Raw genomic sequence first — 238,552 nt, 5'->3', positions numbered from 1 at the left:
AAGGGATGCAGTTAACAGTATGGAGGTGAAGAGAGATCTTTTGGGATAATAGATATTACAGTCGGGAGCAAGGAAAGGAGGGGAGCAAGTCACTGGATGAAATCAAGATTTATTCTTTAAATTTAGCAGCGTTATAGAGAAAGCAAGAATGGCAGGGATAAACTAAACACATCTGAATGTGTGTGCATGCATACAGTGCTTCTGAAATTGCACTGATTGTTTCCTTAGCTTTCTGTTTTCAAAAGCCCTCCCCAGCTAAAATTAATACTGGCCGGTACTGGAGTTTCAGATCCTGTTCTGCTTAACTATGCTGTCCTCAAGTTGCTGATGTTCCTAAGTCACTCACATGTCTGAAAAATGTAAACACTGTCCAGTGCACTAAGCTGCTTCCAAGTATTATCAACATAACAGGCTTTTAGCTCTATATGAAACAGAATGGATACTCTCCAGCTGATGCAGAAGAGGGAGGAAAGTCTGTTAATAAGGTTAGAAATACCTTTGCTTGAAAATATAGAATCAGAAGGCTATTATTTTGGGCTCTAGTCCTGCAAATGTTGTAAGCAGAGCTGCATTTGTGGAGACCCACGTAATGCAATAAGCCATCATGCGCTCAGAACAATACCAGCATGTATAATTGTGTGCAGGCTCAAAGACTTGACTGCAATTTGTTCTTCTTTTTCACATTCAGCTATTTTAATGAAAACAGTACTATGCAGAATCTGATCTGTAATAGTCACCTTCTGAAGGTAAAATACTTCGTATGCATTTTGAGACCTGTCATCTAGTAGCCCTACATATGCACCTCCTTCAAAACAAACAAAAAAGATGCTATTTTGAAATAAAACAGCTACTCTGCATTTCTTTTTGAAACCGTAAAAAGCATATTGCTGAGCTGCCAAGATTACATCAAGTAGCAAATACTGATTCATTGCAACAATAATAAAGCTTTAGAAAATCTCCAGTCTCTGAAAAATAAATGTTCTGTCCTACAAATGGTATCTTCCAGCAAGTCATTTATCTCTGCTAGTCTGAGGTAAGAGTATATCCAAGTGTGCTTCTATGTGAAACGAATTATGTGTCTGCTTTTGAGCTGTAGCTAATGCTAGAGTGCTTTCAGCTTTAAATATATGGCGAACAATTTGGATGTAGACCCAGCACAATTTAAAATGCACTTCTTCTTACAAGACATACACCCTGCTGCTGCATGAGGCATGTTCTGTGATGAGCACAAAAAAGAGTGCTAATGGAGGAGATCACTGTCTACAATGCCTCAGTGAAGGAATTAAATGCTGTTAAGATCCAAAATGAATTGTAGTGAATGTTTTCAGAGTGTCAGATGCGACTCTAAACACTGCAGTAAGCAGCAGCTTTAGGTATGTTATCGTTGGGAAGCCAACAATTTAGTGTACAGGTGTCCCAGCTGCTCTCCTCCCCTGGGCACCCTGGTGGGCTGGAATGGAATCTTGGGTCCAAGTAATATTAAAAATAAAGTTTTGTAACTTTTTTTATGTCTTTGCTGATGGCCTCTGTCGTGGGTTACCCTTTCTGGATGCCCACCAAAGCTGTTCTAGCACTCCCCTCCTCAGCTGGGCAGGGGAGAGAAATTACAACAAAAGGCTCATGGGTTGAGATAACACCAGGGAGAGATCACTCAGCAATTACTGCCATGGGCAAAACAGACTCAGCTTGGGGAAATTAGTTACTACCAAACAAATCAGAGTAGGGTAATGATCAATAAAAACCCAGTTCTTAAAACACCTTCCTCCCATCCCTCCCTTTTTGCTGGGCTCAACTTCAAATTTTCTCTGCCTGCTTCCTGCCAGTGGCACATGGGGACAGGGAATGGGAGCTGTGGTCAGTTCATCACATGTTTTCTGTGCTGCTCCTTCTGCCTCAGAAGGAGGCTCCTCACACTCTTCCCCTTGCAGGGTCACAAGTCCTGTCAGCAAATGGGCCCAGTTTATGTCTGCCTCCATAAACTGCAGTGGCTGCTTTGGAGGAAGTGCCCAAGTTTTAGTGACAAATGGTAGGTGAGATGTTTCCCAAATATTTTCTTCTTTCATGAAGTAGCAAAACCTTGCAGAAAACAATAGAATAAAAAGATGACTGAGTTAAGGAAGAAACATGGCAGTGACTCCTCATCCACTGCTGTCAAGGACACAAAATGAAGCAAACTGAAAAATTACCTTGCTGTCCCACAGGGGTTCATATTCGCATTGTTAATGATCATCCTGCCTCTGTTTCACAAGTACTAACCATCATTCCTTTCAGATAACTTCAGAGATTAATATAATATAAATTTAGAGCAGTTTATTCCCAACCTGCATTGAAAGTCTTTGTCTTTTTTTAGCACTGGTAAAAGATTTCTGTGCCTGAAATATCACTGTTTTTGTTTATCAGGGTTTTTTTTGTGTGCTTTTCCAATCTTCTTCATTGAGCTCATAAATGCTATTCCTTCATTCCTGTAAATTTTCTCTCTCCAGAACAGCCCAATCCAGGAAGTGGAAAGACATGTACCATCTAATTCTTGTTTAAGCTAGTTTGTAGAGTTCAAGTGAAATAGATTATAGGTCTGGGTAATGAAGCATGACCTTTAAACTGAAAGTGTCTCTCTATGACTCTAAATCACTGGATTTCTGTTAAGACCTAATGTTCCAGCTCCTTTTTCTTCTAGGGACATATGTGGTCCCAGGACCTGGTGGTCTACATCTCATTTCCAGCTCTGTTTCCGATCTGCTGTATGACATTTGGCAAAGTTATTTGTCTCCTCTGTTCCCTGTTTTGCATGACTAGTCTTTTCTCTCTTGGTTTGCTGGGACAGGCTAGTGGTTGCTGGTGTTTGCGCAGCACCCAACAAAGGGTTGGGTACTGGGGGGGGGGGAAATGGACAACTGTGCCGATACAATCCAGGATACCTTCTTGGACACCTGGGCATGCTGCTGGCTCATGTTCAGACACTGTCAACTAGCATTCCCCAGGTCCATTTCCACTGGGCAGCTTTCCAGCTACATTCCTCTGTGGTACATCACTTGTAACTGGCCACCAGTTGGATTTAAGTCTATTCCCCTCCACTTCCTTGGCTCAGACATCCAGCCAGTTTTTCATTCTGTGAAGAGTTCACCTGTCCAAGCCATGAGAAGCCACTTTGCTCCAGGAGAATGCTTCAGGAGACAGTGTCAAAGGCTTGTGTCAAAGACATGTAGCTCATGTCCAGAGGAGAGATAGCAATGTTCATCAAAGCCAGAAAATTTTGCTAAAAGTAGCTGTCAGACAAATAAATAAAATGTTTTGGGACAGATTATAATGATAGCCCAGACAAGGTCTGAGAAACCAGAAAAGCTATAGTCTTCCCCCCACTCTTCAGGTTATCCAATAATCTTATATATTAGGAACAGAGGCTATGATACATGTTTTTTCTCATTATTTAACATCTCCCCATCTCCCGTGTCCAGAAAACCTGAGTATGCATAAGGAACTAGGCTCAGTGACACCACTGGACATCCTCATGCACTCACAGTGTTTCGAGATATCATCTAGAGGGAGACTCAAGGCATCACCTACACTAGGTGCTTCTCCTTCATCAAGGGCTAATATGGCAAGAACCTGAGCAAGCAGCTGCAGCTGCATTGAGCCTCTTCCTTGGCATTTGTGCAAGCCCACTTCCCCATGGAAGAGTCCTTTGCTCCTACCAAGTGTAAGAGGCAGTGGAGCCTGATGTCTGCCAGCTAAGCAGAGCCCTACATAAACATCATGGGAAGGGAGCCAGCTTTCTCATTCACAGATGTGCTTGCATGATTTCACTTACTCTCAAGATTAGTTACCGATGTCTCTGTATTGAGGCCACTGTCAAGCTAAACTAATTGACCCACTGGTGTCCAAAGGGGGAGACCCTTTGGTTAAAGGTGTTGAATATTTGTTAGGACATGGTTACCACACAAGACCTAAAGGTTTTGGACATCATTTATGTCTTATAAATATGTACAATGCAGTCTGCAATGATTTTTCCTTGACACTGGGTTTGCTCCAGGCCCTATTTTGTCGGTTTCATTGTGGCTTCACTGCAAATGTCAGCACTTCCTTGAGGACAAGTACTTGGTAGCTGCTGCCAGTTGCATTAAGTTAAATATTTCAGAATTTAGCCATTCTGTGACCCTACATTGGAGAGGTGTTTTCAGTACAGAAATTGTTTCTCTGCACTTGATTCTCCTATCACAAACTATTTCCATCAACATGCTGCAAACCTACTCTCAGGCGCAGAAGTAATTCTGATGTGACCATTGAAGGCAAGGCTGTCTCCTCTTCCTCCTTCTCCTCCTCCTGGGTTTGGAGAACATCCATAGGATTCCCTGCTGCCCTGAGGACTGGGATGAGCAGAGGGGGCTGGGTGGTCTACCAGTCCCGATGTCAACCAGGAAGGGAAGGGACAGGACTGTGCTGCCAACGTGCACAGCTGAGGCTACACAATCCCGGCTGAGAGTTTAGACAATGAGCCCTGACAGTAAGGGCTGATGAAGGAAGAGTGACCTGTGACCTGCTGGTGGTTAAAGCTTGATCCCCAGGGATCAGAGTGTGATGCTGCCTGTGAGATCCCAGTCACCCCACCTGCTCCAGGGAGCCCCAACCCATTCCCTTGGACTGCCAGAGAAATGAGGTCAGCTAGGGGTTCCCCCACCAAGACACTAGTGGGGCTGCCCCTCCCCAGAAGACCCTGCAGAATGGCAGGGATCAGTGCTTGCAGGGGCACAAGACTCAGGGGGCTGGGGGGGAAGTATTTGAGGGCATTGGACAACCTCTTAGAAGGTGTTTTAAGGGGGCTGTAGGAATGTACAGGACTTGTTATGGGATGTTTAGGGTAAGGATCAAAGGCAGGGAAAAGGAGGGATCAAGGTGGACTGGGGAGGAACCCACATGAGAAAACAGGGAAAAGGGGATAAAAAGGGACTGGTCTGGGTGACAAGTGACAGCTGGTCAGTACACATTTCTCTAACTGAGCCCCGTACCACATCACCACAGCCTGCCCTAGAGTCTTACTAAATATTTGTATGTAATAACACTATTAATTACTTATTACTAATAATAATTACTCTTACATTCTCTCAGTTAAGCTTCTGTGTGGGCACACACTCTATTCTGAGCACCTGTGAGAGACCACCAGCAACCTTCAAGCTGGATGAGTGGACAGCAGCACTTGAGCCCGGTGCTGGCAACTGGAATGGAATCCCAAACCTCAGAGGCTGGAGGGTGCCACTGCCAGCACCTGGGGAAACTGGGGCCTGAGGGAGGCCAGTTCTGGGGCAGACTGAGTAGCTAATGCCAGGTAGCAGAGAGACCCATTTTCCATGTGTCAGTACAGATTTCACTAGCAGACACCAATCCTGCAGAGCTGGAGAGGAGCAGTATCTGTCACCTGTGTTTGTTCACTGTGCAAGCACTGTGTGCAAGGGACTGCTTTACAACAGAGTCAGTGAACAGTTTTGATCAAGAAGGGTGTTTTTAAAAGTCAAATGCCCCATGGATAGCTTGCACAGGGGATGTAGTATAAAATGCTTTGAAAGGACTTAGTGCAGGAGGGAGATGATCTCCCCAGATCCAGTCAAAGCTGCCAAGGGATCAGTCACTACTGGCAGCAGGTCAGATGGACCCTGACCTCACAGTAAGCAATAGCAGCTTTGTTAATGCTACTACTTAAATATTTTTATCTGAACAAAATGTTTTATCTAAAACACCACTGAAAGCACCACTGAAAGTTCCCCTAGCAGAGCTGGGGGCCTGACTTGGTGGGGGTGGCAGGAAGGAGGCGGGGCTGTGCTTAGATGCTTTATTGGCACATCTGATTGGGAAGGGCATGTCTGACACCATGCCCACAAGTGCCTTTGAATTGAGGAACCTGAGGTGCCCAGGCAGCCAAGGAAGTTCATGCTCCAAAGTCACCTTTCCAAGCAGGACTTGATTTCCACAGATGGTTGTCATTGAAATATGCTCTTCATTGCTCAGGCCCATCTGAATACTTCTGTGGCACTGCTATTCATCTACTAAATATCTAAATACTTGCAGAAATGTGCAGCATCTAAATGATATCATACTTTTCATACAGAGATAGAATGAGGAGTCTGGCAGGTCACCTTCAGCAGAGTGTGTGGGCTTGGTCTTAGCTTAAATGTGTAAATAGTCCCAGAGAAGTGAAATAAGAGTGCTTCTGCACTTAAATTCCTTACTGGACTGGAGCCCATGTGCCTATTTTCTAAATAAATTAAAAACTATACTAGGTGTTCCTGCATTACTGAAAAAAAAAAAGATTCCTATGAAGTTTCCATTTACAATTTTAACTTACATTACAGAGATCTATCTATTATTTTATAAAGTAGAGACTTCAAAAGTACTCTTTCATTGTGTAAGAAATAATAAAAAGTATTCAATATTTATGCATTTTGCCTAGTTTTAATTTTAAAAAATAATAAAAAAAGAAGAATTTGTCTAATAAAATGTTTGGCAAAGCAAAAGTCTGAATTTCTTGCATTTTTTTTTATCTTGGGATATGAGTTTACAGTCCACTTGTCTGAAGTGTGTAAATTCAACAGCATAGTAATTGGTTTATTACACAGAAACTGGAGGTTCCAACTTTGCCAAGAATTTTTACTATGTAAATTCTTCACTTTTCTCACATTCAAAAAGCTCATAAAAGCCATAATTCTGAAAACACATCTCTGTGAATAAAATTTTATCCCTCCCTCGATCTGCAGGTGCAGAGTGGGTCCCACTGTAAAACAGGTTGTTAGTCCAGGCTCATCACTCCAAGGTATTTACAGCCTTAATACAGTCCCCATATTTAGCTTTCTCTTTGGAATGCTTAGGCTCTCATGAAACGATGGGTGATGTCAAATCTGATTTTCTTCTGTGACTGATGCAGAATCAGGCCCTGAGACCTATTTATTCTAAACCAAATTTATTTTATTGGGGTATTTTGCAATGAATGGGAAAAGGCGGGAATGGCTGCCAAACTTTCAAATGCAGGGGACAACACCTCTCTGCTCTTCAGGTCTGTATCATCAGCTGGGATATCCTGACGAGGGACAGGGAAAGGACAGTCCTCTAGAGTAGGGTAGGGACAGAGGTGGTCAGGGACACTTGGAACCTGGATTCGGGTCCAGAACAAACACTGATCTGCTTCACTGTCCTTGAAGCATCCCAGGAGACCTTTCGCTGCTTGTTTGAGAGAAACAGTTCAAAAATATCTTCTGGATTGTTTTCTAAAAAAAGGGATGTATTGGATTTGCATGGCCAGGTTTTGGTAGTGGAGGGGAGACTACAGGGTTGGCTTCTGTGAGAAGCTGTCAGAAGCTTTCCCCATGTTCAACAGAGTCAATACCAGCCAGCAGCAAGACAAAAGCTCTGCTGGCCAAGGCCGATCCCATCAGAGGTGGTAGTAACACCTCTGTGATAACATATTTAAGAAGGAAAAGAAAACATTCTTGCACAGATGTAATTGAGCTCAGAGAAGAATGGAGTGAGAATATGTGACAGAACAGCTCTGCAGACACCGAGGTCAGTGGAGGAAGGGAAAGAGGTGCTGTGGGTGCCAGAGCAGAGATTCCTCTGCAGCCTGTGGTGCAGACCGTGGTGAGGCAGCTGTGCCCCTGCAGCCCAAGGAGGACCACGAGAGTGCAAAGATCCATCTGCAGCCAGTGGAGGAGCACAGGCTGGAGTGAGTGGGTGCCCAGAGCACGCTGTGACCCTGTGGAAGGCCCGTGCTGGAGCAGCGTCCTGGCAGGGATCTACAGAGCCGTGAGGAGAGGAGCCCATGCTGGAGCAGGATGTTCTTGAAGGACTGCAGCGTGTGGGAGGGACCCCACACTGGAGCAGGAGAAGTACTCCTCTCCCTGAGCAGTGGCAGAAACAACTTGTGATGAACTGACTGTAACCCCCACTCCCCATCTCCCTGCGCCATGGAGGGGGAGGAGGTAGAACTTGAGGAGGAGAGAGGGGTGGGGGATTGATTGGTAATAAATTCAATTGCTATTCCCAAGTTGAGTCTGTTTTGCCTGTGACAATAATTGTGATCTCTCCCCGTCCTTATCTCAACTCATGAGCCTTTTGTTATATTTTCTCTCCTCTGTCCAGTTGTGGAGGGGAGTGATGGAAGGACTTTGGTGGGTACCTAGCACTCAGACAGGGTCATCCCACCACAGAAGTTCATTCCTGGGATGGAGAAATCTTGCTATTGTCATCTCTTGAGTATCACATCCTCACTGAACCTAGCCAAGGTGTCTGCGTGCTTTTCTTACTAGGTAAGAAAAGCAGAAGGCAGATAACACATCAGGTTTGAGGTAGGAGGCTGGTTTGCTTTCATTTATTTTCTTCTTGACAAATGTTATTACAAAATATCAGCCCAACTGTTATGGATCCAGCCTATTTCCTTGCTGATTTTGGCTTTTTTTACAGGGGTGTTATTGATGAAAAGGAACTGACAAAAACATGCATCTAAGATTTCTTTTTCTGTTGGTTTAGCTATTTCCAAAGGTAAAAAATTTGCATAGAATGATCTTTTTAAACAAAATACCAAGCCCTTCTTACAAAGGTGAGTTTACTGTTTAAAAGAAATAAACAGACAAAACAACAACAAAAAACAACAAGCAAAAATTTTATGTTAAAAAGATAATTTTTAGTCATGCACTCATTTACCATGAGACTTAACCTAGGGCTTTAGTGACACCTTGCCATGTGTGCAGCATTTCAGCTTTTTATTGGGGAATATCCGTTTCCAGTTCAGCTCCTAACATTCCCCACTGAGAGCTGTCTTTGAGAGGCTCCCCGGTGGTTCTCAGATCTGAATGGTTCATTGCTCAAGAAGACAGACAGCATCAAATACTCAAGTAACCAATACTCTTGACAAAATTGCCCAGACCAGCAACTCTTTCTGGAGGTGAGAAGGTGAGGACAGGGCTGTCCCATGCATCTGTTTGGTGATGGGACGATTCATATGGGAAGAACTTCCCTGCAGCTTTGACTCTGCCTCCCTTTTCCCTCCTTGAGGGCAGTTAGTGGGTACATGGGAGAGGAGGGCCATCTCTGCATCCTTGCACAGTGATGCCTGCACTTTTCTGTGTAAGTGAATTAGGCAAAAAGCTTTTTGGGCCCACATCAGCTTTTGGCATCTCAAACCTGCTGGTAGCAGCAAGTTCATGGCTGAGCTCTGCCTGCCTAAAAAAGGCATCCTGGGGCTTTGTGTCAGATCTGCCACCTGCAACAAAGTGTTGATGAAGGGCCGGCTAAAATCACAACCAAAGTGTCCCCAGGCCCAGGGCATCAAAAAAGCCCTGGGATCAAGGTGTTGATAGGCCTGAGCCTATGTACTGCAGGACCTTGTCCTCCTCAAGCAGCTGAGTCACATCTCACCTATTGCTTTCCTGAAGCAATGGAGTTCACACTCACTTTGAGTGACCACATCTCTCCACTTTTCAGTACAGAGCTTTTTGTTGGTTTAGAGTATTGGGGACAGGTTTTAATTTGTCTGAATATCAGGAAGTGGATGTGTTCTATATGTAACACTGAGCCTCATACCAAAGTGAGTTCAGAAGGATGTCATCGCAGTTCCTATTTACTATATGCAATTGGTCCTAACTGAAGTCTGGGCACTGTGTGAACCACCAGCATGGTGCATATGAAAAGCTCTATATACATATGCATGTGTGTGTATTCATCTATGTGGGCAGATGAGGAACATGCTCAGCATTGCTTATTGCTTTCTTTCCCATTCAAAGGTTTACTCAGACCACTAGCAGGACCTGGAGGCTGTCTCCCTCCTCCTGCTGCCTCCCTGACATGTGCACACACACTCTGACAATTAGCAGACAGCACGACGAGCTGTGCACTGTGGGTCGGTTGCCCAAATTGTTGTAAAGACACTGCTGGCTATGGAAAAGGGCATCAAAGAAAGCAGGCTGGGCTCACAGGCTCACAGTGAAAAAAGGACTGTGTTCTTCAGATAATTTATTTGCAATGAATAATTCAGCTAGCTTTTGCTGTGAAGCTGGATTAAATACAGAGTATTAAGCACACTGAGATCCCCACATAAAGAGCGCTATTCACTCCTAGCACAAAGGAATATTATTTACTACCATTAATTAACTTCTACACAAAACCACAGCCATTTCTTTAGGTTCTGAGAAAGAATGGGAGCACAGAGCTGCTATAATGTCCCTTTGGTTTTCTCTCTCTCTGCAGACGCCCATTGGCTGCAGGCTGATCTTGGCTCACTACGACATTTTTGGCAGCATCGTCCTGTGTTGGAGCACAGGCAGGTCGCTTGTTACAGCAGGGAGGGATGAACTGAACCCACTGCCCCCTTGCCCAGGCTGTGCTGGGGGTCCTGCCCCACGGCGCTGCAGCACTGGGTTAGTGCTGCCTCACAGCCCCATGATGACCCTGGGGCAGCACCCAGGCCTCCCAGTGCTGAGGCAAAAAGCTGGTATATGGTATAAACTGCTTAAGGGATTCAGATTGCTCTTGGTAAAGCCTTGGGAGGCAGAAAGGCATTTGCCTTTGGGAAATGGGTTAAGGGTCTGGATGGTCCATCTATTTAGTGAGGGCGTTTTTTAGATTTAATGAACCTCTGTGCTAATTAGTTCTCTGAAGTCTCTGCTTTGAAATACAAAGCTTTAGGATAAGCAGAAATGCAAATTATTGGCAATTATCAGTGCTGCTGCAGTAGTGACTAGAGAGATCCCCTTTGCAAGCAGAAAGGGAGATAGGGGGCTTGTGCTGGGTGGTTACGGAGCTTGTCTTCAGCTGTTACAGTATGCCCTTTGTGGGTGATGCTGTAGGTCAAAAAAAAAGGCTGGGTGGAGATTTAGATTTTTGGTCCAAATATTTTTCTGTTGGAAGACAAGGGCTTTGGTTGTATTGAAACATTTCATAAATACACATCCATTTTTTTCATTTTTTCTCTTCAAGAAGTGCTGAAGCCCTGTTCCCTTTATCCATGAAAATCCGCATTTTCTTCTGACATTTTAGATGAAAAAAAGATAAATTAAATTCTACATCATATCTTGCTTCAATTTATGACATACTTTTTTACAAATGTCAAGAAAAAAGTTAGAAAATCAATATCATAAGTGGAATTAAAGGTTCCATTTGATTCCATGTGATTTCCTTCAATTTCTCTTTTTGTTGAGAAGCCTCTAAGGCTTTGCAGCCCTAGCAACCTGCTGGGAAGAGGATGTGGGGTGGCTAAGCAAGGGAGAGAGCTGTCAGCAATCACACAATGCTACGCCAACCAGCTCAGCCTGAATCTGGAGACGGGGCCCTGACAAGGGGCAGGACATGGGATGTAAAGTGCCATATTTGACTGAAAAAATATCTGGCTAGGATACATTTGGAGAAAAAGACCTGGCTCCCTGCCCTGAGTCCAAGATGGTCAGATAGTCCTCCTGTGCTATGATCCAGATGCTATGATCCTGTGCTATCCTGTTCTGGATGTCCTACAGCCCCTCATGGCTGAACATGAGCTTCCTGATGTCTTGTTATAACTCCAGTGTCCTTATGAATTTAGATTTTCCTATTGATGTGTAGAGGGGTTTGGCAGGTGACATACCTTGCCCAAGCATCATTTATTTGAAATGTCCTAGGATGGTAGATGAATCTGCACAGGGCTGGAAGATGCCACAGAGGACGTGCAGGGCCCCTGAGCCCCTGGGACAGCACCTGGAGACCAAATAGGGTCTACAGTCTCCAATATGGCACTAGGTACCTATGGTTTGGCAGCCAGATGCTTTCCTGGTGCTTGCTTTAGAGGAGTGGATTCATTCTCTGGACTCCTCTGACCACAGTGACTATATCCCCAGGAGCTACCATGGGAAATCAGCACTTAGGTCACATGTGGACACCTGTGTGTACACCCCTAATCCTTGGTGGACACCCAAAGAGCCCACACCCAGCCTGAATCCCAGACTCACATCCCTTTTATCCTACCATTGTCTGTAAAAGCATTTTCTCAGTTCAAATCTCTAAATGGTCTTGAGGTTCAGAGGCAAGCAGGGAAGGAAAGAACCTTGTGGAGCCCCTTCCCATGCAGACAGCCATGGGGCCTTCCATCTGCTGGTGACAATTCTCCAGCAAAACTAAAAGGTAGCTGTTTGTCCATGCCATATTTCCACTATTCCCTGTAAGTATGTCATGCTGCTTGGCATCAAACCCAAGATAGAGAGTATCTACTGCCTCCTTCATCTCCTTTTATTGAGGTAATTCTCAGAGTAAGAAAATAATGAGGAGGCAGAATAGACAGACAAGAAGTACTTTTTACAATAGATTTTTCTGAATGAAGTGTTTTGGTTTTTTTCCAGATTTCTATTGCTGTTTGAATTGGGAAAAGTTTGAGCAGGAGAGAGTATCGATCCCAGCCAGCCCATGTGTGCTTGCAGAGCAGGAGAGCTCCACTGGGTTCAGCCAGGGAGACCTGCTCTGCACCCAGAACCATCATTACTCTCCCTCTCATGGATATTATGGGGACCTTTTTGCCAGAACAGTGGCTCAGGCTTTATTTGTTTTTTCTCTCTAGTCAAATGAACTCTTCCTCCTTAGTTAGGCCACTGAGAAAATGCTTTTACAATGACCATTAGTGTGCACCCTCAGGAGCCAGTGACATGCTGAACAGCATCTAATGGAGCAAGAAGAGTGAGAATCTCTCTGTGTCAGAGAAATTAGCTCAGACAAGGAGAGCAAAACACACTGATCTCATAATGCTCTGAAACACAAAGGTCAGAGCTCTACATTCAGCATCTTGCTCCAGGAATAATTATTGGAGGAGTCTTTTCTCATTAACCATGAGGGACAAGTGACCATAGCCCAGCTTGGGAGGAGGGGTAGCTCATCTCACACTGAGCACACATGTGCACTGCACTCATGGTTGTCTCCTGGGGTGTTTTCAAGCCCCTCCGTTGTTCCTGTGACCCTGCAAGCTCCCAGTAACTTCCTGCTGCAGAGCAAGTGATGTGAGGGGTCCCAGCTCAACTCAGCATGATGGTCTGGGAGCATAAGGCACCCATCCCAGCCATCACACATATCCCACAGAGTCATAGGGGCTCTCAGGAATAGTGTCCCTTGCCTTAATCTGTGAGCTGGCTCAAGGCAAAGCTGCCTTGCAGCTGAAGGATCTGCAGGACTGGATCCAGTCTGCATTTTTCTCTGAAACTATACTTACTTTAAAGCAGTTTATTACATAGTTTTGGACTCCAGTGTGACATGACAAAAATGAACACTTGCTCATGCTGTGAGGCTGTGCTCGGACATCAGTGAGGGGGAACTCATGCTAACATGTTGCAGAAATAGGGATGCTGCTTCTTAATAATTCCTTCTTGAGATGGTGCACTATTCTATTTCAAAGCTCCTTTGCTTAGATGTTGTTGAATGGTGTCAAGAAAGACATTTTTGCTGCAAGCTGTACTCAATAGCTTTCCACTCAGGATTATGTGCTTTTTAGAGAAGGGAAGGGAGGAAGAACTGGTACTTTACCCAATGTGGTATGACTGTGCCAGAGGAAACAGCCAGCAGTGGGGGTACAACCACTTACTCCTTTGCCTGCCAGTCCTTGCAACTGCCAAAAGTTTCCTACAGAAAATCTGCACTAGTTTTTGTCTGGAGAGTTCACTGAGGGAATCTCTGTCATAAGCTAAAGAAAAATTGAGCTGCTATTCTTTTAGACCAAGAGCACATTTCACCCTCAAGGGCTGTCTGTGCGACTCTCTGTAGACCAAATTGTTTCTGTGCTTATTAAATTCTTGAGAAGCAGCTCAGGGTTGCAGGGGCAGCAAGCAGGGAGGTTGGGTGCCCCTATCCTAGCTCTGCTGATTTTGTGGCTGCCAGAATGTCTTAAACCCCTTTTTAAATTAAACCTGGGCAGACACCAGTCAGCTGCCACGTGTAGGACAGAGCTGATGTTCCCCCATGTAGCAGAGAGGTTTTTTCTAACATAGTCCATGGTGACTAGTCATTCACTAAAGGGAAAAGACTTCAGTGATGATGCTTGCATGTAAGACAAGGAGCCATGATTGATGATGGGAGAATCTGGGACTCAGATGTGTGCAGTGACTGAGGGATACAAAGGAGCCAAAGCTGCTGAACGTGCCATGCATTGGAGACCTAAGGAGGACTGTGGGATAACATTTGCATATGTTATTTCCACAGTTTTCAGACCTTCTGGTCATGGCCACCTAGGATTTTCTTCTGAGCCATACTGCACATTTTTTAATGAAAATCCTGCCTAGGGAAGTGCTGTAAACCAGGGGCCTGCCATACATGACAGCCCAAGGGACCATGGTGAGGATACAGGACATGCACGACTTACCCAGGAACAGACTTTAATCAGACTCCCAGTCCTCAGTAGCTGCTTACAACTCCATAATGCTTACTTATTTTGTTCAGGACAAACACACAGGGACTACCAACAAAGAGATAGTTGTGGCCTTAATGTTTAATAAATAAGCAAGCAAAAAATGCATTTTCTTTAGCTGTGCCTTCATCCGAGAAAAAAATAGGCTCATTGCTGGGAGTTTCCAAACACAACTGCTGCTTTCTTCTCACTGCTGAACCAGGTCATTTACACACAGATTGAGTGTCAACCTTATGTCTATTTGGGCCTGAATTTGATACTGCTAACTGAAGGAGATGACCCACTCTCCTAAGGCCTGGGTGAGGTTTTATCAAGACTTTATCAACCAAGAATTAGTGTTGGGTTGGTGCTGAGTATCCTCTACAGCTGAAGGATTGTCCAGAGGTGTCTTCTCCCACTCTGAGCTGTTCTTCATGATGAATGAGTGCCTTCTTCAACCCCCCCCAAAAGTGCCTTGACCTGCCTGCCAGGTAGATGGAGGTACTTCCAAGTTCAGCCAAGTGGTGCTATGACACTGAGGCTCCCTTGGGGGGGACTAAAGTTTCCAAAGCCTAATTCAGAGCAAATTTAAGCCTCTTCTGCTCTCTGTTCACCATACACTAAGATCAGGTGCCTGCAGAGAACAACCTAGGGGGTCTGTGCATTGCACATCCCAGAGGCTGCCTGAAGCCAGAGGTGCCTTTAGCAAAAGCACTACAGCTGTCACCCACCACATAACCCCTGCCTTGGACTACCGAGGGGGCTCCTGTGTGTGCAGGTGCCCTTTGAACCCCTCAAGCTGCCTAGGGGTGGCCTACTCTTGGTATTGTAGAGGTAAGAGCAAAATATAGTAGGGTGGGGTGAAATTCACAGGCAGAAACCTGGCACAAAGTAAGGGTCAAGTTTTATCATATTTGTCCTTTCTGTTCCCCCACAAGAGCTCCATCGTCCCACTGAGCTTCTGACACAGGGAACAAGCTGTGATTTTTAAAAGTAATTGCCTGTGGGAGATATTCTATTTTTATCCTTCCCTGTAACAAAAGCTTTCCAATAATGTCCTCACTACTCATCAGCATTACCAACTAAATTCATTTAAATAACACAGTTGCTGTCTTATCCTTTTAACTCCCTGCTTACTTCTTGATATTTGGCCCAATAAGTAAATGCCACATTTCTATTTCCAACACTGTTGTATTTATACACTCAGGGCACCTTCCAAATTTCCTAAGATAGAAAGGTTCTCTGTTGTGAAGGGGACTGTCCTAACCCAGAAAACAAGAAAACAGCACACACACAACTCACAAATTGATTGAAAATGCACACTGTAAAAAAGAAGAGATTATGAGTCAATTTGAGCTTCAAATTCCATTTGAACTACGAGGATTAAGCAGAGAGTATGCATTAAGGCACTTGGTTTTATAGTCCCTGATAAAACTGGGATTAGTAAATATTTTGAGCATAGAGCTCCATCAAATATAGAATCATAAAATCATAGAATCGATTGGGTTGGAAAAGACCTCCGAGATCATCAAGTCCAACCCTTGGTCCAAATCCAGTCCATTTACTAGATCATGGTACTCAGTGCCACGTCCAATCTGTGTTTAAAAATCTCCAGGGATGGTGAATCCACCACCTCTCTGGGCAGCCCATTCCAATGCCTGATTACTCTCTCTGTAAAGAATTTTCTCCTGATATCCAACTTAAATTTCCCCTGGCGGAGCTTAAGCCCGTGCCCCCTTGTCCTATTGCTGAGTGCCTGAGAGAAGAGACCAACCCCCACCTGGCTAGAACTTCCCTTCAGGTAGTTATAGATGGTGATGAGGTCACCTCTGAGCCTCCTCTTCTCCAGGCTAAACAACCCCAGCTCCCTCAGCCTCTCCCCATAGGACTTTATATAAGATATAAAACCACCCTAAAACAAACAGAGGCATAGTAAACACCCAGTGAGCAGAAAGATCTGTTGTGAGGTACTCGGCTAGACCTAAGATGACTGTCACCCTTGATCAATACCCCCCCAAAAAACGCAAAAAACCAAAAAAACCAACAAGGCACCTGCCTCCAGAAACTACAGGGAAAGAAGTGAACCATAAAGCTCCTCCGATCACCCCTCATCCTTTGTCATATGCACTTTGTCAGACAGAAGGTTTTGGAAAGACTTACATACTTATCTTATGTAGGTACCTTGGTGGTCACAGGTCTGTCAGTGTGTCCTTGTGCTGTCCCTGAGCCGCAGCCTCCCATGAGGGGCTGGGCAAGGCAGGGCAGTGCAGGCAGGGAGGGGGCACACGGCCCGGGGGGCAGAGGTGCACCATATCAAGCTCCCTACATGCAGACAACTAAAACAGCCCCAGATCCACAAATGGAGAGATTAGAAGTCAACCCTTCAGCAGTGGCAAATGGACCTGAGGGTTTGCACACTCTGAGGTACAGCATAGAAGTTCCTTGCCCATGATGAAGGTGAATCGCAAAAAAAATCCTTGGACGAAGGGCCAGGGCCAATTAAAAATGTCTCTAATCCTCCCACTCCAATTTCCCTAATTTCCCAAGACAAATGATAGCATCTGAGTTTTTACATACTTCGTGCAGACTGACAGGGAAACAATAAGACCATCTATCCCCCCAGGATCATACATTTTTTCCTCTTTCTGGGTATATCTTGAAAAATGTTGAATAACTACAACCTAGTTGATGGGTCATACCTTAAAATAACTTTTCTTAGAACTACCTTTTTTCTCCACAACCTCTCTCGCCCTCCAGGCACCTCCCAGCCATTCCAATCTCATCAGCAGAAGCAAGACACCTAGTGTTCCACAAACACCTAACGGAGACAGATCTTGCCAAAGAACATGCAAAAAAGGCTGATACAGCTCTACAATGTGTCCTCGTGATAGAAACACCAAAAACCATGGGTGATAGTTGTGTTCAACCACAATGCCTTTGTGGAAATTATTTGAGTAAAAACTAAATGACCATTAGTGACTAAAACTGACTAACTGGGAGAGCTGATAAAGACCCAGAAGTATCCAGTTACCCACAAGAGATGGTAATTCACAGCACTCCATTTCTGGCTCTCAGCTTCTGATTCTCAAGGGATACAGCCACCTTCAAAAAGTAAAACTTAGAAGAGATATTCATGATTGCTTCAGACACTAAATATCATGGACTCTATGAACCTGGTTATTTTTCCAACTGGGTAGTGTCTAACAATTATTATTTCCCCTTCTCAGCCCTGATGTCTGAAGAGCTTTTTTCAGACTTTCATTTGCTAGGAGAACAGTTCTGCCTCCTAAAGCAACATATTCCTGCGGTGGCTACTCTGCTCATGTCAGGGAAGGAAACGTTGGGTTCACATATATCACACCAGAAGCTCTACACTTAAAATAACCTTTAAACTAACTCTTCCACTGAATCCTTGCTCCTGGGATTTTATTTATAAAAAAGAGAAACAAACCCGCTTTATATCCCAGGATCCTCCAAGGATCTGGTGACAGCGCAACTGGCTGTAGTTTAGGTTAACTTTTAGATTTATTGGTACTTGACTCTTTATGAGCAAACACAGCTGAGAAGCAGCAATTTGATCTGCACTCAGTTTTCATTGGACTTTTCTCTACAAATTGCCAATGCTGACTGACTTTTCCTGGTAGGCTTCTGACTGACAGCTCCTTTCTTTAAATCCATTCTTAATGTTTTCATCTGTAATACTTTTTACTGCTCAGCTGCTGAAGCCATCTTGTATCTGGACTCTTCCTGTGAGTACCAAGTCCCACTGGTGGCTCATTCCCTCAGGGGTGCTGGTACTTAGTTGCTGGCTGGGGTTAAACCATAACAAGACGATGTCCAATATGACACTAATTCTCTCTGTTACCCTTCAAACATGTTAAGCATTGTCTAGTGGCCACCTACCATGGACTCATAATCACAATAAGCTCTTGGCCAGGAAGATGGGATCCACACCTCCAGTTCTTTTTGGTTTACTTGTTTACTTCTTAGTTTTTTTAATTGGAAAAACTTTAATTTTTTTTCCCCCTATAGATCATATTGAGAAATTGTCACACGTGCACAATACTCCTGGTATCATACTCGAGTAAAAAAAGATGTTAATGACAACTGGTTTGCAATGTATCATGAATTATTAGCATATCAAACCAGTGAAGTCTTTGAAAACATACCAACTTTCAATACAATCCATTTCCTCAAAAAATCTGGACAAGTTTGGCAATAAACTTACCAGATACACTAGAAATTTTATGCAATAATCTTATCAGATGCACAAAGTTTATGCAGTTGCCTAATCAAGTACACAAGGGGCTCAAGTGGGTGCTCTCTGAGGGCGCCTTTCAACCCAAACCATTCTGAGACTGTGTGACTCCCCAGCCAAATATCTGGGGTTTATAGCCCTCTGTCTGTCATTTTGGAAAACATTGCAATGTTAGAAAAGATATTTTAGAGCCTGTGCTATAGTGAGATAATTTCAGTATTCAGATTTGGAAAACATGAACAAGCTTACCAGAATTAAATGGTATCATGTGTAAACCAGTAGAATTGATTTTCTGCACATGCCTTTTAAATGAACAGATTTCACTGTATGAAGAGCAATACAAAAAGAAAAATATTCAAATTTCACACTTTTTTCCAAGAAAAAAAGAATTATTTTATTCAGCAGTTTATTTCACATTTTCAATGAGAAAATAAAAGTGGTAATTGTGAAAATAATGTAGCCTGAAATTCAGTTTGGAAATCAAAACCTTCCGGCCAGGACCTTGAAAAGTTGTCAGCAATGGAGATTTTTGCCGAAAGCCCTAATACCAAGGCTATGAAGTTAGAAAAAGAACACTTTGACATTACAGATGGCATCAGAGCCATGAATACACCTGGGAGAAAATGGAGAAGCATGCCCCAGATTTCTGCTGCTTTATCTCTTCAGAAGCAAGTATGATAACGTTTTTAAGGAGCACATCAAAGTGAATAGCACTGGAAGAGAGCCATGCCTGGCAGAGGCAGCATACAGAGGATGCAGCCCTGGGTGAAGCTGTTCAGACCTGTATTGAGTTTTGTATGTAGTGTTGCTTTGGAGTTTTTGATTTTTTAATTTTTATAGGTTTTAGAAGTAGTTATGTAGTGAATGTAAGTTTTAGAAGTAGCTGTATTACATCCCTTACCCTTTAGCATAGTAGTTACACATATACCCAACCCTATTACCCCAATTCCATATCAATTCCCCTAAATTCCAGTAGCATATTTAGTCTGCTTTTCAAGGTAGGCCTTCATTCTGGTTAAGAACATCTGCCCCCTGGCCTAGACAACAAGATATCACCCAGGACTTTGGAAAGCCTCTAAGGACTTTATGTGCTGCGAAGAAGAAGAAGATGAGGAAGAGAGGGTCCCCAAACGCCCCCAGACTCAATTCCCAAGGGGTGGGGCGGGGGTGGAAGGGGGCAAAGGCCGGGAGATGGATGAATGGGGATTGGCTGGACATCATTATAAAATTATAACGCCTGGGTCAGGCGGTGTGCGCGTGGTTTGTATCTTCATTAAAACCTTCCCTTATCTTACCTCCTCCTTAAATTGCCCCAGAGTTTTTTTCTCCCTAAATGTTTTAGGTAACAGTAGTCACTAATTAAATTATCCCTTGCTTTGTGCTCAGCCGTCCAACACAGTTCCAGCACTTTGCCAGCAGGAGCTTTGGTGAAAGCCACGCAGCAGAAACGTGAGGTTTTCAGGTGTTGCAGGGTTTTCAGAACATGCCTGATCCACAAATTCATTTTGGTTATTCCTCTATGGCCTTGTATACCAAGCAAAGTTATGGCAGGGTCAAGCCCTGGGTTCCCCCTACAGCTCCTGGGGAATGGAAGAGGGGCCAGAGGCAGTGCTGAAGCACAGGGATGCAGCACTGGAGCCAGGAGCTGCTCCTGCACCCCTTCCCTGTTTCCTTTGGCAGGTTCTGGAGGGCTTGTATTCTACCAGAAGGTTACCCTACCAGGATTCCAGGCATCATGGTTACTCAAAAAGTAAGAGAAACCTGAAGAATTTCATTATTACTGAAATGAGCAGAGCTTGCTTTCAATGCAATATTGACTTGTGTGGTATATTTTTGCAGGACATCTGATTTCTGTCTGACAAAGAAACACCATAAAAAGGACATAAACTGAGACAAAAAACCCCTGAACAGATGTACCCACGGAGTGAGTGGAAGTCATGAGAAGCTGCAGGCAATGGAGTGGGAGGGAAACAGTCAATAAATCAGGAGGTCTCTGGGAGAAGCAGCGTAGGAAGTAACAGCAGAGAGGGCTGGAAGCTCAGTGCATGCACCAGTGAGGCCTGGCCAAGTGGTTTATTTTTATTTCTAAATATTCAGCATGCCCTGGAAGGAATATTGTGGCTTTCACTTCTGAAATAGTACTGTGGCTTGTATTAAATATAATTTGTTTCAACATTTTTGCTAAACCAAAACATACCAATCTGTTTGCTTTGGAGAGGTGAGGAGCAAGTGGCAACGATTGGCTAAAGGGTCTTTTTCTTCCCTCAGTGGATTCAGGCCAATTGTTTACAGATTCAGACCTGCTGTCAGAGCAGCATCCACCCAAATTTGCTGCCAGGATTGAACACCTTAAATAACACAGGCCTTCCAAGCTTGAAGTTTACAGCAAAAGGACCTTCCTTATGATTGCACTCCAGATTTGAAGGGGCAAAAAAATAACATGGTTTGGGAAATAACATCTCATTGCAGAAACCATGAACTACTGCACTGGGCAGTATGTTAGGTGCTGGGGCAGCTGCACTTGCACTGGTTACACTGCAGCTCAAGCTCACCTCAGGCTTGGACCTGATTTTTCACTCACTAAGATTTGGGGAAATTATTTTCCTGGGGAGTAAGAGCTTCTGGCACATGACCCTCAGAGGAAGGTTAAAGTTACAAAACTCCCATGATCTAGAGCCATTATGGAGGCTGTTCAGCTGGAAGGAAGTGGAAATGGATTAAATGTATTATACATGGTGGCTTTATGGTAAACCAGGAGCAGCCCAGTGCTGGGCAGTTGGCAGTACTGATTAACCAGTCATATAAGCAGTGAAATACCATAGCAAATATCTGGCAGTTACTCTGTACTTTTATTCTAAGAATTAACTCCTGCTCCCCAGTAATTGGTTTTCCCACTTTATTTCTATGTGCTGCTGTAAAGAAAGGTCTGTGATGCCTTGTGCCTCCTTTAAGCATTTTTACCTCCAAAAGTAAGTACTACGATGGGCAACTCAGAAGCTAGACCTTTCCCATCCTTCTTATCGAAAGGCAAATACTTGATAAAATGCAAAACAGTAGAGAATAAAGACCAGTGATGAGATATTTAATAAGGTAATTTTTAATGTGAAGCTTGCATTCAGTGCTCAGACACAGGCTGTTCGAGTTGGAAATACATTTTCTATATACATCACTCAACAGAGGGAGATTTCAGTCTCCTGAACTTCCCTACCAGGACAACATTCACCCTTGGAGCAGCTCTATTCTGCTTCCTCAGACCTCTGCCTCAGAGACTCCTGTGCTGCCCTTCTCCTTGAAGGGCAGGAAACTTTAAGGCAAGAGACACTGTTTTTTCTTCCCCATGCCAGGACAGAACGTGTTTTTCCTAGTTTTCTGACAAAAATCCAATGGCTGCGATGATCATAACAATTATGTTGGAAGAAAAAAAAAAAGCTGATATTTGAAGCAGAGACTCTCCTCCAACCATCCCCTGCTGTGCTTCCTCCTGAGAGTCATCAGTCCCTGGAACTGAACGAGCTTCCCCATCACTCTGAGCTACCATATGCCTTGTCTCTGTGACACCATTTGTTTTCTTTTACAGTTATTTTCATCCATTGTTAAACATTCCTCTGAGATGACACCTTCTACCTTTATCTGCAGCCAAAACCCACTGCTTGCTCTCTGGGTGGTATATGTCTGCCTCTCTCCTGGATCCAAGAAACTGCAGCTGCATCACTGTGATCATGTCAGTTTTCCCTCTTTCTCCCCTCCAGTCAGAGTTTTCTAGGAAGGCAATGCCCTGGTTCTTCCAAACCATTACCAGTAAAGCCTGTGAGCACTCACCAGATCAAAAGCTAATGTTGGCTTACCTATGCAAAGCAGGGCTGTTAGTTGAGGAAGGGTAAAATGAAAACAGGCTGCTAACCCGCCTCTGAACCTGCTCAGATGCACTTGGATGGAGTTAAGTACATCCGACTTATCTGGGTGTTTCTTTGATCCAAAACTGGATCCTTGAGGAGAACCACTTTTGATCAAACACAGCCTGAAAGAGGAACACCATCTATGGCCTGGCATTTTCTTCAGTGATGATAGCACACACTTCTCCAAACCCAGAGATTTCAGCCTACCAGCTGCCAGTGGCACTTTGCTGACAGTGAGAAGAAAATCGATTCGGCCATAGCTGCAACCCAGGTACAGCTGCCACAGGTGCCCGCAGACTTCCCTGGAGTACCTGGAAGAGTTTCCTTACATGGCACCAGCATCCCATGTTGTTATGACTTCTCATGTGTAATGCATCCTCTCTTGCCTGCTGCCATGCTGAAGAAACCAGGAGCACAAATGTCCCATACTGAACAGTGTTAGGTTACATGATTGACAGCTCATTGCCATGAACAGAGGAACCATGACAGGCAGAGGAACCCCCATAACCTCACCAGAGCCGGCTGAGCCTCTGACAGGGCCGTTCCCAGGACTGTCATGGGGATCCAGTAGTCCCACGGCCAATGACAGAGGCTCCCTGTCAGCTCCCAGATGGAGGGTGTTGCCTGCAGGGCTGGGAGCTCACGGGACAGATGGCTGGAGCCCTGTTTTCTGTCTGCATTTCACCGATGCCTGTGTGTCTGTGCATCTGTCCGTCTGCAGGACCACATGCTCAGCCTTGCCGCGGGCTGGGCACGGGTACCCGGAGCCGTGGCAGCCCGGCCTGACGCAGCAATAGCTCTTTTTCACTGTAACACCAAAGTCGAGTTTCTTTCACAGCAATAGGCATCCAAGCCGGCTCCGCAGCAAGCAGCTGCATCGAGAGTGGTACCTGAGCTGGGCTCACACACACGGCTGCTTTAACATGCTGCACTGCTCCCGTACGCGAATTTTAATTCCCGCAAGCGCTGTGCTGCAGGGATTTACCACCTGGGATCAGCACCAGCCCAGAGAATTTCTGGCACAGACGTGCTCTTTCCCAGAAATGGGAAAGCTGCGCCGTACCTGAGCAGACCTAAAGAAGGTCGTACCAAGCCTGTTCAAACCCCTTTATATCCTTTCTCATCTCCAGAAGATGCGAGGGATGCGCTCTAGTGGCTGCTCAGGGGAGAAGGCCTCGCGCTATGGAAGGGGGCAGGCACAGAGGGGATCACGCTGCCCGGACTAAAGTAACATGGCACACGGGAGCACACGGGGCGTGTAAATGCTCAGAGTAACGTTTTTACGGCTGGGCTGAGGCCACAGGAGCTTCCAGAACCGTGGAGGGCGGTCCCAAAGATGCTTCGCCAAGCACAGTGAGGCAACAGCTTCAGATGAAGAGTTTGCCCCACTTGCAAATGCTAAATCACTGCTGGCTAGAAATGACTTTTAAAACATTTTTAAATTTGGATTAGTTCACATCAAAAAAACATTTAACTTCATAAAAAAGCAAGTGGGTTAGAAAGTAAACCTCAGGGTTCCTTTTAATGCCTGTTCTTTTATGGACAGATGACACTTCTTGTCACTCTCCCAGCAGCTCAACAGGGAGAGAAAGAGCACCAAGGCACTGCAGCCCGCAGCAGGACATGGATCTACATGGCCACCCACAGAGACAACAGCCCCTGCCACGACGCAGGAAATTCCCATTCCCCTTGTGCATCTTTTCAGATCATTTGAGGAGAAATCATCTAGAGCAGCTGCAGACTCTTCCCAATGTTTTCTACTATTTGGTATCTCAGTGACAGCTTGAGCATCTCTTCTCCTCCTTTTTTCTCCCAAGCAATGAGGATTTTTCTTTTTTCTCCCCTATCTTTGTATACCACATCGTCCCCCGTGAGGGCAAAACACAGGCTATAGAGAATCCCTCCCTGCCCCAGCCCAGGCCTGTGAGCAGGGCAAGCACTGCCACTTTCACTGCATCTTTTTTGGACACAGCGTTTCCAGCTTGCCTCTAACTGGGACGTAATTTGAGTTTGAACACAGAAGCCTTGTATCTCTTGGTGCCTGTAGCCAAAAATGGTGAACTTTTAAGATTTAGTTTTTCTGTTTGAGAAGTCAGAAACTGCCTGGAGAACTTGCCTTTCTCTCTCATGACAGCTTGCAGTCCAGATGATGGGAACTTCTGACATATCGAGATGTAGTGATGCGGCAATGCAAGGCACGCCCTTCTTTCCCCTTCAGACATCACACAAACACCAAATGTCACAGAGGTGGGGACTGCTGTCCTGTGCCTGACTGTGGTTTAAGGGGGTGGAGGGAAGGGACACGACCTAGAGCCACAGACAAGCTCCACCCCACCCTTGGGAAGGCAGAAGGATGGTTTTGGCCTGGCTTCCTCACAAACCCAACCAAATCCAAAGGACCTTTTTAACCCCAAGCAACAGAAGACAGTGCAGCCCATTGGTCCCCTAATTCACTGCTTCTGAATTAAAGGTGTTTCAGCCCCAGACTTCGAGCATGTGTTGTAAACTAACAGAAGCAAAGACAACAAAGTAGGTTTTGATGTGCTCATCATTTTTGACGGAGGAGAGACAGAAGAGACCCACTGACTTGATGTTTTAACAGAGAAAGGAAATGGTTTTAGAAAGCAAGTTACCTGTAATCTTTATTTGGATAAGGAAATAAATATGTATTCAACTAGTTTTGATGGTATAATTGTGTGTCATTGCACAAGAATTCATACTTACACTGGAATGTGCACCATTAACTGTTAAGTTCCACTTTTCACCCAGAAATACATTCAATGGCTTGGAGAAGAAGGAAAAAAATCCATACAAACAAGGTGTGTCAGAAAGAGGTCAAAAATAAGATTTATTTGCAAATCATTTTGACAATAAACTAGTATCTCTGAGCTGTGCATTTTGGGGACTACAAGTCAGTTCCTTTGCCCTCTGAGATTTCCATTTGCATGCAATATGGGATTTCAAAACGAAACTTCAAAGCGTCCTTTTTTGCCTTGCTGTGCTGAGTAATTCCTTCCACAGGCACACTACAGGAGAGTCAAAGTCTTTGTAATGAGAAGCTATCACAAGCAACCTTGTCTTAGAAAGAAAACCGTCACATGAGACCTGTTTCACATTCGTTTTACACAGTGTTAAGCACTTCAAGATTCCCACAAGAAGTGCCTGGTGCTGTATGAAAAACACCTCAAACAAGCCAATAAAAAATTCCACCACAAATCCAAAACAAAGCCCAAGGCAACCCTAAAACTCACCAAATAGTAACATCTACCCCTAAAACTCACAACTATACTGAAACCTCAAATTTCTTTCTGATGTTAAGAACGCACAGTGCGTCTTGTTATGACCCAAGTCCCCTCTCTTAGAATGTAATGAGCTGTGTCTCAAGTAAAGAAAAAAAAGTTGAGATTTAATAATGATGACTACTGTATACAAGTGAGCTCAGTACAAAGGCAATATGAAGTAAGATTTACCTTAGTGCCGGACTGTGTGAATGCAACATCTAAGTTACGGTTAGAGTCACAGCAGCTGAAGAGGAAGACATCTTCAGCATCTTCAGAACATTTCTTCCATTTATGCCCGTGCTTCTCCCTGACCTTGATCTGCCTTTCAAAAAGCCTGGAAATTTCATCTTTGAAGTCACAGTTTGATTTAGATGAGATCACAAGTGTATTCTGAAAACCCTACATGATTAAGTTCTGAACAGACAAGTTACTGCATCTTGCATTAGGGCAAAGCCCAAAGGTAACACAAGGAAACAAGGTAACTCAGAGAGGAAATCAAAGAATCTGACCCACATCTATTTTCAATACAGTTCTAGAAAATATTAATTTTTATAAAAAAAGAGGGACCTTTTTTCCTGTTTATGAAGCTCAAAACAATCCCAATATTCCGCACTGTAAAAATAATTTTCCCCCCCTCCCATATATATGTAATAATACAAGAAAAATGTCCAGATACCATTGTTATCAGTTCAAATAAAGCAATAATGACTGCATTAGATCATTCAAATGTAAATAAACATTGTTTATATATAAATGTATACAAATATGCCCCAAATATCAAAATTACCTTATAAGGGTAACAACTCTTGGTTGTTCTTTTAAGTATTTAAGCAAAGCTGGAGAGAATAATAGTCTTAGAGACATTATTTTATTTTGGGCTACTTTAGAAAGAGTAAAACAATATTCAACTGAAAGCTCTTCATCATCAGTCCACATGTCATCTCACCATGGGTTCTCCCTATACCTTCTGAGGAACCAAGTCCATTTTTCTGGAATAAATATACTTGGTAATTTCACATCAGCCATTACTGAAATGATCCTGAGAGCAAGGCCCAGAAACTAGAAATCTCTTCAAGCTGAGCACCCTAGCTAATATCAGACTGCCTCCTGCATAAGGTCAAAACTGAGAAAGGGATAATGATTTCAGAATAAATCTTACATTGACAAACATTGCCCCCTCCAACATCTTCAGAGAACAGCAAGAATTTATCATGGGTAAATTTGCAAATCCAGTGGTTATGTTCTCCCATTAGACACCTCCAAGACTTCACTCTTCTAAGCCCTGTGTATCCTTTTATTTCTGGTGTAGTCAAATGTAAAAACTGTTGAGGTTTACTGACATCTGATTTGGGCAACAGTTAAGCTGCAGGTGCCAGCATTCTGCATCAGCCTGCAGAATAATTTCTTCCCTGTAGCTGGTACAGTGCTGTGTTTTGGATTTATAATGAAAATAATGTTGATAACACACTGATGTTTTAGTGTAAACATGGCTTAGCAACAACTAAATCAGGGACTTTTCAGCTCCTCAGCCCACCCCAACAGTGAGTAAGCTGGGGTGCATAAGGAGTGGGGAGGGGACAGAGACAGGACAACTGACCCCAGCTGATCAGAGTGTTGTCCCAGACCAGATGGTGCCATGCTCAAAATATTAAACTGGGGGGAAACAGCGGTCACTGCTCAGGAACTGGCTGGGCATCAGTCAGCAGGTGGTAAGCAATTGCACTGTCCATCACTTGTTTTGTATATTGTAACTCTTTTATCATTGTTGTTGTTGTTGTTTTCCCTTCTGTTTCTGTCTTATTAAACAGTGTTTGTATCAACACATGAATTTCACTTTTTTTTTTTTTCCCCCAACTCTATCCCCCACCCTGCTTTGGGTGGGGGGCAGGCAGTGGTGGGGTGCAAGCAAACAGCTGAGTGGTGTTTAGGTGCTTGCTGTGTTAGAGCCATAACATGGCCCCTAGAATTCATGGGTTTAGCAGTATTTTGCAAGACAAAATTTGCCACATCTCATTAAGATTCCAAAGTTTGGAAAACTCCTACCCTGAAAGTCCACTATTTGCTGAGGAAGTACCATGTTTACTGAGAACGTGAATTAACTCTGAGCATACCATCTTTAATGACAACACTTCAAAAAGACCCCATGCAGTCTCACAAGTTTTGTTCTCTTACACATCCAGGTCTGAAACCAAGAAATGCTAAGAGGTTTTTTTAGGAGAAGTCTTGTAGAAGTGATCCAGTTTCCAAATGTCATTAAATGTTTTGGCAGAATAATTTTATATGAAATCTGTAATACACTTGATGTTTATAATCCAATGATTACTTACAGGAAGTATTATTGCATTTTAAGCGTAAAAATATAAGAGGTTCTATAAAGAAAATTAAAATAGCATTAATCTAATATTGATAGTCATATAAAATAACTCACAATTATGTAAGTTTCCATATTTAATTACACATTTAAAAATAAGTTATAAAAATAATTAAGCTTCTTTAAAACCCCCAAGGTATTTTCTTTTAGGAGTTTTTACTCATATCTACTGATTGTCTAGCATCAGCAACAGCTTCTGGTACTCGAACAGTCATATCATTCATTGATTTCTTCAAGCAGATTTGGCAGCCTAAACGTGATCTGTAGGGAAATATGACATTGCAGTTAGTTCTAGCCCACCAGACATCTAACAGCATTTACCCCCTTATGCCTCCAACATTCAGCCACCCCAAACACATCATGAACTACAAACAGCCACTCTTGTGCATGGTCTTAATCAAGCCCAGTAGCAAACTGCATGTGTCAGCACAAGGGTCTGTGTGGCAATAATAATGATTTATGTTCAGTATCAGAGCTCAGCACACTGGAAAGTCGCACACCAAGTACTTCCTGCTTACTGAGACAATATGTAATAAGGGTGACCCTTCCATTTTCAGTGGGACACTAACAGGTCAGCCAGGTGCATTTGGCATCTCTGAAGAGAAGGCAAAAAACCTGAATGAAAGCCTCAGAAAAAGCACAGCTTAACCTCCCTATCCAGGGTCCAATGTTTTCAAACTAAAAAGCTCAAGATTGGGTCATTAAACCAGAAAAGTAGGAGTGAAAAGACAAGAAACACAGGAAGGAGAAGGATAAAAGGATAAAACACTCAAGGCACTCGAGGAGATGTCATCCTTTTTTTTTCTACCTACCATTCATTCTGAACAAAAAAAAGATGTTGCAAGCAAGCAATTAAAATCAAAGTATTTAATACAATAACAAAATTCTGCAGACATCAGAAGCCGCTTTTATTGCTAGGATATCTTTATTTCAATGTTCATGTCTTTGCCCATCCTTGCTGATGTTTTCAATATTCTATACTTAAGTACAGTGTTCTGTAGCACCAGTTCCTGGAAAGACACTAGCTAGCTGACAGCCTATTTCAAAAATCTAAAAGTTACCATTCTCCTGTCCACCTCTCCATATGCATTTATCTTCACCTTTTAAGTCCAAACATCACTTCCTATTGCTCAGTAGCACAAGATCCTCATACATCTTCATCAACAGTTTTTGATACTACCACAGAGCAACACACACTATACACAAACCTTACTCTTCACTGTTTTCCCACATCTTCCACAAACATGCTAATTAAAACCTAGTACTTATCACTTTTAGATCACACTGTTGATCACCTATTATTACCAGACAGCCTAATGCTTCTACCTTATTAAAAGATGATTTTTCTTAATGAATTATTTATCCTTTACACAGGGCCTTTGCTCTTATCCTGTTGCAACTCAAGACTTAGTAAAGTTTTTCTAGACCTAAATAAATTTCATGAACTGCAAGATTTCTTCGCACTCAGTGAGTTATCTGAAGAACTCCCATGTCTGCTTCATTCCTCTACAAAAGCTCTGTCGAATTCTTTCCTTACCCATAGTAGACAGTATAGACTATCTATAGACATCTGATTAAAGTGTCCAGTATGGAACTTCGATGTATTCTTTAGTTTCGATGATCTTTTAAAAGTTGGGTTGCTGCCTTCCCATACCTTTGCAGCAGAAGCAGTTTTAAACCAACCAATTAAGCCTTGCAGACAGTTCAGAAATGCCAGACTGACTTCCTGTAGAACTCCTGAGTGAATGCTACCTAGCCATTACCATTTGTTACTCATTTATCTGCTGTAATACTTTCATGGACACGTCAGTTTGAGACAAGATCACAGAATGCTCCAGGAAGCCTTTTGCAAAGAAACCTTTCAGTGCATGGACATCCCGTAACATCTCTAGAGACAACAATACAAAAGAAACTTTGCTTTTATGTTATCTTTTCCTAAGTGCACCTTCTACATTACCCATCAGCTCTTCATGTAGACAAAGCTTCCTGCTTCTGATAGCTTTAAAACAAAAGTATTTTTTCTACTTTTTACAAGCTGTTTCTCAGCTTATTTTTTGCTTCAGCATTCTTCTTACACATTTAACTTGCCGGGGTTTGCATTCCCCTTATCTTACTACTTTTAACCATCTCTCCTGTTCTGCAGTTAATCAAAACTATTTAATTTTAACCTTTCTAATTAATTCCTCATTTTAAAAAACATGACTTTCATGGCAGTTGCTAGCTGAAACTTCCCCAAATACAGAGTCACTGATAAAAATAAGCTTTTATCCTTGTACCTATGACAGAGCATAGAAGTGCATCTCCATTACACAAATCTGTATCAGCACAGGAGCCCAGGTAACCTGCAGTAAATATCAGTCACTTAAAGCTCCACGTTCCAGAAGTGTCATCCTCTCACACATTTGAAAGGTCCCTGGCCATAGGAAGAACACATGATGCTAGGAACACCTAATAGAAGTACCAAACGTGTTCAGAGAGTCTAAAACTTAATTTGGTATGAAGAACTTAGAGAGAAAATAGAAACATTTAAACAAAGAGCTCTGGCTTTCTACTGTTTTTCAGTTCTTCAGTAAAATCTCCTTGCTTTAAACCTTTAAAAGATGGCCAAAGAAAAAAGATTTTTATTAGACCATTTGCCTTCAGAGCTATTTAGGAATTATTTTGGTCCTGAACCTAAAAATTCAGGAAAATTATGGTAGATGGTAAGGGTGAAGTAAATTCACACTTAATAGGCTCATGATCTTTTCAAAACCAAAAATGGGTTTTTGTGAGACAGGAAGAAGAATAAAACAAAAGAAGCTGCAACAAGTATCTCGTAGCTTAACTTCTTTGCCTTTACAACCTCCCACAGAAGTTCAGATTTGTCTGAAGTGAGAATGTGTATTGTTATATAGAAATGATGAGTATGGGATTCCCATCACTGATAAAGGAGATAGATGAATTAATTCAGAGTGCTTCTTTGTAGAGACATAAAAAAACTCTATGCTATACAGGCCAGGTATAAAGCCTCATCATCACTGGAAAGATTCTCAAAAACTTCAATAAGCTGTTCCATTGAAGGATGAAGAAAAGCGCTTATGAAACCTTGTAAGGCACAGCTGCCTACTGTTCATGGGGGCATGGTTTATGATAAAGGCTACTTGTACACCAGCAGGTAGAACAGCCCACTAGGAATGGGTCTGTGATGAGGATGTGACACCCTAATTACAAGATGTGTGATGGTGGGGGTGATGAAGAACCAAGGGTTACTTTAGACTACCACTAGTCTAATCCTAATGCCTATCAGCAGTAAGAGCACAGTTTAGGATCAGTTTCTCCCAAAAGGGAATCTGACTTGTGTGCACCAAGAATACTCTGAGTCAAAGCATGACAAGTAGGTACACGGACATATGGAACACTGTTTGTGCTAGAGAAGGCTTGGAGGAAGGATCTTAACAATGTACATAAATACCAGAGAGGTTGTAGAGTCTCCATCCTTGGAGATATTCAAAAGCCGTCTGGACATGGTCCTGGGCATCGGATCTAGGTGGCCCTGCTTGAGCAGGGGGTTGGGCCAGATGACCTCAAGAGGTCCCCTCCAACCTCAACCCTTCTGTGATTCTGTGAAAAGAAGATCTGACCAAAACCTAAAACACTAATGTTAACACATTCACTAGCTACAGACTAACAGAGACAGTAAACAGAAGGGAAGAGAAACAAGTACAAGAAAATTCACACACAGGACAGCAGCAGCAGAGCTTCTGTTGAAGGAATGGGGTTTTCACTTATACTTTAGTATATAACATTTCTGCACCAGACACCTCTGAAGACAAGTACTGGCAACTGACACTTCTCAGTTACAAAAGCAATACTGACATCTTTTTAGTATGAATTAAGATAGACAATATCTAAACTTAGCAGTCCCATTTTGTGTAACAGAATCCAGCTACTCATCAAAAGCTGATTAAGGTGCTCCAAGAATATCAGACTGCCCCATCTGCAAGCCCTTCTCTCCATTCTTTGATGTAGTGAAGTGCTATGTTGCCTTACGTTTCTGTGAGGCCATATGCCAGGTCCAGCATGTCCATCTCTTCGTCAGTAATTGCATCTAGTTTCTCAAATATGTGGTCTTCAAATATTAAATGACAAGTTGAACAGGCTAGTGTTCCTTCACATGCACCTAAGCAACAGAACAAATCAAGATAACAGAAAATCCAAGTTTCAAATTGCAGAAGAATTTCAGAAGAAATCCTACATATATAAGTGTTTGTCTCATACAAGAAGTCTCCGTTGATTAGTAAAATTAATGTTTTATATATTCTCACATTCATATACCTACTCTGCATTCAACTGTCAATAGTATTTCTACAGTTCCTATAGCATTAAGATTTACTTAAATATTTTAATTAATTTATAGCATTTAACTAATTCCCTTTCCACTTTTTAAAGAAAGAAAAGTTTTCTACCATAAGAATGCAAAAGCAGACAACACTGTCAATCAACACTACTTGATTTATTTCCAAGGCTGATCCTTATCTCTCTTTTTCCCATGGTTTTGAGAAGGTTTCCTCCATAAGTTTAACAGAAGATACCTGCTACACCAAAAAAAAAAATCCTCAGAAGTACAGGAAGGAGGGAATTTATACTTGGTGCTTCTTCTCACTTAATAGAACACTAATTCACAGCGACAAAAGTAGTCAGGCCAGAGAGATGGTTTTATCTGTGCTAAAGAGGCCTACATGCATTATTATGAGGCAATCCAGTACAAGTCAAGGATCTAAAAATTTGCTAGGGTTGAGCAGAACAAGCATCAACAACACCTACATGCTACAGCAATGAGGTCACCACAGGACAGTAAAAGTCTGAACACTAACAAATTTGTCACTGTGTTGGGCTAACACTAAGTTCTTCACTTTGCTGAAAAAGAAACATGCAAGTTTAACAGGGCAGGAAAGGCTGAATACTGTGGAGAGTGGGATTGGGGCATACAAACCCCAGGCTCCAATTTAAATTGATAGGAGAGAAGAAAGTAACACATTAGCCAATTATCATCTATTTACTCATTTGCAGGGAAGGCAGAACCGAGAATACAGTGACCTCATCACCTTTGTACTCGTAAGGAAATAAGGGAAGCAAGATTGTAAGCATAACCACTGCTATAGAAAGAAACAGTGGAATTTATCATCAGACAAGAATTACACACAAAAGCACCATGCTGTTACATGCGGTAACAGTATCAACAGCATATATTCAAAGTGAGCACTGTACTAGAATATTTGATTTTTAAAAGATATCACATCTTCAAAGACACGTTAAAAAGTAGAGTTCAAATAAAGTGCCAAATACAAAATTTGTCTTGTCAGCAGTCTAAGGATCTTGAACGTTGGGAAGGTGAGGGAAGGAGCGAGAGGGGAAGGAAAGAACTAATCAGTCTCTTTGGACAGTGCAAGGTCTTTCCACACTGTAAAGCTAGCAGTCATAAACAAATTGAGTGCAGCCGAATCGTTCAAGAGTTTTATAAGCCTTTACACAAAGATATTTCTATTATTATTACTGCACATGGGATGCCCCCTAGTGATAAAAACAAATAGGTAAGATTTATGTTTCACTTTTCCCTCAGTTTTTCTCTAAACACAGAACATACATTTTTCCTGCATTATTTCTCTGCCCTAGTATGATGTTTCATTAGCAAGTGGTTATTGAAATGGGACCAGCATATGTTGTAATTAAAGACTGCTACGGTATTCCACTTTTTTTTTTTTTCAGTTTGGCTTCTGATTATCGACAGCATTATTTTTTCCCACTTCACCATAATGTCTTAACATGGTTGATATTTACACAGAGAACATTTACGGTAGGATACAGGCAGACCAGCCATAAGTCTATGAGTCATTTAGCAAGTGATAGATACAGCTAATTAAACCAGTGCATTAGATGTTTTTAAAAATGTCTCTCTTAAGAGACAATTCTTCTTCCCCAGATGTATGCAGCTCTAGATATGAGAGTTGTCTCAGATATTAAGTGTAAGATTTTAAATCATATCAAAGATTTCATTACTAGCAGTAAAACTTATTTGCACTTAACTAAAACACACCTCAGATTTCAAACTGTGCTATAAGTCTGCTTTTTTTTCCTCCAGTTGCTTCCTATTACACGTTCAGTCCGGAAAATTGTACTTCCACTTCCTACTTTAGTTCTATTAATTCTCCAGCTCATATTCATATAAATACCTCTCCGGAGGTATTTAATTGTCATTTCCTAATACCACTGCTTTGTATGGGCAGAATCCTACAACTTCAATGGAACTATCTTTGAGCAATGTGGTCTAGTGGAGGGTGTCTATTGGAGGGGGATTGGAACTAAACGAACTTCAAGGTCCCTTCCAACCTAAACCATTTTATGATGCTAACTAAGAAAAGTGCAAAAGTTTGAAGAAACAGGGAGAAGTTATAACTTCCTCCCATTTTGATTTTAAACAGAACTCATACCAAGTTAGAATTTCATGAGGGCTTTGGTCTCTTTTACTCTAGTTCTTTAATAAGAATTAAACTTCTTGCTCTTCCCTGCTAACTGACATGGATTTGGTTGTTTATTTGTCTTTGTACTCAAATACTACAGCAAACTGTGTTACAAAAAGCCTGATAATAAATTGAGACAGTATGGCACTACAGAAGTAACCAGACACTTTTAGAAATACACCAGTTTTGTGTTGCCTCCAGAACCTTTCAGCTCAGAAGAGTCTGCAGATGGCATCTTTCAGATTCCACCTTGACAGCACTCTGTTCACATTCCCCTCCTTTAATATGCAAGCCAAGATCACCTCAAATATTTTTTTTAAAACTTGAATTAAAATATTCTATGCACCTGCAGGAGAAAAAAAAGAGGAGAAAATCCAAGTAAAGTACAGGTAGGTTTTATATATAAATTCATATTCGTTTATGGTTGGACTTGATCTTAATGGTCTTTTCCAACCTAAATGATACTATAGATACTTATGCATAAACTGGAAAGTAATTTCTAGACACTGAATACAGTTTTCAGTGTATCTACTTACCAAAACCATCTATGTCTAGATTATTATCAACAACAACATCCAGCAGTGAATCCCCAGGTTTTCCCTTGGCTGTCAGTTTGTCACCATCGCGATTTATGAAATGAACAGTTATTTTATCTTCTGAGCTGAAAAAGAAAATTACATACTAGAATTAAAGGATTCTAGACCTTTTTAGAGCTTTAGCATTGATTGAATACTACTAAACTAATAATCACAATCAACTCTAAGAGCTGAGAAATCTAAGTTATTGGCTTTTAAAAGCTGTTACAGGTACAGGCATTTACTGGTGTACATTGAACAAAGACCATGAAAAATAAAAAAAACCAAAACAAACCTTGGTTTGTGTTTTGTCGCTAAAAGCTATATGGGATCCTGATGTTTTGCCTTTCACCAAAGAGGATCACAGCTATTTTATTTTAGGCACAATTTTTAACAAATAAAAGAGTTCATTTTAAATGTTTCTCTCCCCACCTTTCTGTGGACTCTTTCTTTGGATTTATGACATTTTTATTGTTCTCATCATTATCATTTAGGATAAATTGTAAGTTTTCCCATTTCTGCATAGAGTTTTAGATATTTTTCTTTATTAGTTACAAAATTTACTTCTCCTCTCCTGCCAAAACAGGAAATACTCAAAAACATTCTGCTGTCTTCAAGCACACATTCTCTTAGGAGTTCGACTTGTAAATATTAATTCTAGTGAAGTTCAAAGTTTTTACATGTTTTCAAAGAAAGAAGGCTTTGTATTTTTCTGCTTTGCTTTTCAGACAATTATTTAAGAAAAAACTCTCTTGCAGTCTGCATAAAAATGTCTTAACATAAAGCTTTTAATATGAAAAAATTGATTTTTTTGCATTCTGTATTATATTATTTCACATGCAAATTAAATGAAGGCTTTAAATATACTAATGAAATACAGTTTGTTCCATTTCAAGCAGATTATTTTTTTTCCTATAGTAAGTGAGCAAAACAAGAAAAACTTATGGACAGTAAGAAATCTGCCAGGAGATGAGAGATAAAAATAGAACCAAAAGGTAATGCAAAAATTTATGTTTCCATGTGAAATCCATACTTAAGAACCACTTATTATTCTTATGCTTCTTATTACCTGTACTCATTTTTAGTAACTGTGGGCCTTGAGTGATCTATCATATGCAAAATACACAAGCTTGAAAATCAAGTCATCCTCTGTAAAACTAACCCGTAGAGCTGAATATTAAAGCAAAAATTTGAAAGTGGCCATGCTGAAACATCAGTGAACAAATTACTTTTGTAACTAACTGGCTGTAAAAGAAAATGTGTTTTTAGCAACATGAGTCCTAGGTTGTTATGAGAAACAACAAATGTTTGTTGCTGTAGACTTTATATACTTGCCACAACTGTAAGATCAGTTGGCAGCAGTGTGTGCCATGATGATTCATTATGATGTCATGCTCACTTCTTTTCCTATCATACCTCAGTCCATTCTCCAGAAGGCAGCCACAAGCTATTATTAACAATAAATTAATTCCAAAACTATAATTGATAATGAAGGATTGACCTTGCTGATCTGCAATGCAATTGAAGCATGCACTATAATAAAATTCAGACATCTTAAATATACATCTTTACAAAATATAATTAATGTTGCACAGTCACCTGTGATATCCAAGGACCACCTCCAGCAAACCGTTCTGTGGGGGTTTAAGTTACCACTCTGCTTTTTGTTGTGCTCCTCTGCTATGCTAACACCTCCCACAGCAGAACCAAGGAAACAAGCACCCACTTAGATAAACTAGTACAAAATTCACCACCTCCAGTGGGAGTTTAACACTGGTGAGTTTCGACTGCATCTGGAAAGGGTCACATTCTGAGAGCCAAAGTAAGCCAATGACAGTGTAATTTAAAATGGCTTCAAAAAGCCCTTCCAGAGGTCAAAGTACACTCTCCTTTGATGAAATATTTCTGTTAAGATGACAAACACAACCCTGACAGGAGATACAGTGAGAGATGTACTTGCATTTCTGGGCATCCTCAGTAAATGGCAAATACTAAATATTTATTCCAATATCCTAAATATACCCTTTACTCTATTATAGGATGAGGTGATCACAAATAACACGGACCAAACAGCAGGATGTCTGTCTGTCCATTAGATCACTGGAACTTTTGTACATGACAAGTTGACTCCCTACCAGTTTTGAAAACACATTTGAAACTGTCTTCACTCGTGATTACGCTTTAATCTGGTACAACAGCACAGTGTCACAAGAACAGTCCTGCCCCCGCTCCTTTGTTCCTTCTCTCTCCAGCGCTCACACTGTCATGTGGTAAACTGGGCCTGGAAAGAAAACTGGCCAAAAGTCGACCCTCATAGGTCAATGGCTACATGGATGTCAGAACTGGCACAGTCAGATCTGACCCTCAGACAAAATCTAACACCAGTTTAGAAAAGTCGTGTTACTGCAACTTTATGATGCAATGACACGATCCAAGCTTCCCGATCAGATTAAACCAATCTCTTTCTGGTGTAAAAATGTGGGTTTGGCTGATCCCCACTTCAGTCAACTCATTTTGCTAATCTGGATGAAAATTAACCATAAAAACAAAGTAGTCCCAGCTGGACCAGACAGCAAAACTGACAAAAGTGCCACTGCCCACAGCAAAAATGAGGAAACAGCAGTGGAGCAATCTTACATTTGCTTCAGCCAATTGTGGATCTGCACCACGGCTGTGCTTGCCTGACGGGTGTGGCATGCAGCAAGGGGACAAACAGAAATATCACTTCTTCACAACTCAGTGGCATTTGTTGAAAACTGATACAGTAATTAATCTTTCCACAGGACCTAAATCCACCCTGATTGATAATGAAGCTAAATTTCATTTATTTGTGTAACGTTAGATACAGCCTTCTACAGTCTTGCAGGACTGTAGATCTGGTTTTCTGCTATTACCACCTTTACCACTCCTCACATAGCCAAAACGTTTAATTTAGAAAAATCAGTGAGGCTTTATTGAGTGGTGAAAATACTTTCAGAAGAGTGGTGTATGTAATAATCAGACTAGTCAGACATTCAAAACACTGAGCAAACCTTTTCAATGACTGGGGGATACCATTAAAAAAAATAAAATTCACACCTGCATGAAACAATACTTAGGCTTTATAAATTTCAAGTGACATAGTTTTTGTCTACCCAGACATTGTTTGCATGAAGAAAAACAACCAAGCAAATACCAACATGATGTGAACTAGTCACAGGCAGTTAATGTGAAACAGGTGTCAGGCCTATGCAAGTATGAGTAGCCTCAGGATTATCAGGAAAAACAAAACATAGTTTGTGTTTATGAAGCATAAATATTTCAATTCATTCCCAGATAAACCAGATGAAAAACACAATTAATTTCTTCATATGGTTGCCACAGCACTATCAACTTTTTTATCAAGCTTCACTGTGATACTCTATATTGAGCACACTGCAAATGCACAGAAGAGCACAAGAGAACTGTAAATGCTGTTCATTGTCTCTCCCGTAAATAAAAAGAGTAAATACTGCAAGAATCCTGACAGCTACCTCTTCCTCCTTAAAAGAAGTATTCTTTTGAATCTCAGATATTACTTCCAAGTTAGGAATCACCTCTTACATTCTTCCAAACAAAACATAAAGGTAACAACTGTAGCCTAGTGCTGCACGTGGCAAGACCAACTCTGTTATTTCCAGATCTTTTAATAAACAGCAAATCCAACAGCCCTAAACACCTGAAGAGCTTCACGAATTAAACTATTAAACAGGCCTCAATTAAAATTCGAAGTTATAAACCTGAACTAATCTTTAAAGCATGCAATAATTATGCTGTGCACAAAAAACATTGTACAGCTATCCAAACTGGTATAAAAGAATTCTGAGATAGCTCCTGTTCGCCCTGAAAAGAAAAGGAAGGATAACAGATAAAAACGGAACAAAAGAAAACAGAAAATGGAAATCAAAACATAATGCCTGATGCTTCACTGAAACCCTTAGGAACCTCTGCTCACAAGAATCACTTCAGGTAATGTTTTGTATGATGTTTTCACCCTCTAGACACAAATACAGCTAATTTTACATATACCAACAATGACGTATCTTTTTACTGGAATAACACTGGCTGATGATATAAAGGTCAGGAACCGGGGCTCAAATAATACAATGCCCAGAAAAGGCAGGACTAGAGAAAATAACTCTCACATATATTGAGAAAACAATAACATCTGAAGATTTTCCTTTTCTTCTGATTCATTCAGCCAGGTTATGATACGGAATATATAAACAACACATTTGAAATACTTGCTTGCATAATCTTTTTTGCTGGTGTGCTTGCACAATGAGTGTGAATAAATTCCATTCGTATTCAGCCTGTTTGTGAAAGACCTGAGAGATTACAGGTCTACATTACTACAACTACTACTATTACTGCTACATTACTATTAAGTAAGGAAATGTTTTCCCTTCTAAGCATTCTTTTTCCCCTATTTTTACCCTGTTCAATAATTTGAATACCTTTTTAAAAACTGACGGTGTTTTACAAAGGCTTTTTTTTTTTTTAATTAAAAATCGCAAATCGGGGACTTCAAAATCAACTGATCATCAGCAGGGTCACTCAGAGAAGAGATGTGACTAGCAACTTACCCATCTCATATGGGAGTCCTAGACTAAAACGTTAAGTTTGTCTCTCCATATGAAAAGTATCTGCTGGAACAAAGTCAAAAAGCACCTACAGGAGAGTTTAAAAGCAAACTGTTGAAACAGCTTTGATGGTGAGGGCACTATCCCAACCCTCTTGAAACAGAGCAGGGTACACCCCTGATGCTGGGCAAGTGATTGCAGGTCCTGTTCAGAGTCAAGGAAACTTTTCTGACAACCAATTAAACCAGGCTTTTAAAAGTTCTGCATTTTAAATACTGAAAATTTGCTATAGACTATGATCTGTCTTCAAATATAAAAACTACAAGCCAGAAGGCTGTGCACAAACAGTTTTTGACTACATGTCACAAAACTACAGTTAAGGACTGTGGAATATTAAACCCATACAGATGAAATGCACTTTGAAACACCTACTCTTACATACTGGTGAGGACAGGAGGGGTTCTGCATACTCAGATCACAGAATCAAGTAGTATGGCAAAGACGTCTGAGATCATAGAGTCCAACCTGTGACTGAATACCACCACGTCAACTAGATCATGGCACTGAGTGCCACATCCAGTCTTTCCTTAGAGAAAGATGCACAAGTGCTCTTCGGTAGTGGAAAACTACACCAAAGGCTGAAGAGACCTTCAGTATTGGGCTCTCTGATATGCGCTGTATTTTTACCACAAGCCTAGTCAAGCTTCCAAAAACGGGGGGGGAAAAAGCAAGCAAGCACTGCACTGCACGAATAAGCAACTTTGCTAAGGTCACAACCTTTTAGAGAACGAGCCTGAGCACCAGGAACCCTGGTTTACCGTTCCATAACACCACAAGCCATTCCAACGGGGTTCCAGGTCACACCGACCCCGTGCCTCACCCGGGCCGACCCGCAGCCCCAGCACAGTCCTGCGGGGCACAGGAAGGATCTCCGAGAGCGCTCCGGAGGCACCGCTCCGCAGCCGCCGGCGGACGGCGAGGGCAGGAGCGGCCGTGCGGGGCGGCGGGGCCGGGGCCCATCCCGGGTCACCGCGGGAAGGTCACCCCGCCCCAGCCCGGCTCGGGCGGCCCGTGCCACGGGCAGACGCTGGCCCCGGGTGCCCTCAGCGCCGAGGCCTGGCCCGGCACAGCTCCTCGGGGGAGCTCGCCCGGTGCCTCATGGCCGCGACCCCCTTACCTGAGCACCGCCCGGGCAGAGAGGCTGAAGGGCCGCGCTGCCCTCACAGCAGCGGCGGCGCTGCCGCAGCCCGGCCTCATCCCGCCTGCCGGCGAGCTGAAGGAGAAGAGCCAGCGGCGGGAGGAGGCGGCGGCGGTCCGGAGGAGCCGCGCCGGCCCCGGGGCGGCCATGGCGGCGGGAGGGGAGCGCGGGGCCTCGGCGGCGGCGGGGCGGGGGCAAAGTCCCCCCGCTCGGGCGCGCGACGGCCCTGCAGCGACTCACAGCCGGTCACGGAGCGCGCGGCCCGCCCCGCCCGCGTGACCGCGGGGTTACGCAGGGAGCGCGCAGGGGCGGGGCGGGCCCGTCGCACACGGCGCAGAGGGCGGGCGGCGCCGGCCCGCGGGGAGACCTCACGGCTTGTGGGGATTCCCGGTTCCAGACCTTAACCCTGCTCTGCGCGGGAAGGTGGCGTCATGGAACCCAGCGTGTGCTGGCCCCCTGCCCAGTTGTGTCCATCAGGGGTTTCTTGTCATGTCAAGGACAGGGCGCTGCGCGGTCGGTGGCACACACGGTGGAGGTGTCACCCAAAGAGCCTTCACCACATCTCCAATGCCCCTGTGGGGGGCCCGACCTGCAGGGGACTAGGCTCCAGCTCCAGGCTGGGCAAGTGGTCGGTGATACCTGGAACCCCATTGAAACAGCTTATAATATGGAACTCCCAGGGAAGTGGAGCTGGCAGCTGGGAAGCCTGAGCTGTCCAACAGGGCTGTCCAGACAGGGCCACAGAGAAATTCCCAGTTCCTCATTACTATTTCTTATGACAACAGATCCAACTCCTAAAACCCGGATGTCAGCAAAGGGACAGCAGCACTATCAGAGAATCTAACAGGAGATGAGCATTCATGGTGAATAGCTCAAAGATGAGCGTGTGCAACAGGAAATTTTGAGATATCCTGAGTAATTACAGACTGCAGATGTAGGCTTAATTTGTCTCTCTACCAGTTTTGATTAGATGGTTATGTAGAAACCCTTCACTCTACCACACCCAGACTGGGGAGTTCTGGGTGAATGAGTAGAAATGGAGCTTGTACTTTGAAATAATTAATTCAAACAGAAGTGGAAATAAATGGGGGGAAAAAGGGAATGTTGTTTACCTCTGATGCTCTTGAGGTTGCTAAGATCGTTCCTGATGCCTTATGATTTCATTGCATTAGGGTAAGATCAAAGAGGGAGATATTGTACTAACTTGAACCAGTACATTTTCTTTAAGGAGAGGAGAAGGTCCTGGTGGAAATGTCAAGACCCTACAAACTGCCTGGCCAATTGACTTGAATGTGTAAGTTTTCTCTGCTTCAGGTATATAGCTGCTAGCCTCGAAGCTAGACTCAGTGTTGCTAGAGGGATTCCCTTTACCCATTACAGATATAGCCAATGTGAGATTTTAGATAGTCCGCATCTTGTCTTTTACACTTTATTTCAGTTATTGCTATGTCAAAGTAGCTTTTACAACACCTATGCTGTGAAACCGAATTTGTTTCATGTCATTATCCTTTACATTATAGTATTCTTTCCACAAAAGCAAATATATGGCTCTCCCCATCTAGATTTAGCATTGGATTTTAAAAGCTTTACAGTTACCTACATACACGGTATATCTCTACATTTCAGCTGACATGAGGCTGACCACATTTTCTACGTAATTTCCTTAGAAATTTTACCTGTCACAGAGGCTGCAGTAACTTTACTCTGATTGCCACTGTGTACAATACAGCAAGAATAGCTTTCAGTTATTCTTTGATTACTAGCAAAATAATTGCATTTGTTCAATATACCACTCATAGAATAATATTTTAAAAATATAAGTGAAATCAGTGCACTCAATATGTTTATTAAAACATATGTTATTATAAATGCAGTTAAAATATGTGAATATATCATAGAGAAGTCACCAAAATAAATACTCTGAGGGCTTGATCCTCAGCTACTTTACTGGTATCCCCTCACAATGAGCTCTTTTTCATTGCTTTCTTTTCCAACACAAGAGAATGTGGCCATAAATAATACAGTTTATTTCAATGCTCTTAGTACAGCATGGGGTCATATATACATAATCCTATAGCTAAATACATACAGCTCTAGCTGGACTTCTAATATTGTAAAGCCCAAAGAGCACATCAGATAATCTAGTTTGACTTCAACCAGAAGGCTGCTTGTTACAAATTAATGGTTAATGCAGGAAATAAGTCTGAAAGGGACCCTCTGTACCTTCTAATGTTGCATGTGACGTCTTTGCTGTCACATGTAACTCAAGTAAATAAATAATTTTTTAACTAAATATTTATCTTTTTCCTAAGTTTTCTTGCTGCTATTAACTGCACTGAAAACAGTTGCAAAATTTCATTCCTTGGAAGTGGAGAATGCCAAATTATTTATCAATTTTCAAGCAATTTCTTTTATTAGTTTAGTTCTTAGTATAGGATTATTTATGCTGATTTTTTCCTGGCCAGGGCTGCTTATGAATTTAGTTTTTCTTCTTTCTGAAGTTAACTGATAATTTGTTGTACCCCCTCCAGCCCTTTTAATTTAGCCTCTGTTATCACTATTGTCCTTTTATTTTAGCCACTGTTATTTCTAGTCTCCTTCCATAAGACAGGAAACTCTCACTGTTCTTCTGGTTATCCCACTGAGCCATTTGTGCATATGTTATTTTGAATTCCCTGTTGTTAAACATAGGTGACTAGTTAGTACATTCAATTCAGATCTTGTACAGTGTCTCTAATAGAAGCATATGGGCCTGATACATCCCAAGATTGTATTTGATCTTTTTTCATGTACAAATTAAATTAGTAGCCTCAAATCAGTGAGCTTTAAATCAGTGTGATCAGTTAATAATTTAGATGTCCTTTGATGCTTCTCATTAATGAAGCCATCATTAACAGCAAGAGTTCTTGATTTGCCCAAACTGAACAACATAAGCTCTTTGAACTTCGCTTCGATCCACTTTCAAGTGGGATTTTCATCCATATACTGTTTTAATGAAGAAGGCCATCAACTCGCTTTACCCCTGTGTTGGATATGTTCCATAGCTCTGTTCCAGCCCTCTGACGGCCATGGCCCTGAGCACATTACCCCTTTGCAAAAGTTTACTTGGCAGAATCCAAGGTCAGCTCCTCCACTGATAAGAGCAGTTGTGAGAAAAGCCATAGCGAGGGCCTGCCTCTCCTTTCTCTTCAGAGCCACTTTTAAACTGAGCCCTTGTGCTGGCCCGTGCCTGTGCCAGCAGCTCTGTTTGCACCATCCCGCATCTCCACGAGTCTGGCCGTGATCCAGACTTGCTGACTTGGCATCCTAGCTTGGTCTCGGACCTGCCTTGCCACTGCAGCCCTGCTGGGTGACCACTGGGCTGTATCTGACCCTGACCACTGTCTCTCAACCCAGTCTTGGCCGGGGGTTGCTGTTCTGCATCCTGGCTCCTTGTTGGTGAAGTGACTGCTTTTATCCACCTAAGTATTGTGCTTAGCTCCTGGCACATCTTCTGTTGCAGAGTAGCCATCTCATGCTGCTCCCTGGAACCTCCCGCCCCCAAACACAGGGCCCTCCTAATTCCCTCATAGTTTGTATATAATGTACGTTTTTGGGTGGGCAAGCTTGAAGAAAATGGTGGAGCAAACTAGATCGAGACATCTTGACACAATAAGAGGAATAGAGTGAAATAAAGCAGAGAAAAATTACCAACGGGGTGTACCTAACCTCTCTCTGAATCTCACCTTGGTTGTGTGCAGGTTTTTGTTGCTTGTCTCCATGGGATGTTCATCCTAATGGTAGAGCACTTTGCAGGAGGCACTTCATCTTTTTTCATATTTTTTTTATAGGTTCTTGCACACTGGGGAACAGATGTAATACAAACATTTCCCCTCCCCCCCCCGAAAATTATACCCACCAATTCTTTACTAAGTTTGTACTTGTAGGAGGCCAACAAACCACTAGATGGCGAACAGTTTCAGCAAGATAATGCGTGCGTATTCATATGACCTTCTGTCCTCAGCTTCATCATTCTGTTTCTGTCGAGCTTCATGAGCTGGACCTGTTGGAATGAGTCCAGAGGAAGGCCATGAAGATCATAGAATCATAGAATCATAGAATCAGCTGGGTTGGAAGGGACCTCCGAGATCATCAAGTCCAACCCTTGATCCACTAGCACTGCTGTTGCTAGACCATGGCACTGAATGCCACATCCAGTCTCATCTTAAAAACCTCCAGGGACAGAGAATCCACTACTTCCCTGGGCAGCCCATTCCAATGTCTGATTACCCTCTCTGTAAAGAAATTCTTTCTAATATCTAACCTAAACCTCCCCTGGCACAACTTAAGACCATGCCCTCTTGTCTTGCTGATAGTTGCCTGGTGATCAGAAGGCTGGAGCACCTCTCCTATGAAGAGAGACTGAGTGTTGGGGTTGTTCACCCTGGAGAAGGCTCCAGGGAGACCTCATTGCAGCCTTTCAGTACCTGAAGGGAACTACAAGAGAGCTGGAGAATAACTTTTGACAAGGGAATGTAGTGATAGGGCATGGGGGTATGGCTTCAAACTGAAAGAGAGATTAAGATTGGATGTCAGGAAGCAAGTTCTTTAGTCAGAGGGTGGTGAGACACTGGAACAGGTTTCCCAGAGAAGCTGTGGATGCCCCAACTCCGGGAATGTTCAAGGCCAGGTTGGATGGGGCCCTGGGAAATCTGGTTTAGTGGAAGGTGTCCCTGCCCAGGGCAGGCAGGCTGGCACTTCATGAACTTTAAGGTGCCTTCCAACCCAAACCATTCCATGATTCTGCGATCGTCGAGGCCATAGCGTGTAGTACCATGACAATTTATAGAAATCCGAGGTGAAGCTGACACAGTCCTTCTCCTCCCTGCCTCTCCCTCCCTTTTGCTTTTCTAGTGTGCATGAGTCAGGTGTGGTGTAGATTCATAGAGGTGATTTTCGCAAAAACTAACAGGAAAAAAAAAGGAAAGAAAAAAGAACAACAGTAATTAGAGTCTTCAATGAAAGAAAAAAGCATTTCCAAGTGCAAAAGATTGGTGCTGCCAATGAATTACAGCCTGATATCCACTCCTCTTGTCTACTGGTGCCCAATTTTCTTTTCTGAATAATGCTGTTGTTAACTATCAGTAACACATTTTTGCTTTCTTCCCAGAAGTCCATACAGTTGTTTTGTAAGAACATATGCAATGAAGTGTAAAAAATCTCTCCATTGAGCAAGGATGTTGATTGCTGTAGATGCTGCAAGACATGCTGTGCTGTCAGTAGTGAGTGGACGAGTGATGTATGAGGTCCTGCATGCTGGTCTTTACTACCTTTGAAAAATACATTTTGGATAGATGTCTACAAAGGAATGCGTTTACTCTTACTGGTAGACTATTGGTTTGTAATGGGAAGCAGCTCAATTACACATGAGAAAGGCTTTGGTATAAGATTCTTGGAGAAAGCATGATACACAAAGGTACTGAGGCAGGAAGTTTATATGCCCACCAGGAGGCATAGCAAGCACGGCTTCCGTCTTGCTCACAGCCCTGAACATGCTGCACATGCCAGCAGTGAAGGGAAGAAAAAATGTTCATCAGATTTTTACATCCAGAAGTAGGAAATGGAGAGATATTTAGAATAAAAAATTAAAATGTGGATAACTGGCAAGAGGCTGAATAAAATGCATATAAGTCAAAATGTTCTCTGGTCAAAGGCTATAATTTAAAGTTGATAAATTTTGTAATTTTTAAAATATTGTGCTTAAATCCTTCTTTTATGTAATTTCAAAATCTGGCAATCAGCTAGCAATTGAAAATCTAAACCTAAGCAAGGAAGAAGTTCTTTTCTCAGGCTTGAAGAGAAACCTGAATACAAGAACAAGGAAAGGAAATAAAGACAACACCAAACTATTATTAAGTCCTCATGAATTTTGTTTTTTAATGCTTGTCTCATGACTTTCTGGGAAGCGATTTGTTGAAAGCCTTGGTTTGACAATTCTGTGCTTGGCTAGCTTGGGCTTGACCCAAGTCCCCTTTTTTCTTGGCAGCACTTGAAACAGTTGAGATGTAGCCTACGCTCCTTTGTAATCCAAGATTGCTTTGTGCAGTCAAGAACCTTTAAGCACGGGAAATGAATAAAGTGACCCAAAGCTGTGGGGCCCAGCTCACAGTGTGGGCCAGCAGGGCTGGGGTGAGGAGCCAATGGCCTCCTGCTCTGCTTCCCTGGGACCAGCTTCCATGTAGGTTTAGTGCAGCTGCTGGTGTAGAAATTCTGGTTTACTTTTAAATTGTGGTAGTTTAGCTGGCAATAGTCCAACTGCTGTAAACTCAGTTGCATAGAGAGAACTCATCTGATATTTCCAGTTCTTCAGCATTTTCATGAGCTGCTGCTGCACACCATAGAGATGCAGCGTGAGGCCATCTCCCACAGCAGGTCATGTCCTGCTGGAACAGTGCAGCAGCAGCGCCAGGCATTTTCGTGACCGTTCAGCAATCTCAGCAGTAAAGCAGCAATAAAACAATGCTCCCAATGTATTCCACTGGCTTTGCCTGTCGGCTCTCATTTCAAGGCAGAGCACTCTGCTGGCGTATATGTATCACATAGTAGGTTTCTCTTGCTCTGCTCTGAGGACTCTCAGCCAAGCTGCAGGCACAAGGTTCGAGTTAGTAATCCACAGCGGTTCCACTGTCGTTCCAAATTGCTGAGGTAGTGCTCTACCCTATTGCTCTTTTATATACTCCTGTTTTTTACATAGAAACAAGGGTAACAGAATCACGCAGCTCTCAAGTCTTAAACCAGGCCAAATTCTGTGATTTAAACCAGCACAGCTGTGAAGTTAGCTGAGTCCTGCTGTGTTACACCGGCTCAGAGCTGGGCTTACCATCACGATGCAGAGACCTGTCAAAGGCAAGTAAATCAAAGTCCATCTCCAGCTTTTTTGCCCTCTGTGATTAATCACGATACTTCTTTTAGTAGCCTGAAAAGCAAATGTCTTTTAAAGTTGCCTTGTAAAATCTTGATCTCACTGACTTGCTTGCAGTTGGGATTTCAGGACGGGCGTTTGTTGCACTTGACAGCTTTTATCTGTAGACTGCTATCTTGCTCTGGGGGGAGAAATTTGAACTCTTCAGTTATATAATGGAGAAGCAAATACTTTACCAGAAGTTACTATTTGTTTGTTAAGGGAGGGCAGGGGTGTGTGGGCTGTTCCCTGGGCCACCACTGTTGCAGTCATTGCAGGCCTCCTTGTGTCTTTGCCATTTGTTAGCTGGGCCATCCAATTAATTAGACCAAACTTGTTTCCTTTTGTGGCTACCCATCCTGGGTTAATAGTTTAGAGGGTGTGTATGAAAGATGTTCCTGGCACAGCGAACATATGAATAGTTGTATTCAAAAGAGTAGTTTTACTGCATGAAAGACCGAGATGTCACACAACAGCTAAAGGAAAAATACTTGGATTTTTACATCTGTATTATTACACAACATGCAAATTTTACTGAAACAAAAATACGTCAACTTAAACACAAGGTCACAGAGTTCCATGCTTTTATTTAAGCGTATCATATTTTAATAGAAGTACAGCAGAAGTTAGCAGTTAGAACAGCACCCACCCTCCAGCGCCACATTGGAGGTGTGTTTGACCCTCACACGGGTGTCAGCCCACGTGACACCTGCAGAAATGCTCATGGGCAGCCCATGGGCATCCTGTCTCTATACCGATACAGAGTGGTGCCCAAGGCTGAGCTGACTTACTGTGGACCAGCCTCTGAGGTTCTATGAGGCTCTCAGATCCCCATGCTGTAGCAGGTGGCTTGACGCTGCACAGCTGGGTTTATGCCTGACAGGGTGCATCTATTCTACAGGAAGAGTGTGGAGCATCCCTCAAAAGACAACTGACATACACCCGCTCAGACTGAATATGGAACCAGAATTACCCACATCCTTCTTTGCAGTATCAATGTCTCAAGTGCCTCTGCCTCTGCTTCACAAGCAAAAAAAATCTGGGGAAAATCCTGTATTCTCTTCCCAGATTTTTGCTAGAGCTCTGACATCTTGTGTAAAGAAATATAACGGTCACAGTTTAGGGTAAAAAGTATCTTGTAATCCATCTTTGCTTGATTTGCTGAATTATCTTTCTTGTCCCACAGATTTCTTTGTGGCTTTGCTACTGAATAGGAAAAGTGCCAGTCCAGTGGTTTAGGTTTCCCTGAATCTGGAAAAACTTAGATCACCAGTTCTGCAAACCAAAATGCATAGCAGTGCTTTGACTAAAATGATCAGTACTACTAATAAGACTCATAGGCCTTGTGAGATTAACTTTACTCTGTATTTTAACTTACTGCAATAGAATGTAGTAAGCTTTTGAGTAATAGATTACTTTAGGTGCTACACAAATATTTTTGTAACCGATTTCTGAATATATTAAGATACAGATTATCAGGTTGAGAATCTTAAACTGATGAAGAAAAAAGGTTAGCAATGAAAAATCTCTTCTGGGGATTTTGAAAATGTAATGAGAAGCAAATGACATCTGGTTATCCTAACATCTTGAAGGCGGCCTGAAACGTCTATAAAGCATTGCTCTGAAGGCTTTAGTCTTGATGAAGAAATTTCAGCAGTTGTTCTCATGTGACAAAGTGAAGAAGTGGGCATGGAATGCACCTACACATCAGTGCAGGTGACAGTGCTGCTGCTGGTTTTATTCACAATATCTGGATTAAAGGCCCTTAAGCAGACTTCGGGTGTATCTTCATTTTGCTTGTAAAACCACCTTAATAATATAGCCTCCCTCGCTATATTTTCCAGGATGTGGTGTTTCAGTGGTATCACAGAACTACTCATGAAAAAGACACGTAAGCAAAAATGTGTTCTGCTCTGCTACTATTGGCAATACTATTGTGACTATGCTACTCTTTGAAAGATAAGCAGGTTACAGTGAGAGCTGGACTCTCCTCTTCCATTCATTTGTATAGCAGGACTATTGCCATCCAATTTTGGATATGTGGGAGATTGAATATCAAAATGAGCCTTCGCAAATACAGTGAACTATAGAGATTTTTGGGAGGAACTGTGACAGACCCTTCCACAGAGAATGTCAGCACTTTCGAAGATATCTTAGTAGTTGGTGATTGCATTTTTAAGTTAGAAATTTTAATTGCTAAACAGGGCCATAAACAGGAATCCAATTCATCATTTTCATGGTGAATTTCATGAATTTCCCAAAAGCCTAGGTTGCCTAAAAGAACAGACTTCCTGTGGTAATTAAGGATTTTCTGAACAGAACAGTTGTGTAACATGTATTTCTTTCATTCTCCTAAAGGATACATTCTCCTAAAGGAAGCTAAAAATTGACCTTTCAGAAAAAGGTAGTTTGGAGCAATTACTTGCTTTTCAGCAGTCTCTTTGAAACTTTGCTTTACAAAATTAAACCTTAGAGATTCCTTCTTCTGTTTTTCCTCAAGGCATGTATAGTTTGATCACTGACATGCTCTCTCTGTGGGCTAAACCTAGTTTTATTTCTAAGAAAATGTTGATCTCACTGAAGCATATTACTTGCCATACAGCATTAGGTTCATTTAGCCCAGTTATGTATCTATAACTGTTGTCAATTCCCATAGCTTCTGAGAAGATGCAAAACCCAAACAAACCCAAACATATTTTTGACAGAATTGGGATGATGGAGGTTTCATCCTAATTACTAACTTACTTAAACTTTATGTTTCAAGCTGTTTTTTGTTTTTGTTTTTGTTTTTTGTTTTTGTTTTAAATCTTCTTGTATGAATAATAAGGGTATCCAGAAATACAGTAATTCGGGACAAGAGAATATTTTTCTTCCTCTTAGACTCCTGTTGTGCATTTTGACTTTAATAACATCCTACAGCAGTGAGTTTCACAGTCGATTTTGTTCTTTGATAAAAAGACAACACTTGGTTTCAAATATATGAGTTGTCAGCTACAGAGTCCGCTTCCTCTTGTTCTACAAGATTAAGAAAATTAAAGCTCACAAATCACATTCTCTATGCTATTTTTATGTTCACAATCCTTTTGCTAGAACTTGATGCAGAATTTACAGGGAATATTTACAAAAAAGTGGCCTAAATAATACTGTACCTCCCATCTACAAACAGCTTAATAAAACAGAACTTAGAAAGGAGGAAAGTAAAAGAAGGGAAATGGGACAGCAATTACAGTTTCCCTAAAAGACAGCAGTCATAACTTAAGAGTTGTCCTCTGATTTCTTAGGGCAGGTGACAGCTACTTACCTCCTTGGGTAGTATGTTGTTCATTGGCACTTAATGTCAAGTCCAGTGGATTGACCATCTGCCTCAGTTTAGGCTGTTGTATGTTGAAGCTTTACCATGTAATTCGGGTTAGTTGATCCCAGTCCTATGCTGTCCTTTCCTACTGACCATCCTTCTGGCTGCTGATTTTTGTTAGTCACTTGTTAGTGATTTTGTGCTTTTTCATAGGAGATCACATGTAAAGACACAAATAATACTTGTTGCCCCAGGAAGATTGTCTTTTATGGAGCTTTCCCTGCTAGGAGTTGCTGCAACCCCAGGCTTAAAGAGAGGCTTTAGATTTGGATGACAGCTAGCCTTGAGCACATTTACGGAGAGTTAGTTTGCCCAGGCTTTTCGCACATTAATGCAATTACATCACAGTTTCAAATTTATACCATGTTTTTTCTCGGTGTCTTATTAACAAAGCATAACCTTTCAGAAGAAGGTTTCGAGCCTGCTCATTTCTGTTCAGCTCCTGTTCTATGCACAGCATGCCAATGGAGCACTCACACCCCTCTTGGTTTTCCAGTCTTCTACTGAAGCCCTTCTTCAGAGAAGGGCTGGTTTTGGTTTGGTTTGGTTTGTTCAGTGGTTTGGTTTTTTTTCCTCTCCTAAGCCTCAGGCCTGCATATTTGAATCTCTTCTAATTTATTTAATTTCTAAGGCAAAAAGTTCTAATTCAGTTAGAGGCCCTTTTTCCATGCCCCTTTAGTTTCTCCAAATATCTCCTAACTCAGTATCCAAATGTCTCCTAATCCTGTAGGCTTCTAGACTGCAAGTACCAGAGCTTTTTTCTTAAACATTCTGTTGATCATAGCCACGTACTGTACTGTGTAATTGATAGCTCTGTCTTTTCCTGGTAACAATATTGTGAACATATAATGTGCACGATTAATTTTTTTATCTTCTCTACCTTGTGTAAACTTACTTTGCCATTGTGCTCCCTGTACACAAACACTGGTGAAATTTCCCCAGTCTTTTGTAGATTGACAACAGAAGTTTTCTGGGCACAGCTAAAGCAATGAGGGAAAAAAAACCTCAACTGTACTTAAATGATAGGAAATTACATACAGAAGCAAGAAAAGGCAGATCTTCAAGCTACCAAACTTTCATTGTCGTGCAAAGCCACAATGGTTTTGACTGGCTCCATGGAGAAGAAATTCCATATAGCAATCAAGAGGGCAACCAGAGTAACTCTCGTCTTGATCTGTTAAGTGGGCATAAGGAACATATTTTGTTTAAAAGAAGCAAAGAGTGAGAAAATCAGAGGTTTTTGCAGGAGGGATGCTTCATCTCATGTAATTAAACTCAAAAGATGAACACCTGAGCTATAGAGATGCATGTAGCAGACAGACGTTCAACCTACTGCCAGAATTCAAGTTTGAGATGTAATAAAATTTTGAACTTTCAGATGAAAAAGGTAGTAAACAAACCTGCTGGTTTCAATATAGGCTGCGAGTAGCGTTTAATGCCAAATATCCTAATTAATAATGTGTTATCAACAGTCTAATCTGAACAGTAGTTCAGGATAGAAGAAAAAACTTGTTCATTGTTTAACAAGATAAATGACTGGGATTGGTATTTCTTCTGCCTTCATGGCGGATCTCAGTTTTATAACTACTTTGTCATCAAACTAGGTTCCTCTGCAAGTTTACTTGATAACTTTTAAAATCTGTTAGCCAGCTTCAACCAAATACAACAAAGGTAGGAGCCTTGGAAGAAATTAATGTCCTAGAAATTTCATGTAAATAGCCATGTGGAAGAAGAAAAAGACAACGGAGAAGGAAGCTGGGAAGGATTGACTGAGCAATCTTGTAACTTCTTGGTCCATGGGGAATCCACACCAGGCAGAGCTCTCAAGTTTGCCTCAGCCACGGGAAAGAATAACAGCTACACCAAGTTGGTCAGTCACAGAGCTCCGTTGCCAAGCACGCACAACCTCAGCCAATTTAGTTTCATGGAGCAACTTAACTATTTTGGAATTTCAACTTCAGCAGCATCTGAAGTATCATATCTGCCCTTATGTACCATCCTCTCAGTCTCTGTTCACGAGGTAATAGAAAACCATTAGCAGAATTTAGATCCTTAAGGGGACTAATTTCCCATTTCAATTTAATCATATGTCATTGTTTTGGTACTTGTAATATTGTAGCCCACCTGGTTCTTCAACTGCCTTTGAGGTATCCTTAAGGATAGCCAAAGACCGTGTCTTTTAATGTTTTTTCTAAAGCAAATAAATACTCTTAAATCTTTCAGACTTCCTTCATACACAGTGAAAATGAAAAAGAAGCAGCTTTTAAAAATATACTTGGAGACACAGCACACTGAAGATCTTAGCATCCTAGAATTATCTTGCCTTTCTCCTTTTCCTACCTTGTTTCTCTTTGATGAACTTCAATTAAGGGTGATTTATTCTGATAAGGTTTGATTGCAACATAGCTGCTGCAAGAGTATGTGCCCTCTTAGGGCTAAATTACCTTCAAGACTCCAAATTACATCTTTGTAGGTGTGCTGATGATAAAGCTTTGATATTATTCTAGTTCAGCAAATGAAGTTCCTTGATACATTCCCCACTTGCTATGCTTGTGAAGTGAGAAAAAAAATCAACTTGTGGGGGTATCCACTTCAGCAATAGAGCTATATCTGGTTTTTGTGACACATGCTTTCGCTAATATCAGCTCAGTCTTTTTGTTCCCGAATTCCTTCAGAAGTTTAGAATGTCTGTGGACTTAAGGTCTTGCACTCAGTACTAACAGATTAACTCTGAAATAAGTCAGTGATTTCATTAAAAAAAAGAGAGAAATTGTATTCAGTCTCTATGTCTTTACGTAAGGTTCATGACGAGACATTTTGGAGTTTTTGCTGTTTTTTTAAAGCAGAGCTTCCTGATAAAGGTTTAGCTGAAAACAACTTTGGCAAAAATTGCCACCCGTTTTCTTCTAACTAAAACATTTTCTTCATAAAAATGGGTTGGGCAGACTGTTTTTGGAATATCCCCTTAAAGAGGTGATGAGGTGTTTCCTTTAGTTCTGCAGGCATTTTTTCATCTTTTGTGATGCTACTGGCATACCATCAAAAATTTCCCATATCCAGAAAACACAGTTCTGAACAGTCTACATCAATTTTCACTCTTTTTTTTCTTCCCCTCCATATATAGAAATATTCCAGGAAATTCACGTCTTAAAAAAAGGCTAGAATTGTGGGGAAATATATACTTCTATTTTGAGGTTTTGACATGTCCATTTTGGTAAAACTAGGAGATGACAAAGTCTTAAGAATATAGTTGAAAAGTTCTAGACACTCCTTCTACAGTTTTGCTTATTTCTGCTTGTTGATAAAGAAGCAAGTAAATGCAATAAAATTAGAAGGGTTCGGGACCTAAAAATACTTCAGCGATGGATTCCTAGTAAAAACCTCTACTTTTTATTATTATTTTACTTATTCACAAAGTTGTACGGCTGTATTGCAGAACAGTGTACATGCACCTTAGGAGAAACAAAAAACCCCCCAAAACACAAAACCAACAACAAAACCACTGAAAAGCATTTGCTTTGGTTCTAACAGTTGTATATGCTTTTCAGGTTTTCAAACACTTATATCCAATTCCTTGGTAACCATATTCCTTTTTTTCCCCCCAGAAATAGTTTAATTAAAAAAGTTGTTTTCTGGATTGGTGCCTTTTACTGTGCTTAGTATCTTACATACTATTGAATTTTGTTGTAAATACTTTATATTGCTGAAGGGAATACCTCCATCATTGTTTTGATTTCCAATGCTATGGGCAGGACTCAGCTACAGCCACATTATAACCAAAATAAATGCTGTCACTAAAAAAGCAATGTTGTCACTGTGGAACAACTTGTCATTATAATTATAACTATGATAAGATAAAAACATTAAGTGGACAGAAGCAGGAACTGCAGCTAAATGTCAGCTGTTAGATGACAACCTTATGTATCAGAAGAGGCATGTTTGGGTGACATGACACAAGAGCAGTGACATGAGCTGATTTGTCCCATCTCAGATACAGGTGATCAGACAGCCTGCCCCAATCTTAATTGCAAGCAGCTTTATTTGTTAATCTGCCTCTTGTGCAATTACCAAGTTACAGAAACAAATCATAAAATTATAATGGTCATTGAGATTAGCTCAGTTGGTTAAAACTTGGTGCTCATAACGCCAGGGTCACATGTTCAATCCCCTGTATGGGCCATTCATTTAAGATTTAGACTTGATGATCCTTGTGAATCCCTTCCAACTCTGAATATTCTGTGAGAAATAATAGATGGAAGATAAGGGCTGTGTAATACACACTTTGTGTATAAAAATTAAATTAGCAAATTATTACCACATAGATGCAGATACTGATTCACTTAGAATGAACTGCTGAGATCCATATTTGGCACTTAAAAAACCACACTCCTCTACAAGTGATTCTGTTACTTCCTGTCTTGAGCAGAAAAGGTATTAAAATTTGGCCCTGAGTGAGGCTGACACCACTGTGGTATCTTTGCTGTAGTACCAGAGACTAAATACCCAAGAGAAAAACAAAAATGTGTCACTGGAAGAAGTTGTCCTGTGTGAGAGATGATCAGTGGTAAGGCCTATGGGCTTCTCACTCAGCCCAACCCTGGGCTTCTGGTGGGCACAGTCATCAAGATAAACAATGTTCCCCTTTAATCTTCCACCTGGAGGAGTTGATTGGGCAGCAGGAAAAGACTTTTGCAAACAATGGTTCAGATTTTCAAGCGTAAAGGTGTCTGCTGGCCAGCCAGGTTACAGTGTCGATGTTAGAGGCTAAGCCTGTCCAGCTGGGTTATTAAATGAGCAGGTAGAATGGCCTGACACTGAGCCAGCTGCCAGCACTGCGCTTCAGTAGATTCTCCTGACCCCTGTTTGCCAGGTGTTTTGGTCAGGCTTTCAGGTGCTTTCTGTTTCCTGCATGTCTCCACTGAGGAGGCAGAATCCCCCTTCTTTTTTGCACACTAGGTCTGTCCTTCTTCATTAAAACACTCGTGCTATCTAATTATCCAACCAAAGAGTGCTAGACTTGGACTCCCTGACTTCTTCACTGGAGCTGAGGCTTGTTGAGGTGCTGCCAAAGTGCAGGACCATGGCCCCGGAGGACACCTAGGTAAGCTTCACACACCTATGGTGTTTCAGAAAGGAAAAAGACAACTCCCCCAGGGTCATACCATATTTTGCCTTTTGAACTTGATCAAAGCTGAGACTGTACATACACATGCAATAAAGGCAATTTGGAATGCTCAGTGTTGCTTCTGGAAGCCTTTTATTTTTATTGAAATCTGGTCTTTTAATACCATGCATGAAAAATAATTTTTGGAATTAGATACGTTAAATTTTAAATGACAGACGAATTTAACAACAGACATAAAACTATGACTTCAGACATTTGTTTTAACTTCACCAAATATTTAAAATATCTGTGAATTGGATTCATCTAATGACCGCAAAATTCTTTAAATTCCCTTTGTTGCTACTGCAGACTTTAAAAGGCAACATAACATACTTGTTGGAAAAATAAATACAATTAATGTCCATTAAGGCAACATATCCTTTTATTGTTATTCAAATATTAACAAACGAAAATACAATTTGGTTTTACACCATACAATTAGTAATATTAAAATTACCCTGCAATAATTTTAGACAACATAAGGTCTGTTTCTGTAAACATATTAATAGCTGAGTACATGTGTGTTGAGTCATATACATAAATATTCCCAGAGTGGCTAGCTTCCAGGCTGGTAGACTAAGTCCACATATAGCTTTCCACGTTAGGGGCAGAACTATACTTCTATCCTAGCTGATGGCATAAATCTTAATTGAATTAGCGGATAAAGTAAAGGTGTTTCGCATACCATTTAAAGTTAAAAAAAAAAATCAAAAATTCCTGATGGTGATTTTTCTTCTCAGTTCTCCTTTCCAAAATGCCTTGTCTAGTAAATGCCCCTTGAACTGTACATTTAGCTTTATTGAAAGTAGATTCTAACACACAGTGAAGACTAGGTCTTTATTGACTGCTTTATGCTTTTGCAGATGCACTGGAGAAGCATTTGCCCAGAAATCTTTACTTTCAAAAGGGATTCTAGGATTGATTTCTCAGATTGGGCAATGAAAGTTTAAAATTCGTTTTTTAATGAAGAGCTGTGTTCTGGCATTACTGCTGGAAGATAAACTTTTATGTCTTGCAGTTAAGGCATTCTTATCATTACCTTTATCTTTATAACCTGCCTCTTAAAGAACTGTGTAATTTAAGTTGATATGGGTATCTGAAAGCCCTTTTTATTGCCTGTAGCTCTTTCTTTAGTTTCATTTTCATGGCTACAAAGAACACGATCTCTAACTACACTTTTGTTTTTACTGCCCTGTTTTATCACACAAACTGCAATTTTACACCTTGTTAAGGAAGCAAGGTGAGAAGGAAATCACATTATACTGTTGACAAGGAAGATAAGGCTATTATTTATCTTGACATTTTTGAGCAATAATATTCTTTATGTAATAGGATAAGAGATAAAGCATATCCTGCGGTGATAATGCAGAAACTGAAAGGAACTTTATTCCTCATGCTATCAACACTACTAAAGAAACTGGGCCCTAGTGGAATAGTCCTATAGCTGAGCCAGTTTTGAACGGACTGTTTTGGAAGAAAGGCAAGCCTTTAGTTCGGTCAACTAAAGCAAACACATTTTATCTGTGCACTGCAGTGAATCATAGTTAATTTATTTAGGTGGCTGAGTGAAACAGGGTTTGTTTTCCTGGGGGTTTGTTTGGTTTTTTCTGTTTCCCTTATTCTGACCTGCAGAAAAGGCCGCCTGAACAGTAGGTTGCATACTAATAGTGGCTGGTCAGTGAAACTGTGTAACTGCAGAGGCTGCAAGTTACACTTAAGTTACACTTAGAAGAGTAACATACTGCAAAATATTCTATTTCATGCCAGGATGTTCTTCACAATGAAGAACAGAAAGAAGGAGGAATTAGTCATTGTCACTTCTTCCTTGGAGCAAAATGACACAAACAAAGTTAGAAATGAAATTTTAGTCCATGGCAGGAAATTGAACCTACCTTTAATAGACTGAGATGTTCAAGTTCTGTGATGATGACTGTGAGAGAAATGCCTGTTTCAAATATACAATATAATGCATAAAAGCATCATAGATTAAACTCATTAAATGTCTCTAGAAGTAATTAAATTCAAGCTTATATAACTCAATTTCATTTCACTATAGTTTGTATTATGTAGTCATCTACTTTATTGGAATGTTCTTTAAGTTTTGTCCAAATAATTAAAAAAATTTTGTCAGTGAGGCTCCCACAGATTCTCTGGGAGATTATTCCTTGTTTGCCAGGCTGATCTCCTCTTCTTCCCCTTCCCCCCCACCGCAAATTCATCCTAGAATGTTCTTTCTTATTTGGAAGCAGTCTTTAATTGAAAATTCCTCATAGTTCTTCCCCCAACCTTTCTTTATCAGACAGCCACAGGGCAAGGTGTATTAATAGCAGCTGCATGACTCAGAGTTGGTAGCTCAAGTGGATCCCTTTGCACTGAGCTTTGCTGTTTGGCCTCCCTGGTTGGGTTGCCACTGAGCTCAAGCAGCACCTTCACTTTCTTGAAAACAAAAATAAACTGAAAAAGCACAGTGAGGGCTGGGATTGCCTCAACCTCTCTGTCCTTCAGAAGGATCTTCCTTACTACTATTTTCTTCTCCATCCCCATTGGGACTGTGTACCAAAAACTGAATATATGTGCATAGAAAAAAAAAAGTGTGATCCCATCCCCCAGTACAACTGTTTCACCCAAGGGAGTGATGGAAAAAGGAGAGAGGGTCCCATCACTGCGATGAGATGGAGGAGGGGAAGAGGGTGCTCTCCACTCAAACTGTATTGCATGCTCTTACCCTGAAGGTATCTCGAGTCATCACAGCTCGACCCCTCCCAGGCCCTGGCTCAGCACACGCCGAGCCCCGCTCCTGCCTGCTGCACCCCGGGACTGGTGGCATCGCCAGCTCTGTGTCTTCTCATCTGGCGAAACACCCCGCCTCCCACCGCGCCCCCTGAGCGAACGCTGCCAAAAAGGCGGCACTATTTCTGGCGGGCTTCGGACGGGAAACACCCACGCTGCCGAATGCCTCCTCCCTGACTCGGCTTCACCGACGTTTCTTTTCCCGCCGCCCGGCTGCGTTAACGGGAGAGCCCCTTCTTCTCACCCCCTCCTCACTCAGGCGAGCAGGGAGTTTCCAGAGGGCAGCTGTGCCGCTGGAGCAGCGGGCACAGGCACACACATCACACGGCCAGGGCTGCGCTCGGGCGGGTTCTGCGGGGTCCCCGAACACCGGCTCCCACCGAGCGCCGCAGTTCCGGTGCGGAGGGACCGCCGCCTCACAGGGTGGGCGCTCGCTGATGTCTCCTCACGGGATCTCCCTGTCCCGCCCTCACCATGCCCGACACAGAAGGCGCGGCCCGCGTCCCTCCCCGTCCCGCACGGGAGCCCCTCACGGCCGCCACCCCCGCGCCCCTCCGGGCAGCCGGCTTCGTGCCGCCCGCCGCGCATGCCCGGCCGCGCCACGCGTGCGCAGTGCGGGCGCAGGAGCCACATCTGATAGGGGGGAAAATCCGAACGGCGGCGGTCGCCGCCATATTGCAGAGCTGTCACAGTGCCCGCCGCGCTCCGCGCCCCGGCCCCGCCGAACAGCGCGGGGCGGCCCCGCAGCGCCTCCTGCCCCGCTGTGAGGGGGCGGCGGGGGGGGACACACTGCCCCGCCAGGAGCGGGGAGCGCCGCGCCCCACGCACCCTGCCCGGGGGGCTCGTCCACCCGCTCCGCCCGGCGCCGCGGAGGGAGCGGAGCCCCAGGTGAGGTGGGGAGCGAGGGGCGCGGACGGCTGCCGGCGGGGCCGCGGGCGGGCAGCGCGGGGGCGGGAGCGGGAGCCCGCCCGCAGGAGCTCTTGGTGGGCGGAGGGGCACCAGGCGACTTGTTGCAGCGGCAGGTTCGCGGCTTCGCACCGTCCGTGTGCGGAGTGCCCGCCGCCTCCGCCCGAGAGGGGGGCGCGGGCGGCGACCCCCGGCCCGCTTGGCTGTGCCGGGAGCGCGCCCCGCGTGCCCGCGCAGCCCCCGTGCATTATTGATGTCCCCGGGCGGCGCGGCGCGGAGGTTACACCGGAGGAGACATGTGGCAGCCGGGTCGGGCCAGCTGACTGCGGCGGTGCGGGGGAATAATAAGGAATTACTTCATAAACAAGTGCTGTGGAGCATCTGTTGCTGTCTATTGTTTTCGACAAATGTGCGTTTTTAAGAGTCCTTAAGTACTGACCGACGTAATGGGTGCAGCGGCCCTGAATGAGCCTTTGTGCATTGTTTTTTGAATGGATTAATGTGTTGTACAAGTCGTAGGCATTTGTAATTAACTTTGTCTCTTAAAGTTTAGCGCAGATAAGAGGTTTTAGTTTCAGCTTGGTGGAATTTGCTTCTCTTTTGTCAGTTTTCTTAATTTGAACGTGGAAAAAGAAAACCTCTTTGGACTCTGTGCCAACACAACTAATCACTTCAGTTATAAGTTGCTATTAAGCTGTCTCTTCCAGTCTATGTAACACCCTAGACAAGTATTTCATGTTCCTCTTTTTGGTACAGGCTTTTAGAAAGATTCAGTTTTTTAAACTGAGTCATGGGAGTGGCAGTTCTGAGTTCTAATTAATTCTGCCTTTGTGACTGGTTTCTGTCAGGCTTCAGACGTGCATCTCACTCCTGTTTTGCTTTCATCAGAGATGCCTGCCGTTGTGTTTGTGCCACAGGAGTGTTTTGGGGATGCATCTGCGTGCACGGCCCCCGACGCGTTCAGAAGATTGTGGAGCTGCCGTTGTTGCTGTCAGCTCCGAGATAGTGCGTTGGCACCGCGCTGCCGGGCAACGTGTGCCACGAGGGAGGACGTGGGGATGGAGCGCAGCAGCGTTATGGCTACTGTGATCGAGTAGTTTTTTAATCATTAAAGATGGGACAAGTAGTAACTGTTTATTGGATTGTAAGACTTACCTCTATTGATCTATTGATTTAGCGTGAGAGGGACTGTGAGAAAAATAAACTGCAAGTCAGTGCAATGTTCCCAGATAAGCAACATCCCAGCAAATGGCAATTGCAAGGCAGTGGCATATTTCCAAGCTTTGTCCTGAAGCGGCATGGCTCTTCTATTAGGTTGGGAGACTGGAGAGCAAAAGTATAAGGAACAACTTTAGAAAATGCATGGAAAATGACGTGGTGTGACAAGTCAGGAGCTGTCCAGAGAGTTTTCCTTGAGTGCTGACTGAAAAAAAAAAGTATAAAAGTGTTTGTAGAGTTGGTAGAAAGAGTTCTGGTCTGACTATTTCTGCCGTTGCATTAGAGAGCGTTGCAGCGCTTGATGGTGGTAGAACTGCCAGAAAAAAACTTTCACAGAACATTGGGTGAAGCTGTAAAGAGGGTGAGGATACGGATCCACCTACAAGGAACAAAATTGGGGGGGGGAAAAAGTGTAGAGGTTATGACATTAGAAGGCAGTTCCTTGTAGAGAAAGTTCCTTTAACTTTTGCTAGGATAGGTATACGACCTTTCTTCTTCAACAGTCTCGCTCTGCTTTTTGAGAAGGGGCACTTCTGTTGACAGAGGTGAAGAGGAAAGTTGTTTAAGGCATTATGTCTTTCTGTTGGATGTGCTAAGTACATCAAAGCTGTCCTATCGCTTTGTATTGCATTAGGAGTCTGTGGGAGTAGAGGAAAGGGAGGATTTTCAAGTTTGTAAATGTAAACAAAGCTTTATACAAACTTCTGAAGAAAGTACTGATTGTTGAAAGATACTGACCCATTAAAGCAGCACTCAGTGTATCTTGCATGCTCAGCAAGTTTACTCCAGAGCTGAGGGGGGGGGCTAGGTGAACTCTTTCCTTTCAACAACGAAGAGCTGCATTAGTGGGCTAACTGTACCAGTAGGCTAATTTTTGGGTGTAGTTTGAATTAAATTTTTTTTCTTTCTGCTTTAGACATATATAAATTGGCCCAAAAAGGGAGTTAATAATCTTTACACTAGACCATTTCAATTTAATAACTCTAGTTACTGTATAGGAAGAATGATGTGAGTGGTCAGTTCACATTCATAAGTTTCCTTTATGTTATGGAACTAGTTCTAAGAGACTCAACAGTGTCATTCAGAAAATGTGGCTTGAGATGGCATTATACCCTGCATTTCAGTTATGTTGTATTTCTTTGCTAACAGTATTTTTAGAGAAAGGCTTATTTTGCTTAGAAACAACAGTACTTCATCAGTTTCCATTCTTAATTTCCATTTTTGTTGGTGCATGGGATATACGTGGTAAGATTGGCCATCTTGTCATTGTAGGACTCCTCAGAATCTTAGGGTTGTTTCAAATAGTGCAGTTGCGGGTACTTGAAGTGAAGATTAATACTTAAAAAATAGGTTAAATGAATGAAATAATATAATATTATGATAAAATAATACATATATATTAAAATATATAATACATTAAATACTTAATAAATAAGATTAAACTTAATAAATATTAATTGTATGTAAACTGTATGGCATGTCTAAAACGTACCAGTTCACTAACTGGCAAAACTGCAAGCATTGCATGAATATTCTTTGGCTGGTCTGTGTTGCTTTTAGTTGAACTACTGTGTTGGCAACTGCCAAGTGTGCTTCTGAGGTTCTCAGGAACTCCAGTTTAGAAGAAATACCTCACTCTTCAAAATGTGTTTTCCTATAAATACGCTGAATGTGTAACAGTTGTACTAGTTACACTGCAGTTATTTTTCAGGTACAGCAAGCCTATCTTGGGTATTTCAGGGAAGGGAGGATTGGGGAAAATAGTGGTTTTAGGAAGGGAAAGATACAGTACTCAAAAAAAAAAGTTGATATGTAAAACTCTGCATGTGATATCTAGCACTTGTCAAATCTCAACTATTACATATTAGGTATAGAATTCAACTTTCTATTTTTCTTGGGGTTTTTTAATCTTTTTTTTTTCTCTGTGAGATAAATGTCTTGTTTTAGTTCCCCCATGGTTTGCTTATATTGCAGACAACTGTGTGGGCGATCTCTGTGTCCGTCTGAAAAAGATGTATACAGAAGTAAAGTCTGTGGCAAATGAACTGCTTTATGGGACTGCAGCAAGTGTGTCATTAGGGAGCTGTTAGTGTGAAAGATGATTGCCTTGCAGGCATTCACAGACTCCTATGGAGTGGAGAGGTGTTTCTGTAGAAATCTGAGACCAGTTAGTCAGGTACAGTGGCCTCTAAGTTACCTATTGCTGCCTCCCCAAAGATCTAAAACCTTTAGGTACCGCAAAAAATGGAATGGTATAAGACTTTGCAAAGTGAAAGTATATTAATTTTAAATAAGTTCCTGTAAATAAATGAGTTATATTGCTGTGGCTAAAGTTCTGTGGTCTCTGCCATCTCTATTCAGGAAAACAGATGATGAACCTTTTGCTTGAGTTTAGGAGAGATCCTGCTGGGAGAACTGCTTCTGAGAGAAGGCCCTAAGCTGTCAGATAGGGACTCTGCTTTTAAGTGCTGGTTGTCCACCAGCCAAGCATCCTGCTCAAGCCTTCTATCCCATCCTCACCTGACCTCAGACCCATAGCTGTGTGTATGAATGTTTCTTTTGAAAACAGCTGCTGCATAAATTATTTGACAGAATTTTGGCATCAAGCATTTTATGCACCATCATTTTCTGAAGAAAGCTTTCTTTGTCATCTTTAACAATTGCTTTTTTTGTTGGCTTCTGTGGCATAACTGGAAACATGGATGATACTGATTTAAAAATCATAACTCTCTTGTAGTGAAATGAATTGACATCACAGCTCTTTATTTCAAGAGAATTCTTGATGTTCTGGATGATTTTTTTTTTGTCTGTTTGTGATGTGGAGCCTGCTGATACTTTGGTGTTTTTTTGGTCCAGAGTCCAGATTAGTGCATACGTTGTTGAAGGTCTTCAGTGTTGTAGCGGTAGGAAGTCTGCGAAGTCACAACCCTGCTAATCCTGACTTGGAAGAGGCACCTTTAGGAATTGAAATGTCAAAGTGAGATGAGCCTTGATGTGTAGCAGGTCACAAGCTGGTTTCGGAATCCTGCAGGTGAAAGGAATATAATTTCTCATCCCAATTGTCTGGGGTTTTTTTCCCCTCTATTTGCAATGCCATTTAACATGAGCGTTACAGGTAATTAGTTGCTTCAAAGTTAAAAATTAAAACTGATATGGTTGCATCTGCTAAATATATATTTATCTGAAATGCATTAGTAGCAAAAGTGAACTCCCACTCCAGTAATAACAGTGGAGATGCACAATATTTTGCCTGGCTGTGATTTTTGATTTCTTTTGGTCAAATGTTTTCCTTATATGTGTTTTGTTTTTAATGTTAGCTGGTGCCAATAACAGGGATAGATAGGGTGCTTTTTGTTTTATTCAGTGCTTATTTGATTTTGATTTTTGCAGAGTTTTAAGATCTGCAAACTTCTTGATTTTTATATACATATAATAGTTGCAATGTATTTGTGTGATTGGAATGTTTTGAAATTGAACAACATTTTGAGTATGAAAGCATATAGACACAGGCTGTTTTTTGCATTATATATAAAATGGAAACAAGTTCAGCATAGTTGGCTATAAATTTATTAATTTTCTTTTGTTTGTTTGTTTGTTTTAAAGAAATGATAGGGATTTTTTTTCTTTACTCTACTGAAAGATACTGCAGCAAGCATTTCAACAAAAATACCTGGGCTGCTATCTGTTTTGCACAGATTTTTTTTTTCCCTGTTGCTCATGTACTGTGATAATTTCTCAGGCCCATAAGATCTGTGAATCTGTGGGGCTCACAGTGAGACTTTATTTGTATTGAGTTTTGCACAAGAGGATTCTTGCTTTTTACTGATAGCTTTGTTCTCTTGCATGCAAATGTGTCTACCGATTGTGGTTTGATGACACAGAATTAACCTATAAAACTTTGTAGTTGTGTTTCTGATTTTAAAAATTAACCTAAGGTTTTAAAATATGTTTTCAAATAAGTAATTTATGGTTTGTTGCTAGTATTATAACAACAGCTTTAGGTAAAACCCAAAGCAAAAATTTGGGACATATTCATGGAAGAATTTGTAATGAAAAAAATGTATGAGGGTATGACAGCCATTGGAGAAAGTGATAGACATGTTCTTGAGATCTCAGTCTTGTGCCATATGCTGTCATTCCTCTCCTGGAGACTGGACTTCCTTATCAGTCATCTTACCATACCCCTTCTTTTCAATGCTAGTGTAACTAAAGACGCATACAAATAGTGTGCTACTTTCTATTCCTTTTGGTACTGTTGAGTTGGCATGCTTACAGAATGGTGGATGAGAATCTAATTTAGCTTTTGCATAGTTAATTAACTGAGTATAACTCTAGGGCTTCAATCTGCCTTCAGTTTTTCAAGCAGTGAACCTCTACTGTCAAAAAGGTGAAGGATTCCAAGGGAACTTTAGCAAATACAAGAGCTAGGCTTGTTTTGCTTTTTATTACTCCCTTGAATTTTTCCAAGGAGTACATTAGGGAAAGGGGGGAGAAGAGGAGGCAATCTATTCTGTTAAATGGAAACGTGCTGTTGAATTTTTATCAAAAGCCAGAGTTGTAAGCACCTGATTTTTTTTTTTTTTTTTTACCCTCCCTGAAAGCTTTTGTGGTTTAAAAAAAAAAGAGGGCAAGGAATTGAGGAAAATGCGTATTCATATTTTTCAAGGGTATATTTAAAAGTATCTTGGAATAGTAGTCTTACTGCTGATGTCTCGGTGTTAGAAAGATAAATTACTTGTTAGAATTGCCTTGTTAAGGTTGAGGGCTTGACACGCTTCAATGGTCTCAGATCCAGGGGAAGGTTAACAAAGCTTGGGGAGAAGGATGTACCACTGATAGTGGGCACAGGGAATGCAGAATTCACAAGCCACAAGGACATTTGGCAGAACTCCCAAGATAAGGAAGAAACTAACAAAACCAACTCAGCAATTGTGCAGGAATCAGCTCCAACTGGGAAAAAGGTAATTCTGGCAGGACAGAGATTGCGACCAGGACTCGGGGCCCACCAAGTCACAAACTCAACAGAAGAGGGTGACTGAGCATGTGGACTAATGGGCCTGAGAAGAGAGAATCATTTAACCAATAGAAGGTAGAATGCTAATCAGTAAGAGCTATGTAGCTTGAAGCCAATAAACCCTGATTCCTTTGTCTGCTGCAATGTATAAATGTTGTAAAGTTTTGATGATTGTGGTGCCAGCCTTTTGTGGGTTAGCATCCAGCTCCCTGCTTTGCACAGACTAGAATAAAGAAATGGAGATACCTCATCTCGGCGTGTAAACTGGTGCTGCACATTGGGCAGAGAGCCTGCGTTTGGGACATTACTGACACTGTCCAGTTCTTTAGAATATCTTCTGGAATTAAACAAAAAAAAAAAGTTACTGGAATGTAATTGCGTTTATTGTAAACAAATGTAGTATTATACCTTTATAGTTGGGCTGCATTAGTTATATCATAATTAATATAGCTTAAAGATACTGTTTTAATTTTTTCAAACTGATTTCTTGTTAAACAAAATTTTGCTCTGTAGCTGCATTATGCCATTAGATTTCTTTTTCTGTAATCCTTAATCTTAACATTCATTTTCTTTTATCAGCCAACAGCATTGATGCTTCTTAAATTCTCTTTCCATCCTTTATCTCTTTTCAGTCCCTTTTTTCAAACATATCTCTACAGATTAGAAAAAGAAATAAAAAATGAAGTGCTGAGGCACCTTACTTTGCTGTGCAAATGTTTCTAATATTTACTGTAATCCTGTAATTTTTTTATTGCCAAGAAGCAAGGAAAATTAACTTTTTTGGTAATTTATATATAAAAATACTTCGTATTTTAATTTTTATTTATGAATGAAAGATCATTTATACAAAAGTTTGGTTTTGATAACTGGATTACTCTTAAATGTTCTGGTTTTATCCTTTTTTTTTTCTTTTAGCAATTCTGAAAATTTTATTCATCTGTTGCAGCCATGGAGTTATAGTAATGAAATCTCAGATATATTCTGAGTAGTATGTCTCACTCATTTTTCTTAATGTAAGTTTAATTCCAGTTTATATTATTTTTGAAGGCACTGTGCCGCCTTTGATGCTCTTTGCAAACCAGCAACAGGTGTGATTCATGGAAGTCATTACTGTAAATATGTGCAAGAAGGTGTTAGTACTTAAATTTATGCAAGGAGGTGACTAGCTGCTTGTTCTTTGAGTTAGAATGGACTGAAAGGGAGGCAGAATGCTGTCTACCTATAGTATTGCAAGCATATTTTTTCAAGGCATAGAAACTTTTTGGAACAGAACACAATAGTGAATACTTTCATTACTACGTGGACATAACTTACAGCCTTTCTGCTTAAAAAAAAGAAAGAAAAAGGCTCTATTTCAAGCAGAGCAGATTTTTTTCCTTTTTTTACTGTGTTGGTGTACTTGCATTTCTTTTCATTTCTGGAAAAATGACTGTATCATTCCTTCACTTAGAAAAATGGGTGATTTATGAAATACAGTTTTGATGCTTTAAAATTGTTAGGTTTTTTCTTTTTCTTCAAGATGTTTCAAACTTTTTACTTCCTTGTAAACAGTGTTAGAGGTTTTTAATAGTAGATGATGTCTGATAAAAAAAGTTTTAAAAAGAATTTCTAGCCCTTGAGGAACTGTTGCACATTAGTGCATTAATGCTCTACAGAAAATAAAAAGGATGTTACTGCTTGGAGACCTGTAAATTCTGGTACTGGCCAATTTAGTAGCTTTTTATTTGTCATCTTCTGAAAAGTGTATTTTGTACATCTAGAGCACTTTTTTAACTTGTTTTGGAATGTGTACTATTTGCTGTGATATGTGTGAACTCAGTTTTGATTAATTTAAAAACGTACCACTTATTTTGTTTTTGGCAGAAGGGGACAAAGAGTTTGTAGAAGATTTAAGTGGACAGGAGACTACAGAAAACAAGAAAAATGCCGAAACCAGTAAGTAGCTGTTTTTTGCCCATCTAAAATCTAAGAGGGTTTTCACATTTCAGAGTGGTGATCTTATAACAGGTTTTTTTTTTGTTTTGACTCTGCTCTTTCTAGATTTCATAAGATCTGATAATGCACAATTGAAGTTGAGATAGTTTAGTACCAACATGTGGAAAAAAGGTGAAGAGAGCTTTGTGGTGCAAGTTTGCAGGGAACACACCTGGAAATGGGAGCAGTACTTGGAAGCCATTTGGCTGGCAGGAGGAATGACTTTTCAGGAATTGTTGACTTTGAGATGAGCTAACATACAGTGGTTAATGGAGGCATAATTTAAACCTGACTCAGTGTCTGTGAGAATCAGTGGAAGGGTTTGCTGCAGGATTTGGTAAGGGAAGACAGAACATGTGTGAAGTGTCTGCACTAAGTTAGATTGTAGTTTTACCATGCTAGAGGGGATTACATAGAAAGTAAGTTTTGAAGGGAGGAAATAAGCAATGTTTGTGGTCCCCTATTCCTCTCAGTTCAGCTGAGATAAGGGTTCATCAGCTTTCTATCCAGGGGGAAAAAAATCTCCAACCTCTGTTTTTGTAATAATTCTAGAAGTCTTTGAAGAGATAATTATTGAGCAGTTTGATTCTTTTTCTGTCAGTGTAATACTGGTTGCTTAGGATTTCATCTGCCATGTGTTAAATGAGTTTTGGTTGTCTCTTCCTCTTCTGTGCAGTGAGCAAAACATTGAGGAAGGGAACCGAATTGTCAGATTGTTTTCTACTCAACTCAGTTAGTTTATGTAATAGCCTTCAGGCTTTCTTTGTTTACTGATGTTTCATTCTGGTAGTAGATTGGGAGCAGGCAGATCTTTTACTAGAATAAATGTGTCTATGTGCACGTGTTTACCACATACATATTTATGCATGGATGTATAAAAGATTTTTGCTATTAATCAGAAATTACCTATGTTAATAGTCTGTATTGCATTATTTGCCATTATTTGGAACTGGTACAGCTTGATGGATAACGTGAACATGGGGCTGTCCAAGGGCTAGAAGTTCTGTTCTGAGCTTTGTGGTTGATCTGCTGACCAGCTGGCCATACTTTGTTGTTTCTGTAATTTCTTCCTTTCCCCACAGTGGATGAGGGACAATATCATAGCTCTGGCTGAAGTTGCCTACTTCATACAGAAGGCTGCACTATAAAGGGCAGGAAAATGAATTAGCAGCGTACTGTTTTCTGATCTGTTTGAGTGCTGGCTATGAGAATGGAGTAGTGCCTTTGATGGAGATTCTCAGCTAGAAAACTGTGTTTTAAGAATGACACAAAATGTCACTGTGAGCTCATGTGATTTCTGAGGCCTTCAGCTCTGTGCAGCTATGAAGTCACAGAAGCGATGACTAGAAAAAAAAAGCCTGAATGAGGTAACTTCTTTTTAAATTCTGGGACTAGAACTGTGAAATTTGGGCAGGCGGGGTTCTCTCTATTTTAAGGACCAGAGAAAATTGAAGGAAATAGAGTTTTAGGGTTGTTCACAAGGAAAGCAATATCCTTAGAACTGAGATTGCAGGGGTGTTGAAAGAGCACACAATCCACCCTAATAATGGAAATTACCAGATCTTGGGAAAGAAGCTGGACTCATGCCAAAGATAATTTTTTTCTTTTATGAGGGACTTTTTATGAAGAGTTCTCATATATCTTTTGACCATGTAGGCGCATGTGAGATCTTAGAAGGAAGCCAAGTGAAAGGAGCCATTAAAAATGAAAATAATTTGATGACATTTCTCAGTGTCTTTCTGTAAACTGCAGGTTGCTGTACTTATAATTGGTAATCAGTGAATGAAGAGGTAGCACACATGCCAAAGGTTAAGTGATTTTACCTCAGATTTTGGTCTCAGTGCATCTTAAATGGTAGATGCTTTAGAGCTCTCTCCCCTTTTTTTAATTGGTTTTTTTTTGCCTTCTTTGGAGACTGTAAGAGCCTAGTCATTGGTTATGTTTAAGGAATCTGACGCTGTTCTTTGAAGAGTTCTTGCTGTTCTGCTTGGATTAGATAGTACTGGACTGTAGAAGGTCTCCTGCTGTGGATATTTTACTGTAGCTCTTGGGAGTTGTCTTTACAGACAATCCACAATAACCAAATGTACTTCTAGTCAGGAAACTATTTTTGCTTTAACTCCTCGTTGTTTATTTTTGAGACCTGTTGCAAGAATGTCAGTGTTCTGTAAGTTTATTGTTGGAAATCTTTTAACCTGAAAACTAATGAAATAATCGAGGGTAAGAACTAAGAAAACCCGGTTAACATGACTGGTGAGATTTTCGACAGTGTTATTTTATCTCTTTTTCTGTATTACTGTGACCTATTTAGATTTTCTTATTTCAGATTCTGTTCTGATGATCCAATTGATAGTTTTCAGAAAAGTCTAGTAGTCTTGTAACCTGTGCAGTAAATTCTCCCTGTGTTTTTTAAATGATTTTTTTTTTGTTATGCAAATAACAAACAATTAAGCCATAGATCAGTTTAAATAAAATCAATGCACACTAAATCACAGAAAAACCAATAAAATAGATGTTGGTTTCACTTTTTTTGCTTTCATATTGAAAAGTTATGTAGTATTCCAAACAAAATTAGGTAAATGAAGACCAATAAAAGGTCTTGATGAATTTGAATTTTATAGCAAAAATCTTTAATTTTTCCTAGAAGTCTCAGTCTGAAGTAAGTTTCATGCCACTGTGAATGACACTATACATGGTAGTATAAGGTCATTGTTCTTATGTGTCTGGGATCTTCTCTCTCAGAGGCTAGTAGGTTAAATAGCTTGAGTGAAAAGGCTGTTTTGCAAGGGTAAAAGTGACTTTAATATGTTGTCCTGAGTTATTAGGTAATGTGTCTGAAAAATATACATTATTGAAACATTTTCTCGTTTGACTGCTTCATAGAAAAGTCTGTTTGTTCGCTTTGGCTGTGTTTGTAACAAAGTGACTTTCCAGCTTTTCAAGCTGTTTAACTCAGCATATCCTCTGCTTTTAAGACCAAATAGTTCTGAGACTTAATATTCTCAGTTCTACCTAGCAGTGTGAAGTTGTTTCGTTTAGCATCTGTTGTGATCCATTTAAAAAAATTGGTGACTTCTTTGTTTAATTAGGTCTTTGCAGCTGTAATCAAAATTTGAGCTGTTATAGGCCTGTTCTCCGTGTGCTTAGTTCTCTGCATGCTGAAGAACAGAATATTTGTTGACTGTTGTTTTCAGTGCTTTCTTCCTGAAAGAAGAGATAGAAAATGTTTTTCGGCTGTATGCCATTCTCACGGATCTTCACCGAAAATAGAAACATAGAAGCTAAAATTAGACATCATGGGTTACGTAACTGTTAATCATTTCATAGGCTGAGAAGATTATGTTTAATTGACTGAAATATTAGTTGCATTTATGTGGTGTAAGAGGAGTTAAATTATTGTGTTTTTGGTGGCAGTTTGCAGCACTTTTGTACAAGAATGCAAGGCATGAAAGAGAAAGCATTACACTGAGGAGTAACAGAGGCAGATGTCAAAGTTACTAAGATTAAAAAGGATCCCTTTTTAGACTTATTCAACATTCTACAATACTGTGTATTCAGAAGGCATAAATATCAGAATCTGGAATAAGATAGGGGTTTAAAATTTGAATTAATAATTACAAGATCAAGTTGATTTTTGTAAAGTGGTTGAAATAGTATATAAATTAATTTTTTTACAAGAGTGGTGTTTTACAGGAAAATCTTTGAGACTGTGTAGTGCAGTATTTGAATTATGGTTTGAATATATGATTTATTTCTGTAGCATAAATAGACAACTGATGTCAGCTTGGAGGACTGCTTGCTTTTGATTTGTCTGTTAGTAAAATCTGTTTGTCATTATTCTGTAGCCTTCTGTTCCTAATGTTGTTTAATCCTTACCTTATCTTCATAAAGTTTTTCTTTCATCTCCTCCTATGTCTGCTTTGAGGTTGGTATGGAGAGCATGCTGTGTATATTTGTGCAGTGTGTAAAGCAGTGGGACTAATATACTGCTACTCCTTAACACAAATAATTTAATATGCAAAGTGGAAATAGTAATTGGCTGAACTAGTGAGAGGAAACTCTTTGAACAGATTTTTTTTGCTATATGTGGTTTTCTTATGAATATGAATTGGACTGGTTTCTGTGGCTTTTACATATGACTAATTTATATTGCATTTATTAAACCAAAGCAAAACCCTTGGAAACATTTTTTATGTTATTTTAAGTGGCTTTCTTACTGAATATTGGTACCTACTCAGTTTTGGACTTCCTGATAAAAGCTGAAGTGCCATGACTACTATCTGCGATCTATGGCTGAAGTACAGTAATAGAAAATATTAGATTATTGAGCTAATAGTCAGTTTTTGTTCATGTTCCACAGACTGGGTCTGTGTTTGAGGAGAGGTTTAAAGGTTAGCGTGGTGATGGTATAAAATCCCATTAAATTGTAGAGGATTAGTACAAGGAAGAGTAATAATATTTTTTCAAGTCCTTAAAAGTGAAAGAATATAACAAAACCATAATTCCCATATGAAATGCATGGTTTTTTTAAGTGTACGTGGATGTTTGTTGTTCCAGATATGGTCATTGACTATACTCTTTATTGGTTTTGATAAATTACTTAATAGATAATTTGCTGTAGATTGGGTTTTTTATGAATACTGTTTTATGAGCTATGGCAAATGTCCACATAACCCATTAGGAACATTTGTTGTCAGAACATCAGTTGTTCCCTTCCCAAAGGATCATCTGTACATAGTTATGTATATGTTCTTCCTTTCCTTTAGCAGTGTTTAATCATTCTGAAGCAAGTCTGGTAAAATACAGATAAACTCAGACTGGTAGTTCTGATGCCAAGGACCTGAACAAGCTTGAGAAGTGGGCCAGTGTGAACTTCGAGGTTCAATAAGACCAAGTGCAAAGTGCTGTACCTGGGTTGGGGCAACCCCTGGTATGAATACAGGCTGGAGGATGAAGGGATTGAGGGCAGCCCTGGTGAGAAGCACTTGGGGGTGCTGGTGGATCAGGGACTGGACATGACCCAGCAATGTGCGGTTGCAGCCCAGAAAGCCAGTTGTATCCCGGGCTGCATCAAAAGCGGTGTGGCCAGAAGGTCAAGGGAGGGGATTTTGCTCCTCTACTCTGCTCTGATGAGACCCCATCTGGAGTGCTGTGTGCAGCTCAGGGGTTCCCAGCACAAGAAAGACATGGTGCTGTTGAAGTAGGTCCAGAGGAGGATCACAAAAATGGTTGTTGTAATGGAGCATCTCTCCTATGAGGAAAGGCTGAGAGTTAGGGTTGTTCAGCCTGGAGAAAAAGAAGCCTGTAGGGAGACCTTATTGTGGCCTTTCAGTACTTAGAGGGCTTATAAGAAAGGTGGGGACAAACTTTTTAGCAGGGCCTGTTGCAATAGGACAAGGGTGGTAGTGGTTTTAAACTTAAAGGATGTATATTCAGACTAGATATAAGGGAGAAATTTCTCATGATGGGGGAGGTGAAACACTGGAACAGTTGCCCAGAGAGGTGGCAGATGCCCCATCCCTGGAAACATTAAAGATCAGGTTGGATGGGGCTCTGAGCAAGCTGATGCAGTTGAAGATGTTGCTGCTCATTGCAGAGGGTTTGAACTAGATGGCCTTTAAAGGTCCCTTCCAACCCAAGCTATTCTGTGATTCTGTAGGGTAAAGAAGAGAACTGTCACAATCTGTTAAAAAGATGTGCGATCCTGGTGAGAGCAAGTTCGAAAAGCAGGAGTTGAGTGGATCTTGTGGTATGAGTAGTGGTAGCCTCCCAATGCTTGCTACAGGAAACCTTTACACATATCCCTTGTCACCATTACAAGAACTCCTTCCGGTTCCTGTGTTTGTGGTAAAGTTGGTTCAGATTAGAGCCTGTCTTCATAATTTGTGGTTCAGATAATTTCCCCCTGACACCAATGTCACATAAAGAGAATTGCTTCCAAGTAGCTGGGTACCAACAGCAGGTTATATGAGTGACAATCCATTGCTTCCTAGGTCTTCTTACTTGTGTTTTCTCAATTCCCTGCCTTATTTCTAATGTGGAAACTCCTCCCATGACTCCTGTTAATGCAGTTCATTAGCTTCATTTTACAGACATGCAGCTGACCAGAGATTTGATTTTTGTAGAGAGGGTGCTGTGTGATCAAGGTTTGAATTAGATAAGTAAACCCTTGGGGCTCAGTCACAGGTTTTGACAAAAGTAACCTTCTTATTTTCCATGCCCAGAAATAACTGAGACTGTGAAACAATGTTACAAGGTTGTAAAACCGTGGTATTTGTATGCCAGAAATCTAAGTCGGTCCAAATGCCTTCAGAAGGAAAACAATCAAGTGTAGTGTTAAATTCCTCTCTTCTTAAATAATTCATATCACTTTTTAATGTTGCTATCATTTAATTTGTGTCTTTCTTATTAGAACCGAAAGTGTAAATATTAATTATTAAATTAATTGTTAATTATTGTTAATTACCAAATTATTAAATATTAATTAGGTGATCTGTTAATTGGAAGTTCAAAGAAAAACAGAATTGCTAAAGACTTAAGCAGTTACTGTAATGTGTGTAAGTGGCCAGGTAGTCCTAATGTATATTTGTACCTATTGCAGGTGCAGAAGCTGTGTACTCTTAGAGCACTCAGATTTTTTGAGGCAGTAACATCCAGAAGTGAACAAAATCTACAGAGTTTGCCTCTGTATTACATCTATTATTTTATTGTTTTGAGTATTTTAGTTCTTGTGAAGGATAAACTCTCAGGTAGTAATTCCTGCATTTGTAGAAGATGACACTTGTTATAAGGATATTTATATAAGAAGTTTCTGCTGCCTGCTGCTGCAATTAGTTGAACTTGCTGTGCTTTGTAGATCTCCTGTGATGCTTCTTATTTTGGCAATGGTGCTGTTATATAACAGGGCTCTTTGGCATTTAGTAAAGTTACTTTTTGGCCTTATTCTTTGTAACTTGCTTACTTGTAGCTGCCCTGGAACAGGCCTAATTTTTTAAATTGAAAAACTGATTTAGAAAAATTAAGTTCTTGTAATTAAGGGGCAGTCCCTCACACTGAAAATAGTGCAACTGGCAGGGAGTTAGACTTGCCACTTAAAATGAGTTATTCTGTTCTGTAAGGATTTTTTTTTCTGCTCTTGAAATGGGCAGAGTGAGGCAATCTACAAAAAACATCTCTTTTCCCCTCTTCCTGACATACACCCTCTAAATTTTTTTGGCAATAAAACTTTACTATCAGTTACTCCAAAGCCTTCAGCTCTTACTCCTTATCCGTGTTTGCACACACAAAAAAGTTTGCTGAGCCCCTTTTATCGTCTTTGTTTGCAGGTCTATAACCTAGAGATCCCCAGACTCCTGCTGCTCTTGTCTTGTGTATCCCCCTCATGCCCAAAGTTGTTTACCTTAACACTAAAGGAAGGAGTTAACAAGCTTAATCCTTTCATGAATACAAACTGTTATCCAGTTTTCTTTTTCACACCTTTCATGTTCTGTTTTGCCTTCTTTTCCCCAGACTCACTTCTCAAAGTATTCCACCTGGTGGCAAAATTAGGGAAATAGTTAATGGAAATGGTTCACATATGCATAGATCAAGTACTGTAAGAACCGGTAATACAAGTCCTAATTTATTCCAGTTCCCTTTTTTACCGTAGTGAGAAATGAGAATATATCTGTGTGCCTTAAATAAGTTTCTCAAGTTTGGTTTTTTTTGCATTTATAGTGAAGTATATTTGACCTCTGACACTTTATATTGCTATGCACTAAAGATAAATAAAATGTGATACCCTGACAGTAGGCACAGAGGACCATTCTAACACTGATAAGACAGTACTGTGTATTTAGTACTTCGTTCTATTTCATGAAAATTCTCACTTCTGTGTATGCCAGTTGCAGAGAAATTGAAACAGACTGTTGTACTTCCAACTAAGGTAGGCTTCCAGATATCTCCTGCAATATTTGACTTCTTGTTTTATAGCAAATAAAAACAGTGGTTGTCAGGAGTTATCTGGAAAACGTTCCTCCCATTCAGGAGAAGGAAGCAGTTCATTGAATGGTGGCGTTTCTTCAGTCTTGTATTAAGGGAAAGGAAGGGGATCAATATTCAGAGGAGTTAACTTCTGTAGTTTGACTACAGGTGAAAACTTTGCTGTTACTCTGTCATGAGGTGTGAAAGCTCTAGTCCTATATACTTTAACACTGCCGAACTGCTTGATTTTAGAAATGGCAAGCAGGAAACTGCTTGTCTTTTTATGTTGCCAAGAATACATACCTTAAAATGATAGGTATGTTACTAGAAACTGTTGCACACATTTGGGAAGCCCTCTGAACGGTAATGCCCAGTAGCTGAATGTCCCAACATTCTTCAAGTGTTCAGTAATGTCAGCTGTCCCATTAAATTAATTTTGAACTTTGTTCTCTCGTTTGACCTTCAAACCTAGTGGTAAATACTATTCTGAGTATGCTTTTATAGTAAATAAAAGATGAGATTTTTTCAGATTCAAATTTTCTGTTTTTCTAACTGCTGTGTTCTGTGTGTTCACAAGATCATTAAAATTCTTGAATTTACTTACCATATGCTGTTTCTTACAGGCTTATCACAGGATATAGAAGCATTACACTGTGACAGTATTATTTAAATGTTTCCTTGTTTTCTGTAGGTCAATGTCAGAGTAACCACAATGGATGCAGAGTTGGAATTTGCCATCCAGCCCAATACAACAGGCAAGCAGCTCTTTGATCAGGTAACGTGTCTCTGTGTATATATGAGTACAAACACATAAAAGTATTGTGTGTGTTAAGGCATAGTTTGAAAAAGCGAAAGTGTTCCCAAGTGCTGATTATGTTTTTCTTATGTTATCTAGGCTATGCTCTGAGTTAGTGTGAATTTCCTCATTACTTCTTGTGAGATGTATTGAATTCAAAGACAACTCTGTAAATAGGTTACCAGTGAGGCTTCAGCTGAATCATGTATAGAACTGTTTTGAAATTAATAGTGTTTCTCATGTTTAATGATATTATAGTTGCTACTGCAATATAGTTGCTAGAATTACATATATTAGAAATTTGAATGTAACAGTAAGTTCATTAATGAAAGCTAACTTTTTTTTCCCCAGCAATGGAAGCTGTAGATTGTTTTTCACTTCCCAGGTGTTAGAACTAAATAATGTTGTCCTATGAACCAGTTTGAAATTTAAGTTAAAAAAAAGGGAAAAAACCCAATAAGGCAAAATAATGACATTAATTTGCTTATAGATTACAGACCTATCAGAACTACACATTCTCACTTGATAGTGTCTCTGTACATCAGTCAGAATGAATGATTTCTTAAAACAGAATTGTTCTTGCGCTCATGTGATACTAGCCATCAGAATCTTGGAACAATTTTTTGATCTAGGTTGTGAAGTGTTATAGAAAACATTAAGAATAGAAGCTTGTCAGTGTGTTGTTTTGTTTCCCCAATATAGCAATAAATATGTTTTGTTTAAAAAATGCAGAAATATCTGAAATTACTCTTCAAAACCAGTTCAACTAGATGAATAGGTATGTCTTGTAGAACTGTTGTTTCTGTCTACTCCACTTTTGATGCTTGAAGTATGTACTGATGAGGGAAAGTAACACATTGCAGGAGTTCTTTAAGAACATTTAAACTTTTAGTTGACCTTTTAGAATCGATAGAATGTCCAAGTATATAACTTAAAAACAGGAGAATGTTTATTATATGTAACACTGAACTTTTTCTTTTAGATGAATGAAATTTCATTTGCAATTTTCATTTGAAATGACTGTCTGACTCTTATATTGTCTGTCCCTTTCTCTAACATCAGTGGTAGTATGTCTTCAGCCTCTACATAGGAATAGACTTCATGATTCTTACAAGAATTCTTGGAAAAAAGGAGCTGTCTTGCTTTTTGTCTAACCAACATCACCATCAAATAAAAGTATGGTATTCTGTGATGTAGAAGGCTCAAGCTGTTCCTTGTCTTCTGCCAACCTTTGCTATCTTCTGCCATGCAGTATCGGGTGGGGTGACATTCTGCTGTTTAAAATCTTGTGTCCAGGTAATCAGGTTCATCCAAATTGGGGCATTGGGAACAAAGATACAGCTCTGAATTTGTTTTCATGCTCTCTTCTTTGTTCCTCAGTTCACTGTGTGGTGTTTGACATCTCACCAGCTCTTACCTATGGAAGTTTAAATTGAAAAAATGTCAGGTCAAGAAAGAACAACCAGCACAGTTGTGTGTGAAGAGAGAAGCATTTTCAGCTTGATCTTAAATTAATGTATGAATTCTATAGAGTAACATCAAGAGCTGAACTGTATTGCAAAACTGTCATGAAATTTTCAGACAAAAGTTATCCTGTTTCTCTGGAGAAAGAGAATTTAATAGCACTGTTATTGAAAGGATTGGCTTATGCAGAAGTGGTGAACATGACAGCAGACTTGTTGATTATTGATTGCAGAAAATAACCTCTCCATGAATTTAGCTGCTGTTTAGTGCTCCTCTACGTTTTTGGTGAACAATTTGTCCTTTTTTCAGTCAGCGTTCTTTTAAGCTTTTAATTGGTATTTTCTGGAGTTGTTGATTTGTTTCCCATTCCATGTGCATGCATCATCTGCTAGCAGACAAGAATGCAGCGTTTAACATCTGTGGCTTTCTCTTTTCCATTTGCAAACTCAGCAAACCTTTTATTTATTGCACAAACTTTTTTATTATTATTATTACTTGCATTTCAGAAGGTGTTTTAACATATTTATCATTGGTCTTTCTGTCTGTCCTGTCAGCAGTCAGAATAGGCAAGAGAGGATCTGTCCTCCTATAGTCAACCAGTTAAGCATCTGTAGCTTTCCTAGGAGAGGAAGAACCCTGTGGTGGGTATGTTTCCACACACTGGTGGTATTACTGGGGTTGTTGTGTTGTGTTAGCACTGGGCTTTAGTAGCTCTGGTTTACTGTAGTTGCCATTCAGAAAGAATGGGGGGGTTTTCTCTTTTATTTTGAATTATACCCCGCTGTCCTTTCCAGATGTCTCAGAAGCCTTCCTTACAGCCTTTTGGAAGGTGACTGAATGAAATCCTTGTTAGGTTGTCTTCGTGTATATTTTGATTTGCCAAAATGTATATTATTCTGGTTGCTTTTCTTCAGTAAGTTTTTTTTGCCTATTAATAGTCATGTTGTAGGATGTGATGGTAGATAAATCCGTTTTACAGATGTGATGAAGACTTACATCTTCAGCTACTTAATGAAATGTTTGAGCGAGAATCAAACTGCTAAGTTTCTCATTCTGTACTTATTGTATCATGCTACTGCAGTGCATAAGTGCATATATTAGCTTGGTACAAAGTTTCAGAAAGTTTTTCTTTTTTCTTTGGCCTGAGAGACAGTGTAGGCAATGCTTTTTCCTTATTTGTGGAGTCTGAAGTAAAACAGGCTAATATGTAAGCTGTTTTTAGTGTTGATTTGCAAGCACGTGTAACTCTGCACTGCTGTATCCAAGTTGTCTGTATATAAATAATAAGCAGAGTGCATCTCAGTGAAGGGCTGTAGTTAGTGGGTGAGAGCAAAATGTTTTGACGTGAGCATAAGCACGTCTCCTTATGCCTTATGGGCAGAGCTGTTGAGCATCTGCAGCTCTTTGCAGCTCAGAGAGCTGATAAGGTACAGAGGCTCAACTTGGACAGCTGCAAAGTAAAGAGCATTCTCTGTCATCTGATAAAGCCATAAGTAGTTTGATCAACATTACATAGGAGATCTGTGTCGAAAGAAGCAGCAGGTCTGAAATTTTGGTGTTGGGACACCAAATTTAACCTATGTTACTAGGAACGTACACTTATTCTTAATGTTTATGTTCTGAAGTAAATGATGTAAAGGAAATAACTGTGCTCAGACATCAGTCAGGTTGGATCCGTGAACATTGTCCACTTTGTGCTTTGGAGCTTGATGGTGAAAGGGTAGAGGAGGAAAAAAGGTGCACAGTTGAATGATTGTTAAGTGATAATGCAAATATGCCAGGCAGCTGAAGTAAGTTTGCACAGCTATCTTATGACATTTTCTAATTTTCAAAATCTTAATTTTGCAACCCGATAGTACTACTTTAAAATGGAGGAGGATCTATGTGTAAAATTCTATTTACTTCACATGCAACTGAATGCTTCCATAAAACAGCCTTCAGTAAAGCAGCTGGCCAGCATGGTCCAACCTGAGAACATACGTAAGTACTGCCATACGGGATCTTTTGGAGCCAGAGTTTGCAGTCATTTAATAATCTTTGCTGGACCTTTCTGATTAATTGCTTATTGAATCCATATGTGCTTTTGCTATGCAAGACTTGTAAAATAGTTCCGCGGTTTTATTGCACTCTATAGTAAAAGTGCTTCTTTTTGTTTACTTTGAGCCTGCAATGTCATGATTTCTGTTGATTCTCCTAATTCTTATATTATGAGAAATAATGAATAATCATTCTCTCTTTGCCTTCTACATGCCATGCAAGATCTGTATCATATTTTTCCTTTCCTTGTTTCTCTGTCAGTAGCCCTAGTTCTCATCTTAGCTATGCATTAAAAGTTCCAAGTCACTGATCATTCTTTTCAACACTTCTGAAACATTTCCAGTGCTGCAGCATCCTTTTTTTAAGTTGATGTGACCATCAACTTATCTAGTTTTAGAGATTTGGGAATACCATACACATGTATAGTCATGTAACAGCTTTATTGCCTTTTTACTTTACAACTAGAGCTTTGTTCACATAATTTAAATTGTTGTCTTTTATGTACAGTATTTTGTTTTTATTAAATACCATCTTTTATTGAGGCTTGTGTTTTTACGGTTCATTCACAGGAAGGTTTTCTACAGCAGATTTTGTCACATCAGTTTCATCCTTTTTAGAAGTCCTGTGGGACTTCAGTAGTGGTTACACTACGAGTCTGTTAAGAAAACAGAGGGTTTTTTTCTTTCTTTTTAACTATTGTATCCATAACACAATCTTCCCTCTATTCAAGGACAATTTTGTTTCTTTAGTAGCTTTTGGTGATAAACGTGATCAGAAATCTTATAGGAAAGTCATGTATGGTTTATTAGCTGGATCATCCTTATCCCTTTTATCAGTAACTCTCTTAGAAGGTTGTAAAAATATTTGAAGGAGCCGATTCATCTTTGTACCTCATACTTGTCCACAAATGTTACTCTTAATTGTCAATTTTCCAGTTATCTTCTGTAAGTGGACTTACTTTTCCATAGGTCTGCAGATCACTTCCCAGACGTGCTTTCCAATCTCAGGGTCCTGTTTACTAACTTCTGTTCCTCAGGTGCTGCTGGAAGCAGTAAGCTGCATGTTCCACTTGATAGTTTTGAAACACAGTGTTTGCATTTATGTAGAGCTCTGGGGTACCATGAACCTGATGTTTTGCTACTATTTTATCTTTTTTTTTCTTCTTGTAAGGTTTGATTACATTTCAGTTTGAGATTTGTTTATGTAGGTTAATTACCATTTAAAAAAATCATAGTGATTACTGATGATTATGGCTCATTTATCTTTAGGTGGTGAAAACTGTTGGTCTTCGGGAAGTCTGGTTTTTTGGGCTACAGTATGTGGACAGCAAAGGCTACTCAACTTGGCTGAAGCTAAATAAAAAGGTAACAATTCCCTAATATTGAGCCACATGTACACTTTGAAATATACTTTACAAGGTTTGCTGCTTTAATGCTGTAGGTGAGATATAGCTGACTTCAAATTTAGTCGAAAAATTGCTTTTCATTTGTTTTAAATGACAAAATACAGTGTTAAATTTGATTACTTATAAAAGAATATGCAAAGCTGCATCAGTATTTAATTTGAGAAGGAGATAGTTTTCAGTACTTACAGTACCATGGTGATACATGCATTAGGAAAACTGATTCATATGGTTGTCTTGTTCTCATTTAGCAAAACATAATAGAATAAATGTTTTACAGTTTGGGCATGTGTACCAGAACAATTTGGGCTCCAGGAATTTGTATGTGTATGGATCTTTTAAACAAAGCACGAACAGTAGGCTTCTAAACTTTAGGTATCTAATAGGTAGATTGTAGGATAACTTTTGGGTTTTTTTTGGTTTTTTTTTTTTTCAAACAGCATTGAGCACATTGTATCTCTTAGCTATTGGGAACCAGATCATTTTACTCTAAGCTGTATTTGTGAATTTGAATGGTCATATCTCTGAAAGACCACATCTCTTCACAAAAATCACATTTATAAAGCTTATCAGTTCTAGAAAAATAACGTGATTAAAGAAATTATGTTTTTTTCCACAGGAACAAAGCACATGTATTTAGTTTGATAGTTCAAAGACTTTTAAAAGAATGCCACTTTACACTAACATCGATGAAATGTGCTGTAGTTCTTTCTAAAGAAATGTTGTTAGACCCTAATTTGTTACTTCCCAAAAATCATCCACGGATATAGTTTTTATTTTTTTAATGTCTTTTACAGCTTCTTTTTTTCCAGATCTTTATTATGATAAATACAGCTTTCACACAAGCCTACAAAAAAAATCTGTTAGACAGCCTTTAAGTAGTATTTCAAGATTGTCTAGTTTATCCAAATTAGTGTACTTGATTGTTCCATGTGAACCTTTAGTGAGTTCCACAGTGGGCTTGCTAGGAAGCACTGTGTTTCAGTTTAGAGTAGCTAAAGAGTTCAGTACTGCATAATAATATTTAATATACCTTTTAGTCCTCTTTTTATTTTTTATGTGTTCCTCTCCCTCAGGTAACACAGCAAGATGTACGAAAAGAAAATCCTTTGCAGTTCAAGTTCAGGGCCAAGTTTTTTCCAGAGGATGTATCTGAAGAATTAATTCAGGAAATAACTCAGAGACTTTTCTTCCTGCAAGTCAAAGAATCAATCTTAAATGATGAAATATATTGCCCACCAGAAACTGCAGTTCTTCTGGCTTCTTATGCTGTCCAGTCCAAGTATGCAGATTACAGTAAGGAGATCCATAAACTGGGCTACCTAGCCAGTGACAGACTTCTCCCCCAGCGGTGAGTGAGACTGATTTTGCACCACCTGCTGCATATAAACTTAATTATTGCACATTTTTTAGAAATAAAATATTAAGTGATAACGTGCATTTAATGATGGCTTTCTTAGGAGTTCATGTTTTGCTAGTAAAATTTGGAGATCCTAATTTAGACTTTAAATAACAAGGAAGTGTCACAGCCACAGGTTTCTTGAGACATATTTCCTGTCCTGTCCACAAACACCTGCAGAGATTTAGTTGAACACACTCCCAAAATACTCCAGAATGGGTTAATGTTATTGGAGGCCTGCTTCTACTAAACTAAAATCAAAATACTCGAATATAGAAGCAACTAAGATTCATTTGATACTCTCTCCTTTTGTTCATTTTAATGTTTTTGTACATGTAAACGGTAATTATTTCCTGAAAGTTATTGTAAAGTGTACTGCAAATAAAATACATTGCAGGAAAATGCTAGCCTGAACAGAAAATTTAGAAACTAAATTGTTGCTGTTGAATATAAAGTCTTTTGTATCAATCACTTATCTAATTGGTTAGGGAAAGTAAGCACCAAGATTACAGTCCTATTTCTTTATGCAGCTGAAACCATGCTCTTGGTGTGTTTGGCATGAAGAGAAGCATTGCAGCACAAATGTACGAAGTTAGACAGTTTTGTTAGTGTAGATGGATACATAGTGATATATTGTGGGCAAATGTGTAGTTACTAAATATGTAACATAAATCGTCAAAGAAATGAGTGACATGGAGTAATTTGAGGTTTCTTTAAGTCATATGCTTTCTAAACTAAAAACTCACTTATTAGCATAACTAAGCTTGAGAATTTTCTAGCAAACCAGTAGGCATTTCAAAGATTGTGGTGGAGTATTGAGAGAAATATTTCTGAAAATGTTTTTTAAAAATGCTGATGAAAAGCTTGGGTTTGGCTGTTTGCTTCCAGCTTATGACAGTGAAGTCTATACCTTTTCCTAGAAAAATGCCTTTTGCTATGAAGGCAGGGAGATGTAGAACCAGTAAAACTGTCACTGCTGAGTATGTTCACAAATCTTGGTTTTTGCTCAGTTATGATGACAGTCTGTGAACACTAGAGTGCTTGGGTGCAATGGAAATTCAAATACTTAAGATTCTTTTCAGTAGACAAATGTTCAGGTGATTTTTTTAATTGTCCTTTAAAATAATTTCTCCAAGAATACTTGAGATGCCGAGTGTGTGAAATAAAAACATAATAAAGTTATCATATGCATTAGATTTTTTTACCACAGTACTACATTGAAAGTTTTGGTATATAATTGGTAATATAATTCCATATTATGGAAGAGCTGTATTACAAGAGTTATGTTTGCATAACTCTTGTAGACAAATCTCAAATAGCTTTCTGAGGCTGCTTCGCTATTGATTTTTTTTTTTTTTTTTTTTTAATAAAAGAAACCAACACACAAAACCCCCAGAAAGCTCGTCTGCTAACTTGTCTGCTAGTTTGTTACACTCAGGCTTCCATTCTGTTGTAGTCTGAAAGAAAAAGTGTTTTTGCATACCTGGAAATTAATTTGCAGCATTGTTGTGTGAGGATTCTATAGGTCTGCATTTTCAAGTGTTCCAGATGTTACATTTTACAACTTTACTGCTAACTGAGATATGCCATGGCGTGACTTTTATATTGCAAAGAATACAGAATACCAGGAAAAAACTGACTTTCACACTATTTTAAAAGTGTATTTGTTCAAATACAAAGTTTGTGTCTTGTTTGTGTCAAAAAGATGAGCAGTGTATAGGAAGTCATCTTTAAGTTTATTCAATTAAAGCATATGTTATGCTTTCTAACTAAACTTATTTTTGTAGCTTTAAAAGGTTAAATTGTTTGTCAGTGTCATTTAATAACAACAACTTGTATTCACAGGGTGTTAGAACAGCACAAACTGACAAAAGAACAGTGGGAAGAAAGAATACAGAACTGGCATGAAGAGCACAGGGGAATGTTAAGGTAATAATGTAAAAAAATGTTCCCAAGACCTTTTATTATTATTAGGATGTATTTTAGGAGGTGGTATATTTGTTTGGAAAACTACTTTCTTTTATTCTGACCAGGGTAGGTGGCTATGAAAAACTTGCATAGAAGCTTCAATAAGGGCTGAATTTCCAGTTAAGGTATTGGTTTACTTACATAATTACTGGTAAGGCTGTCAACTGCCTTTGTCCACAGTTGCCTGCCTCTAAAATACATTTAGGGTTTCCTTAGCTCATGGGGTGGAAAGACAAAGTGCAGTGATTGGACTCTACATGGATAGTAGGGTGTAGAGCTCTTAATGAGTATCTGAGTCAAACTACATGTGAACTTCAAAGAGATATTTAATTCATAAGTAAATTTTACACTAACTGGTTATTCTGCAGTTCCCTTATTCATACAATGTACTCGTGATTTGTTGTCTACACTATACCAATTTTTCTTCTTTCATCAGAGAAGATTCTATGATGGAATACCTTAAGATAGCACAAGACTTGGAAATGTATGGAGTCAACTATTTTGAAATAAAGAATAAAAAAGGAACTGAATTGTGGCTGGGAGTTGATGCTTTGGGTCTGAATATTTATGAGCATGATGATAAGTAAGTGCCTAGTACTCATTTTCTAGTTCTGTTCTAGGAGATGCTATCTGAGATTATACAACCCCCACCTTACTGTGTGTTCAGTAAGATCTGGCAAAACAGGCTCTCAAAGACCTTCTAATCTATGTAAAAAATAAAAAAAGAGAGATGTTAACTACCAGAGTATTTGAATTTTAAAGAATAAATAGGGATGCAAAAGAAGGGAAAGGAAGAGCAGTTCTGTGGAAACTTAAATTTACATTGCTTAATATGGATTTATGACAACTGGACCGTATTTGTACGGTTTTTTTCCATACTTTTCACTCAAAACTTCCCCTTCAGTCAGGATGAAAAGTAGATTTTGAAGCTGAGCAAGATATTTAATGAGAAACGTTTTGTAAGAGCCATGACTAGAATTATAGATGTTAGAGCATGAAAAACTTTGGTATCTAAAAGTGAAACCTTTTGGACATTAAAGAAAATAGGTCAATCTTGTGTCCCGATAAGGAGATCAAATAATCTGTCCTACCTGAAGAGGTATAAAGCTGAAATGTACAAAATTTGAAGAATTTGGAAATAGAACAACAGACTTAATTATTTTCTTTTCTTTTTTTTACAAAGTAAAAAGTTGTTAGTAGTATCTGGTGTCAACAGTCCATTCACAGTGATTCGAAGTGAAATGTGATGTGTCAAACTCCAGATAGCAGCTATCAACTTTTGATGTATATACTCTGTAACAAAATTCTGTAAGCCTTAATTACCATTAGATGGCAATGTAACTCCTGAAGGAAGGAAATACTCAGATAATGTTCCGATCAGATTGAATGATGAGGCAGTTTTCGGTATTCTTTAGCTCCTGATAGTTAGCAATCAAATACTTAAATATTTTCTCTTGCTTATAATTAAGATAATATGAATTGAAAAATCTTTCTGTGCAGATAGGAGAAAAAGATATACAGGTATTGAAGTCAATGCATAACATTGTAACAATTTCTGAACGTGATTTATTTTGCTTAAGATGTGAAGGAAATAAATATAACTTTAAATTTTGGAAAGAACACATCTTAAATCTGAGCTAAATTGAAGTACAGCACTGCTGAAAGCTACTTTAATTTCACTATTTAAAATGTCAATTTCTGAAATTTAAGTAGGTACTCTCTTTGAAAATAAAATCATCAACAGCTTATAAAGAATCAGTACATGATTGTGATGCTTAGCATCTAGCTGATAGAAGTAGAAGTCACAAATTAAAATTCCTTTTGTTACAGTGCCATGTAGTTTATTCATTATGTAATTAATTTGATGGAATAATGTGTTTACAAAAAAAAGTCTACCAAAATATACTTGAACTGTTGTTAATGTTTTAATGTAAACATAATGTTGTAAATGTAACATTCTAAACATAACTAAGTGTAATAGTGAAAATGATATGGGAATAAACCTTATTGGATATATATATAAAGTACACAGCCTTGCTGCTTCTAATGAGAGCTTCTTCTCTTTGAAGGCTGACACCCAAGATTGGTTTTCCTTGGAGCGAAATAAGAAACATCTCTTTTAACGACAAAAAATTTGTCATAAAGCCAATTGACAAAAAGGCCCCTGTAAGTAGTGTGTAGAATAGTATCTCTTTGTATATGGATACAAAACCTGCAGGGATTTGGTCTGGCATTATGGCATGAGTAAATATTTTGTGACAATTATTATTCTTACTGGTGGAATACTCAGTAATCACAAGGAAATTTTGATTTTGAAATATAGTATGTTTATTTTCTGTCTTTTCTGGTTGATACTGTGGTATGTTTATTTTCTCTCTTTTCTGGTTGATACTCTTAAGTTTTTGGTCTTTTATTAAGTCAACTTACACTTCATAATGTGTTGAAAAGACACAGTGTAAGATGCTAAATTCTCTGCCCCCCTCCCTCCTTTTTTTTTTTTTTTTTTGTGTGTGTGTTACAGCAGCACGTTTCAGGAGACTAGGTCAAATCTCTTCAGAATAGAATAGAGAGTAGTTTAATGTTTTTAGAATTTTAAATAAATTATATAAACCAGCTAATTTCTACTTGGAGTATTCCAGATGTAATCTTGAATTTATCTTACAAGTAACTAGATTTATAGATTTCGCTTGCTCAAAATGTCAAAATACTAGTTTTCACTTAGCCAGTGCAAGCATGCAGTAATGCATGTATTTATTTAGATTAATGGATATACTGGAATTATTTTTGCTAGGATTTTGTTTTTTATGCACCCCGTCTGAGAATTAACAAGCGAATTTTGGCACTTTGTATGGGAAATCATGAATTGTACATGAGGAGGAGGAAACCTGATACAATTGAAGTGCAACAGATGAAGGCCCAAGCTAGAGAAGAGAAACATCAGAAACAATTGGAAAGGTAATTAACAAACTTCCATGAAACAGAAAAAATCCTCCTACCCTTTTAAGGAGTTACAGAAGTATCAGGCATCTTAGAATTCTAGAAAAGAGAGAGCTGCTTTTCTTTATCGCTATGTAAGCAGATTTGTGGATTGGCATGGCTCACCTGTCTTGATAGAAAGCCGTATCTTTTTTTAACTTTCAGCACAGTAACAGTAGCTGTACCGTTGTTTCTCATTATGTTTTTTGTGAAACAGTGTTATGTCTCTTTTGCTTGATCCTTAGGGACTTTTATACTCTACAGGTGAGCCTTTAAAGCAAGTTCAGTGAGGAATGGCATGGCTTACCTTTTGTGTATTTAAAAAATACTGTTGCCATTTCTAGCCAGATTAAACATCATACCTAAAATGCAGATATAATTGTGGATTTATGGGCTTGAACCATAACCAAAGTTGCTGGTCAGTTCTGTTAGTAAATTGTTTTTCTGTATGGTATTTTGAAACAGAAACTGAATTTGAAACATTTAAAGTCATATGCTTCTCTTCCAGCTGAGTAAACTGCAAAGTAGGCTACCAGCATCCGAAGAGTAGAATTTAATATCCTTGAGAGCAAAAAACCCTTTTTACTATTTTTTTCAGGGCACAATTAGAAAATGAGAAGAAGAAAAGGGAGATAGCAGAAAAGGAGAAGGAAAGAATAGAGCGTGAAAAGGAAGAACTAATGGAACGCTTAAGACAAATTGAGGAACAAACAATGAAAGCTCAGAAAGGTGAGCTCTTGGTGGTCATGGATTTCTTAAATCTAATGATGATGTTTAGTTTAGTTGGGTAGCTCAGTTCTACAATTCTCTTTGTCTGTTGGAGGGTTGTTATTTTATGGTTTTTTTAAAAAGTTTATTTTTCTAATAATAGCAATATTTGATGTAAAAAATATTCTTTTTTTTAGTGTTCAGATGATGGTGTGCATGCGTTTGTGTGTATCTTTTTAACTTAAAATCAATTTCTAATATAACAAAAATTCCAGTTTAGTAAAAAGGAAATTAATGCATACACACTTCAGCTCAGGATTATGTAGGGCTTAAAGTGCTGAAAACCTAGAGTTGGAGGGAGCAGGGAAATTAGAGACGAAGATTCAAAGTACTTCCTCTAGGGTTTTGTTGAATTTAGCTTCTAACTTGGAAATTCCTTTTTCCTTCATTTTTCTATTCCCTTGTAAGATCTGAGAAATTGAAAATTAAAATCTTGTCAGACTTTAGTGACAAAACACGTTTCACCAGTGACAATTTTTGTGTTTAATCACCCTGTAGAGTCCCTGCCTTCATGACTTCCGAGTCCCTCCTCTCCATGTTGTTTTGGGTTTTTTTGCTTCAGGTTTGGCTCACATTCATAAAACTTTTGTTGCTCCTTTCTTTTCCTAACTGTTGGCTTCAGGCACGATAGAGAGAATCACTGACTAAATCTATACAAATAAGTTACATATGCCTGCCACTACTCTCTAGCTTTTCCACTGCATTTTTCAGTCTTTCAGTGCAACATAGGTTAGACACATCCAGACAGGTAACACACTAACTGTGCCCTGGAATTGTTTTAAGGGAGAGCTGTTTGGCCCAGGACAAGAGTGTCAGGGTGATTCTGGAGGTTTGACAGTGTACATTTTCTCATAACTTTTGTAAGTGATATAGCCTAATTTCTGATGCAATACATAATGTTCACGTATTGCTGGTCTTTTTGGCCTTCTATTCACGTATGGAAAAATCTTTATATGAATGGTGTCTGTTCTGTAGTTAACATGGTAGTTTAGTGTTCTCCATCTTCATGGAAAGGTTTGTTTGAGCAGTGTTTTCAAATAGTAACAAGTTTTATTTAATTTTCTAAGTACTGCATTTGTAGAACCCCACATACTTGTGATGCTGTTCATTTTAATTTTATAACTGAAGTAGTAGGAAGACTGGGAAAACAACGGACGAATAATGGCTACATGAGACCTACTCAAAACTACAGGTGCAAAGATGAAGCATGTGTCAGCATACCTGGGAAGATGCTTTTCTAGTATTAAACCACATGGTGAAGGGCAAATGGATTGTTCCAAATGGATTGTTCCAAAAAATGAGTCACTGTTAAGGTTTTCTGGTGAAGGAGTCTATGGCAGCTAAGGCTAGCCAAAAACATAGTGGAAAATTTATCATTAAAATCAGCAAAGAGCTTTAGAAAGACTTTTTTTGTAGTCACTTAATTTTTCACATCAGAGTAGGAGCGTAGTTTGTCTGTTTAAATCTTACATTGCAGTACTCATAGATTATTACTTCCTCCTATTTCACGAATGGTTCTGCCCTTTAGATTTCAATACTTTGCTAACCAGGCAGCTACACAACTATTACCCTTCCCTTGATTTAAAACTGTCGTCCTCTTTTGTATAGAGAATTTTTCTGACCCTTGCAATTGGTCTTGGGTCATTTTGCTGAAGGCACATGCCTAAATATTCAGCTGCAATTAAGGAATCTGTCAGGCAATTCAATACAGTAGAAGAGTTTTTTATTTTTGTTACTACAAGAGAGTGTGATTTAATGTACATAAAATCTCACTAGTAAGAGTGAGGGTGTATGTTCATGTACGTGTACATATATTTTGGTGTTTAGTTTTATCAGTGAGGTGACAATTTTCCGAAACACTGGGCTGTCAGAAATGTCGGGTGAGATGAAGTATATATCCAAAATATGTGGGGGGGGGAATCAGACATGTAACAAAGCTCCAGGTAATGTGCTCAACAGCTTTTCTTAGCTTGAGGCAGCTTTGTAAATCTTTGTTAGTGTTGTAGGTTACTTTATTTTGAGTGTGTTACAGCTGTTATCTGTGTTACATATGAGGAAGAGCTTGGTAGTGATACTTTGTCTGCAAACTTTCCTCTTGACAGAGCTAGAGGAACAGACTAGAAGAGCTCTAGAACTGGATCAAGAACGAAAGCGTGCAAAAGAGGAAGCAGAGCGCCTGGAAAAAGAGCGTCGAGCAGCTGAAGTAGCTAAAGCTGCTCTAGCCAAGCAGGCAGCTGATCAAATGAAGAACCAAGAGCAGCTAGTAAGAGACTTTAACCCTATTTTTAAAAAAAAAATTGTAAAAGGTAGTTGAAAATTTAGCTTTTATTCTTGCTTTTGTCAAATGAAGAAGTGCATTGAAACAGGTATGTGAGACAGCATTACAGATTGTTGTTGGGAACTGCTTTAGAAAACTGCAATAGATTTGCCGCTAGTTTGCAAGACAAAAATAAAACTCTGGAGCTGCAGGAAATTAAACGAAGAAGACCTTTCAGACTGACAGCACTCGTTACATTCTCTTTCTAATAGTGTCAGGCTTATCCAGCTGAGAACAAGAGTAGTTCCTTCTGCAGTCCACTGGGAAGCCTGTTCTCTAAGACAGGTCTGTTCTGAAGCTTGGTGGTGGTGGAGAGTTGGTGACACTGTGTTTTGTTGTGGTTGGGGTGTTTTTTGTTGTTGTTGTTGTTTTTTCTGTCCCATTTCCAGCATTTGCAGAATATTCTCACATTCTTTGCTAGACTAGTTGTAGCTTGTGCATAATAATCGAGAAAGTCATGCAAATAGTAGAAGAAATGATTTCTCAACTATAAACCAGCTTTTTGTCTTCTGCAAATTTAGCACACAATTCTGAAGGGAAGATTTAGTTTAGTAGTATTGAGATTATGATCCAGAATCATAATCTTAATAGTGAGAACATTAAGTTGTATTAGACTGAAACAGCCTGAAATGCTAATTTGTAACTGCAGCCTGGTGTTTCCTGGAAAGCTTTGGAAGTGCAGAAGATAAATATTTTTTTCTTGACTTATTTCCATCAGGCAAGAGTACTCTGATTCATTCCCTCTCTCATGTATGCCTAAAATTTCTATTTTTAGCAGAGAAGTGATGGATGGTAACTAACTCTCTTCAAGCCAGATCACAGCAAAGGCTCTGCTTTCTTCCACTGCAAAGCCAAAATGATACCAAATGTAAACTTCTACTTTGTTTTTTTTGTTTGTTTCAGGCAGCAGAAATTGCTGAATTCACAGCCAAGATTGCACTTCTGGAGGAGGCCAAGAAAAAGAAAGAAGAGGAAGCTTCAGAATGGCAGCACAAAGTAATGAGCCCATGCTGTGTGAAGTCAGAACTTCAAAGAAACTAAGGGAGATGAGTGCGGAAATCCCACTGGAAGTTCATGTGGTTGAATCTCTCTTTCCCTTAGGCTTCAGAGAAGTCTTTCTTAAAGGTTTTTGTTCTCCAGTCTGCTGAAGACAGCCTATGCTTCTATTTAACTCATGTCTTGATATTGCATAGTTGTGAAGGGAGGGGGAATTCCCATCACAAAGGCATGGTCAAAGATCAGAAATGGTTTTCTTTCGTATGGTGATGGAATAGATTGGAGCTTTGTATTAGAGAAGAAAACACCTCAGGAGGAAGGTGTATAAAATCATAAGTTATGGTAAAAGGATGAACCAAAACAATAACAATGGCACGTGAAATGCAACTGGACAATAATTTAAAGTAAAATTGTATTTCTTCACAAAATCTGCAGTTAGTTATGGAATGGGAATAATTACTGTGTGCACAGGTTCAAAAAGTGATTGAAAAAAATTTTCATAAGTTCTGGTTGAGTATGAAATTTGGAGACATCATCTTTGATTTAGGAAACTTCTGAGCCTTAAATTTCAGGACGCTAAGAAAGTTAGAAAGCAATCAGTATGACTGCCCTATTCTTTCACTCTTTTCTCGTCTACTGCTGGAAATAGCTTGACTCCGGTACAGCTGATTTTGAGTCATGTCTTTTTTTAACATGTATCTCTATTTGACAATTTCCAGTGTGTAAGCTAGTCATCTTAGTTATAAAGAATAATTTCCATGTGTCTGAGAACATCTCAAATATTTATTTTTATTTTTCTATTGACAAATAATTTTAAAAGATGCTAAGTACTGTTTACTGTATTTAGGCTTTTGCAGCCCAAGAGGACTTGGAAAAGACCAAAGAAGAATTGAAATCTGTGATGTCTGCTCCTCCTCCACCCCCTCCCCCACCAGTTATTCCTCCAACAGAGAATGAACATGATGAACATGATGAGAACAATGCCGAAGCCAGTGCCGAACTGTCGTCTGATGGTGTTATGAATCACAGGAGTGAAGAAGAACGGGTAACAGAAACACAGAAAAACGAACGTGTTAAGAAACAGCTCCAGGTAATGAAGATTCATAGTTGTATCAACATAATTCAGGCATTGGGTTTTCATTCTTTTTTTGTCAAAAATCTCGTTGAAGTTATGGTGTGCCAAGGAAACAGGGTTTTTAAGATTTACTAGGTTTATTACTAATTCACCAACAAATATCATTCATAGTGTTCTAGAAGTGGAATAGATAGGTTGTATGTAAGATTGTGCTTTATAGCTTAAAAGTGTTGGTATGTTGTTGCATTGGCCAGTAAACGTGTCCAATAATTATATAATGTCCAGGACATTGAATGTTATAATGCTTTGCTTTCTCAATACCAAAACTCATTAAATGGTATGAACGGGAGGTTGCTTAATATTATTTGTGTGTGTTTGCAGTCATTCACAGATGTTGCAAATGCAAAAACTCAATTATACCCATTTTGGATTAATCTTATTTCCCTGAAATGGAGTGTTTCCTCCTAAAAAGTCTTACCTCTCGAAGTATAATGTTTTATGTTAGTGGTAACCCTTTTCCTGGTTATGAAATGTCTGTTTGGGAAGAAAACAGAAGAAATGGAAAGCTGCTACTTTTTCTGGTATCAGTATCTTAGTAGTGTGTATGTGTAATGTTCTTCCTGCTTGGTTGTCACTGAATAGAATCAGGGAGAAATAGAAGAGCTGTCTTTAGTCAAGCAAAAATTTAAAAATAAGGTGATTTCTCTGCTTTATCCTGCTGGTCCCTTTCTTCTTGGATGTTATGGTGTATGAGGCTTTGGTGGTTTTTTATTGCTCACGCTTAAGTAAGGAAAGACTCCTATGCTCTCCTTATCTTTCCTTCTGCATTCTTTCTGATAGACCTCACAACTTGAGTTACTGAACAGCACAAGCATTTCATAGGTTGACATTCAAGAAATTCTTATCCAAATTGCAGAGTAGTTATTACCAGAAACTTCAGAATCATTAAAAGATTAGTCAGAGCACTTAAATATAACTATTTTATTCAACAGGCTTTAAGTTCTGAGTTGGCTCAAGCCAGAGATGAAACCAAGAAAACACAAAATGATGTCCTTCATGCTGAGAATGTTAAAGCAGGCCGCGATAAGTACAAGACTCTCCGACAAATCCGACAAGGCAATACAAAGCAGCGTATTGATGAGTTTGAAGCAATGTGAGAGCTGTTATTTTGCATATATGTTCCTCGTAAAGCTGAACCACCAACTGAGAAAAAAAAGCAGGCCTTTGCAGATTTTGATGGATTGCACCCCACTTTGCCAAAGCACTTAATACCAGGTTGACTACAATGACTAGAAGACAAATTTTTAGGGAAGCTATTCCGCAGTAAGGCAGTCTATCAACCCTAGGTTTTGGGGGGGAGGGTGCGGAGGTTAATAGCACTTTTTTCTTCATTGTGTTTTCAGTTTCTTTGCTTGTTTTTTGGTTTTTTTCCCCCCTTTGGAAACAGATGTGAAGCATATAATGACTGACAAGTGTATATATTGCTTAACTTTAAGAAATAGAAAGAAGAATGGAACTGAACCTAAACTGGATAGGTACTATTTCAGTATGAAGTTTGAAATTAGTTTTCAATGTTAGCTACACCATTAAGAATTTGATATTTGCTGACTTTCAGTTTTGGTTGTTTTTTCCTTGTTTTGGTTTTTTTTTTTTTGTTTTGTTTTTGTGTTTTGTTTTTTTGTTTTTTTCCCAAGTGAAATTCTTTGGTGTTTCATATCCTGTCATCATTGATGGTTTTCTTTGCCTACCTGTTCACAAAGGTCTGGATGGCAGGTGGTAGTTCCAGGAAATGTTTTTAAATGGAACACTACCTGTGGGCAGCACATGGCTGCTGATAGGCTTGAGTAAGTATTGATTTCCTAGGTAATTCTTTTAGATGTGTAAAGTGTTCTAATGCAGCAAAGAGGGAAAAAAATAAACAAAGCTTAATGTGCAATTTGCTTGTAATTATTTTATTTGCAGTAGGGAGACCTGGACCTTTCTGGCAAGGGAGCATATGAAAACATCAGTCCCAGGGAGGGGACAGTATCCTACCTCACTACTATGTACATGATGACCGGTCCTTCAAACACCATGAAAAAACTGTTTAAATTGACTATCGCTACAGAGCGAATAGTCAATTGCTAGGAGCCTTTACTCCTAGGATTTTATTTTACTTTAGGATGGATTTATAGTGCTAAATACTGTCTAACTGCCTTCTGTTGAGTTCAAATTGTGAAAACATCTGATGTATTTTAAAGCTGTAACCTGTCACTGGTATACTATCTTCTGGGAGGGGTGTAGAATGTGCATGTCAGTCAGCTTGGGTTTCCAAATACAAAATGAAAGTTCCCAGAATTGGAGTAGAAGTGTTGTAGCTTCAGTTTTCAGTGAAGCTAGTATTGTAAATGTCATATCTGATGTCAGATCATTAAGTCCTTTCCCTCTTGAAAAGGAGACCTGCTTTTTTGAGAAATTTGCTTATAAATTGAACTTTAATAACAACTTTACAGTTAATGTGGACTACAGTTATCCCTTATGTTAGAGAACTCTACTAAATACCTACAGTGGAAGAACCTAACTTTCTCTGAGGATGGTTCAGCTTTTATTCCTGTTTGATATTATGCACTCATAAATTTACACTTATCTATTAAATTTTGCCATTTTATTAAATTTTTTTTTCATGCACAGTAGGTTTAAATTTCTTACAAACAGTCCAACTAAGTTTTTTTTATTTTGGAGAGTAAAAGTTTGGCTATGTGGGGTGACATCATGAAAATTAAATAAAGATACATTAATATATTTTTGGTTTGTGGGGCTAAACATATCTGCTTCACCTTGAAGACTGATGTGCAGATGCTGTGCACATGCTTCAAAATGCTGCTTGGTGGGAGTTGGTGTTTCAACTTGCAGTGCATTGTAAGAACAGTTTTTGTTTCATAGGCTTCATACACCGAAGCTTAAGCAAATTTCTGAAGTATTCAAACAGTTTGCCATAGCAGGTGAAATACTGTGCTTCCAGTGAGTTTTCATTTTTCCCTGGAAAGTGTGCACTAACACTGATACATCAGTTTCAGTGTTGGGAAAAAACACCAGTAAAGTTTATTGTTCATAAATCTACAACATATAGGGTAGGGCTAAATGAATTAGATCCATTTATAAAGCTGTGTGATTCTTTTTGGGTTTTTTTTTTGTTTGTTTGTTTTGTTTTTTAAAATCTAAACAACCAGGAACAACCATTTGTAATACAGACTTTCACAATGAACAAAGTGGTAATAGCTGCTGTCACCAGCAGTTGGGAACACTTACTGGTGCAGAAATACTAAGAATACATTTAATGATTACTTGGTGAAGTAATTTTCCACATGCTTTTTCCTTTAGCATCATGTTTTTGTGTTGTACAATTAAGCTACAATTACATCTACTATTTTGGATAACATTCATTGGTTAACAATAAAGAGATAAAGTTAATTTCTCTGAGGTCCATTGTTGTTATTTAATGCCCTTTATTTCTGACAGCTTTACTGAGCACACTCCAGTGCTGTTTTCTAGAGAAGTGTACAAATTTTGATTATCTTTTGTTTGACACTCTGGTCAGAATGGAAAAAAAAATTATATTGTATCCCTAGAGAATGGTGTTTTGCTTAAGAAATTATCACATACAGTTGGGAGGAAGCACTGGTGTTTGTCGATTCAAAATAGGATGTGAATCATCAGAGCAAATTTGCTCTCTTGAGAACAGAGGGTAATTTGGCCATTTAAGAGCTCTGTGGGAAATGTAAGAACTTTCAATCACTGCCTATGTAATGCTTAGCCCAGGATAAGTGAAATTTAGTTTAATGGGTCAATATCTTAAGCACTGAGAAACCTTGAAGTGTTTTTTTGATAACTGCACATTACAGTGGACAGTGCTATCAAATACATGTATGGCCGTATGTTTCAGATAAGAGCAAGTTAATGGGCTTTCTCATCTATCTAATACACATGGAAGAGTCCCATGTAAGTAGGTATACAAATTATCTGCGAAGCAGTTCTTGGATAAATTAGACCTCCTCTCAGGTGACATTCTGTTCTCTCTTATAATTGTTTGGCCTTGTACTCAGTACAAGCACGTGACCCTTTTTGTTACTCCATAGGGCAGAATTGCTATGAGGAATTAAAATGTTTACTTCATACTTTTAACTGTGCATATTTCTAGTTTGATATTTCTCTCTTTTGAAGCATTAGATTTGAGGTTTGTGACTTTAGTTAGAGAGCTTCTGCATAGGTAGGTAGCTTCAGAATATTGTGCTTGAAAGGGGAGGTAAGTGCTTTAAGGGATTATATTTTTAAAAATATGCTCTTGAGGTGGAGAGAAAAGGATGCAAAATAGTACCCCTGTTTACAGGCCAGACTAATACAATTGAGCAGAGCACCTCATTGTGAAAGAAGATATTCTGTCTTCTTGAAGTAGTCCCCTCTTCACATCAAAACCTGTATTTTCTGTTGCCTGTACCAGTTTGAAAAGCGTGATTGTGCTTTTGCTTCTGAAAACATGTTCTCTTGGGCTGTTCATGTTAACTGCCTTAAGCACCACTGGGGATAAAGGAGGTTTGTTCTAAATGAAATATTTCAAACTTCTGAGAGCAAAGTACCTCAAATATGTTTTCTGAGTTTTTAAAGGAAATATAGAGATTAAAATGATTAGTTAAAACCTTTTGCTCTTGAAAAGGAACTTTTATGCAAGCATTTGCCATGTCTGTTCACATGTTGATAATCTAAAAAGTTGTTCTGCCCAAGACATCAGATTAGTTTCAAGAATCAGGGATTCTAACAAAAGTGAGGTATCCCAGTGGTGTAGTTGATCCTAAAGTTCGTAAATGTACTTTCTAAGTAAAAATATCACCATAAGAAAATTGAAAGCTTCCTTACAAAACAGCAAAGTTCCCTTATTAATAGAAGTTTTCTCATACACATAATTTGTCTTGGCTAGGTGATAGGATTTTCCTGGAAAATGTAGTAAGTGTCAATGGATCAGCATGCAAACTGTGGTGATTTCTCTGACCCCCTCAGAGCACATTCTGCTGTTTGTGCTTGGAGATGGAGAGCACCGGCCTCCCAGCCGAGATGCTGTGCTGGCTGCCAGCTGGGCAGGTGGCTCAGGAGGTGGTTCTGGCTGGCTGTCGTGGGCACCTGCCAGTCAGTGTGTCCCTCTACTCCATTCCCAAGCAGCACGGAGCAGTGTCTTTCCTCCCCAGCCAGTTGGTCTGCAGGCATGTGAGTTCTATATGCCTGGTCCTTTTCCCAGTTTGAGGACCCAGTCAGCAGCAAGGAGCAACTTAGGTCTGGAAGGGGCAGCATTAATGGTAGAGAGCTCTAAGAGGGAAACAAACACAAATGTTATGTGCTATAATCCCTTACTGGCCCACTTATTCACTTGTGTTAAAGACTCATTTTCAGTGTACTACTGCAGTATCTGTGTGACCAATAATTTGTTTAGCAAATTCAGCAGCCAATTTGCTGGAGTGAGTTTCACTTTTCACTTCACTGGGCTGAGTCTAGATCTAAAGACATAGGCCAGTTTTTTGATTTTGTTTTGATTAGTGGTGTTTGTCACTTGTGTTCATTTTACTGTTTGAGTTGATAAACTGCTGCTTCGGAGTGCATTTAGAGAAACTTTGGCTTTTTTTGCTTTTTCTTCCTTCCATGCAAGGAGATTGCCGCCATGCCAAATGTGTGTGTTTCGTTCAGTGTGAATGAAGTGGGCTCACCAACCCCAAAAGGGTTTCCCACCAAACCATCACATTTCTTCACAAGAAGGGACCACAATATCTGCAGCAGTGCCTGCAATATTCTAGACATTCAGGAAGAGACAGCTTATGCCCACATAGCTCATAGCTCAGGAAAGACAAAATTAGCAAAAGGAAATGGAGCATTTTGAATTGCTGCTATTCTATGAGGTGTTTATATTGGCTTTTGTAAATAATGTGTCAGAGTGTTTCTTTTCACAGCAGTAGGCTTTAGGCAGCAGAAGAAACGAGGGCAGATGGAAATGCACATCAAAGGAGAAGGCCTGCTTGGTGTAAATATTCCTAATGCACGTGTGCATAACAGTTAATGTTTCCTGTGCTCTGGATAAGTGGATCAGGTGAAAAGAGATCAAGCTCAGAGGTAGGACAATTGCATTGCTTTTTCTGCTTGTTTGGGGTTTTTTTGTCTGTTTGTTTACTTTTAAGCTACCGTATTTACAGAGGAGGAGGCGCCATTATCTGAAGGCTGTTAGAAAGCCTGCTGCCCAGAACCAAAAGGTCTTGGAGTTCTTCAGGCCATGTGCTCCCAGACTGGCTTCTGTATTATAACTTGCTAAATTTCAGCAGAAGACATTCTCTGCAGTCTGGTAATTTTGCCTTAGCACGTTTGTGCATTGACAAGAGCTGTCTGTGTCCATGCAGTGCTCTGGCTGTCCCACTGCTTGTTCCAGCAACACAAAACCCCTGTGTACCCATGTGAAACAGTAATCGCACGACAGGCTCTGTGACCGCATACGCTGAACTCTGCGGGATCTTGTGTCCAATCTACAGCTCCCTATGGCCTCAGCTTTCACACTTCTTATTCACCCTTGATTTCTTCATTAAACTTGATACAGTATTTAACTTCTTAATCTCTAGCTTCAATAAGGTTCTACTAAACTGCACTTCCAGTGAATTGTTGACTACTGTGTCAAATGTTTTCTTAAAATACATTATACTGAGGAGCTGAAGTTGCCACACTTTACTTTTATTTAAATAGCACTTTGATTAATTAGTAATCCCTGTGAATATGGTAATTCCAGTTGTATTGCCATAAAGAGATTAATTTGCATTGGGACTGAGGCTCAAAACTTTTCTGCCAAGCGTACGTTGATCTCCAACAAAATAAGTTGAGAAATAACATCCAGAATTAACAGACCAACTGATCCTGCCACCACCTTTATTTTGGGAACAAATTAATTTAGGTGTAGGGATTTGGGACAGGACCCTTGTTCACACATCAGAAAAATTTCTAAAAATGGTAAGAAATTTTTGTACTATTAATTGGCACTTCTGCTGTTTGTTTCCTGTCTTTAATAGTTTTTCTTCAGTTAAATTCAGTTTTTGAATTCTCGGATCTCTTCTCTTGTGAACAGTAGTTCGGGCATCCATCTTGCTGCTCTGTGCTAATTGTTGTATTCCATAGCATTTGGAAACACAGCTCTTACTCTTCTTTTGCATTTAGGATCTTGGCGTTGTTTTCAACAAAGCCGGTGAACTCATCTTTAAATTTAGAGCAATTACTGCTGCTCCTTGCAATAATCTTTGGATTGATTTTGGCTACATGTCTTCTTGTCAGTTCACACATGGCATATGCCACCCTATAGAATAAATAACTGTATTGACTAGGTAATAATTTCTAGTAGCTCTCTGGAAAACAGAATGTCAGAAAACAACTATGTTAATGCAGAATCTGAATTACAGTGTTTATACCTACGAGGTTCAACTTGGAGCCCAGCCCTTCTCAAACACACAAGGGAGCACGTGGAAGAGAAATTCTGTGCTGTCGCTGTGTAGCTCATCTGTCTGCCTGGACTAGGCAAGAGAAAGCACTGGAGCAGGATGGTAATGCCTGCCCCAACAGCAGAGTTATCAGGCACAACTGCATGGTGCTGTGGCTTTGCTTTTCCACACAACAGGTGTGCTGGATGTAAAAATACTGGGGAAAAAAACCAACAAAAAACCTCCATGAAATAGTTGTTTTTTCCTGTGGAGCCTTATTTAAGAGAGTTATGCTTATATTCCTGCCTGGCTTTGCAGGTCACCCTGGTAAAAACTCAACTCTATAGCATAAGCGCAGATACCTGAGAGGAGGAGTCGGGTATCCCATGGCTCTTCAGCCCATCTTGTCTTTAAGAAGCTGTTGCAGGTGTGTGTGGGAAAGATCTTATACCTGTCTCTGTTCATTTTAAGACGGGGCCATGAAAATAAAATCTAGAGAACCTTCTTTCTGCCAGTGACTTCTGTATCCTTTGGGGTGGCCCTTTCGTATGTGTTTCTCCCACTCTCTGAAGTGGTTCTTCTCACCTCTCTTTTCTGCTTTACTGCTGGGTTTGGCCTTGTCTTTGGTGTTTTGTTTGGTTTTTGCTTGTTTTTTTGCTTGCTTCTTTTTCTTGCTAATGTGTCATGCCGTGTATTTCATCCAAAGAATAGATTTCAGTTTAGATCACTGAGATCTTTAATGCAATTAAATAACTTTGTTTCAGTAGGAGAATGCAAATTAAGACAAGGAAGGGCAATATTAGGTAATCGTTAGTTTAAAAACATTGTGGGGGGAGGTTTAAGCCTTAAGTCTTAGCAAAAAAATATGTTGCATTAGCTGACTACTTAAACTACAAGGTGAAAACTAGAGGCAGACAGCTACATATGGCATGGTGGACTTCTCAAACTAAATTCATGATAGAAAAGTAATTTGGTAAAATTCACCAGACTTTTTATTTATTTGCATTTACTGGATTATTTAGAGAGCACTAAAGAAGAAAATATTGTGTACTTCATTCTTCAGTCATATTTCCTTTAATTGCTTCTGTTGTGGCTTATTCTACCAATTTAAAAGTAAAAATGCTTTTTTTCCTCCCTGCTGATTTTGTAAAATTGTGTTTTGCCTATGACACTGTAACTAGCTTTGCAATCTGAAGCTTAATGGATGAAACTGTTTGCTGAGGGAAAGGTATTATGATTTACTTTGTGTTTAACTGAGCTTGATAATTTGTGTGTGCGTGTGTATATATATATATGTATACACATACATACTAAAAAAATGCATATATAGCATGGTTAAACTGGAGAATTCTAATACAGCATGTGGCATCAGTCCTTGTAATGGCTGTATTAAAGTGAAATACACAAGTTGCTACTTATATAAACTTTGATCTTGAATAGTTTTAGAAATGATACTTTTTAAAACTGTGTTTAAAATATGATTTAATAGAATATTACAGCAGGCAGAGAGTGAGTGTAGTTTGGTTTTGTCCTTGATCTCAAAATCAGGTCTACTTACCTGCACGTTTGATTTTAGCTTCCTGTGAAAGCCAGTTGTTTCTGGCGTTCTCTTAGTACCAGGAAACACTTCATTGGTTTCAGTGGTGCCTTCACAGCCTACGGTTTCACTCACTGGCAGAAACCGATTTCTTCTCCCCACCCCTGTCCAGGAATTGCTGTCAGACTTTTAAAGCACCAGAGACTTAACCACACGTCTTATTTGCTTATGCTCAAGCTCTGGAAGTTCTCACTGACTTTCTGTGCCAGAAAATGATTTGTGTGGGAAACAGGCCGTGCTGTAAATTTGATGTAATGTTCCTACACGTTACATGTTCTAGCTGTATTTGTAAATGTAAAAAAGAGTGCTACTGAAGGCTTCTTACTTTTAAATAGCTATTGCCCCTGCTTACTAATGAAAAAGAGAATCTGGTAATTAAGTATTTTTCCTGACTCCTTTTAAATAAAATTCTGGTATATTAATACCTAGAGCTGAAGTGTTTCATTCTCTAAAACAATTAGAATGAGAGGTTCACACTGTAAGAAGGCTGAATGTAAAATACTAGTTATCATTATATTTAAGGAAGTCATTCTCCAAAAGGAAAGCAATTTTCAAGCCACTTCAGCAATGAATTGTAAAAATTAACAATGAATTGTAGCAATTCAACAATGAATTGTAAAAATCAACATGGAAAATACACAGTTTTGAAATGTATCTTCACCGAAGTAAGTTCTGACTCATTGTAAAGATTTCCACCACAGAACTTTAAACTTTAGGAGAGAAATCAATTTGAGAGGTTCTTTATGCTATCATCACCTTTTCTCCAAAAGGCTCATGCAAGGCAACAAACTGAATAAACTAAGCACTAGAGTTTACACTGCAAATGGCACATCTACTGTGCTAAAAGGAAAAGATGTCTGAAATCATACTGGCTGTGATTGAATGTTCTACAAATATGTCCTATATTGGGTGTATTTGGGCACAAGGCATCTTACTTAAGCCACCTTTGGGGGAGCAGTTTTAACACAGTCTTTTACCTATGTTGCACTCAGCTGTGGTTTGTGTTACCTGCAACAGCAAATTGGTCCTTTAGAACTACTCTCTGGGTGGATTTTCAGTTGGATTCTTTATACTGCTAAAATTTTCTATCAAAACTGAACTGGTATGTGCAGAAATTTGGCATAGAAGAGTCCTTAAAGAGAGTTGGACCTGCTCGTCAAGCTGAAAGTCAACAAAGACAGGTTCTGGGTGTCCTTGGGGCCTTGGCCCCCCACATGATTTAAGAATCATATGTTTCTTAAATAACTCTGTTTCTAATGCTCCCTCATTCTGCTGACATCTTAAGAAAGAAAGTTCAGTCAGAAATTAAATACGGAATAAGTAGAGGGAGTGAGGTATGGCTCATGTGACATTGCTGCATATTTCTATCTGTTGTTTTTGTTTAGTATTATTTTGCTAAATCTATTTGATCTCTCTGTGTCTTTCTATGCAGGTTACAAAAGTACGATCTCTTGCAGCCCTTAGGATAGGAGCAAGGTAAAGATCAGCAGAAGACCTGGGGTCTGCCAAGGCCTGCTATTGCACTTCTGTAAATCTGGACAATATACAGCGCTTTAAATTAGGTGCTGCCTGGTCCATGAAGAGTTTTTGGAAGGACCAGGAAGTGCTGTTACAACATTTCATTAGTGTTTCGTTCTCTCTGGTCTTTAAATCCTTCCTTGTGGTCTTTTCCCAGGAGAAAATTAGCTTTTTGAAGTATTTAAGCTGTTGTTCTTCCCAGGAAAACAGGAAATAATACTAATATGTTAATCTTTAACATGTAATGGGATGTGCTAGAGTGAACGGTGATGTGACCTTTCAAAGTGCTTGAGGGATCCTGTGGGCTTTGCTCATGAGTATTGTTGTGTGGGAAGCCTGACTATATCCAGCCTGGGTAAAGTGTAATAATAGTAGATACTTTCCAAGTTTTATTGGTTTTCTACACAATTTCTAATAGCCTTGACGATACATGAATAGTGTCAGGTAATTTTCTAATGTAAACCTCCCAGTTTACTATGTCTGTACATACACGTGCAGTGTAAGCACCCGTTGCTCCTTGCCCTTTTGTACGCTGTCAGGATGTGCATACTGTGTATACGTAACTGCGTCGAACTGTGCGCCCTGCACAACAGCCTAAATAAATGGGTTTTAACATTAATCCAGAGAATCACTATTCATTTGACAATCAGTGGTGCTACTGAATTTTCTTTTGCTTCTCTCGGAAGTTTAATTAATTTTGTTGCACCAATCCAAAGGGGAGTTTTCAAGTCTTGTGCTACGACCACATAAGCCAGTGGGAGGCTTTATTTGCAAAGAATGGATTGCTCTTGAAGGAAAAGATATCTGGTAATTAAGGAAGCTTGTAATTGAGTAGATGGGCATCCAAATTATTCCTAAATTCAGCTAGCACCCCCTGGGAATGTAGAAAACCTCAGTATATTCTTCACAATGTGCCTTGTGTTCCTCACAGTGCCTTCTTGCACAATGGCCTCCTGCACTGGGAACTGTGCAGGTAGATCCATCGGAGGACTTGGATCTGAAACAGCAGTGCCAAAGCCTTACAACATGTGCCCAAAATCATTAGCTGATAACTGCCCAAGGAGGGAGCTGCCTCAGTGCTGTGCAAGCATCTGGGAAGCTGGGTGTTGCTGGGAACAGCCCTCCAGCTTGGCCAATGGAGGGGAGGCTGTGTGGGTTGGGAGCCCCGTCCTCTATTCCTCAGGACCGTGGGTGGGTAGGATAGACTGTGGGTCATTGCCAGCCTCCTGCTGAAACCCCTGCAGAGCCAGGGGCTGTCCAGAAGGAAGCTTCCTCTGCCTCTGACTGGTACACCAGGACACCACCAGTTGAAGCAAGACCCTGGCTCGGCCCTTGGAAGACAAGGTATGGGTTTAGGCTGCCAAGAGGACCATAAAATCCAGAGCTGTGGAATTTCAGGGGCTGCTTTGCATATGTAGGACAGCACTGGGGTCTCAAGACCAGCTCGCTCAGCACTTGAATGATTCTTGTAACATTGTTTCTGCAGCCTCCCTCTCCGTGTGTGACTCATGTTGGCGGTAAGAGATGTTCCTGGTGCTTAGGGGATCAAGGCACAGTGGCCTCCATGAGTTTTATGTCTAGCAAGATTTTGAAGTGTTTCTGCAATAGCTGCCACTTGGAGCAGCCTTCTTTAGGACTGTGTTTGCTTCGGGTACCAACAGTGAAAGGTAATAAGACCCTTCCATGCAAACGCATCTTCAGTACAACCACAAAATATTCCTGAGGATTTTATCTATTCTTGTGCTGCCCTTGCTGATGTCTGCCTACAATGCTTTTTTGGCTTCTCTTGTCAGTGTTGAAGTTCTCTGGTGCATGTCCTGAAGAGGGGGAATTGGGCAAGATGAAGTGTAATCATGTACCTTAGCAGCCAGATTTAAAAACAGAAACATGAAAACAGCGATTTTGATGTAATGAAAGCTTTGGGCTCACTCTCACTGCTGATTGTAGCATTTGTAGCACTGCTGATTTCTTCAGGCTGCTCTGGTCTTGCTATGAGTGGCAGCTTGTTAGCTGGAATGTGCAAGTTCACACCTGCTGCTGGGAGCTGGCAGGAGCTGGTCCAGGAAGGGGTGGCAGCTCTCCACTGGCAGCTGCTGGAGGACCCAGCCTGGGGACAGCACCTCCTCCACTGCACCAGCCACTTGATACGAGCCTTAATGGCTGGAAGTGGTCACGGTCTTCCCTGAGGGGTGGCAGTTGTGCCTGTGGTCAGATACAGGAGGTTTCTCAGTCACCTCTGTGCTGGTCTGGATTTTGCCCAGATGAGGATGTTGTTGGAATAGCAGAGTGGTATTTACCCGTAGGCAAAGATCTGTCTGAACTGAAGTGTTGTAGCTGTGTTGTATGATGGAAAGTGCTGTCCTGTAGGGAAGGAAAGCGTGAATTCTGCCTGTGAATACCTGAAATCAAAGAGTGGTGCCTGGTCTGTAAGGCAGGAAGCAACTTGATAGCCGCTTGAAAGTGGTGGTGTCCTTCCCTGTCCCTCTCTTCTCCATGCCATTTCCACACTCAACGTCTGGCCAGCAGTTTTGCTTGTCCTTGTGGAAGTTCATCATGGGTCTTTCCTCTAATTTTACAAGTGGTTGTTGCATTTGTGATGGCAGCAGGGTCTGGATTGGAAAGCAGCCAGGCTGCAGCTGGCCTGGGCCAGGCAGGCACACAGTCCCTGTGGTGCAGACACCCTGGGTCTCTGGGCTTGGCCACCTCGCTGCCCTGATTGCAGAGGGCAGTGTAAATCTACAGTCATTTGGGTTTTTTTCCAGTTTTTGTGATGGTGTGACTGAAGTTCTGTTGCTGCTTTGCTTTCCATAGTTGATGTGAACTGACAAGTTAGTGAATGAAAGCCTGCACACCTTCCCAACCCAGCAGCATCCTATGGCAGCACTTGCTGACCCTCAGCTGCGGGGTGGTATCTCATTAAATTAGTTTTGAATGTCAATGTCAAAAGGGTGGAGTGAGCAAGTTTAACTCTCATTTCAAGTCTGATCCAGACTTAGAATAGGGTAGCAGCCCCATTTCCTGGCAGCACGTGGCACACTAACACTTTCCATTTTTATCATGCTGACATTTTCCTTTTTCTGAAATAATTCTATAGATGTAGCACATGCCAACCACAAACAGCTTTGTTGCGTCCTGTGTGCACAGAGTTTCAGCATTCATTAAATCACTTTGTTGCAGAAGGAGCCAAGGGAAGCTCATTTAATCTGGTATTAAATAAACAAAAAAGCAAACATATCATGGCTCTCTGCAGTTCCTGGAGCATTTGCCTCTCTTCAACCATAGTGACCACGACGAGAGCAGGGCAGCCTGCGAACACTGTGGGCAGGTTGGTGCTGAGGGTCACCGTGGTCTGCACCCTACAAAAATCCCAGAGTGTTTAATGGTGTTCAAGCCCCAGCAGATCTGTGGTTGTAGTCAGTCTGCAAACATGTGGCTCATGCCAGTCACCAACAGTTGCTGGAGCACAAGGTGCTGCTCTGGTTTATGAGGTGGCTGCAGTGGGAGGTCAGGTAGGAAAACTCACTGTCTGAGGTGGGGAGTTCTGCTACTTAATTCAGCTCATTTTTTTTTCCCCTAGAAAAATAGAATTTCTGTTTCAGAAAGTGGTAAAATATACATTAAAATCCAGGATTGTGAATGCCTGAAAGCTTTCTATAGGTGGATGAAAATCAAATTCCTTCTCCCTCCTCACAGCCACCCTGGCCAGACCTCAGTGTAATTTCCCCCTTTTCCAGCTGCTTCCTAAGGGCTGGAATGTTGGGTCACCCAAACCCCCGCTGTCAGGTCTGGTTCCAGGGTGCAGTCAGGGATCTGTGTAAGGTGAGCCCAGCCAACATGAACATTGCCAGCTCCTTATCCCTACACTCCCCTTGCTTACACTTCACCCGGCTCATGTAAATTAATAGCAGCGTTGGATTTCCGTCATATCTACCTGCTGCTCTTGGCAAGTTCAACCCTGAGCTGGGGAAAAAAAAAGCTTGGCTGTTGCTATGGAGACCATTAGATAGAGTGATACCAGGAACATCTTCCACACTGGTACCACAGGGTGCTCACATGTAGGTCCCAGCATGCAGCTGCTTGCTGTGGAGGGAGTGGGGCACCCCCCTGCTCCTCAACCTACCCCTGTAATGCTCTGTGGGACTCCAATGAGGACTGATCTCCTGGGTCTCCTACAAGCTGGATTTAGGCAGGTCTTCCTCAGCTTGGAGCTTCTCTCAAGCTCTCTTCGAACAGGCTTGTGGGTTGGACACGTCCCCAGGAATGGGCAGAGAAATGCAAGGCAGCAGCTCCTTCCTGGTGCTGGCTCCAGGACTCTGGGAGCCTACTGTGTGATTGGAAAGGCTCAATGAAACGGGGTGTGCAACAAAACTGGTTGCTGGAGCAAGTTTCAATCATTTTCAATGCTTCTGCTGCTCGTTCTGCCATGGCAGGTGTGTCAGGAGTGGGTCCTGAGGTTACTTAACACAGGTCCTCTGTTGAAGAGCAGGATGATGGTGACATTTAATGCATGTGCTCATAATGTCCCCAGTTCCTTGCCAGCTTTTTCACTACAGTCAAAGCAAAGGGAGTAGTTCATGCACTGTGGCACAAAATCTCTAAATATCCCTTCCGTTTCTTCAGCAGAGAGTGAGCTCAAAGATTCTGTGAGGCTGGAGGATGCTGACCAGAGCAGCCGAAGTGACAGTTTGTCCTGCTTGGAAATGATCTTGCAAGGAGCATCCCTGTGTGCTTGTACAACAGCCTCTCCTCTAGCTCCTCTAGACAAGGTCATGCAAGTTGTCCAAGTTCAGGTTTCAGCTCCAGGATGACTGACAAGAGCCCTTTCATCTCCAGTGTCACAACACTTCAGCCTGCATCAGAGGCTACTCTGAGGCCTGTCAGGCTGACATGAATTTTGTTAAAGCTACCACAAGAGAAATTTGTAACCTGGTGCCAGACTCTCCAGGCCTGCCTTGCGTGATGCAGGCAGATCCTTATGGGACTCAGACACTTGACTGAACTGGGGAAACTCGGTGTCCTTGATCAGCCCAAGAGAGAAATTAGAGCTATGGAGGAGAAGCCCTGGGCAGTGGTATGACCACTATCCAGAGAGATCAAACCAGATTACACAAACACCAGCAGCTCAGTGTTTTGAGTAAAAAAGGGCTGGATTTGGCATTTGTGAAGCAATCTCCTAAAATGAAATCCAACCTATGCCAGCAAACCACCTATGAAGAAACCAGCCTGTCTAGGGATGTGCCAAATCACACTTGTGGCTTTGTAGCTCTTCTGAATTATCCAGTTTACCAGTTTCCACAAAAACAAGGAATAAGTGTAACTGGTAGTGTTTATGAGGTCTCCCTGAAGAAAAGAGTTACAGCTGGGAATACTGATACTTAAAGCAGTTCATCAGTCAAGATCACTTCTACTGCCCTTCCCTGAGTGTTTAACAGTGCCACTGATGAACACCCTGTATGGAACAGAGTGGGTGGATCTTTACAACCACTTGCATCTGGAAGCTGGGCTCTGGGCATCCTTGGCCCTCTTCCAGGAGAGAAGAGCATGATGGTCACCCAACATCTCACAGCTCAAGAGCTGGAGCATCCTACAGTTGACAGTCAAACAGGGAAGTGAGCAGTGCAACCACAGAAGTGGCAAATATTTGTTAGAAAATAAGTAACTTCAGTGTACTAAATAGCTAAGTAACAGAGAAGGTTATAACTGTTCATGAGATCTTGTACTGGGTTTATGATCCAAGCTCTGGATGTGCTCCAGGCCCTGTTACCTCTCACTCTTTACAACAGCAATGAGCTGATGGTTGTGGTTGAGCATCCACCCAACCCCACTGACTGCTCCTCAGCTCTCAGGAGTTACAGCTCTTAGCTTTGGAACAGCACAGTGTCAGGGTATCTTCTGCCTGCAGTTTGCTTCTGCATCCAGAATGGGTGATGTGGGTTTTTATCTTCCTTTGCCCTAAGCAATGCCTCCAAGTGACCAGTGACTTACAGGAAAAGTAAAACCCATCTTCTCCTTAACTCACCTGAGTGGAGGCTACAGAGCAAGTGGAGCAGAATAGGGCCCTCAGAGAAATGCATGTGGTGTCTTGGGACAGCTCTGCTCAGCCTGATATACGCAGCAGAAGTGATTTGGAGCTCTGACCCCATTAAGTGTGTCATTCCTTTACTTGTGCTTTGGGAGATTGAGCCTCTGCCCTCCAAAATTGCATTTTCTTGCCAGGTGAATAATATGACTGTTTTAAAAAGCATAAAGGAAAGCAGCAGGAGATGCTATTTAATTTCCTCATCTCCTGCAAATAGACGATTTCTGGATCCATCATGTGGAGACATAACAAAAATACTTTAGAGAGAGACTTCAAGCACCTGGCCAAAGGAACCAACAGTACTGCCATGCAGATCAGCAGCCAAGGAAATCTCACCTTAACAATCCCTCTCTTCCCACTGGAGACGTGATCATCCACCCAGATCCCTCTGTCTGTTTGCACACACTCTCTTTGTTCAAGCTCCAAGCATTGAGTTACTGAAAAGTAGCTACAACAATTCAAATAGCATTCCAGAAAAAATGATGTATTTCCAGGTGGAGAGTGTGAGGACTCAGCTGAGCTGAAGGCAATGCAAGCACGTGGGCCAGCCATGCCCCAGCCTGACTTCTTACAAGGCAACAGAAGCGCTTAGTGTCCAGCAGCAGATCAGAAAAATGCAATGCAAACAGGGACTGGTGTGTTAGAGGCCAGGCAGCCTCACACCAGAGCTTGCAGAAGAGCCATGACTTCAATCCAAGCAGCATACCAGTGATATTTCCTGGGATGAGGCCACCTCATCCTGTGAGCCGGGAAGCACCATCTGCCTCTCGCATTACATGCACGCGCTTCCCATCGCTCCTCCACTCTGCTGCTCTTGTGATCAGTCTGGTTCGTGCACACCAGGATGAGTCTGGAGATCAGCATCCCCAGAAGTCCATCACTGCAGTGTTTCCACCAAGCTGCTTGGGAGGGACCTTTATGTCTCACTCCAGTGCCTCTGCTTGCCCTGAGAGGAGGCACAGCCATATAATACGCTCAGGCTGGATGCAGTGGAACAGCACATTTTCACAGCTGTGCAAAACATTTGCATTAAGCAAACTACTAGTGGTCACATCTAATGAAGGGCAATACTTTGTTGTTTTTTCTTTTTTTCAGGAGAACCGCTCATTTTATCTGCATTTATACCAACCCACTTCATTCTGCACTGCAGGGTTGGCAGGATGCTCTTATGCCCACACATAGGGCTGGAGAGGGAATGAAAAGGGTCCCAGTTTGGACTGCTAGCCCTAGCCAGGCACTGCAATTTGGAAAAATTGCAATTCAACAGCTTTGTGTGTTTTGAGTAGTCATTTTATCAAGCTTATAGCACCTTCTGCTGCATCTTTGCCTTCATCAGATAGCTTCTATTCTAAATTTTATTCTCTTCTATTTATCCCACAGTATCGAGAGTTGGGCCACACTAACAATTACTCAATTGAAGACAAATAAATATGTAGCACTAGTGGAAAGGAAACCAGGTCCACTGGCACAATGTCTAAATCCAAAGCTTGTTACTATAAATGACTGATGTGTCTACTTAACCCCAGAGTTTTAGTTTTCTTGGTAAGCAAAACAAAGATTCTATTAAATATGAATTACCACATTAAAAATGAACTGATAAACATACAACCATATGTTTATATATGGTCCCACATAACATCCTTATCTCCAAATTAGAGAGACAGGGATTTGATGGATGGACTATTCAGTGGTTAAGGAATTAGCTGGATGGATGCAGCCAGAGGGTTGCAGTCACTGCCTTAATGTCTAGGTGGAGGCTGGTGAGGAGTAGCATCCCTCATGGCTCTCTCTTGGAACTGGTGCTCTTCCACATATTCATAATGGACACAGATTGTGTGCACCCTCAGCAAGTTTGCAGATGACACGAAGTTGGGTGGTGCAGGTGACATACCTGAAGGATGGGATGCCATCCACAGGGTAGTTCAACAAGTCCAAGTGCAAGGTGCTGCAGCTGGGTCAGGGCAATCCTAGACATAATTACAGACTGGGAGAACTCACTGAGAGCAGCCCTGTGGAGAAGACTTGGGGTTTCTTGTGGATGAAAAGCTGGACATGAGTCAACAATGTGTGTTCACAGCCCAGAAAGCCAGTCGTATTCTGGGCTGCATCAAAAGTGTGGCCAGCTGGTCCAGGGAGGTGATTCTGCCCTTCAGCTCTTGCAAGACCCCACCTGGAGCGCTGCATCCAGCTCTGGGGCTGCCAACACAAGAAGGACATTGACCTGTATGAGCAGGTCCAGAGGGTGACAAAGATGATCAGTGGGCAGGAGCACCTCTCCTATAAAGTCAGGCTAAGAGAGTTGTTCAGCCTGGAGATGAGAGGCTCTGGGGAGAGCTCATCACACCTTCCAGTACCTCAAGGGGGCTTATAAAAGGGAGAGAGAGGACTTTTTAAAGGGTCAGATAGTGACGGGGCAAAAGGCAATGGTTTTAAAGTAAAAGAGTATAGGTTTAGATTAGACATTAGGAAGAAATTCTTTACTCAGAGGGTGGTGAAGCACTGGAACAGGTTACCCAGAGCAGTTGTGGATATCCCATCCCTGAAAGTGTTCAAGCCCAGGCTGGATGGGACCCTGAACAACCTCATCTAGTGAAAGGTGCCCCTGCCCATGGCAGGGGGGTTGGAACTTGATGACCTTTAAGGTCCCTTCCAACCCAAAACTTTCTATGATTCTATGTTTGAAACCGTTCTAATTTACTCAAAGTGAGCAGTTTTGTTGTGCAGGTACGAACACAAAGCTAGCTATAACTCACTGCTAACTGCTTTAGAGATTTTTTTTTTAATTAAACAAAAACAGCCCATCAATGAGGAAAATGAATCTTTATTTTTTTTCTCTAAAAGCAGAATCCATGTACATGGTTTTTCGTATGGTTTAAAGGTGGTATGAAGATGTGAATAGTCACATCACAGAACTAATACAGAACAACCAGTGAAGGAAAGAAGAGCCAGTTTGACAATTGCTTTATCAAGTAGTCCAAACATTATTTTTAACTAATGGTTTTGCCAGAGTGGACTTCAGGACAGTATTAAAATCTCACCTACTCAACACAAGTCCAGAGGAAATGAGTGGGAAAAGAACTACAAAACACAATTATTGCTGCTGTATCTGCATTTGTTTCCTTGCAGGATATTCTAGTATGCTGGGAAAACAGTTTTAAAATATCAGTTTCATTAAGAATGTCATTCAGATAAATAGAAATTAACCAACCAGCCAAACTAACATGGTAAATTAGACTTCAATCTGAGACCAAAAGAAAATGGGCTGTTCTACAAAAAGCAAAGAGGTTTTGTTTTATAAGGCAAAGAGTTGATCGTTATACTTTGAAACACTGAGAACAGACGTACTTAAACAGCTCAGGAAATTTGGTTTGTAGTTGTTCCCAACAACTGCAAAGGGCAATCCTGGCCTAGTGACCTGTCAGCACCAGGGAGATCTCACCTCTCTTTGGGAGGAGGTGGCTCTCCAGCTGTGCTCCTCAAGGCCCCAGCCCTCCTGCACTTACACACACGCCAGTTTTACCCAGGTCTTCTCTAACAGCAGTAGAATTGGCCCATGCAAGTACTTCTGTTGAAGTCAGGTGTATGTGTTTGTGTTCAGGAGACTGGGCCCTCCAAGGGCTATTGGGTACAAGAGGGAATGAGAACTATTGCAATCATTTAGGTTAAAGGGTAGACAGAGTAATAAACACTTCAAGTGCAAGTTATGACAACCCCTTAAGACCTGAAAATGGAAGCTGATAAATTATTTAAAGCACACTCTTAACTATGAACCACACACTGTATTCGGTATTGCCTTTATAAACACCTACTTCATAAGTCCATGTGTATCAGTGTATTACCTTATACTGCACAACAAGAAAAACCCAGCACACAGTAGGATGTTTCACACCAAAGGGACATTTCCCATGGGATTAGGTGCCTAGATCATCAGTTTCTGATGAAACCTTAAGATATATGAAATGTATTCTAGAACATCTGAAGATGAAGTCCGAACATCTCTCATGTTACTGAGCAAAAGGTTATCTGGAGCAACCATTTTATTACAGGTGATTCTAGGTTTAGTTACATGATTAATCTAAACAATGTGCCCATACATATTTAATTTGAAGAAAATTCTTAAACTATGCCTCTCTAAAATTTATGAAGTATATAAAACACGTGATTTTACATTTATAAAACCTCAGCCCTTTTATAAAAAAGAAAACAAGGCCATAGTTTTAATTTTAAATCTATTGGTTTTTCTTCTCAGCAGTTTTAGTTCCTATGATAAAAAAACACAACAAACAGCACTCCACCATGGCCTTATAATGCCAGGAATAAATTATCAAGTCACACTGTAAATAAAAATAAATAATTTCTAAGTTATTTTTATTAAAAAAATGGTCTCTTTAATTGCACAGTATTTTAAATTTTCAGTAGCAATGAAAAGTCATTTGGGTATTTTTCTAAATGCTCCAGAGAGTAGGAAAGCATTGTGTCTCACTTTTCAAGCTTTACACATCGAAAATACCTCAGTCAAACGCATCAACTGATAAAACTGAAATATTTTGGTAGTCTCTTACTGTGGCAAGATGCTGTAGTATCTCTCACCCAAGGCATTTAGTCCTCTGGTGCTCCCCTTGCTGGGCAAATGCCCCCAGCTTCCTGTTCCAAGTGAGGTACTCTGGTTTACAGCGACAGCTTTGATATTTTTGGAAAGGTGTTCTCCATGAGCTACAACTTTCCCAGCAGAAGTTCATCAACAGCTCAACAACAGTCCACATCCTCCAAGGCTGCAAAAGTCTCCTTTGAGGGCTTCACCAGAATGGCACACCTTCTTTTTGGGGTGTCACATGAACACATCAGGCTTTTGGCTCTCCCCAGACCTATTCTGCAGTGGAGGACTAAGCTACAACTCAAACATACCAAATCAAACAGGACACCTGAAAAGATATGATCTTCAGACCATTAGCAGTATCTTAAACCCACTTGCCAAATATACGTGTGTGTATATACAAATATATATATGTGAGTCCACAAACATATTTTAAAAAATAAAAGACAACAAAGTGATTAATACTGCCATAGCCTGGGCATGTTTAGCTCAAAGATAATTATCTACAGGACATAATTAAAAACTCTAAATATTGGCAACAAGTTGTTGTATAGAAAACAGTTGTGGGCAGATGCCTAATGTATGTGTATTCAAAATACCGTGTATCTATATACTACTACTGATGTAGCTACAACAGCTTGGGATTTTATCTAAAAATACAGAGTTTCTGCTAAGTATCAAAACAACTCTCAAGTACTGAAGACAAGGGAACGTGTTGCCCTCTTCTTAGCAGAGGGACAGCCCTAACTTGAAGGTACTTAATCCTTCACTGTACCTCTACAACTCAGCTGGGGTAAAGACAGTATCACTGAACTACCTTTACTATTTAAGTATCATGGGACATTACAGGTCAGTTATTTGCATCAATGCAATGACATAAACAAAGGTTGTATTTGACCAGTATAATTGTGTCCATGTTTGTTACTAGTGTCCTCTTTAAAGAGGACTGATCTCCTCATCATGGAGGAATTCACACGCAACTCCTCAATCTGTTATCTCAGCAAAACAAAAGGAAGTATATTTTGTCCACAGTAAATTTGCTTTATCCAACATAAGAGAGTCTAAGGAGAACTAGCACAACACTAAAACCCACCAAATCACTCCTGCTCTTACATTTTTAACGCATTTTCAGTGCTTGAGCACAAAGCACAGAATCTATTACAAGAATTCTCTAGCAATCAACACACTTTTGGGGATTCAATACTGCATTGAGTGTATGCAGAGGCAATCAGTACTGACAACTCAGGTCCGGGCACAGCGCACACGGTCCCACGCACCTCCTTGCACCATTATCACCACATGGCTAAGCCTGCTGGTCCAGTGCTCTAGGCCAGACTGCCACATGTACATGGTAGGAAGCATTCTGATGCTCACATGATAGAGAAAAAGACAAACCACTTCTATTATATGCACATGTTTCTGTTCATGCTTAAAGGAATTGAACTTTTGGCAGAAGTAAATCCCTACATAAAAAACAAAGGTAGAAACCCATTAAAAACACAAATATAATAATTTCATTATTAAAATAGCTGTATCTACACTATGGTGTAGTACTCAGTTTAATTCAATTTAAAAAATCTTAGTGTAAAACTAAGATGAGACCCATTTCCCAGTCCAAACCTCAGCATCAGCGCTGCATCGATCTCTACTTTAAAACATGCTCTACAGATGATGACCAACCAAATCCAGGGAAAAACTGTTGCCACAGGTGAAGAGGTCTTCTCCCTAAACAGACAATGCAGGACAGATGGTGGAGAGCCCCTCCGGTATTGCCGCAGGGACGGGCAATGGCAGAACCTGCAGAACACCAGCAGTGGGAGCTGCGGGAGCACTACGTCCTGAATTGGTTTGCTGAACATGGTTCAGATTATTGGATATTTCTATAGCACAATGCTCTTTAGAAGCATTTACCGTATACCCAAACTCCACTTGCTGCAACACATGGTGTCGCACAAGTAGTGAAAACATCTTCATATTCAAAGGTGCTTGGACATAATTTTCAGGCAGCATTTTACCTTTATTTTAGTGGGTTCCCACTACAAAGATTTTAGAAGGAAGATGCCAATAGCTTACTTTTTCGTTTTTATATGTGAAATTGAGACAGACACCTAAACAAATACCTACTGTTACTTGCCTAAGTCTATTCTATGTCTGAAATCTCTAATTTTTAAATAAGGGATAAAATGTTGCCCAAAAGACTAGTTATAATTATACATTTGTGTTTCTACTAAATCTAAAAATCAAAATAGTTCTCAGTTAAAAAGATACAATTTGTATCAACAGTAAAAGGTACTTTCTGGTTCTTCAGGGCCTTACTTAAAATTCCAGCAAGTGTATCAAAATTATCAGCTGTAATAGTGTAAACTGGTGACTTTTTTTAAATACTGAACATTGTTATCGTGGATGAAAACCTAAAACTGTCAGCAACCGATTATGTCATGTAAGTACATCTGACATCAATTGCAATATCTATTTCTTTTATTTATATATATATATATATGTAAGGTTATGATGAGGTGCTAGTAAAACCCATGATTTAAAACCAGAAATATCCCTTACTAATGCTAAAACAGACTTGGTTTGTCTGTTTCTAAAACTACACTATTTGTGGCAAGAATCAGGCCTACATGATGCAAAAGGCGAAAAAGTAACTTCAGGAATGCATATGGTATCTTCTCTCCCCACAACCCTCCCCTCCCCAGCCGAAACAGAAACGAAAAAAAAAAAGTTTAAGTTATTATTTTGAGCTACAATATCATTACCATAGTGCAGTTAATAAATGTTGCATATCCTGAACACACAAAACCTTTTCAGGCCAGCCTTGATAAATAGCAAGAAAAATCAAACAGTATCTTAAATACAAAATTTGCATTGAGATAATTAAATTCATTTAAAAACAGGTAAATATTTTATGAAAAACCATATTTTATCCAGTACAGTTATGCAGCAATACAAAGAAAAAACACATAAAACAACTAAACATGACCCTATGATTTCAGGTCCTCTTCTACTGACCAGAAATACACAGAGCTGGGTAACAACACAAGGGAACTAATACAGGGTGGCCTGATTTGAGGCGGTTCTGAGCATTTGCAGCTTCTCTTACCTTCAAAGGGGGATGCAAAATCTCAGTACCTTTGAAAATCAGGCATTAAGGCTTTTACCATATCCATAAATTAGTAAAAAAAAAATTTTTTCCTCCTCTGTTTGCATCTGATCTTACTAATTGACTGCATCAACAAAATATGTAACTATTTAAAATAAACAAAGAAAATAATGAAAAGTGCCATACTATAAATTACCAATATATTGTTATCCATTTCACTGTTAACTGGTAACTTAATTATTTGTTTAAAAAAATGAAGTCAGTGCTGTAGTAAATCTTTGTTTTCTATAAACAGATGATTACAGCACAAAAAAAGCTCACAAACCCAAACAAACATACATCAGACATACTTCTGGTGTTGTAAAAAGTTCACAAACTTGGCTTGAAAACTGCTTGCCAGAAGTAGCAAAATCCTCTTTCTGTAGGTTGTTTTAATACCTCACAGCCCAAGGACAAGCATCCAGCAAGTTAAAAAACTAAACCAAAAATCCCAACAACATGTAACAAGGATAGAAAGTGCTGCATATAAACCCCTGATGCACCAAAGATTATAACCAGAGACCACAGATTATTTATATATATATATATATATATATTAATTTAAACTGGAACATCCTCCAGCTGTGAAAATAGCCATTTAAAAATTTTCAAACTAGAACACAAAACATATCTGGTACTTCCAATGCATGGGGCTATACACACAGACTCCATGATACAGTATTTCACATAAACGGATTACTATATAACCTCCTTGCTGAGAAGGAGATCACAAATGCTATTGTAGCAAACCTCCCTCAGCGTTAGAGCTGAGCTGAAAACTACTAGACACCACAAAGATGCATCATCTCTCAATAACCTAGCTGAGATTTTTCCACTAAGATGGCTGCAGCGAGCTGCTGAGCGTCCGTCACGTGAGGGTTCTTCTTCATGACGATCCTGACAAGATCAGGGGGGAAGATGTTGCAGAGGTTAATGTAAACCTTCTCGCGGGTGTCTTGGTGCCTTGGAGGGTCTTGAGGGATTCCACAGTAAGGTACACGCCAAGTCTGGTCCTGCTGTTCAGGGAGGCTTTGGAAGGCAAACTGCTCATAACATGGCTGTGTGGGGTTACTTGGCAAGGAGTAGGTTTGGCGGTAGCCATATGCATCCATCCCATAACTCTGCCTATCCCAACCTCCGAGCCCATCTTGGCCAGAATAAGGCTTTCTGTGTCTTAAAGGAGAATTATCATACAAGCGTGAGTCTGAAATGCTGTCTATTCTCGTGGATACAAGGGCTCTCCCCAGGTGCATGGTTTTTGAATGTGGCGAACTCTGAGATGTGGAGTAGTCGTTCGGACAACTAGACCGAGCGCCAACTATTGGATGCTGCAGATGCACAGCCATGTATGGAATAGGAGATTTGTGGTGATGCTTTGGTTCTTCATGACCATAGCTTTGCACTCGTGTGAGAGGCTCGTGGTAGCTCTGTAGGAAGGGCGGAGTGTTAAGGCGGCCATGGGGGTGCATATGTTGGCACTTCAAGTTCTCCTCCAGCTGTGGGTCAGGCGAACTCATGTAAGAGCGATCGCTGTAACCCACGTAGGAATCACTACTGCCACAGCTAATGCTCCCTTCACTGCTGCAGTCGGAAGCTACAGAGCTAATCCTATAATCTGTGTCCAAGGAGAAGCGCCTTTCGGGACTACGTGGACCAGATATACTTAGATTTGAATATGCACTCAGCATAGAGTAATACCCTACATCCACCGGAGATTCACATTTTGGATACTGGTCATAAGGCATTGGCGTTCCATGATTTTTGGTTGCCATCATCACTGTAGGATACTGGCCCTGTGGTCTTTGATCCTGAGGTGGGAAGTGAACTCCGGATGGAAGGCCGTTAGTTAAAGGTGCAGTACTTTGGGCTTTTCCAGCAGAGGAACTTGGTATACTAACTAAAGAAGGTACCGACCTGGTTTCCAATTTGTTTTTGGTGGGAAGCTTTTCCTCCAAGTCTTGATAGACTTGAGTCCTTATACTAGGATCCGATTGCCTCTTTGGAGCAGCACGCTTCAGCTCAGAAGTGCTATCATTTTTAGTGCTACAGGGAACACTATTGCTTTTTACCAGTCCTCCTTCACTTGTAGTTTTGGCAGCTGTGCTTCTAGACATGGCACGAAGTTCATCAGCTACAGATCGCTGAGGCTGATTTCCTCTTTCTGGATGATAGTATTTGCATTTGTGTCCATAGGTACATTTCTTCCCTATTAGTACAAACATAATCAGATAAAAAAACCTCTTCAAATAAAATCTGTTTGAATTTAATACAATAGAAATAATAATAAATATCAACATCATATAAACATCAAATAATAGAAATGCCTCTCATTTAAAGTTTTACTGTTGATTTGAAAAGTCTTGCAAATGGTTTTGTGTGACATGGGGCATGATCAAAGATCTCTCTTGTATTGCAGAGAAAAAAGAGGCAGTGGTAGTGTGCTGCAGCTAGTGCTCCAGGAATGCAGACCAACACTACCAGCCACATTTTGAGCTGAATGTGACACTGTCAGTGTGCCTGTACACACCTGCTGTATTGGGCCAGGACGATACACAGGCAGAAAACTTAACAGGAAAGTCCCCCAGAGTCATAAGACTAGCAGGTTTCAGCTCAGTCAAGATGCCTGTAGGGTTGCTCAGTAGCTAAACTTCAGATAGTTCACTAAATTTTCTGGAAGAAAACCTCATCGTCTTATCACATTAGAAAAGGGCTTCTGGAGCCTGTAGGATTTAGGTGTTGTTTGTTAATCATTCATAGGAATAGATCCAAAAGTTGCTCCATAGATAGAAATGTTCTCTAACTAGCACATGAAAAAAATCACTTCAGTTTCCACCATCAGCTCAGCATTTGAACGACTGTTAGGTTAAGACAACAATGTTAAAACCAATGTTAGAGTTTTTATTTTTGGCAGTGTTAAAATAAAGCAGGAGCTTGGTCCCCAGTCCCAGCAGTACAACAAATTGATGGGTTAAATCAAATTACCATAGGGACATGGTTGCTTCTTATGTTCTGGCACAATAGGCTTCTTCCTAAGAAAATTGTCCAGACTTGGACCATGGCGGCCAAGAGGATCATCAGGAGGCATAAATCTATAAAAAAGGAAAGAAGTATTACTGAAGCAAACAAGCCTTTCCATACTCCTTATGCAATGACCAAGAACCTCATGACTGTGTCCTACACCATAATCTGCCATCTTGTAATTTTTAAGCCTAGGTACCTTGAGAGCAGTTTTGGCAGGCCATCTTTCTGCTGCAGGTACTGCCTCAGAGGTGAGTCACAGAAATAGTCTGCTTCAGTCTAGCTCAGTCTACACTCTGTGGCAAAGCAGGGCTGCACACAACCCGTCCCTAAATCAAAAGTAAGGGCAGCAATATAGGCAGCGTTTTCTTAAAACGCCACAACTAACTTCACAAAACTCTGCTGACTGCCCAGGATTCTTGCATCAGTGTTCAGGCACTCATACACAAGTGTCTGCTCAGCAGAGTGTGTAGTCCCTCCCATCACAAGAAGCCACCTGTTGTAACTGCAGTTGATCTGTACGCCAGGGCACAAAGTTACTATAGATGGATCTAATCAGACAGTTGAACTACAGACCTCCTGAGGTTCATTCCAACATGGTTTTTTCTATGACCCTAGAACTTAGGAGTGTAACCACAGGCACTCAGAAACACTGGCTCAGTATATCAAGAGATTTGAAATATTATACCATAGCATACATCAAATATACATCAGCATACATCAAAAGAGAAAAAAATAGCAAAAAAAGACATAAAGATATCACTATAAAACCAGAGTTTTAAGTACTTTTAATTAGAAGAACAAATCTAAGATTGACTATTCCTCCTCTTTTTCTACAGGTACCTAATGATTTGGGTGTAAGACAAAAAAATCATACAAATCTTCAAACAGTCCTTTCCTCCATTATTTTAGTGGCACATATAAAGATAGAATGACTTACTTGTCATTAACAAATGAATACATCAACAAGCGCTCATCTATGAACTTCTTCCATTCTGGCTTTTCATTAGCTAGATCCCTGTAATTGTCATTAGAAACAATGATGCCATCTGATTCAAAGGCCAACTTCACTATAAATCGGTCATCGTAGCACACCACCCTTCTCCCTTGCACTCGCCGGGATGGTGTGAACACAAGAATCTTCTCCTTTTCTAATTTACGCAAGATTTCTTGATCTACAAGGAATAACAGTCAAAAGTTAAACAAGGAAGAAAAGAAAAATATGTTTGTCTAATCTCTAAAGACATTAGATTTGAGGAAGAAAATCCAGACATTTAGACTAAAAATGTCTTTAAATGATTATAGTCCAGCAGAAGGTGTCCAATATATGATATCTGAAGTTAGAGTCAGCAGTCAGCTGGCAACACTTCCAATAAAAACCCACAAACAAATCAAAACCTCCTGCTCCACACTAGTTCTCGAATTCTAACACAAGGAGACCTCGTTCACATTCCTCTGGTTCAAAAGAAGAATCAAAACACCCGTGAAAAACTCTGGTTGAAGGAGTGGTTTTAAACATCACTGAATGTTTCAGTGAGTAGGAGGAATATAGCCAAGCCATGGGTTTCCCGTAACTGAGCTCCTAGGTAAAGACAGACCTTTTTCATCTATTTGTGGTACCCAGCAAGAAACACGTTTTGAAAGAATTCCAGTAGCTCACATTAATGGGACTGTCTCATAAAAGTCTCTGCCCATCAAAAGAAAGGGTTGCTACCCATAAGTACTAGAAAACCCGCGTTCAGTACAAGCACTCAGGTTCTTCATGAATATTAACAGCATCCCCAAAAAGACCTCTGATGTCATTTTGTAACCAACAGCAAAAGTGGTGGTGGTTTGGTTTTGGTTTTTTTTGTTAACATCAGCAATAGTTCAGATTGTACCTTTCCTTGAATGGTTTACATATTGTTTATACATAAGTTCTTAACAAAGCCAAACAGATTTCCCTTTAATCCTGCTAAATAAGCATATTTAGCATTTTATGTAATTCCTTCTTGTCCTACACAATCTGTCAGTCACATATCCAAAAGCATTTTCTCTTTGTCTGTATGGAAGCTGGAGATCCCAAGGAGCTTTGAAAGATGGACCTCAGGCTACTAAGGAGGTAGCACTGGGGCACCTACCCCTTATGTTAATTCTCCTGCCTATCACCCTCCTCAGAGCAGACAAGCTATGAAAGAAAAATATGAAAAAAACTAGGCAACATCTAAACCAGCAGAAGAGTATGACTCATGCCTCTTAATAATGGTTAAGATCTCAAATAACTCAACTGTTTTGTAGCATAAGAAACTTGACAGGGAACATGTTCCATCTGAAAATAAAAGACTCCAACAGAAAGAAATACAGCATTAATATTACATATAGGCAATATATTTGATACAAGCATTTATCTGCTTAGTAGAAAAAGCACAAGATTTTAAATCAAATATAACCTTTTTGTATTCACCCCTCCACAATATGGTAAATGATGAATGACAGTGTGATGGAAGTTGATTTTTTTCCCTAGTAAGAAAGAATAAAAAAATCTGCCATGTGATGACTGGCAGGTACTCATAACAAAGATGTGGCTGTCGTTTAGTCCAAGAGGCTTCTCATGAATACTGACAGTCTAGAGCCATCCTCACATTAGTCATCTAGGGCTTTTTCAAAATTCCAGGTGGCCACATGTTCCAGGTGCGTATCTCTGGAAATGGAGTGTCAGCACAATGTATTTCACAAGACTGGTAGCACAGAGGCTCCCTGCATCCTGACAAGAAAACTGAAGAACTTCTGTTTTACAGAAAATACAATAACCTGCTTTGATCGTCCTCCCATTTTCAGGGTCCATGATGACACATGGAAAACTTATTTCTCACTATTAGACAACTGGTCAATTCTGTGCATTGCTACTTTCTTGAAACTCCTTTTGGGGCTTCCAGCCCTATGCACACTTCTAGCTGATGTCACAGTTTATTTCTAAGTAGCCAAATTTTTATTACTTAGCCAATGTTCTTCCCATACCTTAAACACTAGTACAGTTAAAGACAATGGCTTCAAAAGAAAGGCTCCGCACTGCTTGTGAGGATGGGAGAACATCAACTTTCCAAATATTTTCTTGCGTTAACATGATATATTCTAGTAGCAATCAAGCAAAGAGAATGAAAATCTTTCCAGATATCTGAAAATGCACATGGCAATCAAAACATGTTTCCCTTTAGAAGCTAGATCTACTACTCTCAAAAGCTTTCCCTCCTTTAAAGGTAGCCACGTTGGGCCTCCCTCCGAAAAAAAAAACCTTTCCCTCCTTAAATTCTAGGGTTTTTTTAACCCCCAAATTCCCCTCTGTTTCATCTTTAAGGCAGATGGAGCATGCCTCTCCAGCCTTCATACAGAACCTGTTAGTTGCATCAAGAAATAAATACCTCTACAGCAATTTTTTTTCTAGATAAACACATTCAAAATTAAAATATTCAAAATTTGTCTCACTTGTTAATAGTAACAATGAAAAGAAAACCATTCCCTTTCTGTCAGGATAATTCCCATAACCCGAAGCACAGGCAGTGACTCACTGCAGGTGACTAGCAGACAGGCCAGCCTGGCAGAATCTGCTCACCACAATAAAGATCTCCCAGCAAATGACTCACTTCAAACCTCTTCACTACTAATGATGCACGCGTATAGCAGATTTAAAAAATGGCAGTTACATTCTTTCAAGAAGTAAGTAGCAACGTTAATGGAAACTTGATCAGATGAGCAGAAAAGGAGGACTTGGAAAGGGCATTGCTTTGTCTTTTTCCTTCCTAAAGATCACAAGGAAGTTACTACCCCAAAGATATTCTATTAGAACCTTTTATGTCTAAACATTTGTTCATTTGAGCAGTAGCACTCAAGATGTGCAAAGCATCAAACAAGCCACTGAAGATGGAACGGAGCTTACCTGTTATAAGAGCATCAGGTCTTGACTGTTCTTTCCTCCATGCTGGCACAAACACAGTAACATCCTTGTGGCCTCTTTCCAAAAACCAGTCTACTGCCAATTTGATTCCTCGACAAGAAAATACTTCTTTGTTCCCGTGGCTGAAACACACATTCAAATTCTTTATTAGATGACTTTATTTTTCTATGACCATAAATGGAGCTCAACAAAATGCAGATCTCAAAGCCATGCTCTTCACTTGCTCCATGGTTCCTAAAGGCAGCTGGGTGTCAGTCTGAGCCTTGATGAAACATGGCCATCACTTGCTCCAGGGTGTGGGAGAGGGCTACTAAATCTGCCAAACATTTTCATCATCTGTACACAGATTCGACAAGTAAGGAAAAATATAAGCAGAGCGTGTTAAAAATCCTCATAGCCCAATGAAAAGTATGAGGTATAACAGGCAGCTTGGAGACTTGATGAGGGAAACCAAAAGGCCTGAAATACCAACATGGGAGTGCAATGTGTTTAGGAAATGCTAGCAGATGAGTACTGAACACTGGTGCACATGGCAGCAGGGGAAGAGACAGCAGATCCCTGCTGGAAGAGCTCTGTGAGCTCCCATGTGAACAGGGAAAGAGAGAGGAGAAGGTCTCCAAGCCCAAGGGGATGGCAGGCACTCTGCAGGACAAATTAGGCAATCTGGAGAGACTGTCCAAAATCAACATGACAAAACTAAGAATTTGCTTCATACTGCACTTCAGAAGAAGAAATTAACATGTATTAAAAAAGCCATGGAGAGACAGTTAAACAGAAACCAATGAGACACAAGCAAAACAAAAAATATGCATCTGTTGTGCAATAACTGTCTGAAGTAAGGCAAGAGATGCAATTATGTCATATTCTAAAGGCAGACAAGTCCTTGCCCAACTTTTACATCCAGTTTCGGGCAGGACATATTATAAAAGACACAGATGAAATGGAAAGAATCCAAAAGAAAGTGAAATGAGACCTATGGGGAAAGGCTGAAGGAAGTACATTTAGTTAATCTGGAGGAAAAAAAGCAGCTTGTGGGGGAACAAAACAATCTTCAATATATAGGAGTTAATTAAAATAGAGGAGAGCAATCAACGACTGGGTGTCCACAGAAAAGTTCTGGGAGCAAGGGGCTGCGAGGTGGTTGCCGGGAGAAGAGGTTGGGTCTGTCCCACAGTGGGCATGCCCAGCTCTAGCAGGCTCCACAATGAAGGAGAAGGGAATGAAGGAACACTTAGGCTCAGGGAGGAGAAGGTGCTTCATGAGGAGCAGGTATGCCCCCAGAGGGACTTGCAGACTGTGGAGAACAGGAAAAGTGCAAGAAGGAAGGAGCAGCAGAGGAAAAGGGACTCCAATTCCCTGCACTGCTCAAGGCTGCTCTGAAGGGACTGATTGTCACCTGCAGCTGTGAGAGGTGTCTGAGTGAGGCTGTGATGAGGTGGCATGGAGGACACATATTTGGAGTTAAGAGAGCCTGGGAGAAGGAGAGACATTCTTCCCACCTGAATATTTTAATGTTTGCCTCTTTTGTTTCATAATTCCTGATAAAGAATTAAATATTTATGTTAACTGGGTATAAATTAAGTTAAATTCCACAAGATGAGTCTGTCTGACATAAAAAATTACTCAGTGAGTGATATCCCTGTCATTATTTTGACCCAGGGGTTTTCTTCCTTCTCTTCCTCTTGTTTTCTCTCCCCCATTCTGCTAGGAAGGGGGGAGCCACAGTCAACTCACCACAGTCCCGCTGGATAAGGACAGAGAAGTCCTTAACTAGCATAAGGCCCTGTTAAGCACTATGCTAGTAAAAGCTTTCAACCTGATCTGTGAGACAGTCTGGGCATAGATTTTGGGATCTCCTCACTGGACACTTTGCAGAACAAGTTAGACAGCTCCTCTGGGGCCATCCTGGGTTCTCCATGCACAGGAGGAGACAAGCAACTTGACTTTTGTGAGGTCTCTCCCAACCCCACAGCTCTATGTAGCAGAAGAAACACGGGGGCACGGAAATAAGCTATCACCTTTCACTTGGCTGGCTTGTCGTGTATAGCAGGTATGCCACAACCTGCTTTCCAGAAGGGTAAAAGACAATTCATTCTCCATGATTTGTCAAGGGGACAATATTATGACGGATAGCCACAGGAATTTTAAAAGCTCCTTCTACTTGGATGTTTTGAGGTAAATGCAACCACCAGAAAGTTACTGAAAAATACTTTTTCCCCCCTCAGCAGGGAAATTTTAAGTACCTATTATTTCCAGCTTTCTAAAACATAGCACTGCTGTATGTTTCTTGATAATGAGGGAGCTTGAGTAATTGTGCAATGGACCAAGTGCCAAAGTAAAAGTGAGAAAAACTTTGAAACAATGTTCAGATTCCAGACGTCTGTGAAAGAGGTGGTGTACACATTCACCTGTGTCGAGAGAGAATGAGTCATGGCTAACACCTCTCACAAAGCAGCATCCTCAGCAGAGGCTGTGTTGAAGGTCACAGATCCCGAATAAAAGAAAAAAAAAAGTAAAAAAAGGAAAAAAAATAGCCCACTATCTTTAACTGGATTTAAGCAAGGAACTGTATTGTTTCCTCCTCTAATGATACTGGAGAGAGTACCTGGAAAGTTAATTATATAAGATATTGCAATTGTTGCCAGCCATAATAATCAAAGTTTTTCGATTTTAGCTGGCATGGGGTACTCCAAGGATAGTTTCAAATCCATCTTCTGTGCCTACACTCGGAAGGCTGTCAGGAACGATACACCTATGTACCTCAATATCCTGTTTAGCTATAGTTACAGGCCTCATATAGGGTAGGGTTATAGGCATTCCCTGTTTTGTATGATAATGTCATGCAATACAGTAATGTAATTACCATGTAATTACATGGTAATGTAATTACCATTACACAGTAATGACACTGTAATAATAAAACACAGACCAATATTTTTTCTAGGCACTGTTTTATACTACACAACTATCCTTGTGCTTGTTTGTCTGAAAGACTAGTATATTTGTGTATTTCAGGATTTACTGGGAGTCAAAGACAGATGTGTCGTGCTTAAAATGCACATGCACATATGCACAGCAAAAATGGTCAACAGTATTTCAGCCACAGAAGGTCTAATTACATCTCCCCGCCACAACACAAAATCAGAACACCTGGTGTGCATTCAGTGCCCACTGGGCAGCCATAAGGCCTCCTTTGCAAAGCCTGATACAGGACATTATTGCTCGTGCTATCAGCAGGTGGTGTGCAACCACAAACATATTGTGAACTATTTTAAAACAGTCAGGAAGGGCTTGTTCCAGCTACTAAATTCCATTGGAATCACTGTGCTGTTATTACTCTTAACAATCTCCATGGTTTCGAATGGATAAAACCACTTTTCACCCCTGACACTGAACAAAAGGTGAGTTAGGGTACATTTTCGTAACACTATGCTTCTTCCCATAAGTCTGAAAAATCATTTCTGGAATGAAATCCTGGACACTCTGAAAGAAATGGATGTTCTTGCCTATTGCTTTCCATCTTCTTGTAATTCAGGCCACATTTTTAAAGGCAGAGGGAATAGCCTAATACAGACTATTAAAATTGTTTCATCCAGAACATAAATTTTAAATATACTTAAACTCTATGAAACAGAAATGGGGAATGCATTACCATGCATACTAGCTATTCTGCACTGCTGAGCAAGTGAATTTAAAACTTGTATAAATCTTCACTTTTTTTCTGCTCCTTTTCAGATGCATGCCTAAGCTGATAGCTGAGTGGATACAAATTCCAAGAAATTGAAATGATTAGTGAAAAAGTCTGTGAAAGAGATGTGCAATTAAAATTTGTTCTTTTGGTTTGTTGTCATGCAGATTTGATGCTCTTCATTTTGAGATTTTTGTGCTTCATCAGCTTTATGATACACCATGTGGTGAAAAGACTGGAATCATGCTGCTGCTTCTGACTTCTTTTCCTTCCGCTTAGTAGTAAAAAAGAGGAGAAATGTTTGTACTTCTTTGTTAAGAAAAATTCTTTTAAAAATATCTTCCCAATTATTAGGAGTATGTGAAAACTCAGACCACTCAGGTTGACAGCTGTAGCCCTGGGTGAGATATTGGTGTATACTATGATTCTGCTTGCTGATTATGTTTAATCTACAACTCCTAGTTGGAAGATACAGTATATTCCTTCAGAAATGCCTATTTCTCTTTCATAGTACGCACAAATGATTCTTTTAAACATCACTTTTATATTTGGCCTGTTGATAGTTGTAGTTTCATTTTTAAATGGAAAAAACCCACCTCCTGGGCAAAAATCAATCATTTTCTAGGCTAGGAGAGTTAGTAGAAAGTGGTGAAATATCTGATGAGAACACTTTCATTTTCTCTGTTACCTTCCCAGACCCTAGATCTTCTACTAGATTTTCTAGCGACTGTCTTGAAAAGACTTGTGGTACGCACCCCGAAATGTCTGACTGCTTAGAACACCTGCAAGACTTCTGGTGTGCTCTAATGCAACATTCAAACCAACACAGGGCTCGCATTTTGAAAACTGCAGCAAACATACACATTGATGACAAGAGGTCTACAATAGTGCCTTGTTGCAATATGCATACAGGTTTTTATACAACTGAAATCTGCACACATCAAGGCACTTCCCATGTAAAAGTATACTGACTAAAAGCAAGAACAAAACTCAAGCATATACCTGCCCAGTATGAGATATTACAGAGTTACAAACTAGTTTTCTTCTATCATATCATAGGAGGAAAACAGTGTTCAGTCCATAGCACAAACAGAGAAGAATTTCCACCCTGTATCATATCAGTGACTCATAACCCTGGCAGCTTGGCTTTGTAACTAGCCTCATCCCTTTTTAAATTTTTTTAAGCTCTACTAATTTCCTAATCACAGAAATCATTTGTCCCAGAGCACTTCTCAGTAACCTGGGCCTTCTATCAGCCCTGCATTTGTTCCTTATAGATATATATATTGGTGCGGACAGGAAGAGTTCCCAAATGTTTTTGTTTTGTTTTGTTTTGTTTTTTTTTAGCCCATGGCAAATTACTTCAATGCTTTGAGGTCTTTGAAGAAAAAAGAACCTTGGAAGCTGTAGGGCTTCTAATGCCAGGGCACTCTATGGGCACAGTAAGCACTGTCCCCGGCCAGACCTGCATGCGGGTGTCTGACCGAGCCAGTCACGCACTCAGCAGTCAGAGGTCAAAACAGGCAAACAGGAGCTATACTCAAAGCTGCCAGTGACAAGCTCCTACCCACATGATTGTTACTTGTTGGAAAAATGTTTTTATCTATTCCTTACAGTGACATCTCAAAATAACCTAAAAAAAAAAGACAGAAGGTGCTACCGAAAGATGTCTGAATCAACATACCAAGGTACAACCATGTCTACCAAACTCAGCAACACACAATCTGAGGAGGAGATAATGCAGCTAAACTGTTAGTTTTTTAAAATACATAAGCAATTAAATTTCCATATGAAAACTCCATGTGGCATAGACAATTGAGCCATCCTTTGGTTGACACAATTTGCAGTTGTGGGAAAACTTCTGTGTAGGCAGGGTATCAGTGAACCTTTTACTACAGCCAAATAACCTGCCTCATGGTTAATACAAGGGGACACGACTCAGTTGCCTGAACAGAGATATCTAACGCTGGTTAGGCACCCTAGTAACACCTCCTTCAGCTGACTCCCATTCCTGAATGGCACTGGGGTCTGAGCCATGACTTTCAGGCCTGGGTGTATGTTTCTGATGCCACTAAGCACCTAGGACATCCACAGGTGGACGTTCAGCTGGGCATGAAAGCTGTAAGAAAATTGTAAAATACTGTCCTAAAGTGGGAATGTATTTAACCAAAAAAAAACCCTTCCCAAATCAGCATCTTCCTCTCACAAATAAAAATTACGTACACTAGTTATCTAGTGGTGCATTTCCCTTGTGTGATGATGTACAATCAAGGACTATTTAAATATACAGGCCAAGGTTTTCCAAAGAGGGAAACTGAAGTGCATCACCTTCCTGGCCTGGGAATCCTAAGGGCAAACTTTGAGAAGATGTAATTGCTCAAAACAAGATTAACTGATTTTGATCTGCAAATCAAGACGGCACATGATTAAAATACTTTGATTCTTTTGCCTATAAAATTCTGAAAGTGGTTGGTTAAAAATACTAATACAGCAAGTAAAATATCCAATTATTTGCTTATCAGTGTTATCTTTACATTGCACTCTTTGTAAGCACTGCAGACTTCTTTTTTGCCTATATGTTTTCAATATAAAATTTTATATATATTTGAAACACTCTTCTCACTTTTAGCAAAGAAAGTCTGAGGGCACTCAGGGTAGCCATATGGAACAAAAGTGAATTATTTAAATAGTTATCGTTTCCCCGCAGTATTTGTAACAACTCTGTTTCTTAAACCTTACTTCTTGGTGGCAAAAGCCTGACTTTGATTCCAGCAAAGAGAAGTATCATAGCAATAACCAATTTTAGGCCATTTTCAGCATCCCAATCTTATGCTTGAAAAGGACAAGCAAAGGCAAAGGGCTGTGCAAATATGCTGCAGTATGTTTCTCTCTTCAGAAGCAACTCCTTCGCTCTCAACCGAGTAGTAAAGGGAAGTCTTAAAACAAAGGGACAAAAGAGAACCTCAAAACCTTGTCTCTGCTGCCTCGTGGAGAAACAGGACCTACCTCCATCACAAACTGTGGAGGCTCAGCTGAGGAAGCTGGGGATGCATAAAGAGCAGGTCCAAGAACGTACTGGAGAACAGACAGAGGTAGAGGTGACAATGACGATGAAGAGCTTGCAATGTACTGTTAGATGGACAAAGATTGCCTTCTTTTGCTTACCTCAGTTACATAAAGGGTAAATTTAGGGTAGCTAAAATCTCATCACACAGGGATACAGAACTACTATTGACTGAAATGTGTCCCCTGTCTATTATCTATGCTGTGCAGCCTACACTAAATACAGTCCTGAGTGCATTTTCATGGAGTACAAATGCCTCTCTGACTCACATGGATTAAGGCTCTAAATGAAGATTTTGCATTACAACATCATCATCTACATGCAAAAAACCAACCCACCTCATGAAGCAGGGTTAGTGCCACACAGTTCTCTGGAAAGCTGACATAGGTCAGTGCTCAGGTATGGCACAACTGAATCCTGGGTCCTATTCCTTAGTACAGCCTCACTTTTTGCTGTGGGAAGGGTCTATCAGAAGTTCCACAGCAGCTCTAGGGGATTATTTAATTTGCTGTTCAGATCTGATTTTAAGTTTATGCACACACACATGGAGAAATCAGTCTCATCTGTAAGAGCGTTTTTAAAAAAGACTTTGTGTGTGTGAGACTCAAACATGTAGGCATCTTTCCTCTTCTGGAAAAGGATTAAGTCAAGACTAGGAAAGCTAGAATAATGAAAGAACAAGACCAGATTTTAAGTATCCTATAGAAACTAAACAGCAATTCTTCAAGTCATAGCTGGCAAAAGCCACCTTTCTGCTATTTCATTGAAAGAGGGGGTTTGCTTTGTTTTTAAAACTTTAACATATTCATATTTTTAGAGCATATTGGAGCTTTAAACTTGAAATACACAAGTTGCATCTGATCACCCATTTTCAGTTCAAGCCACGAATGACAAGCAGTGCCACCTCAAAGTATAAGAAAAGCTTTCCAAGCATTAGCAAAAGGCAGAAAAATTGGGAGTGCTGGCTTTTGCTTAACCTACAGTTTGCTAAAGCAGCTTGTCTGGAATAGGAGTAGTCACCAGACTAGACCAGCATGCATGCTGGCTCCAGCTGGCCAGAGGAAGTTATTCTGCCCAAAGCCTCATTCTGTGCTGCTCTCAAGGAATTCAAAAATCCACCCATCATCAATTGACCAGATGCAACCAGTTACACAAATATGAATATCCAATCACAAATCAGATATATCCTTCCTCCACACAGGCCAGCACAGTGTTTGATCCTTCCAGAAGAGGACAGCTGTCTCATCCTACTTGTATTATTGGAATCAGTCACCTCAACCTTCTCTACAAAACTTCCCCTCCCCATCAAATATATCCTTTAAATGAAAATTAGTAGTTCTTAGAATAATCAAGTATGTGTATTACAACAGTACGGGAGTAAGAATATAGATCACACTCTAACCATTCCTGTGAGAACAAATGAGAAAGCTTCCAAGAACATCTCTCGAAAGACTATCTACAGTCTTGCTTAGGGCACAGGCCCATTTCTCTTTAGCAATTCCAAAGAGAACTCATCAGCCATAGCTTGGAAGAGCAAAGAGGAAAGAAAAGACTGTGACAACTTATAGTTACTCATAACAGGACCCCAGACATTCAGACACAGAAATCTGAACAAGATCAAATTGCAAGCAAATCTCCCTCACTTCTTTGAACATTACTCTTCTATATGTAAAAGCTGAAATCTTTCCAGAATTTAAAATGCTTATTTACTATTAGCTATTTTCTTGAAAGGGAAAGGACAACTGGTTGCACAGCTGGTGTCAGCAACTGGGACTCGTCTTTAACACACATGGGACTGGCTTCCATAATCAAGGACTGATTTCTAGGAAAAGGTGGGATGCACTTGACCAAGCAGCTAGTTGGCAAAGGTGCTTTTGTTCTGACCAACATAGCAAGACATGAGCAATCCAGGAAGCTTCTAGAGTGCATTGACAGTAACTTCTTAACATGGGTGACTGAGGATCCAACAAGGCAACCTCCTCGACCCTCACACTTAGAAATAAGGAAGAACGAGTCCAAGATGTGAAGGTCAGGGGCAGCCTTGGCTGCAGTGACCTTGAATGGCAGAATCCTGTGAAGAAAGTGCAAGGCAAAAAGCACGATCAGTATGCCAGACTTCAGAAGAGCAGATTTTGGCCTGTTCAGGAGAATCTCACAGAGAGAAGAGTGCACAAGAGAGCTGGTTGATTTTCAAGGATCACCCAGGCCAAGCTCAAGACTTTGCCCAACTTCCTGCACCACAATGTGCAGGAAGTTGGGCAAAGGTCACAGGGCAAAACTTTCCCTCATCAGACTTTTGGGAACACTAAAACGCGTTACTGCCAAGCTGCTGGGCCTTGATGCGATGCACTCAAAGGCGTTGAAGGAGCTGGCCAATGATACTGCAATGCCACTCCTGGCAATTTTTGAAAGGCTGTGGTGATTGGGGATGTTCCTAAGGTCTAGAAGAGGGAAAATATCTCTTCCATTTTCAAGGAAGGCAACAAGGAAGAATTCAGGGAACTACAAAGCTGGTCAGCCTCACCTTGATCCCTGCAAAGGTGATGAAGGAAATCTTCCTGGAAGCCCTTTCTGTATGTAGATTGGATGAAGATGACTGGAAAGAGTCAGCAGGGATTTATGGAAGAGAAATATGCTTGACCAGCCTCATAGCCTTTTATGGTGAGATGATTGGCTCAGTGGACGAGGAGAGCAGTGGCTTTTTATTGTGGCTTTAATAAAGCTTCTGACAGTCTCTTCTAACAGCCTCACTGACTAACGAAGTAGGAGCAAAACAAGGGGACAGAGAGATGGACTGAAATCTGACTCCACTGCTGCACTCAAAGGGTTATGATTAGTGGCATAAAGTCCACCTGAAGGTCAGTCAGTATTGGTGTACTGTAGGGACTGACACTGGAGAAAGCATTGCTTAGGATCTTCCTGAATGACTTAGATACAGGACAGAGTTCACCATCAGCAAGTGTGTAAGTAGGGGAGTACACCAGATGGACATAGTGCCATTCAGAGGGACCCTGGCCGGGGTATAGAAATGGGCCAACAGGTAGCTCTGTAAGTTCAACAGAGAGAAATGCCAATCCTGCACATGGGGAGGACTAAGACTAGTCATCAATACAGGCTGGTAGCCAACCAACTGGAAAGCAATGCTGAAGTGAAGAACACTGTGGTTCTGGTGAACACCAAGCTGATCATGAGCCAGCAAGGTGCATTTGCAGCACAGAAGACCAATAGTCTCCTGGGCTGCATTCGGAAAAGTGTTGCCAGCAGGTCAAAGGAGATGATCCTCCTCTCAGCCTTGGTAAGACACATCTGGAGTGCTGGGTTCAGTTCTGGGCTCCCCAGTATAAGAGACACAGACAATACTGGAGGAAGGCCAATGAAGGACAACAAAGTTAATCAAGGGACATACAAGGAGAAGCTGGGGGATCTGGAGAAGCTGTGCAGCCTGGAGAAGAGAAGGCTTGGGGAGATTTTATCCATATCTATAAATACCCGATGGGAAGGAATAAAGAGGACAGAAACTGACTTCTCACTGGTGTCCAGTGATGGGACAAGAGGCAATGGACAAAAAATGGAATAGAAGAAATGTTGCTTAAACATAAATAAAGAAAACTTTCTTACATGAGGGCATTCAAACACTGACCCAGAGAATATGTCAAATCTCCATCCTTGGAGACATTTGAAACTCAACTTGACATGGCCTTGAACTGACACTGCTCTGTGTAGGGGATCTCCAGAGATCCCTTCCAAACTGAATGGTTCTGTGATTGCATTTGGTAGAAAATAAGTAAAGACCTGTTAAATTCGATTCTTGGATACAGAAATGTTCTATTAACAGATTTAATCTCTTTTAGGGCTCTGTATACATTCGTCTTTGGCTCATTTGATGTAGGTGGTCAAGAAAGTAAACTGAGCATAGTAAGGCAGGTCCTAAATATCTATGCCAATAGCTGAATGAACATTAAGGAAAACTGACAGATATGGAGCTAATTCTGGAATGTGTTCAATGTAGTTTGTAGGAGAAGTTGAACCGAAGTCCACCCACCAAGACTATGCTGCACTAACTAGCTAACACTTACACAACTGTTTTGGATTTATGTGAAATACAACACAAACCCATTTTAGAAGTCTGAGTATCTTCTCAGTTGAGTACCAGAATAGTGTTTGTTCAACTGGACTTACTTCCTTTACAGCTTAACTTGAACAAAAAGATAAGGAATGACACATCCAGTAGAAAGAACTCACAGAAATACCCCCTATTAAAAAAGTAATATAGTAGCTTTATGGGCTAACTCATCTGCTTAAATAAACAAAACCCATTATATTGCTGTAAATAAGAGGTATATTTAAATTTAATTTTTAAAAGCCTCATTTAAAGGAAATCGACTTGATTAGAAGCCTTAAAAAAAAAAAAAAAAACCAAACTGGAATGGCCAGGATTTTTTTAACTCAGAAATGTCTTGCATTAAGAAATGTCTTTTATTCCTAAGCTAATAAAAACCACATCAAGTCATCAGAAGATTAATATTGACCTTCTAAACCATGGTGCTAGTAATCAGACAATCCTTATGAGTTACTCAAACAGTTACTGATCAATTTATCGTTTAATTATTCATATTGCCATAACCCCTAATCTCTCAGCTCTGCCACTTCCTTCTCTCTTTTATCACGGATGAAGTAGGAACCTCTCATCTTCACAGGCAAGGTTTTTGATATGCACCTAAATGGCTGGGATCAAGATTAGTAATGCTGTAGGCAAATGTGCCATCTGGAGGCACGTAAGTGAAAGTCTAAAGCATGCTAATCTCAACAATTAATGGCAATAAAACCTAACTCCAACATTGATAATCAAGACCAATTTTATGGACAGATCAGTTCTCATACATTAGCCTACCAAGAAGTACCCCTTAAGCTGCTTAATTCTACATCACTATTTTATAATCTCAAGGAATCTTACATCTGCTTTAGCTTTCTGTACTTAACTGGATACAGCAATTGCCCACAGCAATTGTGCCTGTAGCAATGGTGCCTACCAAAAATTAATTAATGACTAGACTGGTGGGAAGAAGAGATTTGATAGCTGCCTACAAAAGGAGACTGACACTAACATAAGGTTGTTGTAACAGTGAGTATAAACCAAGGTAGCCCTACAGATCTCTAGCCTGATTATGAGATTGGCATACTGTGTGGTTGATAAAGATGCTTGCAAGAGAGCCTGCATACAGTTTTAGGCAGTTATACCAAACATCAGCGCTTGAATGGGGCAAGGCCATTCTGTTTCCATTTAAATAGAAAAGCAAAACCTTCATGGTCACATACCTCATTGCAACATTGCTGCCATCAATAACTATTGGCCTCAGGTTGTCACCATCCTCTGTCACATCCTCCTGCAGTGGAGACTCTGACCTCTGAGACTCTAGGGAAGATGCTTCACGCATTACACTAGTGTTAGCATTAGTTACAGTCTGATCAGTCTCAGTTTTATTCCCAAGTTTGACAAGTTCTCCCAAAATATCATTTATTAAAGCATCAGTACCAAGTTTATTGAGTACAAGTTGAACCTGCTCTTCAGAGTAACCCAACTTAAGTGCAAACTCCAGTTTGGTTTGATATTCTTTCACCACATCAGGGGGCTTTTTGACTTCCTTAGGTACTATCTGAGCCTCTTCTATCCTAAAGTCTTGCAAGATTTCATTTCTTTTTAGTATATGAGGCTCTAAGCAAGGAGATCGGCACAGCTCTCGGTGAGTCTTAGGCAATAAATGTGACTCCGATGCAGAATTATTCAGTCTCTCTGAATCATTATCAGAATTTGTGCTTTCTTCAGAGTCACAGCTGGAGCTTCCGGAAGTCTCTTCAGATGCCTCCTTTTCTACATCTTCTTTCCTAGAATTAACCTTATCCATTGTTGGCTTCTCCACCACTGACCAAGGTACAATTGCATTTATTTGTGTGCCAGTGCTCCCCACATAAAGGTGGCCTAAGTCATGCCCCAGATGATCCTTCAAGCCCATGAAGCTGCTGCATGTACTTGACTCCACCTTGTTGTTTTTCTTGTATTCCTGAATATAAAGTGTTCCGTATTCCTAAAGAGAAAACAAAAATGTTGCAACTGGTTACATGCATTACTTATTTTGTATTTCCTTGCTGCTTCCTCAGAACTGCATTTATTCTCTCCCAGCAGAGAAACAGGACCTTTTTCTTTCTTTAAACATGGGAAACTTTCTGTGGGAAAAACTTTTCCTAAGGAACATCCATAGCTAAGTGGACAAATGACTAACCATTCTGAGTTTATCAAATGTTTTTTTCTTACACAATTCTAGAAATGGATTTATGAAAGAATACGAAACCAAACACTGCAAGTTTACCTACTGTAGCATAGAGACAAGAGACTCGTCATGATTTAAAAACAATGAGATATTTCTTCTAGTTTAAGTCTATATTATAACAATGAAAACAATATGTATGACTAAAATACAAGTACTAGAAAAGCTTTTTAAACTAAATATCTCAAACTACGTTGAATAGAAAGATATTAGCATAACACTAGATTATCTAGCTTATTAGTAACAGAAAACATGATTAAACAAAAACTTATCGGCCCTGAACGACACTATCTGTTCAAGTGTATACAATCAAACTATTTATAAATTCCCTTATAAAGTTGCAATTAAGCCAAGAAAGCCTAATTGCTCTCAACAGAGTGCTGTATTACTAGCACATACAGTATTTAGGGACATGGATAGATCTAATGGCCAATAAAGCCAATGGAAGTCTTTGCACTGATTGCAACAGATCATTCATCAAGCCAACAAGTCGACAAAACTAAAAACTGATTTCAACTCTTGGACTAGACACGGACAAGCCTTTTGCTGAATCAAAACTATACATATATAGGCAGGAGTCATTTAGGAAGAATGGAAGAAGACAAGTTGCAGTTTTGGGGACTTCATACACTTGCCATATCAGTCTTTCTGGAGGAATTTTGCATAACAGTAATTATTCAGAAGGTAGCCACCCAGTTCATCACAAAGATTACTTCCACAGCCTACACTTAAAGGCAGATTGCTACCTCTTTCCCTTACTTTGTTCTTTCAAGCAGGAATATTTGCTAACTGCTCCAATAAAGAAAGTAAAAGATAAACTATTTCTCATAAATAAAAATGGACCATATGGACCAATTGTACTGCAGGGTTACCATGAAAAAGAAGAATTTAAATTAAGGAAAGACTATGAAACAAAGAGTTCTTTCACACTTCCATCTTGCAAGGCAGAATATAAAACAAAATACAGAGGCAAAGGACTTCATTTGAACTTGATAGATACACTACAGACACAAATTTCATCAAGGAGGACATACTGAGAAAAAACACGTCCAACAGAATCTCTTGACCTATACTAATACAAATTATAGGTATATCTCATGCACAGCCAAAATACATTAATTCTCCCATCCCCTTGCAGGAGCATTTAAGAATCACCCAGTATTTTTAAAATACAGTCTACTCCACTCTTCTTGGGATAAAGATTTGCTAGTGTGCACCAGAGAAATTCATCCAGGATTAAGATTAGAGAAAATCAAAAAAACACTCAAATCCATGGTTCAGTAAAAGCAGACTCTATAGGCACTGACTGCCAAGACATCACCACTCTGGTGGAGCTTTTTGGTTATGAGGCACAAAAACTTACTTTACCTAGTCAAAATAACTAAATCTATCTATCATCAATGTTTTGATCTCCAACACCTTAATCCAGGTAAGACTGATAGAAAACAAAATTTTACTTAGATATTATCTTGTTAAAAGGCAGTAGGACTGTACTTCTCAGGCAGCGTATTAATGAATATTTCATTCTCTTATCTCAAAGCTTTAGGATTTCAAACAACACCACAGATTAAATACAACAAGAATTTAGGAAATTAACCTTTTCACATGGTGATTTATTAACTAAGATAATACACTCGATAGCACAGAGATAGTAACAAATCACAATATCCCAATAAAAGGATACAGTTAAAAAAACAACACTGTGGCCTTCACAGAACTGACACCACAAAAAAAAAATAATTAAAACAAATCGCAAACAAGCAGCCCCTATTGGAAGCCAGGCTGCTTAGCAACTGGCCTCCAGTTGCTAGGATGCGCTCCTTTAACATACCATCATGAATACTAGCACAGCGAAAGAATAATTTGGTATGAACAAAAGCCCATGAAAGAGAGCGGGACTTAAGTGCGTCTGGTTTCCCCTCCGAGAACAATGCAGCTGCCAAACCAATCTGGAAGCCCCGACATCATTGTTCCACCAACCCCACAATCTGCTCTGACTCGAGGAAGTCTAGTTAATGGGCAACACTTTTAAGCTGGACTGAAAAGTTGAGCTGGCTCATGTACCGCTGCTGCAGAATACAGGGAGATAATGGGTCACTGCCTAAATCCATGTACTGTGAAATGTCATTTTAGTATTGAACTAAAAGTGGAGGGAGGGGTGTTTTTGGAAGGGGGGGAAGAGGAGGTTGCATATTAACAGCATCAAATAATGAAAGTCTGAAGTACATAGATTAGAAAGAGGATTTTTTTTTTTTTACTGTTGGTTAAAATAATACTTAAGTCATTCTCCAATCGCTTCTTTCTTGAAGTTTAAGTGCTTTACAGCAACTACAAGCATAACACCCTCCAATGGGATTCAAAGAAGTCACTAGCATATGAATGTGTCTGAAGATCAGGCATTATATGAAACGTTCTTTAGATGATTTGCACATCAACTGCGTATGAAAAATGACCGCAGACTGAGCTTGGTCCTTTGTTAGAAAATATACATAATCAGCCTCACATCTATCTGCTTTAAGTCTCCTGTCAATCTCCATCATGCTCCAATATACAATTGTTTATTTTGCACAGAACTCTACTGTTTTTCAGAAACTATTTAAAGAATAGAATAATAAAAGCAGCAGCTTTAGCATCTCCCACATATAGAATATTGTCACTATCCTATTGCTTTAAAAGGGTAGTTAAAATTATGTTTGTACTGTAAACCCAAAGCTAAAGATTTTTTAAATAGTTTTGCACAAGCAGTACACTATTCCTGGCATTTGGCCTAAACCCTGCATGCAAACTGCAATTATTTTCAGGCAATTTTTTACAATGCCTGTGAACTTTGTACATCATATCTGTGGTCAGTAGCATCTCTTAGAAACATTACACTTTGGAGCTCCCATCATGATGTCCTTTATGAGATTCATTGACTACAACCATGAAAATCAGATGTCACTGTTGAATACTGCCAATTATTTTATCTTGATTTGGTTAGTGAAGAGCAACGTGCCAGCCAGTCAATTTGAATGAATTTGTATTCTAAATAAACACTAGTGTACCTCTATACAGGACAATGAAGCTTGTGAAAACTAGAAAAGGTCACATTTATCCAAGGAGTAACATCAGCTAAGAACTCCTTTATTTAGAATGAACCCTCATTACACACATATGGTTTTAAAGTACGCTTTCTGATCAATGCAATAGAGCTAAAAAAAGTATCTGCTATGAATTCTAACTCAAATGAGAGCCAAGCAAACAAACAAAAATAATAAAAAAAAATTCCTGTCAAGGAAGTCTTCAACTTTTGGTTATGCTCATCACAGTTTAGTAAAAGAATTTTACGAAATTTTATTTATTAAAAAGTCAATAAAATGGGCAACTCCCAATTTAGACATAGCTATGACAACACAAGCTTTAAACTGTAGCCTGTTTTAAAGTACAGTATCTCACATTAGGTTCACTGTTAAAGGCCTAAAATACTGTGTCAAAGACATTTATCGAGTATAAATGTAATAATCCAGATGAGCACTGGGCTATTACACTGCAGAAGTGTAATCTTTTCCCATTTCTTAGAAGTCACCACTATTTTCCACTAACCATCAACAAGCAGCCTATTGATTCACCTTCAGACAAACCAGAAATATTTCTCAAAGGAATGTGATTTCTCAAAGGCAAGTAGATATCTAATCTTTTACTGTGTATTCAGAATTTTTTCCACTTACAATTGAGCATAAGAGAAGCAATTTAATGCAAATTTAGTTCACAAAGGAAAATAACAAAGAGTAATATAGTGTGTCATGTGGCACAGTATAAGAGAAATTGTGTATTCTCAAAAGACCATCAAAAAGTTTCTAACGATACATTCTACAAGGAAATAGTTCACCATACTTTCACATAGGCAGACTTTTTCTAAGTCTTCTCCACATGAAATGGAAAATATTGAAATCAGTTTGTTGAAACACTCATTACTTGCATAAACAGAAGTGCAGAGTTGATCGGAAAAGAAAAAGAAGAATGTATCCAAAAGATACTGCAACAATGCAAATAAAATAATGAATATGTAATAAATACCTACTGCTGTAGTTTCTATGTATTTAATTACCATTGTATTTCAGCGAGTGCTGTTGTCTGCATCATTCTATCCAACAAAGGAGGGATGTCCCATTGAACAGATTGGTTAATGCTCTGGGGCAACAGATGTCTACTGGAACTGCAGGAGACCAGCAACTGGTGGCCTGCCCATCTTCTGAAAACTTTCAATAGACTCATGCATATGTTCAAACAATAGGGCATGTGGTAGAAATGCAAACCTCTTTTTAACCCTTTTATATGCTCTCTTTCCCTCCCAACTGATATATGAAGGTCTTTGTTTTGGTTTGGTTTTTTTTTTTCCTTTTCTTTACAGGATCCTTGGAACACAGGCTCATGGAGTACGCTGTGTTTGTTCTTCAGCCTAACATCCGAATTCAAAACATAAACCAAAACAGATTAGAAACTTTATAAAAACAGCCAGGCTAGATCTGACACACTGATAACTAGCTTTCAAAGCACAAAACCTTTGACTGGAACATCTGAGAGCATCCTAATGCTCTATCATACACTAGTATCTTCAGATAGCCCGCAATGGAGCTCTTCCTATTTTCACAAACACAGGAAATTTCACCCATTGTATGGTATAATGGAAAACATCTTTAATTTTTTTTTCTTAAAAGCTTTTTCTACTAGTTACAATGTAAGTAATAGCTTATTTGCAAAAAAAGGGTAAATACCTATAAAGTTGAAACCTCTTCATCTCCCCACTGGGCTAGAGAGAATTTGTTCTGTTGATGGCTACTGCCTACCATTTTCAAATTCTGGGAAACGCACCATTACCGACGCTTTCGAAAGTTCCTTAGTAAAACACACTGGGCGAGATCAATGCTTTTTAATATACTTAGTCTTAAGACATAACTGTTTTTCTTTCCCTCTTTTTCCAAGAGACACCCAAAGTGTGCAAATCTCAGCTGACACACACGCTAGCTCATTGTCCAAATGCAAACTGGTAACACTGAAACACCTGAAAGGTGAAACATCCCATTTGTGCAGAGAGAAGCCCATATACTTACGTTCGCTGGAAAACACACAGACATTAGTTTCTCGTAGCTGTGTTCCAGAAGCAACTCCTTAACACGATTTCAGCTGCAGACTTCAGGCAAGCAAGCAGAACAATGAATGGACGAACAGATGGACCCGCGATGTCTTTGCTTAACCTATTACTGAGCAGCCGCGGAGCCAATCACGACCCAGAGAGCTCACAATTAGTTGGCTGGGCAGATGCAAGGCAACCTCCCCACCCTGCATCAGGTTCGGAGGTTTCTAAGATAAGCAAGTTGATGTCATTCTCAGGGTCTGCCCCGGGTAGCATGTGTATTAACGAGGGGTGTGCAGCAACAATAGGCCATACAAAAGAGACTAGCAGGCAGCTGCTGTATGAGAGCCAGAGTCATTAGGGAGCAGGCTGCCAACAAGAAACACCTGGCTTGGGCAGACTTCAGCTTCTCCTCATTGTTTCTAATTCATGAAACAAAGAAAAGAATTATTTTTTAAGTAGTAAAAATTGTGAGTTTCTATTAAAATATATCAGTCTCAAGGAATATAATCCCCTCTATTGTGGAAACAAAAAGTTCTTTGTCAGGAAAAATATTAAAGAGAAATAAATCTATCAGTATCTATTGTAGTCCCCTTTTCTTGTTAGCAAAATTAATCATAGGGGTATAAAGCACAAGGAGGTATGAAAGGAGCCCACACTAAGTACTGAAATGTATTCAGAAACAGCTTTCTGAATTTTCTGGCACTTTTGTACATTAGTCAATAATTGAAACAAATTTGCACTTACAACTCTTAGAGGATCTGTGCATAATTTCAATGGAAGGTGAAAGTGATTAAACTAAAACCACATAATATTAATATGTGGAATAATGGATATTTTTAAGCAGTAGAAACATTAGAGCACTTGATAGAAAGGAACTATGAACCACTCTTTTGTTCTCTAGTCACTCATATTTGTTTGCAAGAGAATTTCTTTCCTTTTTTTTTCCCCATAGATCTGTTCTAGATGCCAAGATCTTTCCATCTCTTCACAATGACAGAATATTTGAACAAAAGTCTGGAGCTAGGCTATAGCCAACTTTTTATTGTCTTTATTTTTAATTGAAGTAAGCCACATAGAAACACAAACTCCAGTCCACATCTCCCCTCACTGCCCAACATTTTCATTGCCCAACACAGACATTTAGCAATGTAAAACTAGCAAGGTTTGATGCTAGAAAAAAATAAGTGGAGCGCTGTGGACTTTCAAGTAAGAAGTTGCCACTGCTGATAACCTCAGTGAAGACAGGTCAACACACAGAAGGAAGGAATTCTACATTTGCAAGTGTTCATCTGAATGATTACTAGAAAAGCGTATTTACTGAACTTCAGCATCATTACATGACTAAAAGCAATACTGAGAACCAGAGGCAGCTGTCCTTCTCTGTGTGTGAGGACAGGCAAACTGCTGGGAAACATCTACTGTGATTTAAAAGAAGAAAACAATGAGAACAGGTTTGTTAGAACTGTTCTGAGTAACTTCTCAAGCTTTATGTGGATATTAGAGCAATTCAACATAGTAAATGAATTACATACCATCATGTTATTATGCTGATGCATTTATCATGTGCCCAGATATTAAGCTTCAAAGAAGAAACTCCAACTATAGTTTCTCTGCACTATTCATTAAACATTCCTAAAAACAACTACTAACACCACAATTTTGGGGCTTTTAAGTCAGAGGAAGGAGGAGACTCCTCACTAATTTCTGCCACTGTGAACACAAAGAGTGAGAGAAAGCTACCCACGAGCACAGTGGGATGCCTGATCTCCAGCACTGGATTAAGCCTCTTTGCAAACAGTGAATAAAAGCACTGATCTGAAAAAGCTAATCAGTCCCTGCTGTGGTATTTAGACTACCTCAGTTGCCAGTATTGGATAACGTTAAGCATATTAAAACTTCTGTAAGCAAAATAGGAAACCAGTCCAGTTCACCTATGTCCAAGAACTACCAATAAATGCAATGAGGATCACTTGGCTAATCATTCATTGAGTATCTCCCTGATTAGAGCTAGGTATTTCTTTTGCAATACCAGTGATCCTTGCTTTGCAGAGGACACATGATACCCTTTACAGACATCTATAGCAAACAGTACTCTGCAGCAGAGAATTGGTGTACTTAGGGCTCTACAAGCACATCTAGGGCAAGTGTATGATCTGGCTTAGAAATCTGCCTTAAAAATAACGTTGTAAGACGTTCACTCACAAAGATCTGCCCCCTCTATGTCCTCTACTGTAACAATAAGAATACTATCCTGTTCCATGTCCCTCCTCAACCCCCCACACTCCTACTCCCCATCTTCATGGAACCAGGGCTAAACTTTAGTTGCAGATTAATGTTCATGAAAACACTATGCTGCAGCACTATGACCAAAGTAAGAACAGATATAATCTGAAGACCTAACGTTATATTGTTTAATTTACTGAAAATATTCTAGCAAGCTGTAGTTGCATGAATTAAGAAGACATTCTCTAATTCTACCTTATGCACAGCATCAGTTACTTAAACCAGCTTCCTGTTCTGGAAGCATCTTCTCAGCTCTTCCCTAAAAGACGTTGGGCTGTCCAAGGTATACAAAGTGTCAGACAGTCCTATTATATCACACTTGTGATAATAGAAAAGTGTTCATATTAAGGTTGAACCAGTACATGAGGCTTCCTTCTGGGAATGATGAACTCACCAAAGACACCTTAGTACAAAGCAGTGTAGCTCTCCTATCAAATCTGTGAAAAGCCGTAAGAGTATCACTAGAAGGTATACATCGCAAAAGGACACGGCAAGTTCTACTTCTTGTGCTAAAACTTCCAAATCCAATAACTAGTTAAACAATTTCCTATCACCATACCCAAAATACAAAGAGCATTTAACTGGTGACCAGTTAAATCTGGTCACCAAAATACAAAGCAAACATAACAGCTCCTTCAAATTTCTGGTCTTGCAAGATGAGTAAGCTATAAAATCCTATTTTTGTGGCTGCCAGGTATTGGACATTTTGTACAGTGCTTGTCAGGTCCCTAATGCCACTTGATTAAACAGCAGGGCAGCACAAAATCCTGAATTGCCTGGAGGTGATGAGCCTGGGGACTCCGTGGCAGAAGGAGATTTCCGAATGGCACACAGCAAGGTGACAGGATGCTGTAGAGAGACACGGACCAGGGTGAACCCCTCGGTTTGGGTGAGGGGTGGGAAAGAGATCATCCGCCCCATACACTGCCCAGTTTGGTGTGAAAAGCATGCATGGAAGGATCAGAAAGACCTGAGGAAGAGTTGGAGCATCTGTGAAATTCAGCCAACATAGGCTGAAGATATAATGGAAGCACTATTAAAAAGGGGAAAAAGTGCCCTCCCCCAAAAGCTCCTAGTTCCAGCCACCTCTTGTTGTTTCAAACACATTGAAAACAAAGCCTTATTTAAAAATAAATTATTTTACGCCAGCATACAAAATGGTCATTCTGTAACTCAAGTAGTATTATTGCAGCAACTAGAAAGACAACTTGTCCCATTAAAGTATTTAATTATCTTTTATTGTAGAACTTTATGCTAAGCCTGCAGTAATAAATGATGCATTTGCAAGAATACATTGCACAAGTTAAAACAATCACGTACCATAGCATTTATAAAATAGAAACGAAGGTTGTGTGCTACAGCATACAACTCACCACTGTGCCATTGCAAAATATCCTCCATTTACTGCTGGACTTGAGAGCTGCAAGGGAGATGCTTATCTTTAAAATTACAAGGTGGAAACACAACAGAAATTCTTTTCCAGTTAGTATGTGAAGAGATGCAAACTATCCTAAGTAGAACACTTGAAAGAAGTTTACCTAGTTTTAAGGAATGGTAAGTGGTTCTCTAGACTGTATCTACACACAGTCACAAAAACAAAGAACCACCACCACTCTACAACTATATAGAAGAGTGAATTAAATGACCAGTAGAAAGTGGTCATTAATTCAGAAAAAGGACTGATATTATGATAAAGATGAGTAATGTTTTGCCTAGAGAATAACTATCCTTTAAAAAAGCCATAATTTAGAATAAGGGTCAATTGTATTTTCAAATGCAGTGTAAATGTTTGTAGAAAAATATGCACTTTCAAATGTATTAAAACGAAGTGGTGGAGAGTTTTTTCACTCTTTGAAACAAGATTGATCTCTCTCTAGTTATCTTTAAAATTTAAAAAAGCAGAGACGCATATTCCAGAAGCGTATCACTTAAAAGAAGGTCAGAATGTCCACAATTTCTAGTGTAATCCCACTAGATCAGCAGTATTGACTGCATGCAAAACTTGTGCAAAACCTGCAACATTTATCACGACGTCCTCTAATGTTTTGAAGAGAAGATTAAACCTCTAAGTTTTATCATAAGTAGTGATTACTTTTTTGCTAACCATGGGTAAAAACAGAGCCAGTGTTTCCTTGTCTGTCGGTAGACAAAGGCAGTGACCATGAGCTGTTCATCATGAGATGACAAGGTGCCCGCCTGCAGCTGCACAATTTGCCTGCATTAGGAGCCCAACAGGCTTGAGCCACACCAGCCAACTACACAAAAAGCATAAAGCAGCATTCTGCAACAGCAAAAACACTGGCGTCACCCTTCAGTACCACCCTGAGAAGTAGCTCCTGAAATGAAATACATTTTCTGAAGCAGACTTTCATTTTGAAAGTAAATAGTTTTGATCTTTTTTTTTTTTTTAACCTAAGAGGATGGTGAAAAAGTCATTGTCTCAGCACCGTAACTTCAGATATTCATTGTAGGCATGGATCCCTATGCTATGCTCCTTCTACAGTATCACAGAATCACTGAGGTTGGAATAGATCTCTGAAGGTCATCTAGTCCAAATCCTCTGCTTCAGCAGGACCACCAAGAGCCAGTTGCCCAGACCCTGTCCAGACAGCATCTGAACATCTCCAAGGATGGAGACTCCACAACCTCTCTGGGCAGCTTGTGCCAGTGCTTGGTCATCCTCACAGTAAAAATGCATTTCCTGATGTTCAGAGTGAACAGTCTATGCCCATTGCTTCTGGTCCTGTCCATGGGCACCACTGAAAAGATCTTGGCTCTATCTGCTTTGCACACACTCTTTGGGTATTTATATACATTGATAAGAAACACATGAGCCTTCTCATCTCCAGGTGGAACAGTCTCAGTTCTCTCAGCCTTTCCTCCTAGGAGAGATGCTCCAGTCTCTTTATCACCTTCCTAGTCCTTTATTAAACTCACTCCAATTTGTCCATGTTTTCTTGTACTGGGGAGCCCGGCACTGGAACATAGCACTCCAGGTTGTCTCACCAGTGCTGAGCAGAGGGGAAGGATCCCTCCCTTGACCTGCTGCACCACTCCTTCTAACATAGCCCGGGACACTGCTGGCCACCTCTGCCACAATGAGACATCAGAGCCTCAAGGATTTTCCCATTTTTAAGTGGATGCTCCAACTCAAGTGTGGTTAAAACCCAGCACAAACTTACAAGCCACTATAACCCCACCTGCACACATATACCGGGGCACACACCCAGACATCATGATCACATAAGTCTGTTTCCAAGGGCAGTAAGTCACGTGGCCAGAAATTCTTGGGTTTTTGGGGGAACAGACACACAAGAATATTGCACCAGATGTGCCAGGGAAACGTTTGCCTTTGCTAGGCACATAAGCAATATGACCATTTCCACAGTTTGTCTGGTTAAGGTTCAGTTTTGCAACTCTGCCTGTATTCATAATGGTAGACCCCTTCACCCCCTATTCTGATACAGCCATATGTAAGACCCACTCCATTTGGTGAAGTCTTTCTTTAGGACCGAGCCCTCAGCTACCATTTTCTGTGCAAAACTCCCCACCTTTTTATCATATTTAAAAATGCAAATATAAGGGAAAAATACAATAGCTGCCACTAGCACCATGAGGTAGGTCTGACAGGGGTTTTTTTTGCTTTCTTTAAAACTCTACTTAATATCTTGTGTTTATTTCTGTCCTTTTTAGGGATGCAAGAGTACAAACCATCTTTAGTTATCAAGAAAATTACTGAAACTAAAAATCCTTAAAAAAAAACCCAACAAGAAACATCCTCCAGTTTTTCAAATTCCAGTCTATAGACACCAAAGGGCTTATCCTGTTTTACACAAACTGCCAAGGTAACCCAAGGAAATTCAACCTGCAGTTTGGATACTTTAATGCTGGGCCTTCCAGCTCTACCAGGAAGTATTCACAGGTTTGCAAGCCAGGAAGCACTGAAACCCCCTCCCATGCACTAAGATGGAACACCAGGGGAGTGAGGAATGCGCTGCCCATTTCCGTATCAAATGGAGGAGCAGTGCTTATTTTAAGATTAGAACTAGACCCACTCTGTTTAACTTATTTTTTAATTTTATTATTTATTAATTGAAGCAGACACTGAGACACAAAGTATACTGGGGGGGAAAAAAAAAGAAAAAAAGAATTTCCAGCAATACGTACGTGTTAGATTTGATCTTCTCCCACTTCCAGAAAGAGTCACGCTGTCTGGATGCTTTCTGAGCATGAAAATTTGAACTGTCTAATTAACTTTCCCTGTGACAATACTGGGCAGCCAAACAATGCCTACAATTGCACATAGCGTACACCATCATGCTTAGCAAAGTACTTTTATTCAAATTTGTTCTGTCAGAAGAAAATCCTCTAACAAAACTAACATGTTTATGTGAAAAAAAAAGTATTCTCTTCATTTAAATACAAGTTTAAGAGACTTAGCTAGTCAACCTAACATCTTTTATCTGTGCCACAGACTATTATTAAGAGTCTGAAAAGCTCGTCAGAGGAAAATAGGCCTCTCAAACTGTCTAGAGACATGGCCAGGTTGTGTTTCAGGCCATGCTGCTGGCAACAGAGCTCCGTAATCTCCAGGGTTCCTGGACAGAGTTCAAGGTGTTAGTTGGACTCTGTGTTGCCCTAAATGGCTTCACAGTGTTATGCTTATTTGAGAGACAATTCCTGTGCCTGTACCACACGGCTGCAGTTGTCCTTTTGGACTGGAGCCTTCTGTGAGATAGCTGCCAGCAGTGGATTTTCTGCAAGACTTTCAACCTTGCCATTTACTCTCTACCGGGATGAAAGACTCGGAGAACATGTTAAGATTCAATTTTTACCCGCATTTAGTAAGTTAAGAATCTGGGGAGACAGATCATGCAGCTTGTCAAGACCTACTTAGTACATAATTGTTTCTTACTTTCTGGGGAAGCTTTTAATAGACCTGACAAGTAGCAACAATAGCCAGATCTTATACAAAGTGAGTTACTGTAGCTGCAAATACAAGTTCAAAAAGAAATAGAAAGCAAACACCTACACAGAAGTCTATGTTACTTCCTGTCATTTAAGTATAGCTTTTCTTCAGATTTACTGTATCCCTGAACTCAGGAGAGACCACCAGAAAGTCCCTTGAGCTATATACACCAGGCTTTGAAATCCTGAATTTTTACACATTAATAAAATGGATTGCTCACTTCTGTTTAATAACCTAATCCATCAGAAAGAGATGAACCATATTAGTGATTTCACATGATTTTTCTAGGTCTTCACAGTTTCAGAGTCATTTCACTCTGAGCTCAGAAGTCTGCAACTTTTAAAGTAGAAATTAATATTGCAGACCAAATTTCCTTCCATTTAGTTGGAAAGCCAGCTAGATTTTAGACCTGTGAACTCATGCACAGACTTCTTCATTAAGGCTAATACTTTGAGCCCTTTTGGGCCCCCAGAACTTACACTTTGCTTTTCAGAGTCCCATCTCGTCATGAAGTTAGGTCTGATAACAACAGATGCAAATGGGAATACTTAATTCAGAACTGATGATGCTATTAACATTCGGTATTAAATAATGTAGTTTTGAAGGGATCTCTGGAGGCCAGCTAGTCCAACAAGCCCCCACTTAACACAGGGTCAACTACAGTAGGTTGCTCCGTGTTTTTTCCAAGTCAACTTCTGAGTATCTCCTAGACTGGAGACTCCACAGTCTCCCCAAACACCTGCCCCAACATTTAATATTTATTTAATATTTATCCTCATGGTGACATTTTTCTTAATCTCCAGCCAGAATTTTTTTGCTCTAACTTGCAGTTGCTGTCTCTCTCCCTTTTGCTACATGCCTCCAGAGTACTTTGTCTTCTCCATACCCTGGAGACAGCTGAAGACAGCAATAAGATCCCCCCTAGTCTTCTTTTAAATAAGGCTGAACAAATTCAGCTCTCCCAGTGCCTCTCCTTATACACAGGGTACTTCAGCACCCTAATCATCCTGGTAGCCGGCCACTAGACTTGCCCAGTAAATCAGTGTCTTCTCCTGTCCTTCAGAGACCAAAACTGGACACAGTGCTCCAAATGCTCCAAATGCAAACTCATCAGGGCCACAAAGAGGTAAATGATCACTCTGCTTGACACGATGCTAATACAGCCTATTTGGCCTTATTACCTATTTCTGCAACATCATCTTGCACTTATCAAGGGATGAGGCTTTACTTTCCACAAAAGGATTCCATGTCAGCAGATGAACTAAACCCTATTTACAATGCCCACTGGAGGCATCTGTTTTCAGTCTGCCTGCTACAAACATTTTCTCATCAGAGCTCCCACAGGCTCTGATGAGTATATCCAAGCTGCAGATGAACAAATCAAACTGCTCACAGAAGTAGGCAGCAAGAAAGATCAGCCTTTAAGATGATGATGCTTGTTTCACACTAATGAGTTCACTTATCTGAGGTCTCTCTTGCAACAGCTGTATATATCAAAAGGGAGCTGATTTGTAACATACTAGCATCCAAAATTTAGCAAGATGTCCCGTGTGAACTACAGATTGCTACCACAGCCTCACAAAACTTTGGAGCTGCCAGTTTTATGAGACAAATCAGATGGAAGACCATCACCAAATAGTGAACAAAACCTTATGGAGAGGCCACGCACGGTACCAACACAGTTATACTTATCAAAGCCAAAGGACAATTATTCTCAGTCTTGAAAAAGATTGGCTGCATAATTCCACAATGCAAATGCACGCTAAATCTTTGTGAGATCTGTAGTTTAGTTTCTCCTAATTTATTAGGCAAGGGTGGTTTTCACTTATAAGTGACAGCCAATTCAGTAAACAGAGCAAAGAGCTCATAAGAAAGAAAGTCACGATTTTGAATGAGTCCTGGCAGTAAAGTCAAACTCCAGCAAGTAGGCACTACCTAAATAAACACATTTATGAGCCATGCTGTCTTTCGCTGGAATCAGATGAAAGTCATATCAATGTACACATGATACCAGATGTTATTTTCTTCCACACAACAGCTACAGTAAAAAGTTACTAAAAGACAAGTGAACAAGTGGCTGGGGAAACAGCAGTTGAAGCAGAAAACTCTGACTTTAATCTTTCATCAGTAAGCATGGGCTATAGCTCAACAACAACTTCAAGAAAGCCAGACTGTAATCCCAACAGTGACAGTTCCAGAAACTCTAATGAGTCCAATTCACAGCTTGGCAAGAGCAGCAAAAGTCCAGTTGGCAGCCCAGCAAGAATGGCAGCACAAATCCCAGAAGCAGCTGCTACAGAGACTTGTGAACCCAGGTGCACAGCCCTGGGCATTTGTACATCACAGCCCTTCTCTAGCCAGAACAAACCATTTCCAGAGGTGTATCTGGCATTACAAATAGCTTGTATTGGAATTACTGCTGAAGAAAAATCATCTGAGGTTTTCAAATGAGTTGAAAGTTTTAAGGTGGAGAGGCCTTAGGGGATGTTGCTGCAAACTATGATGCTCCAGGACTCTCCACTAAGATAAAGTGCATATCTCCATGGAAGTGTTTATGGCACTTTTTATAAGAGAACCGTTTCTCATCAAGAATGAGGCCATGCATTGAATCTAGAAAGATCAGATAAATCAGCGACTCAAAGATTAGCTATACAGATGACAAAGGATTGAAGAGGCCTGTTCAGAGTCAGGGCACCAACTATAATGGCAACTGGTAAAGCACAGAGATGAAGAATTACATACCACCTACTTACATTAACAGTTTAAAGAACAAAAGGAGACTAGGGAAGTAGCTTCTGTTAAAGGAAAGTAGCTTCTGCTTAAGGAAATGCAATCTGTCCCTTTTCCAGGCAATCTCTGCCAAACCACCAAATTTCATTAATCCTAAAATGAAAGGTCTAAGTCATAGCAAAAGAGAAATTTTCAGTTCATCACAAAACTTCAAAGTTTGATGGGACTGATTCATTGATTTCACAACTTAACACATTAGTTTTTACAGCTCATAAGGGAGTATGGCTCACACAAACAGTCATTTAGGAATTATCCTGTGAGTTTTTACCTATTAGCAAAAGGCTCAAGGATTTTACTATTTAAGATGCTTCCCAGCCTCTGAGCTTTACCTACCTGTAGCAGAGTGCTTTTCAAGTATTTGCAATAACCTATGTCACATTTACTGAACAACTCCAGCTTCACTGATTCTCCAGTCCCTGGCACTCCTCTGCAACTTTCAACCACCTCCCAAGACATTCCTTTCATACCAAAAGAAATTACTGTATTTCTTTCATTGGGAGGATTAATAACGTCCATTAAACGTTCCTGCACTCCAAACCATTGAACGTCTTGCTTTGCCTCTCCCTCCTCTCTCCCCACTCTTTTCTCAAAATATCAGTTTCCTATAAAGTAAAATCCTCCCTCCTGAATAAAGCTTACATTTCTTCACTATCCACCCACAAAAACCCTATAATTTTAAGATGGAATACATTTTAAATAGTCTGTATAATCCTGCGGAAATTTTATGCAAAGGACATCTTTATCCTGAAAGAATTTAGAACCAAATCATTTTGGTCTAAAACAGAAATATTGGGAGCTACATTTGTTAGCACATATGAAATTGCTACATTCAAAGGACAGCAGATCCTGGGATGGTCTAGCATTCTATTTTTTATTTATCTACCCATTCACACACAAACATATAAATATATAAACAGACATCTACCCTCCCAGGGAGGAGGATGATGTATGTCCAATTTTAAAGTGTTACACTGGTATCATGAATCAAGCAAATACAACCTTAAAATGGCCAAGCCGACAGAAGAGGTAGTCTGGCACATGCTGTGAGGTAAGCCTGGAAGAATGATGAATCTCACAGTTGCAGAGGATGAGCTTCGTTACTCCCCAGGGCAAACTTTGAAAACGCCTTGTCTGGACCTTTCCAGTCAGGACAGCTGAAGTACAAGTCTTAAAATTAAGGTACGCTTTCAAAACACTCTCACTCTGCAGCTATGACTCAAGAATGAATAGAGCTTGAGTTTACCAAAAACCTAAAATAATTCCTTAACTGGGTAATATATCCTTGCAGAATGCAAAAGTCAGTGTCAAATGTCAACCCCAGCACTTTGTGCTAAGCAAAACACAATTTGGATTTTTGGTAGCACAAGCCCAGCCTTTTACACAAGAAATGTGATCTAACCTGAAGTAATCAGTCCTGATAGGTAAAAGAGAAATGCCTAGTTCATCTAAGCAGAAAGCCCCAAGGTTATGAAATCCTCCGTCACTTTCTGCTCATCACTAAACAACTTGGTAATGGACATGCCTTTTGACAGAGCCTCAAGCTGTTACACAAAAACATTTAAAGATGCAGAGCTTTACAGTGAAAAATCTCCTCTAACTCTGGAGATCTGCCTATTCTACAAGGCATATAGAGGAAAAAATACAGATAGTGAGAAAAAAATAATGAATTAAAAAAGAAGAAAAAAGGGAGATGGGGAGGGCATGGAGAAGAGATAAGAGCAGGTGAAATGCCTCATAACTCTACCAGGAAGGCAATTATGAGCAGATTACAATTGATTTTCTATCTATTTGCTAACTGAAATAACTGCAGTTTGAGACCATGAGGTAAAAATAATGACTGCTGCTTGTTACACCATCTCACCTCTGTTCTTATTATATTCTACGTTTAACATATAATTTAGTAATTAAGATGAAGTGTCAATTCTTTCAAGCATAAAAATATGGGCTTGTACGATTAATGGGTTTCTTGCTTCAAACATATGGCAGAAGTAGTATATTTATTGTAAATATTTAGCAAGCTTGGAGACATGAGGCATTTTAAACATAACTATATATAATAAGAGATATAAAGAATCACTACACAACAACTTCAGTCTGAGGACAGAAACATTTCAGTCTCTTCAAAGAAACAACTCACTGCAGTCTTGGTACAACATCTGTTTCTCACAGTACCTCAGATACAGTTTTCAGCACCACAAGTCAAAAAAACAGAGTGTAATCACCTTGATCACTAATAAGGCCGCCATCTAGATGCCATAGCAACAAACACTACGGAAATGAGTGAACGATGAAATATCTCTCAAATAAAATAAAAAAACTCTTATCCATGACTACCTACCCATGTGTGGGACACTGCTTCATAGAACGGCAAAAGCAGCAGAATAATATTTACAGAAGAGGAAAAGGAGAAGTTTTACATCACACATTTTCTATCCTTCCTCTTAGTTACTATAACCCTCGCTCCCACTTTCTTACTACTGTTACTCTCTATGAAGCACTTCACTTTTTAAGAATTATTTAAAATACAGACTATGAAGAAATTGATGATTGCAAGCTAAGGCTAGAAAATCCAGATTATGATCTGTTTTAATTAAAAAATAAAGTGCAACCAAGGAAAAAACTATGCAGACAGAAAGTTTTTAAGGCAGACTTTTTTTTTTTTTGATTACTGGTTCTAAATAGAAGTTGTGGATCTGATGCAGAAAATACCAAACAAGATTTCATGACTTCTGTAATGCAAGAAGTCGAACTAAGTCACAAATCTCCTTTCTACTGAATGGAGATGCTTAGCCTTAGCCATTTCTGAGTACAACAAAAACTGACCTGAGCCAAACAAGTTCCTCATTTCACTTCACACTGAATTGCTTTTTTTCCAGCTTTTTTAAAGAGTATTTTCAACTGCATGTTGGATGTATAAGATCTCACAGAATAAAACCTCATAAGGTTTTCAATTTACCTATGTAAAATTGAACAGTAAAGAGGTTTAATCAAATATCAAACTGAATCTCCAATCTTTCCAAGTCTTACTGACTGCAAGACTAGTTTTCTTCAAAAATATGAACAGCTCTGGAACACCAATAATGCTTTTAAAAGTTCATACAACCCAGAGAAGCAGGCAGTGAAATCACTCCAGAGGAGTGTTGCTCAACTCAGCAGTCAGACTGAAATGCACAATCTACACAGATGAGTCAAGTCTGGATAATCCCTTTACGCTCTGTCAGGTTGGGAGTATGGGGCTGTTTTTAAATGGCATACTTTCAATAAATTCCACTTCTCTGCATTTACATTATTAGACGACATTTTTTAAAATGTGTTGTGATTTGCAGATATGTAAAAATATTGCTAGTGGAGTTCTGTCTATCAGGACCTCATAAATAATGACTGCATTTTTAAAAAGACTGCAAATGGTAATGTTAATTATAACACCACCGAGTGACTGCTGCCCTATGGAAGTCCAGTGTAGTAATAAAGGTGTAATAACCATGGCAAGGTTTGTAGACAGATGAAATACCTAGATATGTTTCAACTACCCCCATCTGGAAAAGATAAAAAGAAAGGAACTTTTTGAGTTCTCAAGACTAAACAGTCTAATTAATAAAAAAGAAGGGGGAGCAGGGAGAGAGAAAACAGAAAAATTTCCCCCTACTTCCTTAAAATTGTTGCAAATGTTTTAAACTGACATAACAAATTCTCTTTAAAATAAAAACATGCTTGAATTCATATCTATTCATGACAGATTACACTTTGGAGCATCACCAGATAGAAAATTTATTTCACTAAAATATATCTAATACAGTCTTGGAAGAAGTCTTATTTTCAACTAGCTGGCATGCTATATGGGCAAATGGTTCGTGGTAAGGAGACAGTGGAAGAGGAAATACCCTGCCAGTTTGAAAACCCAGACATACTTGAATGGTTTATTTTCCTTCTAGATCAAAAGACTATACTACTGCTATCTTAAGTATGTCGTTAATTGCATAACCCTAAGAGCCGCAATTATGAACTATGACTCTGCTTTGCAAACACAGATCAAGAGGACAAGACACAGTAAACAAGACATTTCAATACATCTGTTGTTCAAGAAGCGTGGTTTACTGTTCAGCAGGATGGGTTTACTTAACCCAACTTTCGGCAACACCATCGCCTAAGGGCTATTTGGCCCTGTCAGAGCTACCAAACCAGAACCTGGCACGGGAGTGTCAGACAGGGCCAGGTCCGACTGCAGAAGGTGCTGCAAAGCACAGCCCAGCGGAGTTTCCTCCCCCGGGGGCATTATAAAATAACGTCACCGCTCCACAAATACAACCCTACATGCCCGGCGTTACTCAGACATGCCTGCAGGATTACGTCCAAAACACACAGGTGACTGAAAATTAATTTTTAAGAGAAATTAAAACTTAAAAGCCACAGCCAGATCTGAGAATGGTGAAGCCAACACTTATTACGGTTCTACTAGATAGAGCAAGCCAACTTATGCAGCCGGTTCTCTCACTCAAAGCGCAGGGAATAAACCTACACTTTCTCACAGAGTTATTAAAAGAAAACCCAGAAAACCAACGCCAAAAGTTAGAAGCAGGGGGACGGCAGGGAAGGTAAGAGTACCTGAAATAACTTTTAATTTCTTCTCAGGCTCCCGGTGCCCGCGGGTCTCCGGGACGGCGCAGCCCGGCGGCCGGGCCGGGCCGGGCCGGCGCTGGGGAAGGGGCACGGCCGCCCCGCCAGCTCGGCCCGCGGCTCCACCGGAGTCGGCAGCGACCAGGTCGGGGAGAACTTCCCGGAGGGACGGGGCCTGCCGAGGCGCGGGGCGATCCCGCCGGCCCCCCGGGGCACAGGGCTGGGGCTGTCTCCTCCCTCCCCGGGAAGCACCGCCGCGCCGCGGCCTCCGCCGCCGGGGCGACCTCCGCCGGGCGACCTCAGGGAGGCGCCGGGGGCAGGGCCGGAGCCGCGGCCCCGTGCGGACACACGCGCCGGCCCGGCCCCAGCGGTGGGCGGCGCCGGGGCGGGGGCGCGGAGCGGGGCGGCCGCGGCCCGGCGCTCCCCCTGCCGCCATCGCCGGGGCCCGCCCGCGGCCGCCGAGCTCTCGAGCCCCCGCGGGCTGCCACCCACCTGCAGCCCGCTGGCAGCCGCCACCGCGGGCGGGAGGAGCGGCCGCAAGGTCGCCTTCACCTCGCCCGCCGCCGCCGCCCGCATCCCCGCCGTACTGCGGGAGGCGCTGCACGGGGCCCCGCTGGCCGCCGCCGGGCCGCCCCTCCCTGCTGCCCGCCGGGCAGAGCCGGGGCGGGCGGGAGCACCTGCTGCCGGGGCACCGCGAAACCCGGCTGGGGAACTGCCCGGCCCGGCCCGGCCTCCGCAGCGGCCGCGGGGGGTGGGCAGCCGAGGGACACGGCTCCCTCGCAACGCCGTGGATTCCTTCCGGGAATTCCCGAAGGCCGCCGTGGTGACCCCGTCCCAGAACACCGCAACGTTACCGGCTCGGGCCAGCGGGGAGGGCCGGGGCGGCGCGGCCTGGGCAGCTGGTCCTCCAGCCCGGCAAAGGTCCTGCCGCCATCGGAGAACACCTCCGGGTGCTCAGGGACGCTCACTGTGCGGGTACCCCTGTGCCCCCCTGCCCCGGCTTTGCAGCTGGAGAAAGGGCTGTCGGAGAGCTTTTTGGCAGGGATACTCAACTTCGTCTATGGCAGAGTTGGTAGAGACCTTAATTTCCGTCCCGTGTTGTAATTACGAGATGTTTCCTCCCATCCCGCAGTTACTTTTATGCAGATGAAGCAATCTACCTCTCACCATCCCACCCTGCCTTCTGTGCTCCTGCCGAGGCGGCTTAGCGCCAGGAGCTGAAGATATGAATGAAAGTCTGGTGTGATTACGGCTTGTAGCTGACGGAGCGTATCTTATACAAGATAAGACATACAGCTATTGCTACTCACAGGCTACAAATGTGAATATATATAACTATTACCCACTCCCGTTCTACTATTGGAGTTTATAAAAATTTCTTCTGGTACCCTGTGGAAAATGGGCTAGATTTTTTAAATTCTACATCCAATTTACACAAATCCTACACAGAGGGGCCACTTAGCAGTGGTTATTTTTCCAATAAAATGTGATAGATTTGCCTGGACAAAATACTGTGGAGCCACAGGGCTACATTGCTTTCCTATATATGTTTCCATAAATCCTCCCTCTTAGAGCTGATACAGTCTGTAGAGTGATGGCGTGATTTTGTTCATTTGACTCATTCATTACAAAGTGTGTTGAATTTTTCAGTGTATCTCATCCCCATCCTAGGTATGAGTTTGGAGGGTTCAGTTCTCAGTGCAAGAGGCCACTTCTCTCCCCTGTTTAGTTACATAAGTGTGCAGAAGGAATTTGAGGCCTCTACTTAACAAAAAAAAAAATGAAGTGCTTGTTCCCTCAGTCCCACATGCTGGTGCTGTTTCAAGCCAGAGTGGTGTCCAAATGTGACTATGAATATTAATTTAATAGAGGAAATTGGTGAAAGCAAGACTGAAGAATTTGACACTTGCAGTGCTGCTTTGCTGCTTATTATGGAAGCCTTTGTCAGTGACTGAGGAACATATGAGTCAGTTAAAAGCACTGCAGTGCTGGAGAAAATTATTCTCAATTATCAGAATAAGAAAGAACAGAATAATATGGAATTGATTTTGAAACTACTTAAAGTCACAAGAGTTTCACATTATCTTTTTTCTTGTTATACTATGGTTCCTGATAAGTTTGTGTAAAACATCTTTTTGACCTTATTTGTTTTGAAAAGATTGTGATTCTGTAATCCTACAGTATCTTAAAACATGCCACCCATAAACATGAGTTACGTCTGCTCAAATGTGAGGTTTACTCAAAATGAAGTGAGATGCTTGATGTCATTGCACTGCTCATTGGTAAGACCTTATTTCTTCCCCATTGTCTTAGGAAGCAACATACTTCGCAATTAAAGTAGACACTTGTGAGTCAGAATCCAGAATTTTTCTGTTCCGTGACCACAAAACAGAAATACACCAGTGGTACCTTGGAAGGAGGGGTTGTAAGTGTTAAAAGACTTTCTCAGGGTAGGACAGGAGAGGCTGGGGATTCATATTCCTCCAGAACTTCCCACATCTCTCTCTTCCTTCCCCATAGTATGTCCCCAGTCACTCCCACATCACTGTTCTTCAGGTTTTGATGAAGCTCAGAATTTCCATAGCTTCTTTGGGACTTTCACAAGTTTCATAACACTTTCCTAGTCATCTAATGGAAGAAAAAGTTGTTGTTAGTGAATGAGAACACACTGGAGGATAATCAGTACTTAAAAGGAAGAAAAGGAAAAATGGGACCTGCTGCCCTCTTTGGAAACCAGAACCTTCTTTGTTTCCAGAGTCTGTATTGGTATAACTACAAGATGACAATGCAGAATAGCAAAAGTATATAAACAATACTTTTTGTGTATAACTGGTCCCATACATATGAACTTTGATTTTCCTTCAGTCTTCTTTATGAATCTCTGTCAACTCAAACTTTCTTTTGCAGCTTTGCATCAGTTATCTTTTTTTAGTATGAAAAAAATGCACATCTTTTCAGAATTTCTTTACCTTCTCAGTTATGCTGTGCATTTAATCTGCCAATTCCTCTCTTCCCTTATGAGCAGCAGCTGTTTTTCAGGACTTGAATATTTTCTGCTTCTGACAGAGAGAATACACCTTGTATTCCTGCAGATGTCCAGAGAGCTGTCCAGCCTCTATAACTGAACCTACTCCTCACCCTCTCAGTCTGGGAAACCTGCATTTTGTACCTCTATCCACAACAACCCACTTCTTAGGTAAACCCTGCCCAAACTCTCTTGATCCAGCTTGTGCTTGAGATTATCAAATATGCCAGAGCAGATAACAGATTTCAGCAGAATGTCGTAGTATTAGTGCCTGCTGCTTTTGTCTTCTTGAATAACTGCTGCTTTACTTGAAGGTCTTGAACATTAAGCCCATTTCTTGCTGGCTTTCTGCTTCAGTCATTTGAGTATCTTTTACAGGTAGATGCTTATCCTTTTCTTCCATTTAACTACAGTAATGGTCCTTGGTTCTAAACTGACATTCTTGATATGTCTAGATGATTTGTCAGCTCTTTGTCTTAGCCTCCACCTGGCATTATTTTACCTTTTCAGCCATCACATTTTGTGTGGATACTTTTTCATCTGAGAATCTTGTGCAGCTTCTGCCGTTATTTGTGTAGAAAAGCCTACATGCTTATCTGACAAAACTGCTACAACAATGTGCATCTAGTTAATTTGTGTTACCACAGCAACTGAATCATACAGAAATGTAGTGTTCCATTGTCTTGTATTGCACCTTGGTATTCTGATAAAAAGCTAGGGAAATGTAGTCTGTGTGGAGCTGGTGTGGAGCTGGAGCTTAACTAGGTAGATAACTGTGCCTATCGAGTAGGTATCAACAGCTGGTGTCAAAACGAATTTACCAGCTAGGATCCTCTAGGAATCTAAGTCCTGTTCTGTTCAGTTCTGTGAGGAATTGCAGGCATCCTGGAGGAGGGGATTAGGATCTTACCATTTAGAAAACTGGTCTAGAAAACATAAGGCACAGGTTGAGGGCATGAACACAAGCTGCTGAGCCTGGGCAGGTGTAACAAATTGCACAAATTCAGGAAAGAACAATTGGTGAAAAAGTAATCTATCAGAAAGGAATATGAAGTCTACTACAGCTCACTAGCTGAACATAAGTCAACAATGTGTTTTCATGGCAAAAATGGTAAACATTCCAGGAAGATGTACATGTGGGAAGCAATCTGCGAGCTCTATGCAGTACTGGTAGCACATTAGTGGAATGACTATTTTTGTACACCATAGCTCAAGAAGAATGTGAACCATCAGGAGTCAGGGCAGGTGGCAACAAGGATGAACATAGAACTGGGAAGACTGAAGGAGCTGGAGTTGTTCAGGCTAGAGGAAAGAAGGCAGAAGGCAGACATACTAAGAGTCTTTATATACTTAAATGGCTATTGCAAAGAGAAGGGGAATAATCTCTTCGTGGTAGGTAGGGTAAGATGTAATGGACTTAAATTGCATCAAGGAGGAAAAGCTTTTCTAATGGTAACATTAGTGAGGCACAGCTTTATATCACAGAGGGTGTAATAGCGTCTCCGTTACTGGATGTCTTTTAGTAGGTACTGGACAAATAGTAAGTACTATTGATCTGGCATTGAAATTGGAGGATGGACTAGGTGACTGATCAAGGTCTGTTACAGACCTATTTTTCTGTGATTACATGTAATCTGAAGCTTCTCATTAATCATCATTTTTTTATCCAGTCCCATTGTACATTCTCTTTTCAAATCGGATCCCTTGCCATTCCTGGGTTCTTTGGAGGACAAAAAAATGCCTTGTCCCATTTTTCTCTCTGTATAGTCAAAGACCAAAGCCTTTCTCATTTTTCTGGCAGCCCACAACAGACACAGACTGAGTTGTACTGCATTTTACTGCTAACTATTATAATTACACAAGTCAAACATGGAATAAAAATTATTTGGATGACAGTTGTCAGTCTATTCAGACATGTTCTACATAAACTATACATAATGTTAACATAAATCTGAGACTCTTTAGTAATATACTAGACAAAATTACTCAATTCATAAAATGTTACTGTACTCCAGACCTACCTAATGCACATAATCCTAAATTCTCTGATCTTCACTGCCAGGAACATTAAAGATTTTAATGTGAATTGTATTATGTTACTTACTCTTTAGACATGATTTGGTTTTGCAAAGTCTTGTATATTTAAAAAAAGCTACCCACTTTTACATTTCAATTTAAGATAAATAGCTTATACCAAGAACTATTGGCATTTATTTACTTGGCAGATCTGATCAACAGGCAGCATTTTTTTTTTAACCAATTAGATATTACTTCTTTCTACAAATATTTGCTGTTATAGCCTTAAATCAGTACGTCTGTGAGAGCAGACCCACACACATTTTGGGCACCCTTGAATAAAAGAAGCTATTGCAATAATTGCCAGTGCTGAATACATTATTTGCTGAGCTTTTAAAGAGAATGTCCATCAGGAGTTTAGACCTACTCTTTTTCCTCTTGAGGACAATTTTGGCAAACTGTACAGTCATTTTATTCTTTCTGAAAATGAGGATTTTCTTTCTGTAGTAATTTCTTGTTGAAGATTAATAATGTATTTTTCAACACAGAATATGTATTGCCCATGTACCTGTGCTGATCAACATATTCATACATGATGGGAAGAAGATGTGGGAAACAAAGTGGCAAGATTTCACTATGATGTTGGATTTCTCAGGGTCATAAAAACTAAAATCCAACAATGAAGAACCATCGATTTTGTGTAGGGTGAAGGATATTGGAATGGTAATGAAAATGTCAGTGTTCAGCTGTGGCTGAAAGAAATACATACTAAGAAAAAAATAGGAAACATAAAGCATCATTATGCCACTGTTTATGGTGCTCCAGTTTTTTAATACTCCAAGTACCTCTTGTCTTCATATTTCAAAAGAGATACAGTGGGATTAGAAAAGAGAATTATGGATGATCAGGGATAGGGGACAGGTTTTCCATGAGGTGTGGCTGAATAGACAGATTCTTTAGCCTGAATAGGACACAACCAAGAAAGGGTATGAGAGGGATCTGTAAATCATGAATAGCACAAACCCTATGAATAGAGTACCCATACTTTCTTAATAGAGGAGTTGGGCAGCATCAGATAAAATTGTCAGATGTCAGCTTTCAGAGAGACAAAACCGAAAAATTCCCTGAAACTATCCATGTTTTCAGAAAGAAAGTGGATATGTGCATGGAATAAAAATCCATCTAGGGCTGTTAAAAACATAGAAATGTAGAAATCTCTATTTCAGCAAGTCCCTAAGACAGCCCCAAGTTCCAGCCCTGCTGGAGCCTTTATACATTTGTTTAATTCTTATGTTTGGCAGAAAATGTCTTCAGCTGACCACTGACAGGGAGAGATTCTGGGCTGGACTGAGACACATGTCTCAGTGTGAGCATTCTTACTTTGTTGTTTATTTGCCTGCTGACTGAGAAGGCTCTGACACCCTTTGACTTGTACGGGTCTGTGCTTCTGCAACCTTACAGCGCTGTGGGAGACACAGCCTGGGAAGCGATCAAAAGAATAAGCAGGAGGCAGAAATCTGCCTTTGATAAGTCACTTTTTTTTTAAGCTAAAAAAAAAAAAGAAAAAGATTTCCTCCCACATCCTTGGACACAGTCAAGCATGGACAGATGCCTGATTCCATTATCGCCTTCTCCTGCATCATGATAAAACCAAGCTAACTCCTAAGGCACTTTAAGGCCACAAAAGGAGTCAATAATGGTGGGGGTGGGGGAAGCAGTGAAGAAATTCCCTTGCTGTGCCTGCCAGAGAGTGAATCAAGTGGATGCAAACCTACTTTCTGCAGCTGGGAAACATCACTTGGGGCATCCCTGAAGTGGGTCAGTGCAGGGGTCACGCTTGCTGTTCTCAAAATTTCCAGAGCATCAGCAAGAAGGAGAATTATCCATTGTCAACATATCCAGAGGTATGATTGAAAACTAGCATGGGAATCTTATTTGCTGCAGAACACAAGGAAGCACGAATTTGATGTTTGAAGAAGTATGACTGACAAGAATATTAAATAGCCTTTCAGTTAGCAGGATGCTTACATGTTGGCTTCTGAGGACTGGGAAGGATAGGAGTCACCTCAAGCAACAGCCTATTGGAAAACAGACATTGTACAGCCAGAGGAAGAAGGTCAATGCTGAAGGATTCTTCACACATATGATCCCCTTTAGGCTGCAGAGAACACTGGCAGAGGGTGAAACCTGATAGTAGCTGAAGAAAACCAATTTTGTCCCCGTTTTAGGAATGTCTTTATTTACCCCATATATTCATCTGTTTGACTGTTGCTGTGGTTTAGGGAATAAAGAGAGAAGGATATGGGAGTGTAAAATGCCTTCATCCCATGTATTTACTATTGTGTATTTGTATGTTGAAGCAATGAAAATTCAAACAAAAGTAGTGCTACAGCGTTTCAAATTTTGAATCAAAAACCCTAAAACACTGAGAACTTTTGGGTTAATACATTTTACAGAATCTTCATTAAATAAAATAATTTGTGTTTCCATCTTTAGTTGGGTTTTTGATTCCTTGATTAGGATGAAATTTTCACTCTGAAATTTTCTTTGTCTGAAAATGTTTTAAATGTTAAAAATTCAAATGAAAGAGCACTTGGGTGATAATTTTCAGATACTCAAATGTTTTATTTTCTTCACAGCTGGCAAAAATTGGCAGGGCATTACAGAGGAATAAGCTCTTTTCTGTTCTTCTGCAGCCAGTATGACACTTAGTCATATTCTGCTGTTTCACTTGATGGTATCTTTTATTATGAGTTTTATAGCTCTGTACTGTGGGTAGTCAGTGCTTTTGTAAGGTGAAGTGATACCATTTTGATTTCCTTCATTTTGGAGAAGTTTGATCCTACTGATGCAAAAAAACCCGAAAAATCAATGCTGGTGTTTTTTTTTTTCCTGGAGGGGGAGTGGTGTTATTCTGTATGTAGTTCTGTTTCATGATGGCTCGGAAGTGAATGCAAGAGTTATCACAAATGAACAAAACAGCTATTGGTTGCAGTAAGAATTCACTGTGCAGTTTGCCCAAAAGCTGTTAACAACGTTAACAACAAGCTACCATTTTTTTACTGGGTTTGCATATCATTAATAAGATAGTAGTAATATCTTTTCTCTTAGTGATTGCTGTTCTTTATACCTCATCTCCTTGGAGATGAGACTCTACTTTCTTTATTCCTTCTATTTATACAATTTTTTCTGCCCTCTTTTTTTGAACAAAGTCCTGAAAGCAATCAAGCATTGAATCATCTCAGTATTTATTTATTCGTTGTATTTGAGATAGAAATGCTATGATAGTTGGGACTGAGCATCCATGTTCTTAGACTTTGTTTCACTTTGATTTCTCTACCGATTTTTGAACCAACAGAACAGTTTCCAGTTTCCAGTCTGTAGTTTACTTGCAAGGCAATGACTACTTCAAACACTCACCTTCACTCTGCTCCAGTCTTTGAGTCCCTTGGAGCCTATTTCCCCCATTCCTGGCCACATTTCTATGTCCTCTGCTGAGAGGCTGGTGAGACACTGGAACAGGTTGTCTAGAGAAGTTGTGGATGTCCCAGCCCTAGAAGTGTTTGAGGCCAGGTTTGATGCAGCTCTGAACAAACTTGTCAAGTAAAACATGTCCCTGCCCATTGCAGGGTGGTTGGAACTAGATGATCTTTAAGGTCCCTTCCAGCCCAAACCATTCTATGATTTTATGATTATAAGCAGAATCATAGAAATAATAGAAAATAGTATGAGAAGAAACATTAGTTGACCCATCATTATACTCCACAGCAAGATCATCTCCATCTAAATTAATCCTGAATGTGTTTGTTCTACTTCTTGAGAATGCCTGTTGATGGAGACACCACATACTTTGTAGGCAAAATTCTCCGGTACTGACTGGTCTGTACTGTTTATTTACTGAATAATTTCTCTGGGAAATGGCTTTCAAATAGTCATCATGGGATTAAATCTCTAATTGTACGTGTCTACAGGTATATATATCTACTAAAACTGTAGGGTTCAAATTTTCTGCTAGAAGAAGTCAAGATGTGGATCTTCCTTCAGTTGTCTACAGATAGGTGTTTGGGACTGCCTGAGCTGGAAAGAACACCCCTAATATCTAGCCTATATTGAAAGCCATTTTGCTCTGTCTCATCCTTAGGACAAGGATGGAGTGCAATTTATTCCTTTCCTTTTTGTTATACCCACCCTTATATTTCTTGTTGCTTCTTGTTGTCTAAAGGCTAAACCAGTTGCTATTTCTTTAAATACTGTTTATTTTCAAGTCATCCTCTTTGTTCCTCTTTTGTCTCCTTTCAGCTGGTTCATGTAGTTCTCATAATAAGGAACTTGAAACTAAGCACGTGGTGGAAGAGAGACTGCATGGCATTAAACATACTCTGCATGACCCCCAGCTTATCTTTTAAGACTGTGGGTGGGAAACTTAATCAGAGGAAAAGCTCTCTTCCATTACATCACCATTGAAGCAAAAGCAGTACATGCAGCTCTGAATTCCTCGCTTCAGGCTATACTTACTGTAAAGCTGAGCCTGGATACCAGTGAGCCACAGAGCTTGTAGGAGAGTATCAAACTCAGCAAGCCTCACGTCAGCAAAACAGTGCTGGCTGTTTCTTCATATCTACCATGCTTTAAAAAAGACACTTTCAAAAACAAGAGGCCAGAAGTGTTCTTTTATTATTTCTGTTGTAGATTTGAGAAGGTACTGCCTTCATTCTTGAAGTTGTGGAGTAAATTTTCAAGTTAACATGTGAGGGAGAAATACTGAGAGGATTTTTTGCATATATCTAAAAAGCAAGTTGATCTAAAAATATGCTCCATTGTCATTCAGTGATCAGAAATATTACTCTTTTCAGTTCTATTTTTATAAACAGCTTAAATAATAGTTCCTTAAAAAAATTCCATATTACTATAGTACATCTTATGATGGAGATAATTGTTTCTGAATTTTCTAATTGTTCATCTGTCAATCATTCCATAAGAAACTCAGAACAGTTGCGTGAGAATAACAGAATGAACTTCAAGTAGAGCAAATTATCTGAGGTCAGAGAAAATAAAAAGAAAATACAGATGACCAGACTGATGTTAGGGCTGTGGGAGAATGCAAAGAGTGTTTGTGGTAAATCCATACTACTTTGATCATACCTTGATTTCAATAGCATTATGATACTAATAATGACTATAATGCACATGTAATTGTGGATTATGAATTTTACATTAGTATCATTGGTTTAGAGAAATCATCACAGTTTCAAGTATAGAAACCAAGACTGAAGATAGAAAATTTACTTCATGTGCTGTTGCCACTGTTTGCTCCTCTAGAAAAATAATATTTATCTCCTGCTGCTTTGATGTTATGGGTTCAAAATCTTCTGAGAGGAAAGATAGGATATTGTCTTCTCTGTGAAGACAGAGCTGAATTAGATCTTCAGGTATGAACTGTCCTTGCACCTCCATATTCCCAAGTGAGAGCCCACTGGAGTGAGCTTTTTGATCCGTTGTTTTGATGCAGACCCTGGGTGAGTCCCAGCGAAGGCATGTGACCTGACACATGGATTAAAAACATAATGAGAATTCTTTGGGTTTATGATTCTGAAATTGAAGATGAATCAACATCTTGATTGGATACCTTCTGCTTTATGACATTGTCTAAGAATATGTAAGATTTTCCACTTCCATTATAGTGCTTTGAATTCATATTGTTATTCTCTACCATGCAGTATTCTCTACTATGGTTACTGCTACTTGATATACTTTTAAAATTAAGTTATTGGCAAATTAGAATCAGTTTATTCACAGAATCATAAAATATGGAGAGTTGGAAGGGACCCACAAGGATCGTCAAGTCCAACTCTTAGCCCTGCACAGGATGTCTCCAAGAGTCACACCGTGTGCCTGAGAGCACTGTCCAAACACTTCTTGAACTCTATCAGACTTGGTGCTGTGACCACTTTCCTGAGGAGCCTGTTCCAGTGCCCAACCACCCTCTGAGTGAAGAACCTTTTTCTAATATCCAAACTAAACCTCCTCTGCCACAACTTCAGGCCATTCCATCAGGTCCTGTCCCTGATCACCACAGAGAAGAGATCAGTGCCTGCCCCACCTCTTCCCCTCCTATGGAAGTTGTAGACAACAGTGAGGTCTCCGCTCAGCATCCTCTTCTCCAGACTGAACAGACCAAGTGACCTCAGCTGCTCCTCATATGGCTTCCCCTCGAGGCCCTTCACCATCTTTGTTGCCCTCCTTTGGACACTCTCTAAGAGCTTAATATCCTTCTTATATTGTGGCACCCAAAACTGCACACAATATTCAAGGTGAGGCTGCACCAGTGCAGAGCAGAGCAGGACAATCCCCTCCCTCGACCAGCTGGTGATGCTTTGCCTGAAGTTCCCCCGGACACAATTGGCCCTCCTGGCTGCCAGGGCACTGGTGACTCATTGTGATGTATTAACTGCTTTTAAGTTTCTCCCTGGCCTTTTGGGTACAGTTTTGCTTTATAAGGCTTTACATTGTTCAGGGCTTGCTGCCATAAAGAACAACCTGTTTCTTCCAGTTATTCAATTATTACTTATTGTTTGTATTATTGTTACACTTAGTAGTAGTAGTAGATAGAGGACATGTTCTAGATATTGTACAGGGAATGAAAAGAGGGACTCTGTCCCCTCCACAGAACCAAACTTAGAACAAGAGAAAATAGATGATGCCACAGTCAGAGGCATGTGATCTGAGCAACCATTGGTTTTCAGGATATGAAATGAGAGACTTCAAGATTTACATGTAGAAATTCCTCTTTGCTCATCTGAAAGTGACTTTTCTGCTGAAACTCTATGATGAAAAAAACCCCAATCATAAAAAATGAACTGAAATATCTTTTTTTTCTGTTCTTGAAAATTTTCTCCAGGTGGAAAAATCGTTTGCATCTGCTTCTTCCCCAGAGGACAGTGGGATGAGAGAAGGCTGTTTGGGTCTTTCGACATAGACGGCAAAAACACAAGGATGCATACTGTAAACTGTACAACTTTGGATCAATATTGAGCAATTTTATAGTCAATATCCCTGATTTTGGCTTCTTCCAAGTAATACCTAATAGCAATTACTAAGCACGTCATCAGTGCTTCTCAAAATTTAGAGTTGACCTTGTTGTAGGTGACCTGTGTTAAAGGACAGCTTCCCTCTAGAAGCACTGTGAGAAGCTATGTTATAAACAAACTGAAACCATGGCTCCCTGCTTAGCATTTTAGAGGTAGGATGTGGAAAATGCCCTGACATTGGTTCTCTTTCCTGCTCGTCAGATGTCAGGTTACTGCTATTGCTTTTACTTGGTGTTTGCTCTATCTGCAGTTGGTCTGAATTTGTTTGAGCACTGCAAACTATTAGGCAGTGTGAACTTAAGGCAGAGTGACACTAAGTAGGGTTGATTCTGTGTTATTAGAAGATTTCTTATTGTTTGGGCACACTGTTGTGGAGTGAAATCTCACCATCTATTTAAAAGTAGAGATGCGAAAAGTTTAACAGCTTAGAGAGGCATAATTTTCTCCGATTTGATGTTTCAGTATGTCCTATTGCAGAATTTGATACTCGTTTGGCATGATTTCTCTGTGTGCAATTTGTCAAAATTACTTAAGCAAAACATGATTTGAAAGGGTGGCATCTTAAGCAGAGGTGAAAAGGCAGCTCAGAAATTCTTTCCTAACCCAAATATAGTTGCCCCAGGGTAGACCTGCCCTAAAACTGGATGATTAATCTTCTCAATGTCTTGAAGTCACCAGAAGTATTCCTGCATTTCACTGTGTATAGAACGTATTAACTGAAATATACTTTAATAGCCTCCCTGGTTCAAGTAAAAATAATACTGCAATTGTTTATTACAATCCAGAATTAGATTCGCACAGGTCTAGAGGAATGTACATTACGCCATATGGAAAGCTGCTCTTCTGAAAACCCCCTGCATGTGGGTTTTCAGAAAATGAGGACATTTGGTGAAGTTTCAGCTTTCACAGATGAAAGGTAAGAAAGATTTACATTTATACATAAACATGCACAGCATGAGGGAGGCTCGTCTGCCTCACAGCTTGCAGTAAGTGTTCAAATGAAAATGAACACTTCTTAGGAGTACTATTCTGGGAAGTGCTGAGTCCATGCTGCTCACTGCGCCAGCAGCCCCAAGAGCAATACACTTCAGATGTATGCCACAGCATGCTCTGGCTAACAAGCGTATCCTCAGCTTCAAAGGGTTATGGACTTCTACAAATTTTTTATTGATCATACATGAAAGAGCTCAGTAGCTAGTGGTGGAGGTTCTACCATATTTCAGAAACATCCAGGCCTAGAGAGAGACACAGGTTGGTAATGAAACAAAATTAGCACAATTACTAACCCAACAAGAGGTGAGGAGGTGGGAAGAGTCTGGGCCATAGATCTGCCTTGTTCCTGGGATAGATGGGAGAAATGGTGTTACAGATTCATGTGATACTGTAGGATCCTCTTATTGGGAATGGCAAGGAATTTCTTGATGGCAATCAACACCTTTGATTTTAGCTCATATCCGTTGGTGAGTTTTGCCCCTGCTAACAATTCTGCTTCATGGGTGTGTTCGGGGTTCTGGCACCTAAGCATTCTCTATGAGGTTTATGTTCACTTCGAATACTTGGGTAATTTTTGGTTGACAAAGAACCAAACTGTGCCTGTTTGTTGAGCAGAAGAATGAATCCCTACCAGGGAGAAAACAAATCCCCAAAACAGATCCCCAGGATGCTTCTTAGAGCCATAAGCTGTTAGAGACAGTTAGGTGTTCTTGGGACAATCTAATGCCCTGTTAGAGGGAATCAAGAGAGTACTAAAAAGAAATCACAAGGCTACTGTCTTTGCCCCCTCTAGGTCTTACTCAAAAGGGAATCACTTGGTCTCATATTTGCTGCTTTTTAGTAGGTAGCAGTGGGACTTAAGAGACCTGACATCAGTGAGGCCTTGAGTTTAGTCTTACCTCCTTCTGCAAGGGGCAATGCTAACCAAAGATTGGAATCTTGCAGCTTGGGCTTGGCTTTGCCATCTTTATAACAATTTATAGGCATTTTGCCAAAAAATTAGCATAACGTACCAGGACTGCCTCTAGGCCTATTGCTGCATGAGCAAAGCCTCTTTATCTGCTTCTCCAAGTTTGTTGCTGAAGGCTACAGTTGCAGGAGGTAATGGTTTGCATGAGGTTGTTTGTACCCTGTTGTTTGAATAGAGCTTGCAGTGAGCCTGAACGAAACTTGCTGTTCTTGCCTCGTTTTCTGTTAAAACATTTTCAGATCATCTTCTAGTATTACTGCAAGTATATTTGCATCACACTTAATCAGTATGATTAATCTACCATTTTTCACAGGTGACAATCTTCTGTATTAGGAAAATGCCGGGTCCTTGTTTAGATGTCACAACATTTCTTCCCATATCAGTTCCTATTTTGAGGATTAATTAAATTTGATTTAAATGATGTCATACCCTGGGATTAACATTCTTTTTATTTGAGAGTAGATAAATATTTCCTTCTTTAATGTGATTTATTGTTGGGCTGAGCAAGAGTTATGTGCCTGGAAGAAGGTTAAAGTTTAAAACAAGTAAATATGCAGCCATCTGCTCAATTGCTTCTCGTCCATATAGGGCAGAAATTTGTAAGATACCCAGTTTATCTTACTGGGTAAGATAAATTTAACTAGATTAAGACCATGTCTTTGCTGTAGCTAATAGTAGAGTATCTGAGCAGGTTTAAAACTAGATTGCTCAAGTACCACTGGCAGCTTCAATGTGCCAGCATGGTACTCCATCTGAGCTGTGAAACCTGGTGGCATGACTTTGGGGAAGCTCTAATGACTCACGGGGTTTCCCCACTGCTCTGTTGCATGCCACCAACACCCAGTGCCAGTCAGACTGCTCATGCATGTACCTGAACTATCTACTAGGCCTTCAAGGAGTCTGAGAGGGAATTTGTTGTCTTTGGGATCACCCCTCATTTTGGTGTATTTCAGTCTCTACTTTTCCAGCTCCCCTCAAATCACACAGAAATATGCTAGGTTCTTTCTTTTTTGTTTACCTACAAAGCTTTCAGGTTGCTCACTGAGTCAAGTTCTTCAGTGAGTCTCACACTCACATTTGCTTGTCTTGAAATGGATTCTGGTTTGGGTTCAAACTTATTGTCACAGTTTTTCTCCACAAGCCTGCAAGGAAAAGTTTAAGGAAGCTCACAAGTGACACTCTGTAAAGCTCTTTATGGACTTTTTGAGTACAGTTTATAACTGTAAAATGTAGCATCTGAAAATGAAATTTTATGTGAACGTATTATTTGAGTATCCCGAGTCAGAATGTTTATGTTGTTTATGTTTATATTTATAAAAAGGTGAAAAATGTAAGTGATTACTGGTGCTTTATAGGTAGTACCTATGAAGATACCAAAATAAATCTAGGAGCAATAACGTATTGGTGGCAAATGACTCCTCTCTTTTCCTGTGGTCCCCCAGCTCAGGCTTTCTGACAGTGGGATACCATGATGTGTGCTAGAAAGCTGATAAAACCTCTGACAATTAGGTCTGTGCTGTTGGCAACACCACTGATCTTTGCACATCAAACAGCATTTTACACTGAGCAGATATTGTCACAAAATCTTTACTTTGAAGGTGCCCAGTTCAGCTGAAAGACTGGCTTCATGGTGCAGCTTCTCATTGTTTGTTCCTGGCCCAATGGCACTCATACTTCACTACTCTGTTTTGGGGGATGTGGAGGAAACTGAGCCTTTTGTGAATTTTGACCTTTTTTTCTTTTTTATTCCATTATTGTAAACTGCAATAACTCCAGCTGGTGGTGAAGTAAAGATACCTTACATGTGCTCATGTATTTTTGAGAGCTCCAGCTATTGCTTGCGGGAGGTTTTATACACACACATATGTATATATCTATAAATATAAAATTAAATACTTTCTGCATATTCATCTGTGAACTCCTAATATTATTCATTGAGTAGCAATCAAATGAGGTATATTTTAAAATGTCTTTTTTTTGTTTCACTGGGCACTGACATCCATGTAGTATCAGGGAGGGTGGCATTACTAACCCATACCGTCTGATGTTCTGCACCTGTTGCTTGTGCTATTTTTTACTTTTGATTCTCAAGAAGTGCAGTACTTAACAGATATATTGAAAAATTGTTTTACCTTGTCAGATTTTTCTTCATATTTGATGAATATGGTCTCACCAGGAAAGATTTTGATAGAGGGTTATTTTTCCCTTCTGCTCAGCGATTTTGTGCCAGGCTTTAGGAAGTGCTGATCTGTTTTCTGTCCAGAAAAAGCACTGAATGATGGTATTAATATATATATATATATATACATATTATATAAGGGGAAAATGATCGCAGGGGATACATACTAGTGGCTACAGGAAGAGCTCTGTTCACTTCTAATGCAACTGCTAATGGGTTTTGCACTAAACTAATACAAAGTTGTCACAGGCTTATTGCAGTAACTTGCAAACCAGCCAAGGTCATGTTTCTGTTAATTCTGCACATGCACTCTTTGCAGAAAACTGTTGCTATAACCTATCGGATGGTGTTGATCACAGGAGCTCTGATGTGTGTCATTTTTGATGAAGTGTCCTCAACTGCTGTCACTTTTCATGGCATTGCTATCTGCAACTGACAACTCCAAACAGTCACTGTGCAGATTTGCTGCTACCTGGCTTCATCCACAGCCCTGGCTAGGAAGCAGGTGCTCCCAAATGGCAGCTTGGGGTGCTCAGAGAGACCGTCCCACCATCACCTCAATTTGTGCCAAGTTCATAGAACACTTCCCACATTGTTTTGACCTGGCCTAGCTGTTGATGTGTCAGACAAACTCTGATTTAGCACAGTCTAGGACTATTAGGGACATGGTTTAGTGGTGTACTTGACAGTGCTTAGTTAACAGTCTGACTCGATGGTCTTATGGTCTTTTCCAACCTAAATGATTCTATGATTCTATAATTCTGCTCCCTGCAGGCAGTTTGGATGAGGCATCTCTGTTTTAGTACATGGATGGAGGAGTATATCTGCATGGATATAGACTGTGCTGAGCCAGTTGGTCAGATAAGAGTTCCTCAGCTGTTTTATTTCCTTGTACAGATGTGCCGTAATGGATAAGCAAATGAGACTCACTATCTGTATTTTAATTATTTTTCTGTTATGTGAGTTTAGAAAATATTACAGAAATGCTTTGAGATAAAGTATACATTGAGAAAAGACTGTGAGATCCTCAGAAAATGTGGCTACCGGGACTACTTAATCACTGTTGATTATCTGGAGCACTGTATTTAATGAGTCTCTGCCATTTCTTCTCCTACTCTTCTCCAACTTAGCATAAATGACACTCAAAAATCACGGAGAAGTAATAATATAATATATAGTAATGCAGAGGATGCATATAAGCCATCCTCCCCAAAGTAAATGATAGGAGAAAAATAACCATGTCATCAAGGGCATGTATTACGCTATTGCAAGGCATGTGAATTTTTCAGTTGCTGTAGGAGTGAGTAAGCCTCTTGTTCCTACCCATTGTTACTCTTTGTTACTTTATTTGACACAAGGAAAAGCATTTATAAGGCCCTCTGAAAAAATTAGACAGTGTACTACCATCCAAAAAGCATCTCTTCCTGCATACAAGGAGTCCTTTTACTCTCTTCTGCAGTACTTTTAGCACAAAGCCTGACTAGAAGAATACAGTGGGCTGTCCACCCCTGCTATTCCAAAGGCTGTCCCTGACCATGTAGCCACAGCCTGTGGTGTGCCATATGCTGTAGCTCATACATAGGTCTCAGTCAGCTTAAAAAACACAACACTTGATTGTGCCAAGTGACAATATGTTTGCTCTGGGACTGTGCTCTGCTCTATATTGTCTGCCTTTCCAGTACAGTGCCTGGTCCATGGACAATGCCCCCTGAAAGACCTTTATGACCCTGGCATGAGCCTCCTGGGCCCCCGCTGCTGCTGATGTAGTGTGTGATGGAAGATGCTGTCCTCTTCTGAAGGACATTCTGGGCTTGTCCCACAGCCAGGCATACTCCAGCTCCATCAAGGTCAAAGGCAATGCCACGCTCTGAGACAGGAATATTTAAAGCCCTAAGTGTGCTGGAGCTTGTTTAGTGTCAGAGGAACTCACACATACTAGCAGCTAAATAAATACCAAACTAACTGCAGACTCACAAACATGGAAAGTCCTTCCCAGCTGAGCTTTTAGTTAGGAATCACCATTCCCAAAATATCCATCTAGTTTGTCCCATGGGTCACCTCAGCTATCTACTGTATTAATGAGACCACTCCATTCCAAGTGAAAATACGTGACAGGCATCAGCATCCTTTCCAAGGTAGAAGGCCAGGCTGAATGTTTCCTTTCCAGATTAAAGGTCAGATGTGCCAGCAGAGAATTGCAGGAGCCAGAGCAAGATGCCACTAACCAGATATTTGAAGCATCTTGGCTCAGGGTGAAGCACGGGATGGAGGAATAGGGATCCAAAGTCCTTATCTCTCCTGTCCCTCAAGATGTCACAGCCCTGAGCTCCAGCTCTCTGTGTGCCATGTGTGCTCTGCCTGTCAGCTTCCATGGTCACTGTGCAGCAGGTTGCTCGTCCCTCATACTTGGCAGGGACTATCTGCTATTAGCCCTTTTAAAGTGATTATTTTGAAGGGCAGCAGCTCAAGGAAGTGGAGTGGGGTTAAGAATTTTAAAGATGTTCACAAAATTACCAGAATCAGTTGTTGAAAAGCTGTGACTCAGATTCCTACACCCCACAGCCCCACTCCTCTACCCCAAGTTACTGCTTTTTTCCTTTAAAACAGCAATTTATTTTTTCATCTGGCCCTCCCTCCCCACTGCCTTCTCATGTCTCCATACTTTATTCCTCCACGACAAGAGTTAGAAATGGAATCAATTTACACTAAAGGCCAAACTCCTCACATGACTGCTGGAACTGTGCTTTGAGTTGGAAATGGGCAGGAGTTCAGATAACAACCAGGCAGTCAAAACCAGGGATATCAGCCAGGATTGAGGGTGAAGAGCCCACTCTCAGACCTCAGGCAAATTCAGAGGGCAGAGGGAAAAGGCAAAAACAGGAAATAAAATGTATTTTAGCAAGGTCAGAGAAGAAGGGCTGAGGATGAGGGAGTCAAGGAACAATTTTGTAGTTCTGTACAAATCTGAGGAGACATTAAGGAGCAGCATCAAGATGTTTGCCTTCCTGAGTCACTAGTGGGATTGCCTATGGTAAGTGCTCATCTTACCTTAAAATTGGTCCAGGATTGGGATTTTCTTTCCTGAGAGTAATTAAGATGCCCAGAAAAATATGTTTTTCCTCATGTTTTTGCTGATGACTGTTGTCAGCCTATTGCAGACATTTTGGCTTGCATATGTCAGAATTAAACCTGCTGTTAGTTGGGGTCCTGCATGGGCTTGCTCCGAGTCTGTTTTATACTGCATCCTACTTCCTAGACCTGAAAGACTATTCCAATAAACTCCAAATGAATTTAGGAGAGTTCAGTGCCTTGAAGGGGACACTGGTGGTTGGGGCTAAAGATGTCAGGATGTTTCTTTTCCACTAACTATTAGTGCATAAAACCAGTGCTTATCACTCATCTGCAAAATATGCCCCTAAAAGATGTCAAAAATTGGTACATACAATAAAATTTTTAAAAATTGTACTACCATTTATTATGCATTTAGGTTTTTTTGGCTAACAGGATTGTGAAAAAGAAATGCAAAATGGATGAGCTCTAAAAATGGAATACAAATATTTTTTTCCCCCGTTATGAAACATAGCTGTTCTTTTGGCTGAATTCCTCTCCTGGTGGGTCAATTCCAACAGCAGGGCTAAACTCTTCTTGCATTTAACAAGTTCTGAATGCTCCTGTGGTCGTTACTTGCAGTGATACCCAGAACTAATTTGTAAGAACAATGGGCAAGAGAGGGGAAATTCACTCTGACCATTTTGTCCTTGAAATTACGGGCACAAAGTTAATAACATAGCTAAAACCCTAATTAATGTTATTTTTAATCTTCTTTCTGAACCAGAATTGCTGACATCTCGGGTGTAATCTTCTGAATGCAATCCCATAAAAGCCTTTGCTCAAATAGCCCGTTGTGGGAACCAGAGCACCTGAACACATCCTTGTTTGTTGTCCTTTTCAATCAACTTTATGAACTAGCAGCTTTGCCTGAGCAGCCATGCCTTGGGCATGTTTCCTCATGCTCTGTGCACTGACTCAGTAGCCTGCACTTTGCTATCAATCTAACCTTCCCTTTTCTTTCTTCAAAGCCCTTGAAGGCAAAAAACAATTTTCTGGTAATAGTTCTGCTTTTTTTATGGACGGAGAAAATATTCTATTTATTTGTGGATATTTACATTTACCTTTCATGTCCTTCTCCTTTTCTTGTTAGCTAAAAACCTATTGCAAGCATTTCTTTTTCCCTTGCTGGATTTTTCCACATAATTAGTGAGAAATGGCAATTGCAGTGTTCACCATGTACTTGTGCTGTGGACAAATCACATTCAAACACTGTGAAAAATGTAGTGTCATTTCCCACCAAACTTAATGAACAATATCGTGTCACCTACTGAGTCGCAATCTGTAAAGCACTGGCTGCTCAGGAGTTGATGCAGAATGGTAATCTAGTGGCTGATGTTCTCTGTTTACTTACAAAGCCTAAGTAACATAAATTTGTAGTCCACAAGATTATGTATAAGATATAATTTTTATTTCAAAGAGTTCTTTCTGGAGGGACTGTCATGGTTTTGGTCTGTCTGAAAAACTGTCTGTCAAACAGCCTCAGAAGTAAGGGTCATGCAGGGCAAATATGCAGGCTAGCTATAGCCAGCTATCTCAGGTACTGCTAGCAGGATAGCCATGATGCTCATCTTGTGCTGCCCATTTGCCCTTTGTCCCAGCCTGCTGGTTGAAGCTGGCAGCTTTTGGAGTGCGGATAAATTCCCACTAATAGTGGAACTAGGATCAGAAATCTAGTCATTCTATAATTACTTCAGCTTGAGAGGACTGAAATAAATGGGCGTCTTGATGGATAAAAAGTCCTCAACCCCTTCAGCTAAGCCTTCCAGCGAACCCACTTAGATTTTTGTTGAGATGAAGCAGAGAAACACTCTGTTCACTGTCTCCCCAAACCAACTAGGTAAAGCTGAGAACTCAAAAGAAAGGAAGGTCATTAAGTACCCTGCAAAATCCTGGTCCCTTCACTGAGTATAGAGCCCCTTAAACAAAACAGCACGTCACTGCTGCTACACCATGCAACAGATCCTCATCTAGTTGGTATGCAAGGGCACATGCTGCATAGCTGGAACAAAACAGGATGTAAAGGTGAAAAAAATAATTCTCAGTCATTTACTGAGAATTGTCTGTTTGACAACCCTAATAACAATAATTTAATAAATGATTCAATATCTTATTTTACAGGGGACAGTAAAAGGTCAGTTCTTCACTGTTAAGAGAATGAGACTTGTATTCCAGGTGTCCTGGGTGCTGTATATGTACTATGTGCAACACTCTGAGGATAAAATCTGAGTTTAACTCTCCTGGCCTGTTTCTGACTCAGGAATTCCTGAGTAAAAAGGCCTGATCCTATGGTCCTTCAAAGCCAAGGAAATTACTCCAGTGGACTTCCATCTAATACAAGTAACACTCTATCTTCAACCTCTGTTGAAGTCAATGAAACTGCTCAATATTTACCTGGGTATAGCAGAATAGGAAATTGTCCTAGTTAGAACAGCTGGGACCAGTTCATCACTGTGTGGGTGTAACCCAAACTGTGTATTCTACACCCTCCATGCCATTTCCTAGAAACTGTTAATAATAGACCATTTGCAGCAGCTGCCCAGAGCACGCTTGGCCCCGGAAGCTATAAGCTGGCTGTTAAGAGGCCTGTGAGATAGGAGGATGCTCCTGTCCTCATACCCATGACTTACAATCACCCATTGTGGTGGGTGCTGGCCTGGGGGAGGCACTGGGCATTCCTGCCTGAACCTGAGTGTATATAATCTTGGGGTCTTGGGACTTCTGGTACCACTTGTGGGATCCAGAGGAGGACTAGAACCTCGACCAGACTGCGACCACCACTCTCAACCAGACTGCGACCATCATTTGCACCAACAAGTTTTTCCTCTCCTTTTACTTTTGGATTCGGGGGACCACGTGGGGCTCAGCACAGGGGCCAATGAACAACATTTTGTTCGTGCCCCAGGGTGCCAGGTTATACAGTGGGTTTTGTGGGTTAAACCAATTGTTTGTCCATGTAATTGTATTTATGGTATTATTTTTATTAAATTGTAACTCTGACTTATAATCTCATTGGAGTTGGATTCATTTCTCCTGCTGCTTTACCTTTAAACCAGCACATTATTTCTGCAGATTATTTCTGCAACAAACCTCAGTTTGGAAGTCTGCAAACTCTCATCCTGGTCGTAGGAGATGTGCTTAGAAATCAGTACAACAGAGCTTGCTTTCTACTCATTCCTTTCATTGTAAGTCAACTATAATATTTAACAGTTTTCAGCCAAAGAAATTTTTCACGCCTTTATCGAAGAGGCCATTTCAACAATGCCTTGTTAGGTTACATGGAAGAGCGTAGGAAACCATCTGCTATTTGTTTTAAATGAAATCAGAATCAGTACCCTTTTAAACAAATGTTTTTCCTGGCAGTGTCAAAGTTTGTGGATGTCATGGGACATGCTATACTTCTGAGTATGGGGTGGGAACCCACGTGCGATACTGGACATACTGGCCCCTTTTGTTGTTCCAGTTTCCTATGTAACTGAGAATTATAGTTGGGAAAAACAGGGCTGGATGGCTCCTTACAGGTCACCTACTAATCCTTTTATGCAAGGAAAAATGAACTGTAACTATGCCATCCCTGAAACATGTTTATCCAATATGTTCTTAAGGACAATGGGGATGAGCAGGTCTCAGCTGACGCCTCACCTGCTCTGAGCTGGTTCTGAGTATCTTCCACAGGATTCCTGCTGGCCCACCTTCAGTTTATTCACTCATGAGATGATTTTAGTATTTTTGAATGAATTTGACTTCTCTTCATCCCATGCTTCTCTCTAGCTTTATCCTTTCCTAAGCAGTGCTTCATCTTCCTGTCTGTATGTTGTGTCTGTAAATGGGAATTATGGATGTATAGAAGTATAAATATTATGCTAAGGAAAAACAGAAATATTTTTCTGATTCTGAGTTGTTGTGGGTTTTTTGTTTTGGGGGGGTTTTGTTTGGTTTTGTTTGGTTTTGTGTTTGAGGTTTTTTTCTTTTTTCTCTTTCTCTCTTCTTGTTGTCTTTGTTGAAATGTGTTTCAACACGGGAGGTTGGGAAAAAAGAGCAGCACTTTTCATCTTGGTTTGGCTAACTCATAGCAAGTTCCCAGCTGTACTAATTCAAAGCCATTATCACGCTTTTTGGGTTGCCTGGATAATACAAGTTAGCTGGGTGCATTGTGACTGGATACATCAACTATCATGGCCTCCCATGGTAGGAGAAACATGGAAAGTGACTTACCTTTTTACTCAGATATAAGCCTGGTCCAGCCACTCTAATTTTGAAATAAGAAGAGAAAGTGTCACTTGGGGCTGGTTCAATGGATTAATAAAGGATTTTAGCATTTGTAGCTAAAATTGAACATGGTCAACTTGCACCAGATTTATGAAGACATGCAAATCCAGAGGAAAAATATTATTTATAGGACAGTATCACAGATGGAACAGGTTAACCATGGCCACATCTTTTTAAAATTCAGTAGCAGATCTACATTTCAAGGGCTAGTTCCTTTCTGTTTTCTCTCACCTTAATTTCAGCAGGCCTAAATTCCTGTTTACAGACTGATTTGCACATATGGATTATCTGGCAGAACAGGCCTGAATAATCAGATTTCTGTAGCTGGTTGCCATAATTCACAGCATATTTGAAGCTGTAAAATTTTGCAGCAGAGGGAAAATAGAGAAGAAAAAATGGGAAGCAGGAGAAATGATGCCAAGGTCGTTTCAAAATCGTTAAAGTCATGGAATGAAGATTCATTGATTTCTATAGCTTTTGGTTTGGGCCCATATGAGACAATTTATGAGAGCATCAGGGCATTGGGGTGAGTTTGTCTCTGCAGTTTATTACAGGGAGTGGGATTACAGCAAGAGTGACTTTAGTGGAGTTATCAATCTCTCAAAAAACTCCTCAACATGCTTCCCCTTCCCTCCTTCTATTTTGCTGTTCTTCCTTGGCACCTTGATTTTGTAGCATGTGGAGTAAGAGGCAGATGCCTTTCAGGTGAGACTGGGTTGTGGTATTGAAGACTCATCTGATTAATGTGCTATGGGAAAGGAGGGTAGGTCAGGGGAGGAGAGGTGACTTCAGGGAAAGTTTACTTAAGGGTCCTCTGCTTGAGAGCTGCAGGCATCATCAACTTCTCCCAGTGTTTCCTGCACCTGTGAAAAAGTAGAAAAGAGAATTTCTCCAGGCCTTTTGGATATACGAGTATTGCTAATCCCTTGAGAAATAAAACTCCCCAGATGCCTCTCCAGCTTCTTTTGTAAGACAGTAGAAGACAAGACACAATTGACCAGCATTCAGGGTAGGACTCAGTTTGAAATTATGAAACCTCAGTGTAGGAGATTGAGAGCTCCAGCGCCAAGCAGCCCACTGCAGTTAACAGCATCCCAGCTGAGATATCCCTGGGCTGGAGAGAGCTGCTCAGTGGTCAGGCACTAGAGACTTGCATGCCTGGTTGGCTGACAGCACACAGTGTCGTTTAAGTTGCCTGGCCTCCTGGCCAGGGTCCCTTGTAGGTCATGGGGAATTCTGCCAGCCATGAGTGGATGTCTTGGGTGTCTCATGGCATCCCAAAGAGCACTAAATCCTTGTGTATGGAGAACTGAGCCAAAGAGTAGGCAAATATGTCAGGGTGAACTGAATTATTCTCTGGGGTTGGCTGGCTGTGCTTCCTCAGAATTCAATCCAGTTGTCTGGATATAGGAGCCTAGTGCTGATCAAGATGTCCTTGAGTATCCAAGACATCCATGTGGGCTGATACACATGCTACAGGAACCCATGGGAGATTAATGACCTGTGTAGCAGCAATTGGGACCAGATATGTCAGACAGCACTTAACACCTAATCTGAATGGAGTCCTATGTCTCTGCTGACCGCAGTGGGCCCTCAGTGCCCAAGTCACATGTAGACTTCTCTCAGCATATGCCTAAATGTACATGTATATTCTGCAGCTGCTGCCTACTCTGGGTTAGCTACTCTTATCTCCTTTGCTAACCATACCTTGAGATAGAGGCATCAGCTGATAAACCCAAAAGGCATTTTCACTAATTAAACACTGTTACAACTGTAGAGTACATCCTTACATTTGAACAAATGAGGCCAAAATAATGGAGTATAGACCAGAACTTTTAATCTCTGCTTGAGCAAAATAACGTTCAGAGTTGTTGCCAGTGCTGGTGAGGAGCATTATTTCACATGGAACAATTATTTAATACTGTTTAATCGTGCTAAGATATTGCAGTAATTTCCCAGGAATTAATCTCTAATCACAGAGAATGATAAATTGACTGATATCTATTGATTTGTTTATGACAGTAGTTAAAAAGTAGAAGTTATCGAAGCACTGTTTTGAGCAACATGACTTCACTGATTATATATTTCATCTATCTTGCTGGGTTGATTTCCCTCTATGTTATTAACCCTGAAACTTGGCTTCTTCTAACAAAGAATTATTTCTAAATCCAGTATTTCCATTATGCAGTTAATTCCATCTGTAACATGTGCTGGTTACAGCTGAAAAGTCAGTGTTGGCAACATGGTGTTATGGGAAGTGCCAAATATAGGAGATGAGGTACCCCAAAATGCTGACTTCTAGACAGCTGAAGTTATGTGATGTGAATACCTCCGAAGTCTGAAATCTGTAGGAACATTTGCAACAGCTCTGGAGCCTTTTGACCTGTACTTAGAAAATTGCTGCATCTGCTGTGATTTTGAGTAAAGGCCTACTGTCATTTAAATTGAGGCTTCAGTAATAGGACTGATGTTTAAAGTTGTCTTAATGAATTGAAAGAGCTGGAAAGACATTTAAAGTTCTATGTCCTTCTATCTGTGCACTGAGTGGTTTGGTTACTAATTTCTACATAGTGTAGCAGGTTACTCAGCCTATTATCCTACTCATTTCATCTAGAGCAGAATTCAAGACTGACAAGTACCACTGTGCATAATATTAGCAATCACTGCCACTCTTTCTGCAATTGTCTTAACTTTGCTTTGTTGCTTGTAACAATGTCTTGTATTCAAGGACTTTAAATGAAATTATCATAGTTCTAAAAGTGCTAGTGGAGAGGTTTGTTTGGACTTCAGCACCTCTGGAGACTGTTTAACAGCAAAAACAGTTTGACAAAATGCAGAAAACCTGCAATTTTTTCTTATATCTCAACTCTCCTCTGAGCATGATTCCAACATTTATTTTCCATTTCAATGGTGCAATGGACTGTATTTTGATCATTGTCTCTGATATTAGAGTATGGTTTGAATCTCCTAAAAGGACCTTGATTTTCAGTCGTATGAGCCTACAGCTTCTCTTTGATGGCACCAAGAACCTTGATTTTCCACTTTGGGTTCCATTTTACAAATCCAGAGTTATTGTTTTAAATAATAAAAACTACATAACAAAACTACTAATAAATGGGCAATTGTTATCAACTGTGCCCTACATTTCATTATGGTTACAAAGAATTTGAGGAGCCATTGCAATAATCAAATACTCAAATGCAGATCTTGGCCAGTGTCCTTCAAAGCTGACAAATCACTTGACACATCTTATTTCCTAAGTACACACCTTGAGTCCTTGACGAAAATTGTTGGATTTAACAAACGTGCCAACTCCCAACCCCTAAAAATCAATTCCTTTCATTCAGTTGAACTAAAACTCCAGAAACATTGACCATTAAATGTACTGACCTTATGTTTAGGAGGAAAAAAGCATGCTCCTTCTTTCCCAAGCTATTTTTTCAATCAATCAGATTAATGAGAAATCTTGACTTAGATAGAGATTTTCTATACAAGTTTTCTTTTGACCTTGAATATTAAACTTGGCTCTCATAAGCAACACCAGTAAGAATTTAAATATACATACTTAGGATTTCAAGGTTTGTTTTTATATTTGTCCCCTTTATCTGACACGAAGAAGCCGGTAATTGCAGAATTATTTCTCAGCTTCTTTTCAGTGAATATGTAAAATTCTACCCATGGCAGAGAATGATTTTCCTTTTGATTGGTATGTTTGCAGTATTTTTTGCCCACTTTTCTCTCACATCTCAATTCTACTGACAAAACCCACAGTTATGATCAACAACAAAAGTAATTCAGTTTTCCAAACGTCTGAAAGAAGTCTGATTATCTCAAAACAGAGGCAACAGGATGATTGTGTTTACAAACTGTGTGTTATTAAGATCAGAGAATAGAGTTGTGATATGAAGTTGATTAAGGCTGCTTGTGATACAATCTCATATCCAAAGCTTAAGATTTTTTTTTAATGAGATGAAGAAGAAACTCACCACCTATGACTCCAAAAACTATCTCTTACACAGAAGGGCATATAGCTTATTATTTAGCCTTGTTATTTTGATGTGCAAGTCTGAGAGCTCCATCAGACACTGCTTCTTTTCAAGGCCTCTTTTTCTTTCCCTATTGCTGCTAGTAGCTGATGGGAACTTCATTTTTCCAATGGCAGGCTCAGTTTTGGTGAGAGAGCTTTTTTCTCCTTCGATTATAGGCCAGCCCCAGACAGCTCAGGACTTGGCCAGCTTGCTGCATATCTCAAAGCCTGTAGATAGGCACTACTCCTATAACACTGAAAGCTTCAGCATTCCCATTATATGCCATTCCCTTGCATACCTGAGGTAATGGCTGATGGACCTATTTGGTGCAGAACAGCTTGCAGGAGAGAGCAGATGTGGCAATGTTCTTGCCCTCAGGTATGAATAGACTCTGCTGTCTCCCGAGTAAACAGAAATCGAAAGGGTTGATCAGATTTGGAAGATTTTGAGATACTTTATGGGCCAGTAGGCAAAAGCAGGCCACTATCTGTACTTGAGCTTTCCTGCTTTATCCCACTGCCCTATAACCCATCCTGGAATAAAAGTGACAATGCAGGAACAGTCAGTCACAAACAACTACTCACAGATTAGACTTCCATCAGAGAAGTCAAGAAGAATCTGTCTGATATTTGGAGTAGGAAGCTCTGTGCCATCTGCAAATGAGATCCTGTATCCAGTTTCAGGTCAAGTTTCTCAAGCTGGCCCTGAGATACTGAGGTCACCAGAACTAGCTTTTTAAAATGTGAACATTAATCCCAAATGCTTCACATTGAGATCAGAGTATGCACAATTGAGATTCAATGGAAGAGACATAAATATTAAGAGATTAGGAGATGACTTAGTGGATTTGTCTGCTGTTACTCAGAGTGCATCACTTAAGTGGACCTAAAGTTTCAGCTTACTTATGGAATTTGCATCGTGATGTGAATGAAGAGGTCACAGAAACTGTTTGTCAGACTTTTCAATGAGCACATCCCTTGGAAGCACATGTTCAGGAATTGATTCATTGACTCACTGGATTAAATCATGTTTTAAGCATTAAACTGGCAGCTGCTAAGCAATTAAAGGATATGCCTAAGTGCTGATATAAAGAATATAGTCAACATTTTTTAAAAAGTGTACCATTACAGCATACTTTGTGACAGGTTTCAGTCTCTTACACATCATGAATTATTAGCAACTTTGACAGCATAGCAAGGCTTTGATCAAGTCAGTCCAGGGCTTCAGTGTTTCCCCAAAATGGCAGACAGGAATTCCTGGGGAAAAATTGGGCCTCCCTGCTTTGGGCCAAAGTCAGGAGGAGTGTAATTGCCATTCCCACATAATTTTCAACAATTTTCTATTTGTAAATAGAACTTTTTTTTTTTTTTTTTTTTAATTCCAAGGAGTCAGTACCACAAAGAGAGAATAAGTTGTTTATAGAGATACCTTTTGTACAGGCTGATTGGGAGCCAGACACCAGCTGCCAAAGTCAGTGCAAAGCCTCCCACTGAGCCTGATGTCCTGCACTGGCACACAACTACAAGCCCTAGCACTGTGTGGGGCGATGACAGCTTTGCTATCAGGCACCCACCAGAGACACTGCTGCAGCTTTTTTGTTATCAGAGACTCTGGTTGTGGGGACGAACTTCCCCAGCTCAACACATCCTGACAGCATCTTGACAAGATGCTGGGTCTGTCTGCATGTTAGGTTCAAAATATGTTTTTTCTACTAATTTTCACCATTTTTGTCAGTAATTGTGCCTCTTCCCTTCTCTCCCCTGACATTTCTTTGGTGAAATAAAAGGTTCTGTAGCTGTCTGTTTGAAGAAAACCCCCTCCCTTCTTCTGAAGACAAGCAGACAGTACTTTTGGTATAAGTTTCCGGTGTTAAACCTTAGTTTGAAGAAGCTTATGATTCACATATTCATAGTATAAATGCTATCTACCCACTGTTCACCACCTCTCGCTGTTATACAATCTCTCAAATCTGATAAACACTTCTAGGGCTTTGTCATATTCTCTTTGTTCAGGTACAAGAAGAGTCTTCTGCAGGATAACACATAATTGATATAGTTTGACTTTCATTGTACTGCAGGTTTAAGTCCTAGTTTATAAGAGGAGAGAAGTCTTCCATTTGGGAAAAAAGGGCTCAGTTCAGTACAAACTGCTCTCTAGTGACACTGAGAGGAAAACAAAGAAAACTTTAGTGAAAAACTAAAACTGGGAATTAGGAAAAAGGTTCATCATCAAGACTTTGAGGTAAATAATAAAAAAATCTCACCTCTAGGCCAGCTACACAGATTGTTTCAGGAGAAAACACTTTAATGGCAGAAAGGCAGGAAGCTGTCAGAAAGGGAAATTATCCTGTTAGTAGATCCTTTCTGCCAAGTGAGGACTCTGCACTGGAGATAATCCTTTAGGAAGTCCTATAGGAAATTTCTCCCTGTGGATGGGAAGAGGCAAGTTAAAATGAAAGATACTTTGGTTGCCAAGTATTTAGATAACTGGGTTTGTGATGCCAGCTGGACACAACAGTGGGAGATCTTGTAGATCTCTACACAAACTTTTAGGGAGTATCTGCAGGGTGGTCTCCCTTTTCCTATGGCAGTCTTTGCTCCCAGTGCCCAGTGGCAGCATAGAAAGACTGAAAATCAATCTCAGGTTTTGATTTAAGAAATGAGGAAAAGAAATCATGCAGATTTCACATCAGTGAAAAGCTTTTGAAAATGTGGGTTCTACATTAGAAATGGTAGAAATGAAAAGTGGCATTCAAATTGAAAAAAGCTTTATGGGATATTGTAATAAAGTGAGAAAGCCAAGAGCTATAGCGTCTGAAAGGCATGTCCTCTGGCATGAACAGAACAAAAAATAAGAGCTTCAGATGAGTGTAGTGTAGAGACTGATAACCCAGGAAAGAAACAGTGAAGAATAGTCTGGAAGAAAAAAATTTCTATTTAAACAAGCTGCATGAGCATGTGACTATGCAAACACACACATAAAAAAAGGCGCACACACACACACACACACACACACACAGACACAGAGGTAACTGTATCAAAGGGTGTGTGCTTCCATTGAAATACGAGAAGTCTAAAAGCTGAAATAGGGAACAGGTATGTTTGATTTTAAATTTGAAAGTTGCCATGGTAGACACATCTGAACCAGAAAGGAAAACCAGAATGATTACAATATTGTAATAACTAGGAAAAAATATTACCAACAAAATATTACAAAAAAAAAAAAAAAAAAAGAGTGGCTGCCCCACTCTGATAGTGCTACTGTATGTTAAAGAAGACATGCAGTCTAATCAGATAAATAGTTTAAGTGGTTTACTCAAAACACAAAGTCACCACTCATAAAAACTCCAGCTCTCAATAGCAAAAATGCAGTGTTAAGACTGTGCTATAGCCCAGGATGGATGGATAGAATGACTACAGTGATGCAGAAAACCCAATAAGAATGAGATGTGCGAGTTGCTTTATATATATTTAGTACCTGCAGTATGATTGCAAGGCAATGCCTGGAATACATTTGTAGACTGCACCATAGAGGAGCTATTCACAGAAAAGGCAGGTGGAGCAGCATCTCTCCACTGAATCTGGAGCTGAGCTCAGGCCTTGGTTTAAAATCTTACTGTCAAAGCCACAGTATTCAATTAAAAAAACCCCAAAACAACCAAAATCAACAAACAATATAAATATGTATTTGAAAGGAAACAGATGAAAGCGTGGAGTGTTCACAGGTGACATAAGAATTGCCTGAAAATACTGCAGATTTGAACAAATGCATGATCCATCTCAACAGCATCTTTAGGAAGACCAACAAAAAAACCCACCATCAAACTGCTGTGGTTCAAGATTGAAGTAAGGCCATCCTTACCAAATTAGCATTGGAGTTAAGGCAATCTGGTTCATGTACTTGGGTTTTCAGAAGGCTTTCAGGAAGATCCAACAATAAAGACTTTTCAAAGGTAAGAAGGATTAAAGAACACACTTGCTCATGGATTAATAACTCATTTAAAAATAGGTAAAAATGAAGACATGGATACAGAGATATTCAAAGACTTTTGAATCTTTGTGGGAGCTATTAAATCTCTTGCTGGAAGTGAGAAAGTATCAGATAAGTATTTTGAGGAAGGTCATAGCTGTACTTTCATGTACTAGCATTTCCTTCTAGAGTGACATGTGATAAATAAATATCTCTTAGTTGCATAAAAGCAGTAGTAGGTAAGGACCTCACAGGATTTCATTCAAGTTCTTCTTTTCCAGTTTCGGTCCTATTCAAGTCTTTCAGTGAAAGTGATTCTGCACTGTGAAGACCAGTATTTATTTTATTTATCTTTTTTTTAATGTATTTGGCTAAAAAAGAAACTTTCCATAGAATCCATAGACTCATTTAGGTTGCAAAAGACCTTTAAGATCATCAAGTCCAATCGTAAAACTAACACTGCAGAGTACAGCACCCGGTGCTGAGGTCTCGTTGAACATATCCTGATGCCACAGGGCCCACGGCATGCATGGACAAGCACTCATGCATGGACCTAGGCTGTTCTCCAGCTGCAGGAGGAGTGGCAGGAAGCCACTGATTTAGATATTTGAGACCCATTGGGCTCAGTGGTGCGATGCAGAAATACTGTTTGGGTCTCTTCCACAATTTGCGACAGGGGTTTCAAACTCTGCTTTGGGTCCAGAAAAGATGAGGGCAGGGACCAAATTTATCCCCTCAGTGCTGAGAAGAATGCAGTGGGAGGCAGAAAAGCTGAAGCTTCATTGACTTCCTCAGTGTGAGCTACAACGAATGCATACCAGTCATCTGCCAATGAAAATGTTATGAATTATTTAAAAAATCCCAGATACGTGTTTTGTTATTAAAATAAACCCATGAAAAAATAAAGTAGGTTGTGATGAGAACTTTTAAAATGTGTTCTCTTATTTTGTGCAGCCTACATCACAGAGCTAAAAATTATACTTACGTTTCAGTGTTGCTGTGGTTACCGATACTATTCTTCTGAGTCTTCAGAGGAAATGAATTGCTCATGTTAAGAAGGAGGCTGTATACAGGAGGTGACCTTGGACCTTCACAATGGTTTAATTTATATTGGTCTAATTTCAAACTTCCATGGCCTAAGCTACTTGTAGCTGAAGCAGCTGTAGTTTAATTTTTCTGGTTTTGTACAGACAAGTTAAAACTCTAACACTAAAGGTTAAAAGTCTTGGCCTGAAATCACAGAAGACAGAATTTGTTGTTCATTTACTATTGCTTCCCAAAGCACTCCATGAGGTAAACACTTTGTTGAATGTCCGGATAGACTTTCCCATTTAATTTGATGAGTTCTATGTATTTAAGAATAGAAAGATATGTTTTCCTTTTGTAATAAGGATGATCTGGCAACCAAAAAAATTGTTCTTTGAAGCCTTTTCTATCCCCTTTCTCCCAAACCCACACTGACTCCATATGCTATTTGCTGTGAATCACAGCACCATGGGATAGGTCAGGTTGGGAGGGATCTTGGGAGGTCTATGCTCCAATCTGCTGCTCACAGCAGGTTGGCTCTGAGGTCAGACCTGGCTGCTCAGGGCTTCATCCAGCTTAGGCTTGAAAACCTCTTAGGATGAAGTGTTGGTTCCTGCCCCAAAACATTTGTGACTTCCACGTACGGGAGAGACAAAGGCAGAAGAAAAGCCAAGTCACAGGAGGGGATTAGGACGATTCCATTAGGCTGGTGACAGAGGCAGGAGCAAAGGCCTGATCTCCGGTACTCAGGTTATGCCAGCAAAAGTCAACAAACTATTCCACAGACACAGATGTTACCTAGTTCCCAATTTCTCCAGAAGCGGCACAGCTGTGCAGCCCTTCACTGTAGGCAGGCCTCTCCTTGGGGCATGCAGTCATGTGATGGTTAAGACAATCTCATAGCTTTGGTGCCAAAACCCCTCAGGATCATTTAGTTTGTGGCTGTGCTCTGAGAAGCTGAGTACATTAAAGCAGGCATGGTTCTGTATTAATCTTCCTACCTGGTTGTGCTGGATGAGGTGGCTTATGGCTGTTAGCATGTGATGATGAAGTGATGCCCCAGGGGAGGAAAGATAAGAGCTGCTGCTGCTTGACGATAAAGCCTTTCAGCAATGAACTGCAAGTGGTTTGAGTACATGGATTATTTAAAATCAGGAGACATGCAAAACTGGCCTTGTTCTCAGTATGCTTGTGCTGTAAACACATTGCACTGATGACACTCCTCTTAAGCTAACGCATTAGCTGTGTTCAGAGCCTACTCATGGCAGCTCAGAGCTAACACACATCTTGTCCTGCAGTCTTACTTGCTAATGAGACCATTTGTTTCTTGGCTGGAGAAGGTGAAAGCATATGCAGTGATTTACGACTAACACAATATTGTAGGGACAGCTTAACTTTGTCTAAACCTAGTTTAGCCTAAATCAATTGGGTAGTTGTTTGACTTCACACACACAGTGCTTCTATTGTTTTCATTAGCTGTGTTTGGAAATCACTCTAGCTAAATCAGGGCATCCCCTGGTGTGATATAATGAGGTCTCTCCTCAGATGAGTTGTATTGCTATAAAGAAGCTATACAGGAATGGTCAATGCAGCACAAAACTGTCTGTAAATAAGCCTTAAGGCACAACAGCTTTAGATGGCCTGCTCAGGCATTTGCACTAGTTTAATTAATTTTGTTTGTTAATTGAATTCCACTAAATTACAGAAAGTTTTGATTTTAGACAAAGCCTCAGGCCCTGATCTTCCATTTGGACCTGGCAGTAGCACTGGCTGAACTGCTTTTGGTGAACGCTTCATTTGCAATAGTGCAGTGTTGGTCATCACTAGACTATTAGTGAGTATGACCCAATTTGCAAAATGGTTTCCCTGAAAAGCAGATTTGGGGCTGATGATGAGGTGGTCTCCTATTTATGGTCTCTGAGCTGACTACTATGGCAGAACTTGGGGTAAAATCCAAGTTCACTTTCAATTGTCTTTCCAAGTGGATGTGAACTGATAGCTCCTCGACTAAGAAAAAAGGTTTTCTTCCTCCTCTACCTTGAGAGCCACGTGCCCTGTAATGCCATTCCTTGTAGAGTTGCTTTGCACAGCATCTTGGAATATCCTGGTTTGGCTGCTCCAAGGCCAAGGAAAATTAGAGGGAAAGAATGGGAAAGCAAGAGGAACACATTGGCTGAAGTCAGGAAAGAGCCTTGTCAGTGCCTCATCGGGGAACTGTGTTAGTTAGGTTGCTGTGCCTTGTCTGAGCAAAAGCTCTGGGCTGTGCTGGCTCCTCCTCAGACATGGGGTGACTCTTTAATCTGGACTGGAAAATACTTAAAAGAGGTTTTCTCTTGAAAGTACTGTGAAGATTTGATATGGAGATTGAACCCCACGTTCTAACTCATTGGGTCATTGTGTTTCCACCTCTGTTTTCTTGTGGCATGTTAAAAATAATCAAACGAAAAAGCAACCAAATACCTAGGAGTTTAGGATAAGACAATAAGTCACTGTAACTGGGATGGGCATGCGGTATAGAGCATAATAGTTATTTCTGGGAATTGCATACTTTTAAAATGCAAGAAAGTACCTTCACTCCATGTAAAAGCATACAAATATAATGTAACTTGATTAAGCTTTCTGTGAACAATACATATTTCCTTAGAGTGCAAAATAAGAGCAAAAAGAGATGATCCAATGAGTAAACTGCAGCATTTCCTTGGAAATGACTCCCTAATTCCTGCTCTGGGAGATTTCACTGGCAGCAATGATAGTGCATCTTCCGAGGGTCTAGAAATTACCTGTGCCTCATGGAAGTACCAATTTGGGTTACTAACCCTTTCATTTTCCTCCTCAGGTGTGCTGTCTGGCTATGTGAGGCCTTCCTAGGGCAGCACATCTCTTGGGATGCCTCGTGGTGCTGGCACAGCCACTTGCCATGGAAAAAGAAATGGGATACATCCCGGGAAACACAGTCCCGCCAAACAGCCTGGTTCAGAGAGAAGGGAGCAGAGGGCCTTAATTTGGGCAGAGTTGTGTTTTGTCTTGCCGTGCCTGTTTGGTGTGAAGTGGGAAATACCTGACATGAAGTGGCTGATAAGAATGTTTCATGTGCTTGCAGCTCTGAGATTCTGTCAGGATGATGTGAAACCCTTTCCTTACCCTGGAGCAAAACCCTATATGAGGAGGGAGAGCCCTTCATTTCACTTATCAAGGGAGAGATGGAATAAGATGCCAGGAGGTACGTAGCAAATGGACAAGTTGGTTATTTCCTGGAGCTGCAGGTACTGGCTTCCCCTGGGTCAAGGGCTGGACTGTACAAAGGGCTGAGCTCTGCACTCTCTAAGGGATTTTTGGTCTGCCAGCTTTGGGACTGATTGTGCTGGACTGATTCCTGGGTGAGGAAATACATCAGCACTTTCTTGGAAATTTTGCTCATCTGGTTGGGTTTTTTGTGTGATTTTCCTCTCTGCAAGGATGCATGCACCTGGCTGCATCCGTACGCTGTTGCATGGGACTGGTGTTGCTGCTGGGGCACCCCGGGATTCCTGGGCCTGCAATGACATTTCTGCAGTGGTCCCTGTGACTGGAGAGGTCTCATGGGTGGGTGTCCAGCTAGGGATCTCCAAGCAGAGGGCTGGCAAGGTGGATCCATGTGCGGATCTGGGCGCTGCTCCCGCAGCACAGCGGTGGCTCCCCTGTGCACGTGCAGGGCATTTTCCAGGAAAAAAAAAAAAAAAAGCAGAGCTCGAGACTAACAGGGCGTTTTAGGCCTTTAGGACGGCACCGTCTAGCGGGCTGTGTGAGTACTGCTGACAGCCGGAGAAGCTCCCGTCCCGGTGTATCCTTTCATATAGGCTGCCTTTATTTTTTTTTTTTTTTTTTTTTGGTCCTTTTTTTTTCCCCCTTGTGGCTCTCGAGTGCTACTCCCTACTCACCTCAGCCTCAGACAGTGTTTACCTCAGGTTTTTCAAGCTCTCTTTATTCCCCCGAAAGCATGGAGAAGAGAGAAGATGGAGAGGGAGAAAGGGAGGGAAAGGGAAAGGAGATGAAATTGTTGAGATGTGCCAATGCAGATGCTGCAGATGGAGGGGAGGGAGAGTGCTGAAGTCCATAGACCTATGCAGTGCTTCTGTGACTGCAGAGACATCAGGCAAGATGTGGAATAGTAATTTCAGGGTCAGAGGACAGAAGAGACAGGAATTATTCACTGAAAAATCAAACTTGGAAAGCCCTGAGCCACCTAATGCTATTTTGAAGTTGTCTCTGCTTTGAGCAGACACTGGACTACATGACTAGCAGAGATGCACTGCAGTCTAAATTATTTTGTGATTCTAGTTTTGCTCTATGTCTGCATTTTAAAACAACAAAATTCTCCCTTGATGATGTATGGTTTTTGGGAATCATATTACTGGCATTAGCATCAAAAAACTGACCAGCTGCTTCTCTGAAGTACTGACACATCTGTCTGCAGCATGGGCACATTTCAATTGTTACATCTCCCTTCCTTAGAATTACAGGACATTTTCTGACAGCTTTGGAAAAGGAAGACTACACTGCAGGGTCCAGCTGTCAAATTATGGTTTCGAACACTGACTGCATTCCTGAAACCATATTTTAAGAAGCAGAAAAACATATTTGCTGATCATAAAATGACCCCACCTAGGGTAGAAATGAAACAGTTTAAATTAAATTGATATTTCCTGGCTCTGCAGAGTTATAGCAGTAGTGCTATTCCATATAAGCAAGATTTCTAGAAAGACAGCAAATGCATGTTGCAGGGACATTTAAAGTGAGTAATAGTTGAATTTCTGAAGAAAAGACGCAAGGTCGGTTAACGCTTCTGTTAACACAAGCAGTAGGTAGAGGAAAGTCTTAGTTAATTTTTGAGATCAGTTGGACTTGAGAGCACAAAGTGCTCCCTGCTGGAGAAGTAATACTGCCAGTGATTTTGCCCCCTCGCAGGAGTTCAGGGTTACAAATAGTTCTTTGAGAGTGCAGTGACTGAATAGTGATCAGTGCAAGCAGATGAGAGTGAATTGCAACAGAACTGGGCCATGTTGTGCAGACCAGGGTGCCCTGCTCAGTCCCACTCTCCTCCCCTGTGCCCACAGAGGGGCTGGGATTTACCTCTTCCCTCACATTTCACAGAATGATTTGGAATAGCTGCATATGCTTAAGTTTATAGAGGTATGAGAAACAGAAACGGTTGTGATTATTCTGCATAACAAAGATATATGAGTCAGGGAGAGGGAAAAGAAACCCAGAGAGAAAGACCACATCTGTAGCTGTCTGCAGCCTTACACAGCCATGGCACTCCCTATTCACTGAAAGCACATTTGCCCTTCAGTAGTTTCCACATTATTAATGCTTAGGAAGAAAAAGGTGAACTCTGCAGAGATCTGTGTGATGTCAGGCATGGCAGATGTCCGGTTCTGAAGCCTACACTTTTTTCTTTTAAGAAAGAAATCCCCTCAGAAGCAATATAAAGAAAAGGATTTGTGTTACCCTGTGCCTTCTAATATAACCATGAAGCAGAGAAATTTTATATATTTATGCTTTATTCTACAGGCACTTGCTGAATATTTATTATAGTAACATCTCTCATGCCTTACTGTCTGTTCATAAACAGCTCAATACCAGTGATTTGAGCATTCATTGCTTTAAACTGAAGCCAGTAGTTGCTAAAAGAAAGTGCTTATTCCACACCAGTTCCCCACATCTTCTGCAGAAAAGATGATTAAGGGAAAACTGTAACTCTAGAATATGATAATGATGACCTGCCTTTGGGAATGAGCCGCAATTAATTACCTGCCTTGGAGAGATTTGAGTCTTGATGACAGGTTTCAGGCAAGCCAGCTCCCAGGTGCAGATCTCCTTTACCTTGTAAGAGGGGAAGCATCTGCGTAGTTAACTCAGCATTTCACAGCTGTGGGTCCTGGATCTCTGATGGTCTGTGTGGTGTCAGCAAGTGCTCTGTGAGTTAAGAACCAGAACTTGCAATGTTTGCTTGTAGGCAAGGAAGGAAACCAAATGAGTGGTGGTGAGTCACAAGTGGTGTTCCCTAGTGCTCAGTACTGGGGCCAGTCCTTTTTAATATCTTTATAGATGATCTAGACTAGAGAATTTAGTGTACCCTCAGTTAGTTTGCAGTCAACATCAAGTTGGGTAGGAGTGTTGATCAAGGAGGGTAGGAAGGCTCTGCAGAGGGATCTGGATTGATGGGTCAAGGCCAATTGTATTAGGCTCAACAAGGTCAAGTTCCAGGTCCTGCCCTTGGGTCACAACAATCCCATACAGCGCTAAAGGCTGCAGGAAGAGTGGCTGGAATGCTGCCCAGAGGAAATGGACCTGGGGGTGCTGGTCGACAGCTGCTGAACATGAACCAGCAGTGTGCCCAGGTAGCCAAGAAGGCCAATGACATCCTGACCTGTATCAGCAATAGTGTGGCCAGCAGGACCAGGGCAATGACCGCTCTCCTGTACTCAGCACTGGTGAGGCCACTCCTTGAATCCCTTGTTCAGTTTTGGGCCCCTCACTACAAGAAAGACGTTGAGGTGCTGGAGTGTGTCCAAAGAAGGACAACAGAGATGGGGAAGGGTTTAGAGATTTAGTCATATGGGGAGCAGCTGTGGGAGCTGGGGTTGTGTAGCCTGGAGGAAAAGAGGCCCAGGGGGCACCTTATCACTCTCTGCAGCTACCTGAAAGGAGGTTGTAGGCAGGTGGGGGTCAGCCTCTTCTCCCGGGCAACTAGTGATAGGAACAAGAGGAAATGGCCTCACACTGTGCCAAGGCAGGTTCAGGCTGGATATTAGGAAAAGTTTCTTCATTCAAAGAGTGGTTAAGCGTTGGAACAGGCTTCCCAGTGAAGTGGTTGTGTCTCTACTGCTGGAAATGTTCAAAAAGCTAGTGGATGTGGCACTTCGTGATATGGTTTGGTGGGCATGGTGGTATTTGGTCAAAGGTTAGCCTCGATCATCCTGGCGGTCTTTTCCAACCTTAATGGTTCTGTGATTCTATAAACATTAGTAAATAAACAGTCAAAGCAGAAGATTTATTTTTCTATATTTTTTACTGAAAGTGAGAACTACACAAGAAAGTCCATTATTTTTTTCCCAAAAGTGGCAGTTGGCCTTGGTGGAAAAAATAACTTCATGCTCACTCCTTTTCTTGGACTTCACAGTTTTGTGAACAAGCTTCATTAAGTCATTCTCAGTCAGATCTGCAGGATGGGGGATGCCAGTGAAGACACCCAGACCAGGGAGCATGTGCTTAGAGCTGAAACCTAGCTGAATACTTGCCCTGAGTTCCTGCTGATTGCTGGGGAGGCAGCGCCTGAATTTTGGAGCTGAGCACACCCTGCTCTGGTTCCTGCTGGCAGTTCTCTCAGGATGCTCATCCTGATTATTCCATCAGAGCCATGACCTGCATTTGTATGGGATCTACAGTGAAAAAAATTCACCATCTATCTTGGCCAAATTTCTGTATTTTTAGAATGCATTTGGCTTTTTTTGGGGGGGGGGGTGGTGGTGTCATTTTACTGGTTTTGCTTGTGTTTTCTTTTCAACACAGGATGGGGAGAGGAGGTGTAGGAGATAAGGTCAATGAATCCACACCAAGACTATGACTGTTTTTGACTGTCTATTCAGACAGACTATTCACTGTTTCTTGGCTTTATTTTCTCAAGAAGTGAGGTTTATGAGATTGACATTGCGGTCTCCCTCTATTCTTCTCCCACTGGTTTCAACCACAGTGGACAGGAAAATAGATATATCAAATAATCAAATAACCTGAAATGTCAGAACATTTATTGTGGAAATAGCTGGAGAAGCTTGATTTCTCATGGAGGGAAAAAACAAGGAGGTCCTGTCTAATCAGACACCAAAGAACCCAGCTTGGGTGGCTGGGATTGAGAGGAAAATACTGGATGCTGGGACACGCTGGTTCTGCTGCTCACACAGCAGTGAGAGTCAGTGTGAGTCAATTCAGCAGTGGGGAAACACAACCCAGACAATCTCCAGTCACTTGCCAGTGGGGCACTGTTCTGAGCACCAAGTTCTGGTCTGTGCTACCATTTGTGGATGGGTGCTTTGGGCAGTAGCGTTTAGAAGAAGGTCTGGCCCCACTGCTTGAACAGGGATGGTCAATGACTGGACCAACAATGCTGTCAGCATCTAGTGGAAGAGACTGCTGGACCCTCACAAGGTGGCTGGATGGTGCAGACTTGATCCAGACGTCTCCCTGTGGATGTGGTCCATGGTGGTGACATGGCACAAATATTGGCTGTACTCATTTTTTTTAGAAGGGGGATGGAGGCAACAGGGGGCAAAGTGTCTTTTCGTGCTCCAGAGGGGATCATTGTCCAGTGAGACTCAGAATGTGCCACTGCAGAAAGGGAAATAGTGCACCAAGCTGTTAACCCTATCACCCTGTACAGAAAAAGTGGATAGGGTTTAAACATGATGCTCACCTTCTTTTTCCCCAAGCCGGGTGCAGAACTGAGACAGATGGGTGCAGTCTGTATTGACAGGGGCACTTGCTTTCTAAGAAGGAGTTTTGTTCATCTATCCATCTGCTTTGTATCCATGCAACAGTGAAATGGAGCAGCTTTTGCATATTTATACCCTTGTTCAGCCTGCGGCATTATGAGAGCCAAATGACACGATCACAGGGACATTTGCCCACTTAGAAACACTCCAGCAACCATAGCAGAATAAATGTGAACTGAATGTTATAATTAAATTTTTGTTAATCAATAGTAGAGCTTGGCAAATTCTGCAAAGAGTTATTCATTGATGCTAGCTCAAACAAAAATTGTTCTTTTGCTTTGGTATTCACTCCCCTTTTTAGTGGCCATTTAGAATGTGAATACAAATTATTTGTGCTCAGCTGGATATAAGTGGTGCAGAGAGGCCATTCCCCATAAGGGAGGGTAGCCTTGTGGTCTAAGTGCCATGACCCAGGAGTAGGGGACAGCTACCTACTGCTGTTGCAAACTTTCTTTGTAACCTTTAGCAAGTAATTTCAGGGAAGCATTTTGGAGCATGTACTGGATCAGGCACTTGACCATCAGAATATGGATGCTAGATCTTTTGAGAAATTTTGCCCTATATGTATCCAAGCAGCTTCAATTCCCTATTTGCAAAATTTGGATAATCACATTTCCTTGTCGTCTGTAATTTGTCTTGTCTCCTTACACCATAGACTGTTGCAGGCGGGGGCTGTCCCTACCTGTGTGCTACCAGGGCTCACAGAGCAACTCTGAGATCTCTGGTGCCACTGTTACAGAAATAAATGAGCAGAATAAAAAACCTTTCCAAGGTTCCTGAATTGGCCATCTTCAAATTCCTTTGTTTTCCTTCTAGCCACATGTCATTCGGGGCAGGGAGCATGGGAACATGCGGGGGCCAAATCTGTGTGAACCCCCTTGGTTCCTCCTGGGCTGCAGCATCTCTGGCGTTACCTCCAGGCTGTGCATTCACAATGGGTATAAGGTCTGAGAAGTCTAGAAACATCGAAGCACCTGGCACAGAAGTTTTTTGCCCCACTTTGATACAAGAAGTGATTCAAACACCATATTGAAGAAGAAAGTACAAGACCAGGCCTAAGACAGGACAGCCTTTGGCAGGGTGAGAGCAGCTGTGAGCAGCTTATTGACAGTGCAGTGACAAGCAGGGATAATATCAGGGCTTTTGAAAGCCTCCCATGAAAAGACAAATTAAAATGACTTCTGTGGATAGTTCCCAAACACACAAAAGTATGAATCTGCTAACATATTTGCCACTATTGTGTAAATGAACACCATGGCTCACTGGATAGTGTCCTTTCTTCATGTTACAGCAGGATGTGTATAACACACCTTTGTATATGCCCAAATATGTGCCCGTATACATGCTTAAAGAGATTATGCTGGATAGAGGCAAAGCAAACACCATGTGTAGAGGCAGAAATGGCACGTTTTTTGGAAACTTCTCAAAAAAAATTCCAGAATTATCTCCTAATTCAAACAATATATGTAACTTCTCCTTTTCTCTGTAGGTTCAAAGACCAGTGCAAGTCAAGGCTGAATCGCGGTGTAAGGGTTTCCCCCAGCAACGCACTCTCAGACCAGTTCTAGAGCGCTGTGAAGGGCAGGGGACCCAGGCTTCAATGAGAGTGACCTCAGCCTGTCTGTCACTTCTGCTGGCTGCTGTTACTAGCCCCCTGGCTCACCCTGTTTGGGCAGCGCTTGGCACATGCAAAGACAGACTGTGAGCAGGACGTACACAACTCTGCACCATTCCATGTTGGGGTATCCCCAAACCTTGTAGCTGGTAGTGATGCCATGTCAACACCCTGCCTCTGCCCACCATGTCACCTTTGTAATGGGTTTGTGTGGCAAGGTTTTGCAGTGGGGAGCCTACAGGGTTGGCTTCTGTGAGAAGCTGCCAGAAGCTTCCCTCATATCAAACAGAGCCAATGCAAGACATACCCAAGGGTGAGCCCATCAGCAATGGTAGTAGTGCCTCTGGGATAATGTATCTAAGAAGGGAGGAAAAAACTGTGCAACTGCAGCTGAAGAAACGAGTGAGAAAATGTGAGAGAAACATCCCTGCAAATACCACAGTCTAGGAAGAAGAAGGGGGAGGAGGTGTTCCAGGTGCCAGAGCAGACATTCGCCTGCAGCCTGTGATGCAGACCATGTTGAGTCAGCTGTGCCTCTAAAGTCCTTGGAGGTCCATGGTGGAGCAGATATTCACCTGCAGCCTACAGAGGATCCCACGTTGGAGCAGATGGATGCCTGAAGGATGCTGTGACTCCATGGGAAATCCACACTTGAGCAGGCTGCTGGCAACACCTGTGGTCCTGTGGATGGAGGAGCCCATGCTGGAGCAGGTTTGCTTGATATCCATCAGTTCCATTTTTTCCACTGGTAAAAAAGCCTTAGTGGCAGTGTTGGTGCAGTACTGTGCTCCTTCTGACACGCCTCTTCCAGCCCCAGTGTCCCCAGAGCTGGAGGCTTTGTAGTTCTCTGAACTCTAAACCTAATGCTAACTGTAACCTTAGTGGCATCTTGGATTTTGAAGGTGAGGTTCCCAGCATCATGACTGGCCCAGATTAGAAAGGTGTGGAGACAGCGATGTTGGTGCAGTGACATGTTCCATTTGAAATGCCTTTTCCAGCCCCAGTGAATGCATTTTCCCAAAGCTTGAACTAAGATTGGTGAGATTGATGACATATCTTCTTTGGGACTATTCAATTTGTTGTGATCAGCACTTCAATTGTTGGTTGCCCCTAATAAAGTAGGGATGGGTCTGGGTAAGAGTAGCTGGAGGATTTGAGCTGGTGGGCATCCCTACAGGCAGAATCAGGTATTTTTTTTGGGTCAGGCTTTACAGCTTGTTCCTTTTCCAGCTCTTGTGGTTTACTTAATTCAGGTTGTTCTTAAAAGGCAATAAAGGTTGCTTCTCTGCCAGCATTTATGTTTTTTCCTTCAGTCCTCCGCTCCATGATCTGCTGGAATTCCCTCTTCTGTCTTCATCTCCAATACTCTAGCAAAATTTCTGGCCTTTGCCTCACTGGTTTTCTCCATTAATCTTCTTTTCTATGGAGCAAACCATTAGTGGCATTGCTACTGGTTGGACTGTTTCACAGAGCCTTTTCTTTCTCTTTACATTTTCTATCTATCTATCTATCTATCTATCTATCTATCTATCTATCTATCTATCTATCTATCTATCTATCTATCTATCCTTCTATCTATCTATCTATCTATCTATCTATCTGTGTTTGGTAAAATTTTTCTGCCTGAATGACTTTTCTCTCAAGCTAGAGCTGAGTCAAACACTGTTGATTTACAGGTTCAGTAATTGCCCTAGCAGTTGGTACCAATCCATCCATCCTTGCAGGTTTAATTTTGAATCTCAGCATTAGGTTGCTGCATTGGTCCCTTCTGCATGAAATCTGCATTCAGTATTGTATTCAGTACCTGCTTTCTTGATTAAAAAAAAACCCCTCTGGTCCTTCCTCAGCTTTCTCCTCCTCCAAACTGAACAAGTGCACCATGGTTAGGGAGAGCAGCAGTTCCTCTGCAGTTCTCTATAGCAGACCCTGGTGTTCTCCCACAGCTTCTTCCCCCAGTGCTGCTGACACTGGGATGAGGTTTGACAGCACTGTAGTGGGGTTATGATCACTCACAGCTGTTTCTGGGGCTCCTGTGAGTCCCACCACCCCTGTACAGCAGTATCCACACAGGGTACTCACAGCCATCACACAGCTCTGGCTTGCTCCAGGCTCTGACTCAGATCTGGGTCAAACTGCTGCTGCATCTCTTCATCAGTGGCTCTGTGCCCGCGGTGACTGCGGACATGCGGAGGGCAGGGGTACAGCCCTTTGCCAAGGAGAGATCAGAGAGGAAGGAAGAACTTGGTGGCTGCATATGAACCAGCCTAGAATCAGACAACCTAACTCCCTCCCCTGCCCAGGGATCAATATCCCCCTAGAATCCATCTTGGAGAACTGCAGCCACAGCCTGCACAGCTCTTCCAAAGACTTAGTCATCCTCTGGCAAACCAAAGCTTCAGCTCCATGCTGCTGAGTCTCTCTTGCTATTGTCCTCAGAGTTGTTGCCAAACTGGATCCAGATCTCAAGTTTCTGCTGTATATTAGCTCTTGTAAGCCATCTATCGCATCCTGCCTGGGCTTGCTCCCCCATCGGTGTGGATGAGGACCTCTGCTGCAGAGGTATGTGTGTTTCTGCTTCAATTCCTTCAGCAATTCAGTCTCTTAAAAATCTGTCTTTCCCTTTTCTAGACCTACGATTTTCTGTCCAAGCCTTCCCTTTACCGCTTTTAGTAGTCAATGTAGCTGCAACTTTCTTTCCACAAAGCCCACTGTCAACAACCTTAATAAGTCCTGACTTTAGTGCTCTCCTGGCAAACTGTAAATGCTTTTTCTGCTTCCCCTGGAGCACTTTCAGCCATGCAGTTCACCAGCTGCTGTGGTTAGGCTCCTACTGCATGACTCGGATACTAAACTTCACTGTGGATGGAGAGTCTGTCTTTCCCCCTGTGAGCAGCCTTGTTTGTATCTGGTTTGTGGTGCTTAGTACAGAAGTCCCAGTGAGATCTGAGCCTTACCCTGGTGTCACTCTGTTTGGGCACCCTTCAGCATTTGCAAGGAGGTGCTCCAAGTGGGACACATGCAGCTCTGAAGCACAAAGCTTCTATTTACTAGCGAACACAGACAGGATAGCTGGGGCTAAACGAGCTACCCATTTGAGCACAGGGAGCTCCTAACTCCCATACAGCACCCAATACCTTTGCTGCTGCACAGGCACCACTTCAGGGGGAAAGTTGATCTCTGCAGACCCAGGGCACATCCTTGATGGAGCTGAGTTTCCTTATTTTACTACCCTACTTGCTTCTTGAGTGTTTTATACCTTTCCATAATGGGACTTTTCTCTCAAAGCCTTGAGCTGGTAGTGATGTCACCTCAACAACCCTATGTGCCTGTAGTGTCACCTTTGTGGCCTTTCTTGGCTCTGTTCTGCAGATGTCCCAAGGCTTCCTGATAACTATAGCACCCACTGCAGCCTAAGCCACAGCCATGAGGGTTGTACCAGAGCTGGGCTCTGGGGCTTTGGGTGTAGATGGTCAGCCTTGAGGAGTTAAGAAGATGATGACTGGGTTTGTAGACAGAGGTTTATATTCCTAGCTGCTACTGGAGATGGTGCAGCAGCTGCAAGGAAGGGAACTCTCGTGACCACTCTGATTAGCTCATGCAAACAAATGGGTGCTGCTGGTACCATGTCTCCAGGACCACATCATCTCCATCCTGACTTCAGCAACAAGACTTTTGGGATAGGTGCTGTGTTCACCATGCAATCTGTCACACACTGAGCAGAGACCTACACTAGTGAGCACTAGGAACGTCATTAAGATTTTTCTCTCCTCCACAGAACAGAAAGGTTTCTTCTCAGCAAAAAACTGGCAGAAACTGGTGTGCATCAGCAGGATGTTTGAGCAGCAGTGATTATAGGAGTGTAGTAAATAACAGGACTGAGCTGCAATGGTGCAGGGAAAACTGGAAGTTGTGTGTTTTGTCTCTGTATGTAGGTTGGCACATCGCTTTTGTAGCTCATCTGTATGATTTACCTTCTCCTCCTACCGTCTCCCTTTATTAAGTTTAATCAATCATTCCAGTGCTCTGTGATTTATGGCTTTATGTTTTGCTGGGAACACATCACAAAGCAAAAAGTGGAAGTTTTGATGTATTAGTAAAACTAAACTTTTCTGTCTAGGGTGAGATTTGAGGAATTTGGTTTCCTCTTGGGTGAATTCTGACAGATTATATAAATTTCCATCCTCCCTTCTTCTTCCTCCTCCTCAATCCACACCTAGTCACAAAGAAAGGCCTTGAAATAAGTGGTGGGCAAGGTTCAGCCATTTGCCAGTCTGTCAGCCTGTCCTGGCACACCTTGACCTACATCCTACAATACCTGTGACACTTTAGCACTCCGTGGCAGCTCTGCCTTAAGCCATGGATGAATAAAGCTGAAGAACTCAGTCCTGCCCCAGACTACCCTGACGGCTTCCAACATCTGAGTGTGACTGGCATCAGCCATGGCCAACTGAGTGTTCAATGACTCCAAGGATGGAGGTGTCATCAGCTAGCCATCTGAGCAACAGTATGTGGCATGGTCAGTCTTTGTCTTCACCAGGTTCATTTAAAAGAAAAAAAAGTTCATCCAAAGAAAATCTGACTGATGCAGGGGATTTTGTGCTGGGAGGGAATGGAAAAGGAATTTCCCATTGAAGTGGAGGGGGAAATGGCTGGTCAAATACCAAGGTCACAGTCTGTGGAGCACTGCAAACATATTGGCTTACCCACCATCCCATGTGCTCTCCACTCCACACCTGGACATAGAGTTTTATTATTTTGTGTTGGAGAAAAAGGCAGAAGAGCAGGTATGGCCCTACCACAGCACTGTTCCCTCTTTCAGAACTGGAGACATTGTCTGTCCCTATCACATCCCTTTAACTGTGCTGAGCAGCTCCTATCACCTCTGTTCTCTCTATGTTATGGGGTATGTGTGGCCACAGGCCCTAAGAAACCACATAGGGATGTGTGAAGGTTTTACAGCTCCCTAAACCTACTAAAAGCTCTTTTTGTTTTTGCAGAGGGAATGTCTACTGTGTGTCTAAATCATGTTTCCTTACCTCCTGTCCTTTCCAAGGCTGAAAACAGCTACTTCCCAAGTCCAACGTTTCTCCTTTTGACTGGAGGCTTGAGAGCTAGTGGACTGAGATAGTAATGATGTTTATCAGTTAAGCAAAACATGCATCTAAAAAGCTTCTAATACCTTAACTACCTTATGAATACATAACTTTAGAGGCATAATTCCCAATTATGTTACTGCAAGTAATACAAAATGACATTTCTACTTCTTATTAATATTAGTACTGATACATAATTATATTACCATAAAGAAATCTTATAAATCAAGCATTTACTAAGTTGCAATTCTATTGCCTTTCTTCCTGCACTTAGTATTAAGGTACCAAGTCTATTTTCAAGGGTCGTATGTGACTTAAGTGAGTATTTCTTGATTCTTGCTGAATAAAATAATAAAATCATAAAATTTTCCTTCAATCTCCTTCTGACAAGGGTTCCTTGTCCTCTCCCTGGCCCAATGGATGCTGTAGATCCCAGCTGTGACCTTTTGTCCTTGCACACGGGGCCAAAAGCCAGAGCTCTATGCCCCACTGCCCAGTATGGTGGAACAGTGCCAGCTGATGTGCAAGGCTGTCATCAGAAGGACAGTAAGCTCAGGTCTGCTCAGAGGGTATTCAGAGGCTGCTGCAGGGAGCCCTGGTCTGTGGCCTCCTCTGCACATCCCTCAAAATCCTGACTGACAACCCTGGACAGAGTCATCAGCTAACCCAACTCATCCTCACCTGCAGCAGGTGATGAAGTACCTGGGGTGCTCCACAGGGGACCCAATGCCCACTGAAGTTAGCATTGCATTTGGTCAGACCAAGCTCCAACACTGTGACTGGGGAAAACTCAACTTTGCCTCCCACTAAAAAGACAGAAGACAAAATGTTTGTCCAGGCCTTGCCTCCTCACCCATAGTTCATGCCCCAGTCATTGCAGCACAAAGTTTTACTTGATTTCTTCTTATGCAACTTAGAAAGAAATAAAAGAAATTATGTCCCTGCATCAGAGAGAATACCAGATGAATTAAACCTGAGGCATTTGTATATTCAGCAGAGCATAACGGCAGCTGGACCTTATCTGTCCAGGAGGAGCACCCTACCCATGGAAACCATGTTCGGAGCAAGAGGAAGAGCAGTGGGACAAAGGCTCAGCATAGCAATGAGGCTGCTGTCTTAGATGACTGGGGAGAGGCACACCAGTGAGGCAAGGAGATGTGTAAGCAGGGTCAAAAGGACTGCAATCCCTGGGCAAGCACAGGCTGCCAACACTTTCCCCCTCACACACTAACACAGATGTTGAGCTGTTGAACAGCGAGTATCTTCCTTGTTGCAGCCTTATCCAGCCCCACTGAACAGGCAAGCTCCCACAACCCCCAGCTCAGCTCATGCTTCACTCCAGAGTGACGACAGCTCGGGCTGGATTGTTGATCTCCTGTGCTCCTCAGGCTTTGCCCCCAGCCTGGAGTTCTCCACTGCACCTTCAAGTTTCACACCCACGTGTGGGGTGGCCAGTGCCCAGCCTGAGGCCTGCAGGTGGTGGAAGGCACATGCAGACCTGGCTGCCAAGACCCACTCCTGGTCCCAGGAGTCATAGGTGCCTTCTAGCAGAACAACCACTGCTTCTGATACCTTCTGCCAGAATGAGATCTGCTGTGCCTGCCAGCCAAACTCAGAGAAAAGGCATCTCTAGGCTCCTTTGGAAGAGCATGGAGGAGCTGCCAGTGTGTAACTGAAAGCACTTTATAAGAAACAGAGTTGAAAAGCTGCCTATGTTGACATTTTCCGTATTTGCTCCTTTATACAACTGCAAGTGTGAGAAAGGAAGAATGCTGAACTTGAAGCAAAACCAGAGCATTATCACGTTGTCTTTGAACATATGTCTATATTACTCTATTGAAGCACTTGCTTGGTTTATCTTTTAGGGTTTAAAATTTTCTAAACCTTATATTTAACCCTCTTTTTTTTTTTTTTCTTTAAGAAGCCAACCAACCAGCTCATCAAAAGAAGACACTGGAGAAGTAAAATACCCCTGTGGAGTTTTCAGTGTTTGAAGCCCTAAATCCTGCTGAGAACCACAGATATCAGATTTACAATACATCATTTTAAATAAGCTCTTTGCATCAAGGGATTCTTCAAACAGAGCAGCAGATATTACTATGTATATTTTGCCTGTTTCTTTATCAAAAAACAAATATAAAGCCTGATTCTGTAACATAAACTACACTATCTAGAAGACTATTGTCTCTGTTAACATTAAACTGACATTTGCCTTATCACATGAATGTTATTTCATCACTGTACCAAATTTTAAGACTAGGGCATGAGCATTTAATTTGAATGACCTGTCAGTTTTATGTAACTTACATTTACTTAAATCATTCTTGCCTAAATAATCTTTTTGTGCATGTGTATGTGGCAAGGGTCAAGTACAAAGAACTCTTCTGCTGAGGTTTTCAAGTAGCAAAGTTATTTAGTCCTAGTAATGGACTAAAGTAAGCACTTCGCAAAAAGTCTCAGCCCTCTGAGCTAAAAGAGATTAAGTAGTTTGATATCTTCTCTCCTGATCTTGTTAGAAACTGCCACTTTATCTTAGCATGAGAGCAATACTGTGGGGAATGATTTGTGTGGCAATGTGTTATGGTTTAACCTCATACAGCAACTAAGTCCTGCAAAACTACTCACTCACTCCCCCCACATTGGATTGGACAGAGAATTGGAAAAGTGAGAAAGCTTGTGGGTTGAGATAAAGTCTGCTGAATAAGTAAAGCAAACCCCATGCATGTGAGCAAAGCAAAGCGAGGAATTAATCTACTACTTCCTATAGCTGGCAGGTGTGCAGCCATCTCCAGAAAAGCAAGACTCCACCATGCATAATGGTGACTTGGGGAGGCAAATGCCATTACTCCAAACATGACCCCCTTCCTCCATCTTCTCCTGGCTTTATATGCTGAGCACAATGCCATATGGGATTGGTCAGTTGGAGTCAGCTGTCCTGGCCATGTGTCCTCCCAACTCATTGTGCACTCCCAGACTCCTTCCTGTTGGGGTGGGGTGAGAGGCAGAACATACCCTGACTTTACTGTAAGCCCAGCTCAACAGTGACTGAAACATCCCAGTATTATCAACACTGTTTCCAGCACAAATCCAAAACATAGCCCTGTACTCTACCCCAGCCAAAATCAGCACATTCTCTACCACTTATTCCATACCATTTATATCATGGTCAGGTCCCACACTATGCAACACATCTTCCATAACAATCCTGCTGTCTTCCCATCCTTTGATACACAGATATCATTCCCATAGCCTGTGGACCACCCCTGCATGTAAATGCATGTAAAATGTCTACAAATGTCCACTGAGTTAATTTAGTCCATGACTTCAGGCTCCATCTGTTATGGTGGTAGCTCAGGATAAGTGAGGTGGTGTGTTGCATGGAGTTACTGGGCACCAAAGGCAGCTTGGGCTGGTCACTGCTGCACTTGCACTGCTCCTTGCAAGGCTTGTCCTGCACTAATTCAGGTGGTTCCTGCTGATAGCAAGAAGCACAGTACTACAGTGAGCAGTGAAAGTAAAAATCAGCCACTAATGAGCACTGGGCTCATTACAATCATACAGTCAGTCAAGCAAGCCCCATGGCAAGCACAGGAGCCTGTCAATTAATAGCTAAACAGCAAGAACAGCTGTAAATTCAGTCTAGCACGTTTCAATCTGCCATTATCTGGAACCCTTCGAGCCCCACACTGGGAATCAAAAAGGATTTTATGGGTTTAATCCCAGTTGGCATGTAAGCACCACCCAGGACGGGGGAGAGAACTGGAAGAGTATAAATGAAGAAAACTCCTGGATTCAGATAAGCGCAGCTTGAAAAATTAACTCTATCCCAGTCAAAACCACCACACAACGAATACCCGACTGAAATAACAGAGTTTCTCAAAATGAGGTCATTGTAGGTGTCAGCCCTTAAAAGGTTTTCAGCTCTGCAGAAGTACAAGTAGAAGAAACCAGCTGCTTGCAAGGCTCATATCATTCAATGTAAGTGAATGAACTGCGAATATGCAGAGCTAGCTCTTTACCAAGAAAATATTAAAGTGATTTTACTTGTTAGAAAAATATCCATCTTAAATTCATGGCATTTTTGTAAGGTTACAGTGCTTGGGTTTACCCAGGAAGATTGCTTTGAGTAGCAACCAAGTGTAAGCTTTACGCTGTAAAGTAATACTAATATAATGTCAAAAAGTGCTGAGGTTGGTATGATGTATGTGAGAGACATACATGTGAGATTAGCCTGTAAAATTCAGATGCTGTAGTGCGTAAAGAAAAACTGGATCAGAGAAGGCTAGGGAATAAAAAAGAATTGGTAAAGGTGAAAGTTTATGTATAGAAAGTATATATATGTTTTGATATGTATCTAAATCTTCCCCTTAGCTTGCCACTGTAGTTAACATCTTACCTTGCTATGCCATGTTAGAAACCTAAAGAGTATTAGCATGCCATGACAGGTCATGAGCTAAAGTTGGTCTCGTGGCTATATTTTATTCCTTGATGGAGAGCAACTGCTTTGGCTTAGTGATGAAGAGGTATTAACTCATACCAGTGTTTGCTTTCTGTTGAGTGAACACTGAACCTCTCAAAGGAAAATTTGAGAGTTTGACAGGACAGAAATATGTTTACCCTCTGCTCTTTTGAATAACCCAGCTCTTGCTCCATGCACCACAGACATCTTAATAATCCCTGTCTTCACCAGTCAGGAGTTGGGTCTAGAAAACACTATTCTTAGGACCTAATCCTCGTATGCCTCTTTAAAATGAATGTTCAAATTCACAGAATCAGAATGTTCAAAACACTGAAACATGCAGCAGGATAACACTTCATTTTCCTCATAAAAAAAAGCAAACCCTTCTTGATTTGATGTAAGTATAGACTTCAAAATCACTTTGCTTTAAATCATGAGTTTGCACTTCTGGAAAATCAGATGTTCCTTTTTTTTCTATATAAGGTGGAAGATTTTGTTCCTCTTCTCCCCTTCTTTTATTTTCCTACTTTGCATCTTCTTAATCAGTGAGCCTTAGTCCTGTTGTGTTTTCTGAGGAGTGAATGTTCTAGTGTAGCAATGGTGCTTAATATCTGTACCAAAGCTTAAGCCAACCCGAACATTTGCATCTAAGATGTATGAGGTTCCTGATCTAGGTACTATTTTAATCATGGCGCTGCTTTCACAATCATTTTACTAAACTATTAAGAGAGAAAGAGAATCATTAGGAATGACTCTCAGGAATCTGATAAAAAACCCACTCTAAAACATTGTGTAAGGCACAACATTTGTTTTAAATAAAGGGAAATCCTACCATGACAATATTGTGATTAAAATGCCAAGAAAATGGTTTAATAAACATCAGAGACATCATGGGTAACTCTTGCTTTAATGATCACTGATTAATTATCATGTGGTGCTTATGCTTAATGTTTTTTGGACAAATTAGAAATTCTGCCTCAGGCCACCAGACACTGCACTTCCAGTACTGCACAAAATGGATGTGTGCTAAAGAATGACAGGATTTGGATCAAAATGCTGAAAGCAAGCCAATACAACTGCAGATGCTTGCTCTGTAAATTGTCCCAGGGGCATCATCTGCAGGAGGAAATTAAAGGTTTTCAATTGCCCCACAGCACAGCTGTACCAGTAGTTTGTGTGAGAGTCACATGGTAGGCACAGAAGACACATTTTAATTCTACAGTCTCTCACCTTCTTTGGATAAGGTTAGAGGCTGGAGCTAAACATCCCTGCATTTCAGTTGTGGCACCTTGCTTTTGAGAGATTGCCAGCACATGCAGCTAATGCAGTAGTACATACATTTGTGTGCACTAAGGCACTTCTTGAGCAGTAGAAGAGCTCAAACAGAGCAACTTAGGTGCTGTTCCTGATAGATCTTGTGCAGTCTGTGCTACTAACTCTTCATAGCTTGTTCTGAAGCTTATTAAGTTGACAGTATTTTCTCTCCTGATTTTTCACTGGTATTGTGCTTTACAGCACTACCTAAAGTTTTGCAAAATATTCAGAATGAAATCAGCAAAATGCATATGCCAAATTGAGATATTAGTCTGATAAACTGAGGGTGCAACTTATTTACACATCTGGAGACCAAAAACCTATGCTTAGTCTATAGCCATATAGATTTTTCCTCACTCCCATAAAACTTAGTCTCAAATTCTAATTCTGCGAGCCATTTTTAACCCTGTGAATATCAACACAAGTTCTTCTGTTTTCTTACCATGTAGTTATAATGCATAATAACCTTTAATGAGCAATAAACCTTTAGCCTTTAATTTTCAATGGGCAGAGTTCAAACTGTAGTTCTGTTCTCTCAAATATTTTAGCAAAGATTACTGTCTTAGTGTGGCAAGCTCCCCTGGCTGCATCTCCTCAGTAATCTTTCTTTCTTAAGAAAGAGAAATAAGGTCTTAAGTACTTCATGTAACTAAAGCCTCTGTTAAATCATTTTGGCATATTAAGAATAGATCAGGAGAAAAGTGAAACTCTTTTTCAGCTCTGTTATAATCTGAATTATTCTATCCCTACACTTACCATTGACCAATGATCCTTTTCCTTCCCTTAGGGTGTTTTCAGTGATGATCTTTTTCTGATGAGAAAAAACAATACCTTTTCAAAGAGCAGGTCACTTTGAGGGCACACAGGCTATGTTTATGTTATTTTACTTGGACACATATTCCTTTTGTCACTGGGATTTACAGCACAGCTCTGTGTTTAGTCTTAAGTGACTGCACACCAGTTTTCCCTGAAGGAAAGAATAAATGATTACTGCTGGAGCTGCCCAGCTCTGGTCCTTCCAGATGGTGTTAACCAGAGATACACAGCTTGGGTAGCTCGGGACATGCTGAGCTACCCAGTGGTTTCAAACTGAGCAAGTGCAATATTTTTTGAGCCTAAAAGCTGTGAGTTTTTCTGCAGGGCGACATTATCCAGCACAGACATAGATAGTACTGTCTACCTCCTGCAGGTTGCCAAAAGCAAGCATGCACTTGCTGGCAAAGGATAGTAAGCAACTTATCAGTTACTCAATAAGGACCACAACTTTCCTCATATGAAAATTTCAGAGGTTTCATACAAGCATCTTATTCAAATGTCATCAGTGCTTCAGCTGAAAAGCCCTCTTCTGTCTGTACCTCAGTCGGAGGTACAGTCACAGGACAACAGGATAAGAACCTCTTTGTCACAAGCAAGGGTTGCAGTCCAGCACATCCTTCTTTTATGTCTGAGTTACCCAATCACCTCAATTGATTTAATGTGTCTCTGTGAAGGTTATTTGTCACTTAGAGCAATTTATCCTCAGGTGCTTTGCAGATCTACTCCAGTAATTTGCTGTTAATTAATTGTTTACTTATATAATGTTGTAAATAAAGGGAAAGTGAGGGAATCCCATTCAGGTTCCTAAATAAAAGCCAACTGTTAGGCCATATTTACCCTCACTAACTCCTGTTTTTATAGCTATAGCGTTGTGAAAGGCTTTGGCTATTGCTATTATATTTTTTATTAAAATCCAGATGTTTAACAAGGTAACAATAAGATCTACTGAGCACTCCTGGCATGCTGGTTTTAGCTCATAAATCATGAAATGGTTTGGATTGGAAGGGACCTTAAGGATCATCTAGTTCCAACATTCCTGCTGTGGAACAGGGACACATTCCACTAGATCAGGTTGCTCAAAGCCCCATCCAACCTGGCCTTGAACACTTCCAGAGATGGGGCATCCACAAGTTCTCTGGGCAACCTGTTCTAGTGCCTTACCACCTAGACAGGGAATAATTTCATTCTAATGTGTAATCTAAACCTACACTGTTTCAGGTTAGAGCCATTACCCCTTGCCCTATCACTTCATGTCTTTGCAAAAAGTACCTCTCCAGCTCTCTAGTACCTTTAGGTGCTAGAAGGTTGCTAGAAGGTCTTCCTGAAGCCCTTTCTTCTCCAGGCTGAACAGCATCAACTCTCTCAGCCTTTTCTCATAGGAGAAGAGTTCTGTTCATTCTGATCATTTTTGTGTCCATCATCTAGTCTCACTCCAGAAGGTCCACGTTCTTATGCTGGGGGTCCCGGAGCTGGACACGGTACTCCAGGTGGGGTCTCATAAGGGGGAGAATCAGCTTCTTCAATCTGCTGGTCACACTCCTTCTGATGCAGCCCAGGCTTTCTGGGCTGCAAGTGTACATTGCTTGGTCATGTTGAGCTTCTGGTCAACCAACAACCCCAAATCCTTCTCCTCAGGACTGTTTAAAATGCATTTAAAGCTATTACTTTACAAGTGCATCCATCAGGTTAGATCAGTATGTTTTCCTCCAAAACTGCTTTCTATGTGTCAAAAAAGAATAGAGACCTCTGTAGGTGTAAGAAACTGGGAACAAATATCAATGCTTTGAATAGCCTCCTTTTCTACAATATTTCCTTAGTCTGTAATGTTAATGTTTAAATATTTGTATCTTTGTAATCTTGAATTTATTCCATTAAAGATCATACCTTTCTTTTCTCAGAGGGAGCCACTGCTGTTTGTCTGTTGTTCTTTGATGAGATTTATTAAGGCAGTTGGTGACCTTTCCTATATCCCCTATTGATTGTCTGAAATGGCTTAGCCCGACAGAGGGGAAAATAACTACAGTGTTTTAGGGTGTCTAGGACTTGTTTATTTACCTGATTGTGCAAGGTACTTACAGAATGACTGGCTGATTGATTTAATGCTGCTTTGTACTGCTGCTGGCATCCTTCTGGGAAACAGGACTGGAAAAGGCCTTTCTGCAGCTAAGAGTTTATGCCAGTGTCCATGCATTAACAAACTGCATGTAAGGCATTTCAGTCAAAACCATCCCTTGGAACCAATGGCTGTTCATTTGACCAGGGTTTGGGATGGCCAATCTAGGCTTATACATGCTGTTAGACTGCCTGGTGGCAAGGCAGCAATTTACTGTTGGGACAGACTTGTGTCAAAATCCGTTTAAATGAAAAAGGGAAAAAAGTATCATAAAACATAGCAAAAGAGATACTCTAACTTCTGTCACCACTATGTAACAGAGCAGAGCAGACACAGGACAAAACAATGTCTTCCTTCGGCAATCCCAATTCTGGATTTATTCTGTGAAGGCCTAGGAAAGAGATCTTGGATAACTGGCAGAGTGGGGATCTGTGGCCAAATTGTGACTGCAAAGTGTGAATGGATCGGGGAGACCTTATTTTACCCTGTCAAACCAAGAATAAACCACTTACGATGGTCGAGAAGCCACAACATGGATTTTCACTTCTGCAGCTAACTTGGGAGAACTGATCCATGTGTTCCGGGTGTGTCAGGAAAAGGTTTTTCACCCAAAGGGTGACTGGGCACTGGAACAGGCTTCCCAGGGAAGTGGTCACAGCACCAAGACTGCCAGAGCTCAAGAAGCATTTGGACAATGTTCTCAGGCACATAGTGTGTGTTCCTTCCAAATTAGGATATTCTATGATCCTATGACTCTATATGAGCAGCAGCAATCCTTTGACAAATGGTGAGTGAAGGTGAGGTCTGTACTGTCACAGGGCAATAGGCAAGTCAAACACTGTGGAACAGCATGTCTGCCACAGTTCCTGGTATCTGGGAGCAGATGATGGCCACTGGAAGAGCTAAGACCCATATGGAACAAAGGAAAAGGAAGGTGGAGAATAGTTAGATTTGGGATCTGGGGATGGGCAGTACTAAGCTTAGAGATGCTCATGATGCTCTCTTAGATCAGATGTGTTTTCTCATACTACTTGATAGCAGCAAGCTATCAACTGACCACTCAAGAAAGAGTAAACTGCCTGCTAGTGACTAAATCACCGCAATACTCTGAAACATAACAGCACTGACTCACATCTCTTATCTGTCTCACGTCAATAAACACTAATGATGCAAAGCTCTGGATGATGTGCATGGAGGCACCGTGCTACTTCTCTTGGCTGAAACTGTATATGAGGGTAATTAATCACAGTGGGGTAACAGTGCATCTGGGATGATCGATTCCCAAAATCATTCCTAAAGAGATAAATGATACTACCCCCTTAAAGGCTAGGACCAAGAGCCTTGAAACACTCAAGGGAAAAGTTTCCTTTGCCATTTAGTACTAACCAGGAAGAGAAAAGAACACCTCAGAGGAAGAACTATATACTTCTGGAAGTGCCCAGTTCCATCAGAGGAAGTCGAAGCTAGTTTAGGATTTTAGTCTTCGGACAGGCATGGTCACAACAGGTGGCAGTGAGGTCCTGGCTGCAGGACATGCCCTAAAGGCATCGGCCGCCTATGACTTGCAAAGTGTGTGCTTTTGCGGTGCCACTTCCAGTTTTTCAACACTTGGTGGCACCAGCAATATAAAGAATCAGGGCCACGTCTACAGCCTTCTCTTGAGCAAAGGGAGCTGTGATCCTGGGAGAGTGAGATGCTACCCATTTATATGTTTAGAGCCTTGACGCAGTGAATGAAAGAAAAACATTATTCTAGGAACAGACCTCAGGTAATAGTAGGATTAGGAGCAGATGAGGATATAAGATAGGAAAATTGTCTGTGTAGTTTGATTACTTCCACTGTGAAATTATTGCAGCTAAAAAAATCCCACCTGTGATTAAAGGTGGGTTTTTTGTTGTGGTTTTTTGTTTTTTTTTTTTTTTTTTTTTTTTTTTTTAAATCCTGTTGTCATAGATAAACCTTCTCCTCAGACTCAGAAAAAGAGACCAGTCTCAGGTCCTGTGACAGTGTTGTCCATGTCTCAGAGAGTGCTGGAGCCAGGATTGGCCCTTGTGGCTCCCCATTTCTCTGGCTACATTGCCCTGTGCACCAGGCAGCACAGCAGGATCCGAGTGAGAGGCAGAGACACGCCCTGCCTAACCTGGGATGCTAATGGCATCCCTTTGGCAGATAAAGCCAAGATCTTTGGAAAAAATACTCTGCATGCCTTTTTTTTTGGGGGGGGGGGGGGGGGGCGGGGGGGAGCTTAAAGGCAGAAGTTTCTAGATGCCAAACTGGAGGAAATCATGTGCTCATTGTTGATAAATTCCAGGAGTGTAGTAACAGAGAGCAGAAAGTTGTGGAGTTACCACCTTACAGAGTACTTTGTATGCCTTCCTTAACATCTGTCATTTGTAACCAATGCCACTGAATGCAGTTATCCAATAAGATGCCAAACTGTCAGCATTTCATTAAAATATGATGCAGGGAATAGTTCAGTAAACTACTTAGCATGCCAAATGCATAGTGTGTGCCAATATATTTATCGTATAATGTTCTTAAGAGCTGCAAGCCTCTGTTCATTGAGAGTAATCAATTCTATTTTCCTATGCAGTGGACCTTGAACCTTGCACTCACATTGCAACAATTTAATTTTTCCAAGGGACAATCGGGATAAGTAGATGCAGTACCTCTACCAGGAACATTGGCAATAAGCTCTATTGATATGCTGGGCTAAAAAAGCCCCACAGACCTCTGCACACTGTGGGGACAATCTAAAAATACATAATAAAAGCTTGATTAGTACAGCATGCAACACGGTGAGGAGTGCGTGCTGCTGAACACATATAAAGTCTTGACAATGTAAAAGCAACAAAACCAAATAAAGTGATTCAGCGACCAGAGTATTCAGCTCGGCCTTACTGCCATTTGAAATAAAGGACAGTTATGTTTTTAGTGGAGCTGAGAGAATCTACCCCACTGACAGGTAATTAACAGTTTGAGGACAGCTTCAGTCCCCTACTCAGCCTTTGGGTTGCCTCATGAAACACTGTCAGTTTCTGGGACATATAAATCCCACGTGTCAAAAAGCATGGTTTTCATGGTTTTTCTCGTCTCTTGTATCTCTTCTTTCCCTTTTGTCTGAATAACCCAAAGTGCTTACAGAGACTGTTCCCAGAGAATTACTTGGTGTGCAGCTCTCTCACAGCTGAAATAGGGTCTCTCCTCTGATACTGAAAACTAGGCAGCACTTCGTCAAGGCAGGACTTGTATACGTGTTCAGCAACCCTCCACCACCTCTCTCGATGAGAAGCCTGTCTCCTGAAACCTCGTTGTGCATATCTCTTTCTAAGGCAGAAAGGAAATATCTATGATACCACATATCTCCTTAAATCCTAAAATGGTTTAGTATTGCTGGTTCTACAGCAATACTAATAGATATCATCTGGTTTTTCTATAGCTGGGAGACTCACAGAGGCCCTACTGCAGTGTTCTACTGCTTCAGTTAAACAATACAAACCTAGAAATAAATTTGAGGTAAAATCTCATCTCTTCCACCTCCATTGAGCATCCTGGCCTGTATCAGCAATAGTGTGGCCAGCAGGAACAGGGCAGTGATTGCCCCTCTATACTCAGCATTGGTGAGGCCACACCTCGAATCCTGTGTTCAGTTTTGGGCCACTCACTACCAGAAAGACATTGAGGTGCTGGAGTGTGTCCAGAGAAGGGCAACAGAGCTGGAGAAGCATCTGGAGCACAAGTCTTAAGAGTGGCTGAGGGGAGCTGGGGTTGTTTAGCCTGGAGGAAAGGAGGCTCAGGGGGGACCTTATCACTCTCTGCAACTACCTGAAAGGAGACTGCAGCCAGGTGGGGGTTGGCCTCTTCTCCCATGTAACAAATGACAGGACAAGGGGAAACAGCCTCAAGTTGTACCAGGGGAGGTTTAGATTGGATATTAGGGAAAATTTCTTCAAAGGGGTTTGTCAAGCATTGGAAAAAGGCTGCCCAGAGAAAGGTTGGGTCCCTATCACAGGAGGTATTTAAAAGACATGTAGATGTGGCACTCAGGGACATGGTTTAGTGGGACTTGGCGGTGCTGGTTGGCAGTGCTGGGTTAATGGTTGGACTTGATGATCCTAAAGGTATTTTCCAACCCAAAGGATTCTGTTCTAGTCTAGTCTAGTCTAGTCTAGTCTAGTCTAGTCAATTCTCCCTGACCATGCTTCTAGGGGCTTTATTTCAGATCTCAGTAAGATCTATAAAGATTTGCAAGATTTACAACCCTGAAATTCAGATTACATATTAGAATTCCAAAAGAGGATGTGGAATCCCAGTTCTAAGCTTCAAAAACCAATAAAATAGTACATAGACACACTTATACTTGTATAGACTGTGCTTACATTAGAAACATCTTCATAAGGTCAGATAAGGATTTTCCCCCAAAATGTGTGTCTCCTCAAGACAAGCTTGCTGGAGGGGAAGATGTGGGGAAGAGTAGAAGGAAAGAAGGGAAGAAGCAGAGGAATAAATTCAATTTAAGCATGCACGGAAGGACTAAGGAAACCTGTAAACCTATCCAGGGTTATAAATGATAACTGAAGCAAAGGGCTTTTAAAGATGTGAAATCCACCTGCTCTAGCAAGGAGAGATGAAGACAAATAAAGACTTATGATCTGTGTCAGACAGTTTGCTGCATGTTTGTCCTTCCCAGCACTACTGTGTACTCCCCTGAGGAAAATGGACTTGTTTGCTGCTGTGAAAAAGATAATGGCCCAGAGTGCTGCCTGGAAAGCGAGTCCTGTGCTGCTGCATAAACCCTGATGCATACAGAGTAAAAAGGTGCTCTTAATTACAGACAAGGCTCAGACTGATGCTCAGAGCGTTTACTACTTTGCCTATGTTTACAACATCCAAGCCCAAATCACAGCTATTTATTGTGGCCTTTCTCCTTCTCTGATCCTCCATTTTGGATGTGCTGGCCTGGCCCTGCAACCGGAGGATACAAGACAGTGGTACCTGTGGGACAGCAGGCAGCATGGCCCCTTTCTTGACCTTAGAGTGCAGGTTCAGACCTCGATTATTTGGAGGATAATACTTGAGTGGTCAGCTCCTATTACAGTCTTAATCACAGCAGAAATATAATTAATAAATTCTTCTGCATTATGCAAACATTTTTATGGGCTGTGTCAGCTCTTCTGTGAGTGAAAGCTTGTTTTAATCACTCGAGAGAGGATCTGACTGACATAGATGCAGATCTGCTGAATACAGGAGTGAGTAGTCTGGTAGAGTTGCTTTTCAGAGCAAAGTTTTCAGACTTTTCATTTATTTCCAGCTGCTCTTTTGTTTCATACCTTCAATACAGACGACATGACAAAGCGTCAATGCCTGAAGCAAAGGCTGCATCAGACCAAGAATTAATTTGAAGGGATGTGTTTACTTCACACTTAATAGAGGACTACGGTCATGCACTTCCTGGGCAGTTTTTAACAGAAGAATTTACACTTAACTGGTAAAATTTTGCTGTTAATCATAAAGCCTATTAGAACAATAGGTTCCTTATAATCATGCTGTTTACTGCTTTATCTATGACACTGTATAACACAGAATTCCCATGTCTTTAGTACAGTAATTCCTTCCTTCCTTCCTCCCTTCCTCCTTTTCTTCCTCCTTTCTCCTTCCCTTCCTCCCTCCCCCCTTCCCTTCCCCCTTCCTTTCTCTTCCCTGTTCCCTCTCTTCCTCTGTCCCTGTAATGTGCTGACATAGGTGCCAACTAAAGGAGGTCGATGGTGATCAGACCAACTCATTTTAAGTGTTGCTATTGGAATGGCATCCAAACACTGCTGATACACTCTCCTCTCCTGCTCTCCCCATTATCAATGGCTAAAATGGCAAACAGGCTGTGGTGCAGTCAGAAGGCAAAGAGCAGTCATGGTGCAGTTGGGTATGTCACCATTTCTTCACACTTGCAGAAACATTGGTCCCAGGTCTAGCAGCTTATCTGAATTTCTCCACTACAGCATCGGCTGGGTAGAATTTGAAAACGTGTACAAATTCTGGTAAAAATAGAAGGAGCGGGCATGCTTTTTGCAGTGAGATTTTGTGTCACACCCCTTCTCCTGCTGCTTTTTTAATTAGTTTTGCATCTATCCAGCAAGGAGGGTAATGAGAGGCTCTGTCTCTTTGTTTTGTTGTTGTTGGGTTGGGGTTTTTTTGGTTTGGGTTGGGTTTTTTTTTCAGATTATGCCTATTATCAGAATAGGAAAAATCCTTGCTATGCTTTTTTTTTCCTTCTCTTTTTTTTGTAGCTCTTACCAGTTTCACAGGCTCTGACTTTTTTTTTCCAATGGGTCAGCTACATTTTTCATGGCCTGGGGAAGAGAGATATGAGAGAAGAACACAACTGGCCCCAGCAGGGCTGGTAAGGGTATGTGGTGAGAGGAGGCACTCTCTGAAACTTTGTGGCTGCTCTGGTCCAGTCAGCCAGCCCTGTATGGCATTTGTTCACCACCTAGCAATGTTTCAATAGCTTGCATCGAATTTACTTATTGATGGGTGTCCCAGGGAGGCAGATGTGGCATTTATCAGGTGCCAGTTAGCAAACTCTGCTACCTTAGCCAGTAAATTGAAGAGCCACTGCTGTATCAGGAAAGAGATATTATATACAAAGCACCTGTTAAGAGTCTTATCTCTTATCTGTAGTGAATCAGTATGAAATACTCAGGCTGCTACCCGAACTGCAAATTCAAAATGTTGTTTTGGTTGAGCAGACTACAGTGCAGAAAAGCAGTTTCGTGCGAGCTCCTAATCCAATATAACTGCAACTATCCACACTGAAGCTCCAGGTGATAAAGACTGCTCCTGAACGCATCCATCAGGCTCTGTGCAGCCTGACATGGCTGCCCTTGTGCAAGCATCGACTGTTCCCTTTTCATTGGTTTTCTCCCTCCTATCAGAGGTTGGAGAATATGGCTGTTCTCCAGGAGGTGGGTTTTGCCCTCCTACTGACAGATGCTGCCTGTGCCCTTCTCTGACTGAAACCTCCTTCCTACCTGTTTTGTATGCCAGTTCAATCACTAGTGTTCATGGCACTAACTTCTGTCTAGCCATCCATCACAAGACATTCAGGGCATCCATTATGATATAATTCATTTGAACAATCTATGTTCATTATTAATGTTCACTTACTGCAGACTAAAGTAACCCTGGCTTGTAAGGTCTCTCCTCTTCTCAAAACTGTCTTTACTATAATATTATAATTGCATTTTCTGCTGTATCTGCTTGCTTGCTTGCTTCTTAGTGCTTTTCAGGATGTTGTCCTTCTTCACAACTTCTGAACTGTGCCATTTGACCTGGAAAATATTTATTGGGGATTAATATGCCCACAATCAGTGCTGTGACTGCAGCTTCTGAAAGCTGCTTTGGAATATAGCTCGTCCTTCTCCAGGCCAAAGGGGTTAAATACACAAACCTTGATCTTCTTTCCTAAGCTGTGGCTCTTCTGCCACCAAAAAGAGAGGAAATTGGAACCTTAGCAGAACAGGGACAAGCTGTGTTTTCAATAGCAGAACAGGGACAAGCTGTGTTTTTTTCAGTCTTGTGGTTTTCAGTGTTAATCTGAACAAATTCCATCTGGTTTCCTCACTGACCATCCAGACACCACTTGGTGCACAACGCTCTTGAATGTGTTCATGTACCCTTGCAGTTTGCCCATTCTTCAGGGTTAGTTCCTTTTTTTCCCCTCAGAAACAGCAGAATCTTTCATGAGGTTAATTCACATCTGTGCACTGGGAGGAACAAGGTGCAGGAAACCTCAATTGCTCTGTTGCAAACCCAGATATTGTTACTAAGGAGGGGACAACATAAACGGGTGATAGGACTCCTAAAATGCAATAAGAAGATGAGCTGACCTTAGACAGCACATGGGACTCCTTTGAGTCGGGGACACCAAATCCTGGCCATTGATTAGGATCCTCAATTGCACCCTAGGAGTAACAGAGAATAAATATGCAGCCAAACTGTTCTGGATCTGCTACCAAGCCCTGCTTGCTATTATGACTTATTTTGGTTATTGAGAGCTGGATTGTCCCTTCCCTGCCATGCAGAATCAGTATAAAATGCTGTGGCATTTTTATCCTCCTAGGAGCAGAAGGAACATCAGCTCCCTTTGCCTTCATTGCACTGAAAGAGACTGCATTTTACATTTTAGAGAAGAGGTGCAAGCTGCAACAACAGTACTGAAAACAACAGAACTGAGAATAAAAGGCAAGTACCTCTCAGGAGAAAAGGCAGAGGGAATACACAGGAGACTTCAGCTTGGCTGATCTGATGCTCCTCTCTCCAGCAGTGCCCTTTCTAATCACAGCACATTGTGCATGCTTGCACTGCTTTCCTCACCAACAATTTCATTCAGGCTGTCGAATTAGCCGGGAGAGGCAGAGTGGGTAAACGAACAGCAACCAGATTGCTTGGTAAGTCTTGGCTCTCCCATAAATTCACTACTCATCTCCTATTCCCTTCCTTTCACATCTTTGTAATTTTTATTTCTGGGGTACTGCCTAGGGTCCAGATGCTTGTTTAGGCATCTGTAATTCACGTTCTTGAGAGTGCCACTGCAAGGTACAGAATAGCCATGTGTTTGGGCACTCTGTCATTCAGATCAGCACTATCCCCAGCCATGCCTCTTGCACATCGAGTCTTCACAGGGAATCTGGGAGATCGTCTAGTCCATCCTCCCACCCCAGCCAAATTGTTCTTCAGTGTCTTGGACTATGTATGTGCAGAATGTAACTCAGGGGAAAGCTGGTCTGGATTAGACATGGGGGATGTTATGCCCTGAAAGTGGTTAACAATAGTAGAGTGTATAGTCTGCATGCCAGGGTCAAATAAAGAGAAGAGAATATTTGGTTTCTGTTACTGTTGTAAGTTAAGTTGTAGATTTAGGTATATCAACCTGAGGACTCTTTAAAAACGTTGTAGTTGTGAAAGCCAAGAATGAGCATAGCAACTGCAGCTTTTCAGATACAGCAATTTCAATCTCTTAAAAAGGAAAAAAATTGTACCTTGAATGTGACTCAGCATTTAGCAGTTTCCTTTCCCTTTTCAGTTGATTAAATGTCCTCCTCTATTAAAAACCTCTTGATAAGACAATTAGACCTATTAGCAGCTCATAAGAATCTGTGGTTGGTGTTATGACCCGCCCCTGAAAGTAAGAGTAACTCAAGTTCTTGTTAATAGATCCCTTGGGGCAGATTAGACTGAAACAACACTGAATGATCAGCGTTTAGAAATAAATATATATATATGTAGATGTTTATTTTAGAACAATTTGGTTGCAATGGAAAGGAGGTATGTGGCTGTTTTGGTTATTATCTGTAGTAATGTAGCAATATAAAAGTGTAAAGGTATAGCTTAAGAAAATATGTAACAGAAAGAAAAGAAGAAAAAGAAAGGATAAGAGTAGAAAAATACCACCACCCGTAGATCCAGCGATGAGTCTTGATTGTTGCAATTTAGATGTCCATTGGTTGAAGTGATGGTTGCAGTCTTGATGCATCAGGGGTGTGGGAAGCCCATGGAACACAAAGTCCAATGCTTAAGTTTGCATGGGAACACCCAGGTACCTCCCTAGGGCAGGGATTTTTACACTGTCTGTTGCAACACTGTGCAATCCTCTGGTGGAAGGCCCCAGAAATTAGTCTAGGGGCACTTCAGGGGTCTTTGATGGTTTATAACACCTTCCAAGACATGACAGCTGCCTCTCATGTCAGCGTAGTTGAGCCAGTTATGCCCTATCAGAAAGGATGAGTACCTTTAGGCCTGTGTGTAAATGTCCCTATACCTCCCCTGGCAGGGAGAGGGGAGTTTTACGATTGAGGCAGTTGCATAAGGGAGTACATTGGAATGATAAAAAGCACTATCCTGCCTCCACAAGGAGGCTCAAAACCCAGCTTGTAGCCTCTGGTGTTCATTCCGTCTGTCTTGTGCGAATCAGAGGTTTCACCACCACACACAGAAATCTCCCCTTCAGTTGGTGGGGAGGGGTGTGGGGGTGATGGTGGTGTGCAAACCTGGCCTCAGCAAAGCACCGTGCTGCTTTTGCAAATGGATGATTGAGTCATTAACTATTAACACTTCAGCTGATCACGGCTGGTAAATAGAATTACTACTCTGAGAAGAAATACTGCAGATAGCATACAGCAAGTAAGTAGCATGGCAATATAAGTACATTAAAATACTGTGTTACATTAGTGGGTGAATTCCTAGAAGATGATCAGGGAAGCTGTCACAACCTGGTTGAGGTCATCATTGAGTGATAGCTGCAGAAAGAAATATATTGTCTGTACAGCTGCAAAATCTGTAAGCAACTATCTTTCATTTAACATGCTCTGACCTGAGTTCCAGCAATATCCTATTTAGGGTAGGCAGACTGTGTCCTCTGTGTGTGACTGCAGACCCAGCTTGGAAAGGTTCCCCTTGTCTTCCATGGATGACAACTTTCATTCAAAAGGTACTAAGCTCACATTAATCTCCCCTTATTCTAGTGCCTGCTTCCTTGCATATTAAAATCCTCTTCTGGCTGGTTCATTTGGCGATGAAAGCATGTCTTCCAGATGACAGTATCTTTAGCAGATACCCAGCCCCCTCTGCCTCGAGAATGCTGAAATCAACCCAAGTGCCAGAGCTGCTCTTTAAAATATTAAATACACAAATATTTTACAAATAGTATTTTAGCTGTGAATAATAACCTGGTGTTGCCTGGAAGAGGCAGACAATTTACATCCTCCCTTTCCATATGAGCTGTTTTGCTGTGACTTCCAGATGCCAAATAAATTATTAATCAAGTCTGGAAATTACACTGAAGTGTACCTTCCTGAGAGGAAGGGTGATGCTAGTCACCAGATGATTTTGGCATGTAAGTCACATTGCCCTAACTAGCTGATCAACATCTTTCACCACCATTTTGTTGTGTTCAGGGTTTACCTGTCTAACTCAGAATATGTTGCAGGTGTGCACTAATTCCTCCTTTTCAGTGCCACCACTGATGATGTACATTTGCCCTATGATTGGCACATATGTAGACACAATCTACAGCGCAGACAGCAGAACTGCACAGGATTTTGGTGAGGCTTTAGAAATCACAGGAGAAAACCCCTGCAGATCCATGTGGTTTGGGTTGGGTTTTGTTTCTTGTTTTTAATTTTTTTTTCATTTGAGCTATGATTAATGGCTGCATTAGAAGTCACAAGCGGAAGGATGCAGTTTGTGAACACCTTCCCATTGATTTGAGGCTAAGGTGGTAGCAAAAAGGAGGAATTTCTCCTATTTTCATTACTTTTTCCCAGCTTATTTTTATGGTGTCACAGGCATTTGATCAATCTTAGCATAGAACAGAGAACACAGAACAGGAGACAAGAAAGAACACACACATCAGTTGGACTGTTAATGTGTGCCCTGAGTTAGCTGAGGACTCTTTCTAAAGAAGTGAGCTCCAAGATCCTCATCAGATAAGCAAATCCACCAGGAGAAGCTGAAGACAGTGGTCAACCACTGTCCCCCGCCCACACTGTTATCATTGACAAGTGATCTTGTAAAAGTCTCTCCTTGGGTCCTGACATTTCTATTCAAAGCCTGATGGAGCCACAGCTGTGCAGTTGGGTTCTCACATCTCCATGGTCCTGGTCTCTATGCAGAAAGCCTAGGCCTTCAAAGTATGGCTGATAGAACTGGTGATAAGTACTACTAAACAAAAACTGGCCTTTACTGGCCTCCAGAAACACGACCCTGGAGTTCCCCTGCTGCTAGTCTGGCATCAGAGGGAGAAAAGGTATGACAACTGTGCACAGATCACTCTTCTTTTATACAGAGAAGGAGAGAGGAAGAAGTCAAATGCTTTCCCTGATGATTCTCTGCTGCTTTCTTTTAAACCACATTTAGACACCTTTTAAGTGTCCGATTCTACCCTGAATCTTTTATACCTATAGAAATACCTTACTGCAACCAGAATGCACAAAGACAACCCACAAATACATTCACACACAACATATCTTGAGATGCATAACACTCTTTCTTCACCCCTCTGTATGCCCCCAGTATTTCAGAATCATCTCTTGGCATCTTGCTTACTGATAATAAATCAGGCTTAGCTGCTATGATCCACAGCCAGTAAGCATCCTTGGTGCATACCTAGCTGCTAACCCACCCTGTAGTCATCCAAAGGTTCACCTGAGTGTATGTATTCATAGTGTCTCATTTCCTAATGAAGTTATTCATTGGAAAGTCAGACAGATGAAATGCCAGCAAAACAGTATGAATTAATTTTCTTGCCCCTTTTCCCAATCACAGCAAGGTGTAGTGCTTCTTTCTTCAGTGAGACCATCACTTCATTGTATTAGGTACTGTGTAAAAACAAATACCAAAAGCATCTGTCTCAAACAAATAACCTATGTATAAATTAGGAGGCAACACATGGAAGAGCAAAATGGCAATATCAGGCTGTCAGGAAGGATCTTGGTGCACAGCTGCCTACTCACCGTCAAGATTTCTGTGACAAAAGATACATTTTACAATTTGTTCTTTACAACATAAATATAATTTTTTGGTGATGATGAAGGAACCCCAGACACCCTGTAATTTAAATCACATTGAATAAGACCCTGGATGAAGACCATAAGCTGGTGAAAGCTTATGACATATTTCTGATGCCTTTCTTTAAAAAGAAAAATACATTGCTAATTAATGACTGATGGTATTAATATAATGAAATACTTTTACGTGTTCAAACTCAATTCCACCTAGAAGGCTTTATGCATAAGAATATATATCCAGACCAACACAGTTGTTTACAATGAGTGAAGACACCAAATCTGTCTCTTGTACAAATGTGTCTGCTGGTTTGATCATTACTCCCAGAAAGTAACGTAGCAGTTAGAGCCAGTTCCTAGCAATGGAAGAAATATTAGAAACAAGGAACATAAATCAGCAGAACACAAACAAAAATTGAAAGTTTGGGCTTCTCTTTATCTTTTTCCTCCTTTTTTCTTTCACACACTTGATTTCGGGGAAATATGAAACAGAAGATTTCATCTGCCAAACAGAACACATCTCTGATGCTTGCAAAGGCATTGTGGATCACAGCAGCTGGTGGGACATCCCCTTCAGAAAGTGCAAGGGGAGCTGAACACAGGGAAGGCTCTTCATCCTGTATTGATGTCTGCTGTACTGTTAACCATGGGCATATAATCACGTCCTGTAAATCCTCAACGATTTTTCAAGAGATACTGTCCTTTATCATAGAAGACAAAAAGGACATCCATTTTTCATGTTATCAAAAGCACAAAAACATCATTCAAAATGGATCATGAGACACCTATTTGTGAAATTAATGTTAGCATGTCATTCAAATTTTTGTTTTGTTTAGGTGATTAATTTGTCTGTTACACAGTATACAGGTATGATAAGCAATGTGTTCTTTCTCTTGCAATGTTATTTTCTGTTACTGATGTTTTCTAAGAGGTCAGTAGGTTGGTACATATGACCTATAAATGTGCTTCCAAGATAGACAGAGGTAGACACTTCCTGAACAGAAACTTCTTAGCTGTTTCAATTTCATGGAATATGATACTCCAAAAAATTGATCCTTGAACCTGACTGAGAGTTAAAGAAAAAAAAAGGGCCAAGTTTAACTCTTTAGGCATCTCAAAGGCCATGGAGCTGAGTCTCAAGATTTGATGTGAAACTTAAAGAGGCTCTAGCTGTGTAGTGACCTTGTTGACAAACAAGCAAGGTAAAAAGTTGAAAGGCGTAAGATTGGCATTTTGTTATGATGAATTTTATTTCATATAGTATAAAACAGTTCTGGTAAATATTCTTATAAATAGCAGCATAATAGTGAGAGAAATACTTCTTGTAAGTCCACACAGAAAGAATAGCAGTCCTATAGAAGCTACAAAGAAACTATATGGCAGCATTTTTCAGAACAGCTGGTTTTGGAAGAGTTTAACTACAAATGCAGTACACAGGGATGAATTTAGTTGGATGACTTAGGGACTCAAACATCATCTACTACCTTCCCTTCTCCACTGGCACTGCTTGTATGCATGAGCTTGCTCTGGACAGGGTGCATTGGCAGCCCTTCTCCCTTTCAGTGGCTCTTGGTGCGCATGATAAATGGATTTTGGCCCATTGAAGCAAATGGAAAAACCTCTCATTTCAAGGTAATTTTGCAGTAGAATTCTCCTTGAAAAGGCTCACAATTAAATGGCATCTGTGGTTGCCTTTCTACTCTGATCGTCCTGTTGAACCAAATTTCAGCAATGCACAAACATGCACCCTTGGAAGTCTCCATATGTGAACTCTACAAGGAAATGCGGTCCTGTGTGCTCCACAGCCTTCACTACTTGCCTACAGATTTTAAGCAGAATTGATTCAGATCTAAGCTGAAGGCTCTTCCTGTGCCTATTAATCACCTTTCCTCATGCAGTGTTTTTGCAGCTGCCACTACATACGCTCCTTGGGCACTGGTCCACTGTTTCGCACCTCCCAAAGTCATGCCATAATCACTAGCACTGATTTTTCATCCTAGGTGGTAGGACAAATCTTCTAGGGTAGCTATAAATGATAACTAACTTACATAATTATCCTGACACTTCACTGCACTCTCAGTCAGTTGGTTAGTGATTTAATTTATAATGATACTTTAGTAATAAATATTCAGATCAATCAACTTTCTGCCTGAGATATTTTATTTATATCTTGTCTTAGAAAATAAAACCAGAAGGACCCACTGTGATCATCTATTGTGATCCCTGAAGAAGGCTCAGGGTTAAGACCTGAGCCCAAAAAGAACTACGTGTTCATACCTGTCCTGTGTTTGCCGAGATGGAAAAATTAACTGCAAGCCTTGAGAAGCTGCTCCAATGTTACACAGGAGAGTAGCTAAGACCAAATCATTTTGTGTGGAAAAAAATTCTTTTGAATTTGTAATTACTATGTAATTTGAAACTTCTTTAAAAATAAGATAAAAGGGAAGCATTCGCATGCATGGGGAGTAGCATCTAAAGAATGCAGGTTTTCTTTTATATCCCTATTACTCTATTTGATGCCATTCAGTTTCTGTAATTGCCTTCATGAGATTATCTCCAGCACAATACGTTTTGAAGTCAGTGAAGACTAAAATTGTATTGTAATACAGGGGCTGCTTTGTCTCTGGTAGATCTTTAATAAATTTGTGGTCAGCAGTAGCATTATTTGGTAAATAATATAAAACCACAGCAGGTTTACTCAAAGCAGGAAAAGCCTCAGGATGACTGAGGTGCAAGAAACAGCTCTGAATAAGCAATTCAAATGGAGGAGGCATTTAAATAATTAACTTCCTTTTGATAGGATTTTCCTGCTGCAGTGGAAGAAAGGGAAAACAATTAACAACCGAAACACTCTTTCTTCCCTGAGCTGTCCCTGACTGTGTGAAATAAAGGGCTTGACTTCAGGAGAGGAATTGCAGTCAGACTATCCCCATAGCTGAGGAAATGCTTTATAAAGGAAGAGGAGAAGGAGGTAAAGGGGCCATAGGCTCTGTGCAAAGATAGGTGTGGGGTGAGTTCTTCTTGATACCTGTATTGATGATCTGGACAAGAATATCAAGTGCATACTCCGTAAACTTGCAAATGACACCAGGTTGGACAGGAGACTTGATCTGCTGGAGGGATCTGGACAGGTTTGATTAATGGGCTGAAGTCAGTTATATAAATTCAACACAGGCAAGTGCTGGATCCTGCACCTGGGTCACAACAACCCCAGGAAGCTCTACAGGCTTAGGGCAGAGTGGCTGGGAAGCTGCTTGGTTGACAGCAGCTGAACATGAGCCAGCAGTGTGCCCAGGTGGATAAGAAAGCCAGTGACATCTTGGCCTGTATCAGCAATAGTGTGGCCAGCAGAACCAGGACAGTGATCATCCCCCTGTACTCAGCACTGAGGAGGCCACACCTCGAATCCTGTGTGCAGTTTTGAGTCCCTCACTACAAGAAAGACAGTGAGGTGCTGGAATGTGTCCAGAGAAGGGCAATGGAATTGGTTAGCTTGGAGAAAAGAACACTCAGAGATGACCCTCTTGCTCTCTGCAACTACCAGAAAGGAGGTTGTAGTGAGGTGGACATCAGTCTCTTCTCCGAGCTAACAAGAAATAGGACAAGAGGAAATGGCCTCAAGTTGCACTAGGGAAGGTTCAGATCAGATACTAGGGAAAATTTCTTCATGGAAAAGGTTGTCAAGCATTTGAACAGACTGCCCAGAGAAACGGTTGATTCACCATTCCTGGAGTTATTTAGAAGATGTGTAGATGTGGCACTTGGGGACATCATGTACTGGTGGACCTGGCGGTGCTGGGTTAACAGTTTGACTCAATAGTTTTAAAGGTCTTTTCCAACCTAAACAATCGTATGACTCTATGGCACCACAGCGCCTTCACCACCTCTGAGCCACCCACGCCAACTATGCTTCTCAGCATCTGCTGTGCTGCTTCCAGACCATCCGTGGACAATTAATGTCTTCTAGGAGCGGGGCTGGGGTTACGGCTGGAGGTCTTTCAGAGAGAACAGTAGAATAAAAAGGGAGGGAGAGGTAGGTGGATGCCTCAGCTTCAGTGTGAACATGTTTCTCAAAACTTACCCAGTACAACCACTAATAACAGGCAGAAGCAGTCATCTGCAGTGCCACCTGCCTTACCTAGTTGGTTACAATGCACGTGGGATTGAGTCACACATCTGCTGCAGAAAGCCATGTACACTTCACAGTGTTCAATTACATGAATAGGAGATATCCATCCCCTTTTAAATACAAATTGTGTCAAACTGTATGATATCATCCAAAAATAGGATAAGCTCAAAAACCGTCTTTTGAATTGTATTCTGCTTGATTTGAAACTGGAGGAGGAGCAGTAGACCGTGAAGCAAACACCTTTTTCTGCAGAGACCTACAGAAAAGCCATTCCATGACCCATTTATACAAATCAAGCCACAAAGCCACCCAGCATTTTCTCCTAACACTGTTAATTGAGAATTGACCAGTTTACTGTTGCTACCTAATTCAATTTAATCTCAATCATTTGCATTTGGGAATTTGCTTAAAAATAATCTTGAAAAGAGCTAAGTATATTAAGGCACGTGGTTGGGAATAAGACTAAGAAAACATAACAGAAAGCACTGATGAGAAATGCAGATCATGTGTGTTTGCAGTCAAATGCCTAGCATTATGTTTACAGCAGTCATTACAAAACACACAGACATGCACACTATAAAAATACCCTGTGAAAATCAGCCCAGTCTGAAAGAATGGGGGCTAAAGGGAGGGGGAGTGTTCAAGATAATAGAATACGCAGGAACTGACTGAGCTTGCCAAATCTTGATGATGCTTTTCTGGCCATATGTCTCTGGTCCCTGACTATGACAGAATACTTTTTCAACAGTATTTCCAATTTCTTCCACAACTTCAAAGAGGATATTCCGGGCAAAACCGGACAGAATTCTACATTATTTTCTGTGAAATCTGGAAGACTGTAAATCTGTAAAGGAAAAGTATTTTTTGACATCTTCCAGGAGTGCAAAATACTTAGCTCAATCCTGCCCAAGAGACTTTTATATGCTTATGACTGAGTCTTTCCCCAAAGAGGGAAAGAAGGAACGGAACCGGGGTCTAAGGACACAGAAAGAATAGCATAACATGACTGTAGGAAAAAGGGGCTTGGTCAGGTCTGGGTATGAGGAAGAAGGCAGGGAGACAAGGTAGGTCTCCATGCCAGGGAGGACAGATGTCAGAAAAGGAGGAGACGGAGAAATCTAGTGGATGAAGGGAAGGTGATGGATGTAGCTTTTCTGGAGTTTAGTACAGCTTTTGATACTGTCCCCCACAACATCTTTTTGGACAAGTTGTCCAGCTGTGGGATGAATGGTTTCATGGTGCACTGGGTGAAGAACTGGCTCAAAGGGTTGTAGTGATCAAGGCTACATCCGACTGGTGACCAGTCACCAGCGGGATCAATTCCAGATGGGCCATTCACTTAAGAGTTGGACTCAGTGATCCTTGTGGGTCCCTTCCAACTCAGAATATTCTGTGATTCTGTGATTTTGTGAGAGCTAGTTTTGTTCAATATTATTTATCAATAATCTGGATGCAGGAACTGAATGCAGCATTAGCAAGTTTGCTGATGATTCTCTTCAGGGACAGGAGGCCTTGCAGAGGGATCTAGTTAGATTGGAGCATTGGATTATGATTGATTTAAAAAGTCCAAATGTCGGATCCTGCACCTAGGATGGAGTAATGCTGGACACAAGTATAAACTGGGAGACAGGTGGCTGGAAAGCAGCCCTACAGAGGGAGATCTGGGGGTACTGGTCAGCAGCAGCTCAATGTGAGTCAGCAGTGAGTCCTGGAAGCCAGGAGGGCAGACTCCACCCTGGAGTGCATCAGGCCCAACACCACCAGCCAGGCAAAAGACAGGATTGTCCCGTTGTATTCAGCACTGGTGCAGCCTCACCTCAAGTACCATGTGCAGTTCCATGTCCCACAATTTAAGATGGATGTGAAGGCTCTTGACTGCATCCAGAGGAGGGCAACAAGGCTACTGGAAGGCCTGGAAGGAATGTTCTGTAAGGAGGGGCTCAGGACTTGGGGCTTGTCTACTTTGGACAAAAGGAGGCTAAGGGGTGACCTCATTGCTCTCTACAGCATCCTGAGGAGGGGAAGTGAAGAGGGAGGTGCTGAGCTCTTGCCCCGTTATTCAGTGACAAAATGTGTGAGAATGGTTCAAAGCTGCACCAGAACAGCTTCGTACTGGACATTAAGAAGTACCTCTGCCAAGAGAGTATTCAAACACTACAACAGGATTCCAAGTGAGGTGGTGAATGCCCCAAACCTGTCAGTTTTTAAGAGGCATTTGGACAATGCCTTTGATAACATGCTTTAAATTTTGGTCAGCCCTGAAGTGTTCAGGCATTTGGACTGGATGATTATTGTAGGTCCCTTCCAACTGAAAGAGTCTATCCTATTCTGTTCTAGTGGGGTGACAGCATGGGATGCTACAGTGGAGATGCACACCTGCAGTGCCTGGGTCTGAGCCCAGAGGAGTCTTTGTCACTGGTGTGGGCATGGGGCAGGACCCTCTTCTTACAGAAGGGAGTATGAGAGTACGGGAATCACCATTTCCAGGAGAGGAGTAGAATGCTGGTGGCCAGGTGGCCCATGAGGAGGTAATGTGCATGTAACTGTGCATGCCGTGGGATTAGAGCTTTGGAGGTTTAGCTATAAAGTCTATTTTGAATTTTGCTGCCAGCAGCAGCTCTTTGTAAATTTGCAGTGTCTGGGAGGGAAAACTCAGAGGAGTTTTTGTCTATTGAGTGTAATCTTCCCATTTCTTTTTAGTCTGTCACAGCTTGAAAGACAAAGTCTCTGCTTTGGTTTGCAACTCATGGGGGTTTGTTTTCACTTTTCCCTTGGGACAAATCTCCTGTCAGGGCAGAACAGGTAGGCTACTCCATGTTACAGAGGAGCTGGGATGCTGCATCATCTCCACAGCCTCCTAACTCACACTTCACCTTGCTTTTGTCCTACAACTCTATTTCTGCAAAGCACTTACATGCAGATTGCAGCTGACACTTATAAGACTACAAGTTAGACATGTGCCTATGTATCAGTGAATGTGCACACTGCTTCCCCCCCACCTCCACTGCCCTGAACTAATGCTCAGCATTAGAAATGACAGGAGTTTCTGAAGCATCCTGTGCAAACCAAGAATTGAGGAAGGGAGAGACAGATGACCCAAAGCCTAAGACCAGCCATAGGCAGAAGGGCATAGTAGAAATGTTTGTGACAGTTGGATAATGGATAACTAAGCCTTTGGAAAAAAACATTTTTCAAGTTGGATGGCGAAAATGGCCTTGGCTATATTTTCCTCTCAGATAAATCACTCAGTGCCTTGGGGTGAGTAACAGTTGTGCTCACTTCTTACCATGCCAAAGGAAATGGCATGAGGAGCATGCCCTGCTCATAGGCAAGGGGCAGGGGAACAGAGCAGGCTACAGAGAGCTAAGGCAAAGTGATCATCACTTGTTATAGACAGACTTTGAAAAGTAAATTGTGAATGATCAAGTGGAGCAATAAAGGCAACACATAACTCCTGCAGGTTGGTGCTCCTGTCTACAAGTGTGGCTTAGCTTCTGCAAGCCTGATGCCTGCGGTGTTCAACAGACACTTATACCTAGTGATGATTACATGGAGACAGAGAAGGCTCCTGGGCAGCTGTCATCTGTCATACACTTCAGACAGAGTGCGGAAAACAGGGACACTGAGCTGAGCACTAAGGACTTTTTCTGCTAAAACAGTTCCATCTCAGTGGTAATGACTGCGGCAAATATGTAAAAAAGGTTCATTTGCAAGCAGCAAAGTCTTCAGGGCAGATCACCAGTGGCCTTGACTAAATGGATTTAGTCCCTCAAGAGAGATGCTTTGGGTCACCTTGCCCTGGTCCCCTGCAGTGTGGGCATACTCCGATGGACACATATGGCTCAGACCAATGCTGGGGCCACTGAGGCCATACACTCATGGGTTTTTATGGGATCGACATTTCATATCCACAGAGCAGGAGTGGGTGAGGGTTTCTGATCTGGTCTCTATGCAGCCAACAGAGAGAAACAGGTGCCACGACGATGCAATTTTCCTGTCTGTACCTTTTGGACAGGGTAAAAGGAGGCCCCATGCTCTCCAATTTCTCTCATCAGGTAAGAACCCACTGAGCTCCAAAGGGAGCCCAGGTTGCAGGCACTTGCCCTGTAGACATACAGGCTTAGGGAAAATTAGGGAAAATTCCTTTTGAGCTGTGAGAGGGAGCAGAAATTGGTGCAACTGTCAGTATGTCACCATATACAAGGTTCTATGAAGAAGCATCTACACAAAGCTCCTGACACCTAGACAGTCAAGATGAAGAGGAAGAGCGGTGCTGGGACCTGACCATAGAGTTGCCCTGTGGTAGATGGTACTGGCAGTTTCAGGTCAGTGCCCTCTTGATCATACCCCATACTCTATCCCATAAGGTACACGTGGCTCTCAGGTCTTTTCCCACACTTCAGCAGGTATGGACAGTAACCTGTCCATACAGTACCTTACACAGTACCTTCATGGTTGCAAACATGTGAAACCCATAGCTCCAAAATACTTCCACATGGAACTGCAGAGTGCAGTCCTGTCCTAAATCTTCCCTCATTGGAGTGGATGAAGAATTCAGCTTTAATACCAATAACTGCAAATAGTCTAAATTTTAAGCCTTGATCTTATAAAATTATCTTAATAGATGCCATTTATAAGAGAGCACAGCTTCCAGTACTGCCACAACAAATTTGGAAAAGCAGTCACCCTCTCCTGCACAATGCCTTCACAGAAGCAGCAAGAGCACAGCTCAGCTGCAGACACCAAGCAGAAACTGCTGCTGCCACAACCATCTCTGGAGAGTGACAAACAGGGGTACTTCAGACATGATCTGCCTCTGAAGAAAGTGTATTTATTTAAATATTATTCAGGATGTGATCTGGTGTCATTTTTGGCTTTTGAACAGAAATATCTTTTGGGATCCCATACTCAAAATGAAACGAAGGAGCCACACATGCTGTGCCTTGAATGTTCATGTCTGTCCACCTGGGTCATACAGGCCACCTGCAGCATCTCCACCTTGGGCCAACACCTGCATCTGTGCCTGTTCCTCCTTACGGGTAGTCATCTGAAAATCTCTGGGGAAAGGGAGGAGGAGTGAGGGGGAAGAGGGAGATAATAATAGTTGAATAATTTATTCAATGAGATTCATGGAATTTGGGGACTAATACATTCTATGAATAATATTTTCATTATTTTCCCAACTCCAGTGCTAATAGAAGTTATGAATAATGATTGAAGCAAATACTTGAATTATATGACAATCCTATTGAACTTTGGAAGCATATATTACATGAAGTGAAGGGACTCTAATTCTGCCCATCATCAGTTTGATGCAGATGTTCTCAAAAATGGTGAAATGTGTATTTGACACTTTGGCCTTTCCTTACAGAAAGTTTGTGCTCAGATTACCTGACAGTAAGAATCAATCAATAACTCGTGTGCTATTTCTCTTCCAGAAAATTGTTAGCAATTTTTTCTTTCAGCACTTCAGAAATTACGTTGCTGGAAGTGGCAGACTTCTCATCTCTACAGTCCCCTCTCACCCAGGGCAGCATGTCCTTGTCTCCAGAGGGGAAACTTCTTCCTCAGGGAAACTGTAACCTGCCACTGCTCTGCAGCAGTATATGCTGACAGCCCCTGATGTTGTGGTATCTCTCTCTGCAGCGGTTGGAGATGGATCATAGGGGAATGCTGGCAAAGCTCTTCCCATATCTCATCTTTCCCAGTTATCTCCTCATCATTGGCGGTGACTGCTGAATGTGGTCTCGAGACAAAAGGGCAAAAGGAGGGTTAAGAGGTCCCTGTGAAGTTTGGCCAGGAAATGCAAGCTGCCGTGAGATGCAGTACTCAGAACCTTTCAACTTCTACAGTGCTTCTGCTCCCGTTCTCCAATCCTTGGTGGGCAAGAGCCACTGACTTCAGCATGCAGTAGCTAAGGAACTGTTTCCAGCCTATGTGCAGAAGTACTTCCTAATAAAATCAGAACAATCTAAGACTTTAATACTTGGGTAGATTTTAACCCTGAATTAATTATAATGTCCTCTTACCTCTGTCTTAACAGAAGAGCTGGAGAGTCAATGGATGTTTCCTACTCAGCCTAAGAAGTTGTGGCTAAACAGTAATATGTATGTTTTATCACCAGCCCAAGCAGATTTAATGATTCCAAACAACACGGGTCCTACTGCATCTCCTGCTATACCATGAATAAGGTTCATTACTGAAGCTAAAAGATAATATGAGTTGCTGGTATCCATTCACTGACATCAGATGCACAACTCCCTTTGACATCAGTGATGAAAGATCAGAATAAAGAAAAACAGCCAATAATTTCCACCCTCTAAAATTCATAATCTAACTGATAAGTGAGCTTGCTGCAAGGGACTGGCTGTCGTTCATCAGCTAAATGTTGAATTCTTAAGTTCCTGGAGGGCCTCTACTCAGTCAGAAATGAATATGGTTCATACACATATTTAATTCTAACTTCGAATGTAGAGAGGAATTTAACAGAACATTAAAGATTGATGAATAAATTATAATGGCATTAATGAGGCTGATGCTTATATCTAAAGGAAAAAGTCCCAGGGGGTTCTGGGAACTCCAAAATTAATAAGTTATTAGTAATTTTGGAGTTGATAGTAGATAACGAATTAAACATGCTAAGTATGAGTATGCACTGTGATTTCTGCAGCAGAAGACAAAGTCTTTCAGCTTATTATACTATGGGGTATCATTTTTAAGGGCAGAGAAGTAATGACTCTTTTTTATATGTCTCTAGGAAAGTTTACAGTTGGATGGCTGTGTGCACTCCTAAGCACTTGATTACAGGAGGACATTGATAAACCAGAAGAAGTTTAAGAGATTCCAGCTGTGAGCAATGGAAATGAAAAAAAGTCTCTGATAAAAACAGTAAGGCACAAATTCTCTTCAGAAAGATGGAAAGAACTAGATATGAACAGAAAAGAAAGCTGGTGAAAAATTATATGACAGAAGAAAAAATATTGGAGCAAACAAGACAAATAAAAGTCATGAGATAAAAAGAATTCTTTACCTAATAAATATGCAGAATGGCCAAAACTTCTTACATGAAGTACAAAACACAAGGTGATGAATCAGAACTAAGCTACCAAAGAGACAGGACATTTCCAGAATCTGTAGGTTTAAATTCTCTGAGTTGTGTCCTGAGGCTTCCTGCCTTTGCTTCCTGACTTAAGACCATAGTTGGCAAATGTTTAGACAAGCAAGTCTCTTAATGTTAGTGAGGTTTTCAATTCAGTTCAACAGATTTTGTGCATATTAATGACCTGATTGATCCTCTCAGGGGTGGCAGAACCACTTTGCACTTCACTGCCAGTATGCTGGTAAAATCAGCCCTGTTTCAGCACAACCATACCAGTGTCAACGTGACCACACAGAGCAGCAGTACTGGGGTAAATTCACACACATCACATATTTTCTAAGAGGGTGTTGCTGCAGAGAGGCACATGTATAGAAAAGAGAGAATGGTGAAGGAAAAG

General features: G+C 41.0%; 3 protein-coding genes and 3 long non-coding RNA genes across 12 annotated transcripts; 4 read left to right on the top strand and 2 right to left on the bottom strand.

Annotated features, from left to right (window-relative positions):
- Window positions 1-25,340: 25,340 nt before the first annotated feature.
- Window positions 25,341-41,297, bottom strand: FDX1 (ferredoxin 1). Of its 2 annotated transcripts, XR_010428261.1 has the most exons (5): window positions 41,019-41,297; window positions 35,202-35,326; window positions 32,198-32,327; window positions 31,620-31,768; window positions 28,228-28,429 (listed from the first exon to the last, which is right to left on the bottom strand). XR_010428261.1 is itself a non-coding variant. In XM_064645266.1 (4 exons), exons 1-4 carry the CDS (start codon window positions 41,186-41,188, stop codon window positions 28,315-28,317), a joined length of 540 nt encoding a protein of 179 aa, XP_064501336.1. In that variant the 5' UTR covers window positions 41,189-41,296; the 3' UTR covers window positions 25,341-28,314. The 2 variants fall into 2 exon arrangements, 1 of the variants encoding a protein (XP_064501336.1); XM_064645266.1 differs by lacking the exon at window positions 31,620-31,768 and having other exon boundaries at window positions 25,341-28,429; window positions 41,019-41,296.
- A 130-nt stretch (window positions 41,298-41,427) lies between these two features.
- LOC135409566 (uncharacterized) lies at window positions 41,428-46,721 on the top strand. Its single transcript, XR_010428264.1, has 2 exons — window positions 41,428-41,671; window positions 41,825-46,721. It is a non-coding gene; the product is annotated as an uncharacterized LOC135409566 (long non-coding RNA).
- A 13,211-nt stretch (window positions 46,722-59,932) lies between these two features.
- RDX (radixin) lies at window positions 59,933-104,763 on the top strand. Of its 3 annotated transcripts, none has more exons than XM_064645262.1 (15): window positions 59,933-60,176; window positions 68,290-68,361; window positions 77,054-77,137; window positions 81,928-82,023; window positions 83,138-83,412; window positions 85,306-85,389; window positions 85,865-86,011; window positions 87,498-87,594; window positions 88,220-88,383; window positions 89,003-89,133; window positions 91,275-91,435; window positions 92,393-92,485; window positions 93,333-93,575; window positions 94,553-94,713; window positions 104,059-104,763. In XM_064645262.1, the coding sequence occupies exons 2-15, from the start codon at window positions 68,350-68,352 to the stop codon at window positions 104,093-104,095; spliced, it is 1,785 nt and encodes a 594-aa protein (XP_064501332.1). In that variant the 5' UTR covers window positions 59,933-60,176; window positions 68,290-68,349; the 3' UTR covers window positions 104,096-104,763. The 3 variants fall into 3 exon arrangements, with proteins under 3 accessions (XP_064501332.1, XP_064501333.1, XP_064501334.1); XM_064645263.1 differs by lacking the exon at window positions 104,059-104,763 and adding an exon at window positions 99,530-103,291; XM_064645264.1 differs by lacking the exons at window positions 59,933-60,176; window positions 68,290-68,361; window positions 77,054-77,137 and adding an exon at window positions 77,389-80,602.
- An 8,263-nt stretch (window positions 104,764-113,026) lies between these two features.
- On the bottom strand, window positions 113,027-158,903 carry ZC3H12C (zinc finger CCCH-type containing 12C). Of its 4 annotated transcripts, none has more exons than XM_064645258.1 (6): window positions 158,251-158,903; window positions 136,980-137,746; window positions 124,894-125,033; window positions 121,921-122,155; window positions 120,945-121,051; window positions 113,027-120,168 (listed from the first exon to the last, which is right to left on the bottom strand). In XM_064645258.1, exons 1-6 carry the CDS (start codon window positions 158,332-158,334, stop codon window positions 118,772-118,774), a joined length of 2,730 nt encoding a protein of 909 aa, XP_064501328.1. In that variant the 5' UTR covers window positions 158,335-158,903; the 3' UTR covers window positions 113,027-118,771. The 4 variants fall into 4 exon arrangements, with proteins under 4 accessions (XP_064501328.1, XP_064501331.1, XP_064501330.1 ...); XM_064645261.1 differs by having other exon boundaries at window positions 158,613-158,694; XM_064645260.1 differs by lacking the exon at window positions 158,251-158,903 and adding an exon at window positions 157,747-158,102.
- Window positions 157,447-238,292, top strand: LOC135409565 (uncharacterized). Its single transcript, XR_010428263.1, has 3 exons — window positions 157,447-157,736; window positions 237,100-237,247; window positions 237,814-238,292. It is a non-coding gene; the product is annotated as an uncharacterized LOC135409565 (long non-coding RNA).
- Window positions 167,943-214,151, top strand: LOC135409564 (uncharacterized). The gene is made up of 2 exons (XR_010428262.1): window positions 167,943-177,060; window positions 207,587-214,151. It is a non-coding gene; the product is annotated as an uncharacterized LOC135409564 (long non-coding RNA).
- Window positions 238,293-238,552: the final 260 nt, after the last annotated feature.

Source organism: Pseudopipra pipra, chromosome 2 (assembly GCF_036250125.1).
Source record: "Pseudopipra pipra isolate bDixPip1 chromosome 2, bDixPip1.hap1, whole genome shotgun sequence".
NCBI classification, from domain to species: Eukaryota; Metazoa; Chordata; class Aves; order Passeriformes; family Pipridae; genus Pseudopipra; species Pseudopipra pipra.
Note: the sequence above shows the minus strand (reverse complement) of the source record. Positions and strands in the feature narration are given on the sequence as shown.

Excerpts from the sequence above, each read along its gene's own strand:
- FDX1 (XM_064645266.1), bottom strand. The coding sequence starts at position 41,188 with ATGGCCGCCCCGGGGCCGGCGCGGCTCCTCCGGACCGCCGCCGCCTCC. Across the intron at positions 35,327-41,018 it reads TCTGCCCGGGCGGTGCTCAG|CTCAGAAGATAAAATAACTG; the intron begins GTAAGGGGGTCG and ends TTTCTTTTTCAG. Across the intron at positions 32,328-35,201 it reads TCTAGACATAGATGGTTTTG|GTGCATGTGAAGGAACACTA; the intron begins GTAAGTAGATAC and ends TCTGTTGCTTAG.
- RDX (XM_064645262.1), top strand. Across the intron at positions 86,012-87,497 it reads ATTTATGAGCATGATGATAA|GCTGACACCCAAGATTGGTT; the intron begins GTAAGTGCCTAG and ends TTCTCTTTGAAG. Across the intron at positions 87,595-88,219 it reads CAATTGACAAAAAGGCCCCT|GATTTTGTTTTTTATGCACC; the intron begins GTAAGTAGTGTG and ends TATTTTTGCTAG.
- ZC3H12C (XM_064645258.1), bottom strand. The coding sequence starts at position 158,334 with ATGCGGGCGGCGGCGGCGGGCGAGGTGAAGGCGACCTTGCGGCCGCTC. Across the intron at positions 125,034-136,979 it reads GGCAGCAATGTTGCAATGAG|CCACGGGAACAAAGAAGTAT; the intron begins GTATGTGACCAT and ends TGTGTGTTTCAG. Across the intron at positions 122,156-124,893 it reads ACCTGATGCTCTTATAACAG|ATCAAGAAATCTTGCGTAAA; the intron begins GTAAGCTCCGTT and ends TATTCCTTGTAG.